The following is a 288,358-nucleotide window of genomic DNA, read 5'->3' as shown; positions in this document are numbered from 1 at the left end:
ATGAATAAAGCCTAGTATTTGACAGCACAGCAGGGGTACTATAGTCAATAATAATTTAATTGTACATTTCAACATAACTAAAAGTACGATTGTACTGTTTGTAACACAAAGGATACATGCTTGAGGGTTGGATACCCAATTTTCCATGATGTGATTATTACGCATTGCATCCCTGTACCAAAATATCTCATGTACCCCACAAATATGCATACCTACTATGTACCCACAAAAATTAAAAGTACAACATTTTTTAAAAAATTGTGTAATCATCATACACAGTGACAAGTACATGACATAAAACTAGAAAACATTATATATTTTTGAGATATGGTAATATTGGCTGAAAAAATAACTTTTAACATTTTTCAGCATAAAGAACTGAAGGACACACATATACCCCCCCCACACACACACACAGAAGCAGAATCTAAATTTAGCAGCAACATTGTTAATAGAAGCCAGTATATATGCATGAGAAAGTCTATATAAAAATCTAACAATTTAAAAAGTTTTCACTGACAACAGAATAGAATATATTATTTCCTTTAGATATTTTTTAAAAACATCACCATTAAATTTACCAAAGCTTTTATTGCTATTGTCATTCTGCATTTTATACATTGTCTTCATGAAAGTGTTTGTTTAAATTATTTATTAATGTTTTTAAATTTTATTTCTGAAATGTTTATTATTGTTTTTCTTATTAAATGCATGGTGTATCTTTGTGTTTAACATTTCCTCTAGGAGTGCCTAAATTGGTTTTGAAATCATCCTTATATCTTTACAGAATCCCTGAAGGGCATTATAATGGCATATTCTAGTTTGGGAAAATAAACCCAATAAAATTTAAGTCATAATTATGATGACTAGTGACACTGACTGAGAAACAAGATAATTTTTCTCTCTAGGACCCAATGCAAAATAAGGTTTTTATGGAGCACTGATTTTTTTTTTAATTTAGTTACATTCCAGTCTGAAATACTTGAATTTTCCATAGGCAAAGAGTTAATACACCAGAAATAAAACTCTAGATGTCCACATGTTGATGATTACCAATAGATTTTTGAGATAAGCCGTAGTGAAAAATTGGTTTGTATTAATGATTTTGATATTTGTTATTGGGTTTAGAGTAGGAAAAAATTGTGGACTTAAAATTACAACTCTTTATTTTCAGAAAAAAGTGATTATCCTCTATCTTGTTTGAAATATGAGTATTAGAAAAAAATTATAATGGATCAAATAACATTTTCCTTGAGCTGTTAGATTGCATCTAATTTTGAAAGTCTAATGTTTCAGTGTGTCCTTATGCCTCCATTCTTAGAGTTAAAGATGGATACCAGATGGACACCATCTGTATCTATCATTAATGGACTAATATTTCTCTCAATTGGCTTAAAAATGGGAAATTGGAAAGATAAACCAGAATTTTCAAAATAATGTATAATAAAGGAACAATTTCTACTATTTGGAGCCAAAGTAAAATATATACCTTGAAAGTTGAACTAGATGCTACACTGTGTACTACTATAATAACATAACTAGCAAACATTTCAAGAAAATAAGACAGAATTCATCAGAGAATATAAATTGATGTCATCTTTACAGTGAAATTCAAAATCAATCATTTAAAAATATAATTGAAATGGCAAGTAAAGTAACATGATTTTATTCTGAGCTGTATGAATAACATATTTTTCATGCTAAGACTATCTCTGTAAAAGCGTTCAATAATGGGAAGGGAGAGTCACAAATCTTTCTTAGATGTTTTTTCCCTGAAATGATTTGTATATTACTTCATTGCTCTAAGGAAGATAAAGATAACTGAAATGGCTTTCTCCAAACAAAAGTCTACTTACATAATAGAAAACATATGTTATATAAATACATATAAACTGTTTTCAAAAAAGTATGATGAAAGAAAACGTGTTTTCAAAACTTGTGAACACTCATCTGATGCCTACATTTCTTCTCTGATAGCCCAATCAAATAGTCATCTTTGTGATATTTGAATACTTGCCTTGATGTAAGTTCAGGAACTCACATTTGCATAGAAGACTTCTAATCTTTAAAGGTTTATACATAAATTATTACTTATGGCTTTTAACCATTAATTCTTGCTTGGTTTTAGTGGTTACAATAGTAATACAAATAAGCATTTTAAAAGTACCTTTTGAAATATTTTCAAAATCCTGTCATCTATGTTCCTTTTATAGTATTGATCTGCACATTAGCCTTATAGTATAATTTAGTCATTATTATATCTATTTTTAGATAAAGAAATTGAGATTCAGAGAGATAGTAGTTGGTTCAAAGTTATGTACCTAGCAAGTAACAGATACTAATCATAAACTTAGATTTTCTGTACCAAATTATTCTGCATTATTTTCTACAGTGAGTATCATATGTATCATATGTAATTTGGTATTCTATACTCTTTATTCCATATTCTATAACAATTGAGTTTCATAATATATGTGATACTCTATTATAGAAAAATTCTAATTTTTTTATGCATATTAGTTTCTCAGATATTCAGTAACACCCACTAATGACAATATCAAGCGGTATCAAGTTTAATAACTCAAGTTCTGGAGTGATACAGACCTAGGTTTGAAGAGTTAACTCATAATTCAGTGACCTTGGACAAATTACTATACAAGACAAACCTCATTTCTTCATTCACAAAATGAAAATTTTTTAAAAAGCAACCAATCACCAAATATAGAATTATATAATTTTAACATAATGGAATGGCTGGTACATAGGTAATATTCAATTAGGGTTAATTATTTTTATTTCCTTATATTATCATTACCATCATTATTATTTTTTGGCATCTCATCCAGTTTTCACTTCTGTAAACAAGACAGCAATTCTTCATTTCATATTATTCAAATTCTCCTCAAAATCCTGATTGTACTTGTCTGGATTGACTTTATCTGTTTTATTCTTTAAGTGAGGCGTACAAATACATTACTCAAGTTCTTATCATGTTTTTCTTAATGTAAGCAAGGAATAAATTTGATTAAGAAATTATATCATTTTTTTTTCTAATTGTTTGCTTTCAAGACTAAAAGCTCCTTGAGCACTGGGTGATGATATATTCTACCTTTTACCCCAGAACCTAGTAGAAATGCAGGCTGATCATTAGCTCTTAACTAAACAAGTAAACTTTATTCACCTGTGTACTACTAGCTCTGGCACACTCTATATTTTGTACGTGTTTGTTTGTTTGTGTACCTATCAGTAGTGTTTTATATTCATTATTCAAAATCCTTCCAGTTAATATTTATCTTTTAATCATTCATTATGGTCACTAAGATTTTTCTGTTTTCCAGCATCTGCAGTTTGCAATGATATCTTTCAAGTAACTGTTTCAAATAGAAGGAGTTATCAGTGAAGTCTTGCAACATATTACTAGAAATTTCCCTCTACTCTGATATAGATCATTTAATTAACATTAATGATATGATTTAAGAAGATATTCACCTACTGTTCTCAAATCTATATTGTTTCACTTAGAAATATTTTCAACTGCCATTAGAATGCTTTATTGAAAAGAAAGAGGTAGAACATGAGGTTGGAACATTAGATAGAATATATAATATCTTTTTTTTGTTAACACAGTCAAATATTTTTAACTTCATTGCATAGGTAATGCAAAGATTCTTTTAAAATTGACACCTGAAAATGACTTGTTCATATTATTATTCTAGAAATACAACTCTGTTGGGAACATTGAACACATATTAGAGCATTATGAGACTGCAGGTTCAAAGAATATCTGGAAGATTAAGGTAGTCATTCAGAAAAGAGGATATGAGAATTAGAATAAAGGAAGTGAAATTTCTGCATTGTTTCTAATTATTCACAAGATATCCTATAAGATATATGTCTACAATTTAAACATATAATGAAGCACATAAAAAGATGAATATGCAAAATTCAGCACATTTAAAAATAGGATACAAGGTTATCTAGTATAAATATGTCTATAATAAAAGTTTCAATGGATGAAGTTTAGAATAGTGTAAAGATTACAAGTTTTTGAAAATTTATGAGATGGTGAAAGTAAATCACATATGGCTTATACCAAATATAAACTAAATTGTGATTACCTGCTGTGTTTTTCTTAGGAATTGCACTGGTTTCTTACTTGCTTTAAGTTTCTTAATTTTTCTTAAAAATCAAGTATTTGGGTAAATTCCTTATCTGATATTTAATTGTCTTTCTTATACTCATCAAATTGTTACATACCTGAAATTGTTACTCAAATTACATACATCAAACTGTTACTTGAATTTTATAATTCGAAGATTGATTTAATTCATGTTAAAAACTGTAATGAATCTCTTAGTAACATCTCACATATACATGTAGTATCTATTGATGACAGTTTCTTAGGAAAAAACATGCATGTTTAACTGAAAAAGCATGTTTCAAACATCTAGGCAATATTTATACTGATAATAATTATAATATGATTGTAAACATTGCCTACTTTGTCTGTGCAATACCGATAGTACATTTTTATAATGTTAATATATCTCTTAAACAAACTAACAAAAACAAAATCTTAATAGATTATTGACTTGACTTAAATTATTTTAAAAGATTATGATGTTGAATCTTAAACACGAGAGAAGTGGAGAGAAATTAAAGGAGACATAAAGAGGACCTAAAAGTTTAGAAAATGGAAACTGTCAAAAAAGGTAAATCAGTTAATGACACATGCAAGCCACTCCAAAACTCTATGACATAAAATAGCAACCCTTTCTTCCTCTCATATCTGTAAGTCAGCTGGAGTTAAGCTGATTAGTCTTGATTTAGTGAGAGTTGGTCTAAATCCATTGAGTGTGTTTAGGTTTTCTCCACGTGCTACTCATTCTTTGCATATTGGTGGCCTACCTTAAGTATGTTCTTGTCATGGTGACAGCAGAAGTTTAACATAAATTTAAAAATTTTATTTCAGCCACATTCCATTGGTTAACACAAGTCATATGACTGAGCTCAAAGCCAAGCCATGTAGTATGAAAAGACAGCACTTCTAGGGGTAGGAATTGCAAAATTATATGTCAAAGTGTACAGATAAGGGAAGGAGGAAATATTGGGGTCAGTTATTCAATCTACCATAAAAATAAAGTTAACAGAAAGTCTGATGATAAAATTTGGAGAAGAAAGAGCCATGGATAAATTCAAATTCAGCTATTCCTCAATCCAAAACCAATTTCTGAAAAATTTACTGAGAATTATGTCACATCTATGAACTATTTGAATGCTCACCTAAGCTATGTGATTCTGTTTCATGACTGCCCCCAGAAACCTCTTCTAAAGCCTCTACAGGCCTCCATTGCTGCCAACAGAAGTGCAAGGTCATTAACAAAACAATAAAAAGAGCCTTCAAACTTGAGCTAATATCCGAGTTTACTTTATTCATAGTGACTCTTCATAGTGGGAAAATAACCAAGTTATATTTGATTTTGTAGCTCTCCACCACAGACTTACATCCTTAAGCTTTCCTGCTCTTAGATGAAAGATATCTAAAACTTCCAAAATACTATCCAAGCAGGCCACTCACCTGGAAATGGGTCTATTAGCTTTCTTTTATGTCTTATCAGCAGAGGAGTAGGAAAAGGGAGAATAAGATTAGAAAGCAAGTGGAACTTTGTGAAGTTAAGTATATCAGTTTTCAAGGCTCTCATTTCTAAATGTAAGTACTTGCTCTCATGCCTGCCCTACAATGCCTAGAAAAAAGTCCCATATTTCAAATTACTCCCTGTTATTAAGGTAAAATGTATTTTTTTTTTTTTTTTTGAGACGGAGTCTCACTCTGTCGCCCAGGCCGTAGTGCAGTGGCATGATCTCAGCTCACTGCAAGCTCCACCTCCTCCCGAGTTCACACCATTCTCCTGCCTAAGCCTCCTGAGTAGCTGGGACTACAGGCACCTGCCACCAAGCCTGACTAATTTTTGTGTTTTTAGTAGAGACAGGGTTTCACCATCTTGGCTAGGATGGTCTTGATCTCTTGACCTCCTGATCTGCCCGCCTCGGCCTCCCAAAGTGCTGGAATTACAGGCATAAGCCACCGCGCCCAGCCAGTAAAATGTATTCTTACGTTGTTTATTTCCATTCATGTGATTAAGATTATGGAATGGTAGGGTTGGGACTAGGGATTCTCATATTCTTGAATCTCTGCTAGTGATATTTAATTCAGTGTCTCTCCTTCCCATTCTCAGGGTCCCATGACTTGTATTGGTCACTCTCCTTTAGTCTAAATCTGGAGACCAGAAAAAAAAATTTTTTCTACAGTCCCCAAAATTTCTTATTTTGGTCACTGAAAATCATAATTGGGGATATGTGTAATAAATCGGAACTAATATGGGTTGCAAATAAAGTCCTTTTATTAATACATCAGATGCTTACACATCTTGAGAAATGACCAAAGACAACCAAACACAGAAGCAAAAGAAGTAAGCTAAAGTCCTGGCACTGTCTTCTGGGATAGAATCTTTTCCCTTCTGTGATGCTGTGTTACTTATTTTTCACTGGGAAGTTGAAAAATGAAACCTTCTTCCTCTATGTAACTTCACCAAGCTTCTTTGTAATTATCCATAATTCAGAATCTGAGTAAACTTTAAAAGGAGGAAGAGTAATAGTTGTCATAACAGGAGTGGTTCTTGTTTAGGACTAGATTGTGCTTGTATTACAGATTTGAGAGGTATTTCAATTTGCTGACACCAAAACTTGTATCCTGGAGGAAAAAATTAATGAGTGACAAATATTATTGATATCAGCTAATTATATCTTCTGCTAAACTATAATCTAAAGTTTAGAAAAAGGATTAAATAGATTGATCACATATTAAATTTGTTAATACACATGAATATATTTGTTAATACATATGAATTAACATATTGAATATATTTGCTAATATATATAAAATATATGACTGTTGCATAGAAAATATGTTAAAATATTATAATTTTATCTTTTGGTGACAAATATCCCATATTTATTATATCAGTGCTATTTCCTCAGTTCCATTAGGCCAGAAACTATGTGTTTGCATATTAGTGGTGAGTGGCTAGCTTCCCAGTCATGTTTTGCTGAAGCTCTTTTAAGACTCTCTACCTAAAGATCCAGAATCATGGCATTCCTGAGACAAACTGATAGCATTAGAAGACAGACAAATTCCTAGGCAGACAGGCATGGGTCCCTTGTGAAACCTGGCCTTCAAGCCAAAGACAGCCTGAAGACTGAAAACCGAACTGCTGGTTTTGGATAGAGTCCAGTGTGTGAACTTCTATTCTTGTTTGCCCACTGTTTCCTGATTGGTTCTCTCTGAATAATGCTCTTTAACCAATGGAATGTTACCTTTTCCAAAGGCTACCTACAGCCTGCGCCTCCTCATTCCAAACCTATAAAAACCTGGACTCAGCTACATAGATGGCTACCTGCTTTCAGGCCCCCTCTCACACAGAGGGCTACCCACTTCAGGTTTCCTGTCATTTTCAGAAGCTTCTCTGTCACTCAATAAAATTCTCCCCTGCCTTGCTCTCTCTCTGGTGTCCATGTAATCTCATTCTTCTTGGTCACGGGACAAGAACCCAGAACCCACCAAATGGAAGGTGCAAGAAGAGTTATAACACTGTAACCCTCCCTCCCACTCACCAAGCAACAGGGGAGAAAAAGCTGCTGGGTGCCCCATGCCCCCATTTGCTCAGCTGCAGGTGGCAGGACAGAAAGAGCTGTGACACACCCTTGTTCCCTGAAGCTGAAGGCAGTGGAAATGAATGAGAGCTGTAACACTTCCTGGGTTCTCAGACTTTGGGACTCCCCAAGCAGAAGCTGTAACACCCTTTGGGGCTCTGTGCTTGCTGGCATCTCCAAGTTTTCAGGGCACTACCATACCCCCTTGTCTGAGTGCTGACACCCAGCCACAGAAGCCACTTACAGCATGCCTGGTCCTGCCGTGAGCTGAGCATAGGTGCCATGGTGATTGTGGGATTCGGGCTGGGGAGTGAACAGAGCGCAGCCTGCTGGGCCAAGTGGGCAGAGGAAGCCCAGCAGACACAAGTGAAGCCCAGGCAGAGGTGCCACCAGCCAGAGAGGTTTCCAACTGGTAAAATGGCACTGAAAGAATTCTGTGTCAAAACCTAACCTGAGAAGAGAGGAGCAATAATAAAATAATAATAACACATTTTTAGTAGATGTTTACAGCAATGCTGAATGTTTTCATTTCATTCAATCATATCCCTGTTGTCCATTTCACAGGAAGCTGGATTGCAGACAACTGATCTAACTTGTCCAATATCACATAGCTAGCAATTGGTGAGGCAGGAAGCTTGCAAAATCATACTCCTCACCATTATGCCATCTTACCTCCTAGAAGGTGAGTTGAAGAATACTTTTGCTAAAGTCTGGTATGTTTGGGATATTATATGTCACTTGTCTTTAGACATACTGATGCCTAGTGCATATTGCTGGATTCACCCTTTCGCTTTATGAAAGGTATTGCAGTTCCATTCTAGTTCTAAACCTAACCTAATTGAAATCCTGAAAATCCTCCTATTTCTGCCAAGGTTATTTGCCTTTGGAGTCCCACTCTCTAGATATTGCACACCTGGGCACTGGTTTGAAAGAAGCTCGAGTTAGCCTTTCTGTTGCCATATTTTAATTTGAGTAGCTGACCACTCCCAGAGGAGTATGCCCCAGAGTGTGACCTGTGTTCAGTGGTTTTCCCCATTTTCTAAGATAACCACTTAAGTTTTATTATAGTAAGCCCTCATTTAATGTCATCAGTAGGTTTTGGAGACATCAACTTTAAGCAAGTTGTTGGAAATCAAGGGTGTCCAATCTTCTGTCTTCCCTGAGTCACACTGGAGGAAGAATGATCTTGGGCCAACCATAAAAACTAACACTAATGATAGTTGATGAGCTAAAAAATAAAATCACGAAAACATTTCATAATGTTTCAAGAAAGTTAGCAAATTTGTGTTGGGCTGCATTCAAAGCAGTCCTCGGTCACATGTGACCCATGAGCTGTGGGTTGGACAAGCTTGAATGAAACCCACTTTACCATAGGCTAATTGATATAAACAAGAGTTAAGTTCCAATGGCATATTTCTGGTCACAAAAACATATTAAACTTCTAAATAAAGACCCAAAACACTTCTAATATTAAACATTGAAATAATTGTGATCCACCCATACATTTAAGAAATATTAATGAAAACAAGATAAATATTTACCGAATTTTTGGTGAATCAGTGAGTGATGGCAGTTGTAGTGATGGTGTGTTAAATCAAGGAAGAAATGTTAGCAAAGCAAAAACTGTAAGGAGCATCTCCTTGAGAAACAAATACAGTAGGCTGCCTGAGCACTTTCCTACTGCATTTTTTTGTCATGCGTTTATATAATTATCATAGATTTTATTAACTTTTATTTTATAATAAGCATTCATTTTTCCAGCCTACTTATTCCAGTTTAGAGTCACCAGTGGTCAGATCCTCTCCCAGCAGCTCAGGGCGCAAGGTGGGAACTGCCCTGGACAGGAAGCTGTCACATTGCAGCATGCACCCACACACACCCCAACACTCACTCACTTTGGAACCATTTAGACATACCAGTGAACCTCATGTGAACTTCCTTGGGATGTGGAAGGAAACCAGACTACCCAGAGAAAAGCCATGTACACATGCAGAGAACATGTAGACTCCACACAGACAGTGGCCGTGACCAAGAATTAGTGATTTTCTTCTCATCAAAGTGATTATAAAATGACTTTGAATGAAATGGTCTTATTTGAGGACTTGCCCTGTCTCACAGCTAAGTCCATCTGAATTGTGAGAGAAATGGGTCTGACATGAGTCATCTACTCTCTTATTATTCACTTATTATCAATAAGAAGCATCTTAACTGAGATGGTTGGAATTGCTGTCCTCAATTCCATTCAGGCTTAAGCCTGTGATATCTTTATTAGCATTATATTATATTCCAAAGTTTCTAAATTCATTACTCAAAACACTAGCAGGTCTCAATCAGTTGTTAGTCGCCACAGTATTCAAAATATTGATACTTGTGAATGACTTACTTTTATTCTATAAATTAGGTCATAGCCAATATTTCAGTACACAAACATTATTTTTATTCATTTGAATCCCAGTATATTTTCTTAACTTGTAGGAAAAAGTGGTAGCATGTCAGTCAGCAAACCAGGAATTATATCTTACTGCTACCTCTCATCACTGCATCTTCCTAAAACACGAACATTCATAATATGTAGTATATTGTCTCTAAAAATATATAGATTTTGTGTACATTTCTTCTAATTGATCATGTCTGCTTATTTTCTTCTGGATTAAGGATCAAGGAGATAGTGTATTAGATGATTTGATAAATTTCCAATGCTTTGCAAAGTAGTTGAACAACTTTTTCTTTGTGATGCTAGGTGGCACTACTAGTCAAGGCTTGGTATTTCATAGCTGACTTTCTTATTCTGAAGGTTGTAAATAGACATATGAAGTAATATTTAACATTGAAAATATGATAATCAATTTGATGATCTATGAATTGTCATGAACGTTGAGAGTAAAGTTTCCTTTAAGGTTAAAATCTTTCAAGTGAAGGAAATTATAAAGTCAAATGTAAACAACAAAATAAGAGAAATAGAGCAATAGGATTTTTTGGCTTTATAATTCAATTTAAAAATTAAGGTGCATTTATTTTTCTGGCAGCTGACCATAAAGCTTAAATATCCAGTAAGCAGTTGCTCTGAAAAAGAAAACAAAAAGGAAATATCAGTCTGTAGATTTCAATGCTCCCAGATACAAGTGTTTTTACAACACCTAAAATATTTCTTCAGAGTATAATCATTAAAAAAAAATAGCTGTAACTTTCTCTTATTTTATCAATATATTTCACTGCATGAAAGCATTATCCCATTTTCAGGCAATTTATATTGTTATATGTCTATGGAAAATGAGTATTTTTTTGGTAAATGGCAGTAGGTTTAACCTCAAGGAGAATTAAAAATCTATGATACAGAAACATAGGATCCTGAAGTTTTTTCAATGCCACATAAAGATTTGTATCTTGAATATATTCATCCAATGTTACTTGGATGTTACTTCTCCATGTTTGGTTAGTATCAAATACCAGTCTTTTGTTTATTGTATAGTAAGCTTACAAAGAAAAGGCAAATTCTCAGCCATTTATGCAGACATCGAAGTCCCATGTTTTAACGTTTGGATCATCCAAACGGAACCTACAGCATTCTGACCATTAGCTGGGTCATTAGCTAGGCACTGAGGGCCTCACCTGGGTAACTCGAGAATCTCCTCAATCTGGCTCTTTGATTTGGCTTTCACAGGCCAGTACTTTTTATTTCTTCTCATCTGTCTGCTATCATGTTAACAAGCCAAGGCAACTCTCAGCAGCTCATTGACTACATAATAAAATGAGATTAGAATTTCATCAGCTAAAGAATGGCATACTTTCAGGGCTTTAGGCTCGAGACGAATATTTGTGTGTGCCTTGGTCATCAAATAAGGAAAAAAAAGACCCAAATACAAATCAAATACACAAGTAAAACCCATAATTGTTGCCCACAAGAACTACTTGCTCAAGTTGGCTAAGCCTGATTGAAAACACAGATAAACTCCAAACCAAAAAACCCAGCATTTTTCATGTTACTGACATGTTATGGCTAGACTCATCTCAGTGTTGTTGCTGCACTAATAACCGTTATCTAATTTATATTTTGTTAATATGAACCTTGGTTCAAGAAAAGTCAATTAATGATGTTTGTAGCTGCTGGAAGACTGCCTTTAAAAAAATAAAAAGGGAATTTAGGATAAATAGGTGAAATACGTGATCACTGAGTTACTGAGGTGGATATTGTATTAAATATCTCATGGCTCCTGGAGATTTGGGGAACTTCTGGATGCTTTTTCTCCAACATAAATGAAACTTTCAAAAACACTGAAAGAAACACAATGTTGTTTATTGTGCAAGAACAGTCAAGACTACTTAAATGGGATATTGTGACAAAGTGCTGCCAATTAATGCTGTATCTAATCTCAAATACATGCAAGACTTTTATCCTTCTTAGTAGGCTGACCAAAAAGACTAAAAGAAGTTGTCTTAATTGTGTTTATATTTTCAAGCCACATTTTCCATATACAATTAAGCTATTTAAAATTCTACAATTGAAGTACTTGTCTTTAATTATAAGGTCTGGGTTTATTTGATTAAAATGTGATTTGGCATAGTTGCATGACTGACATTTTAATTAAGAAAATTGCATTTATATTTTTGATATTCTAACTAGTTGTTTTATCCGTTACGCATGACACATAAACACATTCTGAAAATTAGTTCACTGGATATTTCTTATCCTGCAAAATTTAAATAGCAGAAATATATATACTATACATAAATATATGTGTTTATTGACTTGCATGTGATAGGAAGTTAGATAAATAAAGCAACTTTAATGTACTCTATTTATTATTAATTAGTGAAACACAAGAACTTAAATAGCCCAGGCCATTTTAGGAGGAATAAAGATGTTTTTAAATGACTAGCAGACCTGTAACAAATCCTGTTTCTCTGTTAAACTAACTGCTTTTATTGCATTTATATCCTTGCTAGTGCTGAAAGGTAAAAGCAAGCTAGGAAGCTGCATGACTGAGAAACCCAAACAACTCTTCATTTTTTTTTTTTTCATTTTCCAGTCCTATGCCTTGAGAATTTGCCATCTGGATTGCATACTGTAGTCAGTGTTTTAGCTCTTGACGTTTTAAAACAATAGCACTGTACCATTTTAACATGTAGTTTCATAACAAAATAAATGTGTCATGCATTAAATTATGCAGGCATATATTTACAAATCCTCATGTGCCCAAAGAACATAGTGAGGACAGTCACTTGCTGGTTTGTTATGATACACTACAGTGTAGGGTTGATAATGTATAATGCACGTATTATCAACCCAGCATTTATTAGTATTTAGGGGAAAATATTTCAGAGAAAATACACCATATTTTGCTTTGATTTGGGCTTTCTCAAAGTTAATTATTATCCATGTGACTAAGATGCTTTATTTCTCTTTAATATGTTCATCTCAGGGTATTTGCCTGAGGTTGAACTGTTTTTGATTAACTTTATGTGATAATGAGAACCATGAAAATAGCCTTGTTTAGGGAGTTCCTTCCTTCTGATGTTACATATAAAACTGCGGAAGTCTTATAATATTTAACACTGAACTTTTTTCCCTTTCTGCACCCAGGCCTCAAACTAATCATGAAAGTGTGAGGAATGATTTTATCTAAAGTCATTGCTCTTTTGTAAGGTGTGCCTAAGTGAAGAGTTCAACTGGCTTTATTGAGGTTAAAAAAAAAAAAACACACACATTCTAATGAGAGTTCAAGGAGATTCTTTTGTGCTCTCCAAGGACAGACATGGAGTCAGGTCAGCAATTGTGGACCTACACTTCCTCTCTTATCATAATCTGCATGGTTTTAGCTAATCACTAATGACTACTGGTGTTTCTTCCACATTCTGTATTTATAATAGAGAGACAACTGACTGGATAAAATTATCAAAGTTATTTGAGGATGGCTCTAAAAATATTTTTTTTTTCCTTCACAAACTACATAAGATTGTAGATAAAGAAAATTTTTGTCTTCTATTTGATTTTACTTCTGTTTTGATGAACTCATCTTGATGCTGATTTTTATCAAATGAAGTAGTTAATGAGCTCATTGTCCACATTAATCTGTGAACATAATCACAAAGACACATTGGTCCGAGTCTCCCTCATACTCTCCCTGCAGGATGGTTGCTTTGACTTATTTCCAATGTCTATTCCAATTAGCTGTAGTATGGGCAGACCACACATGGTAAATTTAAGGAAAAAAAAAGCAATTCAGGCATAATAAACACATCAGACAGGTTATGAGCATGCAAAAATGCCCGTTAGTCTGAGATTTCTCACAAGACTGTTATATAACTGGCAGATAATTTGTGTGGCCTGACCATGCATTTGGATCCAGAGAAATAAATGTTTGTTTCATGTTATTAAAAATTTTACTATTTTGGTTACCGAAAGTATAATTGATAATTTAAGAAATAACTATTTGAAAAAATAATGTACAGTTAATGAGAATACATAAGAAATGCAAAACTCATTTCACATTTAAAGGTACTTGAAATGCATAGTCCCTTCCCCTCATCAGTTGAGGGCCATAAAGTACTAGTATTCATAAAATTCAATTGCTGAGACCTTCTAATGAAAATTGACATAAGTCTGCACAATTGGATCCTTTAATTTCCTTAAAGAAATACATTTAAAAGAAATTGAATCATAATTGAATAAGATAATTCTAGCAATTAAGTGGTTATTCAATGGACTATTTCCTATATAACACAACAAATGAAACATTTTTCAAAAGGAAGAAAAGTCATGAAAATGCTTGCAGACAGAAAAGAATAATAAATTTTTAAACTACAAAGCTAATAAACTAGATAAACTGATGTCATGCTAAGGAAACCCATCCTAGTTCACTAGAGTCTAACATCTAAAACCATTAAGTGATCCGTTCCTTTCCACTACCACATTACAAAGGTGCTAAGTTACAGGCATCAGATTAACTCCTCACACATTTAGGTTAAACTTTGCTTGAAATGTCACCATATATATTTAAAGACAGAATGTTTTCTTTCAAGAGTGTTTGTGAAAACTCTGATTATATTTATATGCATATACACATACATGTATACATAATTTTATTTACTTTTTAAAATAAGTCAGTATCTTAAAAGGAAAATAAGATCCAATAGTTTTGACAAATAAAAGTTGTACTTAGATCTATCATTCATGAGATCACGGGGTTCCTACACCACAACTGATACTACTATCAGTAATATTAAAACTGCTTGCTTCTTGGAGATCAAATTAACTAGTTTCTATTTGGCTTCTGTGTAAAAAAACATTGTAAGAATTAATATTTTGAAATATTTCATATGAATTTAGCACTGGTTTCTTTTTTAAAAAACCATTGAAATACACAAGCTGATGATTTACTGAATATTTAATGTTTCCATAATATCAATCCTGGACTAATAAACAGCTGCTTCTATTTTTATGTACATGGTGTATTTAGGACTAGTCTCATTTAATCTGATTATTTTGAAAACATTATGATTTAGAATAACCTGGCTACAAAGCCTTAATTTTTGTTGCATCTTTGAAATTAAATGTTATTTTAAAGTTTTATTGGATTTGTTATTTTAATGAATTAATTACTTTAAATTTTACTTTTTGGGCAATAAGCACATAAAATGGAGAAGCTGCAGAGATAAGACATGCTATAGAATTTTAGTACAGAAAATATACTATTTTAGAAAGATTTACCATTTAGAAAAATTTTTGAAAATAATAAGAAATGTGTTTTTGTATTTATTGAAATTGTATCATTTTTATAAATATAATCATCTGAACTGTTTCAACTTACTGTACAGCACTGTCCTATATAACTTTTTGCAATGATAAAAATGCTGTATGTCTGCAAGTCCCAAAACACTAGCCAGTAGTCAAATTTGACTTAAAATATGGCTAGTTCAACTAAGGAACTGAATTTTTAATTTTATTTTAAAAATTTACTTAAATTTGAATAGCATATGGCTAGTGACTACTCTATTGGACAACATAATATAGAATATTGGCTCAATAAAACTGATAATTTCTTTAGCATTGACCTTGATTATTACTAGGAAGAGTGAGATGCTACTGTATTTTCTAAATATATTTTTGGAAACGAAAAAATTAAATATGAGGAAACACTTGTGCTTAGGTAATGTAAGAGACACTTCAACCACACTATTGTGGACGTTTTTTGTCAGTAGACAAAACTTGTAACTATTGATGCGGAAAATGATGTCTGTAATTCTTGTGGAGTTTCCTCTAAGGCTATTACCAGGTGCACTCTAATTTGCTCTTTAAACCCACTTTCAAGCCTTTGGAAACAATAAATATGCAAAATATGTTACTATGAACTGACTATGCAACATGAAATCCAATACCCTGAAAAGATTTTTCAGTGACCCATGCAGTTCTAAACAACAAACTACATTTTAAAGCAAAACCCATAAATCAAGCTGTATCTGTATACAATCCTGCAAAATTAAAGTAGGCAAGTGTTTTTAAATACTACAGTTCTTTATTCCAGTGTGTTAATTCATTAACTTCAGAAAAATAATTCACTGTCAATATTTTACAGCCAAATTCAAATTGCTGTATTAATTCTAACTCCTTCTATACCTGATTACCTCCCTTTTTCCTCTCTTTTCTTTCCAGAATGCTGATTTTCTGTGCAGGCCCCATTAGCCTTTCTCTCTGAATACATTATTGCTCCCTGGTTTCCAGTAAAGGCTCCTGGTTTCTGTGTTTCTAATCAAGGTCTCCATTAAACAGTCACAGAGGTTATTGTTTGGTTATGTTTGTAGTTAGTAGCTCTTAGCTTTATCTACTTAGTGGTGGTTTACAAATTCCTGCTAATGCTAAATTAGAACAGTAATTTCTGGTGGCTTCTACTCCTATTTTCCCTTTTCCCTTCCCCTGTTGCAGATCAGAGACAGGGGCGGAGGGAGGGAAAGCCACTGAGAGGAGATGAAAACCTTTAACAAACTCACCCTGTGGGACAGTGGATAAGGAAGATCACAGTTGTTTAGCCTGGGGATCTGGATCTTATTAATGTCACCAGTCTTCCCCAATTCTCAGTGGCAGAAATCTGAATTCTTTCTCCTGTCAACAGGCCTTAGCATTAACTGAAGTTCGCTAAACTTTCTGTAACTAAATGAATTGAAGGTTGCTGAAATTGCTCTCTTTCCTTTAAAAGAACAGTGAATGGTGTCACCACCGTGTTGCTGTTGATGTCCAAAAACTGACAGAGGCCAAAGCATGTCATTTGAGTACCCCTTCTATCAGTCATAAGCTGCTTTTCTGAATTTGAGGTTTAAACATGTAGTTTTGTAAAGCACTAGAAGAGATGTGCTATAATGTATTTCTCCTGCATTGTGTTTGCTCTTGCAGTCTGACTTAGAGCAAACTTCTGCTTTTGCGATTTAGTTGATTCCACAGATATTTCAAGAACAAATAATGAATCAGAGTGAAAGGTAAAGGGTGTTAAATATTATATATGAGGAATAAGCTTTTAATTATTCTCTCATAAAACATTTAGTGTATTCATAAAAATAAATTTTCTTTTTTTTTCCTTTTTTTCTGGGATATTTTCCTTTTTAAAAAATTATAGCAATGGACAGAGAATAATATATCAATACAAATGAAATAATTCAATTTAATTCTTTTCAAGTATAAAGGTGAACCTCAAACTTAGTCAAATGCAACTGGTTAATGGGGTATCAATATAGTAGCTAAGACTTACAAAGTACTGACTTCATGCCCCCACTTTACGTATATTAGCATATTTAATACTCTTTCCAACTCCATGAGGTAGGTAGTAGTATTAGTTCCATTTTTTAAATAAATAAATCAAAATGTCAAGATGCTAAGTAATTTGTTCATGATCACACAGCTAGTAAAAGCTGCAAGCTGATTTAACCCAGGCAATCTAGCTCCAGTATCTATTGTAGTATTTTTAATTATGACACAACATTCTGTCTCTTTCAATTAAAAAAATTCATCTCTCATTACTTTCGACTCTACTCTATTACATCCCAATCCCCTTTACTATGTACTGATATGTTGAATAATTTTATAACTCTCTGGTGACTTTTGGTTGTTAAAATTAGACTATACCTTCCCAAGTACAACAGAGATTATGTCTAAGAGGGCTCAGAAGAGAGGAGGTATGGCCTGGCTCAGAGATATTTTTTCTCTTTCTTTTTTTTTTTAAGGCTTGTATTCTCTATTGAGGGAGGTGAAGATGAGGAAGAGGGAAATAGAAATCTCTACTTTAATTTGATATGTACTTGTGGTGTCCCTATAGGTGGTGTTGATGCGGACAGGAGACAGGGAAATACTGCGTAGAAGAGGGCCGATCTCTAACAAAGGCCTCACCCTCAAGCCTGGAAACCCACTGCCTTAAATAAGAACAGGCATTCCTGTTTTCACAACCAAAAGTTGCCTTTTGGCTTGCCACGCTACCCTATCCTGTACCTATAAAAACCCCAAACCCCTGGCTCCATGAGGAGATGAACAGAAGAACAGAAATAGCAGAATGGCACGGCCTAGAGGAGTTCAGCTGGGGAGGTTGGAGAGGAGATTGGTTGCTGGATGGCCAAACTCCAGGAAAAGATCATCTTCTCACTCCATCCGCCTTCCAGCTCCCCAACCACTGCGAGCCACTTCCACCACTCAATAAAAGACCTGCAGTTATCCTTCAAGTCCGTGTGTGACCTGATTCTTCCTGGACACCAGACAAGGACCTGGGTACCAAGAGAGCACTGAGCTGGTTAACACTTAAGCCATCTGCAGATGGCAAGGCTAAAAGAGCGCACTGTAACACATGCCCACTTGGGCTTCAGGAGTCGCAGGCTCCCACCCCTGGATACTGCTGTGTGGCTAAAGCCCAAGGGTACTCAACCCAGTTCCTGCACCTTCTGTCTGCTTACTCCCTGTCTCATAAGGGGTTTGAGTGTACACTCCTGCCGAACAGCCACACCCCTGTCACACATCCTGCAAGAGGGTCAGGGAACTCTCCCATTCCAGCATGTGTGATTTTCCAGTGGTGGTGTTCAGAAGTGTGTCTCCCAATGGCCTATAGTAGTAAAATGTGAAAAGGGAGATATAAATTAAAGATGGAATTTATAACCAAAAGAGAAGCAGAACTTAAAGAGTTGGAAAATTATCAGCCTGGTCATGTAAGAAATGAAAAGGCAAAGCATGTCGGAGAGAAAAACCCAGGATGTGGCTGAGCAACCACTTAAGGAGATTGGTATGGATTAAAAATAATAAAAAAGAAGCCAGATGCTATTCATTAAAGCAATGGAAGCATGACCCCAAAGGTATTTCAGAGATCTTCAGGGCTGACACTCCCATCAAAGGCCCAAAGTGCCAGGGCCTTGAGGGCAGAATGGATTTTGAGTGTGTGTGTGTTTTGGGTGGGGGAGGGTGTCCCAGGGCACATATAGGACATCAGGGGTTACTACCCAGGCCTGTCTGAAGTCCCTATTCCCCAAATTCTGGTGCAGCGATCCTCAGCTGCCCCACCTGTGGTTCAAGCAGGTGCATGTGTGGCTTAGGCTGCTGCTCCAGAAGGCACAAGCCATAAACATTGGCAGTGTCCTGTTGGTGCTAATTCTGCAGGTTCGCAGAGTGCAAGAACTGTGGGGGCATCTTTACTTCCACCTAGATTTCACAGGATATTTCAGACAGCCTCGGGGGCTTGGCAGAGACTTGCTGCAAGGGTGGGGCTGCCACAGAGTGTCTCCACTAGGGCAATGCCCAGCAGAACTGAGGGGTGAAGGCCACCAAAGACAGTTCCCACTAGGGCAATATTTACTCAAGTCATGAGGCAGGGCTGCTTCTGAGATTCCAGATCTGTAGAGCCATTTACATGCAATGCTAGTCTGAGAGAGCCACAGACACCTGAATCTAAACCATGAGAACAGCAGCAAGGGCTATGCCCAGCAAAGCCATGGGGGTGGGGTCCCTCAGATCCTTGGAGACCCAATCTCCTCCCAGTATGCCTGGAAGTTGGGACATGGACTAAAAGAAGATTACTCTCAACCTGTGATATTTAATGATTTTTGCCCTTTTAGGGTTTAGACTTACTTGGAACCTGTTACCGTTTTTCATCTTGCTTATTTTTTTTTTTCCTTTTTGGAATGAGAATGCCTATCCAATGCCCATTCCACCACTGTATTTTGAAAGTACATAACTTGCTTGATTGCACAAGTTCATAGCTGGAAAGCAATTTGCCTCAGGATGATATCTAGGTGAGACTCAGAACTTTAGACTTTAAATTTCATACTGGAATGGGTTAAGATTTTTGAGGCTTTGGGATATAATGAATATGTTTTTTACATGAGGAGGACATGAATTTTGAAGGGTCAGAAATGGAATAATATAGTTTCAATATGTACCCTCCAAAATTCAGGCGTTGCTTATGTGATAATATTAAAAGGTTTTCAGAAATGCAGATAATTTTGTATGTTGATTTTATATTCTGCAACTTTGCTGAATTTATTAGTTCTAACAGTTTTTTGTGTGTAGTATCTTTAGGATTTTCTACATATAAAATTACATCACCTCTGAATAGAGATAAATTTGCTTCTTCCTTTTCAACTTGGATGTCTTATTTATTTTTCTTGCCTAGTATCTCTAGTTAGAACTTCCAGTACTGTGTTAAATAGAAGTGTTGAAAGCAGGAATTCTTGCCTTGTCCCTGATATTAGAGGAAAAGTTTTCAGCCTTTTATCGTTACAGATGATGTTAGTTGTGGATTTTAGCTATTTTTAAGTATTATTACATCATGTCTCAATCTCCTTCAAGTTTGAAATCATGATACAGTAAGTCTATTACATTTAAGACATTTTTCTATTGAAAAAGCAATTTACTGGAATGCATCCTCTCCCTTTTTGCAGATGTTTAGCAAGTATGGGACTAGAAAGGCATTAGTGTGTTTGCTTCAATTATACCCCAGTCTCATTGTTAATGTTCCATACCTCACCTTCCCAAGGCTAATTAACTACAAGATGCCTTTTTTCACCACCACTCCCTTCCTTTGGGTCCAAATGGGAGTATCATTATCCTCCTTTGGATTATTTTATGTTTTATTTGGCCACCCTTCAGACATACATACTTGGCTGATGTGGTATTAATTTGTCCCCACTGACATACAGTAAAAGTAATTTAGCACCTACATTTTGCATCCTTAGTTAAATTAAGTTTTGTGAGTGTGGGGAATCCAGTACTTTGCAAACAGTAGGTTTCAGTAAATGTTGACTGAAGACTGGCTGAAGCCTGTGAAGTAATTTTGTTATCACAGCAATTACATCTCAACAGTCATCAACAAATACTGCTACTTAGGACAGTAGCATTTCACAGCTGCTAATAAGTTTTGTGAGACAGCACAGCTGTTGACTATCACTGGGGATAACAAAAACATTCCAGTAAGAACAGGAGGCAGGAAAGAGAGCAAGTGCAGCGAAAAGAAAATACAGATCTGCTTCTAACTTTGGAAGTATTTTAAAGAAGATATAATAGGAGAGCACTCAACGTTTTTAAAAGCAGCAACCGCAACCAAATTGAGCTAAAAATAAAAATTGAATTTACTTATTTTAATATCTGAAATGCCTTCTTTTATTTTAAAAATATAAATTATGAAAACTTTATGAAATAATTTGTTAGAACTAAAATAAAATAAATTTAAGTAAACTAAAGTTATATGTTATCTAAAGCTATAGGACCAGAATATCACAACCTCCAAATATTTTCTTCAAAAAAAATCAAATTTTTTTCAAGTCACCATTGAAAAGTAACTCACAACAGTATCTAAGAATAGCAGCCTGGTTTTCCTTTTGGTAATACAGTCACTGATATAATGAATATTTAATTTCTTAAAAAAGAAAAGAACTAGCACCTGCTTTGAGCCAAATCATTCTATTTGGAAGTCAAGAATCAGTAACTGTAAAAAATGGCAGTTACTCTCTAATCTTGTTATTAATTTCAATGAAGCCTTCAAACACATGTTTCTAAGGAAAATAAAAGAGGACTCAGTTTGAGAATAATACTTTGGGAGTGATGCAGATGACCTGAACATTTTCATTTACATTGCATTGTTACAAAGCAATGATTTTTAAATGTATTTATGGAAATATTTGAGAATGAGTTTAATAATGTATTAAGCTATGGGACATTCTAAGAGCTTTTTATCTTGCTAAAGAGAAGAATTGGTAAGTGTAATTCATTTTTATAGTAACATATGTCATGGATTGTAGCAGTTTTAGCATTTGTTAAATGGAGCCATCTTATTACCTTTGCCCAGTTTTAGAAAGAATTTGCCCCATATCAAACAAGTTGAGGAAAGAGGAACAGAATATTACAACTATTAATAGGTGGCCTCTTGATAGGGGCAGTGTCTATGAAGAAGAGAGAGTGCTTTCGTTCAATCACATTTCACAGAAAATTCCAAAAAGGCCACAATAATTTTCTCTTTCTTTCCAGAAGGTATTTGAACAAATAAAGTTAAACTTTATGAGTTATCACAAAGATGGAAGTTGTGCATTGATATCTCAATGACTGTGTTTCCTGGAAAGATGACTTTTGTGGAACAGGATTAAATTCTTCACAGGCTAAAATTGGTTACATGCAAGATAGTCTTCGCAGCATCCTATGCATAAACAAGTAAATGACACTTTATTAAAATTTTAGCACTTTTATCAATAAGCATTTCAGTTGTTCACAGGAAATTCTTCTATTTGCTGTTCACTTTCTGAGAATCAAAGTGACATACAAATGACCACATGCAGTTATATTTTTCTGTATTGGTTTCTTGGAAGATGTTTATTTTATTAAAGGGAGAAAAAAGAGGTAGCATAGAATCGTGTGAGGAGGCCGGGTGCAGTGGCTCACGCCTGTAAATCTCAACACTTTAAAAGGCCAAGGTGGGTGGATCACGAGGTCAAGAGATTGAGACCACCCTGGCCAACATGGTGAAGCCTCGTCTCTACTAAAAATACAAAATATTAGCTGGGTGTGGTGGTGTGTCCCTGTAGTCCCAGCTACTCGGGAGGCTGAGGTAGGAGAATCACTTGAACCCTGGAGGCGGAGGATGCAGTGAGCTGAGATCTTGCCACTGCACTCCAGCCTGTCGACAGAGCGAGATTCTGTCTCAAAAAAAAAAAAAAAAAAAAAAAAAGATTTGTGTGAGGAACCATGGGCTTTTGTATGTGCTCTACCACTCTCCTGTAGGGTTTCGTTGGACAAATCACTGTCCTGTCTCAGATTTCCCATATAAAAAAATGAAGATAATATTACTCAGCTTTTTGAAAGCCAACAAAATTCAATTGCTATGCAACATTGAAAATTACTGTATAATATATAATTTTTCAAGTAGAATGACTTATGAACAACACTAACTATGAGTTAGACACTCTACTAAACACAGAATGTCAACAACATAGATTGGAACTGTTATCCCCATCTTAGAGGGGGCAAAGTTAGGACACAAAAGGATTAAGAAACTTGCTAAGTAAGTGCTTCCTATTACAACACGATGACGGTTCTTAATATGATACCATGGGGTCTGAGGCATTCTCTTTGGATAAGATGGAAAATAACACCCGTCACCGTTGAAGACTTGGCTAAAACAGGCCACAACATTTCAAGTGTCTGGTTAGTGAGGGTTTTACTGTGCCACTAAAGTGGCAAAACCAATAATACAACTTCTTTTCTCCATGAAGATAAACTACAACATGTTGTGACAACCTAATGGTCCAGCTGTACTCTTGCCTATTCACTATTTGCTGCATTTCTTTCTTTCTAGCTCCCAAGAATATGTGAACAACTGCATGGTGCCTTAACAGTAGACCTGAACTTTACATTCTGCTTCAAATGCCTTTCTTTTTGGTTCATTGTGGTTTTCCTCTTGCTGTTGGACCTTTTGCAGGACAACTCTGGACTGCTATAGCATGTTTTAAAGGGTCCGTGGGCATTTCTGGTCTTTTTAGTCATGGAAGAAGCAATTTGTTGCATTTTTGGGGGTGGGGAAGAGTTTATTTTAGATTGCCAACTCTATATTTAAGCAAATCTAGACATTTTGGACAAACATGTAAATATATTGACAAAGATTATCAAGGAAAATGGGGTTACCCAGCATGATTTAGGCTGTAGAATCCATACAGTGACCCTAAGGCATATCCTACAGAGGACAGGGAAATGCAACTGCTGCCTTGGTCCTTGCTTTGCAGCCTGTTAAGCCACTCATTGCTCCAGTTAGATTTTAAAAGTATACCTAAGTATATTCCCACTAAATGTCCATTCTTTCTTCCTCACTAGGACTTCAGTCTTAAATTCCTAGCTGCTTTCAGTGAGCTGGGCTAAATGGTCATACAAAGGCAACAGACTTTGAACTTTGAACTGTCAAAGCATAGATTAGAACTAACTAATGTTTTCACTGGTTCACATATTTAACCCTTTAGAACATGAAGTGCTTAGAAAATCCCAAGTAGCCTCATTTATCTATTCTAAAAAGGGATTAGAAGACAGGGAAAAAGGAAGGCAAGGTGCCTTTTACTATTTTTTTTTTTCTGCAAATCTTTCTCTCATTGATTACTTCTCAGCCTGTTGCAGGTGTTCTCTGGATGGGTCTGCCTTCATGGCCTCTCTCCTCTCCCAGGACACGGGAGAAAATGAAGCCTTTTCCAGAGTTTTTGAGGTTGCTAATGCCAAATTCTGCAAGGTCATAGCCAATGCATGTGCTGGGTATAAGTACATCTGAAAGCACTGAGTGAGTTGATGGAGACCTTCATGATTGAGGTCAGGTTTAAAGGAAACAGCAGCAACTGTTCAGTTCCAGCAGATTTGTGTTAAGGTAATGCAGGGTCAGTTATAGCAAATATTTAAGATTTTTTCCAGAGAAACCAGGATGCTAGATTTCTTTTTCAAATATAAAATCTTCTACTTTTAAAAAGTTGTCCTATATGTTATGTAAAACTCTGACATGGGCCAAAGAAAACGTTTGTGGCCTTGATTTGCCCAATGGGACACAAATATGTGCCCTCTGTAATAAGAAGTGACATTTATTATCTGTTTGCTATAGATTAGACAATGTGCTCAGTGCATTAGAGCATTTATCCTGAAAAAGTTATTTTCAGTGTGTTTGTGTGTGTTCTTGTGTGTAGGATATAACTATGTATATCCTTGAAAACTTTTCCTTTGGCTTAAGTAATGATTCTTTCTCATTTGCATCAATTTGAGCAATTCCTATTAGCTTGGCTTAATTGTCAACTGCTCCACACAGACTTCTATAACAGTGATGTCTCCTAGCTCTGAAATTCATTTCCATATATTTTCTATACCATTAATTTGCTACTTAACAAACACTATTTTATGACATCTGTTATAATTATTACATTTTTATTGCTCAACTTTTCTTGAATATTATGTCTTCTTTCCCAATCTAGATTACAAACTTTTTTAGTGAAAGGATTACATAGACATTTTTCTTAGTCTTCTTCTAGTGAAGTATATATGTGCAAGGTAGGTTTTTGACTATTTGGGTGAATATGTTTAAAGTCAGTAACTCTATACCAAGACATCAGTATATAAGTAATTTCTTAATTAAAATGTTATAATAATAGCTATCTATTGCGTTCTTGGTAGGCACTGTGATAAAGTCTTAAAAAACTTACAAGTTTGGTATTATTGGCTCTATTTTATGGAGGCAAAAAAAATCCTGAGACTTGAAAAGGTTTTTGGCCAAGTCACACATAAGTTGCAAAGTGGGTGTGGACTTTAATATTAAAAATACCAATAATAGGCATTAATAATTGTATGGAAAGTATAACTGAAAAGATAAAATAATTCCTAATAAGGAGGGTAAGTCATCCAGAGCACAGCAAATAGTATCATGAAGAGGATTTAAATACAGGTGTTGTAAGTCTCCATCCTCAGATAAATGTGAATACTAATAAAGACTCGTTATTCTGAGTGTCGACAACAGTGATGTAGCTATTCTCAATTTTTTAAATATAACACTTCTTCTTCTACAATTACCTGTCTTGAAAGGATTAATTCATTCTTTCAAAAACCTAGCTGCCAGAGTCATAAAAAAAAGAATGTTGGAATTAGAAGAGATTTAAAAAATTACTTGGCCTAACCTATGCATTATCAAATGAGAGATATACACATAGAACGAGATTTGCTCAAGTACATACTACCCAAAAATATTAGAACCAGTACTGCTTTTCCATATAATAAAATAATATAAAATAATAAAACCATTTTATTCTTAGGAAATCACTACAGTTTATTTTTGATAGTCTGTTAGCTCCCACATCTCATCTCAAATTGTCATCCCCACATGTTGGGGGAAGGACCTAGTGGGAGGTGATTGGATCATGGGGGTGGATTTCCCCCTTGCTGTTCTTGTGATAGTGAGGGTGTTCTCACAAGATCTGATCATTTAAAAATGCATGACACTTCCCTGCTTCCTTCTGCTGTACTACAGTAAGACGTGCGTGCTTCCCCTTTGCCTTCCACCATGACTGTAAGTTTCCTGAGGCTTCCTAGTCACGCTTCCTGTACAGCCTATGGAAATATGAGTCAATTAAACTTCTTTTCTTCATAAATTACTCAGCCTCAGGAAGTTCCTCATAGCAGTGTGAGAACAAACTAAGCATGCTGGGACCTGATCTCTTGATTGAGAGAGAACAAATGCAAATAGTTGTCAGCAGATAATTCTTGATCCTGATTGACAATGGTAGTTCTCTACGTTGATCTGAGCCAGTTGGATGGAGGAAGATATGGTAGATGATTCTCATAATAATAAAATGATGCAGGAAATATATAGTTCCTAGATTCTAGTAAATATAACTGAACTCTTCAAGAAAAGGAATTGTGTTTTGCTGGGTTTGATTTTCTAGCAAACAGCTAAGTGCATGACACTTGTTGCTGAAAGGAATGGTGGAGGTTTTCCTTCTGCTTCTGATCCAATTGTCATTTAATGATTTTTTTCTACCTGTCATGCCCTGCACCTTGACTTTCCTCTATATTAATCTCATTTAATTCCCACCAAAAGAGAAAGAAACAAAACCATGAACAAAAAATCCCCAAGAAACCTTTTGAGATAAGTATCATTCTTATTTCACAGATAAGGATGCAGATGTAGAGATGGTAATTTTCAGTACCCGCAATTAGTAAAACAGATGCTAAAATACTTGATTCAAATTCCAGAACCCTTTATGTTACACTGCTTCCTCTCTCACACCTTCTGTTAAAAGTACTTGTATTTGAAGCTGTTTGGGCAAACATCATGTCATTGATCCTAACATTGTGTTTGTTACAATGAATACAAAGTTTTGACCATCTTAGCAGGAGGTAGCTATTGAAGATGATAACAATGTTAGGAGCTAATTTTTGAACAGACATACTAGAACAAAATAAGTATTGCCCCTCTCTGGGAGGTGGCACTATTCAGTCTTAGAAGAGTCACGGAGTTATTAAAATATCAACAAAATGAAACATTGCTTTTCCCTTTACAAAAAAAGACATAGACATTGATAAAGTCTCATGCTGTGCCAGGAGAACTGAGCTACATAATAAAAGATCAATGTTGAAGGAAATGTATAGTGCTGAAAGGATAAACAGTATTCCAGTCTTGACTCTGACCGAGTTTCCTTTATCTCTATGAAACCAGATATATGACAGATGCTCAATATGTAGGGAGATGAAACTTGTATCTAATTATAAAGACAACAAAAAAATAATAACCAAATTTCCTATGTTCTCTTCCTTTTTCACAGGCTAGGCAGTAAGGACATCTGAGGAGGACAAGATTTTTTTTCAAACATTTAATCTTGGACTGCAATTATCAGATTAAATGATTATTATGAATTTTCTCTTGTTGTAAAAAAACAGACTCAAATACAGCTTTATTTAAGAGCATCAGAAATGTGTATAGAAAAAATATTCTTAGATGTTTGTAGAAAGCAATTCAATATTCATTACCAACTAATATTCTGAAGAGTTTGTAGAAAGCCATCCAATATTCATTAAAGCCTGTGACTGATTTCACTGTTCTTTGACATAGCTGTGTTTTAAGTGATTAACTTTAGTCTTCTCCTTAAACTAATTAGCTACCTTACTAAATTTTAATGAAAAAATGAAAATAACTTGATTAGACAGCTATAGAGATCTATGTAACATACTATGCATCCTGACTTTTGAGAGTAGATATAAAAGCAGCACAAATTTGGTTAATTTAAACTCAAACTAAAGGTCAGCTGGCAAAAGTAAAGACCTGTGTGACCTCTTGTTCAAATCCTGGAAGCTATAAATCCTACTAAATTACTTAGGGCTTTCTTAAGCAAGCCCAACAAACGATAATCAGCATTGTAACTATTGTTCAGTTATGGACTGAATAATAAGCCTGGTTTTTATTTGTTAAAGCAACAGACCTTAAGTCATTTGTAGAGCTATTCTAATGAATAGTAGAAGGCTGTGTGTTACAAAAGCAATTAAAGAAAAATCATAAAATCCAAACACCTAGAATTGCTAAAACCTTAAAAGTATCCATTAAGCTTTGTGAAAGTCAAGCTTGCAAGGGTAAATAAAATGCAAAATACAAGAACAAAATCTATTTAGGTTTCACAGTCTCCAGTGTCTCATTTTTATCAAAGGTTCAGCCAAATAAAGAAGAAATTTAAAAACCTGTAGGACTCCAAACCACAAGTTAAGTGACCCTGGGTTTTTGTTGTGAAGTACCTCAAAAAAGGCAGCAGGATATTCTGTGAACCAAAAGTTTTAAAATCTTGGTGACATTTAATGGTGTTTTTCAAGTACTTTAAAAAAATAACAATTAACAAATGACTGGAAGAAAATCCTATCCTTAACTATTTTAAGACGTATTTTGTGTTTTATTTCTCATGCAGCATATAATGCAAAGTGTTTTATAAATGCCTTTAAAAGTGACTATTATTTTGAAGTGCTATGTTTCTTGAAAGAATGCTGATTACTTCTAATCATTAATAGAATTATTTTGAAAATACATTTTTATTGAATTCTGACATTTAATACTGCCCAGGTATTGACAATATGCATTTCCTTTGTAAATGAAAATTAGAGAAGCCTTCAGCTAACAATTACTATTTTCTAAATCTATTTCTGTTATTGATTTAAAAATTGCAAATGAGAAGATAGAACGACACCTTTTGAAAAGAATTGGAGTCCCTCTTGAAATGTAAACTGCTTATTTTTTGGTCTGCAGGACTATGTTTCAAATGTCAAAAGTCTGTGTTTTTGGCTTTGTATGATAATTTATATGAATAGTTTTGAGTAGGCAGTCTCCAAGGTTACAGAGACCTTGTATAATTATTTTATTGGAGAAATTTTATAAACACAGAGCAAAATGTCAAACTCTCCAGTATATTCCTACAACATGAATTGAAGAGAAAAGAGTGTCATGGTAAAGTAAAAATATTGTCAACTGACCTCTGGGGTTTGGTTTGGTTGTATGTGAATCTAGAGAAAAATGAAGCTTTCTGTGGTAAATGTGGAAGCCACTGAAACCTCCTGATTTTGGCATTTTGACCAGGACTCAAATCTCTGACAAACACAACATTCTTTTTCTAAGAAAAGAGGTTTACAAAGTTCAGAAAACCTTGGACATCAAATAGCTCTTATGAAACAACATTTTGATGATTTAAGTATAAATGAATGAGAAACATATGATTAAATTTCTCTTAAAATACACATGGGATTAAGAATCAAGGGCAAAAGTCCTTAGCAAAATGAGTTTTTAGTTTTACAGAATCCAAAGGTTTGAAAAATAGTCCAAGTTGTTTGACAAACCCAAGGTACAGCTGGATTCTTCACTATTTTGTTGGTAGTACCAATCAATTTTGACATCAGACACTGTGGGTTTCTGTCTCATTCAAGAGTTGAGTCAGGTGTATTCTTGACATTGTAGTATAGTCATCAACATGGTGGGTGAACCAATCACCAAGGTCTAATAGTTCAGATTCTATGTTAAATCATCGAATGCTCTGTTTATGTCAGCATTTTACAATCGTTCATTCCAGGAAGCCAGAAAGAGCTCCCAAATATTTGAAGACAGATCTAATCTCCCCCTACTTTTGCAAAATTCAGAAGTGCTAGTTAGATAAAATGCTAATGTTTTCCAAAGTGTGGAATGCAGACTATCTCTGTCAGAAATACTAAAAATGCAGACTCCTAGTCCTTTTCTCAGATCTGCCATACCTAAATCTCTAGAGGCAGGGCTGAGAATCTCCATATTATACAATCTCTGATTCGTATGCCCTCTACAACATTGAGAATCACATTTCTAATATATGAGGTGAGTACTATTAGATTTCACCAGGAAAGGGCCAAGATCATTTTCTGTGGATTACTTGAATGTCACTTTGGTTCAATTTCTAGATTGAAAGATCCCCATGGGCAGGAACTGTCTCCGCTCATGCTTACCAATGCATCTCCAGCCCTGGATCATTCATACAGTGGGCTCTTGATATTTGATCAAATTAAAAAAAAAAAAAAAGAAGAAGAAGAGGTACACATTTTTTCTTTAAAACTTTTTCATGCAATAACGTATTTTAAAATATTTTTGAAAAGACCTGACAGATACTAAATATTCCTCTATTCAACACTTCATTTTCCATCCGATTTTACTATTGCCTCTGAACATGTAAATGAAAGAACATTTAAATGACTTTATATACCAGAATTATAAAGAAATAACAACATATTATGGCCTTTGTCTAAGTAATATCAATCCACCTAAATTGAAACCCCTCTTCTAAATCTCATGAATAATTCTGTCAGGAGAGTAAATGGTAAATCCAGGATACAGTATCTTTACACAGTTACTTGCTTAATGACTCCCTGTCTATATCTGGTATTGCAGGAACAAGCAGAAAGTTTATCCCTGTAAGGTGATACTATGAAAGAAAAAAATAAGTGATGAATCACAATCAGTTAAAATTTATGCCAAAAGATACAAAGAAATGTAATGTCAGGAGAAAAAATACCTTAACCTGTATAGTTATTATTAAAAGTGTTCTTCTTAGTATAAAAGTTGCACATGCACTATTTTTCTGTTTATAAAAGAAACTTCATGTTTGCTTAGTTTGGTGACCATCCCTAACATAACACCTCAAGTTGTCAATTTGTTTCTATGTTTACACACACAGGTACACATACCACATAGATGTATTTTTAAATTATATTAAAACTTGAATATATGTTTATTTTTTCCAGTTAATCCAATAGTGATATTTTCCTGTTAGCAAATACTTCTTTTTTTAATGATTACAAAATAGCTCATCTAAGTTACTTAACTGTCCCCAGGTTTTTAGACATCTAGGTCACTTAGCAGTTTTACCATTATAAAAAAGTTTCTCTCTTGATTATTGGCGTGTATTTTGAAGTACATCCCTAATGATTATCTTAGGAAGGACTCAACATAGAACTGATAATGAGAGTGAATATATATTGAGCATTTTCTATTGGTCTGACCCTGAGCTAAACCCTTTGTAAGTATTAGCTCATTTATCTCTCACAAAATACCTATGAAGTAGGTATAAGTTACTATCTTACGTTCTCAGGGTCAAGAAGCTAGTAAGGGGTAAATCAGAGTTTGAACCCAGGATTGGCCATTTCCAAGGCCTGTGCACTTCACCTCAATGAAATTAGTGTGTCAAAGAATGTTTGAACTGCTTTAACGTTTAACACTGAGTGGCTGTGCCAAAAAGTTATGCCAATTTGAACATCTTGTAAGAATCAATAGTGTTCATTGGTTTGACAGAAAAATAAAAATGTAAGTATTTATAACATACATGAAAATATTTTAACTTCTATATCTTTCTCATTAAGGCAGCTGAATTTTGCTATTTATATATTTATTTCCATTTCCATTTCTGTAAAATCTTTTTTAGCTTTTGTTTTTGAGAAAAAATCACAATCCTTTTCTTTATTGATTAAAAAAACTTTATTTTTTCCATTTTGGCATTTGTCTTTGATTTTGCATATGATATTTTTGATTTACAGAAGAATTCATTTTTATGAAAAAAAGAAATATTGATTTCCTGTGTGCTATTTGGGGGGTGGGGTCATGTTTAATAAGCAAATCCCTTTTCATGTGAACCTAAAGTTATAATTTTATTTTGTTTTCATTCTTCATATTGAACTCTCTACTCCATCTCGATTTTGTTTTGCTTCTAAGAACCATTTGTTAAATATTAATTTATTCCTCATTATTTTGGATTAATTAATATATATATTTATAGATTTTCTGTGTATAAAAGAGTATATAATCAGCAAATAGCATTTTATTTCTCCTTTCCAAGTTTCGTTTTAACTTTTTTTCTTTTCTGATTGCACTAAGACTTCAGATGCAGCAGGCAACTGAAGTAACAGTAGCGAATGTCTTCATCTTGTTCCTTAGTTTGATGCTTCTTACTTGAGAATACTTCTAACAGCAGCAAGCTTCTAACATTTTTGAATTTATTTGTTTATTCTTATAATAAATATTATTATTTGTTGACTTATTTTAAATACTTGAGATATACTTATGAACAAAATTCCCAGCCTTGAGGAACTCATTGTATGATTGTTGTAGATTATTTTTAGCATTCCCAAGATAAACACAACTGGGTTACAACATATTTCTTATTTACACAAAATTAATTTTTGATAATATTTTGATAATTATGAGTGAGACAGGTCTGTAATTTTCTTTCATATTTTAATTTTGATATCTAATTTTGTTATTATGTTGGCTTTATAGAATGGAATAAAGAGGATTCCTTTTTATTTTTTCTGTAATAAGTTATATGATTAGAAAAATGTGTTCCTTGAAAGTTTGGTAGAACTCACTTATAAAACAATTTGGACAGGATATTTTCTTTGTGGAAGGACTTAAAATTATGGATTCACTTTTATGGTTATCAGACTATTCAGCATTTCCGTTTTTAAAAAATCAGTTTTACTCCATTTATTTCAAATCTATTGCGGTAGATTTATTTATAGTATTCATATTTTTTTTTGGTAAAAAAGTTTAGTGTTTGTTTAATCTTTCATTCTTAACATTGATACCGCTGTTTTTTCTGTTTCTTTTCTTCTTTTTTTTTTTTTTTGATTAATCACAAAACAGGTTTATCTAAATTGCAAATTTTAAAAATCAACCCATTTGATTAAATTTATTAGTACACATACCTCTTCTCTTCTCTTCTCTTCTTCTGCGATGAAGTCTCACTCCGACATCCAGGCGGAGTGAAGTAGTGGAATCACAGTTCATTCACTGCGACCTCCACCGCCTGGGCTCAAGCGATCCTCCTCCCTCAGCCTCCTGTGTAACTGGAACTACAAGAACATGCCATCACACCCAGTTAATTTTCTTATGTTTTGTAGAGATGGAGTTTCATCATGTTGCCCAGGCTGGTCTCAAACTCCTGTGCTCAAGTGATCCACCTACTTCGGCCTCCCAAAGTGCTGGGATTGCAGGTGTGAGCCGCCACACCTGGCTATATTTTCTTTTACATTACTTTTAGTGCTGATAATCTATTTTCTCCCCCAGTCTTTTGGAGTTTCATTTACTTCTAATATTCTGAGGTTTCTTATGTTGTTCTTACTCTCTTCTAGCTCCTTAGCCCATTAATTTTTAGAATTTTAATTTATTATTTTTTAATAAGTGTATAAGGCCACACATTATTCTTGAAGTACTGCTTTTAGATATCCTATTATTTTGATATGCAAGTTTTAATTACTCTTTAATTCTACATAGTATTCTAAAATTTCTTTGTAATTTCTTCTTTGAACCATAGCTATTCATGTTTTTAAATATAAAATGTTTTATAGTATCAACCTTATTATGTTGCAGGTAGAAAAAATCTCTGTAGACTACCTCTTCACTGAAATTAGTTAAAACTTTTTTTAATGTCCAGTATGTGATACATTTTTACAAATACTCCATGTACACTTGAGAATAATGTTTATTTTCTAATTGTTAGGTATAGAATTTTCTATGTGACCAACAGATCAACCTTTTTAAGTTGAGTTGTTCAAATATTCTCTATTTTGTTGAATTATTTTTTAACATATCATTTAGAAGTTTCTTAGTTCTGTAATTATTAATATGAGTATCTTTTTTCTCATAATCCCATTTTTAAAATATATTTAGAGTATATGTTATTATGCAGGCATGTATTTATAATTATTTTATCTTTCTAGTAATTAGTTCTTTAATTATTTGGAAAGATCCCCCTTAACTTGCCTTTGTAACTCTCTCAAATTCTGCCCTATGTGTCTCTTCTTTGGCTGACTTTAATGTATCCTTTCCCAATAATCACCCATGACTGTGAGTATACGTTCTCAGTGAGTTCTGAGTCCTTGGTTTATGGATGCATAACTCTAATCTCTGACTCTGTCTTCATATCCCTTTCTTCCTTGTGACTCTGCGTCTCAAATCTCCTGCTTTTTTCTTATAAGGAAAAAAAATTAGTGCCCACCCTAAATCCAGGATGATCTCATCTTGTGATACTTAGTTTAATTACATTTCCGAAGGCAAGTAGTAGGAATTTGGATATATTTTTGGGGGGCTTGCTATTCAATTCATTACACCATTTCAGTTTGGGATGTTTCTAATGACCTATCTCTATGCATACTGATTCTTTCTTTGGATGTGTTCTCTATATAATGACACCATTGAAGGTTTTCTTCCTTTCTGTATTTTGATAACCATCATTGTGTTTCAATTTTTTATTAGTGTTTATTTCTCTGATTATACTACTCTCTGTTCCTGCATATTGCCTACTTTTTTCATTAAAGCCTTCAAATATTACCATATTAACTAACATATTAATCATAGTTATTTTATGTTCTTTTCTGATAATTTATAATCTGTATGATATCGGAGTTTGGTTCTAATGCTTGCCTTCTATTCAAAATGTGTTTTTTCTTGCCTTTTAGTATGCCTTGTAAACAGGGCCTTAATGAGATTTTATTTTAATCTGCCTGAGTTAAGTTGTGTTTAATATTTGCTGTAGCTGTGGGTGCCAGATGCCCCAAATTCTTCTAGGATACTTGTTTTTGTCTCTCCTGTTGTCTTTGGACTTCCCTAAGTACTCCTTCTAATAGAGTCTGCATTTTGAAGTTCTTTCAACTGTAATCCTCTGTTTTTCCTAGGGTTCTGTTGGTTAGTGATATGGTGTGGTGAAGGAGCAGCATTTTATAATCATCTGATTAAACCTGTGTTTTAGTGGGCCTGGTCTTTGATTTTCAGTGTTGCTTAAATTTCTCCTTTCTCCTTTTTTTTAGGTGAGACAGAAAAACTAAAGAAGGCTAGAGGTGAAAAAATTTCCTCCCCATGAGTGGATAAGGCTCTGGTAAATTCTTTCCCTGGCAAATGTCACTTTATTAAGGAGAGGGCTGGACATATTTCACAGTGGTTACTCTTCTCCTCCCCACTGCCAGAGCCACAAGGAGATCTTTCTCAGCTTTTTCACTATGAAAAACTGGTGAATAAAACTCTACAAAGTGTAAACAAAACCCACAATAGAGTGAGCACTCCCCTAAGACTGTGTTCTGCAGAAATTTCTCCTTCTCAAGTTAGTCCACATTTCACCTCCAGCAATTCATCAAATTTACCACTTAAGTGTCCCTATGAGTTTTATGGCCCTACTGGCTTATTTGCTAGATGAACAGATCTTAGATATGACTCTGATTTTGCCTTTCTGTCCAGCTTTGGAGAAGGTGGTTTGCTTTTAAAATTCAGTTCTCTTATGGGTCCAAGAAAAGCTGATTATTTAATTTGTTCAGCTTTTTCGAGTTGTAAGGACAGGCATGATGACATTAAAGCTCATTACATGTTACAGCTGAAACAGAAGTCCTCTTTTTTTTTCTTTTAAATATGTGTGTATTTATTTTTTGGTCCTTAATATGGTGTATTTATGTGACTGTCCTACATTCACCTGAAAATAATATGTGTTTTCCTGCTATTGGGTGGAAGCCTCTATAAATGTCAATGAGGTCACATTGGTTGGTGATGTTCTGTGGGTCTTTTATATCCTTAACAGATTTTTCTCTACATGTTTTTCATTAGTGAGAGAAACCCAACTATAACTGTGGATTTAGTTTATCATATTGTTATTTATTTTCTATTTCTTCTAATTTCTTTTTATTATTATTATTATTATACTTTAAGTTCTAGGGTACATGTGCATAACGTGCAGGTTTCTTACATATGTATACTTGTGCCATGTTGGAGTGCTGCACCCATCAACTCGTCAGCACCCATCAACTCGTCATTTACATCAGGTATAACTCCCAATGCAATCCCTCCCCTCTTCTCCCTCCCTATGATAGGCCCTGGTGTATGATGTTCCCCTTCCCGAGTCCAAGTGATCTCATTGTTCAGTTCCCACCTATGAGTGAGAACATGCGGTGTTTGGTTTTCTGTTCTTGCGATAGTTTGCTGAGAATGATGGTTTCCAGCTGTATCCATGTCCCTACAAAGGACACAAACTCATCCTTTTTGATGGCTGCATAGTATTCCATGGTGTATATGTGCCACATTTTCTTAATCCAGTCTGTCACTGATGATTGATTCATCAGACTTGGGTTGATTCCAAGTCTTTGCTATTGTGTATAGTGCCGCAATAAACATACGTGTGCATGTGTCTTTATAGCAGCATGATTTATAATCCTTTGGGTACATACCCAGTAGTGGGATGGCTGGGTCATATGGTATTTCTAGTTCTAGATCCTTGAGGAATCGCCATGCTGTTTTCCATATGGTTGAACTAGCTTACAATCCCACCAACAGTGTAAAAGTGTTCCTATTTCTCCACATCCTCTCCAGCACCTGTTGTTTCTTGACTTTTTAATGATTGTCATTCTAACTGGTGTGAGATGGTATCTCATTGTGGTTTTGATTTGCATTTCTCTGATGGCCAGTGATGATGAGCATTTTTTCATGTGTCTGTTGGCTGTATGAATGTTTTCTTTTGAGAACTGTCTGTTCATATCCTTTGCCTACTTTTTGATGGGGTTGTTTGTTTTTTTCTTGTAAATTTGTTTGAGTTCTTTGTAGGTTCTGGATATTAGCCCTTTGTCAGATGAATAAATTGCAAAAATGTTCTCTCATTCTGTAGGTTGCCTGTTAACTCTGATGGTAGTTTCTTTGGTTGTGCAGAAACTCTTTAGTTTAATGAGATCCCATTTGTCAATTTTGGCTTTTGTTGCCATTGCTTTTGGTGTTTTAGACATGAATTCCTTGGCCATGCCTATGTCCTGAATGGTATTACCTAGGTTTTCTTCTAGGATTTTTATGGTATTAGGTCTAACATTTAAGTCACTAATCCATCTTGAATTAATTTTCGTATAAGGAGTAAGGAAAGGATCCAGTTTCAGCTTTCTACTTATGGCTAGCCAATTTTCCCAGAACCATTTATTAAATAGGGAATCCTTTCCCCATTTCTTGCTTTTCTCAGGTTTGTCAAAGATCAGATGGCTGTAGATGTGTGGTATTATTTCTGAGGACTCTGTTCTGTCCCATTGATCTATATCTCTGTTTTGGTACTAGTACCATGCTGTTTTGGTTACTGTAGCCTGATAGTATAGTTTGAAGTCAGGTAGCATGATGCCTCCAGCTTTGTTCTTTTGACATAGGATTGTCTTGGAGATGCGGGCTCTTTTTTGGTTCCATATGAACTTTAAAGCAGTTTTTACCAATTCTGTGAAGAAACTCATTGGTAGCTTGACAGGGATGGCATTGAAGCTATAAATAACCTTGGGGAGTATGGCCATTTTCACGATATTGATTCTTCCTATCCATGAACATGGTATGTTCTTCCATTTGTTTGTGTCCTCTTTTATTTCACTGAGCAGTGGTTTGTAGTTCTCCTTGAAGAGGTGCTTTACATCCCTTGTAAGTTGGATTCCTAGGTACTTCATTCTCTTTGAAGCAATTGTGAGTGGAAGTTCATTCATGATTTGGCTCTCTGTTTGTCTGTTACTGGTGTATAAGAATGCTTGTGATTTTTGCACATTAATTTTGTATCCTGAGACTTTGCTGAAGTTGCTTATCAGCTTAAGGAGATTTTGGGCTGAGACAATGGGGTTTTCTAAATATACAATCATGTCATCTGCAAACAGGGACAATTTGACTTCTTCTTTTCCTAACTGAATAAACTTGATTTCTTTCTCTTGCCTGATTGTGCTAGCCAGAACTTCCAACACTATGTTGAATAGGAGTGGTGAGAGAGGGCATCCCTGTCTTGTGCCAGTTTTCAAAGGGAATTTTTCCAGTTTTTGCCCATTCAGTATGATATTGGCTGTGGGTTTGTCATAAATAGCTCTTCTTATTTTGAGGTACGTTCCATCAATACCGAATTTATTGAGCGTTTTTAGCATGAAGGGCTGTTGAATTTTGTCAAAAGCCTTTTCTGCATCTATTGAGATAATCATGTGGTTCATGTGTTTGGTTCTGTTTATATGCTGGATTATGTTTATTGATTTGCGAATGTTGAACCAGCCTTGCATCCCAGGGATGAAGCCCACTTGATCATGGTGGATAAGTTTTTGATGTGTTGCTGAATCCGGTTTGCCAGTATTTTATTGAGGATTTTTGCACCAATGTTCATCAGGGATATTGGTCTAAAATTCTCTTTTTTAGTTGTGTCTCTGCCAGGCTTTGGTATCAGGATGATGTTGGCCTCAGAAAATGAGTTAGGGAGGATTCCCTCTTTTTCTATTGATTGGAATAGTTTCAGAAGGAATGGTACCAACTCCTCCTTGTACCTCTGGTAGAATTCAGCTGTGAATCCATCTGGTCCTGGACTTTTTTTGGTTGGTAGGCTATTAATTATTGCCTCAATTTCAGAGCCCGCTATTGGTCTATTCAGGAATTCAGCTTCTTCCTGGTTTAGTCTTGGAAGAGTGAAAGTGTCCAGGAAATTATCCATTTCTTCTAGGTTTTCTAGTTTATTTGCATAGAGGTGTTATAGTATTCTCTGATGGTAGTTTGGATTTCTGTGGGGTCGGTGGTGATATCCTCTTTATCATTTTTTATTGCATCTATTTGATTCTTCTCTCTTTTCTTCTTTATTAGTCTTGCTAGTGGTCTGTCAATTTTGTTGATCTTTTCAAAAAACCAACTCCTGGATTCATTGATTTTTGGAGGGTTTTTTGTGTCTCTATCTCCTTCAGTTCTGCTCTGATCTTAGTTATTTCTTGCCTTCTGCTAGCTTTCGAATGTGTTTGCTCTTGCTTCTCTAGTTCTTTTAATTGCGATGTTAGAGTGTCAATTTTAGATCTTTCCTGCTTTCTCTTGTGGGCATTTAGTGCTATAAATTTCTCTCTACACATTGCTTTAAATTTGTCCCAGAGATTCTGGTATGTTGTATCTTTGTTCTCTTTAGTTTCAAAGAACATCTTTATTTCTGCCTTCATTTCGTTATGTACCCAGTAGTCATTCAGGAGCAGGTTGTTCAGTTTCCATGTAGTTGAGCGGTTTTGATTGAGTTTCTTAGTCCTGAGTTCTAGTTTGATTGCACTGTGGTCCGAGAGACAGTTTGTTATAATTTCTGTTCTTGTACATTTGCTGAGGAGTACTTTACTGCCAATTACGTGCTCAATTTTGGAGTAAGTACGATGTGGTGCTGAGAAGAATGTATATTCTGTTGATTTGGGGTGGAGAGTTCTATAGATGTCTATTAGGTCTGCTTGCTGCAGAGATGAGTTCAATTCCTGGATATCCTTGTTAACTTTCTGTCTTGTTGATCTGTCTAATGTTGACAGTGGAGTGTTGAAGTCTCCCATTATTATTGTATGGGAGTCTAAGTCTCTTTGTAAGTCTCTAAGGACTTTCTTTATGAATCTGGGTGCTCCTGTATTGGGTGCATATATATTTAGGATAGTTAGCTCTTCCTGTTGAATTGATCCCTTTACCATTATGTAATGGCCTTCTTTGTCTCTTTTGATCTTTGATGCTTTAAAGTCTGTTTTATCAGAGACTAGTATTGCAACCCCCGCTTTTTTTTGTTCTCCATTTGCTTGGTAAATCTTCCTCCATCCCTTTATTTTGAGCCTATGTATGTCTCTGCATGTGGGATGAATCTCCTGAATACAGCAGACTGATGGGTCTTGACTCTTTATCCAGTTTGCCAGTCTGTGTCTTTTAATTGGAGCATTTAGTCCATTTACATTTAAGGTTAAGATTGTTATGTGTGAACTTGATTCTGCCATTATGATGTTAACTGGTTATTTTGCTCGTTAGTTGATGCAGTTTCTTCCTAGCCTCGATGGTCTTTACATTTTGGCATGTTTTTGCAATGGCTGGTACCGGTTGTTCCTTTCCATGTTGAGTGCTTCCTTCAGGGTCTCTTGTAAGGCAGGCCTAGTGGTGACAAAATCTCTAAGCATTTGCTTATCTGTAAAGGATTTTATTTCTCCTTCACTGATGAAACTTAGTTTGGCTGGATATGAAATTCTGGGTTTAAAATTCTTTTCTTTAAGAATGTTGAATATTGGCCCCCACTCTCTTCTGGCTTGGAGAGTTTCTGCCGAGAGATCTGCTGTTAGTCTGATGGGCTTCCCTTTGTGGGTAACCCGACCTTTCTCTCTGGCTGCCCTTAAGATTTTTTCCTTCATTTCAACTTTGGTGAATCTGGCAATTATGTGTCTTGGAGTTGCTCTTCTTGAGGAGTATCTTTGTGGCATTCTCTGTATTTCCTGGATTTGAATGTTGGCCTGCCCTACTAGGTTGGGGAAGTTCTCCTGGATGATATCCTGAAGAGTGTTTTCCAACTTGGTTCCATTTTCCCCCTCACTTTCAGGCACCCCAATCAGACGTAGATTTGGTCTTTTTACATAATCCCATACTTCTTGCAGGCTTTGTTCATTTCTTTTTCTTCTTTTTTCTTTTGGTTTCTCTTCTCGCTTCATTTCATTCATTTGATCCTCAATCGCTGATACTCTTTCTTCCAGTTGATCGAGTCGGTTACTGAAGCTTGTGCATTTGTCACGTATTTCTCGTGTCATGGTTTTCATCTCTGTCAATTCGTTTATGGCCTTCTCTGCATTAATTATTCTAGTTATCACTTCTTCCACTTTTTTTTCAAGATTTTTAGTTTCTTTGCGCTGGGTACGTAATTCCTCCTTTAGCTCTGAGAAATTTGATGGACTGAAGCCTTCTTCTCTCATCTCGTCAAAGTCATTCTCCGTCCAGCTTTGATCCGTTGCTGGCGATGAGCTGCGCTCCTTTGCCGGGGGAGATGCGCTCTTATTTTTTGAATTTCCAGCTTTTCTGCCCTGCTTTTTCCCCATCTTTGTGGTTTTATCTGCCTCTGGTCTTTGATGATGGTGATGTACTGATGGGGTTTTGGTGTAGGTGTCCTTCCTGTTTGATAGTTTTCCTTCTAACAGTCAGGACCCTCAGCTGTAGGTCTGTTGGAGATTGCTTGAGGTCCACTCCAGACCCTGTTTGCCTGGGTATCAGCAGCAGAGGCTGCAGAAGATAGAATATTTCTGAACAGCGAGTGTACCTGTCTGATTCTTGCTTTGGAAGCTTCCTCTCAGAGGTGTACTCCACCCTGTGAGGTGTTGGGTGTCAGACTGCCCCTAGTGGGGGATGTCTCCCAGTTAGGCTACTCAGGGGTCAGGGACCCACTTGAGCAGGGAGTCTGTCCCTTCTCAGATCTCAACCTCCGTGTTGAGAGATCCACTGCTCTCTTCAAAGCTGTCAGACAGAGTCGTTTGCATCTGCAGAGGTTTCTGCTGCGTTTGTTATTGTTTACTGTGCCCTGTCCCCAGAGATGGAGTCTACAGAGACAGGCAGGTTTCCTTGAGCTGCTGTGAGCTCCACCCAGTTCGAGATTCCCAGCAGCTTTGTTTACCTACTTAAGCCTCAGCAATGGCGGGCGCCCCTCCCCTAGCCTCGCTGCTGCCTTGCCGGTAGATCACAGACTGCTGTGCTAGCAATGAGGGATGCTCCGTGGGTGTGGGACCCTCCCAGCCAGGTGTGGGATATGATCTCCTGGTGTGCCTGTTTGCTTAAAGCGCAGTATTGGGGTGGGAGTTACCCAATTTTCCAGGTGTTGTGTGTCTCAGATCCCCTGGCTAGGAAAAGGGATTCCCTTCCCCCTTGCACTTCCCAGGTGAGGCAATGCCTCGCCCTGCTTCAGCTCTCGCTGGTCGGGCTGCAGCAGCTGACCAGCACCGATCGTCCGGCACTCCCCAGTGAGATGAACCCAGTACCTCAGTTGAAAATGCAGAAATCACCGGTCTTCTGTGTCGCTCGCGCTGGGAGTTGGAGACTGGAGCTGTTCCTATTCCGAAAAGGGAACACTTTTACATTGCTGGTGGGAATGTAAACTAGTACAACCACTATGGAAAACAGTATGTAGGCTCCTTAAAGAACTAAAAGTAGAACTACCATTTGATTCAACAATCCCACTGTGTCCGGAATTGGTTCCTTCTGGTGGGTTCTTGGTCTCACTGACTTCAAGAATGAAACCGCGGATCCTCCTGGTGAGTGTTACAGTTCTTAAAGATGCTGCATCCAGAGTTTGTTCCTTCAGATGTTCAGATGTGTCCTGAGTTTCTTCCTTCTGCTGACTTCAGAAGTGAAGCTGTAGACCTTCGCAGTGAGTGTTACAGCTTAAAGATGGTGTGTCCGGAGTTTGTTTCTTCAGATATTCAGTTGAGTCTGGAGTTTCTTCCTTCTGGTGGGTTCGTGGTCCCACTGACTTCAGGAATGAAGCCGCAGACCCTCACAGTGAGTGTTACAGCTCATAAAGGTAGTGCGGACCCAAAGAGTGAGCAGCAACAAGATTTATCATGAAGAGCAAAAGAACAAAGCTTCCACAGTGTGGAAGGAGACCTGAGTGGGTTGCCTGCTGCTGACTCGGTTGGCCAGCTTTTATTCCCTTATTTGGCTCCACCCACATCCTGCTGATTGGTCCATTTTATAGAGTGCTGATTGGTTCATTTTACGGAGCACTGATTGGTGCTTTTACAATTCTTTAGCTAAACACAAAAGTTCTCTAAGTCCCCACCTGACCCAGAAGGTCAACTTGCTTCACCTCTCGCCACTACCAGGTGTCTACTCAGAGGAAAAGAAACATTTATATGGAAAAGACACCTGTACATGGATATTTATAGTAGCACAATTTGCAATTGCAAAAAAAAAAAAAAAAAAGGAACCAGCCTAAATGCCCATCAACCAATGAGTGGATAAAGAAGATGTGGCATATATATACCGAGGAATACTACTCAGTCATAAAAAAGGAACAAAATAATGGCATTTGCATCTATCTAGATGGAATTGGAGACCATTATTCTGAGTGAAGTAACTCAGAAACGGAAAACCAAGTGTTGTATATTCTCACTTATAAGTGGGCACTAAGCTATGAGCCTACAAAGGTATAAGAATGATATAATGGACTCTGGGGACTCAGTGGGGAAGGTTGAGAGTGGAGTGAAAGACAAAAGACTAACATTGAGAACAGTGTACACCAAAATCTCAGGATAACTACCACTAAAGAAGTTATCCATGTAACCAAACACCATCTGTTACCCAAAAACTATTGAAATAATAAAAAAGAAAATAAAACAACATAGCCAAGCTCAAAAGAAATAATGAAAAATTGGGAAAAGTGATAAGGATATTCAAATCGAGAGTTTTTGGTGTACAAGATACCACAAAGTATATTAAATATACAAGATGTTATACAAGGCTGATAACAGCAGTGGGGTGGTCAAGCATATATACTAACGACCAGAAGCTGAAGTTTTTCATCCACAAGAGGACATGAGATTTGGCCTTGGCCTTGTGCAAGATGAGGAGCTGGTTCATGATTTAAGCAGATATCATGAATGTAACTTACAATCATTCTGGGGAAGATAGTTGGGAAAATGTAAACTTGGTGTAAAAGTGTAAATACCCCAAACACAATTTATAAGAAAAGAAAATGTACCTTTACCATGGAGATAGCTGGAAATTCCCACCTTTACTAAGTGACCAAATTTAACATTGTTCATGAGAGACAACCTATCATGTGTCACTTGATGCAATGAAATATGAAGTGAACTTGAACTGTATTGCCCATGACGTGTCACTGCCAGAGAAATTTAAGCTGAATCTAAAGTCTCTGAACCTCCAGTTTATAGGCAATAAAGAACCAAATTAAACAGTAACATGAGAAACAATCAGACAAACTCAGAAAATGGATAATGATGAAAGAAAACTGTCCTAGGAACTTCCAAAAAATCAGTGACATAGGAAAAGAAGGTAGAAGGATTGTTCTAGATGTAAAACCGCTAAAGAGACCTAACTGGCAAATGGAATGCAGGATCTTTGATTGGATCCTGGATAGAAAATAAAAATCAATAAAGGACATTTGGGGACAACTGAACTTTGAATATATACTGGATACCTTATTTTATTGAGGAATTATTTATTTTCATAGGAGAATGTCCTTATTTTCAGAAGGTACATATTAAACTGTTTAGGAATGAAATTACAAGATCTCTGATACTTACTTTCAAATAGTACCACATTAATAAATGTGTGTATGTGTGTGTGTGTGTGTGTGTCTAGAGATAGAAAGCAAATGTGACATTGATAACAATTTTTGAACTCAGGTGAAATGTGCATTGGTGTTTATGATACTATTCTTTCAATTCTTCTGTAGACTTTAATTTTTTTCAGAATAATGCATTTGGGGAAGATTTGATAGAAAATGTGCTAGGATCTTACAGAGTTTTACAATTTTTTTATTCTTTTGTATTCATTTATGGATGTCACGAGTGTTTTCCCTGTTGTTAAAATTCTATTTTAACAGGGGAAAAATGTAGAGATAAAAATATACATCTATCTATGACACAAAACACCAAAAGATGCTGTTTAATTTCAGCCCAGTAAAGAGAAAAGGTGCTAAAAGTAGCTGTAAATTAACCATTGTACCATGACTGTATTTTCTATATAACTTTGGATTCTCTCTCTTTCAGTCATGTGTGCCAAGTCATGAACAAATTTTTAAGCAAACTTCAGACCAAACATGATATGCTTATATTTTAAAAGGGGAAGATACTATTTAGTTAAAAAAAATATCAGAACTGTGTAATCCTCTGGCTGCATCATAGTCCTGAAAGGCACAGTAAAAGTATATTTTATCCTGAAACTTAATTTCCTCTATTATAGAATAAGAATTACTTGACAGTTTATCCTACTTCTACTTCAACAGCAGCCTGGAAAAAAAATATTCTAAAAGAACAGTCTATTATGATTAATTCTTCTATTTTATCATTATATTAAAAATGAATGACCTAGAAAATAATATAATGATAAAGGATCTAGATCATCCAGATCACTTTTAAAAATAAACTGTACACAGAAATTCTAATTGAGCATGTACAGTTTAAGTAACTTTATAATAGATTTTGTTGTTGTTGATTTTTATGAGAATATCTCCCTCATATGCTGGAGGAGCTCAATTCAGGTCTTTGGAGACTGGGATCCTAGACCTGAGCAACGGATTGGTGTACAGGGAATTGGAGCAGCAGGAAGCTTACCTGGACCAGAAGGTAGCCAGAACCAACCAAATTTCTATTACCACAACGCTGTTGTGGGGAGAGTGAGACTAAGAGTGATGGGGAAGTAGAAAGCTGATCTTGTTTTAAAGACAGTTGAAGCGGTCGTGGATAAGAGGGATTTCTGACTACCAGCATACATCTCTGGGCTTCAGTTTCCTCAAGGCAAGTCACTGTAAGAATGGACAGAAATAAAATGCAAGTTATTTAGACCACTGCTATGGATTAAATTTTATCCACCTCAAATTCACATGTCGAATCGCTAAACTCAAGTGTGATGGTATTTGGAGACAGGGCTTTTAGGAGGTAATTGGTTTTTGATGACAGCATGAGGATGAGGCCCTTATTATGGGTTACTGCCATTATAAGAAGAGAAAGGGACACCATATCTCTCTGTCTATACCATGTGAGGACACAGTGATAAGGTCACCATCTGCAAATAAGGAGGGGAGTGCTCATCAGAACATCACCATCTTGGACTTCCATCCTTTAGAATTTTAAGAAAATGAAAGTCTGCTTTTTAAGCCACTAAGTCTATAATATTTCATTGTGGCAGCCCAAAAAGACCAATACAACACCCATATTATGTAAATGTTGAAAATTAGAGTGACAGAATACGGATATAATTAGTATATGTATTTTATAAAAATAAATATTCAGTTAAAAACTGATACACAACTTCAGAAATTGTCATATTAAAAATAATTTCAATAAATGAAAAAATACAATAGGTAAAAGCAAACACTCAATAATTTGGTTCATTAACAATTTAGTCATAGTTGAAGAAAGAATTCATAAACAGAAAAACTACATTGGGAATTCATGCAAAATGTAGCAAAGTTAAGAAAATGCAAAATATTATTTAAAAAAAAAACCAGCTTAAGATATTGGCAGGATCAAATTAAGAAGGTCTAATATATGTCTATTTAGAGTACTGAAGCCCAGATACAGGAAGCACAATATATAATGAGACATACAAATAAAAAGAAATTCATGAATGAACACATTACAGGAAAACCAGGGATAAAAACCACCAAAAACAGAGAGAAAAACTTTAAATGATCCAGATAGAAAGAATGGATTAATTACCAAGATTGGCAGTGTTCTCGATTACAACAGTGGCAACTAAAACATAGTTTGAAGTTTTTCAAAATTTCAAAGACAGAAAATAGCTACCGACCTAGAATTTTGTTTTTAACTAATTTATCTCTCAAAAACAAGAGTCAGCTAAATACATGAAGGGATAAACAATATCAAAAATGCTTCATCTAAATAAAATTCTGAAGGAAAAAAATAACATCAAGGAACATTAAGAGATTCAGGTTGAGTGGTGAACACAAGCGTAAACATACAAGTAAAAGATGAGAGAAATTGTCTTTATAAATACGATACTTCTAAAAATGGTTTTCAATTTGTGGGGTGAATAAATACAAAACTTAAGTATTAAACAATAATAGTATACGAATTAAAAAGTGGAAGATGAGAGTTAAACTGTCAACAATCCTTTTATTATTTGAGATGAGAATGGAGCATCAAGATAGGGTGCAATTTTAGGCTTTCAATATGTGTAGTATTAGAGTTGTATTTCTGCTTATAAAAAGCCAGAAAACAACTTTGTACTCACCTTAATATTGAGAAAAAGCCAGATACAACATCATAATTGTTCTTTAAATTATCAGGAAGTGACCAGATTAATTAAATTCAAAAGAATGGCAAGTCCCTCCAAAGAGATATCATGCAAATAAATTCCCCTTTGTTTCCACTTTGCCAGACCATGAGAGCTGCAGAAACCACGATAACAATGACTGAGAAAAAATAACAGTTTTTAACAAATTTCTTAAAGGCCAATCATGATTTAGCAAAACATTATAGAGTAACTGGAAGCCCCAGATACAAGGAGAGTTTCCACCAATTTACAAACTCATTCCTGTGGGTTTCCACTGGGTACTCATGAGAAAAATTGAGGTCAAGGCAGGAGAACAGAGGGAAAATACTGTCAGTGATATTTTGGCATAAAACTATAAAACTTCCAAGGACCTCTCTCTTCTACAAAGCAAAAGCTTTAGGACACTAAGGGTGATGGGCAGGAAACCCTTTCACCTCCAGGGACCAGGAAAAAATTCAGTTTCTGATAATAGGATAGAAGCAAAACCCTTCTGCTTCTGGAGGAAGGACAAAAACAAACCGAAAACAAACCACGCCTAGAAGTCAGGCAAAGATCTAGTAATTCCCAGGAAGGCGCAGAAGTAAAAGCTGACTGCCTCTGAGAAGGGGACAAGAAAGTCTCTCCTATACAAGATTCTATGCTGATACAAAATTGATCTATGACTTCTGGCAGAGGGGCAGGAAATTATTTACTACTCAAGTCTCTCACAGATTGAAGGAAGAATTTGGAAACTATGGACTGGGAGGCAGGGGTGCTGCAAAAACCTCATCCCCAGGTGCACAGGGCCTGCCTAATACTGAGTCTGGAGCAAGAGAATTAAAAATCCCTCTGTCCCCACCACAAGACAAACATTTAGCAACTAATGAAGGAACTCTTTGTGAAAGGGACAAAACTATGAGAGATACCTTCTATTGTACAGGCAAGCAGGGGTTTTTGAAAGCTGAGGGTAAAGTAGGAATACTAGAAAACCTTTTAGTATTTCAGGTGCCATGTAAAGAAGCTACAAACCACTCCTGGAGGAATTTGAAGCCTGTAGTACATAGAAAATAACTACAGCAGCAACGACAAGCACAAACATGATCAAAAACTGACTAGATTGACTCATACTTTGATAGAAGAAATAGCATGCCAATTATTTGGTACAGATATGGCTTACCTCCATTTGTACTATTCTTCTACAGATAATGTTGACACTCAAGCAGAAGTATGAGATATTTAAAACGCAAGAAAAAAGTTGCCAAGAGATAAAATAATCAACAGAACCCAACCTGAGATAATCAATGTTGGAAATATAAGGAATGGAATTTATCATACTTTTAAATATAATAAAAGATTTAGAGTAAATGTGTAAAATATGCATGAATTTTAACAGAACGGTATAACTATAAAATAGGTGGATGGAAATGCTAAAAGCACAAACATGGCCTCAGTGATAAGCTCTTTGACAGTCTACTCAGAAGACTGGTCATGGCCCAGCAAAGAATTAGTGAGCTTTGTAAGTCAGTATAGAGTATGTAACCTGAAACGCAAGGAGAAAAGGGTGAAGAAAAAGAGCATTTGAACCTGTGAGACAATATAAAATGGTCTAATATATGTATAATTGGAATCTATGAAGGAGAAGAGACAACAAGGCAAAAAATATTTGAGGAGATACTGGTCAGGAATTTTCTTTTCTAAGACAGGGTCTCAATTTGTCACCCAGGCTAGAGGGCAGAGGTGCAATCATGGATCATTGCAGCCTCGACCTCCTAGCTCAAGCAATCTTCCCACCTCAGCCTCCTGAGTAGCTTAGACTACAGGTGCATGCTACCTTACCCAGCTAATTAAAAAAAAAAAAAAAAAAAAAATTGTAGAGACAAGGTCTCATTATCTTGCCTAGGCAGAGAATTTTCAGTATTAATGATAGAAAACAAGCCAGAGATAAAAATGGCTCCAAAAACTCCAACCAGAGTTTAAATTTAAAAAAAAAAAAAAATGACTAAACACATTGAGGGCAAATAGCTTATTTTTTTTTTTAATTGAAGTACATTTCTCATGAGAAACTGTATAAGCCAGAGAACAATAAAGTACTAAAAGGAAAAAATAAAAACTGAGCTAACTAGAAATCAGTACCCAGAAAAAGATCTTTCAATAATGATGGTAAAATAAAAGCTCTCTTGGCCAGACGCAGTGACTCATGCCTGTAATCCCAGCACTTTGGGAGGCCGAGGTGGGCAGATCATGAAGTCAAGAGATCGAGATCATCCTGGCCAACATGGTGAAACCCCATTTCTACTAAAAATACAAAAAATAGCTGGGAGTGGCAGCTCACGCCTGTAGTCCCAGCTACTAAGGAGGCTGAGGCAGGAGAATCACTTGAACCTGGAGATGGAGGTTGCGGTGAGCTGAGATTGTGTCACTGCACTCCAGCCTGGCAACAGAGCGTAGTCCCGTCTCAACAACAACAACAACAACAACAACAACAACAAAACCCTCTTAAGTATATAAAAAGGAGAGATTTCAAATTTGGATTTACACAAAGAAACAAAGAGCCCCGAAAATGGTTAAAATTAGAGTAAATATAAAGTATGTTCTTTATTTTTAATTAATTTAGAAGATAAGCTACCTAAAGTAAAAATAGGAGCAAATTATTATTGAATTATAATATATGTAGAAGTAAAATAAATGACAACAAAAGTACAAAGAATGAGGTAAGTGGAAATATATGCATATAAACTTCTTACATTAAAGTTAAAAATAATATTGTTGAAGGTAGACTGTGTTGACTAAAAGGTGTATATTGCAAGCAATAGAGTAACCACTCTAAAATTTAAAAAGAGGTACCACTAGTAAGCCAAGAATGATAAAAACATATCATCAAAATTATCAATTAATCCAAAAGATAGCAGAAAAAGTCACAAAAGAAATAAATTAGAAGAAATAGAACAACAACAACAACAACAACAACAACGTAGCTGAAACCTCTGCAGACGCAAACGACTCTGTCTGACAGCTTTGAAGAGAGCAGTGGATCTCCCAGCACGGAGGTTGAGATCTGAAAACAGACAGACTGCCTGCTCAAGTGGGTCCCTGACCCCTGAGTAGCCTAACTGGGAGACATCCCCCACTAGGGGCAGACCGACACCCCACACCTCACAAGGTGGAGTACACCCCTGAGAGGAAGCTTCCAAAGCAAGAATCAGACAGGTACACTAGCTGTCCAGCAATATCCAATTTTCTGCAGCCTCTGCTACTGATACCCAGGCAAACAGGGTCTGGAGAGGACCTCAAGCAATCTCCAACAGACCTACAGCTGAGGGTCCTGACTGTTAGAAGGAAAACTAACAAACAGGAAGGACACCTACACCAAAACCCCATCAGTACATCACCATCATCAAAGACCAGAGGCAGATAAAACCACAAAGATGGGGAAAAAGCAGGGCAGAAAAGCTGGAAATTCAAAAAATAAGAGCGCATCTCCCCCGGCAAAGGAGCGCAGCTCATCGCCAGCAACGGATCAAAGCTGGACGGAGAATGACTTTGACGAGATGAGAGAAGAAGGCTTCAGTCCATCAAATTTCTCAGAGCTAAAGGAGGAATTACGTACCCAGCGCAAAGAAACTAAAAATCTTGAAAAAAAAGTGGAAGAAGTGATAACTAGAATAATTAATGCAGAGAAGGCCATAAACGAATTGACAGAGATGAAAACCATGACACGAGAAATACGTGACAAATGCACAAGCTTCAGTAACCGACTCGATCAACTGGAAGAAAGAGTATCAGCGATTGAGGATCAAATGAATGAAATGAAGCGAGAAGAGAAACCAAAAGAAAAAAGAAGAAAAAGAAATGAACAAAGCCTGCAAGAAGTATGGGATTATGTAAAAAGACCAAATCTACGTCTGATTGGGGTGCCTGAAAGTGAGGGGGAAAATGGAACCAAGTTGGAAAACACTCTTCAGGATATCATCCAGGAGAACTTCCCCAACCTAGTAGGGCAGGCCAACATTCAAATCCAGGAAATACAGAGAACGCCACAAAGATACTCCTCAAGAAGAGCAACTCCAAGACACATAATTGCCAGATTCACCAAAGTTGAAATGAAGGAAAAAATCTTAAGGGCAGCCAGAGAGAAAGGTCGGGTTACCCACAAAGGGAAGCCCATCAGACTAACAGCAGATCTCTCGGCAGAAACTCTCCAAGCCAGAAGAGAGTGGGGGCCAATATTCAACATTCTTAAAGAAAAGAATTTTAAACCCAGAATTTCATATCCAGCCAAACTAAGTTTCATCAGTGAAGGAGAAATAAAATCCTTTACAGATAAGCAAATGCTTAGAGATTTTGTCACCACTAGGCCTGCCTTACAAGAGACCCTGAAGGAAGCACTCAACATGGAAAGGAACAACCGGTACCAGCCATTGCAAAAACATGCCAAAATGTAAAGACCATCGAGGCTAGGAAGAAACTGCATCAACTAACGAGCAAAATAACCAGTTAACATCATAATGGCAGAATCAAGTTCACACATAACAATCTTAACCTTAAATGTAAATGGACTAAATGCTCCAATTAAAAGACACAGACTGGCAAACTGGATAAAGAGTCAAGACCCATCAGTCTGCTGTATTCAGGAGATTCATCCCACATGCAGAGACATACATAGGCTCAAAATAAAGGGATGGAGGAAGATTTACCAAGCAAATGGAGAACAAAAAAAAGCGGGGGTTGCAATACTAGTCTCTGATAAAACAGACTTTAAAGCATCAAAGATCAAAAGAGACAAAGAAGGCCATTACATAATGGTAAAGGGATCAATTCAACAGGAAGAGCTAACTATCCTAAATATATATGCACCCAATACAGGAGCACCCAGATTCATAAAGAAAGTCCTTAGAGACTTACAAAGAGACTTAGACTCCCATACAATAATAATGGGAGACTTCAACACTCCACTGTCAACATTAGACAGATCAACAAGACAGAAAGTTAACAAGGATATCCAGGAATTGAACTCATCTCTGCAGCAAGCAGACCTAATAGACATCTATAGAACTCTCCACCCCAAATCAACAGAATATACATTCTTCTCAGCACCACATCGTACTTACTCCAAAATTGAGCACGTAATTGGAAGTAAAGTACTCCTCAGCAAATGTACAAGAAGAGAAATTATAACAAACTGTCTCTCGGACCACAGTGCAATCAAACTAGAACTCAGGACTAAGAAACTCAATCAAAACCGCTCAACTACATGGAAACTGAACAACCTGCTCCTGAATGACTACTGGGTACATAACGAAATGAAGGCAGAAATAAAGATGTTCTTTGAAACTAAAGAGAACAAAGATACAACATACCAGAATCTCTGGGACAAATTTAAAGCAATGTGTAGAGAGAAATTTATAGCACTAAATGCCCACAAGAGAAAGCAGGAAAGATCTAAAATTGACACTCTAACATCGCAATTAAAAGAACTAGAGAAGCAAGAGCAAACACATTCGAAAGCTAGCAGAAGGCAAGAAATAACTAAGATCAGAGCAGAACTGAAGGAGATAGAGACACAAAAAACCCTCCAAAAATCAATGAATCCAGGAGTTGGTTTTTTGAAAAGATCAACAAAATTGACAGACCACTAGCAAGACTAATAAAGAAGAAAAGAGAGAAGAATCAAATCGACGCAATTAAAAATGATCAAGGGGATATCACCACCGACCCCACAGAAATACAAACTACCATCAGAGAATACTATAAACACCTCTACGCAAATAAACTAGAAAATCTAGAAGAAATGGATAATTTCCTGGACACTTACACTCTTCCAAGACTAAACCAGGAAAAGTTGAATCCCTGAATAGACCAATAGCAGGCTCTGAAATTGAGGCAATAATTAATAGCCTACCAACCAAAAAAAGTCCAGGACCAGATGGATTCACAGCTGAATTCTACCAGAGGTACAAGGAGGAGCTGGTACCATTCCTTCTGAAACTATTCCAATCAATAGAAAAAGAGGGAATCCTCCCTAACTCATTTTCTGAGGCCAACATCATCCTGATACCAAAGCCTGGCAGAGACACAACTAAAAAAGAGAATTTTAGACCAATATCCCTGATGAACATCGATGCAAAAATCCTCAATAAAATACTGGCAAACTGATTCAGCAACACATCAAAAAGCTTATCCACCATGATCAAGTGGGCTTCATCCCTGGGATGCAAGGCTGGTTCAACATTCGCAAATCAATAAACATAATCCAGCATATAAACAGAACCAAAGACAAGAACCACATGATTATCTCAATAGATGCAGAAAAGGCTTTTGACAAAATTCAACAGCCCTTCATGCTAAAAACGCTCAATAAATTCGGTATTGATGGAACGTACCTCAAATTAAGAAGAGCTATTTATGACAAACCCACAGCCAATATCATACTGAATGGGCAAAAACTGGAAAAATTCCCTTTGAAAACTGGCACAAGACAGGGATGCCCTCTCTCACCACTCCTATTCAACATAGTGTTGGAAGTTCTGGCTAGCACAATCAGGCAAGAGAAAGAAATCAAGTTTATTCAGTTAGGAAAAGAAGAAGTCAAATTGTCCCTGTTTGCAGATGACATGATTGTATATTTAGAAAACCCCATTGTCTCAGCCCAAAATCTCCTTAAGCTGATAAGCAACTTCAGCAAAGTCTCAGGATACAAAATTAATGTGCAAAAATCACAAGCATTCTTATACACCAGTAACAGAAAAACAGAGAGCCAAATCATGAATTAACTTCCATTCACAATTGCTTCAAAGAGAATACAATACCTAGGAATCCAACTTACAATGGATGTAAAGCACCTCTTCAAGGAGAACTACAAACCACTGCTCAGTGAAATAAAAGAGGACACAAACAAATGGAAGAACATACCATGTTCATGGATAGGAAGAATCAATATTGTGAAAATTGCCATACTCCCCAAGGTTATTTATAGATTCAATGCCATCCCCATCAAGCTACCAATGAGTTTCTTCACAGAATTGGAGAAAACTGCTTTAAAGTTCATATGGAACCAAAAAAGAGCCTGCATCTCCAAGACAATCCTAAGTCAAAAGAACAAAGCTGGAGGCATCACGCTACCTGACTTCAAACTATATTACAAGGCTACAGTAATCAAAACAGCATGGTACTGGTACCAAAACAGAGATATAGACCAATGGAACAGAACAGAGTCCTCAGAAATAATACCACACATCTACAGCCATCTGATCTTTGACAAACCTGAGAGAAACAAGAAATGGGGAAAGGATTCCCTATTTAATAAATGGTGCTGGGAAAATTGGCTAGCCATAAGTAGAAAGCTGAAACTGGATCCTTTCCTTACTCCTTATACGAAAATTAAATCAAGATGGATTAGAGACTTAAATGTTAGACCTAATACCATAAAAATCCTAGAGGAAAACCTAGGTAGTACCATTCAGGACATAGGCATGGGCAAAGACTTCATGTCTAAAACACCAAAAGCAACGGCAGCAAAAGCCAAAATTGACAAATGGGATCTCATTAAACTAAAGAGCTTCTGCACAGCAAAAGAAACTACCATCAGAGTGAACAGGCAACCTACAGAATGGGAGAAAATTTTTGCAATCTACTCATCTGACAAAGGGCTAATATCCAGAACCTACAAAGAACTCAAACAAATTTACAAGAAAAAAACAAACAACCCCATCAAAAAGTGGGCAAAGGATATGAACAGATATTTCGCAAAAGAAGACATTCATACAGCCAACAGACACATGAAAAAATGCTCATCATCACTGGCCATCAGAGAAATGCAAATCAAAACCACAATGAGATACCATCTCACACCAGTTAGAATGGCGATCATTAAAAAGTCAGGAAACAACAGGTGCTGGAGAGGATGTGGAGAAATAGGAACACTTTTACACTGTTGGTGGGATTGTAAACTAGTTCAACCATTATGGAAAACAGTATGGCGATTCCTCAAGGATCTAGAACTAGATGTACCATATGACCCAGCCATCCCATTACTGGGTATATACCCAAAGGATTATAAATTATGCTGCTATAAAGACACATGCACACGTATGTTTATTGCAGCACTATTCACAATAGCAAAGACTTGGAATCAACCCAAATGTCCATCAGTGACAGATTGGATTAAGAAAATGTGGCACATATACACCACGGAATACTATGCAGCCATAAAAATGATGAGTTTGTGTCCTTTGTAGGGACATGGATGCAGCTGGAAACCATCCTTCTTAGCAAACTATCACAAGAACAGAAAACCAAACACCACATGTTCTCACTCATAGGTGGGAACTGAACAATGAGGTCACTTGGACTCAGGAAGGGGAACATCACACAGCGGGGCCTATCTTGGGGAGGGTGGAGGGGGGAGGGATTGCACTGGGAGTTATACCTGATGTAAATGACGAGTTGATGGGTGCAGCACACCAACATGGCACAAGTATACATATGTAAAAAACCTGCACGTTATGCACATGTACCCTACAACTTAAAGTATAATAATAATAAATAAATTTAAAAAAATTAATTAAAAAAAAAGTGTTCCCTTTTCATCACATCCATGCCAACATCTATTGTTTTTTGATTTTTTAATTATGGTCATTCTTTCAGGAGTTAGGTGGTATTGCAATGTGATTTTGATTTGCATTTCTCGGGTAATTAGTGGTGCTGAGCATTTTTTCATGTTTGCTTGTCATTTGTATATCTTCTTTTGAGAATTATCTAATCATGTCCTTAGCCTACTTTTTGATGGGATTATTTTATTTTTCCTTGCTTCTTTGTTTAAGTGCCTTGTAGATTCTGGATATTAGTCCTTTGTCAGATGCATAGTTTGTGAATATTTTTCTCTCACTCTGTGGGTTGCTTGTTTACTCTGTTGATTATTTCTTTTGCTGTGCAGAAGTTTTTTTAAGTTTAATTAGGCCCCATCTATTTATTTTTGTTTTGTTGCATTTGCTATGCAACAAAAGTTAGTCATGAATTCTTTGCCTAAGCCAATGTCTAGAAGACTTTTAGTGATGTAATCTAGAATTTTTATGGTTCCAGGTCTTCAATTTAAGTCTTTGATCCATCTTGAGTTGGCTTTTGTATAAGGTAAGAAATGAGGATCCAGTTTCATTCTTCTACATGTGGCTAGCCAATTATCCTAGCAGCATTTGTTGAATAGGGTGTTGTTTCCCTACTTTGTTTTCCTTTGCTTTGTTGAAAATCAATTGACTGTAAGTATTTGACTTTATTTTTGGGTTCTCTATTCTGTTCCATTGGTCTACATGCCGATTTTTATACCAGTGCCTGCTGTTTTGGTGACTATGACCTTGTGGTATAGTTTGAAGTCAGGTAATATGATGCCTCCAGATTTATTATTTTGTTTAGTCTTGCTTTGTGTCTGTGGGCTCTTTTTTGGTTCCATATGAATTTTAGGAATTTTTTTTTTTTTTTTTTTTTTTTTTAGTTCTGTGAAGAATGATGATGGCATTTTGATGGACTATGTATGTTTATTTTAAACCAGTATTTCTATATGTTTTGGTGCTAGGAGGTCTATTTAAGCTCATTTCAGACCTAAGGTAGTCCCAGCAGGTACATGAGTCCAGGAGAAAAATCCAAGGAGGGAGAAGAAGAAAGGAGGAGAAGGGAAGGAAGGAAGGAAAGCAGAGGAGCAGGAAAGGAGGAAAGGAAGGAGGAAGAGGAGAAGGAGGAAGAAGAAGAAGAAAAAAGTCAGTGGCCTATTAGAAAGGATTCTTAGATAAAAGCAAGTTATTCTTTGCAGTATTTGTATGTCTTCTGTTGCTTTTGGCCATAAGGACAGTGATCTGCTGGTGAATTCATTTTCTAGATGCAGAAAGAGCAGGTGTGCTATGCTTATATCAGAGCAGGTGACTGGGTGAGAAGGATAAGCAGAAAGATTTTGAAACTGACTCTCAGGCTTCTCTGTCTTTGCTAGCTGGAGCTAACACATCTTGGAATAATTAGTCCTTTTAATAAAAGTCATGACTGTAAAAATGGAAGTTCTTTTAATTCAATAGATATTATTTATATAAATGGGTTTGATGTCTCTACTATTTTCAGCTTCTTCAATGTTGAAACATTTTCATTTTCTGAAGATGAACTTGATTTCTTAAAACAGTTGGAATTTGTGAACTAAGCCTGGTGACTAAGAACTGTGAAATAAACAAAGTAATACCAACTTGGTAACATCAAAAATATTTTCACTGAAAGTACACAAAATACTGAAATGAATTATGAGCCGATTATTATGCCATAGTTTGCACCTATCTATGAATATCATATGTTTATGATCCATAAATAACATTTATTGATTTACTGTTAGTTTAATAATCATACAAGCACAAGAATTATATTTTCATTGTAACTGTGTGAAACTTTGAAAAAGTTTTTTTTAGTTATTATGTTGCAGTTGAGAGCTAAATAGAGAGCTATTTCTCTTCATTCTCTCTCTTTTCCCTTTCCATCCTGTATCACCTTTCTCTCTTATCATGTCATTCCTGCTCAAAAATACTTTATGTGTTGGTAAATACTTTATGTGTAAGGCCTTTGACTTAAGTCCAGTATCCATCACTCAGAACACTATAATCTAGCCCCATCTTACTTAACATATTTCTTTTATTTTTACTTTTTTTGAGACAGAGTCTCGCTCTTTCACCCAGGTTGGAGTGCAGCTGCATGATCATAGCTCACTGAAACCTCGAACTCCTGGGCTCAAATGATCCTCCTGTCTCAGCCACCTGAGTAACTGGGACTAGAAGTGTGTGCCATCACACCTGGATAATTTTTAAATTGTTTTTGTAGAGATGAGGGTCTCACTATATTGCCCAGGCTGGTATTGAACTCTTGGCCTCAAGCAGTCTTTCCACCTCTGCCTCCCAATGTGCTGAGATTACAGGCATGAGCCGCTGTGCCTGGCTTTGATTTAACCTATTGCTTATATTGTCTCTTCCATATATCTAGACAATCTTCTTACTTTTCCTTTTTGTACATACTACTTATTAATTTATTAATAATGCCTTTATTAAATACTATGTTTATTAAACACCTATGAGGGACTGTGCTAAAATCTGGCAATGGAAAGATAAATAAGACGTCTTTCTGAGCCTCAAGGAACTCACACTATAGTGGAGTTGCCAGGTAATAAACAATAATTAAACACAAGGTAAGAAGTGCAAATGTATCCTGGTTCTCAGACAAGACTGTGACAGATTATTATTCCATTCATTATTGTTTCCCAGTACTATTTGTTTTTTTCAAGCCTAAAATAAAATAGAAGGTAAAGAGTGAGTGAAGCCCCATTGGCACTTTACGGAACATAAAATCCAACCTCCTAATTTTTCAGTGAACAAAACTAAGTCTCACAGAGGACACACAATAAATTAACAGGATTACAATTCAACCTCTAAACTCATAGCCCAGTGTCTGTTCAAAGTTATTAAGCTAGATTAATTGGCAGCCCATGAGAAGGTAACACAGGGAATATTTTATTTTTCTTGCTTATTTGTTTAACTGCCCTATTTTTTCTTCACTCTCTTTTCTTTCCTTTCGGCCACCTTAAGAGACCAATTGCAGAGGACTGGTTAGAGGATAGGAAGCGATCTCCAATCCCTTTGTGTTATTGTGACATTAATTAGTCTTAAAATTTAGATGACTACAATGGAAATGACAAGAGTATTAAAGATTGCCTAGCATTCTCTAAAATAGGGAATATTAGACAGACACCTGGAATGTTGTAGCTGGTATTCCTCCAAAAGCAGATATTGTGACAAGAACTTGAATGAAGGGAGCTTTTCTTTTTAGACAGGCATCACTCTGTTGCCCAGGCATGATCACAGCTCACTGCAGCCTTAATATTCTGGGCTCAAGCGATCCTCCTGCCTCAGACTCCTGAGTAGCTAGGACAACAGGTGTGTGCCACCATTCCCAACTAATTTTTTATTGTATGTTTTGTAGAGATAGGGTCTTGCTATTTTGCCCAGGCTGGTCTAAAACTTGTGAGCTTAAGCAATCCTCCCACCTTGTTGAGATTACAAGCTTGAGCCACCAAGTCCAGCTGCAGGTACCTTTTTGAGGAGCTTCTCACGGTAAGTTTGAGTAGAAAGGGAAGACAGAAAAGAGAGCAGAATCCATAGGATGTGAATGTGAGTGAGTTCCCAATGTTAGCACTTGGGGGTAAAGCCTACTGGGAACCCTCTGCGCCACTGTGCAGAATATGCCTCAGAATTATACCACAGAAGGACAAGGCATCTGAGGCATTTACCATTGACTCATTTTCCTCGTTACTTTGAAGGTTATTCTTGGGGCCATTAAATCCCCAGATTTAATCCCCACTTGAGCCGTGGACAGTCTGAACAAATTCTCCTGGAGCCAGAGAAAGGCCTCAGGCAGTAAAGCAGAAAGATTCCCTGTCAATGGTTATGGGAAATGTCCATCTTAGCTACAGGTGAACTCAGAGGTAACCTGGAGATATGGCGCAGGGCATTCATGACATCTGCTATCTGGATGGATGAAGATTTTTTGAGAATTGAAAAAGTGATATACGTCATTTTGCTTTTATTATCCTGCCCAGTGCCAGATCTAACCATGACTACCCTTGTCATTTCATAGGTCATCATTGGATGTCACTGTTTTTCTTGAATATTACTTCATTGTGAGGATTTTGCTCTTTCTATCAAAAACAAACCTTCAGTGCATTTGCTAAATGACATTGCAAAGAGATATTATCATTCTCCTTATCCAAAATTTTCTAATCTAAGAGTTATTTTTATATCACTCTATATTTTTCTGTTATTTATTATAAAGAATTATGTATCTGGGACTTCTTAACTACCCAGGCAATAGTAGTATTTTTCAAATTGAGGAGGGAGTAGTCATTTTCATTTTGCTCTAGCAGTGAGAAGACTGGCTAAAAATGCTGCTTACATGGTTAAATTTATGAGATTTTAGTCACTGACCAAGGAAGTATCCAAGCATTCAGAAATGAATCTAAATTTCTTTGCTCTGGAAGTTGGCCCTAAGCCCATTCTTTATTTTGGGATATGATTTCAGTTAGAAGTCCTGGGAGAATTCTTTTGTTTCCGTCCTTGTTTGCCTAGATTTTGTTTGTTTGTTTATTTTACTTGTTTTTTGCTTGTTATGAGACTGTATTTTGATACTTCTAAATTGTGGTTTCGGTTGATTTCATAAAATTAGAAGGTATGTGCACTTTTAAAGAACTTTTTTCATAAAAAGTCAACCAGAGTATTTAAAATATTGGAAACATGATTTGTGTCGAAAACTTTTGAAACTTGGTCTGATTCTTGTATTGTGCTAATGTGGAATGGGCTTGGATCTACCTGCCCTCCATTTTACATATATGTGTGTGTGTGTGTGTGTGTGAGAGAGAGAGAGAGAGAGAAAAGGATTTTTTGGTGATGACTTTATTTTCCAAACCTACCTCATTCAGAGAAATGTGAAAATCACTCAAGTAAAACAAAATTTTAGCCAGATCTTTATTCTTACTATACTCTATATAACTGTGTATAAAGGGAAGTGAACCTTTCTAGGCCTCAATTTCTTTATCTGCTAAACACATAGAAGTAACAAATTAGCACTGGATGACGTCATAGATAATTTTGGTCCTCAAAATTGTGGATTTTATAGGTGTCGATAACTTTTGCCATTTCATGTTCCTCATCAGTTTTTCAAACTGATTATCAAGGTACACATCCAACTTAATATTATGATGAGAAAGAGAATGCTAGGCACTCTTTAATACTCTTGTCATTTCCATTGTAGTCATCTAAATTTTAAGACTAATTAATGTCACAATAACGCAAAGGGATTGGAGATCGTTTCCTATCCTCTAACCAGCCCTCTGTCGGTCTCTTAAGGTGGCCAAAAGAAAGAAAAGAAGAGTGAAGAAAAAATAGGGCAGGAACTGCAAGAAACTGTGTTGCCAGCATTCTCCTAGCCCAAAAAATTAAGTCAAGGAAGCAGGGGCCATTAACCTACTGGAATCATTGACTGTGTCATAGAAGTCCAGTCTCCCCACAGGAACCGTAATCTTCCCCATGGATGTTTAAACCCAATTAGAAATGGCCACCAGGTGGTGCCAAACTGCAGCTAAGGTCCAGGTGAATTTGAACTGTGCAATCTCTTGGATCTTTGGGCTCTCCTGGTGATTTTTAGAGAGTTTTTTTCATCATTAATCCATTTATGAATAAATGCTGTCAGTTTTGATAACTCTTTCTTATTGTCTTTCTTATTCTCATTGTCTATAGGTAAAACAGAAAACCCTTAGCATTGTATAAGTCCTTTTTTTGTTTGTTTGTTTTTTTGTTTTGTTTTTTTACTGTGACCTCTTTCTTTTGATCTCTAATATGTAGTCACATGGGAACACCAACTATTAACTGCGTTTTCATTTTTCCATGCGTTTGCAAATGGTCTTCTGTCTGAAGGGCATTTGCCCTTCACAGGCCTTGCACTTTAGATTTAATTAAAAGCTTTTGCTGAAAAAGAGGCCAAATGTGTAATGATCTACCTCAAAGGTGTCGTTGTCTGTGAAATTTCTTGGATTACTTCCCTCTAAAAAAAAAGCAGGATTATTCATCCTGACTTCTCTGGTCTGCCAAAGCACTTTGTTCATATTTGTTAAGGTTATGATTTCTCACATACCTTTATCACAAAATGTCTTTATTGTCTTACTCTGTTTGCCACTTAGAATGTAATACAGTCAGTATAGAAACAAACCAAACTTTTCATCTTTATGTCATCATTGACTAGAGACACATATAACATATACATTCAGGAACTGTATTTTCAGTAAATAAAAAAGTATTTTAATAAAAATATGTGTATTATATGTACACACATTTTCTAAGTTGGATTAAGTTTAGTCAAATTAGGATGGCTGAGCATCTCAGTGAAGTGACTGGTGATTTTTTTAGATGAGGAAAATAATCATTTTCTAATGTGGATGAACACTGTATTTTTCCTATATTTTGCCTGCTTGCAGTTGTCTTACAGCACAATATGCATGAGTGTTATGTCCTATTAGTAGTACATCAGTGGTCTAGAAATATACGTGTATTGCCCTTCCCAGAATTAGTAGTTTTATATGACACAGCAAATGCACTTGGTAATGGACAACATCCCTTTAATTGTGGTCTTGGTCTTGTAGAAAGACTGGTATGCCATATATTCCCTAATTTTGGCTTTTTCCTAATTCAGTTCTTAGTGATACTGATTACTATTGAATAGTCATTGGCATAAGGTTTTTTACTGATACCTAAAATGCTACGCTAAGATCAAGATCAGAAGATAGTTAATTTCAAGAATTATAAAAGACCTTAGTCCATATCTCTCATTTTTACAGACAAGGGAACTATGACATAGCAAAGTTAGATGAATTGCACACAAGTTGTTAATGGCAGAATTGCAACCAGACCCCTACTACTCTCATTCCACTTTGCTGCTTTCTTCTGACCTACAGATTAATAGATCACTATGATTTACTAAGTTTTTGGAGCCTATTAACAAGCAAATCTGAACAGTGATAGAATAAAAGCCTACAAATGGTACATTTAATTATAAACCATATGCTGAAGTCCTTTTCTCAAAATCCTTCTACTAGAAACTGATCTGATACTCAACTCCATTCCAATGCTTTGGTTTTAAATCACACTGCTGCTTCTGAGATGCACTCATAGATACTCTAGAATCCTTTCTGCTTTTGATCTAGTATGGCATCTTATTTTGGCAGTCAAAGAACTTAAAGTGTCCCATGAGGGACTGTTTGCTTTCTTATCTAATCTTTAGTACATCTAGCAGCAAAACAGGCCATTTCATGGTTTTATTCTGCCGGGAGAAGGTTGTTCAAGGATACACAACTCCTGTCACTTTTATTGTGTGGTCAAATAAATAACTTGAGGCATCTCCAGCTCCTGACTATGTCATGTATTTGTAAGTTTCTTTTTGCAGCGCCAGTTTGCATCCCTCCTACAAGGACAGGTTCCAACTCAAGATCCGGCAAATGTTTTCTGAATAGGAGTGGCCTTTCTCTGCTTAGGCAACACAGATAATGAAGCCTCGCAAAAGCGATTTGATGTTGTTTTCTGAATTCTGTGCTACCTCCTGAGTTGTGAAAGACTTACTTGGCCTGAACCTTTCTCTTGCTTCCTCTTTTCTCATCTCTTCCGTGACTTGTAAAAGTAAAGAAAAGGATCCTGTTGCCATGCTGTATCCTTGCTGGATCACACACGAGGTGTAGAGGTGAAGCATTCTGTCCTATGGACCTGTCTGCCCTGTGCAAACATGAAAGTGCCCGTGAGGCTCTGTAATATTCGGAGGGCTGATACCAATTTTGGAACCTGGTTAAACTCTGGGGGAGATCCAAGACCATAAGTTCTTTTTGGCAGGCCAGGCCACCTGCTCACAAACAAGAAACATGCAGGGAGTTTGCAACTAACTATTCGGAAAGAAAACAAAATTGTGGATGCCAGAAGCTTCCTACATTACTACACAATCTCAGGAAAGGGGGAGTTAAGAGGGTAGGAAGTGGACAACTGCGGGAACACCTGAATCTAATAACATTCTGAAACAGTTTCAATTGGCAGAGAACGTGGGCATGGAAAAAGAACAACAATTCTGTTTGCCTTTGGTCTGTGCATAAATGCTACTTTATGGTGCAGCTAATCAGTCTGATCCTGACCTCTTCTGAATGTAGATTATGCTCCTTGACTCCTCCTGCTGACAGGGCACCAGCTGACCCAGGAACTGCTGCGCTCCTGTCTTTGAGCCTTCTTGTCATCTTTTAAAGGTGATTCTTGGATACAGTTCCTTGGCAGGTGCTAGGTTGTTAATTGTCAGTGGTAAAATGAGAAACTCAATAAGATCTCCATAACATTAAATTTATTCAATTTAAAGGACCACCCATTCTTGTAAGAAACTTTTTTCCTACTTTTATTTGGTATTAAGATGCCCATTTATTTATGAAATGATGAAGAAAGTAAAGAATAGATGGTAAAATTTTCTTTTAAATGTCCTTTGTTGGCAAAATTACAAGCTGGGAAGCCTAAGTTCTTCTTTAATATTAGTTTCCCAGAAAAAATAAAAGAGTCAAGAAATAGCTGAAATTCATTTTAGCAGATTCAGTTATTCTAGCTCTTCATTGACTAAGGATTTTGGAGATTGTGGTCTCTTCTGCATTAGATGTGGTTTGATCTAATAATCTCCAAGGAAGAGAAGTGAATATTGGATCCAATGCTGGATTATATCCTACCTGGATGATTATTGAGACCATGGTCATTCCTGTATGTCTGTTTCTCTCTTCTTGGATGTCCACACATCTAAAATTAACCACATTTAAAAACTATGCTCAACAGATTTCCTATGTTTATGCTTCCGGTTCACTTTCCTGTCACATTGATTAGTGCTGGTGCCAGCTTGACAGATGCTGAATTCAGCTGAGGGATGCTTCCAGAGTGCTGTGCCTCTTTCTGTTTGCCTTCTTCATCCCTACTTTGCCTTTCCTCCTCTAACTCCCTCCCTTCTATGCCCTACGGCCGTTTTTTCTCTTTATATCCTGAGCTTTAATCCTGAGTCTGTGTGCTTAAAGTCCTCTATTGTGAAAAATCTCAAAGAGATCTGTCTTAAGCACCTCACCATGAACCAACCTACTCCTCACTAAACTTTTCATCCTGTGTTTTATCCCTGAAAGCCCAAAGTCAGGCTTCCCCATGACAACTAATAACCTAAAACTTATTAGTGACTGATTATAATTCAATATGTAATAATCATTGGGGATATTTGCATGCAAAGAGATAACAGCACCTTAACCTGAAGGAATGATTATAAGAGCACAATTTTGGTGGGGTGGGTTTAAACTTCCTGTGCTTTATTTAAATATAAGTGGATATGCTATTCTCATGGTGTCTGGGGTTAGTAATATTAGATGTTAAAAAAAAAAAAGTCTTCTTTCACTCTTTTTCAATTTCACCAATAATTCCTGCTAACTATTTTCTGTTGACATCTTTCTCCATAATGTTCATGTCAGTCCCCAACCCAGTGTCTGGTTCCAACCATGTCACTATTTATGTAACAAGTCACTAATTTTCTCTGGGTCTTGGTTCTTTATCTGTTAAATATTAGAATTAGACTATATGATTGCTGGAAACCTTCTGACTCTAAAATTCTATGATTACAACTTCACTTACTCATATAAAATGTTTATGAATCAATGAGGCATCAGTGGAAATGCTACAGAGATGAATCCAATGATAAGGAGTGTTAGAAGACATTTAAAGAAGAGGAAGAGGTCTTAAGATCATTGTAGCATGACAGCTACAATGACTTTTTAACCAGTTCCTGTTTATAGTTTAGCATGCTACCCACTCTGTACCCCTCATCCTCTGGTTCCCAGTTAGCTAACTATTCCTTAATACAACTATTAGAGTGCTTTCTTTTAAAAAAAAAGAAAAATACAATTGTGTAGTTATATAACATGAAAGCCCTCATTAATTCCCTGTGGCCTATCATGGTTATCCTCTTGTCTCCACTAGCTTCATGGCCAGAGAGAATTTCAAAAGATGCAGGTCATTTAATAATAATCTACATTCCTGAGTGCTGTCTCCTATTTCTGGAACACTCTTATTCTCAACCTGTACCCATCCAAGATGCAGTTAAGCATTACTCCTTACTGTGTTACATACACCCGCAGAACAGAGCAGTCTTCATTGTACTCATAAATTTATCTATCTCCCTCTCTAGGCTGGGATCTCTCATTATGTCCCTTTATATCTGCAGTGCCTCAATCCCTGTCATCAAGGAGTTTCTGGAGAAAGATGTGTTTAAAATACTGAAGACTTCTCCCCTAGCAACAGAACTTTCCCAATGTGACTTTCAGTTAAGTAATTTACTAAGACTCTATATTACATGCTATCTATATTAAAATCTAGGGTTTTAGATACTGGGTGCTGGGTGGAATCCTAGAAAAATTACTTCTACTTTTCTTATTTAAATATGGAACCCAGAGCACTAATGTACCACTCTTCTTATATCCCTATTCCATCTTCCAGGCTCTGTATTCCTCTTCCCTCACTTTTAAGTCCTCCAAATTAGGAGATGGTGGAAATGGAAATTAATAAATGATTTTGGATAAGGAGTATTTCTTATCCCTCTTCACTCATATAGAACATAGAAGGCATGAGAATAAGATTCTATACGGTCATAAAAATAATAAACACTATATTAGAATTTGGAAAAACACTGGAGCTTGCAACCCAGGCTCTGGTTCCAACCATGTCACTATTTATGTAACAAGTCACTAACTTTCTCTGGGTCTTGGTTCTTTACCTGTTAAATATTAGAATTAGACTATATGATTGCTGGAAACCTTCTGACTCTAAAATTCTATGATTACAACTTCACTTACTCATATAAATAACATGTTTATGAATCAATGAGGCATAAGTGGAAATGCTACAGAGATGAATCCAATGATAAGGAGTATTAGAAGATATTTAAAGAAGAGGAAGGGGTCTTAAGATCACGTACTGAACTGCTAACATTAAACAAGGGAGAAAATGAAGCTCAGAGAGTCTAATTACTTTATAGAGATTATCCAGCAAAAACATAGGTGTCCCTATTCTGTGTCCAATGACTTTAATATTCTACTCTGCTGTGGTTGAGAAACACCCAATACATGATCAAGATAAAAGATACTCAAGATTTATAAAAACATTAAAAATCACTTAAAGGGAAAAGGTGAGAAAAATACTAACCCTTTATCAGATGATGAGAAAAGCACTTAAGAAATGACAGTGACAGGAAAGACCTTTTAACCTCTTTCTTCCCTCACAAATGTCAGCCGTGATGTCATCATGGGTGCAGGCAATGATGTGATGGGAAGCAGAGAGCCTCTGTAAAGTGGGGACAGATGAAAATGACTGATTCAGCTGGATAACTTAAATGCATAGTCCTTGATAATTTTCATACTAAAGAACTTAAATTGACCACAGTCTTTGCTGAGTCACAAACAATTATCTTCAAGAACTCACAGAGGGCTTAAGTGACATAAACTAGAGTATATTATGTTTGTTCTGTCAGAAGAAGATTATGGGCCATCCAGGACATTACTGATTTACCAAAGTGGAGAAATAGATGAACTCAAATGTTGGCTTTTCAATGCCTAGAAAATAATGGAGTTAGAATTGGCTGGACTTGTATGAATGAAATCATAAAATTTGGGGCTGGAAGTGATCTTAGAGATCATGCAATATGTTAGCTCAATTTATACAGAAGTAAACTGAGCCTTTGAGAAGTCAAACCTTAAATCCTTAGGAGTTTATTTCCCAATTGAAGTACAGTGTGGCTAGTCTGAGCAGCTGAGGTGATGAATAAATGTAATTTTTATTGGCTTTCTTTTTGCCTCCTCTAAATGATTTTCTTCTTTTGGGAAGATGTTCCCTATTCCTCGAACATTTGTATCCATGAGGAAAGGAGGCTATCCCTACTATCTGTGTCATAGCTAGGAATTCTAGCATCACACTAATATGAGAAATAACCTCTTAGTTACAAATTTCAAAGTAATCAGGGTCTTGATACCCTTAGATGGCTTCCTAAAACTTTAACGCTGAGAGAGCTGAGTAACTGAACAACAGAGCTTGTCCAACATCTGAGACTTTACCTGAAGTGAACATTGAATATAAAAATAGGGCTTTATAAGGAATTTCTGCCAGATTTGAAACAGTCCTTGTTGAATGACAGGGATTTCAAATAGTTAAGAGAATGGCACTGAATTCCTGTCCTTTGACTTCTACTTGTTTTAGTTGAACTTCTATCAAGCTTTGGAATCCACTTTTCCCAAATTTTTCTGAGGTTCTTGTTGAAAATTATTGACAGGGCCATGCCTCATGGAGAAAAAAAGCCACAAAAAAACAATAAATCACAGATAAAACCTCTAGTTTCAACATTCTGTGGCTACCCTGAAGATAGCACTAGAGTGATTAATCAAGTCTTTCCTCTATGGGCAGCACTTCTTCACCTTTTTGTCTCTCCAAATTTTCTTCCCTCATCAAAACTCTATTGTTCTGCATTTTATCTCTTTAGGACCCTACTATAGTTTGAATATTTGTCGCCTTCACAACTCATGTTGAAATTTAATCCCCAATGTGGCAGTATTGAGAGGTGGGGCCTTTAAGAGGTGGTTTTTCATGTGGGTTCTGCCCTCATGAGTGGATTAATGGTTTAATTAGTTAGTGGATTAATAGGTTATCATAGGATTGGGACTGCTGGGTTTACAAGAAGACAAAGACATACCTCAGTTTACACACTCAGCTCCTTCACCCTGTGATGCTTTGCACTATCTTAGGACTTTGTAGAGAGTCCTCACCAGCAAGAAGGCCCTCAACAGATGCAGTTCCTTGACCTAAGATTTCTCAGCTTCCATAACTATAAGAAGTAAATTCGTTTTCTTTATAAATTACCTAGTTTTCGCGTATTTTATTATAAGCAACAGAAAACAGTCTAAGACTTTTCTTAACAATGTTATATAATAAATGAATTCTGGCTAAGTAAGTTAATTCATATTTATACTATATTATATTTAATATATTTATAAGTAAGTACTCTTTAAATACATTTCTTTGGAAGATAATGCCTTAAATTAAGGCTGTTCCTCTATTTCTGGTAAAACTCACACTGTATTGCTGGCCAGTGGAGGAGCTATAAATTACTATACGAGAAAGGCAAGAGATCAGGCAACTCAAGAGGATATGAAAGGTAATCTTGGGAGGGTGTAAGTCATGAAAGTGGCTATTTTCTTCTTCATTGAATAAATACCTATTCATTCTCTGCTGGAATCTAAGACAGTCATGTTTGTAGAAAACAGATATTTTGAGATTAACTCCTCATATAATTCCTTACTTCTATTTTTGCTTAGAAGACAACCATTCTTTTTTTCTGAGAGCTCTAAAGCTTAATAGTCTCTTGAAAAATTATATTGTGTCAAAAATATATATACTCATATTTTTTACCCATTACCACTACTTTTATCTTCTGTAGTCATTATAGCACCAGTTTGCTTCTTCTTGCATATATAATTTCTTCCAGTAGATTTGAGTACAAACTTTTGTATTCTCTTACACTCACTTTCTAGGGGTTTCATATATATTTTATACTTTTTTGTTTTGGAAATGTTTCTGGGACATAGGCATGGGCAAAGATTTCATGATGAAAACACCAGAAGATTTCACAATTCAAACACCAAAAGCAATTGCATCAAAATAAAAATCTGACAAATGGGATCTAATTAAACTAAAGAGCTTCTGCAAAGCAAAGGAAACTATCATCAGAGTAAACAGACAACCTACATAATGGGAGAAAAGATTTGCAGTCTATCCATTTGACAAAGATCTAATATCCAGAGTCCACAAGCAACTTAAACAAATTTACAAGAAAAAAAGCAAACAACCCCATTAAAAAGTTTGCAAAGGGCATGTACAGACATTTTTCAAAAGAAGGCATTCATGTGACCAACAAAAATATAGAAAAAGCTTAATATCACTGGTCATTGGAGAAATACACATAAAACCACAACGAGATACCATCTCACACCAGTCAGAATGGCAATTATTAAAAAGTTCAGAAACAACAGATGCTGGTGAGGTTGTGGAGAAAAATGAACACTTGTACACTCTTAGTGGGAATGTAAATTAGTCCAACCATTGTGGAAGACAGCATGGCAATTTCTCAAAGACCTAGAAGCAGAAATACTATTTGACCCAGCAATCCCATTACTGGGTATGTACTCTGTGGAATATAGATCATTCTATTATAAAGATACATGCACTAGTATGTTAGTTGCAGCACAATTTACAATAGCAAAGACATGGAATCAACCCAAACACCCATTAATGGTAGACTGGATACAGAAAATGTGGTACATATATACCATGAAATACTATGAAGCCGTAAAAAGGAATGAGATCATGTTCTTTGCAGGTACATGAGTGGAGCTGGAAGCTGTTATCCTCAGCAAACTAATGCAGGAACAGAAAGCCACACACCACATGTTCTCAGTTATGAGTGGGAGCTGAACGATGAGAACACATGGACACAGGGAGGGGAACAACACACACTGGGACTTGTTGTGGCATGTGGGGGAGGAAGAGCATCAGCAAGAATAACTAATGGATGCTGGGCTTAATAGCTGGGTGATGATCTGTGCAGCAAACCACCGTGGCACACATTTACCTATGTAACAAACCTGCACATCCTGCACATGTATCCCAGAACTTAAAATAAATGTTGATTTTAAAAAAGAAAATGTTTCTGTATTATGAAAAGCCTTCTTGCTGATACTAAGCAGCTATATTCTGATAAGAATAAAAAATTATGCAGTATTGCAAAGGGTTTAAATTTTCTGTTGATGTCATATGAATGTAAGAAGATAACTTTGAAAGTTTTCTGGTAGACATGTTGGTTCTTCTAATTCAGTTTGTGGAAGTCTTCACTTATATACACCTGCTTAGATAGATTGCGGGAAGACCACAGATAAGTGATTAAACTTGAGCTGTTTTAGGCACAGCATTGCTATTTCTTCTTACTGTAAAAACTAAGGAACATTTCTGAGTCATTGCAGTCTTGGAATGTAATACCAGACAAATGAGAACCAGACCACAAACAGTGGGGCCAAGTACATCATTACTGAGTGAGTAATGTGAACAACTTACATAAACTGTGGCTGAAACTGAGTTTTTAGCAGACGACCATAACCTTTTGATTGCATCATGAACAGTTAAAAGCTCTTTAATGTGAATATTGTCCTTCATGAAAGAAAAACTCATCAATCCAATTCATAATCTTTAAGACCTGCTTTTTTTTTTTTTTTTCATTAAGAGTTAACTCTATTTTTCCTCTGATTTTTTTTTTTTTTCCCTGTAGCCAGTAGTGGGTGCAACTTAAGAGAACAAGCTGGGGTCCAAGTATGTTTCTTCTACTGCCCATATAGGGACAGCATGTTATAGGTAATGGAGCCTTCCTTCCTTTATAGCACTGTGGAGTGCTATAGCACCCCAAAACTTTAGCTAATGAAACAGTTCATGTCATTCTTTTAAAAACCTGTGTTATATACCAAGTTTCTCATCATTTAGGAAATAGGTTTTCATTTTTATCAAGATCATTTTTTCTTAATCGGAATGAACCCCACCTACGCACAATCCTAGTTCTTTGGGGTCTACCAGCTTCTTTAAACAAACAAAATGCAACTTTTCACCAGAATTCCCTTTTAAATGGAAGCAAAGGACATCAGTAGTTTCTTCTGGGAAAGAGATGAACTTTTTTTTTTCAATTTTGGTTTAACTATCTAAATGAAATGTTAATATTCAAAGCAACACATTTTTAGACAGGTATTCAAAACACCTGGCTAAGTATCAGGAATCAATAATAACTATTCCATAGCTGGGTTTGTTTTAGAATTTGGAAACTTTCTTTTCCTCTGTTCATATTTGAATGATAGTTTAATTTGGTCTTCTGTACTTGGGAAGAAAATAAGAAACACAAAAAGGAAAAAACAAATTAAGAGTCTTCGGAGCGTATTTGGTATTCTCTAAACGTAAATCTTGTTCCAAACACTTTCTGTGTCTCCTCTCTCTCTCTCTTTCTCTCTCTCTCTTTCTCTGTGTGTGTGTGTATGTGTGTGTGTGTGTGTGTGTGTGTCTCTTTCTTTCTTGTTCCTTTAACTTTCTATACTATAGTTGCAGGATCCAAACTTCTACCCCAGACCAATTAAATCAGAATCTTGATTTTTAATAAGCTTCCCTGATGGCCCACAGCACATAAAATTTAATGAATGGTATCCACTGAATATCTAAAATCATAATCAAGGTGAAATATTTTTATCTGGAAACTCTTATTGTCCTACCTCACTTATCTTTCTCTTTTTCTTTGAGATGGAGTTTCGCTCTTGTTGCCCAGGCTGGAGTGCAGTGGTGCGATCTCGGCTCACTGCACCTCCACCTCTCAGTTCAAACGATTCTCCTGGCTCAGCCTTCCTAGTAGCTGGGATTACAGGTTCCCACCACCATGTCTGGCTAATTTTTTTTGTATTTTTAGTAGAGACAGAGTTTTGCCATGTTGGCCAGGATGGTCTCGATCTCCTGACCTCAGGTGATCTGCCTCAGACTCCCAAAGTGCTGGGATTACAGATGTGAGCCACCGTGCCCGGCCACCTTTCTCTTTTTTTTTGCCCAAACCTTCCTAGTATTAATGTCTTTCTATTCTCAACTCTTGGAAAAATACTCCCTGTAATTTTAATATCCATGAACAGAATCGTTTTAATATCCTGGATTTTCAGTGCTTTGGATTTCTTTCTTTCATTTATTTCATCCTCTTCCCTTCTCATCATATCATCTGATGGTTATATCTGAAACACTGACATTATTAAAAACTGCTAATCTAATAATATCTGTTTTGATCATCCTCCTCATCAGTATCATCTACTACTTTACAATTTTACTCCTTAAGGTATTCAATCTTTAATGAATTTTTGATGCCACTAAGGACCTACAATTCATTTGATTCTCCTACTATTTTTCTTTTTCATTACTGTCATCACATTTGACTTCTTTACTTATCTGTCCTGAATTCCATGGTCCACAAATAATCACTCGAAAGAATCTTTCCATGGCCCATAAATAATCACTCAAAAGAATCTATCTTCAGTATACTCACATTTTATCTTGGTTTGGTATACTCATCTTACAAAAGCTCATCAGTAGCTAAATTAAACTCTTTACCTACTTCTTTCAAGCCTCAGCTCAGCTCAATTTGGCTGAGTGTCTCCCCCTCAAAATCATGCTAATGGTCTTACTTTAAATTAGAGATCATTAACCTCAAATAGGACCTTGGGATTGCCTGACAAATCTACCATGTTTTTCTGTCCCTTTACACACTCTTCTCTACTGAAATCTTCAGACAACATCTCCAGCATGTTATCTCTTCCAATGACCATGTATTCGTCTATCCTCAATTTTAGTTGATGGCCTTGTTTCTTATTTCACAGATAAAATACAGACGCATTGAGAAAAGACCTCTCCCTCATACACATATATCCATATACCCACATGTGGGTGAATTCTTTCCTATTAATAAATGTGAACTGTCCTTACTGCTAGTAAATTAAACCTTGGGCAGTAGATGCCAATTATAGCCTACCTGAAGACTTAGCTCTGGAAATTCTTGGGTGTCTCTTACATGATTATTTTTTCTCTGTGTATTGAATTCATCCACATATATCAACCATTATAAATTAGCCTCTTGATGCTCATGTCTTGAAAGCTATCATCCTATTTTTCTACTCTCTTTTACTGTAACTCCTTAAAAGGATTATCTATATTTGGCTTCATTTTTCCTCTTCCTCTTTATTAAATTCACTCCTCTAAGGATTTTGCTTCTAGCTCTCCACTAACACTTTCTTTTTTCAAAGTTAACAATGATCTTCAGGTTTCTAAGTGTAATAGTTAATATTAGGTTCTCATTTTGCTGATCTATCAGCGCTATTTGATACAATTGACCTGCTCTTTCTTTATTGAAACAATTTCTGCACTAGGCTTTCAAGATACTGCACTCTACTGGCTTCCTTATGTCACTGGCCATTCTACTCAATCTGCCTTACTGACTTTTCATTGTTTCCCAGACCTCTTACTATTGTGTGTTCCAGAGGTCAGTACTTGGCCTTGTCTTTATTTGTGCTCTCTACCTTGGTGACAACATTCATTCCTAATTTTCTGTCTACAACCTTGAACAGTTTCCTGATTTCTAAACTCTTTTATGTAACTGCCTACTTCATTCCTCCAGTTGGATACTGAACATGCATTTTGAGCTTAACATGCCCCAATTGAACTTCCAATCTTTCTCCTAAAACTTACTTCCACCTACAGTCTTCCACATTTCATTAGATGGCAATTTCATTTGTCCAGTTTCTCAAGCCAAAGACGAAGTCATCTTTGGCTTTTCCACCAAAATAATCCTGTCAGCCCTATCATCAAAATGTATCCTAAGTCTGACCACTTTTTCACGATTACTTCCTCCACCTTTCCTCATTTTTGTTATTGCACAAGTCTTCTGGCTAGTTTGCCTACTTATGTTCTTGTCAACTGACCTTCTAGTCCCTTTCTAGTACAGTTGCCACAAATGAATTGTAGGTCCTTAGTGGCATCAAAAATTCATTAAAGATTGACTACCATAAAGAGTGAAATTGCAAAGTAGCAGATGATACTGATGAGGAGGATGATCAAAACTGATATTATTAGATTAGCAGTTTTTAATAATGTCAGAGTTTCAGATATAACCATCTGACAATATGATGAGAAGGGAAGAGGATAAAATAAAAGAAAAGTAAATAAATAAAATAAAATCATGTGAGAACTTATCTCTCAGAACCCTTCAACATGTCCATCACACTCAAAATAAAAGCTGAACTCATTACAGTGGTCCTACATAATCTATACTTTGCTATTTTTTAAGCTTATTTCTACTGTTCCTTCTTTTATTTATTTTAACCTGGCCAAAGATGTTTTTGCCTCAGGGCCTTTATACCTGCGATATCTTCTGCCTAAAACATTTTTCTCTCACATTCTCCCAACATTTTGGAAGCCTCTATTCCAAGGATGAATTCTACTCACTGGGGTTCCAGCCTCCTAATTTATACTCTCCCTGATTTCTCTTCGGCTATCTATGTCTATATCTAATCTTATTTATTTGTATAAGAGCTGTCTCCCCTTGACCAAATTCAACTTCCACAAAAGCAAGCATTTCAGAAAATGTTGTTCCATACTGTATCCTTATGCTTGTTCAGTGCCACACACATATTTGTGCTCAATATAAATTTTCTAACTTACTGCATAAATACATGAATTTTCTATTACCCCAGTTCTGCGGTCCCTAGAATTGCTTGTGGCCCAGACTTTGTGCATTACTGCAAGATTTCTACCTAATCATAGACATATGTATTTTTCAAACTTTGTAATTTATCTATTTCAATATCCTCTCCAATGATGGAATGTTTAAACGTCTACGTTTCTTGATTGGACACTGAACACAGTTATTTAATGGCTGATCAGATCACTGCTGTCTGTTGTCTTTTGTATGGACTCAGCATTGATGAACCACAAGGAGCACTGGCTTCTTTTTCATATTCTAATGCCAATTACAGATTAGTGTGGTAGAAAAAATCTGTCATTAATATCTTTATGGATTTTTTACAAGAACCTAGTAAAGTATGATGGACTGTGTGGGTGCTTAATAAATAGTTTAGTAGTGACTGACTATAGTAATTAGATCAATTTGAAACTAATTATTTTTATCTTGAATTTGTTTTCAGTTTCACAGCGAAGCAATCCTGTTGCAATTTGTTTTTTGCTGTTATATACAAGCATAGTGCCCCCCTGGAGATCCCAAATATATATGAATTGATAATAAACTGGATATTGCTCTTTCTGGCATCTGTTATAGATTTTCAAAGAAATCTCACTAGTATGTTATCATATAATTTATTAAACCTGGAAGCATTTCCAAAATATATATTTATAGTTTTATATTTTGAACTATTCCAAGAAAAAAATCTACTCATTCATATTCGAACTTCCTGACTGTCTCCCCTCCAATTCATTCTCGTATCACTGTTGAGTTACATTCCCTCATTGTGGCTCAAATGCAGCCATTTTTCTGCTGGAACCATGTTGATGGCTCCCTACTGAATGCCAAATAAAGTCCAAATTTATCAATATATGTATGAAGTGATGAGCTCAATAGCTATTCCATAGTTTATATTCAATATTGCTCAAAATATGTTTTGTCAAATACTTGAGTCACATTGGAAGTTAATCATGTTTTAGTGGAAAAACTGTTAGAATCCGAGTATGTATGGGAGATGTTGAGTTAACATAAAGCCAGCTTCTTGACTTCAGGACTGTTTATAGCCTTTAAAATTCTTCATGTGATCTCTGAAAGGGAGATAATTGTGACTATGGGACTATGTTTTGTCAGGAGAACCTGCTATTTCTACAGGAGTTTAGTCTTCTCCTGCAACAAGGTGGGAGATGGTAACCATCACCTAATCTTTAGCTTATTATCATGCAATACAAGATTCTATTCACCAACTTACTGGCTGACTGCGGTCCTTGGTACTCAGGACAGCCCTTTAGTATTTCTAAAAGTGTATAGAATAGTACTTCACACCTCTGTCTGAAATGCCTTAATGACACTTCTCTGCTTGAAGGTTCACATAGCTCTCTTTCTCCAGAATTGGTCCCTGGTGACTTTGGTGATACCATGCTTTCCTGGATGGTGTTGAAGCTAGTAGATGTTCTTTGGTGTCTGGCCATTGCAGAGTTAGACATTTATTGTAGTTTTCAATGTCTAGGCTTGTTTGTACCCACCTTTCTTGGGGAGGCTTTCCAGATATTTGAAAAGACTTGGGTGTTGCGATCTGAGCTGTATCTGCTTTAAGGGGAACCCCAAGCCCAATAATATTATGGTTCTTGCAGACCCATAGAAGTACCACCTTGATGGTCTTAGACAAGATCTGGGAGAATTCTCTGGATTACCAGGTAGAGACTCTCACTCTCTTTCCTTACTTTCTCCCAACCAAGTGGATTCTCTCTTTTGGAGCCACCTAAAACTGGAGGTAGAGTGACACGAGCACCTCTGTGGCCACAGCCACAGTGATTGTGCTGGGTCAGACCTGAAGCCAGTGCAGCACTGGGTCTCACCCAAGACCTGCTGTAACCACTCCCTGGCTACTGCGTATGTTTGCTCAAGGCCCTGGGGCTCTGTAATCAGCTGGTGGCAAAGCCAACCAGGCCCGTGTCCTTCCCTTCAGAGCAGCAAGTTCCCCCAGGACCTGGGTGGGTCCACAGGTGCTATCACCTGTGGTCAGGGTCTAGAGTCAAAAACTTCAGAAGTCTACTTGATGTTTGTGATGGTTAATACTGAGTGTCAACTTGATTGGATTGAAGGATTCAAAGTATTAATTTTGGGTGTGTCTTCGAGAGTGTTGCCAAAAGAGATTAACATTTGAGTCAGTGGGCTGGGGAAGGCAGATCCACCCTTAATCTGGTGGGCACCATCTAATCAGCTGCCAGTGAATATAAAGCAGGAATAAAAACATTAAGAGGCAAGACAGGCCTAGCCTCCCAGCCTGTATCTTTCCCGTGCTGGATGCTTTCTACCCTCAAACATGGGACTCCAAGTTCTTCAGTTTTGGGACTTGGGCTGGCTCTCCTTGCTCCTCAGCTTGCAGACAGCCTATTTTGGGACCTTGTAATCATGTTAGTCAATACTTAATAAACTCCCCTACATATATATACACATATATTATGTTTACATATTAAATAATTATACATATTAAATAAAAGTATGTTTATTATGTAATAAATGTATGTATACATATTAAATTTAAAAATATATGTTTATTATGTAATACACATGTGTGTGTATACATATACATACACATATATGTCCTATTAGTTCTGTCCCTCTAAGGGAACCCTGATGAATACAGTGGTCTATTGTACCTCAGCTGAGCTGACATTCCAACCACAAGACACTGTCCTTCCTACTTTTCCCTCCCCTTTCTAAAGGCAGAGGAACCTCACACAGTAGCCACCACAACCACCGGCCACAAAGAGTAATGCCAGACTACCGCCAATGTTCCCTTAAGGCCCAAGGGTTCTTCAGTCATCTTGTGGTGAATGCTGCCTGACCTGGGACTCACCCTTCAGAGCAGTGGGCTCACCTCTAGCCCAAGACAGGTCCAGAAATGCTGTCTAAAAGTCAAGTCCTGGAATTGGGGACCCTAAGAGCCCAGTTGGTGCTCTACTTGGCTGTGGCTGGGTTGGTACCTAAGGTACAAGACAAAGTTCCATTTACTTTTTGCTCTGCTTTTCTCGAGCAGGAGTTTCACACTTCAGCCACCATAGCTGGTAATGTGCTGATTCTCACCTGAAACTAGCAAGTCTCAGAGGCTCACCTAAGACCTTCCACGTATTACCTGGGTATTTTTGCTGATTATTCAGGGCCCAAAGATACTTCAGTTATCACGTAATGTAAGCTGCTGGGACTGGGTCCTTCCCTTCACAGCAGTAAGTTCTCTTCTTGCCCAAGGTGTGTCTAGAAATGTTGTCTGAGAGCTAAGGCCTGGAATGGAGGCCTCACAACTCTTACCAGTGCCCTATCCTATGCAAGACAGAGTCCTCCCTGCTCTTCCCTCTCCTCTCCTCAAGTGAAAGAAAGGGGTCTCTTTTGGAACAGCAAGTTCTTTGGCCTGGAGTTAGCGGAGGGGTGATGTCAGCACCTGAGACCATGTATCACTAGATCGGGTGTCCTCCCTCACCACCCTGGCAAGTTCATTGTCTCTGGGCCCAGTTCAGTACTAGGAATAGCCTAAGAGTTGCTGTTTATTACTATTATTATTATTATTATTATACTTTATGTTCTAGGGTACATGTGCACAACGTGCAAGTTTGTTACATATGTATACATGTGCCATGTTGGTGGGCTGCACCCATTAACTCATCAGTTACATTAGGTATATCTCCTAATGCTGTTCCTCCTCCCCCACCTCACACCACAACAGGCCCCAGTGTGTGATGTTCCCCTTCCTGTGTCCAAGTGTTCTCATTGTTCAATTCCCACCTGCGAGTGAGAACATGAGGTATTTGGTTTCCTGTTCTTGTGATAGTTTGCTGAGAATGATGGTTTCCAGCTGCATCCATGTCCCTACAAAGGACACAAACTCATCCTTTTTCATGGCTGCATAGTATTCCATAGTGTATATGTACCACATTTTCTTAATCCAGTCTGTCACTGATGGACATTTGGGTTGATTCCAAGTCTTTGCTATTGTGAATAGTGCTGCAATTAATATACGTGTGCAGGTGTCTTTATAGCAGCATGATCTATAATCCTTTGGGTATATACCCAGTAATGGGATGGCTGGGTCAAATGGCATTTCTAGTTCTAGATCCTTGAGGAATTGCCATACTGTTTTCCACAATGGTGGAACCAGACTACAATCCCACTAACAGTGCAAAAGTGTTCCTATCTCTCCACATCCTCTCCAGCACTTGTTTTTTCCTGAGTTTTTAATGATTGCCATTCTAACTGGTGTGAGATGGTATCTCATTGTAGTTTGGATTTGCATTTCTCTGACGGCGAGTGATGATGAGCATTTTTTCATGTGTCTGTTGGCTGCATAAATGTCTTCTTTTGAGAAGTGTCTGTTGATATCCTTTGCCCACTTTTTGATGGGGTTGTTTGTTTTTTTCTTGTACGTTCGTTTGAGTTCTTTGTAGGTTCTGGATATTAGCCCTTTGTCAGATGAGCAGATTGCAAAATTTTTCTCTCATTCTGTAGGTTGCCTGTTCACTCTGATGGTAGTTTCTTTTGCTGTGCAGAAGTTCTTTAGTTTAATTAGATCCCATTTGTCAATTTTGGCTTTTGTTGCTATTGCTTTTGAGAATGGGCAAAAACTGGAAGCATTCCCCTTGAAAACTGGCACAAGAGAGGGATGACTTCTTTCACCCCTCCTATTCAACATAGTGTTGGAAGTTCTGGCCAGGGCAATCAGGCAAGAGAAAGAAATAAAGGGTATTCAATTAGGAAAAAAGGAAGTTATATTGTCCCTGTTTGCAGATGACATGATTGTATATTTAGAAAACCCCATCATCTCAGCCCAAAATCTCCTTAAGCTGACAAACAACTTCAGCAGTCTCAAGACACAAAATCAATGTGCAAAAATCACAAGCATCCTTATACACCAATAACATACAAACAGAGAGCCAAATCATGAATGAATTCCCATTCACAATTGCTTCAAAGAGAATAAAATACCTAGAAATCCAACTTACAAGGGATGTGAAAGACCTCTTCAAGGACAGCTGCAAACCACTGCTCAATGAAATAAAGAGGACACAAACAAATGGAAGAACATTCCATGCTCATGGATAGGAAGAATCAATATCGTGAAAATGGCCATACTGCCCAAAGTAATTTATAGATTCAATGCCTTCCCCATTAAGCTACTAATGATTTTCTTCACAGAATTGGAAAAAACTGCTTTAAAGTTCAAAAAAGAGCCCGCATTGCCAAGACAATCCTAAGTCAAAAGAACAAAGCTGGAGGCATCATGCTACCTGACTTCAAACTATACTACAAGGTACAGTAACCAAAACAGCATGGTACTGGTACCAAAACAGAGGTATAGACCAATGGAACAGATCAGAGCCCTCAGAAATAATACCACACATCTACAACCATCTGATCTTTGACAAACCTGACAAACATAAGAAATGGGGAAAGGATTCCTTATTTTATAAGTGGCGCTGGGAAAACTAGCTAGCCATAGTAGAAAGCTGAAACTGGATCCTTTCCTTACACCTTATACAAAAATTAATTCAAGATGAATTAGAGACTTAAATATTAGACCTCAAACCATAAAAATCCTAGAAGAAAACCTAGGCAATACCATTCAGAGTTGCTGTTTTTATGGCTTAGATTTCCTTTCAAGTTTACTTAAAGATCCAGAGCACTTTGGCTCTCAGTGTTAAGGCTCGTGAGAACTCAAGTTCTACCCCCTGGGATCAGTCATTCCCCTCCAGTTAGGGCTGGTTTAAATGCTCCCTCTGTGGATGGGCATCTGCTGAGTGTGGCTCAGTTTTCCTTTCTGATCCAACAGGACAACACTGAGTTCAAGGCCTCACAATTGCTCTGCTCTCCCTCCTACTGCACCTATAGATGCTCTCTGCATCAAATCACTGTCAGGTGGTTCGCGAGCGGTGACGTCAGCAATTCAAGACTTTTTTTTTTTTTTTTTTCTCTATTTCTTTAGTGCCTCCTCTTTCAGCTATACAAAGATAAAACCAGGTGCTATGAGGGCTCACCTGATTTTTGGTTCTTATGAAGGTGTTATTTTTTGTGTAGATAATTGTTAAGTTGGTGTTCTTGTGCATGCTGTAGGGGGTGACAAGTGGAGCACTGTATTCCACCATCTTGCTCTACCTCTCCTCCTTAATGACAATTCTCTGGTTAACTCATAATCACCTTCAAGAATATGACCGGGGTGAGCTCATCATGGAAGCCTTTCCTGAAATCCCAATATGTGCAGTAATACCCCTTTTCAGAGATCCTACCACATTATATTGACATTGTCTCTTTAGTTGTTTATTTCCTCCACTGCCTCCAGTGCACTGAGAATAGAGAGTGTGTTTATTTATCTTCATATACTTAATGTCTTACGTCGTACCTAGAAAATAGCAAGAACTTGATAATTATGTTGAAATAAACTAAAAATACCAGATGATATATATTTGAAAAGTGGACTGTAGATACTATTTTCAAATTATGGTTTACATACATGAACATATTCTTTAGTTTATATAGTAATGCATGTCTGTGAAAACAGAGGGAATTAGCATAAAATAAATCATTGCTAAAAATATATTATTTTCATCCTGTATGTGATAGGCACACTCTAATTCAGTAATCTATTATATTTCCTTCCTTTTTAAAGAATGCATTTCGGATATTAATAAAGAAGCACTAATGCTATTTAAAACTGTTTTGAAATGCTTAAGAAACCATGTGCACAGACCACTGTTGTTAATGAGTTTAGTAATTTCATTAGCTCTTTTGCAGGAGTGCCCTGTGATGATTTAGCAAATGGCAGTAAACAAAGTGGCAATGACAGTAGCTAAAAAGTTTGCTTCTTTGGTTGCTTCTTGGACTTTGGCTGATGCTATGAATACAGAGCATGGATGGAGGAGACCACAAGCTGCGTCTCTTTTCTCCCTGTCAACTGATGGTTGAAAGGAGTCCCAATATACCCAAACCAAGAGAATCCACTGTGTGCAGAGAATATCTCTCCTGTCTTAAAAAGGCATCAATATTTTCTTTTAGGAAATACAAAAGTAATTGGTTAACTCTATATCAGTTGATTTCAATAGGTATATTCCTGGAAATTATTAATTTTCCTAATGCTTTCTGAATAATCCTTTGTTTAGTGATGTAGAATATTAAAAAGTGGATTAAATAATTTCTTCCTTCAAAAAACATATCATGTAATTGGGGAAAGAGAGTAAACTCTCAAATAACTACAAACAATTCAACATTAGGATGCCTGCATTTTGAATAATACAAAATGTTTAAGAGTGTATAAGATTGTTTCCATATGAGCCTCCCAAGGAGATCTTTCTGGAAGAAGGAACATTTGAACCAGACCATGGGTCAAGCTAGTTATAGAAAACTGAAGACTGAAGAGGAAATTCAAGGCAGAAATAGCAAATGGACACAGACATAGAGATGGCTAATGATGGCATATGTCCAGGAAGTGTCCTGTAATCCAGTTAAGTTGAAGTGTGTGCTTTAGGTAGGGAAACAGTGGTGAATCAGACTAGACTACTTGTCTTGGATTAACATTGATTAGAGTCTTAAATATTAAACTCTTTATGCTTTAAAAAAAGAAAATCAGAAGTCATTGAAGGTGTAAGGGTAGAAAATTTTATATTAACAGTGGGTTCCAGAGTTTCTCTTAGGGCAAAAATTGTCTGTCATTGGAAAAAATATCTTGTTTTTTAAATCAGGATGGCAGAATTAACACATGGTTAAAAATTGTACCTTTCAGGGCAAAGATAGAAGATGCTGGAAAATGGGACAGAGTGGAAGATGCTAAGAAGTAAAATAGTGCAAAATTCTCCATATGATTTTAAGAAAAAAATAGAAACATTGATTCTTTAAAAAATAAATGTATTAGTTTATATTCTGTATTAAGAATATAAAGAGTGGCAATTTGCATTTTTAGAGATAGATTGGTAGAGTAAAATGTGGTTAATTCAATAGGTGCTAGGGAAATAGTAAAATGCTGAGACAAGGCAAATGAATAACATATGAAAAACAGCAAAAAAATAGAAATATATGTTGATATATATTAGAAATCGCAATGTATTGTAATGTAATTTATTAAAGTGTGAACTAAGAGATTGAATTTTAAAAAAAATTAAAATATATACCTGCTCTTTATGAGTCAATTAAACACTCAACATATTAATAGAAATGTTGCAAATACATATTTTAAAATTAAAGTAATTGTTCTTGATTGCTTTGGTTTCAGCACCTTTTGCATTCTTAAAAAATATTAAGAACCCCAAAGAGTTTTGGTTCATATGGTTTATATTCACTGGTGTTTACCTTACTAAATTCAAAACAGAGATATTAAGAGAAATAGTTTTAGTTCCTTTAAAAATAACAATAAACCCCTTATATATCAATATAAATAACTTTTTTGAAGAATAACTTTTTTTAAGCAAAAACAAATTACTTTGAATAATGGCACTGATTAACAATATTAATCATTTTTAATATCTTAGTTAATACAGGGTGGTTAGATTCTCAGAGCTGTGCCTACATTCAATCTGTTGCCATACTACGTGTCATGTAGTATTTGGGAAACTCCACCACCACTCATAAGATATGTAGAATAAAAAAAAAATAAGACATCTTAGCATTATTAAGAAAATAGTTTTGCTGTCACAGAATCTCTGAAAGGGTCTCGGTGACCTCCAGGAATCTCTGGACAACACTTTGTGGACTGCTACTATTAAGAAAGCCGGAGGGTAATATTATTGTCAGGCAAAATTAACTTAATGTGAAAAACATTTTAAAAAAACAAAAGGGGAGAAGTTAGTGCAAAAAAGAAGCAATATCAGGAAGATATAATTATTATAGACTTTCATGGACTTAACATCAGAACTTTGAAATATATCAAGCAAAATTTGATAGAATTACAGCAAATTACTTAGAACTTCATAATCATTCCAGGAGATTATACTCTCACATAATCATCAGATGAGAAATAATTATTGACATAAATGATTTAGTAATACAATTGGTAAGTTTGAGCTAATAGGTACACAAAGACCTTTACATAGCCAAAATAGAGCACACATTCTTTTAAAACAATGCAATTAATGAAAAACTTTGTTTATGTACTTGAAAACCTATAAGAAATTGATAGTTTTCTAGAAACATATACATTACTAAAATTGAACAAGATTTTAAAAAAATATGTAAACCTTGATGGTATATTATACCATGAAGGGAATCTCAACAAATTCAAATTATTAGCCTTTTATAGATCGCATTTTCTGAGCATAATGCTTGAAATTAAATACCAACAACTAAAAGATAGTGACAAAAATCTCCACACATTCCAAATTTTAAAAATCGACTGCTCAATAATTCATGATTTAAATAGAAAATCATAGGAAAAATTAGGTGGTCCTTATATCACTTTGGAGTAAAACTATTACCTTAAATTTATTTCTTCAGAGACAAACACTGATGATAATTAAGCTAATTAATTAACTCAAAAGTTGGGTTGTATTGAAAAGAAATATAACTAAATAGAAAGAAGAAAATAAAAAATAAAAAATTAAATTTAATGAATTTTAAAACAGACTAACAAATGGAAAAACAAATGTGAACAAAACCAAAGTACTTATCTTTTTCTTAAATAATGATAGATGAAACTGTCAAAGTTTCAGAAAGAAAAAAATAGATTTACAATATTAGAAATAAAATGGGCTCCATAGGCAAGTAGACATTGTTTTTAAAAAATGTTATAAACAATTTGAAAAAAGTTATAAACAATGTGAAAAACTAGGTGAAATCAAAAATTATTTAGAAACATGGAAATCACCGAAAGTAATGACTATGTTTTTTTAAAAAAAAACTTGACCAGATAAAACAGTATACAAGAATACAATCAGTAGCAAAAATTTCCTCCACTGTGTGCTGCCAAATCCAAATGTTGTTATGGGTTTTAGTAAAATTTGAAGAATAGAATTTTTCTATCACATGCAACCTGTTATTTATATTGGAAAAGACAGCTACAAAAAATTTAGCAGGACAGGATAGCATTGATATCTAAACTAGACAAACAAACAAAACTATTACTTAATTTCGTTTAACAAAAATCCTAAATAAAATGTTAAATTAAATCAACCATATGTTAACATATACTCACAGATTCGTACAAACACATGTACAAATACATTACCTAACAGACTATGTCCTGGGAGTTTATGGATAATTCATTACATAAAAAAAGACTTGATGACCAAGAACCCAAAACCAAATGCAACAAAAGCAAAGATAAATATGTGGGACTTAATTAAACTAAAGAGCTTCTGCACAGCAAAAGGAATAGTCAGCAAGTAAACAGACATCCTACAAAGTGGGAGAAAATCTTCACAATCTATGTATCTGGAAAAGGACCAATATCCAGAATCTACAGGAAACTCAAACAAATTAGCAAGCAAAAAACAAACAGTCCATCAAAAAGTCAGCTAAGAGCATGAACAGGCAATTCTCAAAAGACATACAAATGCAAACAAACATATGATAAGGTGCTCAACATCACTAATTATCAGGGAAATGCAAATAAAAATGTGGTACCACCTTACTTCTGCAAGAATGTCCATAATCAAAAAAATAGATGTTGGCATGGATGCAGTGAAAAACAGACACTTCTACACTGCTGGTGGGAAGGTAAACTAGTACGACCATTATGAAAGCTGGTGTGGAGAGTCCTTAAAGAACTAAAAGTAGAACTACCATTTGATCCAACAATCCCACTACTGGGTATCTACCCAGAGGATAATAAATCGTTATACAAAAAATATATATATATATATATATACTTATACAAGCATGTTTATAACAGCATAATTCACAATTGCAAAAATATGAAGCCAGCCCAAATGCCCATCAATCAATGCGTAGATAAAGAAATTGTGGTACATATATATATGTGATGAAATATTATTCAGTCATAAAAAGCTGCATTTCCAGCAACCTGGATGGAGCTGGAGATTATTATTCTTAGTGAAGTAACTGAGGAATGGAAAACCAAACATTGTATGTTCTCACTTATAAGTGGGAGCATATGAGGATGCAAAGGCATAAAAATGATACAATGGACTTTGGGGACTCGGGGAAAGGGTAGAAGGGGGGTTATGGATAAAAGACTGTAGATTAGGGTCAGTGTACACTGCTTGGTGATGAGTGCACCAAAATCTCACCAATCACCACTAAATAATTTAGACCTGTTTCTCCAAAAGACTATGGAAAAAAAATCTATCAATATAATTCATCACATTCAAGGATTAAAGGAGGAAAACATGATCAGATCGGTAGATACAAAACCAACACTAAAATGTTCAATAATTACTCATTATAAAAGAACTCTGAAACTAGAATTGTGAGGGACCTGGCTTGGTCTTTATGAAAGGCAGCAACTAATAACCTTCTGTAAAAGCCATATTTTATTTTATTTCTTTTAAACCAACAATTGGACATATATTTATTTAGTAAAATTAAAATAGAAACATAATTATTGAAAGGATTTGAGGATTTCTTTATTACTATTATTATTATTATTATACTTTAAGTTCAAGGGTACATGTGCATAACGTGCAGGTTTGTTACATATGTATACTTGTGCCATGTTGCTGTGCTACAGCCATCAACTCGTCAGCACCCATCAACTCGTCATTTACATCAGGTATAACTCCCAATGCAATCCCTCCCCCCACCCCCCTCCCCATGATATGCCCCGGTGTGTGATGTTCCCCTTCCTGAGTCCAAGTGATCTCATTGTTCAGTTCCCACCTATGAGTGAGAACATGCGGTGTTTGGTTTTCTGTTCTTGTGATAGTTTGCTAAGAATGATGGTTTCCAGCTGCATTCATGTCCCTACAAAGGACACAAACTCATCCTTTTTTATGGCTGCATAGTATTCCATGGTGTATATGTGCCACATTTTCTTAATCCAGTCTGTCACTGATGGACATTTGGGTTGATTCCAAGTCTTTGCTATTGTGAATAGTGCCACAATAAACATACGTGTGCATGTGTCTTTATAGCAGCATAATTTATAATCCTTTGGGTATATACCCAGTAATGGGATGACTGGGTCATATGGTACATCTAGTTCTAGATCTTTGAGGAATCGCCATACTGTTTTCCATAATGGTTGAACTAGTTTACAATCCCACCAACAGTGTAAAAGTGTTCCTATTTCTCCACATCCTCTCCAGCACCTGTTGTTTCCTGACTTTTTAATGATTGCCATTCTAACTGGTGTGAGATGGTATCTCACTGTGGTTTTGATTTGCATTTCTCTGATGGCCAGTGATGATGAGCATTTTTTCATGGATCTGTTGGCTGTATGAATGTCTTCTTTTGCGAAATGTCTGTTCATATCCTTTGCCCACTTTTTGATGGGGTTGTTTGTTTTTTTCTTGTAAATTTGTTTGAGTTCTTTGTAGGTTCTGGATATTAGCCCTTTGTCAGATGAGTAGATTGCAAAAATTTTCTCCCATTCTGTAGGTTGCCTGTTCACTCTGATGGTAGTTTCTTTTGCTGTGCAGAAGCTCTTTAGTTTAATGAGATCCCATTTGTCAATTTTGGCTTTTGCTGCCGTTGCTTTTGGTGTTTTAGACATGAAGTCTTTGCCCATGCCTATGTCCTGAATGGTACTACCTAGGTTTTCCTCTAGGATTTTTATGGTATTAGGTCTAACATTTAAGTCTCTAATCCATCTTGAATTAAACGAGAATAAAATATCTAGGAATCCAACTTACAAGGGATGTAAAGGACCTCTTCAAGGAGAACTACAAACCACTGCTCAGTGAAATAAAAGAGGACACAAAAAAATGGAAGAACATACCATGTTCATGGATAGGAAGAATCAATATCATGAAAATGGCCATACTGCCCAAGTTTATTTATAGATTCAATGCCATCCTCATCAAGCTACCAATAAGTTTCTTCACAGAATTGGAAAAAACTGCTTTAAAGTTCATATGGAACCAAAAAAGAGCCCACATCTCCAAGACAATCCTAAGTCAAAAGAACAAAGCTGGAGGCATCACGCTACCTGACTTCAAACTATACTACAAGGCTACAGTAACCAAAACAGCATGGTACTGGTACCAAAACAGAGATATAGACCAATGGAACAGAACAGAGTCCTCAGAAATAATACCACACATCTACAGCCATCTGATCTTTGACAAACCTGAGAGAAACAAGAAATGGGGAAAGGATTCCCTATTTAATAAATGGTGCTGGGAAAATTGGCTAGCCATAAGTAGAAAGCTGAAACTGGATCCTTTCCTTACTCCTTATATGAAAGCCATATTTTATAGTGAAAGCTTAGAAGCATTTCCATATAACTCAGGAATAAGATAAGATTACACCTTTCCTGGAGACAGATCGGTATGTAAAGGGGAAACAAGAGGTGTATAATATGAAAGAAATAGACTAAATTTACATCCTTTTATAGATAATATAATCTGCATAGAATATCCAAGATTATTAATAATCAAAACTTCAGAAATTACAAGAAAATTTAGAAAAGTGTAAATTCTTCAAAATTAACATAAAAATAAAAGTAACAGCACTTCTTGATAGACATTACTCTTGCTCGCTCCTTTTTCTTTTCTTCCTAGATAACATAGAGAACTATATTTCCCCAGTTTTTTCAGAGCCAAATGAAGACACATGGCTAGATCTTTCAGGTGTTACTTCTCCAGAATGCTTCTCAGATGGACTTGTTTTATTTCTGAATGACAGTTGCACATTGAACTCAATATGCCTACCCTTCCTTGAAGATGAAGGTCATTTCAAATACCTGGTTCATTCCTGTAAGAGCAATTCTTTCCTGGGAGGCTCTTTAGCCCATGCAAAATTAATTTTGCAAGGCTTTTGTGATTCCCAGTAATTAATACCTAGTAGTATCTAAACCTTATGAGTGGAAATAGTTTAAGTGTCATCTGGTAAGCCTGATGTTGATCCATTTTAATATTTTCACCTAAACAGAGTTGAAGACTCTAAATAAAAGCAAAACATTGATAGCTAAGTTAAGTGTTTCCATTGAGGGTTTCTTCAATAAGAGTACTTTAAAATTTGAACTAAAAATATCTATTGTGAGGTCAGGCATTTAGCATATACCCTTAAATGATAAACACTTATTCACCTTTAGAGGATATAAATGGCTGTGACATGATGCAGCCCACATCCAAAAGTTTATTTTAAAATCTCAGCATCATGAAAGGTCAAAATACATTTGGAGTCAGTGGGTGTATTTTGTTTCTCTCATAATTCCACTTCTAAATTTAGCCTGCCTTCTTTCCATATCCTGTAGTTTTTCAGGATGTTTGGTTGTACAAGTTAATTGAGATTCCTCAAGTGAGCCAAAGTAAAGTTTTTTCTTTCTTTTTAAAAAATCATTGCAGGAAAGACAACTACTGGTTTTAAAAGATATTTACTATGGCTATATTTGAGCCACTTGTGATGTCAGTATTAGTCAGTGTGTAGGCAGAAGGCTAAAGATGTCCCCCCAAGATTCCTGTCCTCTAGTTATTTAATCAAATGTTAATCTAGACACTGCTAGGAAGGTATTTTGCAGATAACTTCAGTGTACTAATTAGATGACTTTTAGGGGAATGCTCTTGGATGATCTGGTTGGGTTCAATGTCTCATTGAGTCTTTAAAAGCAGAAGAGGAAGTCAGAGAGATTTCAAATATGAGAAAGATTAAATGCCCTGTTGCAGGCTCTGAGATGGAGGAACCCATATGCAATAATTGGAGAGAAGCCTCTAGGAGCTGAGGGTTGTCCCCAGCTGACAGCCAGCAAAGAAATAGGACCTCAGTCTTACAATTCCAAGAAACTGGATTCTGCCAACAACCTGATGGAGCTTGGAAGAGGGTCCTTCTTGGGGACTCTCAATAAGAGACCAGTGAGCTGATAATTTGATTATGTCCTTGTGGTTCCTAGAGCAGGAAAACTAGTGGAGCCAATCTAGATATCTGACCTACAGAACCATGGGATAATGTATGTTTGTTGTTGTTGTTGTTTTTTAATAGTTTTGGGTTCACAGCAAAATTATGAGGAAGGTACAGAAATTTTCAATATATCCCCTACCCTTTCACATGCACAGCCTTTCCCATTATCAATACCCACGACCTAAATGGTACATTTATTACAATTAATGACCCTACATTGACATATTGTAGTCACCCAAAGTCCATAGTTTACATTAGAGTTCACTCTTGGTGTTGTATATTCTATGGGTTTGAACACATATAATGACACATATCCACCATTATAGTATCATAAAGAGTGTTTTCACATCCCTAAAAGTCCTCTATATTAATCTCTCACTTCTCCCAGCCTCTGACAACTACTGATCTTTTTACTCTCTCCATAGCTTTGCTTTTTCCAGAATGCCATATTGTTGGAATCGTGTGGTATGTAGCTGTCTCAGATTGGCTTCTTTCACTTAATAATACACATTTAAGTTCCCTTTATATCTTTACATGGCTTGACAGCTCATTTCTTTTTAGTACTGAATATTCCATTATCTGGATGTACCACAGTTTACCCATTCATGTACTGAAGGACATCATGGTTGTTTCCAAGTTTTGGTGATTATTAATAAAGCTGTTATAAACATTCATGTGCAGGTTTTTGTATAAACATGCTTTTTTCATATCCTTCAGGTAAATACCAAGGAGTGGGACTGCTGGATCATATGGTAAGTGTATGTTTACTTTTGTAAGAAAATGCCAAACTGTGTTCCAAAGGGACTATAACATTTTGCATTCCCACCAGCATTCCCACCAGTGAATTAGAGTTCCCTGTTGCTCCACATCTTTGCCAGCATTTGGTGTTGTCAGTGGCCTAGGTTTCAGCTACTCTGGAGGTGTGTATCTGTATCTCGTTATTTTAACTTGTAGTTCCCTGATGACAATGATTGTAGAGTATCTTTTTATATGCTTATTTGCTGTCTCTATATCTTCTTTGGTGAGGTGTCTGTTAAGTACATTTGGACATTTTTCAATTTTTGGTACATTTTTGGTACATTTGGTACATTTTTCAGTTGGGTTGCTGGTTTCTTTATTGGGTTATTGGGTAGAATATTTTAAGCATTCTTTGTATATTTTGGATAAGTCCTTTATCAAATATGTCTTTTGCAAATATTTTCTCCAACTCTTGGGTTGTCTTCTCATTCTCTTGACATTTTTTTTAACAGAGCAGAAGTTTTTAATTTTTATAAAGTCCAACTTATTAATTATTCCATGGATCATACCTTTGATGTTATATCTAAAAGACATTGCTGAATCCAAGATAGATTTTCTGCTATGTTATTTTTTAATATTTTACCATTATACTTTTTACACTAGGCTATGATCTATTTTGTGGTAGTTCTTGTGAAGGGTATGAGGTCTATGTCTAGATTTATTTTCTTGCATATGAATGTCCACTTGTTTCAGCAGTGTTTGTTGGAAAAAGCTATCTTTTGTCCATTGTGTAGTCTTTGCTCCTTTGTCAAAAGTTGATTGATTAGATTTACATGGGCCTATTTCTGGGCTCTTTTCTGTTCTATTACTCTGTCTCTTCTTTCACCAATACCACACTGTCTTGATTACTATAGTTTTAGAGTAAGCCTTGAGGTCAGGTAGTGTGAGTTCTCCAATTTTATTCTTCTTTTAAAATATTTTGTTGTCTATTCTGGGTCTTTTGCCTCTCTGTATAAACTTCAGAATCAGTTTGCCAATATCAACAAAATAACTTTCTGGGATTTCTATTGGGATTGCATTGAATCTATAAATTATGTTGGGAAGAATGGGCATTGTGACATTATTGAGTATTCCTACCCATGAATATAGCATATTTCTCTATTTAGTTCTTCTTTGCTATCTTTCATTAGAATTTTGCAGTTTTCCTCATACACATGTTGTACATAGTTTGTTAGATTTATTCCTAAGTATTTCATTTTGGGGGGTGTTAAGGTAAATTATATTATGTTTTTAATTTCAAATTCCACTTGTTCATTGCTGGTACTATTATATCCCTTTGTCATTATGCAAAGCCTTTCTTTATCCATAATAACTTTCCTTGATTTGATGCCTGTTCTGTCTGAAATTAATTCCTTGTTTCTTTTCTATTCCTTATGTCTTTTGATTAGTTATTTCTTTTCTATTTGATTCCTTATTTCTTTTGATTAGTTATTTATTTTCTATTTGATTCCTTATTCTTTATTCCTTTTTTCTATTTTTGATTCCTTATCTCTTTTGATTAGTGTTAGCATGATGTATTTTTCTCTATCCTTTTGGTTTACATATGTTTTCTTTTTGTGTGTTTTTTTGCTGTTGTTTTTTTAATTATACTTTCAGTTCTAGGGTACATGTGCACAATGTGCAGGTTTGTTACATATGCATACATGTGCCATGTTGGTGTGCTGCATCCATTAACTCGTCATTTACATTAGGTATATCTCCTAATACTGTCCCTCCGTCCTCCCACTACCCCATGACAGGCCCCAGTGTGTGATGTTCCCCTTCCTGTGTTCAAGTGTTCTCATTGTTCAATTCCCACCTATGAGTGAGAACATGCAGTGTTTGGTTTTCTGTTCTTGTGATAGTTTGCTGAGAATGATGGTTTCCAGCTGCATTCATGTCCCTCCAAAGGACATGAACTCATCCTTTTTTATGGCTGCATAGTGTCCCATAGTGCGTATGTGCCACATTTTCTTAATCCAGTTTATCATTGATGGGCATTTGGGTTGGTTCCAAGTCTTTGCTATTGTGAATAGTGCTGCAATAAACATACGTGTGCAGGTGTCTTTATAGCAGCGTGATTTATAAATCCTTTGGGTGTATACCCAGTAATGGGATGACTGGGTCAAATGGTATTTCTAGTTCTAGATCTTTGAGGAATTGCCATACTGTCTTCCACAATGGTTGAACTAGTTTACAATCCCACCAACAGTGTAAAAGCGTTCCTATTTCTCCACATCCTCTCCAGCACCTGTTGCTTCCGGACTTTTTAATGATTGCCATTCTAATTGGTGTGAGATGGTATCTCATTGCGGTTTTGATTTGCATTTCTCTGATGGTGAGTGATGATGAGCATTTTTTCATGTGTCTGTTGGCTGCATAAATGTCTTCTTTTGAGAAGTGTCTGTTGATATCCTTTGCCCACTTTTTGATGGGGTTGTTTGTTTTTTTCTTGTAAATTTGTTTGAGTTCTTTGTAGGTTCTGGATATTATTAGCCCTTTGTCAGATGAGTAGATTGCAAAAATTTTCTCCCATTCTGTAGGTTGCCTGTTCACTCTGATGGTAGTTTCTTTTGCTGTGCAGAAGCTTTTTAGTTTAATTAGATCCCATTTGTCAATTTTGGCTTTTTAAATATGTTTCTATATTTGAAGTTGGTTGCTTTAGAAAATGTGTATCTGGGTATTTGGGACTTATTTTTTGATCCACTCTGACAATTTTTATCTTTTAATTGATATATCACTGACATTTAAAGTGATTATTGATGTAGTTGGATTGATATCTACCATATGTTACTATTTTACATTTGTTGTCCTTGTCTTTATTTTGAATTTGTTTTTCACTCTTTTTCTACTTTTATTGTTCTAATTGATCATTTTATGATTTCACTTTCTCACCTTTATTAACATGTAAGTTATACATTTAAAAAAATTTTAGTGGTTGTGCTAGAGTTTGCAGTATATATTTACAACTAATCTAAATCCACTTTCAAATAACACTATACCACTTTAGCAGTTGTGAGTACCCCAAATAATGCTAATTCCTACATTCTGTTCCTTGTATCATTACTATTATATATTTTACTCATATGTGTATATTTATAAGTACGCACACATATATAAGCAAATATAAATGAATACATTATTGCTGTTATTATGAGCAAATTGTTATATATTAAATCAATTAAGTAAAAACTAAAAATTTTCATTTTACCCTCACTTATTTCTTCTTCAATCCTCTTTTTTTTAAATGCAGATTTGAATTTGTGACCTATATAATTTTCCTTCTCTCTAAAGAACTTATTTTAACATTTCTTGCAAAGCAGATTTCCTGGCAACAGATTCCTTCAATTTTTATTTTCATTTTTTTGGTTTTCACTGTTGAAGGATAATTTCATAAACTGCAGAATTCTAGGTTGGTATCTTAACTCTCTCAACACTTTAAATATTTCACTCTATTCTCTTCTTGCTTGCGTGGTTTCTGAGGAATTGTCAGATATAATTCTCATCTTTGTCCCTTCATAGGTAAGGTATTTTTATCTTCTTACTTCTGAAATGTTTTCCTTATCTTTGATTTTCTGTAGTTTAAAAGCGTCATGTCTAGGTGTAAAAGTATAGGTGTTTTTTATTTTATTTTTTATTTTTGCATTTATCCACTTTAATGTTCTATGTGTTTCCTGGTTTTGTGGTTTGGTATCCGACATTAATTTAGAGAAATTCCCAGTCATCATTATTTTAAATGTTTCTTCTTCTTTTCCTTTCTTTCTTCTCCTTCGGGTTTCCCATTATGTGTATTTACACATTTTGTAGTTGTGCCACAATCTTTAAATATTCTGTTCTTTTTTTTTTTTTTCAGTTTTTGCTATACTCACTTTTCAGTTTTGGAAGTTTCTGTTGAGATATGCTCAAGCTCATACATTTTTTCCTTAGCTGAGTCCAGTCTACTAATAAGCTCCTTGAATGCATTCTTCATTTTTGTCACAGTGGTTCTAATCTCTAGTGTTTCTTTTTGGTTCTTTCATAGGATTTCCATATATCTGCTTACACTGTTCATCTGTTTTTGAATGCTGTCCAGTATCTATTAGAGCCCAGAGCATATTAATCATAGTTGTTTTATATTCCTTGTCTGATAATTCCAGCATTTCTGCCATATCTGGTTCTGATGCTTACTCTGTCTCTCCAAACTGTATTTTTGCTTCTTGGTATGTCTTGTAATTTTTCTTGACAGCCAGACACAATGTACCTGATAAGAGAAACTGCTCTAAATAGGCCTTTAGCAATGTGATAATGAGGTGTGTGGGGAGGAGAAATTTACTACATAGTCCTATCATTACATTTTAGTTTTTTAATGGGCCAATGCTACTGAAGTGTGAATGTCACAAGTCTTTCTAGGTTTTTTTCTTCCCCCTTAGGTGGAACAGGTTGGCTGACATTAGCTGGAACTGGATATTTCCCTTCCCTCAGTCATTTCTGCTCTGATAAAACCCCAGCAGATCAGGATCTGGTGAAATCATTTCTCTTGAGGTAATGCCTTGTTAAGAAGAGCCAAGTACTCTAGTGAATTGTAAAATGGTTCCTTTTCCCTTTCCCTTACTGGAAGCATGAAGGAACTTTTCTCTCATATTTACTGTGGGAACCCGGTGGAGTTCCTGGAAGTAAATCTCACAGTATTGTGGCAGTCTCCCTATGATTTGATTGGGTCTCCTCGAGTTTTTAACTCTTGGACTTGTCCACACTAAGCCTCTAGCAATTCATCAATAACAGCTCAGGTTTTCCTACCCTGGCACTGGTTCCCCTAGCAATGTCTCCTCATGAGTCACTGCTCAGTGAAGCCAAGACACCCTGTATTTGTCTGTCTATCTCTCCAATCTTGAGGCTAATGGTTTGCCCTATGTCCTTATCTTTATTACAGATTCAAGAAGAGTTTTTGTTTTCTCAGTCTGTTCAGCTTTTTAGTTCTTGGAAAGAATGTTGACTTTAACCCTTTTCCCATTTAGGAAAAAGAAGTGCATGGCACTGTGCTTGGTGATGGGGATGGTACAATGAACTAAATATACATTTTTCTATCTGCCAGAGAATTAAGTTTTGAATAGTTTCTGAAGACTCCCAATACATATTATTAAATAAATTAGAAATGAAAAAAAAAAGAAAAAAAAGAAGTACAGCTCACTGCCAGTACTCTTTTAATTTTATATAAACATGTTCTTTGAGGCTGAAGCAAATATGACTGATTTTCAACATGAAAATGAAACATAAAAACTGGTATTGGAGTTATTTCTAAATAGAACTAACATCAGAATAGTCTGAATCATCAAAATCATCTATTTCAGAAACATCATATTCATCAAATGAATCTTCAGTGAACAACTGTTTGAGAATGATGTTAACATCATGTGTAGGAATGCTACCGTTTCTAGGATTTCACATTTTCAGCTTTCAAGAATTACTATATTTTGTAAATGGAAATACCACCACTAAAACCAGAATGCTATAAATAGAATGATGTCTTTTGTTTCCAAAGCTGATATACTAGAGTGACACAAAATAATAATAAAAGCAAGATATTTTGTGGCAAAGTTATTTTGGGGTAAATGTCGCAACCACAAGTACTGCCAGCAAGTATTATCAGGGCAAATGGGAGAAGGGTTTTAAGCTTCTTTAAATATGAAACTGAAACGCAGAAATCCACACAGGTATTGCTTTAAGCTGCTATGCTTGTGGTAATTTGTTATAGTAGTAATAGAAAACTAATATAGGCAGCATGAAATCACTTCGAGGCAGAGTGTAAGAAAAGTTCACAAGTCATTGTGATGTCACTTCAGGAGAGAGTATGGTAAGACTTTCTTTTCCTAAATAAAATTACTACTGGGAAGACAGTTAACATCATTAGACTAAATACATGAGTATGGCAGAATTTTTGCATAAATATTTGAGACCGAGATACAAAAAAAAAAAAAAAAAATTTGGAGAAGTGTTTTCTTTTTTTTCTGGTACGTATGTTTATATGAAAGCTCTATTAGCTTTCTCTAACGATCATCTTGGAGTATTTTTACCTCTGAAAACCATTAATGTATTTGATATGATTTTTTTTAGATTTAAATTTGTGTACTTTTTGAAACATATCTATTGAATATAAGTGGTGAGTTTATAGGACATATCATTGTACCATTTTATTATTTTTCAAATCCACTTTTGAAAATTGGATTTTATTAGCACCAATTCCAGAAAATAAATTATCAAAGAGGAAAAGGAAAAATCTTTTAACTGTACCAATTGTTGATAGTTGCAGCCCTGTACCTGCAATTATTGGTTGAAATAAAATTCAAATATCCATGCTTTCATTTGTATCTAAATAAGAATATTTACTTTACCTACATTTTTATAATGTATGAACTGTTTGTGAATTGTTTGATTAGATTAAAGACCCTAACTGAATCCCATTTGATAAAAATGCAAAAAAGGGGGCTTATTTGCCCATATAGTTTACTATTTCAGGTAGGAAGTTATATCAAGTTGACCAAAGCAAATGCTTGTGTCACTAATAATTATGTGTGTGGACTCTTGCAGTTATGGTGGACTACCCTAGGGAGTAATTGACATAGTTGTTTTTTGGCCTGTTGGGTAACCTGTACTTTCTGATTTTTCTCTATTTCCTGTACCTCCAAAGGAAATATGACCTGACATGCTTGGAAACTCCATCTACTGACTATGACCTTGTATAATGTGAGTTTGCTGGGCCTGCTTTGAAGAGGTGACCTGACTCTGAGCAGATTGCCCAAGTTAAAAAAAGAAAGCTAATTAGGCACTAAGAAAAGTCCCATTCTTTTGAGACTGAAAGCATTCTATTTTGTTTTGTGCACATTCAAATGGTCTGAAAGAGTTAATATTTCCTGAAAATAATGTCTTGTTGAAAAATAATGATGACTTTGTATTTATTTGGGTTATCAGTGGGAGAAATAAATTTAAATTCTATTTTCCTAGTACATACATTCTGGGGTAATCTATTTTATCTAGGACAGTTATCTTGAAATTATTTTCTTGATAAGTTCAGAATTTTCTACAGTTTAAACTAAAATATGAATTAATCATTGATTACATTATAATGTATAGCTTTGTTTTGTTTTGCGTCCTAACACATTACTTAGAAAAATCACTACTTAGCTAAAATTATCTGCTTAAAGGCATGCAGTTGAGGGAGATTTTCAGAAGCTATATTATAAAGCAGACCGGCATCAACTAGTCTTTTAATGTGAATAATAGATTCTGTTTTCCTCTGTTTTTCCTCAAAGAAATTTAACAGATATTACAGGAAGTATCTTATTGAAATGTTCCTATAACAGTCATAAAGGAAGAGGATTATTTATTTTAAAGCTAGAGAAACTCTGATATTAGGAAGTGTATCTTATATAAAAATATATATTAAATAACTTTTTCTGCTCACCTGTAGGAGAGAAACTCTTTGCCCAATAGTAGATTTTAGCCTGATTCTCCATGAGATGACCTAATGAAATCTGATCAAAGATTCTATTTGACCAGTCACCCTGCCCTTCCTCTATAGCTCTCTGTTTATTTCCAGTTTAAACTGGTGTCAAGCTCTCTTTGGCTGATGACCCAGATATTTCTGCACTTAATCATCTTGCCTGAAATGGTTAAGGATGAAGTTTCTATTTTGTTCTTCTTAGCCTATTTCCTTGATTAGTCATGGACCCTGGTTTTAATGATCATGGAAGTCCTTTATCTATGCATGCCAGAGATTCTGGACAGACAAGTATGGGGACATCCCTTTCTTTATTTGATTCTTTTGTCAATTTTTTATAAAAGTTTTATTGCTTTCAGTCCTTTGGAGAAATGGAAGCTGAATGCTAACACCAAATACTTCTGTGGCCTATCATGAACTGGGGATGAAATAAGAATTTCTTGGAGAAGTAGACTCCTTGAAGTTTCTGAGACAAAAACTGGATTTCTTATGATGAAAAAAAGCACAGTTAAAATACAAACTGATAATGGATGAGGTCCAAGTGGCCAGCATCTTAGACTATGGAAATTTGTTGTTGAACAATAAGGCATAACACAAGTTACCAAAGAAGAGAGAAGCTGCAACAGTCCATAACAAAAAAGGCTGTACTGTTAGCTAGCCAAACATACACACAGAAACCTGGAAAAGAGTTAGCTTTCTTTCTCTTTATGTTTAAATGACATAGTCTACCTGATACAGAAACTCTCACATGGCAAAGGTTAATTAGAGGTTTCCATGGACTATATCCCTTGCTCCTGGGCTACATCAGGACATGAGGCTTAGCTTAACTCTCTCCACATGCAACAAATTGCCACCCTTGTTTGGCAAAAAGCTTTGCTTCTTTTGGACCTTCTCACTTTCATCCTCTCTATAGTTCCAGTGGTTCCGCCACCTTTCATTCAGCTTCTAGTGTATGCATTCTCTACTCCATATAAAGTCAACTGCTGAAGTGAGGCAGCGGGAGATGAGAGGAGGAGAATCTAAAAGGCTCAGATTCTTAGGGGCAAAGAAGAGAAGACTTTGGGATGGTCTAACCTCAGGACAGAATAGCTAAAAGCAACCTGAGCGTTAACCCTGAGGAAATTAACATCAAGCTCAAGCTTATTATTAAAAAAAAAAAAAAATCTATGTCTGTGGAGCATCTTTTCTGGATTTAAGTTAAATAACAAAAAAAGATAGGATTGGATTTGAGAAGTAGTAGTGTAGGCAGTAAGAGAGAAAAGAAGAGTGACATCACATTTGCAGTGGTGTGCACAAAATTGCATTGCCTGTATTACATACTAATGTAAATATTTTGAAATAGGATATATATTTGTAGGCATACTCTCTACCTTCTAAATTATTAAGAGCCAGGTGATATAGTAGTATGATTTTAAAGTAAAGTAAAAGAAAGGGCTGAGGCCTCTGTATTAGTTTGTTAGGGCTACCATGGCAAAATATCATAGCAGTTGTGACTTAAACAGAAATTTATTTTCTCATAGTTCTGCAGCATGAAAGTCCAATATGACGGTGACAGCAGATTTGGTTTCTCCTGAAGACTCTCTCTTTGGCTTGCCAATTGCTATCTTCTTGCTGTGTCCTCACGTAGTCTTTTCTCTGTGCATATCTCTAATGTTCTTTTCTCTTCTCATAAGGACATCAGTCATATTAAATTACACCCCCACCTTCATGACCTCTTTTAACCTTAATTACTTCCTTAAAGGGCCATCTCCAAATACAGTCATATTGGGGATCAGGGCTTCAATTTATGAATTCTGGGGGACACAATTCAGTCTCTAAAAACTTCCCTCACTGTCTGACTCTATGCCATCATGTTACTGTTTCTGTGAAACTCAGTCTCTGGTTCATACCTATACCTTGCTTTTTGAGTCTTGCCATTTGATATATAAGGAATCCTCTGGTTCCTACTGATGACAGCAATAACCACAATTGGACACAAATTCTGTATGATCTTGTGATTAACCTGGAAGGAATTTTGATCTTTGATCAGAACTGATTTAGATCACACTGTGACAAAGGAATATCTCCATTCATGAAATTTGTAGGCCTCTAAAATGATCAAAATGACTTGAACACTCATTCATCATGACACATTTCAACAGCCAAAAGGGATATTTTTCTTGGGATTCCTACCATCATTCTGTGGAAAAGCACTATAGGGGGGTGCTTGCATGTGACTTTCTGGGCTAAAGTGACTTTTAACAAGAATATATTCTTGCAGAAAATGCTGTCATAGTATCATCATATCTTACCACTATGAACATCACTTCCAGAGATTATAAAAGTCTCTCTGGATGTAATAAAATAGATTAGGCTGGAAATCAGTACAAAGCCATATTTCACTACTGCAAATGTGCTGAAAGCTGAGATTTGTGCCTGGCTACTGTAGAGAAGAGTAGGTCAATTGGTTCAAGTCATAACTCATTGTTCTTTTTCGGTAGTGCCTCAAATAGATAAAGCCTCGATGTGTATGAATAAAAGCACACAATGACATTTTTCATTTGTAATGGTAAAATAGATATGGTTATGTAAAGAGGGCAGAGTGGTATTAAAGGTTTGCTTTATTATGGAGTATGTAAGTTTAATTTCACAATAAACTAAAAGAATGTAAGAAGTAGAATATAGAATCATTCTCTTTTTTAATTCTAGCAATGGGAAAATTAATGTCTCACAAGATATAGAAAATTTTTTCTAGAGGCTATTGTAAGAGTCACCCATCATGTTTACTGCTTAAACATCTTGACAGCAGTGTTGTGATTAATGTCAGGTACATTTGACTGCTTCATAGATGCTAAAGTTGTACAAATTTATTATTAAGTCTTAATAACCTAAATTGCTATTAATTCATTGACAGCATTAATAACTGTATAACAAACTACGCAAGCTTTATTGCCATCATTTTAGAGAGGAAAGAAAAGGAGAAGATATGTATTAGTGACAGTTCAAATTCCTCAGTATCTATGTCATTTTTGGAAATTTATTCTATTATTTCTTAGATTTTGACCTGGATTTAAAAGCAAACAAAATAAAAGCCATATTCAGTCCCTAAACTCAGGTGACAATCAAAACATTTAACTCCCAGCAAGGCCGGGGCAACATTCTCTCAAGATGGGGAACTAGTTATAAGCAACCATTGTGGCCAAGCTGAGACTTACTGGCTAAATATCAGCTTGGCAAGTGGCACTTCTCATTTTGTTCCACTATTCTATTCTCTCCAAGCAAATATAATAGAAATTAAGGTCAGATTTTGGCTTTTGATAGAAATTGAGCTCTGGGTAAAGCTTTTGTTGATTTCAGTAAAAATTGTTTTTATATCCCAGAGAGTAGATTTTGGCACCAAGAAGCCTGACTCCCCATATCAGCAGCTGTCTGCTACCAATCTTGATGAAAATTGGATGTAGCAGTATTCACAAATAAGGCCAACTTCCAACATGCAAAATGCTTCTTGTTTCACAAATTCCAAAAATAAATTAAGAAAGAAAACTTAAAAGAGATTAAAGTTCTGGATACTAAACCAGTTTATATTAGAAGCAGAGAATATTATAAAATTCTGTGCCAGCCCTTAATAATAGGAAATCATACACACACACACACAAACACACACACACACACCCCCCACCCCACACACAGGCACAAGCAAAAAGGTGTCTCCTCTTTTAAGTTCTGAACATCACATGCATTCTCATGTTTGATTAAGAAGGATATAAATTATATATCCAAATAGTCAAAACACATAAGAAAAGAAATCTTAAATAATTAGAATATACCATTATATATATCCATTTCCATATCCATATACATTTGCACATCAACATCTACAGCTGCAACTTCAACTCTATCTACAGCTACTTCTATGTCTATCTACATTTATTTTTATACTTAAAAATCAGATTTATTGATGCAGCTCTTGATGACTCTATTGATGAGACAAAGATGATTTATGAAATATTATCCCAACTTTACCCTTATCCTCCCTTGTAAGACTATGTACAAACCCTGTTTTCACAACCCAGGAATATAACCCCTAGCCACTTATAAGTTTTGGCTGTGTCCTCACCCAAATCTCATCTTGAATTGTGGCTCCCATAATACCCACCTGTTGTGTGAGGGACCCAGTGGAGGATAATTGAATCGTGGGGGCAGTTTCCCCCATACTGTTCTCCTGGTAGTAAATCAGTCCCATGAGATCTGATGGTTTTAATAATAGAAGTTCCCTTGTACAAGCTCTCTTGCTGTCACCATGTAAGACATGACTTTACTCCTCATTTGCCTTCCACTGTGATCGTGAGGTCTCCCCAGCCATGTGAAACTGTGAGTCCATTAAACCTCTCTCCTTTATAAATTACTCGATATTAGGTATGTATATACTAGCAGCATGAAAACAGACTAATACACCCACCAAAAAAACTGAACTCATTGTCCCTTCTTTTTCTAACCAAGAAAACCACCTAGAGGAGCATAAAATTGTAATAGGTACAAGTTTTATTTACACAGTACATCTGGGAAAGCAAGTCAGATCGAGTCACTACCCTGATCAAATCCTCTAAGGGTTTCTTATCTCACTGAGAGTAAAAGCCATGCCCCTATAATGACTTGAGGCCCTACACCATCTATTGCATCTCACCTAAACTGTGCTTCTTCCTTGACCATTTGTCTGCTCCAGCCATACTAGTTTTCTTGCTGTTCCTGGAATAGATCATGCGTACTCCTGTCTTAGGTCTTTGTCTCTGCTATTCCTTTATCCTTAAAAGTGTTTGTTCTCCATGACTGCTCCCTCATCTCTCTTGGGTCTTTACTTCAGTGACATTGCCACAGAGAAGCCTCTCTGGGTTCCCTTATCAAAATGTACATAGCTCTTCTTATTCCTCTTTCCTGATGTTTTTCACCTTAGAGCTTATAACTAACATCCAATGCATTTTACATATGTATCATGTTTTCTATTTATCCCACTAAAGAACAGTACTGCAATGGTTTGGCTGCTGCTGTATCCTCTGTGCCTAGACCAGTGCCAACCATAAAGCAAGTGATCAAGAGAGAATCAAATCCTTCACCCTGCTGCTCTGATTCTGTATTTCTCATTGGGTACTTCCTGCTATGCTAGTAGAGTAACATAACATTTATAATGCCTTTATTTCAAATTTTGCTAACTTGTTCATCATTGATTTTTTGCATTAATTCTGATTTTTAAAAATAATATATAAAAATATTATCTATGTTGACTACTGAGATTTTTGGTGTTTCCTTAAATTTTGAGCCTCAGGCAAGTATCTCACTCACTTCATTCCTCTTAGTATAGTCCTGGCTCTTGATGGAAAAATGATTCCTGGGTCTAATATTGGGTTGGATTAAGTGAACCAGTCTTCTTTATGAAGGTTGCCTCAGCTTTTTCAAAATACAAATTTGCATTCTGATTTCCAAAAAGGAGAAGAGAGTATGCATCATTTTCAAAACTCATTGGAACTTGGAATCTACCCCCATGGAGCATTTTGTGAAGCTAGGGCACATTGATCTTTCAAACCAACTGTCTTTTTTGTTCTACTCAAATTCTAGGTCTTTTATAACATCTGTAAGGAAATTTTTAAAATAACAACTAGTCCTGAAAAAAGGAATGAAGCATAAAGTTAAAGAATAACAGATTCAGGAAATATAAAAATGGCGCAAATTTATTAATCATAGTTGTGAAACATGATTTCTATTATTTCCTCAATAGACACAGGTAGGAATAACTAAGACGAGCCTTCCCAAGTTTGCAACCAGTGCCTGTGTCATCTCGATTCTTCACATACCGTAAGCACAGCTCCAAATCCTCCCAAACTCCTCCAATCCAGAAATTATTTTGTTATCTACAGGGAAAGGAGTTTCTTGTACTCAAATGTAAACAGACTTATAACATACATTTGAAAAACAATTCAAGTTTACAAGAGTGTAATAATAACCAGAGGTAAAATAGACATTTGAAAAGAGCTTAGGTATACATTGGAAATCAACAGAGTCAAAGTAAACAAGGTAATGTATATATCTGAAAGAATATTCAGGTACACATCTGAAATGAAAGAGAATTACAGTATATGCTCAGAAGAAAAAAAGGAGCTTTGCATTGAGGTTTTTGATTGAGATTTTAACTTTTGGAATACTCAGAATAAAATTCTCTTGATTATGGAGGGGCTGGTTTCCCTCATCATTATTCCCTTGGTGGATGGACAGATCATTAGACACTTTAGGGAGAGGTGAAGGGGACTGACTGGGAAGGAGGCCCTACCTTCCATGCAGCTGGAAACTGCAGTCATAAGCAATATGAATATTTATAAATTATACAATCCTCATTACTCCTAATTTTCCTGGCCATATCACTAGTCCTTAGACTCTATTGATGGGACATAAATAGGGTCCGATATCTTCCCAGTTCTTGGTGTCTTTATTTTGGTCTAGTCTTGAACGCTACAGATTAACCTCCTTTTTTTTTTTTTTTTTTTTTTTAACCTTCTAGTCCATGGAAACCCTTGACTTCTTGTAGGACAACCCTTGGACATGGAGAGAATATCCATGGTGCAACAAAACATAGGGATAGCCTGCTGCCTATGTAGAGCCAATAAAATTAATAGATAGCAAGTTAAAGACCCAGTGTTACAAGAAGCACAAGTCGGTAGGGTGCACATAAGAAGTGGCTTCGCTGGAAAACCCAGGAGCAAACCCAGTATTTTTAAGTATGGTGTGACCCTTCCTTTTGAGTGCGATGTCTGGATTAAGAATTTAGAGGAAAAGACTGTTAACTGGAGGCCGGAGTTTGTCACCTCAGGATCCCTGTGTATCCTGATAGCACAGCAGTTAATGTTGTTCAGAGTGAGCGAGACAATGGAAGAAGGAAGTCATGGTGCCTTTTACAAGCTAATTTCTTAAGTCTCACACAATCACTTTCCCTTTATTGTTTTCACTAGACGTGAGTCACTAGGTCCAGTCCACCTTCAAGGTAGGGGAATTATAATAGATTCTGCCTCTGTAAGGGAGGAGTACCAAATCACGTGGAGACATTTTGTAAAACTGTCACATGTGGGAACCTCCTTTCCTTTGCTTTATATTTCACTAGAGGAACACTCCTGCTCTGTCCCCATTCTTCTGCCCTGTCCTCCATCTCTCTGTCATTTCCAAGGTGGGGAGAGATGTATTTGACTGATGACTTAAAAAGAAGGAACTGGCAAAGTGGTCTCATCCCCTTTCTCTCCTTATATCTGCGTGGTTGCAAAGAACATGGGTTTCCACTGCTCCTGGCCAAGTGGTGAGCTTTTCAGACAAGCTCTGTTCCTATGACAGCTCAGGCTGCCTACGATTGGGTGGTACCTCTATTTGAGGACTGAAACAATAAAAAGCCCACCCAGTCCCCTGGCCTAGGACATATTCTCTTATATCATTTTTATCAAGTGAAGGAGAGATATTTTAACCTCCATCTGCTTGACTTCTCTGTTTTCCAATTGGTTTTGACAGACAGGGAAAAGGGGTGCCATTTATTGACCTTAGCGATCATTGACTTGCGCTCTCATGTGCAGTGTACAGAAGAAAGGTATATGTAGATACATGTAACACAATACAGTGTAAACAAGCAGCATGTAAAAGACATAAGGAGGTATAAATGAAGGTGGAGGTAACATCTAGGGAAAGTAAGAAAAGATTTTACAGATAGAGTAAAATATGACTCTAGAATAATGACTAGGAATTCTTCAGACAGAGAAAAGGACAACAGAAATACAGGAGGAAAGAACCAAACATGAAATGGCAACACACACACACACACACACACACACACACACACACACACAGAGCCAGGCATCCTCAGAGAACATGGAAATATTTATTGTGACTGAAACTCAGATAAGATAGAATTGGCATGGAGCAGGAAGAAGCAGGAAAGGTGGGAAGAAAAAACTATGAAACATTTTAAAATAGAAATGAGGTTAATTTATATTGCAGATAGCAAACTCAAGCAACAATGAATAGGAGACAGGAAGGAGGTCAGTTTGGGAGATACCATAGAGCGTTTACTTGTGATAATGTCCTCTAAAGTAGTGACAGTGAATGAGGTAAAGGATAGTCACACATTAGGCAGATATTCACACTTTGCTTGGTTTTATTCCTTTGAAACTAATGAACAGACAAAGCAGGCAGAGATCAACTTTTAATGGAAAAATCTTTTTTATTTTACTTGTAAATATTTTTACCTATGAAAATCTGTTGACTCAAGATCATTAGAGTTTGGCTAGAGATAGAAATATGTGTCCAGGTATCAAAATAAACATGCTGCTCTTGTTCTACTAAACATGATGAAACCAAAATTTAAAAAATAATTCTCTGTGATGAAACTGACCCTCCTAGTTAGAGAGACTTTTCCTCAAGAAAAAAAAAAGTCTGTGTCTTCCTAGATTTGCATTTGAAGATGGCGGATGATGGTGAAAAGGCAGAGTTAGATGGAAGGAGTGCTTTTTAGCTAAGAAAATTAGTATGATTCTAGACATGCTTGGAGATCACAATCCCTACATATAAAAGATCAGAGAAAGAAAAAGAAAAGGAAAGCTTCCCAAGTTACGTGAAATTTCATGTACAGAGTATCATGAGGTAATTTAAAAGCAAAGACTCAAGGGAACATACCTTCACCAGGTAAAGCCCATACGCCAAAACAATAGGAGAAAAATTAACTGTGAAAACCTCTGCTGGAAGAGAGCAGGTGTTGGTGAAGTGAGACATGGGAAATGTATTTGGCAATTGAGGGGGAAAGGAAATGAAAGTGGGGAAAGGAAAGTATGGGGAGAGGAAATTCAAATTCACACTGTAGTCTGCCCGTGTTTTATTGGGTAAAATTTAAAAACTGGGAAACTGGCCATCACATTGCAGTCAGAAAATCATTTACGCACCTTATGGAATCCAATGACTCCTTGACAAAATAATAACAAATCTATTTTTATCTGCTCTTGGGGACTGTCAACCACTTGGCTATTTCAGCTGTTTAATCACCTTCTAACTAATGTTAGTATTCTAAAAGAGGTAGTGCTGTTTGCTAGATAGCAATATTAATATCATTTTAAGAATAGGCTAGTGTTTTCACTGATCATTGCTCTTTGACTTTTCAGGTATTTTTCCTTTTTTTATGCAATTTCTCCAAAGTAATACATTTAATAAATTTAAATATTTTATTATTTATAAGAATTACTTGTGTATAATGCATAAAAGCTGTTTCCAAAAATGAAAATTTTAATTACCTTTCAATGCCTGAGACTATTTAAACATCAAACATTTTATCTGTTAGTTAATAAATTTTTCAGAAAAAAAATCACAGTTTTACTTATATATGATTCCAGTTGTTTCATTGGATATATCTAGGGGAAACAAACATGTAGGATGTTATGCCCACATTTAAATTTATATTGGAATTACTCCAGTGAGTTGTAATTACTTCTAATTATTCATTATATGAACATAATCACACTATCCCTTATCTCAGTATCTTAAAGGAATGATAGCTGCTTATGGAAAAAATATTATAATTTAGTCATTAGAAGAATCTCTAGAAGATCCTAAGTAACTTTAGAAAATCCTCTTTTTTAAAATAATGACATGAATTCTAACATTTAAGTTATTTGTAGGAGCTTTTTATGATAGCTCACAATACAACTTACATATTAAAATTGCTGGATTAAATATATGTGAGAATCAGTGAATATGATATACCTGGAGACCTACAATGTTCATTTGTATATTAAAGGCAATAAAAAGTTCTATCATAAATTACATTTAATTTTTTAAAATACAGTGTTTCTCAAGCCTAATGGAACACTGAAAGCTTTTCTTTCGCTACATGCACTAATATCTTATAAGACACAATTTGGGAAAAGCCAACTTGTTTCACAATAATATAATTAAGGGACCTAATATGATCCCCAGGAAAGTTAAGCAGCTGGCTCATGGTGGTGCCACAGGTTTATGCCAAGATCCAGAATCATCCGTACATCTCCCAACTACCAATTATTTACAATGTGTGTTACTATTGGCATAGTGACATTATGATTCTTCATTTTTAGAAATATTTTGTAACTTACTTTTCAATCTCCTGATAGCTGATGAAATAAGGTGATATCATACATTTCTCTTTCTACTTTTTCCATGTCATAAATGATTTGATAATATGGCTAAGAGACAAAAAATAATGGAAGATTTAACACTAAGCCCTGGTTTATCTGATCTAATTTAAAATGTCCCCTTCTCTTCCACATCCCACACTTACTCACATCCAACAGACACAAAGGCTTACTTAGATTTTCCCTTCTCTTTCCCTCATCCATCCCTGCACACATATCTGAGAAACACCTTAGCATTGGTTTCAGGATTTCCTCATGGACTGTGGAGCAGCTGTAAATACACAGTGGTATTCTAGCCAATTGCTCTAAACCGGGTGATATGATCATACTCGTTTCAATGACTTTCCCTGAGGTATGAGTTGAGATTTTTCCTAGGTCTCCTTCATCCTCATGCTGTATAATCTGGGGCTATGTTCAACATGACCGTTGAGCCTTCGCAGTGAATCTGTCCTGTGAAAAGATCAGTTGATACAGAGCCTGGATCCCAGAGTCTCACCACAGAGTGGGCGCTCATTATTTGCACATCAGCATCTATCTCATCAGTTTCTAAGAAGCCACACTCACCAGATGAAGCTCCAAACCCAGGTCTTGTGGATCACATATAACCCATTTATATATATATATATATATATATATATATATGTCAATAAGCCTCAATTCCTGGACATCTATTTTAAGCAAATTGAAAGTGGTGCTCTTTTTCCTGCAGGACGTGAATGCATATTGAGCTGAAACAGCTACAGTTATTTTTTAACTATGAGGGGAGAATCTGAAAATCTGAGAAGATGAGAATGGAGCCAATATAGCATAAAGTGGATCCAAGAAATGGAGAGAAAGAAACTGAGTTTTGCTCATATTGTCTGATCGAGTGGTACTTGAGGCTAGTTGTTTCTAATTTTTTTTTTTTTTTTCCCCCCGAGACAAGAGTCTTGCTCTGTCGCCCAGGCTGGAGTACAAACGGCGCGATTCCGGCTCACTGCAACCTGCGCCTCCTGGGTTCAAGCGATTTGCCTGCCTCAGCTTCCCAAGTAGCTGGGATTACGGGCACACAACACCATGCATGACTAATTTTCGTATTTTTAGTAGAGACGGGTTTTCGCCATGTTGGCTAGGCTGGTCTATATCTCCTGATCTCAGATAATCCGCCTGCCTTGGCCTCCCAAAGTGCTGGGATCACAGACGTGAGCCACCACACCCATCCCCCTTCCTAACTTTTTAATAACATGAACCAATATATCTTTTTTCTCCCCTTTAGGGTATTTGGATGGGTTTTGTACTATTAGTAATGGAAAGCCCTAGCTAAAACATATTGCTTGCTGCTCTATCACGACATAGCTTTTTGCCATAGTATGGTCGTCAGCTTAGATTATGTCACCTTCAAAATAAAGGAGAAAGGGTAGTGCCTGAATGATGTATAATTCCCTTTGATTTGTAATGTTCTTTGATCCCTCCATGGTTAGCAGTAGTGGCAGGCACTCTGTAAAATAATGGCTTTTGACTTTGGAGTCTGAGCTCGGAATGTATTCTTTAAAAATCATTTTAACATGGTAAGAGTTATGAAAGACTTCTGCTTTACAAAGTCTACACGGTTCTACTCATTAATCCTTATATTAGAGAACTGAGGTTAATACATTTTGATATTTTTATCATAAAAAAGTAGTTATTATAAAGGTGTGATTTCAGGATTGCTTAGCCAGACCTCAGTCACGTCTGCAACTTGAGAAAATAAGAAGCCAAGGAAATTATTTCTTTTTAATAATGTTTAATATATATTCTGATTTTATGACACCAGTGAATCCACTTAAAGTAAACATATCCATGTTTAAGCACCTACCTGATAGGAGAAGAAAACGATATAATACATTCTGGGCAAGTGAGGTTATTCCTTCCCAGCCTGTCTCCCTTTCTTCTTTCTTTCCTTCTACCCCTTGAATTTAGGGTGGTAGGTACTCTGCAAGGTATCAAAAATAATAGTGAAATATACTCAATGATATTTTTGTGGAAACATAGTCTAATAATGAAACTAGTTATACATCAAATAACATAAGATATGATTATTACACATAATGATAATTTCTTTGAGGGAAGTATACAGAGTGCCATGCTAGTGTGAAACAAGAGGCTCTGATCTACTGAGGAGGAAAATATCCCTAAAAGAGTGCTCATCGAACTCGGATCCATAGCAAAATTTGGAACTAAGTGGTAAAGGGGAGAGTGCTGCTAATGTACTTGCAGAGAGTAGAGCATGTGTCTGGCTCTGAGATAGGAAAGCACACAGCATGTTTAAAGGATTAAAGTAGGACAGTCCAGTGGGTTTGGAGTATAGACAATACCAGAGAGGCCAAAACTGAGGCTGGAGAGAGTTGGGGGCAGGTAGTCATGCAGAACTGTGTGTTCTATGTTAAATGGGTTAGGTCTTTATACTAAGGATAATGAGAAGTCACGAAAATAGGAAACTAGACCCGGGCGCGGTGACTCATGTCTGTAATCCCAGCACTTTGGGAGGCCGAGGCGGGCGGATCACGAGGTCAAGAGATCGAAACCATCCTGGCTAACACGGTGAAATCCCGTTTCTACTAAAAGTACAAAAAAAAAAAACAAAAAATAAACAAACAAACAAAAATTAGCCGGACGTGGTTGTGGGCGCCTGTAGTCCCAGCTACTCCGGAGGCTAAGGCAGGAGAATGGCATGAATCCAGGAGGCGGAGCTTGCAGTGAGTCGACATAGCGCCACTGCACTCCAGCCTGGGTGACAGAGCCAGACTCCGTCTCAAAAAAAAAAAAATAATAATAATAATAAATAAAAAATAAAAAAATAAAAATTGGAAACCAGAAGGAACATCATCAAATTGGGATTATAAAATATTACTTAGTAGTATGAAAAATGACTTAAGGGCATGTGTTGAGATCCATGAGAACATCCTAGCAATAGTTCAGACCAGAGGTAATGGGGGTTCATACTTGGGGATTGTGGGGTGGGTGGGAAGGAAATAAATCGATCTACACTGAGGGGTCCATGCAGAGGACTTCTCTGAGTTATATAGATCACTTACCTTTGACCCTCAGCATCTAGTACAATACCCAATTTTAAATAGCGAACAAAATAATTTTATTTATTATATTAATAACTTATGTACTATTTGATTTACAGAGAAGTGACTCCATAGAAATAATTATTTAAACAAATATTGACGTAGTCAACCCATTACTTCTCTCTCCCTTAGGAAATGTTGATATAAGCCTAGTAAAACATAGAATTGAGTAATCATTATGTGTAAGCAGCCAATGTAAGCTTATTTAGACTCAAGTCCCTGCATTTTACTTTGAGCTGTGTAGACAGTCATTGGCTGTGGTTTTTACTTAAGAACACAAGATTTTCTCACTTAAATGATGACTCCTGGAAACTATTCTAAATTCATTTACTTTAAACATCAGAAACCATTTCCAGGAAATAACTGAGTCTTTTGACAGAAATTTATATCACCAGAAACTCAGACATTTTACAGAATGTAACAAATAATACAAATGTTGCATACTCAAAGGGAATTTTAATTTTAATTAAAGTCCACCCCCCCATTTTTAAACAAATCTTGTTAAAAGTATTTCCTCTCCCTAAGATGTTTGTAATTTTACAGTAATATTCTCTAACAAGAGCCAGAAGTGTCTGTGATTCAATGTAAATGTAACATCTTAAGTGCAAAAAGAAAGGCAAAAGTTATTTAATAATAATATGTTATGGCTGAAAGTGATCTGAGGTGTTTTAATGAATAGATGTATTACATTTACATTTATTACTCTGATAAATTTGTGGAAAAGGAATCTCTTTTTTCCAATATTTATGAGATTTATCTCTAGTAAGAGACAATATTTAACATAAAATTATATTAAGTGTTAGATTAACTCCAAAGGCTAAATATAATATCAGCCATTCATGCATATCTTACATTAAGACTTTAATAATTTCAGATCACCTTTGGTATACAAATTATCTCCTCTCACTTACTAGCACATCATTCCTTTTCCAGAATATCCTGTGAAATTTGGTTATAAAATATGCTGATTTTTGCCTATTCCCAAATTCATAGAGCATGTGCCTTCACTGGGTTAAAAAGCTGCACCAATGCTATCTACTTGCACACTGGAGAAACCCTACTTGCACACTAAAAAAACCCTCCTGATCCACCCTTGAAGATCTATTAGTTCAACTATTTAGGCTCTGCTTCCAGTTGGGAGACATGCCACCTGACATGGTTTGGATATTTGTCCACTCCAAATCTCATGTTGTAATGTAATCCCCAGTGTTGCAGGTGGGGCCTGGTAGGAGGTGTTTGGATCATGGGGGCAAATTCCTCATGAATGACTTAGCATCATCCCCTGGGTAATGAGTGAGTTCACAAGATATCTTGTTGTTTAAAAGTGTGTGACATCTCCACACTCTCTGTCTTCCCCCCTCTCTTACCATGTGACACGCCTGCTCCCACTTTACCTTCCATCACAATTGTAAGCTTCCTGAGGCCCTCACCAGAAACAGATGATGGAGCCATACTGGTACAGCCTGAAGAACTGTAAGCCAATTAAATCTCTCTTTGTTATAAATTCCCAGTCTCAGATATTCCTTTACAGCAATGCAAGAACAACCTAATACACCACCTCTTCATATTTTGCATCCTGAACCTCAACTATGAGTGACCAATGGTAGTGTGGTCAAGACAACCGTTTTGGGCATTAGCACACAGTATGAAATCTAATAACAGTTGCTGGCAAGTGCCCTCATATTTCCTCTTCATCCTTTTTAAAACCTTATAGTTCTCCAAGTTTGTCAACTAGAAAGGATGTACTGTTTTTCCCAGTATTTTTTCTACAATGTATCTACAGAATTTATCAACTGAGCAGCTTTCAAAATGCATGGCATTGAAAAAAATTTTATACAGTTTATGGCTAAAATCTTTCACATATTTTAATTCAATCTCTTCCATTTTTTTTTTCAATGAGGAACCATAGATGTGAAGAATGTAGATGACGCATTCCAAGTCACAGGGTAAATTAATGACAGGACTAGAACTGCAAAACATTTTAATGTCCTACAAAAGTAAAATTTTGTGCTCTACATACATAAGTAGGGGAGGGTTTTAAAGTCATAGTGCTAAGAAAAAAAGTTGAGAAACAGATTGATATGCACAACCGTATTTACATAAACTAAATTTCAGGCATCAAAGGGAACGTTCACATTAAATAAGTTAGGACATTTGCTTTTAGAGTGGAGGGAAGGAAATAAAAATGGAGCATAGGGGAAAAGTATAATAATTAATTAAAAGCACAGTAGAGACTTTGCATGGATGAAATACAATAATGTGTCATGAACTGAATGTAATTCTCTTAATGATTTCTTCCTGGGGTGGCCTTTTATTTCCAAGACTAGAACTAACTAGCTTTCTGTCACTTGTAACCAAAACAATTCTACCAAATGCAACTTATTCCTAGAGCTTTTAAATTAATTGGTCATCGAAACCAAATGAAGTGTATAGATCTCAACTTGTCAACAGAGATAAAGAATAGAAAGGTGCCAGTGAATACAGAAAGGAGGAAAATATCAAAAGCCTGAGTAGTCATCCTTTATAGCAGAAAAACCATACTGTTATTATAACCAATTGGTGTAGTCGTGACACAGGAACACAGAATCTAATTGTGAAACAGAATGATTTTGCTTAAAATTACATACTTTGGACCAATGTAGTCACAGATAGTTGTATGTGTTTTTATGAAGAGAAAAAAATACAACCATTTAATCAAAGGAAAAAGGTTAATTATGTTTGAAGATAGGCTTTTGAAGAACTTTTTGTAAACTAATATTTTTTACTTTTGTGTATCAGCACAGAATTCTTTACTTCTACTTGAGAAATAAAGAAATAGATATAAAAATCTATTTAGAAGAAAAATAAATATAAAAATACCTTAATTAACATTGATTTTTTAATTAAAATGACTTACATTGATATTTCACATTTAATATTTAAAAGTAGGCCATTAACGGACACTTTGCACATGATATACCTCCATAACACTATTTTTACTTTACAATTTATCAAATTAACAGATATTATTAACTACCTGAGGTTTTATAGAAAATGTAATTCAAAATAAAGTCTCAAGATTATTTCTAAAATATCATGTAGAAATCCATGACATGATAGGAAATTAGTTCTCTAATAAAAAGATAAGACTTTTCTAGCTCCTTTAAGTTAGTGACTAGTTAGTCCTTTCTTGTGTGCTTTAAAATAATTTATAATCATATTATTGACATTGTAGATGCTGTATCAAAAGACTCACTATTATAGAATTTGTCTCCCAAACACATTTCTACTTTATATTACCTCTACTTAAAGTAACACTTATTCCTGGAAAATGCTGCTTCCAAATTTTACATTTTACATTTTAAATCCCCTCAAATTTATGTATCCAATGACTTTTAGTAAAGCCTTGGCATCAGCAATGTTGTCTGCTGGGCAAAGACACATCTATAACCCAAAGTATCTTTTATCAAAGGTAATCAAGGTGCAGAAAAGAAAAACAAGTTTCACTGGCAATCAAGACATGAACACTGGAGGGTCCATTGTGCCATTGGAACCAGCCTAAAACCATAACAGCTACATTTTTACTAAAAGCCCCTTATGCCAGTATGTGTGCATGTTGTTTCTTTTACTTATGCTACTTCCAGGGTCCTTTAGGTTTCCCTTCAGGCCCAATGTGCTTTATTTTGTTTGAGTGAGATTGTATGAAATCCTTTTGCAGACTCACTTACATATTCCCTAATCGCCTTTGGTTAAGTTTTGTTAAAATGATCATATATTATATGACATTGTAATATGAAACAGAAAAGAGACAAAATGATACTTTTGCTACAGAATTTAGAGATTTTGGCATACTTTTATATTCCCAAATGTTATTTATTTGTTTAGAGATTATTACCTTTTAATGGTTGTAGGGCAAGTCTGAAATTCCACTGGGTTTTGTACTTAAGTGCACTACTTTGAATCTGGAAAATTGTAAATAAGAGCATTCTGCATATCAAGTAACCTAATGAAAATCACTTATCATCTCTAAACTTCAGTCATCTCATTTGCCAAGTGAGGCAAATCCTTCTAATGGGATACTGTGCATATTAGTTTTTAAAACCATTCATGTAATTTGTATTTATGCAAATAAATTTGGGGGTTTGAAATTTCCTTTCAAGATTATCTATTTCAAAAACCCTTATCTCAAATGAGATTGCCATCTAATTGCTAATAATGTATGTTTTTACACATAGAAGAAACTCAAATGATTTCAAGAATATTTGATTCAATAAGACCTTTATTGTTAAGCAAGCCCCCTTTATTTCCACTTGTGTCTTATTTCATAATCAATAGAATTTTCTTTCTTCTTCCCCACTCTACTCCATTGCTGTTTTAAAGAATATCAGCGTTTTTTTCCAGTTGCCAAATGGGTGACAGTGTTTTGCTGGGGAAAGAACATAGGTCTTCTGAGATTCAGTCCTGCTTTGTCCCACTGTAGTTTTTTTTGTTTTTTAACAAGTTGCTTATCTGTCAGTGCATTAGTTTTTCTTCTCTATAAAATAAAGTTTTTGGCCGGGCGCGGTGGCTCACGCCTGTAATCCCAGCACTTTGGGAGGCCGAGGCGGGCGGATCACAAGGTCAGGAGATCGAGACCACGGTGAAACCCGGTCTCTACTAAAAATACAAAAAATTAGCCGGGCGCGGTGGCGGGCGCCTGTAGTCCCAGCTACTCAGGAGGCTGAGGCAGGAGAATGGCGTAAACCCAGGAGGCGGAGCTTGCAGTGAGCCGAGATCGTGCCACTGCACTCCAGCCTGGGCGACAGAGCGAGACTCCGTCTCAAAAAACAACAACAACAACAAAAAATAAAAAAAACATAAAGTTTCTCCAAAGGCTTTACACACACACACACATGCGCACACACACACACACACACACACACACACACACACACACACACAGTCTTTTTTTCCCTTCTACCCTTGCTCAGCTTCACTTATGGGAAGTATTTGGTGTTCTTTTTTAATCTTTTGCTTTCTTGACTCTACAGTTCTGTATTATTCTGGGTTATCTCATACCTTTCTGTTCCTGTCCTGGCTCTACCTCTCAAAGTCATAGTGCTTTGTGAAGTTCTGTACTACTTTTTTACTCATTTTATCAAAATAGAATCTCAGCAAACAGTGGGAAGTCAGAAAGGAAGACTTGGACTGGGATTTTGGAAAAGCTGCAGGGTTGAGAAAATGCCAAACATTCATTATTCTAGACAAGATGGACATGGATGTCTGAAAGCAGGTGCTAAATCACAGGCCCATGGGAAAATAATCATGTCCATACTGAAGGTACTTATCTGAACTTGGGTTTGGAGCTTGGAATATAGACACTGGACTTTACAGAAACACGTTTACAATGAGCAAAATGCAGAAAACTATTTCCCAGAAATCTGGATTACAGAGAACCAGTGAAAGTGAATAAAGTCAGATAAAGATCAATATCATACTGATATGTACGGATCTCAATAATTACTGTCCAGGGTTGTGGCTTTTTCCATTAATATTTACCTCTACCTTACCTCAACCACAACAGCTGTGTTCTCACTCATGACATTGTCAATACCAAAGATCATCTCCAAAATATTGACTCTGTTTTCCAGTCTGTTCACTTCTAAATGTTTAGCTCACCTAATATACTACTTCAACTCTTTGTGACCTCAGTCGATCTTCCATCCAGTGATAGTTTTACATTATTAAAATCATTTTCATGTATGTCATCTGCTCTCTTTCTACCAACTTAAGAGTCCATGGACTTTTATTGAAATTGCTCCTTTTTATACCCCATTAAATCCCTTAACCACTCTTCTATTGTTAAATTCACCTGGAAATGCCTTAATTCTATTTAAATCTAATTATCTGTCTACCCTATGCCTACACACAAACACTGAACATCGTTATGTATATTCACGGTGCATGCAAGCATGTGCACACACACTATCTCTCTTTCTTTCTCTCTCTCATGCTGACTTATCTTACTCTAAGGTCATGACACAAATCACCAAAGTGGAAATACAACATAGCAGACAATCCTATTGTACTCATTTTGTATATTTTCTTTTATACCAAAATGATCAGTTTAAACCTCTTCTCTCCATAGATGCTGATGATTTGCATCTATCTCCCTTTTATGGTCTTCATTTACTCCTCCAAATTCCTGTCCCTTAGCCTGCCTTATATTTATTGGAAAATAAAAACAATCTAACAGGAACTCCTTCATATTCTGACCACCCATAAACCAACTCACATATAACTGCAACCATCTTGTTTCTGTGGATGAAATGTCCTATCCCTGCTCCTATCAATGCCAACCTGTCCATCTATACTTTCATTTTTCTCCAGACTGAAATTAAAACAATTCATTTATTCGAAGTCACAGAAATAAGAAGTTACTTCACCTTTAAGTTGAAATATTGTACAGTACTTTATGAAAGCATGTTTTCAATTGTGTCTGAGCTAGTAAATCAAAACTTCTCACTAAAATATGAAGCAAATAAATGTCACCTTGAGCTTTATCTAACTCTGATTGGAAACTCATAAAATATTTGGAATTTATTAATACTACTATTTATTTGTTCTATATTGAATTTCCATTTTTGAGTAAGATGTAATCTCCATGGTATTATAAAAGATCATATCGATTTTTGTTGTTTCTACTTTTGTGGTGGAAAAACAAAGATATTTTTGACAGTGTGTTCTAGTTCACATCGTTTATCACAAATTAAACTCAGGTTTCTTTTCTTACCTGGGCAAATTCCAAGTAACTTATTCTTCATTTTTATTCAGTCACCAAAACAATAACCTTGAACAACAGAGTGGGCTGTTCTAGAACAGTTCTGAAAGAACCACTCTAATAGTCTGTTCTCATACTGCTAATAAAGACATACCTGAAATTGGGTAATTTATAAAGGAAAGAGGCTTAATTAACTCAAAGTTCATCATGGCTGAAGAGGTCTCAGGAAACTTACAACTATGGTGGAAGGGGAAGCAAACATGTCTTTCACATGTTGGCATCAAGGAAAAGTTAAGAGCAAGAGGGGGAAAAGCTCCTTATAAAATCATTAGATCTTGTGAGAACTCAGTCACTATCATGAGAACAGCAACATGGGGGTTACTGTCCCCTTGATTCAATTACCTTTCACTGGGTCCCTCCCATGACATGTCAGGATTATGGGAACAACAATTCAAGATAAGATTTGGGTGGGGACACAGCCAAACCATATCATTCTGTCCCTGGCCCTTTTCACACCACATTTCTTCACATTTCAAAACACAATCATGTCCTTCCAACAGTCCTCCAAAGTCCTTACTCATTCCAGCATTAACTGAAAAGTCCATGTCCAAAGTCTTATCTGAGACAAGGCAAGTCCTTTCCACCTATGAGCTTGTAAAATAAAAAGCAAGTTAATTACTTCCTAGATACAATCAGAGTACAGGCATTGAGTAAATACAACCACTCCACATTGAAAAAATTGGCTAAAACAAAGGGACTACAGGCCCCAGGTGAGTCCAAAACTGAACATGACAGTCACTAAACCTTAAAATTCCAAAATGATCTTTTTTGACTCCATGTCTTATATCCAGGTCACACTGATGCAAAAGGTGGGCTCCCATGGCCTTGGGAAGTTCCACCTCTGTGGCTTTGTAGGTACAGACTCCCACCTGGCTGCTTTCATGGCTGGTGTTGAGTGTCTGGGGCTTTTCCAGGTGCACAGGGCAAGGTGTCAGCAGATCTACCATTCTGGTGTCTGGAGGATGGTGGCACTCTTCTCACAGCTCCACTAGGCAGTGCCCCAGTAGGAACTCTGTATGGGGGCTCCAAACCCACATTTCCCTTCTGCACTGCCCTAGCAGAGTTTCTCCATGAGGGCTCCACTCCTGCAGCCCACCTCTTGCCTGGACATCCAGGTGTTTCCGTACATTCTCTGAAATCTAGGAGATTCCCAAACCTCAACTCTTGACTTCTGTGCACCTGCAGGCTCAACACCACATGGAAGCTGCCAAGGCTTGGTGCTTGCACCCTCTGAAGCCACAACCCAAGCTGTACCTTGGTCCCTTTTAGCCATGGCTGGAGCATCTGGGATGCAGCACATCAAGTCCCAAGGCTGCACACAGCAGCGGAGCCCTGTAATAGCCCAGGAAATCATTTTTTCCTTTGTAGGCCTCTGGGCCTGTGAAGGGAGGGCAGCCATGGAGGTCTCTTGACATGCCTTGGGGCTATTTCCCCCATTGTCTTGGTGATTAGCATTTGGTTCCTCATTACTTATGCAAATTTCTGCTACCAGCTTGAATTTCTCCCCAGAAAACTGGTTTTTCTTTTCTACTGCATCATCAGATGCAGTTTTTTCAAACTTTTATGCTCTGCTTTCTCTTGAATGCTTTGCCACTTAGAAATTTATTCTGCCAGATACCCTAAATCATTTCTCTCAAGTTCAAAGTTCCACAGATCTCTAGGGTAGGGTAAAAATGCTGCCAGTCTCTTTGCATGGCAAGAATCACCTTTACTCGAGTTCCCAACAAGTTCCTGATTTCCATCTGAAACCACCTCAACCTGGACTTTATTGTCCATATCACTATCTGCATTTTGGTCAAAGCCATTCAACAAGTCTCTAGGGAGTTCCAAACTTTCCCATATCTTCCTCTCTCCTTCTGAGCCCTACAAACTGTTCCAAACTCTGCCTGTTACCCAATTCCAAAGTCACTTCCACATTTTCAGGTACCTTTACAGTAGCACCCCACTCCCAGTACCAATTTACTCTATTAGTCTGTTCTCATGCTGCTAACAAAGACATACCTGAGACTAGGTAATTTATAAAGGAAAGAGGCTTGACTCAAAGTTCAGCATGGCTAGGAAAGCCTCAGGAAACTTACAATCTTGGTGGAAGGGGAAGCAAACATGTCCTTCACATGGTGTCATCAAGGAGAAGTAAAGAGCAAAAGGGTGAAAAGCCCCTTATAAAACCATAAAATATCTTCAGAACTCAATAACTACCACAAGAACATCATCATGAAGGTAACTGACCCCATGATTTAATTACCTCCCATTGGGTACTTCCCATGACACATGGGGATTATGGGAACTACATTTCAAGATGAGATTTGGGTGGTGACCCAGCCAAACCATATGAACCACTTTGCATTAAGGAGACCTGGCAAAAGTCCAAGAAAATCTAGTTGAGATGGCTAGTTAATGGCTCATAAAAAACTTAATAATATGAAGTCTAAATGACTCTTATGGTAGAGAGGAGTAAAGAATCGTGAGACACTGTCCATTAATGCTCCTTTTCTTATTTTTATGTTCTTCTTTTTTCTACACTTTAAAAAAATGAATTATGGTGGGCTACTTAGGCACACATTTTTTAACATTTGTTTTAAGTTCAGGGGCACATGCAAGTTTGTTACATAGGTAAACTTGTATCATAGGGGTTTGTCATACAGATTATTTCGTATTTCAGGCATTAAGCCTAGTACCTATTGTTATTTGTCCTGATCCTCTCCCTCCTCCCACTCTCCACCCTCTGATTGGCACCAGCGTGTTTTGTTTCCCTCTGTATGTCCATGTGTTCTCATCATTTAGCTCCCACTTATAAATGAGAACATGTGGTATTTGCTTTTCTGTTTCTGCATTAGTTTGTTAAGGATAATGACCTGCAGCTCCATCCATGTCCCTGCAAAGGACATGATCTCATTCTTTTTTATGGCTGCATATAGGATTCCATGGTGCATATGTACCACATTTTTCTTTATCCAGTCTACATTGATGGACATTTCGGTTGATTCCATGTCTTTTCTAATGTGATAGTGCTGCAATGAACATATGCATGCATGTGTCTTTATAATAGAAATTTTTATATTTCATAGGGTATATACCCAGTAATGGGATTGCTGGGTCAAACAGTATTTCTGTCTGTAGGTCTTTGAGGAATGGCCACACTGTTTTCAAAAATGACTGAACTAATTTACACTCCCACCATCAGTGTATAAGTGTTCATTTTTCTCCCCAACCTCATCAGAATCTTATTTTTTGACTTTTTTTTTTTTTTTTTGGAGATGGAGCCTCGCTCTGACACCAGACTGGAATGCAGTGGTATGATCTCAGCTCACTACAACCTCTACCTCCCAGGTTCAAGCGATTGCCCTGCCTCAGCCTCCCAAGTAGCTGGGACTACAGGTGTGCACCACCACACCTGGCTAATATTTTGTATTTTAGTAGAGTCGGGATTTCACCATGTTAGTCAGGATGGTCTTGAACTCCCAACCTCGTGATCCATCCACCTCAGACTCCCAAAGTGCTGGGATTACAGGCATGAGTCACTGCACCTGGCCCTGATGTTTTGACTTTTTAATTACAGCTATTATGACTGGTGTGAGATGGTATCTCATTGTGGTTTTGATTTGCATTGCTCTAGTGATCAGTGATGTTGAGCTTTTTTCCATAAAATTGTTAGCCACATGTATATCTTCTTTTGAAAACTGTCTTTCGTGTCCTTTGCACACTTTTTCATGGGGTTGTTTGATTTTTTTTCTTGTAAATTTAAGTTCCTTATAGATATTAGATATTAGACCTTTGTCGGATGCATAGTTCACAAAATTTTTTCCCCTTTCTGTAGGCTGTCTGTTTATTCTATTGATAGTTTCTTACGCAGAAGCTCTTTAGTTTAATTAGATCCCATTTGTCAATTTTTGCTTTTGTTGCAATTGCTTTTGGTGTCTTTGTCATGAAAACTTTGCCCATGCCTATGTCCTAAATGGTATTGCCTAGATTGTCTTCCAGGGTTTTTATAGTTTTGGGTTTTATATTTAAGTCTTTAATCTATCCTGAGTTAATTTTATTATATGGTGTAAGAAAGGGGTCCAGTTTAAATTTTCTGCATATGGGCAGCCACTTATGCCAGCACTATTTGTTGAATAGGGAATCTTCTCCCTATTGATTGTTTCCATCAGGTTTGTGGAAGATCGGATAGTTTTAGGTGTGTGGTATTATTCTGGCCTCTCTATTCAGTACCATTGGTCAATGTGCCTGTTTTTGTACCAGTAGCATGTTGTTTTGGTTACTGTCGCCCTTTACTATTGTTTGAAGTTGAGTAGCGTGATGCCTCCAGCTTTGTTCCTTTTGCTTAGGATTGCCCTGGCTATTCAGGCTCATTTTGGATCCATATAAATTTTAAAATAGTTTTTCCAGTTCTGTGAAGAATCTCAGTGGTAGCTTAATAGGAATAGCATTCAATGTATAGATCGCTTTAGGCACTGTGGCCATTTTAATGATACTGATTTTTTCTATCCATGAGCATGGAATGTTTTTCCATTTGTTTGTGTCATTTCTGATTTATTTGAGCAGTGGTTTGTAGTTCTACTTGTAGAGATATTTCACCTCCCTAGTTAGTTGTATTCTTAGGCATTTTTATTCTTTTTGTGGCCATGTGAATGGGAGTTCATTCCTGATTTGACTCTCAGCTTGACTGTTGATGTTTAGGAATGCTAGCGATTTTTAAACATTGGTTTTATATCCTGAGACTTTGCTGAAGCTTTTTATCAGCTTAAGAAGCCTTTGGGCTGAGACTATTGGGTTTTCTAGATATAGGATCATGTTGTCTGCAAACAGGAATCATTTGATTTCCTCTCTTCCTATTTGGATGCCCTTTATTTCTTTCTTTTGCCTGATTGCCCTGGCTGGGACTTCCAATACTATGTCGAATAGGAGTAGTGAGACAGGGCATCTTTGTCTTGAGGCACACACTCTTTATTGAAGTTATTCTATCACCGCATATACTGAGAGAATGGCTTACATCCATTTGATTGGCTTTTCAACTTTTGATCATAATCCATATAAAAATATGTACATAATCCATATAAAAATATTTTATGTAATTACAAACTAATACATACACACCTAAATATATTACTCTGTATATGTAAAATATGTATTCATATGTAATACATAATGAAAGAAAAATGTAAATTAAATATCATTACTATGTGTGATACAACTTTATATTCTCTATTCTATTCTTTTCAACTTTATATTCTCTATTCTATTCTATTAAATTATATTATATATACTGATAATAACCTACTAAACTAGTTGGTGCAAAATATGTCAGGTTGAAAGAGTGATCTCAATTTGAAAGGAGGGTATAGGAACCTCTTTCCCCTACAGCTAGAGAGACATTGAGCCTAAATAAAAATGTGAAGTTGGCTTATTTTGTGTCTAAAAACCACCTTTCCCTTTCTTTACTCAAAATGAAATTTTCCTTGTCTCCCTGTTTACCCCACTTAAATTCCAGAAACATACAGATGCCTCAAATGGAGAGCTGGGGTAGTAAGACTCAGATATCAGCCTTTGGCTCTTCTGCTGAAGGAACCTACGATCTAGTAGAAGAGACGGGAACAACACCCTGGCTGCTTTTCAGACTCTGAATAACGCAGTCATCTTCTTGCCTCAGAGCCTTGCAGTCTCTCATCACTCTATTGGGAAAACCCTTGCCCCATACTTTTCATTTTGCTAGGTAGTCAACATGATAAAATTCAGGTTTTGGTTTTAATGTACTTCTTCAGGAAGGCTTTCCCTAATACCACAGTAAAAACTATATCCTCTCTGCTAAACCATCCCACTGTAGCTATTTCCATGGTGTCACAGTGGCTGTGAGTTTAATATCCAGCTCCTCAACTATACTGTGGAATATGTGATGACACACATCTTCTCTAATTGTCATTGTTTTATACCCACCATGTCACATAGTCCCTGGATTAATTGTAGTTAAGTGTTTGATAAATATTTGCTGAAAAAGTAAAGTTAAAACTATCATGCAACATTGAGGAAGGGGGTTCTTGAAGAGTAATATGTAGAGGTAAGGATTGTTAATGACCCTTTTTATTTGGATCCAAATTAGCTGCACAGTAGTTCATATTATTTGTTCTGTGGCTTCTTTGCAGAACTTCAGAAAATGCCTTTCCTTCTCATGATGGTAACCTCTTCTATTCTCACTCCTAAGTCTTTGCTTTTGCTTTCAGTCAGGCAGACATTTTTGAGTCATTTTAACTTTTTATTACCTCTTACTCCAACTGAAGACCAAATCAGTTTTTTCTACCTTTTAAATTTCTTGAACTGATTTTTTCTTTTCCATTCCTGGTGTCTATATCTTATTATCATTTGCCTGAATTATTGCAAGTATTTTCTAACTAATCACCTTGTATTTCTTCTTATACCTCTGAAATAAATTTTTGTACTTCTTGTCAGAATTATTTTCTTAAAAATCAAATTATTTCACAATCACTTCCTTTTTCAAGATTCTGCAATGACAACTGCCTTTAGAAAAGCACAACCTCCTGAGTACTGCATATAAGATCCGCAGTGATCTGGCCTCTGCCTGTCATCCCAGTTCTACTCTCTGAGATATGTTCTGGGAATTTTTGACGTCCTGAAAATGCTACGAACTCTCAAATCTGTGCCTTTTTCATTGCCCTCCCTTTGCTTGGAATTGCCTTCTTCACTTTGTCCTAAAATCCCTCTTCATTCTTCAAAGGCCAGCTCAAAGGTCCACCTTCATAAAGCCATACGGTCCCTGTTCCCTTTAGAAACTGTTATTCTCCTCCTCCTCTTTGCTTCTGCAAATATTTTCAAACACACACATAACTTCATTAAATTATGTCATATAGATCTTTTTCCATGTAAACTGCTTGACATGACATGGCTCCCAGAATCTCAATCATTCTAGCTTTCTTTGGATGTTCCTTAAGAGTGTGTGCTTCAGAAAGAGACCACCTTAGTACAAATCCTGGCTTTGCCATTCACTATGCCTGTGATCCTAGGCAGTGTATTTATTCTATCTTCCATGTTTTCCTCTGAAAATGGGAATATTAATGATAATACATTTGGGACCCCTGATTATTGAATGAGATAATGCTTTGAAAATGCATAGAATAGTACCTGGTACTTATTAAATGTTCAATAATATAATAATTATTAGCTATTTTATTATTGTTATAATTTTCATATTAAAATACAGTCCCAATAATTGATCAAAGCAAAGAGTAATAACAATGATTATCATCGTCACGATTAAGACTATGATCATTGTTACTTCTACTACAAGCACTATTTTTTGAACATGAACCATGTACCAGTCTTGGTGATAAGCATTTACAGGTGTTTCAATTAATCCTAAAATACTTGGTGAGTGTGACTATTATTCTCTTTAGCAGAAAAAAAAAAAAACAAAAAAACACTTTGAGAGCTTAGGCAATTTTTCTAAGGACACATAGGTAATGAGTGTGACAGCCAGGACTGAAGCTTTGGGTGGTCTCAGACAATCTTCTCTCATAACCGCTCTGTTATAATATCTCCCCAAGGGGCTAATACATTACTTCACCCAAATCTTAAGCTTCTGTGAATGCACTGAGAGCATCCTGTGACAAGTAGCAAAATATATTAAAAATTTAGGTGGGGCCATTTTATGTGAGTCCTCTTTGGCTAAATTTAAACCTAGTGATTCCAAAAATTATACTACTATATGTTCTTCCAGGGCCTAATGAGAAAGCCAGACTAAAAGGATTCTTCATTGTTACATGGAAATACAAAAAAGAGAATTACAAATAATGTAATGAATCATAAAGTCAAATATTTTTCATTCATTGCACTAGTTGCTATTTCATTAAACTTTCAGTATTTACATACCTAATACCAATATATAGCTGTTGACCAATATATGAACAGTAGGAGGAAGAATAAGGCCAAATATGTTGAAATAAACTCTTAAATAATTGAGATTGTTACTACTATTTTTTAATAGACAGTTATTTCTTCCATGTTTATCTCTGGAAAACCAGAACATTTTCCAGCAGCCAGAGAACAGTTTGAAATGACCATTTTCTTGATGACAGACAGCTGACCAGGAATGGTGACCCATGCTTAGAGCACTGGTCACTTTCTCATTGTTCACTTTGATATGAATGAAGGTCAGAGAAGTGTAACGCTATAAATCAGAAACTCCTATTATTTAAAAATACATTGAGACATATATAAAGTAAAAGTACATAGTTTACTACAGAAAAATGCCAATTCAACAAAACATCAGGAAACTTCTCAGTTCTATAAAAGCTTTTAAAAATCAGTAAACTATTTTTAAAACACAGCAATTTATATGTCCTGAGTAGTCTATTGCTATTGGAGATGTTGTCAAGGATACCATGATATTAAAAGATGTTATATGACACTGAGACTACTTCGCTATTTCTTATTATATTGCTAATACCTTAATATGTGGAACTGTTGCTCACATATGCTTTATTGGAGGCATTCCTGTCCCCAAGACGTACATATGCTTGTAGTTTAGCATTTCATGATAGCAAATAGTGCCCTTAAAAATTTTGCTTTAAACAATACGGCAGAAGAGATGGGAAAAAATGGCGGATAGGATGCAGGGCTAATTTGCAGCTCCCACTCAGATGGACAGAGCAATGTGTGGAGATTGACATCATGAACTTTTCCTCCAAGGAACATACCAGGAAGGCTGAGAGAATCCACACACCCTTTGAAGGTGGTGAATTGCTACTCCAGGCTCCCTGGGGCAGCTGAAGAACTGTTTCTGCTTGCTTTTTCACCTGTGAGGCTTGTAGCCTGGAGTGAGTTCTCAGCTCTGCTCACAAGCTGCCTAGAAATAAACCTGATGCTGTTGTCGGTGCAGGCTGGGAGTGAGACTGGCCTTTCGGGCTGCAAGCTGCATAGAAGCTGAATGAGGCCTGTTGCTGTCAGCTTTTACCTACTTCCCTGGTGACCTGTGTGACACTGCAGAGACAGCCATAATCTCCCAGGAACATAACTCCATTAGCCTGGGAATCACACCTGCGTCCCCCACAGCAGCTGCAGCAAGCCTTGCCCAAGAAGAGTCTGAGCTCAGACACGCCTAACCCTGCCCCCACCTGACGGTCTTTCTCTACCCACCCTGGTAGCTAAAGACAAAGGTCATAATCTACTACAGCTGATGTGCTCTTGAAAGCGCCACCTTCTGGTCAGAGGCCAACCAACACAAAACCAGCGCTCTTAACAAAAATACAGCCAAGGACCCTCACAGACTCTACTTCTCTCCCCTGATACCTCCACCGGAGCAGGTGCTGGTATCTACAGCTAAGAGACCTGAAGAAGGATCACATCACAGCACTCTTTGCAGATGCTCCCCATTATCAGCCCAGAGCCTCATAGCTCTGCTGGCTGGCTAGATCCAGAAGATAAATAACAATTACTGCGGTCTGGCTCTCAGGAAGCCCCATCCCTAGGGGAAGGGAGAGAGCACCACATCAAGGGAGCACCCTGTGGGACAAAAGAATCTGAACAACAGCCCTTGAGTCCCAGATCTTGCCTCTGAAATAGTCTTCCCAAGTGAGAAGGAACCAGAAAATCAATTCTGTTAATATGAAAAAACAAGGTTCTTCAACACCTCCAAAAGATCATAGTAGCTCACCAGCAATGGATCCAAACTAAGATGAAATCTTTGAATTGCCAGAAAAAGAATTCAGAAGGTTGATTATTAAGCTAATCAAGGAGACACCAGAGAAAGGTGAAGTACAACTTAAATTTTTTTAAAAAATGGTATTGGATATGAATGGAAAAATCTCCAGTGAACTAGACAGCATAAATAAAAAACAATGACAAATTCTGGATATCAAAGACACACTTAAAGAAATGGAAAATGCACTGGAAATTCTCAGCAATAGAATCAAACAAGTACCTGAAAGAACTTCAGAGCTAGAAGACAAGGCTTTTGAATTAGCCAAATCCAACAAAAGCAAAATAATAATACTAAGTAAATAAATAAATAAGGAACAAAGCTTCCAAAAAGTTTGGCATTATGTTAAATGACCAAACTTAAGAATAATTAGTGTTCCCAAGGAAGAAGATAAATCTAAAATTTTGGAAAATATATTTAATGGAATAATCGAAGAAAACTTCTCTGGCCTTGCTAGATATCTAGACATCCAAATACAAGAAGTGCAAAGAAAACCTGGGAAATTCATTGCAAAAATATCACCCCCTTGGCACATAGTCATCAGATTATCTAAAGTTGAGCTGAAGGAAAGAATCTTAAGAGCTGTGGGGCAAAAGCATCAGGTGACCTAGAAAGGAAAACCTATCAAATGAACAGCAGATTTCTCAGCAGAAATCCTACAAGCTAGAAGGAATTGAGGTACTATTTAGTATCCCGTCTAACATTCATAAATAAAGGAAGATAGCATCTTTTTCTCACAAATGTTGAGAGAATTTGCCACTACCAAGCCAGCACTACAAGAACTGCTTTAAAATAACTCTAGATCTTGTAACGAATCCTCAAAATACATCAAAATATAATCTCCTTAAAGCATAAATCTCACAGGACCTATAAAACGACAACACAATGAAAAGAAACCAAGGCATTCAGGCAAAAAATAGTAGGATGACTAGAATAGTATCTCACATCTCAATACTAACATTGAATGTAAATGGCCTAGATGCTCCACTTAACAGACACAGAATTGCAGAATGGATAAGAATTCACCAAACAGGTGTCTGCTCTCTTCAAGAGACTCACCTGACACATAAGAATTCAAATACACTTATGGTAAAGAAGTGGAAAAAGATATTTCATGCAAATGTACACCAAAAGTAAGCAGGAGTAGCTATTTTTATATCAGACAAAACAGACTTTAAAGCAACAGCAGTTAAAGAAGACAAAGAGCAGTTAAAGAAGACAAAATAATGTCCCTATCATGACATTAATGATAAAAGGACTAGTCCAACAGAAAAATATCACAATCCTAAATATACATGCACCTAACACTGGAGCTCACAAATTTATAAAATAATTACCACTAGACATAAGAAATGAGATAGACAGCAACACGATAATAGTGGAGGACTTCAATACTCCACTGACAGTGTAGCAGGATGAGCCACAGACAAAACTCCTCAGACACTGGGTTAAAGAAGGAAGGAGCTTTATTTGGCCAGGAACCTTGGCAGACTTGTGTCTCAAAAGCCAAGCTCCCCAAGTGAGCAATTCCTGTTCCTTTTAAGGGCTTACAACTCTAAGGGGGAAGGTCCATGTGAGAAGGGTGTGATCAATTGAGCAAGCAGTGGGTATGTGACTGGGGGTTACATGCACCAGTAATCAGAATGGAAGAGAACAGGACAGGGATTTTCACAATGCTTTTCCATACATTGTCTGGAATCTATAGATAACATAACTGGTTAGGTCAGGGGTCTATTTTAACCAGGCCCAGGGTGTGGTGCTGGGCTGTCTGCCTGTGAATTTCTTTTCTGCCTTTTAGTTTTTACTTCTTCTCTCTTTGGAGGCAGAAATTGGGCATAAGACAATATGAGGGTGGTCTCCTCCCTTATCAGCACTAGACAGGTAATCTAGACAGAAAGTCAACAAAGAAACATTGGACTTAAACTCCACCCTAGAACAAATGGACTTAGCAGATGTTTACAGAACAGTCTACCCAATAACTACAGAATAAACATTCTGTTCTATGCAGAATATACATAATATACATGGAACAGTCTTCAAGGGTTTTTTGGTGATAGATCACAAAATAAGTCTCAACTAATTTAAGAAAATTGAAATTATATCAAGTACTCTCTCAGATCACAGTGGCATAAAATTGGAAAAAAAATCTCCAAAAGGAATCCCCAAAATCATGCAAAAACATGGCAACTAAATAACTTGGTCCTGAATGATCACTGGGTCAACAATGAAATCAAGATGAAAATTAAAAAACTATTTGAACTGAATGATAATAGTGACACAACATATCAAACCCTGTGGGATACAGCAAAAGTGGCGATAAGAAGAAAGTTCATAGCATTACATGCCTACATCAAAAAGTTTGAAAGAACACAGAGAAACAATTTAAGGCCACACCTCAAAGAACTAGAGAAACAAGAACAAACCAAATCCAAACCCAGCATAAGAAAAGAAATAACCACAATCAGAGCTGGACTAAATGAAATTGAAACAACAACAAAAAACAATACAGAAGAAAAAATAAACAAAAAGTTGGTGCTTTGAAAAGATAAATAAAGTTGATAGATCATTAGTGAGATTAACCAAGAAAAGAAGAGAGAGAATCAAAAAAAACTCAATTAAAAATAAAACAGGTGATATTACAACCAATGCCACAGAAAGACAAAAGATGATTCAAGGCTGGTATGAACACCTTTACATGCATAAACTAGAAAACTTAGAGGAGACAGATACATTCATGGAAATATACAACCCTCCTAGATTAAAACAAAAGAAATAGAAACCCTCAGCAGATCCATAACAAACAGTGAGATTGAAATGATAATTTAAAAGTTATCTACAACAACAAAAAATTCCAGGATCAGGCAGATTCACAACTGAATTCTATCAGACATTCAAAGAAGAATTGGTAACCATCATACTGACACTATTCCAAAGATAGAGAAAGAGGGAATCATTGCTAAATCATTCTGTGAAGCCAGGATCTCCCTAATACCAAAACCAGGAAAAGACATAAGAAAAAAAGAAAACTATAGATAAATATCCCTAATGAACACAAATGCAAAAGTTGTCAATAAAGTACTAGCTAACAGAATCCAATAGCATAGCAAAAAATAATACACCATGCTCAAGTGGGTTTCACAACAGATATGCAGATATAGTTTTACATATGCAAGTCAATAAATATGATACATCAGATACAGAATTTAAAATAAAAACCACGTAATCATCTCAATAGATGTAGAAAAAGCATTTGATAAGACCCAGCGTTCTTTTATGTTTAAAACCCTCAGCAAAATAGGCATAAGAGAGACATACCTTAAGGTAATAAAAGCCATCTATGACAAACTGACAGTCAACATTATACTGAACAGGGAAAAGTTGAAAGCATTCTCCTTGACAATGTCCACTTTCACCACTTCTCTTCAATCATAGTACTGGAAGTCCTAGCCAGAGCAATCAGACAAGAGAAAGAAATAAAGGATATCCAAATCAGTGAATAGGAAGTAAAACTGTTTCTGTTTGCTGATGACATAATTGTATACCTAGAAAATCCTAAAGACTCATCCAAAAAGCTCCTAGAACTAGTAAATTAATTTAGCAAAGTTTCAGGATACAAAATTAATATGCACAAATCAGTAGCACTGCTATACACCAACAATGATAAAGTTGAGAAATCAAGAACTCAACCCATTTTACAATAACTGCAAAAAAAATAAAATACTTAAAAATACAACTAAACTAGGACGTGAATGGCCTCTACAAGGAAAACTACAAAACAGTGTTGAAAGAAATCATAAATGACACAAACACATCCCATGCTTATGGATGAGTAGATCAATATTGTGAAAATGACCATATTGCCAAAACCAATCCACAAATTCAATGCAGTTCCCATCAAGATATCACCATCATTCTTCACAGAACTGGAAAAACAAATTCTAAAATTCATATGGAACCAAAAAAGAGCCCACATTGCCAAAGCAAGACTAAGGAAAAATAACAAATCTGGAGGCATCACATTACCCGACTTCAAACTATATATAAGGTCATAGTCACTGAAACAGCATGGTACTCATATAAAAATAGGCATATAGACCAATGGAATAGAATAGAGAACTAAGAAATAAAGCCAAATACTTACAGTCAACAGATCTTTCAAAAAGCAAGCTAAAACGTAAAGTGAGGAAATTACACCTTATTCAACCAATTGGGAAGCCACGTGAAGAAGAATGAACCTGGATCCTCATCTCTCACCCTATACAAAAATCAACTCAAGATGGATCAAAGACTTCAATCTAAGAGCTGAAACCATAAAAATTCTAGTAGATAACATTGAAAAAACTCTTCTAGACCTTGGCTTAGGCAAAGACTTTATAAGAAAGAATGCAAAAGCAAATGCAACAGAAACAAAGATAAATAGATGGGACTTAATTAAACTAAAAAGCTTCTGTGCAACAAAAGAAATAATCAGCAGAGTAAACAGAACCCACAGAGTGGGAGAAAATATTCGCAAGCTATACTTTCCAAGAAAGGACTAGTTTCCAGACTCTACAAGGAACTCAAACAAATCAGCAAGAGAAAAGCAATCCTATCAAAAATTGGGCCAAAACCATGAATAGACAATTCTCCATGGCCGAATAGGAACAGCTCCAGTCTCCAGCTCTCAGCGTGAGCAACAGAGAAGATGGGTGATTTCTGCATTTTCAATGGAGGTACCTGGTTCATCTCACTGGGGCATGTCGGACAGTCAGTGCTGGTCACTGGGTGCAGCCCAACTAGCGAGAGCTAAAACAGGGTGAGGCATCGCCTCACCTGGTAAGTGCAAGGGGGAAGGGAATTCCTTTTCCTAGCCAAGGGATACTGAGACACACAACACCTGGAAAATCGGGTAACTACCACCCTAATACTACACTTTACCAAAGATCTTAAGAAATGCAACACCAGGAGATTATAACCCATGCCTGGCCCAGAGGGTCCCACACCCATGAAGCCTCCCTCATTGCTAACACAGCAGTCTGAGATCTAACTGCAAGGCGGCAGAGAGGCTGAGGGGGTGGTGCCCACCATTGCTGAGGCTTAAGTAGGTAAACCAAGTCACCAAGAAGCTCAACTGGATGAGCCCACTGCAGCTCAAGGAGGCCTGCCTGCCTTTGTAGACTCCACCTCTGGGGACAGGGCATAGCTAAACAAAAAGCAGAAGAAACCTCTGCCTATGTAAATGTCTCTGCCTGACAGTTTGAAGATAGCAGTGGTTCTCCCAGCATGGAGGTTGAGATCTAAGAACGGACAGACTGCCTACTCAAGTGGGTCCCTGACCCCTGAGTAGCCTAACTGGGAGACATCCCCCACTAGGTGCAGACTGCCACCTCACATCTCACACGGCTGGGTACACCTCTGAGACAAAGCTTCCAGAGCAAGAATCAGACAGCAACACTTGCTGTTCAGCAATATTCTATCTTCTGCAGCCTCCGCTGCTGATACCCAGGCACACAGGGTCTGGAGTGGACCTCAAGCAAACTCCAACGGAACTGCAGCTGAGGGTCCTGACTGTTAGAAGGGAAACTAACAAACAGAAAGGACACCCACAGCAAAACCCCATCAGTATATCACCATCTTCAAAGACCAAAGGCAGATAAAACCACAAAGATGGGGAAAAAGCAGTGTAGAAAAGCTGGAAATTCAAAAAAATCAGAGCGCCACTCTCCCTCCAAAGGAATGCAGCTAATCAGTCCATTCCTTCCATCAAACTTCTCAGAGCAAAAGGAGGAAATATGTACCCAGCACAAAGAAACTAAAAACCTTGAACAAAGAATGGAAGAATGGATAACTAGAATAACCAATACAGAGAAGTCCATAAAAGAACTGACAGAGATGAAAACCGTGACACGAGGACTACATGACAAATGCACAAGCTTCAGTAACCGACTCGATCAACTGGAAGAAAGAGTATCAGTGATTGAAGATCAAATGGATGAAATAAAGTGAGAAGAGAAGTTTAGAGAAAAAAGAGTAAAAAGAAATGAACAAAGCCTCCAAGAAATATGGGATTATGTGAAAAGACCAAATCTATGTCTGATTGGTGTGCCTGAAAGTGACGGGGAGAATGGGACTAAGTTGGAAAACACTTTGCAGGATATTATCCAGGATAACTTCCCCAACCTGGCAAGGCGGGCCAACATTCAGATTCAGGAAATACATAGAATGCCCCAAAGATAATCCTTGAGAAGAGCAACTCCAAGAAACAAAATTGTCAGATTCAGCAAAGTTGAAATGAAGGAAAAAATCTTAAGGGCAGCCAGAGAGAAAGGTCGGGTTACCCACAAAGGGAAGCCCATCAGACTAACAGCAGATCTCTCGGCAGAAACTCTACAAGCCAGAAGAGAGTGGGGGCCAATATTCAACATTCTTAAAGAAAAGAATTTTCAACCCAGAATTTCATATCTAGCTAAACTAAGTTCCATAAGTGAAGGAGAAATAAAATCCTTTCCAGATAAACAAATGCTAAGAGATTTTGTCACCACCAGGCCTGCCCTACAAGAGATCCTGAAGGAAGCACTCAACATGGAAAGGAACAACAGGTACCAGCCATTGCAAAAACATGCCAAAATATAAAGACCATCAATGCTAGAAAGAAACTGCATCAATTAATGAGCAAAATAACCAGCTAATATCATAATTAGGATTAAGTTCACACATAACAATATTAACCTTAAATGTAAATGGACTAAATTGTCCAATTAAAAGACACAGACTGGCAAATTGGATAAAGAGTCAAGACCCATCAGTTTGCTGCATTCTGGAGACACATGTCACATGCAGAGACACATATAGGCTCAAAATAAAGGAATGAAGGAAGATCTACCAAGCAAATGGAAAACAAAAAAAAGGCAAGGGTTGCCATCCTAGTCTCTGATAAAGCAGACTTTAAATCAACAAGATCAAAAGAGACAAAGAAGGCCATTACATAATGGTAAAAGGATCAATTCAACAAGAAGAGCTAACTATCCTAAATATATATGCACCCAATACAGGAGCACCCAGATTCATAAAGCAAGTCATTAGAGACTTACAAAGAGACTTAGACTCCCATTCAATAATAATGGGAGAATTTAACACCCCACTGTCAACATTAGACAGATCAACGAGACAGAAAGTTAACAAGGATATCCAGGAATTGAACTCAACTCTGCACCAAGTGGACCTAATAGACATCTACAGAACACTCCACCCCAAATCAACAGGATATATATTTTTCTCAGCACCACGTTGCACTTCTTCCAAAATTGACCACACAGTTGGAAGTAAAGCACTCCTCAGCAAATGTAAAATAACAGAAATTATAACAAACTGTCTCACAGACCACAGTGCAATCAAACTAGAACTCAGGACTAAGAAACTCAATCAAAACCACTCAACTACATGGAAACTGAACAACCTGCTCCAGAATGACTACTGGGTACATAACAAAATGAACGCAGAAATAAAGATGTTCTCTGAAACCAATGAGAACAAAGATACAACATACCAGAATCTCCGGGACACATTTAAAGCAGTGTGTAGAGGAAAATTTATAGCACTAAATGCTCACAAGAGAAAGCAGGAAAGATCTAAAATTGACATCCTAACATCACAATTAAAAGAACTAGAGAAGCAAGAGCAAACACATTCAAAAACTAGCGGAGGACAAGAAATAACTAAGAACAGAGCAGAACTGAAGGACATGGAGACACAAAAAGCCCTTCAAAAAATGAATGAATCCAGGAGCTGTTTTTTTTAAAAGATCAACAAAATTGATAGACCACTAGCAAGACTAATAATAAAGAAGAAAAGAGAGAAGAATCAAATAGATGCAATAAAAAATGTTAAAGGGGATATCAGCACCAACCCCACAGAAATACAAACTACCATCAGAGAATACTATAAACACCTCTATGCAAATAAACTAGAAAACCTAGAAGAAATTGATAAATTTCTGGACACTTACACTCTCCCAAGACTAAACCAGGAAGAAGTTGAATCCCTGAATAGACCAACAGCAGCTCTGAAACTGAGGCAATAATTAATAGCCCACCAACCAAAAAAGTCCAGGACCAGATGGATTCACAGCCAAATTCTACCAGAGGTACAAGGAGGAGCTGGTACCATTCCTTCTGAAACTATTCCTATCAGTAGAAAAAGAGGGAATCCTCTCTAACACATTTTATGAGGCCAACATCATCCTGATACCAAAACCTGACAGAGACACAACAAAAAAAGAGAATTTTAGACCAATATCCCTGATGAACATCGATGCAAAAATCCTCAATAAAATTCTGGCAAACCAAATCCAGCAGCACATCAAAAAGCTTATCCACCATGATCAAGTGGGCTTCATCCCTGGGATGCAAGGCTGGTTCAACATACGCAAATCAATAAACGTAATCCAGCATAGAAACAGAACCAAAGACAAAAACCACATGATTATCTCAATAGACACAGAAAAGGCCTTTGACAAAATTCAACAGCCCTTCATGCTAAACACTCTCAATAAATTTGGTATTGATGGAATGTATCTCAAAATAATAAGAACTATTTATGACAAACCCACAGCCAATATCATACTGAATGGGCAATACCTGGAAGCATTCCCTTTGAAAACTGGCACAAGACAGGGATGCCCTCTCTCACCACTCCTATTCAACATAGTGTTGGAAATTCTGGCTAGGGCAGTCAGGCAAGAGAAAGAAATCAAGGGTATTCAGTTAGGAAAAGAAGAAGTCAAATTGTCCCTGTTTGCAGATGACATGACTGTATATTTAGAAAATCACATCATCTCAGCCCAAAATCTCCTTAATGTGATAAGCAACTTCAGCAAAGTCTCAGGATACAAAATCAATGTGCAAAAATCAAAAGCATTCTTATATACCAATAAAAGACAAACAGAGATCCAAATCATGAATGAACTCCCATTCACAATTGCTTCAAGGAGAATAAAATACCTAGGAATCAAATTACAAGGGATGTGAAGGACTGCTTCAAGGAGAAATACAAACCACTGCTCAGTGAAATAAAAGAGGACACAAACAAATGGAAGAACATACCATGTTCATGGATAGGAAGAATCAATATCATGAAAATGACCATACTGCCCAAGGTAGATTCAAAGCCATCCCCATTAAGGTATCAATGACTTTTTTCACAGAATTGGAAAAAAAACTGCTTTAAAGTTCATATGGAATCAAAAAAGACCCCACATTACCAAGACAATTCTAAGCCAAAAAAACAAAGCTGGAGGCATCACATTTCCTGACTTCAAACTATACTACAAGGCTACAGTAACCAAAACAGCATGGTACTGATACCAAAACAGAGATATAGACCAATGAAACAGAACAGAGCCTTCAGAATTAATATCAAACATCTACAGCCATCTGACCTTTGACAAATCTGACAAAAACAAGAAATGGGGAAAGAATTCCTTATTTAATAAATGGTGCTGGGAAAATTGTCTAGCCTTAAGTAGAAAGCTGAAACTGGATCCTTTCCTTACTCCTTATACGAAAATTAATTCAAGATGGATTAGCGACTTAAATGTTAGACCTAAAACCATAAAAACCCTAGAAGAAAACCTAGGTAAATACCACTCAGGACATAGGCATGGGCAAGGACTTCATGTCTAAAGCACCAAAAGCAATGGCAACAAAAGCCAAAATTGACAAATGGGATCTAATTAAACTAAAAAGCTTCCACACAGCAAAAGAAACTACCATCAGAGTGAACAGGCAACCTACAGAATGGGAGAAAATTTTTGCAATCTACTCATCTGACAAAGGGCTAATATCCAGAACCTACAAAGAACGCAAACAAATTTACAAGAAAAAAACAAACAATCCCATCAAAAAGTGGGCAAAGGATATGAACAGACACTTCTCAAAAAAAGACATTCATACGGCCAACGGACACATGGAAAAATGCTCATCATCACTGGCCATCAGAGAAATGCAAATCAAAACCACAATGAGATACCATCTCACACCAGTTAGAATGGCAATCAGTAAAAAGTCAGGAAACAACAGGTGCTGGAGAGGATGTGGAGAAATAGGAACACTTTTACACTGTTGGTGGGATTGTAGATTAGTTCAACCATTGTGGAACACAGTGTGGCGATTCCTCAAGGATCTAGAACTAGAAATACCATTTGACCCTGCCATCCCATTACTGGGGATATACCCAAAGGATTATAAATCATGCTGCTATAAAGACACATGCACGCATATGTTTATTGTGGCACTATTCACAATAGCAAAGACTTGGAATCAACCCAAGTCTGATGAATCAATCATCAGTGACAGACTGGATTAAGAAAATGTTGCACATATACACCATGGAATACTATGCAGCCATAAAAAAGGATGAGTTCGTGTCCTTTGCGGGGACATGGTTGTAGTTGGAAACCATCATTCTCAGCAAACTATCACAAGAACAGAAAACCAAACACCACATGTGCTCACCCATAGATGGGAATTGAACAATGAGATCACTTGGACACAGGAAGGGGAACATCACACACAGGGGCCTATTGTGGAAGGGGGATGGGGGAGGGATAGCATTAGGAGATATACCTAATGTCAATGACAAGTGAATGGGTGCAGCCCACCAACATGGCACATGTATACGTATGTAACAAACCTGCATGTTGTGCACATGTACCCTAGAACTTCAAGTATAATAATAAAAAAAATAGACAATTCTCCAAAGAAGATATTCAAATAGCCAACAAACATGTGAAAAAGTGTGCAACATTGCTTATTGTCAGAGAAATGCAAATCAAATCCACAATGTGATAATACCTTACTCCTGCAAGAATAACCATAATCAAAAAATCCAAAAATAATAGATGTTGGCATGGATGTGTTGAAAAGAAAAAAAAAACTTTTACAGAGTTGGAGAGAATGTAAACTAATGTAACGGTATGAAAAACCGTGTGGAGATTCCTTAAAGAACTAAAAGTAGGCTATAATTTGATACAGCAATCCCATTCCTGGGTATTTACTCAGAGGAAAAACAGTCATTATACAAAAAAGATGCTTGCACACACATGTTTATAGGAGCATAATTCACAATTGCAAAAACAAAAAAATGGAAGAAGCCCCAATGCCCATCAATGAATGAGTGGATTAAAAAAGTATATATTTTATATACCATAAAAAGGAATGAAATGACATTCTAAGCCACAAAAAAGGAATGAAATGACATTTGCCACAACCTGGATGGAATTGGGGACCATTATTCTAAGTGAAGTGACTCAAGGATGGAAAACCAAACATCGTATATGTTCTCACACATAAGTGAGAGCTAAGCTATGAGGTCGCAAACGCATAAGAATAATATAGTGAGCTTTGCAGACTCCAGGGAAAGTGTAGGAGGAGAATAAGGGATAAAAGACTACACAATGGGTCGAGTGCACGCTGCTCAGGTAATGGGTGCATCAAAATCTCAAAAATCACCACTAAAGAATTTATTCATATAACCAAAATCCACCTGTTCCCCAAAACTTACTGAAATTTTTAAAAAATTAAAAATAAATCAATGTAGCCAGACTTCATGCTAGAAAGAAATGGACAGTCGCATTTTTTTCCCAGCTCAGATAGCTAAACTATAATCACATGATTTTATCATTTGAGAATTTTCAATATTAATATTAATAAATTAGAATCAAAGATTTATGAAAGCTAAGGAAATAACATTAATTAGCTTTAACCATTGGTAACAACAATATGAATAACTTTATTGGCATAGTAGGGGTAGAATGCTCTTATAAGTGAGTTGAAGAATGGATGAGAAATACCTAAATGAAAGTGAATTTCAAGAATTTTTGATAAAACCTTAACTGTGAGTAGAAGAAATATTTAAGGAGGTGCTTCAAGAGGGATGGAGGGAAGGAAGCTGTAGGAAATGAGACAAACATAAATATAGAAGTTGTAAATTCAGAAGAGTAGGAACAACAAGGATAAAATAGCCTTAGATAGCAGGGGTACCTCTTTCGGAGCAGAAAAAAAGAGGTAAAAAGTGTATGGATTTTGGTAAGTGTGTATGATATGGTGAATTGTGACGAAGAGGGAAGCTAGGCATATTAATTCCTGTAGGCCATTCTTTTTTCAGTGGAAAATGCTAATAGTGTATGTGACTTTGGCACGGCGTGGTGCTTAAGAGAGATACTACCTTTCTACCAGTACCTCAGATTCACCGTTTCCCATTCTCTACTGTTTCCTGTATATTTCTCTTTGTATTTCTACACGTTTGTTATTATTCTGCATTTCTACATGTGTAACTGAATAATAGCTGTTGATATGCTGCACTAGAAAACTAGAAAAAAAATCATTTTTGATGGGAAATGTTCTAAAGGGTTTCATAACATTGGTCGCATGTATTGGTAATTTTGGGGATGTATTTTTCTGCCTGAGTTCTTCATTCTTTTCTGAATTTCCTAATAAAAACTACTGTGAAATGCCAGGTGTTCAGATGGCTGATCATACTTGCCATCTTAGGACTTCAGTGAAGCTGATACATTAAATAACAAGATAGAAACACATTTGGTCTATACATAAAATTAAGCCATTATTTATAATGAATGGGAATAGATAACTAATGAATGACTCTAATATGAAATGCCCATATGGCAAAAGTTTTGTCCCCCAAATCTTACAAGTCATTGTTATTTCCATTGAAGTATCTTTTTGCAGCATAAGATGGGGATGTTCTTAGAAATCTTCGCGCTGGCTATCTGCTGAAACTTTTTCTGTCATCTTTCCAAAAAGATTCCTGACAGGATTTTGAATTGTGGTTTTCAAAAGTTAAAGTGCTTAAGAATCATTTGGAAGGCTTGTCAACAATTAAAACAGCTGGGCCCTACACTCAGAAGTTCAATATCAGAAAACTGCTCTTGTTAAACAAATTCTCCTAGTAATTGGACTACATGCAGTCCTTGGAACACACATCTAAATGGTGAATATTTTCTATTTCTCTCTGTCAGCTTACCCAGAAGCAGGCTAAATATATTTCTTATAGTTACTACACATCTGTCGTCAGGTTTTCTAAACTAGTTGAAAGATTTCCTCATGGACTCCCTTGAAATTATCTTCTGTGAAGACCTAGCACCTATTCCAGGCCTATTCTGTTTTGCAAAATTATGCACTCTACACTTATTGGTGTTATTTCATTTATATACACATTATAATGCCTTTTGCATAACATTTGTACAGTTGTCTCCAAATGATAAAAAAACACACTAAATTCAAGTTGATTGAAAATGTATTAACACATCCTTACCCTTTTAGAAAAAATATACTGAACATAATTTTGAAAAGACTTCTCTCGACATCCATTTTTACACTGTTAGACAATATACATTTTGTCTAATTTTTTTTTTTTTTTTTTTTTTTTTTTTTTTTTACATTTTTCTGTGTCCTCCCTTAATGCAAAACTGTTAGCAGTTACTGTTTCTGCTGACATTATGCTTGCATTATGGACTCTTAACTCTCTTCTGAGAACCCATAGAACATTTTCTTTTCTTTTTTTTTTTTTTTTTTGAGACGGAGTCTTGCTCTGTCGCCCAGGCTGGAGTGCAGTGGCGCAATCTCGGCTCACTGCAAGCTCCGCCTCCCGGGTTCACGCCATTCTCCTGCCTCAGCCTCCCGAGTAGCTGGGACTACGGGCGCCCGCCACTGCGCCCGGCTAATTTTTTTCTATTTTTAGTAGAGACGGGGTTTCACCATGGTCTCGATCTCCTGACCTTGTGATCCGCCCGCCTCGGCCTCCCAAAGTGCTGGGATTACAGGCGTGAGCCACCGCTCCCGGCAGAGAACCCATAGAACATTTTCTATAGTGATTTGATATCACTTTTCAATTTAATAATAGCTGTTTTTACATGTCTTAATTCAGCCACTATAGGATAAAATTTTTGAGTAAAAACAATTCTGAATAAATAATTTATACTTTTCTTGTACCCAGCATCATTTTGGTCCTAGTAGGTGCCCACTAAAAACCTGTGGAATAATTGAGTGAATTGTATGATAAATAAGAATCCAAAAGACTATAAATGAAGGGCTAGAATTAAAGTGCATATCCGTAGTACATGAGTTTTATGACATTCCTTTAGGCTGCTAAGAACATCTTTGGTGATACTGAGTTCCAGAAAATTAAGGTTGATGGAAGAGTAAATTATTGTGAAGTGTTGTTGTTGTATGTTTTGGCTCTAAAAATATATGTATGCTCCATATAATAGATAAACTGAAAAATTAGCCATTTAAATATGTGTTCCAAGGACTGCATGTAGCCAAATTACTTAGAGAAATTGTTAAGAAGAGCAGTTTTCTGATATTGAGCATATTTTATGTAAACATTTTTTATTTTATAAATAAATTATCTCTCAACTCATTATTTGAAAGAAACATTATTTATTTGTAATCTATCAATTAGGTAAGCAAATAAACTAAGCCAATTTCTACAAACCTAACTTCTTTGAATACATATGTATAAAAATATGTCTTTATACACCCTTACTAATTTCTTATCACATTGCAGAAAATAGCCTATCATTACTCCATAAAATAATAAACTTTTTTCTTGTGTAAAGCACTTTCTAATATTCCAGGTTGACATGGTAAACTATCATTCAAATATACTGTTTCAAGAAAATATTTTACATTTACATTTTATTTGTTACAAAAATTCACACTTTAGATGCTATCTTTAGCAAACTATCTTAACTGAAGACTCTAGCTAGATTTTATACTATGAATATTTTGGGCTGTAATTTGAAATCCCATGAGCTACCATCATGGGAATCTATTTACTTTTATGTGAGTCAATGATTTGTGTCTCTCCCTGGTTATTTGTCTGTTGGAAGAGAAGAAGGAAGATGACAAATAAGTATTTTTTTCTCCACATTTGTGTACTTACAAGGAAAGAATTTGTCATAGATTCAAGTGGAAGATAATTCAGGTACTAATGGCAGTTCCCTAAATCAGGAATGAATAGTTGTTTTTTAGTATACTGCTGCACTCAGATAATGACCAGCTCATACATTCTGTCCATTTCTTGTGTAGACAGAAAAGTTAAATTAGAAATAGAAAATAAAATTTTATAATATTGATTACTGTGCATGCTGTTTTTTTCAAAACAGATTCTTCTTTAGCACATTTTTGTTAGTTTTAGAAGTAAAAATAATTGATAAACTTCTCATTCTATTTCTATTCAACTGAATAGTTACTGAGGTTAATGATGATGTCTGTGTGCATCTCTTGATATACCCTAGGTGGCGAAGCTCTTGATTTCTCTTCTTTACTGACTGGGTACATAGAAACTGCTATACGGTAAGTATGTAGAACCACACTCTTCATATAAAACACACATTTTATAGTCTTTAAATAGAAATTATAAAAAGCACATAGCACTAATTTAATTTAGTAGAGGTAAGGCATTCTCAAGTTATCTAATAGTTTAGGATGACCATGATAAAACCTGAACTAGATTTATGCACCTAAAATCTGCCTCTGCCTGTCCTTTGCTATTACCACAGGGAATTAAGGATGGGTGAACCCAGCCATGTTTTGGGTTCGTCAAACATCTTGAACTACTTTTCCAATGTTCTGGGTTAGGCAAAACCCAAAATGTGTTTTGCCAAGCACATTTTCCCTTAATTCTTAAACCCAGGAGTATTTTAAGGTAAATTTAATCCATATGCTTCTGATTCATTTACACTAAACTCATCAAAATGTTCTGTCTTAAGAGCTATTTGATGTTCAAGGAGCTTTTTGAATATTTTATAAGCCTTTTAAAGTCCTGTGCGTTGGGTTTTTACATTCAACTCAAGAGCAAGTGAACTCAGATCTTAAAATGATGACGTTTGGTTGCAAAGTCTAAAACATCAAGGTTTGTGAAGGTTCTAAACTTGGTTACGCATAGTTCAATCCTTGGTAAGAATATATATTAATATTGTTTTGCAGAATGTAGATTGCATAAAAGAATGAGTAGTGAACAAATGCAAAATAGGGCATGGAAATATAAAGAAGCCAAGTGACAAATAATTCAAAGCAGATTGAATGTCTGTTCTTTAGCAAGAACCATGCATGAGCTAACATAATGGAGGATGACATTGCAGCTGTTTTCATTTTTCTTTCTTTTGGGAGGACTTTCTTCTTTTTGGACTGTATTTGGACTTTTCTGCAAGTTCTCTCTATCTTTTGGGCAGTTACAGAACTCATAGCTAGCATTCTAGCACTAACACAAAATAGAAGAAAATAATGTTTAATACCATAAAGAGTTAGCTTTTGTTATGAAAAAAGCTATAAAAATTACTAACTTCATTTCTTAAGATATAATCATACTATTACAACTTTTCAGTTTGCAAAGAAATAGGCATTAGATTGATATTAATTATTAAATTCACTATCAAATTCACAAATTGAATTTACTGTCATGTGCCAACTCCTATAAATTTAAACTGGATGATACTTACTAAAATTTGTAATAAACAATACTATATTTGATTACACATACATAAATTCATTTTTATCTCTTATCATTATTTCTATCTGATTCAGAAGACCAGACTGTACTTAAGATAAATTAGTATATAACAGTAGTTGGGCACTTAGCTAAGTAAATAAGAAAACTCAGTGGTAAGAGAGAACAAGAGAAAGTAGAATGAAAAACTGTCATGGACAAATCATTTATCACAAGCTAAAAAATTGAAATCTTGTTCTTCTCAGTTACAGAAATGTCTAAGAACCAGACCCAGACATTGAATAAAGTTAAATAAAAAGCAATAATAATTTTAACATAAGCTTTGACAGTTGCACATGAGAAAAGTTTGTTTTTCCTACTGTTGTTGGCTTAAAAAGTATTTTAGTGGCTTTCAAAACGTTCTGTTGTAATAAGACACAACTGATGATAAATATCTTTATAATCATTATCTCAGTCATTGTATCTTTTTCAGCACTTTCTCAGGAATATTGAGGAGTGACATAGACGAGCACATTAATGGAGAGGGTGAGTTAAGAACAATGTATTACAATGAGATGAATTTCTTGACTAAAATGACATGTCTGAATATTTCTATTATTTTTCCCTTTTTATGCCAATTTCTATTTGACAATGTCATACTAGCATTATAGTTTTGAAGTGTTAGGGCTTTGAAATTAATATATTTTAGTTTTTAATCCACACTAGCTGGTTCACATCAAAAGTGATTAAGCCTTTTTTAGTCTCAAGTTTCTCTTCTGCAAAATAAGGACAAAAACACAGCATTCTTAAAATTATTGAAAATGATAAGGTAAATGAAGAGCTTAAAATCAAACAGACTTTAGAGCCAAATAAGCTCTCAGTAAATGGAACTTCTTTTTTTTTTTTTTTTTTGAGGCGGAGTTTCGCTCTGTCTCCCAGGCTGGAGTGCAGTGGCCGAATCTCAGCTCACTGCAAGCTCCGCCTCCCGGGTTTACGCCATTCTCCTGCCTCAGCCTCCCGAGTAGCTGGGACTACAGGCGCCCGCCACCTCGCCCGGCTAGTTTTTTTTTTTTTTTTTTTTTTTTTTGTATTTTTTAGTAGAGACGGGGTTTCACCATGTTAGCCAGGACGGTCTCGATCTCCTGACCTCGTGATCCGCCCGTCTCAGCCTCCCAAAGTGCTGGGATTACAGGCTTGAGCCACCGCGCCCGGCCAGTAAATGGAACTTCTAAGATGGATAGTCTACCTCTGTTCAAATTCTTGGTGATGGATTATCCACCACCAGAAAAGTCAGTGCACATCCCATTTGTTCAGGTCTTTTTGCTCTGCTGACTTGACTATACTACAACCCATAGGTTTTCAATCAAACACTGATCTATGTGTTTTTAGGAGGGTATTTTGCAGATGTGATTAAGGCCCATAATCAGCTGCTTTCAGTTAAATCATCCTATGTAACCTAGGTGGGCCTGTTTCAATCCAGGGAAAGGCCTTAAAAGCAGCGCTGATTGAGGCTTTCCTGATGAAGAAATTCCTGTAGATGGCAGGCAATAGCAGCTCCTAACCAGGGGTTCCAGCCTGCCCTTCCTGACTGCCTGTCACATGGATTTTGATTGCCTAACCAATCCCCACAGTTGCATAGGCCAATTCTTTACAATAAATCTTTGAATATATATCTCCCACTGATTCTGTATCTTTGCTTGAAAGTTGACTAATACAAGCCCCAAGCATGAATTCATTCAGCAAATAGGAAAGGTTTTCTGTGTACTAAGAATTGCTCTAGTTACCAAGGATGTTATAAAGAACAAACTAGATATTGTCCCAATCATCATTTGAACTAATAGAGGATACTTCCTTATGCAAATTTTTATAAAGATAATTATTCAGTTAAAATAATTAGTAATACTTTGAAGTAGAATTACAAATAGATGGAACTTTATTTCCATATTAGCTTTTTTAGTTTTCATATAGAAACAGTTAAATTTTTTTCTCTTGAATTTCAATTAGACTTATACTTTAATTCAACGATGTTTTTGCTTCTGTGAATCTAGATTTTCTGTTATGTGCAAGTATAGATTTTTCTCTATGTGGAAAAACATAAATATTACATTTTCTGAGTTTCATGTATTCATTGAACAAATATTAATTGAGTGCTTCTAAGTACAGGAAACTGAGGTGAATAAGACAGAGAAGGTCCATTTTACTTGCTTTAGAACCTATTACTGTTGCCTCAGTGATCATCATTGCCATTATATTTTTCAAATTATATTGTCATGTAGCTAACATGGAATGCTCATTCACGTGACTGTAACATAGGCCTCTTAAAACTTTTGGTGGGAGATATTTAATTGTGAAATATGTTTATCAGAACAATAAAAAGAGGCTTTGGAAAAACAGAGTTATCATTAAACGTTGAAAATAAGTATTAACATTTTGAGATTTGAGGACATACTTTTGCATATGCTTTTCATTTAAATCTTGAAGGAAATAAGCAAATGTTATCCGTAAGCAAATATCAAGGGAATGCAATCCTTGAAATAGAAAGTGTTTCATCTGATTTTTCTATTAAAAACATTATTTTCAGTTGCTTCTACACTCTTCCAATATTATAGTCTAGTAAGCCTTTAAATCATGAGTATTTAAGCTCACAAAATTCATTACTGCTTCTCATTTACAATTTCATAAAATTCTTCAGAAATTAGCTATTTTATTGGAAAATAATCAAATGAATGTTCCCCTTTCTTTGGTTGTCCTCTCACTCCCACCTCTCGCCCCAAAAGCAATTAACAGGGCCATTTTACATGTCTCCTTCAATTTCAAATTGCCAAGTCCTTTAGTAGCCAATTCTTAGCCTAGAATTTGTCAGATGTTACTCAGATTGAAAAAATAACAGTTTTCTTCAATTACAATTGAAAATGCTTTCCTACTGAATTGGGTAGGGAAAAACAAAGTATATACATGTTTTTACTTAGAAACAATAGCTTTGGTGACTGAGAAAGCAAGATGTTTGCAAAAGCATTTTAAACGTCGATGACCAATTTGCAAATCATTTTTTAAAATTTAACTTTCCACAGACATGTTTTTTAAAGCAATGTTATTATAGATTTAAGGGGTACATGTGTAGGTTTGTTACATGGGTATATTGCATAATACTGCAGTTTGGGCTTCTAGTGAACCCATCACCCAAATAGTGAACCCATCACACAGTGCTCAATGGGTACCTTTTCAACCCTTGCCTCTCCCAACCCTCCCCACTTTTGGAGTCCCCAGTGTCTGTTATTTCCATCGTTATACCCATGTGTACCCATTCCCAAACATGTTTTTAATTACCCTGAACTGAAAGGAAATATAATAGGAGAATGTCTGATTTCTCAGACTTTCACAATTTTGAAGGTTGTAAACAAGTTCTATGTTGTAATTTTTTTTGAAAAACACATTTTCTATACAATTGCAAGTGTCAACAGATTTCCAGGAGGAATACTAAAGGAACAAATTTTTTACATTATAGGATTATTCATACATAGTCAAACCATGTAACCACTGTAGAAATGAGAACAGTACATTTGGTAATTGATATTAAGACTATTACTTATTGTAGATCTTACCAATAATTGCCATGAATGGGCTGCCTGTACACTATGAAATCCTGAGGTGGTAAATTTTTACCTTTACAACAAGTTTCATATTACAGCCATTTACTTGTTTATAACAATTTAGTTATTTGTGCTTAATATGTGATATAAATAAATGGTATAAATTAATTTTACCATGCCTCATATGGACATCCTTAGACCCTATCAATTTACTCCACCATGCCCTAAAATTAGATTATTTTCTATGAGTCATGATGAGATTCATCACCTTATTGTGTAAACTTTCTGAGGTAACATCCTTTCTTTAGTTAGTCTAGTTTTATCATTTCTTGAAAATGCAAGTACCCACAAATTAATAATCCTAAAATCCTTATTAATTCTTACAGAAAAGGTTTTGTGTTAAAATAAAGAAATATAAAGAAAATAATAAAGATCCCAAAGCACCTCATTTAAATATGTGGCATACAAAAAGAAAAAAATAATAAAATAAAGTGATTTTACAAGTTACTGTCTTTCAGGTTTTACTTTTCACTGACATGCCCAAATAAGAAAAATGCTTGCATGCAACCAAACAATATGTTAATATGGAGTTTAGTAAGGGAGAAAATATTGAAGGCCAATCTGTAAGTAGTTAGAAGACAATAGAATCTTGAGCCTTCAGCAGCTGGGTCCATAATGAACAAATCATGCCAGGCCATAATAATAGGCTTGTTTGATAGAGTTGCAAAACTAATTTGATAAAGAGGATACAACTGACGTCATATATTTGGGCTCCAGTGAAGCATTTGAAACAGTGAATTATGTACTTTTACTTACAAACTAATTATAATTGCCTTGGATGAAAATAGAGTCACATGGATTGAGAACTGGCTGAAACATCATAAACAAAAATAGTAGATTGCAATGAATCCACTTGGAGGATAACTAAATACAGTGGGTTTTCAAAATGGTCAAAAAGTTTTGTAAATCTCTATTTACTGGTTGTTGAAGAATATTCTTCCTCAATAATGTTGAGGTAGAAATATTTGGGGGGGTGCCCAGTATAATAACCAAATAAAGAAATTAGACATGAGTATAATGTTTCATATGAATTAATAACTAATTTAGAAATTATGAGTTTGGCTTACATCAACCTTTGAAAATCTTTGTCATGCGAAAAGCATGCATCATAATATTCAGGTAACAGCTGATGCCTTAAGAGAACAGAGTATTTCAGAGTACCACTTGCTATTTAGGTACTATTAATTATATATTTTATCTGCTTATTAAAGTAGGTTAATTAGATTTAAGTAGGTTCAATAGCACCTTATTAGAAACATATCAAAGAAATAAAATGACATTTTCTAATTTCTACAAATTTGTGCTTATATTTTCACATATTTGTTCAAATTAAATAGATTTTACAGTAACAACAGAACAGTGTTAAGTATAAAAGATTAAAAATATAATATCTATAGACATATTTTTAATTTGCAGTAAAATGTCAGAAAATAGCTCTGAAAGTCTTCTTCATGAAAGAAAGAAAGAAATTACCTATGGATTTATAATAAAGTATAGTAGAACAGTTTTTCCAAAATGTGAACCATATGTTATTTTAGGAGTTATGTAATAGTGTTTTAAATTATATGTATTTGTGTATATGAGTAGGAAAAATAAGCAATTTAATCCATGACATAGATATTTATTTAAAATATATTTAAGTTAAAATAAGTCATCTCAAGAAAATATTAAGGAAAAATTTGTTCACTTAATATTTATCAGTATAAAGTATATAAGGATATAAAATATGGCCAACTTCAAGTAATGGGCAAACAAGACTAATATTTGGGAAATGTTGCAGATGAAAGGTCATTATTGCCTTATATTGAGCCAGAACGATTTTTAATGACATGAATGGGTAACATTGAAATGGTACAGGTAGGATCCCAATAAAAAATAAAATTAAAATGATAGGCAAACAAAAATAACCTACATAACATTCGAAATGGTGCAAAAATTTTATAGCTTCAGCAGATAATTTAAGCAATATTGTATTAATTGTTTCTGCATCACAGCAAAAGAACCTAAAGAGTATCTTGATGTTTACTAATATTTAACTTATTGAAGTGACATATTCTGACTCTCTCTCCCTTCCAATTTTTAAACGTTGATAGAATAAAATAAAAGGATATCAAGCATACAATAGAAGGAATTATTGTCATGATTAGGTATAACTTTAAATGGAAAGAGTAAATTTGTTGCTTGTAATTCAATTCAGTTAAATAAAAAGTATTGCTCCAAGATTTTATTATCATTTATGTATTATTTTATATAACCAAAGAAGACAGGGGCTTGATGTAGTAGAGTAAAATGCACAAATTAAGTAAAAAGCATATTTAAAAACATTTTATACAAGCAGAAGCACACACAAAAAAAACCTTTTGGTTTGCGCAATAGCCTCCCAAGGGTAAAGATGAGATTTACATCACTGGTTGTACTCAAAATTCACCCTGATGAGCATTGACGCCAACATTTAAGAGAGTATTCTCATAGGAGAGATTAGATGACCTGTCATGCTTTTTCCATTTCTTATTTACATGATTTTGTTGTCCTAATAATCATTCTTTGTGAAAACAACTTGCTGGCAACCTGAGTGTTTTTTAGTTATGTCCTTGGGAGTTGCTTGTCTGTGTTGAGCTAGAGCCCAGCTGTCATCTCCAAACATGGTGAAATTAGGAAATGGCACACCACCTAATCCTATCCTTTCCTTGAACATTCTACTTGAAGCAATACTTTTAATAATTCTCAGCTTTTGGAGCTGAAAAACAAGCACTACAACTTACCTTACAAATAGTATAGCAATAATGACATAAACTCTATCTATAAATTTCTGCTTCACCATAATTCTTTGTTTGAATTAGGTTATGACCCTTGCCTTACCATAATTTTGTCTCAAATATTAGCATATATTCATCAATCCATTAATTTTTTCACTTAGGACAAGTTTCCTAAGTGTCTATCCTGCTAGCTGTGCTAGATATTGCAGACACAGTGATGAAAAGACACATATTTTTCATGGCACTGGAGGGCATAATTAGGTAAATGAATACTGTGGTTGATGCTTGTGTACTCCCAACATGTATTTGCTGAAATCCTAATTCCCAATGTGATGTTATTAGGAGGTGGGACCTTTGGATGCTGATTAGGTCATGATGGTGAAGCTTTCATAAATGGGATTAGTGCCCTTATAAAAGAGGTTCAAGAGAGACCTCGTTCCCCTTTCACCATGTGAGTAAGGCAGTGCCATCTATAGAGAAAGTAGAGTCCTCACAATATGCTGAATCTGCCAGCACCTTGATCTTTGACTTCCCACCATCCAGCATTGTGAGAAATAAATTTCTATTGTTTAAGCCACCTAATTTATTGTATTTGTTATAGCAGCCCAAACAGGCCAAGACAATGAACAATTAACAATACAAATAATATTTATAAGATTAGAAAGTAAAATGTTTTGGAGGTAGATTGAAGAGACATCCAACCCAGCCTTGTTGATCATAAAGGTGATGATGAGTTGTACTCAGAACAAATTATGAGTGTGTGTGTGTGTATGCATAGTACATATGTGTGTGTGTGTGTGTGTGTGTGTGTGTATGCCATAAAAGCTACACAAAGAGTACAGCTGTCTGAAAGGTCCAAAGAAAGAGAGTATGAAACGTTTAAGGCGTTAAAAGATGTTGAATATACTAGAGAGCAGAGTGAGCAGAGTTTGAGTGGAGGATAATGAGACAAGGCTGGAGGGGATCTGTCTTGGTCTGTTTTGTGTTTTTATAACAATATCTGAGACAAGGTAATTTATCAGAAACAGAAATTTATTGGCTGACGATTTTGAAGACCTGGAAGTCCAATATCAAGGTGCTATCATCTCACGAGAGCTTTCTTACTGTGTGATCACATGGTGGTAAGCAAGAGGGCAAGAGAGGGCAAGAGGGGGCTGAACTTACCCTTTCATAACGGTGCTAATTCCACCTGTGAGGATGGAGCTCTACAGGCCTAATAACCTCTTAAAACTCCCAACACTGACTACTGTTACAATGGCAATTACATTTCAACATGAGTTTTAGAGAGGACAAATGTTCAAGCCATTGCAGGCCCCAAGTGTTGTGTACTCTACAATTCCAGAAGCAGTATTTGTATACACTATGCCACCAGGTGAAAGAAATCAGGATCTAAGTTAGAATAGAAACAGTGAGGATGGAAAGAACTATCTAGGAGATAAATTAAACAGAAGTTGGTGATTGGATAGCGGAGTAAAAGAGAAAAAGAGACTTTTGCTTGAACAATTGCATGGGTGGATAGTGCTAAACACAGAAGGAGGAGTCAGTTTCAGGTTGACTTGAGGTAGTTTGAACTTGTTGACTTTGAGGTATACATGGGAACTCTAGTGGCTGGTTCTAGTAGACAGTTATATATGAAGGTTTGCAATTCAAGAGAAGAATCTGGATTAAGGTATATATTTTGAAAGGATAGTCATTGAAGCCATGGGAGTTGAAGCATAATGGCAAGAGAGAACACGTAGACTGAGATCAGAAAAGGGCTTAGCATACCCTGAAGATCAGCAGTAATTGAAAGATGAACATAAGAGGAGGAGAATACAAACTGGTATGAGACACAGCTACCAGACAGAGTAAGCTTTTAGGAAACTGATTGATATACTGAAAAGTTAGAAAGCAGTATTAGACATAGCAATAGCTCCTGAAATAATTTTTATAATCCTAAATTTGAAAAACAGAAAGGAAAATTAGTCATTTTTTCTGGTTTTATGTAGTGCTATAGCTGTATAGTTGTACAATCTTAGAACTATAATAATTATTAAAGAATATCTGTAAGTCGATTTTATAAATTACTTTCATAATCCAGGTTTTAGATTAACATACATGTGATTAAGATCCCATTTTCCAAAATAATACAGAAATGTGTAAATCACAGTTAAGCAGAGGAAAGTCAGCCAGGTTTTTCTTCTTATACACGCACACCATACACACACACCTCACATACCAAATGGATGCAGAATACTTTTTCTTAAAAGAGACAAGAAAATGCTAGTAAATATACTTCTAAACTTTCTATGTAAGGAGATAGATAACGATTTGTTCTTTTTTATGGTTAAAACTTAGTATTAATTTTCGAGAAAGTAAATGAAAACATGGAGGAATAGAAAAGATACAGAGAACCCTAATTTCTTTAATCAAAATATTAAAATATTAGTATTACCCCATTCTTAAACACAGCTGAAAAATGCCAATATGAGTTTCTTTTTTTTCTCATCCAAGCATATTATGAAAATAAGAATAATAAAATGTTGTGCTATTGGCAGAAGAAAGGAAACAAAAAGATAAAATTATGAATGAAAAGTTATTTGTATTCTGTGTAAAATATCATTATTTGCTCTTAAGTACTGTTGTTTTCTTGGTAATTTAGGAGTTCTTCATAACATAGATTGCAATGAAAAACTCTGTACATTGTTCTGAATTTGAAGATGATGCTTTTTTTAAAATCACTGGCATGTGATTGTGTATATAGAAATCCAAAACGTGAAGCAATCAGTCCATCAATTGGTTATTTTGTTTACACAAAATCAGAAGAGTTCATTTGACTGATTCCCCTATCCCTAGATGTTTGGGCATTAAATATGTAACCCAGATGTCAGCTAGGACCACCTTGTCCTCCTTGAGATATAGATAAGATTGACTTGAATCATGATAACACTTTGTGGAAGGCTGAAACCCTTACAAAATATGTGAGATTCAGGGAGCTTGAGTTCCAATGCTTCCTCTTCCTTCATCCTTCTCTTTCTGTGTTTGTTTCCTCTCTCTTTTATCCTCTACATGATTTCAGATTTAGACTCTGAACTTTTAAAAAAATGTTCACAAAACAGAAATGTAGCTCACTCACATGAAGCATTTGTAAGCATAGAAATCCTTTTAGAAGGTTGTGACAAGGGGAGATTAAGAGGAAAGAGCATTTACACGGTTGCAAGAAAAGTAACTTCAAAGTTAGTAAAAGTCACTCTGATTTCTTCAGCCATCCTTCTGGATGGGAATTTGCACTGGCCCTTTAGCCCTTCTGGAATTGTGCTATGGGATAAATTGATGTGTTTATATATACAGGTATACCTGATTTTATTGTGCTCCATAGATACTGAACTTTTGACCAATTGAAAGTTTGTGGCAATCCTGTGTCAACAAGCCTCTGTTGGCACCATTTTTCCAAGAGCATGTGCTCACTTCAATGTCTCTGCATTACATTTTGAAAATTAACACAACATTTCAAACTTTTACATTATTATTATATTTGGTAGGGAGATCTGTGATCAGTGATCTTTGATGTTACTATTGTAATTATTTTGGAGCACCACAAACCTCACTCATATAAGAGGGTGAAGTTAGTTGATAAATGTTGTGTGCCTTCTTACTGCTCCACCCACTGGCCATTTCCCTGTCTCTCTTCCTCTCCTTGGGGCTCCCTATTCCCTGTCACACAACTATATTGAGTTTAGGCTAATTTGCAATACAATAATGGCCTCTAAGTGTTCAAGTGAAAGAAGAGTTGCATGTCTCTCACTTTAAATTTAAAGCTAGAAATGATTAAGCTTAGTGAGGAAAGCATCTCAAAAACTGAGACTGGTCAAAAGCTAGGCCTGTCAAATAGTCAAATTATGAATGCAAAGGAAAAGTTCTTAAGTTAAAAGTGCTACTTCAGTGAACATACAAATGATAGGAAAGCAAAACAGCTTATGTTAACATGGAGAAAGTTTGAGTGGTCTAGAGAGGAGACCAAATGAGCTACAACATTCCCTTAATCCAAAACCTAATCCAGAGCAAAGCTGTAACTCTATTCAATTCTACGAAGGCTAAGAGAGGGCAGGAAGCTGCAGAAGAAAAGTTGGAAGCTAGCGGTGGTTGTTTCACAAGGTATAAGGAAAGAAGCCATCTCCAAAATACAAAAGTATAAGGTAAAGCAGCAAGTGCTAATACAGCAAGTTATTCAGAAGGTCTAGTCAAGGTCACTGATGAAGATGGTACACTAAACAGATTTTCAATGTAGAAGAAACAGTCATATATCAGAAGAAGATATTACCTAAGATTTTTGTAGCTAGAGAGGAGAACTCAATGCCTGGCTTCAAAGGTTCAAGAGACAGGTTGACCCTCTTGTTAGGCACTAATGACACTGGTGACTTCAAGTTGAAGCCAATGCTCGCTGACCACTCCAAAAATGTTAGGGCCTTTAAGAATAATGCCAAGTGCACTTTGCCTATGTTCTCTAAATGAAACAACAAAGCCTGGATGATAGCATATCTGTTTACAGCATAGTTTGCTGAATATTTTAAGCCTATGGTTGAGACCTAATTCTCAGAATAAAAATACTTCTTTCAAAATATTGCTTTTTATTGACAATACAACTGGTCACCAGAAAGCTCTGATGTAGATATAGAAGGAGATTAATGTTTTCATGTTCACTGGCACAACATCCATTCTGCAGCCCACAGATCAAGGAGTAGTTTCAAAGTTCAAGTCTTATTATTTAAGAAACACATTTCATAAAGCTATGGCTGCCATATATTGTCATTCCTCTGATGGATTTGGGCAAAATCAATTGAAAACCTTCTGGAAAGAATTAATCATTCTCGATGCCATTAAGAACATTCACGATTCATGGGAGGAGGTCACAATACTAAGCAGAAGTTTGGAAGAAGTTGATTCCAAATCCTGTGGATGACTTTGAGGGGTTCAAAACTTCCAGTGGAGGAAGTAACTGCAGATAGTCCAGAAATATCAAGAATACTATAATTAGAAATGGAGAAGATGTGACTTAATTTCTACACTCTCAGGATAAAATTCAAAAGGATGAGAAGTTACTTCTTATGGATGAGCAAAGTAATTGTTTGTTGAGATAGAATCTACTGGTGAAGCAGCTGTGAATATTGTTGAAATGACAATAATATTACATACACTTAGTTGATAAAGCAGTGGCAGGGTTTGAGAGGACTGACTTCAATTTTGAAAGAAGTCCTATCATGTGTAAGAGGCTATCAAACAACATTACATGCTGCAGAGAAATATTTTGTGTATGAAGAGTCAATTGATGTGGGAGATTTTGTTGTTGTCTTATTTAAGAAATTGCTACACCACCCCAATCTTCAACAAACACCACCCCAATCGGTCCGCAGCCATCAGGCAAGATCCTCCACCAGCAACAGAATTAGGATGCTCTGAAGACTTAGACAATTGTTAGTGTTTTTAGCAACAAAATATTTTTAAAGTATGTATAATTTTAGACATAATGTTATTGCACACTGAGCAGAGTACAGCATAGTATAAACATACCTTTTATATGGACTGAAAACACCCCCCAAAAATGAGACTCACTGTATTGTGATACTTCCTTTACTGCTATGGTTTGGAACCAAACCTGTGATATTTCCAAGCTATGCCTCTATATACACTGATATTTAAATGACAACATTGTTTGTAATGGTTAAAATAAGAGATGATTGTTTCCTTATACAACAGCATGATTAAATCAATCAAGATAATCCATACAGTATAATTTTGAGCAGTCACGTAAAAAGAATGAAAATCTACACATTCTTAAAAGTCTCCAAAATGTATTATGAATTGAAAAAAAAATCAAGGTGCAAAATGATGAATGTAGTAAGTTCCCATTTTTGGAAATATATAAACATGTTTGGAACTGGAAGGATACCAAAATTTATTATCACAGTTCCTTTTAAGGGGAGGTTCTGGGTTAGATGGAATGGGTTTTCTTTTCTGTTTTATAACTTAGTATTGTTTAATAAAATTTAATTTATATTATTTTAAATTAATTAATAATACTTGATTTAATTTAGATACAGTACCTTATTATCTCATTCAGAATAACTCAACCACTCTTTTATGAGTATTAGAAAAAGAGTTGCTACTACAATAAAATCCCAAGAACCTAACATACTCTTCTCCACTTCATACTCTAAGCTCTGACCACCGTGGCTTTCTCCCTGCCTTGTCAATTTGCCAAGTCTATTCTCAGAGCCTTTGCACTTGCTCTTTCCTCTGCTTAGCTTGGAATTCTCTTCTCCAGCTGCCTTACTTCATTTGAGTCTCTATTTAAATGTCACCTCTTCAAAAGATACCTTCTGTGACCATCCTGTTTACCCCAAGTTCCCTAATCCACCTAGTCATCATTTTCTAACCCTGTTTCACCTGCTTCATTTCAGGTGTTATTCCTTTAAATTACATATTGTGTTTCCCTGTGTGGGTGTGTTTTCCCTGCTAGAACATTAACTTTATAAGATCAATGTTTTATCTATTGCTATAATTTCAATGCCCAATAGTAAGCACTTAATTAATAAATGCATGAGCAAATGTATGAAGGAATGAATAAATGAAGGAGCTCACATGGGCCCTCTGGGTCTCATCTTTTATAATCTAGGAGCTTACAAAAACAGTTTTCTTTTTAAGATGAATTCATGTGTCAAATCTTAAACATTACATTTATTTTGAGTATTTACTTACTCCACATAACTTATAGGACTCAAGACTTGAAGTAGGTTTTGACACAATTATTAAAATAATAGATATCATCTAGGATTTGGGGAGGCTAATATAATTCTCAGGAGGCTGAGGCAGGAGAATCGCTTGAACCCAGGAGGCGGTGGTTGCAGTGAGCCGAGATCACACCACTGCACTCTAGCCTGAATGACAGAGTGAGACTATTTCAATAATAATATTAATAATTCTAAAAATTTGAACCATTACTGTGTGCTGACGCTTGCATTTTGAAAGGTAATCTTCCCAGTAATCTTATGAGCTGAGCCCTATTAGCATATTCATCTTCTAGGAAGGAAAGGGATTGCTCAAGATCATGCAAGTACTTACTAACCTCAAATTCCCAGAGGACTCAGGATACTCTGATAAATTTTGCCATCAATTGTCATCCTTAAACAAGGTATCTTGTGTTTTTCCTATAGCAGGGAAGGGGATGGCAGCATCTGCTAAATGTTTTTAACAGAAATAGTAACGTGATAAATTAAATTATAGATGCATGCTAAGAAGAAAAGGTTCTGTTGTTCTCAACACATTCATATTCATTTCACAGAATCATCAAGGTAAACAAATTTTCATTTTTTGTTTATAACAATTCCTAGTGTTAGGGAATAGTTTATAGACATGGAACAGATGGAAATAAAATAACATATTTTAGGGAAGACGTATGGACTGTGTGCTCCAGGTAAGACTGCCAGCCTTACCATTTTCCCTTAACCCTTGACACTGCCAGTCTCCTCACTAAAAACTGAATAAGGGACAAAATCCAATAAATAATCTATAATTAGAATTAAATAGGCACCTTGTCCTCAGAATAAATCTCATTGTGTCTTACATTTCCTTTTGCTCTCAGTTAACACCAGAAACGTCAGCCTCCAATGTCTTCCATCACTCTGCAAATTCTTACCACACATGGCTCTGCGTATCCCCTGACCTGACCCAATCCTCACTCCTCCGTAATCTCTAAATTCCTCCACTGTATCTACTGGATATAATAGTCTAAAGTCAGCAAAATCTCCTATTTTATCAAACTCTTTTGTAAACATTTTTCTCTCGCTCTCTTTTTTTTGTTTGTTTGTTTTCACTAACTAGATTCTCTCGGGGACACTCAAGTGTGGCTTACCCCTCTTTCATACCATACTTCACTAGGCCTGGAGTTATTCTGGTAAGCAGAGTAACTCCTCCCCCTGTCCCCAAGGATGTCCACATTTAAACCTTAGAATCTGTGAATATGTCCCCTTACATGGCAAAATGGACTTTGTAGATGTGCTTAAGAAACTTGAAATGGGAAGATTATTTTGAGTTATCTAGGTAGGTCCATTGTAATCATTTGGATTCTTATAAGAGGGAGGCAGAAGTGTTGGAGTCAGGGAGAGACTGACTGAAGATGATAACCACTAGCTTTGAAGATGGAAGGGGTCAGGAGCCAAGAAATGCAAGCAGCCTCTAAGAAGCTGGAAAATGCAAGGAAACAGATTTTTTCCCTGAAGCCTCCAGAAGGAATACAGTCCTGCTGACACCTTGATTTTAGCCAGTGAAACATGCTGCAGACTTTTGACCTTGAGAACTGTAAAATAATAAATGTGTTGTTTTAAGACACTAAATTATATGGTAATCTGTTACAGCAACAATAAGAAACCAACACAGATGTCTTTCTTGCTTATCTTTGTTACTTCCAGACCATAATCCTCAACCTTCTTAAAGACCCCTAGCTCCTTTGAGGTATGTGCCATCAGGCTAAACCATCTGCCACTCCTTATTGCTGTCATCTGCCAACCCTCTCATTATTCCATTTCATTCATTAAAAGTATCTGCTCTCTTCTCACTGTCTTTCCACCATATTTTTATTATCCTTTATGCTGGCATCCGCATCAGTGTATGATACACCTTCCAATCGGATATTGCAATTTCTTGACCTTCTTACATTCAAAGATGTTTTCTTCTGCCTCCTCCATCCCCAATCTTAGAATCATACCATAAACCTTATCAGAAATAGTGACAAAAGTACTTCCAGATTCTCAATTTAAGGCTTTTTACTCTCAAACACTTTTCACGTATCATTCTATTTTACTTTCTCCAGTACTTTTATTCTAATAACCTCCTGAGCTGCCTCAGATCTGGTTTATTGACCTACGTTTTACCATCTATCACCTCATCAAGCCCTCACTTTGGGTTTACCGTCCTAGATTAAAAGAATGTTCCATCATTATATCATGTCATTTTATAAATCCTCAACTCCCTCACTTGTTTCTCTCTCCACAATACTACCATGACAAAGCTCAAATCCACATCAAGTCTTAGCCATTTGACTTATTCTCATAACTGGAAAATAACACATCATCCTGCTGACTGGATTCACTTGAAATACATGACCATAAATATCTATTGGTTCTTAAGTTTCGCCACTAATTCTGTTACATTTTTTATAACCACATTTTTTCTGTCCTCAACACATCAATTCCCCCACCTCTTATTTTTCAAGTTAAGAAAGCAATTAAGAACTTTATGTAACTAGCACTAAATCTACCTACCCGCTTGCATCTGCTCGTACGTAACGGTGGCTTTGTTCCTATATGAGGTCAATCTTTCTTCCTGTGTATTACCCAAGTTCTTTGCTCATGTAATTATTCACTGTCTCTCCTGCTCTATTATGTTATAAATCTTATTAAAATTCATAGCACCATTAATTCCAAATCTTTAATGTTTCCTCCCCTACTGAGATATTTTAGCACACAAACATACTATAATGTCTCTCAACTAAAAATAAATAAATAAACATGATCCTACTATTCTCCTTTACTATTTCTCAATTCTCCCCTTTTAATAAAACTTCTCAAATAATTGTCTATATGGACTATCCCCATCTCTTTATCTTGACAGCAAATATTCTCTCCTTTATTTCTAAAACACTTTTTCACTTGGTTTCCCCAATGGTTAGTTTGTTCTAGCATTTCTATAAAGAAATACCTGAGGCTGGGTAATTGATAAAGAAGAGATTTAATTGGTTCACAGTTCTGCAGACTGTACTGGAAACATGGCATCGGCATCTGCTCAGCTTCTGGGGAGGCCTCAGGGAGTTTTTGCTCATGACAGAAGCCAATGAGGGAGCAGGCATCTCGCATGGCAGAGTAAGAGCAAGAGAGAGTGGAGGCGGGGGGGTGCCACACTTTATAACAACCAGATCTCAGAAAAATCACTCAATATCTTGAGGACAGCACCAAACCCTGAGGGATCCGCCCTCAGGACCCAAACACCTCTCACCAGGCCGTGCCTTTAACGCTAGAGATTACAATTCAACATGAGATTTAGGTGGGACATTCAAACTATATCAAAGAGTAGTACATATGCGTGGTTTTCTTTCTGCATCTTTGAGCCTTCCTTATCAGTTTCCTCTGCTGGATCTTCTTCCTTGTCCTGCCCTTTAATGTTGGAGTGCCTCAGCACCCAACATGCAGTCTTTCTCTTTTCCATGTGCTCTATGTTCTGAGTATGTGACAGCCTTTAAACATTCTCAATGTAATCCTCACAAAAATCTTATGAAATCTTCTTTTACAGTTTAAGAAACTGGGGCTTCAGAGATAAAGTAATCCAAGACTACAGTGGTACAAATGGCTGGGCAAGACTCAAAGGCAGGCCAGTCTAACTACGTAACTTTCCCTTTCCAGCCACTTCCCTGGTTCTTATGTCATTGTCATACCTGCGGTTTGTAGTGCCTGCAGTAAAAACTCCCCACTTGGAGTAGAGGTAAAGTGAAAATAAAGTAAGCTTAAATACAGGTTAGTTTTCAATGTCTGTGCCTCATGCCTTCTTTGTCATTTTTACTACCTCTTTTCTCCTTTAGTATAGTGACATGCATAGTTCTTTCTAATGACACTGATTGCTTCCTTTACAACCTTTACCAGAAACTTTGAAAGTTGGATGTTTTCCTGAGGCAGAGATTTGAGTACGGTGGCAGGACACAAACCAGCAGCAGTTGCAGAAGAGCACTTTGCTCTTTTAGTGAGCACCTGACTGTTTCTCTTATTGGCCAAAACAAATATGACCCAGCAAATGCTTGACTTCTTAATAGCTGTGAGATTATTCATGAATAAGTCCCCTAATTAATTTATAATTATGTGCAGTTTATTGCTTTATGAGACTAAGAACACATTAAAGACTTTTGAGTTGAGGCAACCTCAGGTGGGCCATCCTCCAGCATATCAAAGCTCATTCTTTCATAAAGCAAAGCCTTTTTACAGATCAAGGAGAATTTTACTTTCCTAGCTATTGCTTTTAAATTAGTTATGCAAGAACTTTTTTGTAAGTATTCAAGATTCTTACTTTTTTAATATATATCTTTTGGAAACCACTTAAAAGTGAACAACTATTCATTCTGTCTGGCTCTCAGTGTGTGTGTGAGTGTGAGTGTGCATGCATATGCACCCTTGATTTTTCTTATCTCCTGATTTTTTAAGGTAAATGGTATAAAGATTTAACAATAGTTTATTGTTTATGAGGCATTTCCATTCTAGAATATTATACCTTAAAAGAATTAAAGCTTGTGTGTTTGGTGAGTTCATCTGTTCCTAATAGTCCTTTGTATACTACTAGTTTTCTTTTTCTTTTTCTTTTTCTTTTTCTTTTTCTTTTTTTTTTTTAGACCGAGTTTTGCTCTGTCACCCAGGCTGGAATGCAGTGGTGAGATATCAGCTCACTGCAACCTCCGCCTCCTGGGTTCAAGCAATTCTCCTGCCTCAGCCTCCAGAATAGCTGGGACTACAGGCATGCGCCACCACACCCAGCTAAATTTTGCATTTTCAGTAGAGATGGGGTTTCACTATGCTGGCCAGGCTGGTCTTGAACTCCCGACTTCAGACGTCCCAAAGTGCTGGGATCACAGGCATGAGCCACCCCCCACCCTGGCCATATACCACTATTATTAATATTATAAAAATTGGCAATTTTTGTAAAAGGAGTTCACATTTAGTGAAGGTCTACTCTTTGTATTTTACACACATCTTATTTAAACTGGGCTTGTTTCTGAGCCTACTTCATCCCAAAGCAATTTCTGGGTAGAAAGTGAAAAATGTTTTTTTCATAGAAGAAAGTCAGCCTACCTAATTTACTTGTAGGGAATATGTAGTATTATTTATCTTTTTAATAATTTCAAGCTATTTCCTTACTTTGGCATATAGAAAGTGCAAAAGTCTTATAATTTTCTCCTTTTCTTTAATTTTTGTGTGTGCTGGTTATAAACTGTTTCATCAAACTGGTAGATACCTAATTAACAAATTGCCTTGTTGATTAATCTGGCCCATTAAAATTAATACAAAGAAGATCTTCATGAGATAAATTTAGTAAGTTTAATATTTTTTGATACCATGCACTGTTGCAAAGGATAAAATCAATCCATATTTATTAATTCACAGTGAATAAAGAGATCTCCCACATAATTATATAATATTTAAAATTGTGTAATATTAATAATTACACTAATCAAGGCACATAAGGAAAATCAAAATGTCTCCACATGAACATTCTTTAAAATTCAATGTGGAGTTAAGAAATCATGTTATTAAAAGAAAATTATTGTAAATATAAAACATATCAATTGTTTTCATAATGCTGATTTCCTTTGAGGAGTAGCTCACATGTTAAGCAATATTTTGCTACTGGAATTAATTACTTAAATGTCAGCCCTATCAGTGAAACAGCTAAAAAGTAAAATTGACAGAAATTTGCATCATGCACTATGAATCTCTGACCATGAATTTGGTCATATGCTGAAATGAAATATTCCATGTGCTAATCGTCTCACTGAGAAACATTTATTTACTAACTAACTTTAACTTATTAAATAGTTATGCATGAGAATTAATTAAATATAATCTGTGACTTTGGACAAGTTTCTGAATACTTGGGGCTTAACATTTACTTTTTTTTCTGTCTGCAGAACTGGAGTTGTCATAGCTACTTCATTTATTTATTGTGATGAAATGTAATTATGTATGTAGAACAGAGGGTGCAAGCTGAAAGGCTCCATTAAATCTGGTCCACAGAACATTTTGTTTGGCATGTATGCTGATTTAAAGATAATCTCAGCCAATATTTGAAATTGAGAGAATTTTATATAAAACTGAAGATTTCTGATTTTTCTTAAAAATTCAGAAGATGTGCCAGCAGTGAGCCTGCATTCTTGGAGGCAACAAATGTGTGTATATTGAAAGGCCTAAAATGTTAAGTACTTTCTTGTCAAGCCTGAGCTGCTCAACCTATCTGTAGATTCCTTTGGTCTCATCTGATAGCGCCAACCGAGCAGCAAAGGATCCCCAACTCGGGAGCCCTTCTATAAGCTAGTCTAGCTACACTTCACCCAGCTCTTCATTTACCAGGTTTCACCTACATACCAGCCTGCTAGATGGCTCAATGAAGTCAATCACATCCACCTGTGGGAACCAGGTGGGTCCTTCTATGACTGCAAAGCCTGTCTCTCACAGTCCCTGCTGGCTCACTCTGCTACAAGTGCAACCCTGTGTGGCACTCCTCCCCCAGGCTATCAGTATTGCAACTAATAGACTGCTGTCAATCACATCTACCCAGTGTCAGGTGTCATGTATTTGGCCGTATCATCCTGTTGAGGGCAGGAAATCCCATCTTCACAAATGAATGAGTAGGAGATTGTCTAAATGAATGGAGCTTAGTAGTAGCTGTGTCTTTAGAGAGGGAACTTGCTTGCCAGTTCTTCACATTCATGTTCAGTCTCCTTTACTGGTTGATTTTGCCTTACTGGCTGTCATAGACAGCTGAATTGTTGTATTGTGTATAATGCAATTCTATATACATAAAGCTCTTAATATGTGTAGTTAATAGATTATATTATGAGAGAAGGTAGCATTTGAGGTAGACCTTCAGGGCAGAGAATGTGAGGTGGAGGTGGAGATAGGAAGAAGGTCGGGTGGGGGGATTCATTACAGATAATTACTTCCTTGTAATGTGTTGACTTAGATCTCCTTCCCAAGAGCATGAAAGTCTTTTGCCTCAGTTGTGTTAGAGCCTGAAACTCCTAGCCTTAAGTTCTATTATCATCCCTGCTCTACTCTCATTCAACTAATGCTGAGAATAATCAAGGCACAACATATTAAGCAGAGGTTTGGGAGATGAAAGTCCATTATGAGAGATCTGTTAATGTGAGAATAGAGTTTCTTGCAGAAAATAGAAGAATATAGTGTTGGAGAGATAGGGTAAGACCATATTAAACATCAACTTCCTCTGAGCAGTTTGTGCTGTATTTTCAAGCCAACATTTCAAGAAAGGGTGTCTGATTTATGGTCAGGTCGTCCTCTAGCCATGTGGAGGATGTGTGGGAGCCAAGTTTTCAAGTGTTCAGTGGAGCCAAAGAGTTCATTGGAGGTGTTATAGGCATTCTTCAACCACATAATTCCAATGCAGTTTTTAAAAGATAATTTAACATTTTCGAACAGATTAAAAGCCATGCACAGAATAAGAATTTTTGAATGTTGGAGACCTCATGGTATTGAGAGGTGCTGCTGGCTTAACTCCTTTGTTGAATGTGCTGAACTTGGGGTAAATCTCCCCTGGCTGCTTTTGCACATTTATTTGAGGCACTTATAAAAATATATTTGATTAGGGAGTTTACTGCTCCACATTGGTTTTGATTTTGTGCTCTTTGTTTATGTAGATGTTTGTGTATTTAACCTATTTTGCCCTGTGAGAATATTCAAGTAAAAATATTGTTTCCAGATCCATGGTTTGAAATCACACATCTGGCAAAGGAAGGTACATCAGCTGGATACAGGCTCTCACCATATTTTGTCAGTTGCATATTAACAAACAAATGCTTAATGCCTAGAATGGAGGTAATATTATATTGTACTACCTTTTGCACTTACATTAAGCTCTATTTAATATTTGTCCATTTTATATTTGCAATCTCACTGGACATTTCAGTGGCCTCCTTTTTGCCTAACATTTATCAATAACATATGTATTTATGTTTTATTGGAGAGGTAACATAATTACCCTTGAAACTAGAAGTGAATTTTTAGTTAAAAATAAGTTTAAAACTAACATTTAAAAATTGATGGCCATAATGAAAATGATTTGGCTGAAAATAATGTGTAAGTTGTAGCACGAACTAATTTCACAACTAATGGTAAACACCATGAAAACAGAATAGAACATAAGAATGAGAGTTCATGGTTTTGAATTTTTTGTTGTTTGGGTTTTTTTTTTTTTTTTTTTTTTTGACAACCCACTGTATTATATACGTTGCCCTAAGTTGTGATATGAATCACACTGCCTTTAGACCTAGGCATGAGCAACCTCTGCTCTGGGTCCCATGCTTTAGAGGGTTTTATTTTTGTTCCTTATAGCTGCATCCCTTTCCATAAAGCAAACAAATTCGTTACATTAAAGAATAATCCCAACTCTTTTCCAGACCATGTTCTTGGTGTCTGTATTCCAGAATTCTCTGCCCACAAATCTACTTCCAAGGTCTACATGGAGATCTTACCTGGGTACATCTCCCTGAAACATCTATGCTGCTGATTTGTATACCCCCAGGACTGAGGAGTGGCCAAGGGGTGTCTTTTTATTGATTATTTCCGGAGCTTTGACATGTGGCCAAGATGACTACTTACATGCATGAAAAGCACCTCAAGGTATAAAATGAGGCCAGAGGCAAGGAGAAAAGCTGATCAGACTTCAGACTGGGGCCAATTGATATGATGCCACCATATCCCACAACAGGACTCTGTGGAGTCCAGAATCCTAAGTTCAAATCTAGTCATCCACATCCTTATGGAGGTATATTTCTCAAGGTAGCGTCACGGGATACTTGGGGTGTCCCTTCACAGCTGGAAATCTATGTGGCTCGTGGTGCCTTCTGCCTGAGTATTGCTTGCACCCAATAAGCTTTTTCTGCCCACTTTGCCTGGCAGGCTGCATTCAACTCACACTACTTGCTCAGATCCCACAACTGCCAAGGGCGAGTGAGGTGCGGAGTGGCAAGGGGTATGTGGGTAAGCAAGTGTGGGGTCTTGCCACTGTGCATAGCCAGGCATACTGGCTTCTATAGCAGAGCAGGCAGCTCCAGGTGCCAGCACAGGTGCCAGCTCTATGCAAGGCTGCAGCTGGACCAGATGTACCACACATGGCTTCCACTTTGGGCACCTGTGTTTGGACAAGGAGATCACGGTGGGACCTGGAAGCTTGGAGATGCCAGGAGCTGCGGAGCCCCAAAGAGGTTGTCACAGCCCTGGCTTGGGGAACCCCTAGGTCAGGGCTCCCCAGAGGCCCACAGCTCCTCTCTCCTTCCTGTCACCCACAACATGCCAAGAGGGATTGGGGTGTGTTTCAGTCCAGCCATGCCGTGGGTCCTGAGTTCTTGTCCTACCTCCAGGAAGAATGAGGTATACGACAACTGGAGGGTGAGAAAAGTGGAGAGAAACTTCATTCAGTGACAGAACAGCTCTCAGGAGACCCAAAGTGGGTAGCTCCTTTCCGCAGCAGGTCATCCTGACGAGTGTCCTGCTCTCATAGGAGAGAAGGCCTAGAGTGGGTGACTCCTTTTTGCAGGCCGTTCCAGTGTCTGTTGGGGTCTAGCTGAGTCCAGGGTTTTTATGGTCTCAGGAGGGAGGAAGTGTGTGCTGATGGGTCCATGGGCAGCCATGAGTGGGCCTGAGAGAAGCACCATAAATTCTCACTCTGGGCCATAAACTCCATCCAGAACTGGCAGCCCGGCCTCCAGGGTTCAGGCTGTCCTTGGCTTGAAAGTGGGGTTTCACCAGGGACCCGCCCCTTTCAGCCCAAGAACCTGTCTGCTTCCTGCCATCGACATGCCATCCACTATGCCCAGTCTGTTCATGTGGAGGAACACCTGCAGTTCAGTGCCAAGCCACCCTTCAGCCCTGCTCCTGGCCTCCCTCCCTGAGCTCGTCAGTGCCCATAGCTTCAGAGGTGGCCAAGGGAGAGTAAGGATGGGCTGACATGTCAGGACTGCCTCAAGTGTGCCCATACCTGGCTAGATGGCAACAATGCCTAGGCTAAACTTCAACTTTGCTCCAAAATCAAAGTGAGTGCCAGGAGCAGAGAGAGACCAGGGAGCAGGAGCAGGCGCTTCCAAGCCTGCAAGTGTAGGGGGCTGCTGTCTGAGCCCCTGAGAGTGCAGGGATGCCCAGGTCTAGAGTCGCGGCTGGGCAACTGCAGCTGTGCTTGGGAGTACAGGGCTCTCGCCCCTTTAACTTGGTAGGGGACAGGGCTCCTGAGTGTTCCTGGCCTCCACCAGCTCCACCACCCCTGCTGGAGCTGGTGTCCCTGCAGTGACTGCTCCAAACAGGCCACCACCATCAGTAAGAGACAGAACATTTTCATTATGGTATGGGAGTCTTCATTTATATTCTCGTTCTAGGTCCTGCAAATATCAAAGGTTTTTCTGTATGAGATAAAATTCATATTATTCTTATAATAATCCTATAGGTAGACACTACTGTTTTCTGTACTTCAGAAGACGGAACCAAGACACAAGATAACTGCATAGCTATCTGTGGCCACACAGCAGTGAACAAGGTTTTGAAGAAGGCTGGTGTTGACATCCTAAGGTATCTTAACTACTGTACTGTGCTGCTTCCCAAAACACTGCACCAAAACTTCTCACAGAAAATTCCTGGACAACAAGAAAGCAGATGCCAGTAATTTATTGATTCACCTTTTATGGTAATAAAAATTACCTAAGTCCATAATATATTTTATGCTGTAAAATTGATGTTTTTATAGCCCCGTTGTTATAATGTCACTTTGTAAGAAAACATTCAGCACATAAAAAAGGCTCTTCTCTTTCATCATTTACTGAACAGCTTAATGTTATCAACACACACACACACATAAACAATATTCAAATGTCTCAATAAAAATTTGTAGAGCTATTCAAAGTAAGTTGCATTGCAATGAAGTAGGCATTATCCTACACACAGATTTATGAAATCTACTTTTGACATTGTAATGAGTCTTCTGCATACATAAATTGCTAAAGAAATCATTGCCTAATAATTACGTTTCAGAGAAGAATCAAATAATGTGCAACATACTAGATGCATCTCTTTAAAGGAAAGAATGATGTGGAATCTTTATAATTTACCTCTATGAGAGCATAGGATTGCTGATTTTTCTATTTTGATTGATTTTTTAAAAAACATAGCCATGTGAGACCAAAGTGTGAATCTCTTTTTTTTTTTAAATAAATCACACAGTAATTTACAACAGAAGAAGAAAAACTTAGTTTTAGAACAGTATCCAAGAGATTGGCAAAAGTGTAGTGATGCCAAAAGATGTAGTATAACGACACTTTAAAAATATATGTAAGTCCTGGAGATGAGCTAACTGTTAAGAAGATGACAGTGTCTTTCAAAACAGTGTCAGATAATTCCACATAAATTCTTGATTTATTATGTACAATTTTAAGTTTCAGATTTTTTTAGTTACCTGTAACTAAATTAGTTACCTGTATTGGCGGTGAGTTACAGAAATTTTCCTCTTTATGCTAATTAGATAAATGTCTTTGGGCGAAGTACTGAATCAAGTATCTAAAATGAGATGGGAAAATGCTACCTTTTAAAGACAAGAAGTAAATTCTTTAGCCAACTACCTCTTAAGCAAAGCTGTGTCATTTTGAACACTTGAATATGTTAAAGAGTTGAATGAATTTGACTTAGAGCTTCAGATAAAGTTTCAGAAATGAAATTAAAACTTCTGAACCTAACATTAAAACAAAATAAATATGGCTGCTTTGAGACATTGAATGGATAGCTGATAAATATCCATGGATAAATGGTAAAGTTTTTAATATTTGAAAATATATACCATTGACTATTTCATACTGCTACAAAATGCATTTGAAATTTATTTTCTGGCCAAGGAACCTATTCATCCATTCTCTCCAAATTAAATACTTACTAGAGAAATATTTGCACTTATTAACCTTATAATATGAATTAGAACCAAACTTGACCTTCATATATTATTTTACACTTATGAGTCTGTTTAATTGCATGATTTATCTGCATAATTCAGAATTTTCTTGATACCGTGTACTGAAGTAAGATTTAGAAATATATTTTCTTGATACAGTGTAACTGAAGTAAGATTTAGAAAGTTGAGGTGACAGTTGTCACTCATAACACTGATTAATATAGGAACGAGTCAATTATAAATTTAAACCTTTTGTGGAATTATGTTACTAAAATATCTCTTTTTTAAAAAAAAATTGTGGATTCTGCATAGAACTTTATTAAAATTATGGCTTGTCTGTTCAAATACTTGATGAGAAGACAGAAAGCAGCAAAGGACATGCAGGAGTTTGAGCAAGAGCTGCTGAGGGCCAGAACCAGGGTGCAGTATGGAGAGGGAGAAAAAAAGGAACCTGGGCTTAAGAGTTTAACAGTCACCCCATAATTGTCCCTATCTGAAAAAATGTGTCCTATGTAACTTTGTTCTAGCACAGCTGCTGATTTGTTTTGATTTACCCAAAGAAGACTGTACAATCTCTAAAGAAAATTATGATGTTCATTCTAAGACCCGGTGCCAAATACAGTACATAAAAGTCCTTTCTTCCAAGCAGGCTGACCATTTGAACATGGGTAATTATAGAAAGAGAAAATAATCAGGTCTGTTGTTTCCACTTAAATAACTGAAAGTTACCTGATCATGGGAGTATCCTCATGTCCTCATGTCTCTTTATTCTTAACTAACACACATTCATCTATTATTTACTGGTAAGTGCCTCATAAAGCTAAAATCCTATATTGCTTCATATAAAGGAAACCTTTTATTACCTCACTACATCCATTAAGCAATTTATTCTTTAAAAAAAAACTTTACTAGTGAGTGAAATTTTAGTTTAATATGAAAAAAACACAGAAACAAATAAGACAAATAAAACAACTTTCTTATCTATTCCCGTATTTTTTTTCAGTTGTTTCCCAAAAGCAGAGTACTGTGTCTTTGTATTCAAAAAATGGGTCATGGTTAAAAAAAACAAAAAAGAAAAAGAAAATGTGTAGTTCCTGGGAGATCTCTGGTGCACACCAACATCTTTAACTTAGTATCTTCCTCCTCCTCCAAGGTGCACTGATAAATGACACCTCTTGCCCGAAACACCCAACCCCGCTCCCCAGCAGCATAGCCGTGGTCTATGTTGATCTGTTGACTGACGAAATTTTACTGCTGAAATTCTATTTGGTGGAACATTATCAATTGGCTTTTAATTTTAGAACAGTATTGCAAATGAACTCAGTGATTACCCATCACATTATTAATACTTTGCTGTTCTGCTCTTTAAGTCAGAAAAGAGGATGTGAGGTATTGAGCAAAGGAACTGCTCTGAAGGTTAAAAACCCAAGCAACAACAACAAAAAAAAACATTGTTAATGTGGCCTCGTACCTTCAAATTATGCCCATTGCCTATGTACAAAGATTTTCCCATTTGACAGACCGCAAGAGCTGAAACAAATGAATGTTCTAAGTATTCCACTTTTGAGAAGAAATAAAGATTATTTGTAATTTCACTGAAGGGACTGCTTTTTTTCTTTCACTGTGACTTCATCTGTGTACAGAATGTGAAGTTGAACATTGAAATAGTATCTTGATAATATTACTTTAAAATCTCACTTTACCTGACTGTATCAAATAACCATGGGTGGTTGAAGAGAAATTTGAGCAAGCCGAATAACTAATGCTCTCAATCTTTACAGTCTCTGCGAGATCAAATATAAATTATGTGTACTTTTATTCTTATAAATAGGTTTATTGAACTCCTTACTGAGTGTATTTTTTTCTGACCTAGTAAGTGAGGTATTATCTGAGGCAAAACAGCATGGAGAGTGTTTATTTACCAGATGGGGAGGATAAGGAAACCAGGATCTCGTAACGGACTTGACATGAATGGTGTGTACTGTGCCCTTTCCTTTGGAGCTTCAGCAGCTACTAAATCCTGCTGTGCTTCCTATTGCTGGCTGACAAGAAACAGAAGCCTCTTCCCACAAGTGACTGGTGGCAGATGGATCAAGCCACTGAAATGCTATGCCCCAGACTTTAATCTGTCCAGCTGAACTGGGTCATTACAGAGTGTGCTTTCACACACTGCTGCTCTTAGGCTGCAATTTATGTGTAGTGTGGGCAATAGTTAGTTTAATTTAGCACATTTATTTTAAACACCTACTATATGCCTGACAAGGTGCTGTGTGCTTTTCAAATGTTAAAAAAAAAAAAAAAGGCATGGACCCAATGTATTAGCTTGTTGTGTTTCATTTTTAAAGGGAGTAATGAACATAAATCTAAGAAGACATGTAATTGAAATAAATCAACATACCTTGGTCCTCAATTTTCCTTTAGATTAGCAAACTCATTCATGAGTAATTAATGACCTCATGAATTACAGTTACGGAAATGAACAGAATAAATATGAATAGGTATTTAGGGTAAGAGAGTAATATGCTTTAAAATCTCAAAAATTTTAAGTAATATGGAATTTTAAGTAATGGTTATTATTATTTACTTTTTGGATTCAGACTTAGAATTACAGAGAACAATATAAAAACAATTTTATATTATTATAATCTCCTATCTACTTATTTATCTATCCATCCATTTATCCATTCATCCAACACATATCCATCCATCTGGTTATTTCTTTTTATCTAAAGTTTTCTTTAGTGAAAACTGAGTTTCCTAGTGATTTCTCATATAAAACACTATAATTTTTTTCATTTATACCTAATAATTAAAAGAATTGAGCTCTGGATCAAGCATATTGCCTAGGATTTTTTTCCTGAGAAGGCTGGCTCCTGGGTAGTACTGCCTGAAAAGGATGCTGGCAAAAGTATCCAAAATACCAAAGGAAAATCTTATTCTGGAGATTGTATGAGCCCAGAAAGTCCTTCCTCTAAACGACTTGCCCACTTTTGCATCTGTTGCCATCTTTTCATTCTTAAGCACTTTGAGAAACATAAACTGTAAAACATGACCTGTTTTTAGACTTATGCCTTAGCCCAAGTCAGGGAGAAAAAGTGGGGGAAGACTTGTGGGCCCATTTTATAGATGTGAGTGTATGAGAACATCTTGTTGCATCCAAGATGGAATCAGCTAAAAGTATTTATTTGAAAAAACCCAACAGGTAGGCTAATTTGGTGGATGAGTTAAATAAAACTCAAATTATGTTTGCTATTTCATAGACCATTTGCTATTCAAGTGTTCAGCAATAAAATAAATGGTCTGGCCTCTTTGTTTTAGACAATTCTATGAGTCTAAAGACTAACAAGACGATTTTATCTGAGATTTAAGGCAAATTATATGTCAGCGACATCTTTTTAAGATAGACTTTCACTTTATGTAAATGACAAGTTAATGGGTGCAGCACACCAACATGGCACATGTAACAAACCTGCACATTGTGCACATATACCCTAGAACATAAAGTATAAAAAAAAAAAAAACAGTAAAAAGATCAGTGGTTTTCAGAGGTTATCGCAGCAGAAGGGATGAAAAAGTGAAGCACAGAGGAATTTTAGGGCAGTGAAACTATTCTATATGACACTATAATGGTAGATACATGCCATTATATATTTGTCCAAACCCACAGAATGTACAATACCGAGTGAACCCTAATGTCAACTGTGGACTTTGAGAGATAAGGATGTATTAATGTAGTTTTATCAGCTGTTACAAATACACTACTCTGATGGGGGATGTTGATAATAGAAGAGGCTATGCATATGTGAAAGAAAGATGGAAAATCTCTGTACTTTCTGCTAAATTTTTCTGTGAACTTAAAACTGCTTGAAAAAAATAACATCTATTGAAGAGTAAAAAAAAAAAAAAAAAAATTTCTTGATTTTTCCTCTTCTTCAAATTCTTACCTTCACTCATTTGTTTTGTCCTCTTAGTATTTACTGTTATTTTATCATCTGGTTAGTATGTTTAACAAAAGGAAGTTAATAAGCATCATTAGCTGTTTTCAGCAGGCATGTTTTTCATAATACACAGCAATACATACTGGCAAATATGAAAGTCAAAAAAAACCATACAAAATACGCCTCTTCAAAACCCCAATACATTAGCACAATGATTTTATTTCAAACCAGAATGGAAGTAGGCATATTTTGATTGAGTTGTATATATTTTTTCCAAATGAGTGCTTTAAAAACGTGACAAATGCTTTCTTACTGAAGGAAGAGCCCTTCTTTCAAACAGAAATGAAGCACCAATCTGAATATGAAGTTTGGAAGGCAAGCTACATAATATGTTATTTTTTTATTAGAGAATTTACTGCTTTAAAATATGTTAACAGTCATAGGCTGATTCTCAAAGTTTTTGTGGTGACACAGACCTAAGGAATTTTATTGCAATTTGAAATCCTGGGGTTCAATTCCTTGACTTGTAGACATTAAGATCATTATTTGAATTTTTTGAATTCACAGATTTTACCCAGAGAATCAGACTCAGTAGGTCTGGAGGAGCCTGGGAATCTATATAAGGGTCAGAGATATAACTGGGAAATCTGCCAATCAAACCTTTGCCAGGGTGTAATATGTGTTTAGTAGATTCATTCATGAACTGAAACATGATTGATTTAATGTGCAGTTCTAGTTTGCTAATGGTTTTGACTCTTCCATTTCATTCAAGTGCTAGTTTTGGTTTAAAAAAATACTGTCTAAAAATAATTTCCATGTTCTCTACACTACCTACCTCTAGAAAGCTGCTTGTTCTTTTACATAGATGCAAACACCACCACCTTCAAGTGGCCATTCATCATTATTATAGCTGAAAGTAATCCCTTTTTACACAGAAATTATTCTTCCACAGACTTGATTTTAATAATTTGCATTTTGGTGGGATATGTGCGTCTATTTGAGAAACGTGCCTTTGAAATTATTGTAGAGTCTATTGTAAAGATTTTCTTGATAACATTACTACTTGGAATTTTAAAATTACTGTACTATTTACTATTATTATTATTATTTGCTATTATTATTATTTGTGGTTAGTTTTAATATTATGAATTTTGAAAATCAGTTCATCAGCTTTCTGTCTTCACATTGAATGAAAGTAGATTTGAAGGCAAGTTTGTGGTTGAACTATAATTAGGAAGGGAGCACCTTTAGGTTCGTCACTGGCCCAACTCTTTGTCTCTCCTATTACATTTCTTGTCTCCCATTTAATTTATGTAATCTTTTGTAATTTAATGAATTGATAGAAGCTGCATGATATTCCTTCTGGAGAAGGGTAAAATACGTAAAAATAAGTAAGTACACATTTTTCTTTATTCTACTAATCGAATTGCACACAAATATGAAGAAATTAAAGAATAGCTTCATTTTAGGACACAGCAAATTATAGAAAGTTGACATTTAAAAAGAAGAGTTTGAGAGGGGGAAAATATGTATAGAAGACACAGTGGAGGTCACTGTGTGGTAGTAAACAATTTTCTTTTCAATTTGCTTTGCTGTCATTTGAAGAAACATACACATTTTTGTGCATCTGTCCTTTGTGATCTTCCATACCATCTTTAGGGGGGTAGACGTTCTTTTTGTGATGGAGACAGGTGGCGTGAGATTTCAGAATCACTGCATGGCCTTATAGTAAAACTAGCCTGATAATTTGGAAGCCCAGTGTCATATAATATCAAACAGCCCCTGGACGTGTTCATTATTTCTTTTCCTGGGAGGTTTTTTTCTAAAAATTTTAAATTTCTTAAGTGGTGTTTTTAAACTGCTGTCTTATACTGAAAATTTTAAGCATAAGAACAACAAAAACAGTCCCTCCCCCTTTTATAAATAGCACTGATTGACTAGAAATAGATTTCCACCCTTGAAATCTCTTAAAGACTCAGAATGTTTTCGTAAACCACAAGAGCAGTACTTCTCCACAAGAGCATTATGACTGTGGTTTATGATGTCATCTGGATTTCTTGATTGATTCATAGTATAGTTATCCAGCCATCTCAATTTATTAGCTTAAGCATTTTTTCTAGACTTAACTTACATGTCTTGTCAAATCAGTCTTCTCTTTAGTTCTCAATAATGCCAAATTGCTTGAATCCTGCAAATTCCACATAGTGAAAGGTCTCTCAGCTCCCTCAAGATTTATGTCTCCAACTTCCATTGAGCAGAACTATTCAATCAAAAGATTTACACTGTGTGAAAATTAGTGACAACATGTTTTGGTTGGGAGGGCAAAGCTACCAGAGATGGCCAAGATCTATTGATTGAACACTAGAACTCCTTCCAAATTATACCAAGCCCCACTTGGAGGGGAATTTTGTGCCTGGAACTTAGGCAGTGAAATGTGAGTACCATATATAAATTTAATTGTCTCCTGTTTAGCTCTATTGGTATTTTTTTCTCATGTGCTAATCCTATGTTTTCTGGCTATTAGTAAGTAGAGAAACCAAATAAATCTGCCATTTTAAAATGTGTTACCATTATACGGTAATTACTAGTAATAGAAACAATTTCAGTACTTATATCCTAGTACACAAATAAATAGGGTAAGAAAACTGTACAAAATAAACTATTAAAATAGTTACTGAGCACAATTGCTCAGTAAAATAACTATTTTAGAGTAAAAATGAGAATTGGATAAAATTGTAACAGTGTATTTTGATATTCATGGTAGGCATTTAGATAACAACTGGGTAAAACAAAAGGAATCTGGAGATATATTTTAAGAAATTCACTAAATATGTCAAAATCTTTGTTATCAAGACGTTTCACCTCCTATTTATCATGTTCTTACAAATATTTTAATTTTAGGTTGATACTTTTGTGTAATCCTGTGTAATCCGTTTGGAGTTTGAATCCATTTGGAGTTTGAATCCATTTGGAATTTGAATTCTCAGCACATTTGTGTTGCTGAGCAAGAGTGATAAATGTTTGGGTGTAGAATCTTGCTTTTGGAGTTCTGACTCAAAGAACAATTTAACCAAAGAGTAAAATTTGGACTATAATATAGGAAATACTTTTGAACACTTACTTTCAGAAATTTTATGTAACTTGCACCACCTTTCCCCAAGTTGCTGACTGAAATGAAAATTTACATTTTCTTCATTTCTGATGATAGCAATTATGTCTGTGCTTTTGATGACTTATCTTAATGTTCTTTATTTTAAGCAGTAGATATTTCTTCATTTTGTAATTTTTAGGAAAAGGATTGGGGAGGGCAAAACAGTACATAAAATATGGATTTCAAAAGGCAGATGTATATCTTTTGAGATCTTCAAATGCAAATAATCTTTCTAGTCTAAAATCTCAAGCTGTTTAATAGTAAAAAAAAAAAAAAAGGTCAAATCTTTTTACGTCTTTCTTAATCAAATCTGAGATGTTGATATTTCACCGAGACATAGTTTTTAATGGAAGACATGTGACTATGTTGATTGTAATTTTATATATTTACTAATATTTATGAAAATAGATACAGAAAAGGACTTTAACTTTGCAATTTCAAGAGACAAGATTGTTTGTATCAAATTATTTATACCATAACCACTTATATAAATTATGTTGACAAGCATGCATCAACTTTACAGATATTCTGTTATTCTCAGAAGACTGCCTAGTGAAAAGTAACAATTATGATATAGAAAAAAAGCGAATACATATGGATCAGAAAGCCAATGTCTGTCCTTAGAGTTAGAGGATTCTCCTTTTGGCTATAACCTTTGAGCATCCAATCTCAGCAGTTTATACCCAGGGGATACTTTCACAGACTTTGTGTCACTGAATCTGATCATAACCCACTTGCTGAGTGTTAAACATCTTACGCTGGGAATGAGATCTTATTATTCTTCACATTCTTACTTTTCTAGCTTATCTGTACCTTGCACCTTTTCTTAAATTTCTTGACATAAGAAGGGCCTCATTAATACACGGCTCTGTAGATCTCATTGGCTTAATTATACATGTCTTTTAGCATTTCTTTTCTAATGGGTGAGAAAAGCCATAAGGAAGCAGGATCAACATTTCATTTGGTTAAATGTCTGCACAGTGTCAATACCAATAAATATCTGTTGAAATCTAGGACTGGATAGAATCTAGTATTGTAAATTCTAGACATGAGCCTTGGGCCAGTATCTTAACGTCTCTAAGCTTCAGCTTCCTTGCCTTGCTACATGGGCATAATGCTGACCTCATATATTGCTATATTGAATATGACAAAAGTTCTAACAACATCTGCCACATAGAAATTTCTCAGTGGTTGTCCTCCCCACTTTCAAAGTCAATCAGATACATGATATTTATAACGATTATCACTTTTTATGCTTGATATTAAAAGTTTAGTAATATCTGCTTTGTATGTTTGTATTTTATTTATTTATGAATAAAATTTTTGAAGATAGAAGTTTATATTTCTTTTTGCTTACCATGTCATATTAACAGAGTGTTGAGTAGTGTTGGGTGCATGGTAAATGTTGAACACACCTGCTTACTGATTGGTTGACATACATCAAGACTTCTTAAAACTAATACTTTTGATATAAAACTGTACCCGGATGTGTGCTGATTAGCATGGGTAATTAAGAGTTGCCCATGAAAATCACATCTCTAATAGTATCTATATTGGGGTAGAGACGATAAAAGTTATGGCTACAAGGAAGAAATAACTAGTTAAGTAGTTGTTAAACCGGAAAATGTTTTAAACTGCATTATTGCATACCCTCTAAGCGAGTTAGAAATATTGCCATTTCCAGTAATGGGCTTTCATCTGCTTGTGTGGGTAATTATGTCACACACAATTGGAGATGCTGCCAGAGATGTTGGGATGAAATTGTCACTAGGGATTTGTCTGATAGGAATTATGTAGAGGAAATTTAAAATTTTCTAATTCACTGAAACAATTCTATCAGTTGCACGTATTTTTCTCTTGGTTTTATACCATAGGGTTTTAAAGACGATAACTTCTAATCTATATAATAAGGCATGTAATTTATGATTTTCCAAATGTATTGAGAAGATTTATTTATGTTGTAATGGTATTTATTCCTTAACAAGCTCTCTGCCTCACAATCGAAGTCCTATTATAAATAATCCATAAGTTGTTTTCATACAGAAAATAACTTAAACATCATTTTATTTACTCAGCAATAAGTCTTTAATATTTTCTCTTCACAGTCTAGAAATATAGTGTATATGTGTATTAACAAAGACAAGAAAGGTAAATTCATAATACAATACAGACACTAATAATCCAAAAATTCATAGACCACTTTTTTAGTAAATTATCCTTATGTCTACCAATAATATTATTAAAGGTTAATGTAAACTCTAGGGTGAGATGTTAGGCTTACTTATGACTGATTGGAAGAAGGATTCTGGAACATTTCAAAGGTAAAAGAAAATAGGACTTGACAGATTAAAGAGCTCTGAGCTGTGCTCACCTTCCTCAAACTGCCCTTTATCAGATGGATTAATGCATTCTTACCATTGAAAAAGACAGGCTGCTACCCATGACAGTAACCAAAGAGATTGCTAACTGTGACCTGGCATTAGTAGAAGAAGAACGGGAAATGTTTATTTACCTGTCACTATACTGAAAGAAATAGACAGTTTGAGGCCTGTGGCTTATCTTAAAATAGCTTCTTTAACACAAAGAAACAAGTTGGAAAATAACAATACAGGAAAGGTAAAGGCTACATGCCTAAAACTTGAAGCATCTGTCCAAAGAGTATATTTACTTGGTAAATTCAAGTTACTGTGCAATTTAGACTTATTTTTAATGTGAATATAGTAGGTCAGACTCCTTTCTGGTTTAGTAAAACTTGAAAAAGTCTTTCTGGTTGATTATCTTCTTAATTTATCGATTAGAATATTTTAAAACTTCTTACATGAACATTATTAAGGTATAAATTTCATAAAATTAAATGCATATATTTTAAGTGTACAGTTTGCTGAGTTTTCAAAGCACATATATCCCTATATAAACAACATCCTGGTAAGTATATAGCGCAAGTCCATGATCCCCTCAAATTCTCTTATGCCTTTATGAACTCAATCTCACTCCTTTATCCCTAGCCGCAAGTAAATACTGATCAGCTTGGTTTCACTAAATTATTAAATTTGCCACTTCTAGATTTCACATAAATAAAAGTATCCCATGTGTTCTCTTTTGTGTCTGACTTGTTTTACTCAGTATGTTTTCTAACATTATCCATGTTGTGTAATTAGTAGTTTATTTCATTTGGATTGTTGAGCGTTAATCCCATTGTATGGAGGTTGCACAACTTGTTTACAGATTCACTGTGGTACACACTAGTTGTTTCTAGCTTCTTACTATTATGAATACAACTACTGTAAGTGTACACATCTTTTTGTGGACATATCTTTTTATTTTTTAGGGTAAATCACTAGTAGAGGATTTGCTGGGTCACACAATATGTAAATTTTTAATTACACAAGAAACTAACAGATTGTTTTCCAGAATAGTTTTATCACTTTACTTTCTCAGCAGTCATATCTATATGCATATAAGAGTTCAAATTGTTCCACATGCTCACCAACACTTGGTATTTCCAGCCTTTTACATTTTAGCCATTTTACTAGGTGTGCAATGGTAACTCAGGAAGGTTTACATTTACATTTTTTTCTCATAAATAATGATGTTGAGTATTTTTTCTTATGTTTCATTTGTATATATTCTTTGGTAAAGTGTCTGTTCAAATGTTTAGCCCTTTGTAATTATTTGAATTATTATTTTAACACATTGTGTATTAGTCCATTTTCATACTGCTGATAAAGATATACCCAAGACTGGGTTTATTTTTTTAAAAAAGAGGTTTAATGGACTCACAGTTCCACGTGGCTGGTGAGGCTTCACAGTCATGGCAAAAGGTGAAAGACACATCTTTTTATCTTTTTTTTTTTTTTTTTTTTGAGATGAAGTCTCGCCTTTGTCCCCAGCCTGCAGTGCAATGGCACGATCTTGGCTCACTGCAACCTCCGCCTCCCAGGTTCAAGTGATTCTCCTGCCTCAGTCTCCCGAGTAGTTGGGATTAGAGGCGCCTGCCACCACTCCCAGCTAATTTTTATTTTTTTGGTAGAGACGAGGTTTCACCATGTTGGCCAGGCTGGTCTCGAACTCCTGACCTCAGGTGATCTACGCCTCCACCTCGCTAAGTGCTGGGATTACAGGCGTGAGCCACCACACCCAGCCTGAAAGACATTTCTTACATGGCTGCCGAAAATAAAGAAATGAGAGTCAAGTGAAAGGGCAAACCCGTTATGAAATCATCAGATCTCATGAAACTTATTCACTATCACAAGAACAGTATTGGGGAAATTGTGCCCATGATTCAGTTAACTCCCATGGGGACTCTTCTACAACATGTGGGAATTATGGGAGCTACAATTCAAGATGAGATTTGGGTGAGGACACAGCCAAATCATATCACATTGTAAAATTGTATTGTGAATAATTTATTTCAATTTATGACTATTCTTTTTTGATGATGTCTTTCAAAGAGCAGCCAATTCAGTTTTAATAAAAATTTAATTTATCCAATTTTAACGATTAGTGCTTTTGGTTTCCTATTTGAAAATATTTGCCCACTCCAAGGTCACAAAGATTGTCTGCTATGTTTACTCCTAGAAGTTTATAATTTTAGCCCCTACATTAAAATTTAGGATAGATTTCAAGTTAACATTTTTATATGATGTGATGTAGAATTGAGTTTTATTATTTTTTGTCTATGGATATCCAATTGTTTGTTCTAGTATTATTTTTTGAAAAGATTATCCTTTGAATTTAGAGCTACAATAACACCTTTGTAAAAGAATGACCATATATTTATAGTCAATTTCTGGACTTTCTCTTCTATTTAATCAATGTAATGCAATTTTGACACTGTTTAATTACTGTACTTTTATGTTATGCCTTGAAATAAGAGAGTGAAATTTCTCTAATTTTTTTTAATTGTCCCAGCTATTCTAGGTCTTTTTCATTTCCACATAAATTTTAAAACCATTTTATCAATTTCTATGAAAACAACCAGATAGTATTTTATTTTGACAGGGCAACCTGTTAAATTTGGGAAGACAGAGTTTCAAATGTTTCATTTTTTAATATTTAACCATGGTACATTGTTCTCTTTATTTCTTAATTTAACCTATTAATTGTAATAGGATTTTGAAGATTCTTAGGATGTTCAACATATACAGTCATACTATCTATTAATAAAAGCAATTCTATCTTTTAAACTCAAATCTGTATCTTCTTATCCACATTTTAATTAACTTTTCTTGCATTATTTCACTGGTCAGGACGTCTAGTATAATGTTGAATAATGATGATGAGGGTAGAAAGTCTTGCCTTTTTCCTACTCTTAATGGAGAAGTGTTCATTCTTGTATCATTAATTGCATGTTGTGGTTTTTTTTTTTTTTTTTTTTTTTTTTTTTTTGCAGATTTCATTATCAAATTTAGAGAGTTTCCTATTAGTCCTACTTTGTTGAAAGTTTTTATTATGAATGGATATTGAATTTTGTCAAATTGTTTTTCTGCATGTATTTAGATGATCACATAATTACTTGGTTAGTCTGCTAACCAATTACATTGACTGATTTTTTTAATGACAAACCATCCTTGCATTTCTGGGATAAACTTTATCTTTTTTTTCTATATGATGTTGGAGTCAGTTTGTTAATATTTTGTTAAGGATGTTTGTGATTCCATTCATGAGGAATCTTTGTAATTTTGTTTCCTAATGTCTTTGTTGGATTTGGTTTCAAAACAATGCCAACTTTATAAAATGAGTTTGGAAGCATTCAGTACTCTTATATATTCTGAAAGGGTTTGTACAAAATGGATATTCTTCATATTAAATGTTTCATAGAATTTCAAATAAAGCCAACAGGGCCTGCAATTTTCTATAAAGGAAGATTTATAATTGGAAATTTTATTCCTTTTATGTATATGAGGCTATTCAGATCATTAAATATATTGTATTCTTGTGTCAGTTTAGAAATTAGTGTCTCTCAAGGAATTTGTCCACTTCAACTTGGATTTATTGGCAAAAAGTTATTATATTCCCTTATTATCTTTTTATTATGTCTAGCATCTGTGATGATAAACTTTTTTCTAATGCCTGATATTGGTAATTTGGGTTCCTCTCTCTTTTTAAATTCTTTGAAATTCTGGATAAATATTCAGAACTCTTTCTAATTTTGTTGTTTATTTTTTAATTTCCACACTTATTTTTTGTTATTCCCTTTTTCTTACTGACTTCGGGTTAATTTTTTCTTTTTTTTTTTTTCAGTTTCTTAAGTTTGAAGCTTAGATAACTTTTTTTTCTTTTTGAATATGCACATTTAAATTTGTAAAATTTATTCCAATACTACTTTGGCTACATACCCAGAATTTTGATATCCTTTTTTTTTCATTAGAAATTAATTAAAATATTTTCCAATTGTCTTTTGATTTCTTTATTTGACCCACACATTATTTAAAGGTATGTTGTTTAATTTCAAAATATTTTTGGGTTTCCTGATTTTTAATTGATTTATGAATATATTGCATTATAGTAAGAGAACATAATCTGTGTGTTTTCAAATTTTGAATTTATTGATACTTCTAAGTATATGTTCTACCACATTTATATTGGTCTATATTGGACCACAGTTTATATTGGTCTATATTTCATGTGCACTTGTAAAATGCATCTTTTTTGTTCTCATATGTAAGTGGGAGCTAATCCTTGGGCACACATGGACATAAACATGGGAACAATAGATACTGCAGACTACTGGAGTGAAGAGGGAGAGAGGGAGTTGTGGGTTGAAAAACTTCCTATTGGATACCATGCTCACCGCCTGGGAGCAATACGTTCATAGAAATCCTGCACATGTACCCTCTGTATCTAAAATAAAACTTGAAATTAAAAAAATTAAGAAAAGAGTATGTTTTTCACCACTGGTATGTGTAGTGTTGTACAAATGCCAATTAGGCCAATTTGCTAATAGCGTTATTTAATGGTCTTACTAATTTTTGTGCCTCCTTATTTTTCTACTTCCTGAGACAAGTGTTGAAATACCCAACTATAATTGTGGATATGTCTAATTCCCCTTTTAATTTTTCACCTTTAGAAGTTTCATTATGTGTTTTTAAAATATCTTTTAAAATTATCTCTTCACCATATTCTAGTTTCTGTTAAAATTTTAGGCACATGCAAGATACCTATTTGAAAGTCTTGGTTTACTAATTCCATTATTTCTAATACTTCTGGATCTGTTTATATTTACTGACATTTCCACTGTTTAAATGAAAGATTTTCTTGCTTTTACACATGCCTAGTCATATTTGATTAGTTCCTTACATTATGACTGAAAAAGGAAGGTAGGAGTATGCTTACTTCTGGAAGAAGGATGGATTTGTGGTTAGAAAAGGTCACATATTGGAGTTGGAGTGCTGGAATTTTTCTACATATTATATGGGTGGGGATCACATAAGTGTTCAAGATTTTTAAACTATACATACAGATTTATACAGCAGTCATAGGTACGACATATGTCACAATTTTAAAATATTTTATTCACATATACGTAAATGTGTATAATGTTCAAATCACGAGAAAATCCTGTCTTTGACTTTGACTCCTGTTCCTGAGTGGTGACACTGCGGAAGGAATAGCTGGTCTTCACAGTCCTAGCAGAGTCACAGGATGTCAATTTTGATGCTGAGGCAAAACACACTCTAACAAAAACCCTAGACTTTGGAACCATTTGTCTTTCAAGTATTTTAATATAGTATTATCCTTCAAAGTTTCCCCCTCAAAACAAAGAAATGCACAGGGCTGGCACCACCCTCGGAAGGACCTGGTGCTTGGTAATACTCTGTGGTTACTGTCTTGAAATGCTTAATTATCTTGTCTTCGAATTTGTGCTTTATAATTGAATTCTGGTGGAACAATGGAATATGGACCAGTGCTTCAGAGTCCCTGCTCCCATTTGTTGTCCCCAGACATATCTTTGGCATACTGATTTCAATTTCTTTGGGCATACATCAAGTAGTGGGATTGCTGGTTCATACGGCAATTCTATTTTTAGTTTTTTGAAGAAGCTCCATACTGTTTTCCAAAATGGCTGTACTAAATTATAATACTGCCAACAGTGTATGGAGTTCATCTTTTCTCTCTATCTTCGCCAACACTTTTATATATATATATATATATATATATATATATATATATATATATATATATATATTTTTTTTTTTTTTTTTTTTCTTTGTTGAGACGGAGTCTCACTCTGTCGCCCAAGCTAGAGGGCAGTGGCCAGATCTCAGCTCACTGCAAGCTCCGCGTCCCGGGTTCACGCCATTCTCCTGCCTCCGCCTCCCGAGTAGCTGGGACTACAGGCGCCCGCCACCACGCCCGGCTCATTTTTTGTGTTTTTTAGTAGAGACGGGGTTTCACCGTGTTAGCCAGGATGGTCTCGATCTCCTGACCTCGTGATCCGCCCATCGCGGCCTCCCAAAGTGCTGGGATTACAGGCTTGAGCCACCGCGCCCAGCCTCCAACACCTATCTTTCATCTTTTTGTTAATAGCCAATCTGACAAACGTGAAACAATATCTCATTTTGGTTTTAATTTACATTTCTCTGCGGATTACAGATGTTGACCTTTTTTTCATCTCTCTGTTAATGATTTGTATGTCTTCTCTTGAGAAATGTCTATTCAAATCCTTTCTCCATTTTTAATAGTTATTTTTTTTTTTTTGTTATTGAGTAGATTGTTTCCTTTTATTAATCCCTTATTTGATGGATGGCTTGCAAATATTTTCTCTCAATCTGTGGATGATATCTTCACTCTTGATTGTTTCCTCTATGTGCACAAGCATTTTAGTTTGAGGCAATCCCATCCGTCTATTTTTGCTTTCATTGCCTGTGCTTTGGGGGTCATATTCAAGAAATCACTGTCCAGATCATGAAATTTTCTCCAACGTTTTCTTCTAGCAGTTTTATAGTATCAGGTATTACATATAAGGCTTTAATCCATTTTGAGCTGATTCTTCTATAAAGAGTGAGATAAGGGCCCATATTTGGGGGGACTGTTGGGAAGACATGATTACTTTTGAAATATGAGGACATCAGATTTGGGAGGGGTCAGCAGTGGAATGATACAGTTTGGCTGTCCCCCACCCAAATCTCACCTTGGATAGTAGTAATCCCCACATCTCAAGGGTGGGACCAGATAGAGATAATTGAATCATAGGGGCAGTTTCCCTTATTCTGTTCTCATGATAGTGAAGGTGTCTCATGAGATCTGATGATTTAATAAATGAGAGTTCCCCTGAAGAAGCTCTCCTGCCTGCTGCATGCAAGATATGCCTTTCCTCCTCATTTACCTTCCACCACGATTGTGAGGCCTCCCCAGCCATGTGGAACTGTTAATCAGCTAAACCTCTTTTCTTTGTAAATTACCCAGTCTCAGGTATATCTTTATTATCAACATGAGAACAGACTAATACAATAGGTAAAAACCTACTACTGCCATTTTGTTCATTGTTTTCTGGTTGTTTTGTATCATGTTTACACACAACAATTGAGGAGTTTGGAGAGCCTAAGTAACTTGCTTACTAACCACAAAGCCAGTAAATCGTAGTGTGAGGATTTGAAACCAGGCAGGGAGCTCTGTAACTGGTACGCTGGCCTGTTCTACTTTTCTCGCTTGTTGCCTTTTGGTGTTCAGATTGTTGAGGGTGATCAAGGAGCAGAGCTGCACTAGATTCCATGTTTGTCTCTTGTCCTAAACTTGGACCTATTTCATTATTGTTGTTGTCATGAAGCTCCAGCTTCTCAACTTCACCTGTCACAAACCTGCTCATAGCCACAGCCTTCAAATGCATTGTGCTCTTTGATCTCATTTTTCTATTGTTTTGCAGACTTCATGATCTCTGGCTTTCTCATCTATTTTGGAGTTGTTTTGGAAAGCAAAATTTTCCAAAATTATTGTAAGGCAATTTTATTATGTCATTTATTCACAGGAAACAAAAATAACATTTAAGATTTCTGATACAATTTTAGATAAATGTTTTTTCAAATTTTGACAGAAAACAACTTAGTTTAAATATATTCCTACATCAATTCTAAAGAAATATTCACTACTTCAAAATACAATGTAAGACCTTTAAGATTTGTAAGTGTTAGAATCATTATTTTTTATATACTAAGAAACATCTGGATATGCAGAAAGCTAATATGAAAGTGTTTAGTGGCTCTTTAGTAACCCCTAAAATATAGTTGACCTTGAGCAACATGAGGTTAGAGGCACTGACCCCTACAATAACTCTTCAAAAACTTACGTAATAATAGCTTACTGTTGACCAGAAGTCTTACTGATATATAGAGTTGATTAACACAAATATTGTATGTTATATGCATTATGTCCTACGTTCTTACAGTAAAGTAATCTGGGAAAAATAAAATGTTATTAAAATCATAAGAAACAGAAAATAAACTTACTATTCTTTATGTAGGAAAAGGTCATTATAAAGGTCTTCATCCTCATTATATTCATGTTGAGTAGGATTAGAGGAGGAAGGGCAAAGTCTTGTCTTGCTGTCTTAGGAGTGGCAGAGGTGGAAAAGATGGAGGAGGTGGAAGGTGAATCAGGAGAAAGTAACAGTCAGTATAAATTTATGGAAATACATCATAACTTCAATGTTACTTTTTTGCTTTTAAATTTCTCCAAAAATATTCCTACATGATACCAGTCCTACTTCCACTGCTGGGTTAGTTTCAGTGCCTGTATCATAGAAGGGTCCTTGAAATAAAAAAATAAAAAAATAAAAACAAAAACTCAAAGCAGTCTTGAATAATTAGAACACTTTTGCCAGATTGTCTAATGCCAATTTGTTTCTGGCATATTCTTCTATATCTTCTTTCTCATTGTCTGGCTCTGGTTTGGAAACACTCATCTCCATCAAGTAATCTTCTGTTAAATCCTCTGGTGTGATGTCTATTAGTTCTTGAATTTCTCCAAGATCCATAACTTGAAACTTTTACCCCCTACCTTTTTGCTATAGCCACAATTTCTTTTATTATATCCTTGATTGGCTCTGTCATAAATCCTGTGAAGTCATACACAACATCTGGACACAGTTTTCTCCAGCAGGAATTTATTGCTTCGGGCTTGATGGCTTTCACGGCTTTTTCTATAACAAGAATGCCATCTTCAATGGTGTAATCCTTCCAGACTTTCATGATGCTCTCCCTATTGAGGTTCTCTTCCACAGAACTGACAATTCTTTCCATGGAGTGCTGTGTGTAAGGAGCCTTTAAAGTCCTTGTGACCCTCTCATGCAGAGGCAGAATTAAACATTGTGTTTAGTGGCAAGTAGACCACTTCCACATCTTTGGTGTTGAACTCATGGGGTTCTGGATGGACAGGGGCATTGCCAATATTCAAAGAACTTTAAAAGGCGTCCCTTACTGGTAAGGTACTTCCTGACTCTAAGAACAAAGCATTGATGAAACCAATCCAGAAAAAGTGTTCTCGTTATCCAAGCCTTCTTGTTCTACAGCCAAAAGATTGGCAGCTGGTGTTTGTCTTTCCCTTCCAGGTTCCAGAGTTAGCAGCTTTATAGACAAGGGCAGTCCTGATTATAAACCCCACTACATTTCCAGAAAATAGTAAAGTTAGCCTATCCCTTCCTACCTTAAATCCTGGTGCTCTCTTCCCTTTTTTATCAATAAACGCCCTTTGTGGTATTTTTTTCCAGCATGAGACATGTTCATCTGCATTAAATATCCTTCTTTCTCCTCAATGATTTTCTAAATGGCATCTGGGAACTTGTCTGCTGCCTCTTGTTTGACAGAAGCTGCTTCTCCTGTTATCTTGACGGTTTTTTTAAAACCAAACCTCTTCCTAAAATTATCAACCTATCTTTTGCTGACATTAACTTCTCTAGCTTTAGATCATTCACCTTCTTTTTGCTTTAAAGTGTCAGATAACAATCTTGTATTTCCTTGAATTATATTAGAGTCTATTGCCATGCCTTTCTTAGACCAATCCTGCGTCCACATAAAAGTTGCATTTTCAATACAAGATTAAAAGGTATTTTACAAAAAGTACAAGGGATTTTTACCTGCTGGTATAGCTGCAGCAATGGCTACATGCATTTCCTTTTCTTTTTTAACAATGGACCTAATGATGGATTTATTTATTCGAAATGGTGGGTAATCATAGCTGCGGATCTCAACCTATGGTACATATCAAGCAATTCAACTGTTTCTTGTAATGTTATGACTTTTCTCTGCTTCTTGGGAGCACTTCCAGCATCACTAGTCATATAGGTCCCATGGTGTTATTCAAGGTTTACAGTATTACACTTAACATTATGAAAAATATGTGAGAATTGAGAGTCATCACTTTTATTGCAATATGCAATTTACTGGAAAGACAAATTGCTCATGTGGATATGATTTTTTATGTGTTAACTCCTGTCTCTGAAACACACACGCACACACACACACACACACATCCCACTAATTATGACCACATTGAGCTCTGCAGTTTATTCCTGAGTGTGTCATCTTTTTCAAGCTGGCATATGTTTGAAAACACTTAGTCCTCAGCCTTTTCTTATATTCTCAGAGACCTGTCCATGTTGTAAGACCCAGTTCAAATGTCACCATCTGCAGGTTTTGATGTCAGTTTCTGCTTGCTATTGATTCCCATGAATAGCAATTCTCACTCTACATTGAATTAAACAAAGAGAGATTTCTGATCAGAAATATATAATTTTGGGGAGTTCATTGGAGTTAACTATTTGTCATGAAATCTTTTGCTGCTTTCAAGGCACAACAATGAAATTGGCTTCTACCTATGTCCCATGCTACAGATGGGAAGAAGCACAGTTCATTAAGGTAGTATGTCTGATCTAATATCAGATGAGTAAAAAACTCCACATTAGAGTGAAAAACGAGCCTGTACTATGACTCGAACATTTGATGAACTTATAGGATTACCGGCTGTGCAATTCATCCTAGCACCATCACTTGCTGTTCAGAGATTTAAATTTCCTGAAAGGAATTAATAGGTTTAAGAGGGCATTACTGATGAAATTGCAGATCCACAATTCCAAGCTTACATAATAAGCATGAAATTAGTGCGAGGTGATTTAATATAAGAGGAGGTGATTGAGTATAAGAGGAATAATGATAATATTAGGTTTTTTGAGGATTCTAAAGTACATCAGTGAAGGCAAGATTATGTTATCAGTGTTTTCATTTGGAAAATGAAAATAAGTAAAAATAAAATATAAAATTTGGGGTCTAAACCCTGATGAAATTTAAGTCTCCCCTGTTCTGGGAAAGAAGAGGATAAATTTAGCATGTATAACATATAACAAAATACATTTTCAAATTGCTTCCAACTGATGTGCTTGTCTTACCATTGCATAACTCTGCAACATGTAATAATGTTTTTCTAGACAGGCTCTCACTCTGTCACCCAGACTGGAGTACAATGGCACAATCATAGCTCACTGTGACCTTGAACTCCTGGGCTCAAGTGATCCTCCTGTCTTAGACTTGAGTAGCTAGGACTAAAGGCATGAGCCACCATATCCAGCTAATTTTTAAAAAAATATTTTGCAGAGGCAGCATCTTACAGTGTTACCCAGGCTAGTCTAGAACTTTTGGCCTCAAACGAATTTCCCACCTTGGCCTCCCAAAGCATTGGGATTACAGGCATAAACCACATACCTGGCCCTGTAATATAAAATTGATGCACCCAAAGATCTTAGGTTATATGGAACTATAAGAAGTAATAATAATCAGGTCCTTGTAGCATCATGGACTACCTTTTGTTGATTTCTCTCCATTTCCTAGAGTCTACAGGAACCAATGCCACCATAACTCACATTTTTATTTTCCCTGTGGCAGCACAAGAAATCCAAGCTTTGCAGTGTATGGTTTGATTTGAGATGTCTTAATCTAATCATCATCCATCATCCTCTAATCTGACACATCCTATATGTCTTCCTTCCCTCTCAGACCCTTTTTCTTTGCTTCCTGAAACACTTATCTGTGATCAACAGTCTCCTTTATCCTTGTTATCTTTACCTTGACTAAAACCAGGTTATGCTTCTTCCCTGGAGGACTTCTCAAATGGAGGCCGCTTTTTCTATTTCTTTCTCATCTGTCCCAGGACCAGGTATTGCGTTAGGAGATCACTTGCTTCCCACTGCCGCTTTTAAATCATTTCATTTCCTTCTTCTCTTCGTTCTTCCCATAATGCAAGGTCTTTCAACTTTCATTTCATGCTACACTCTGCCCTTTATTGCTGCTCTCTGAACTTCCTGGTCACTGTCCCTCATACACTGAAAACTCACATACCTCTACCTCTAGCCCTGCTGTATTCCTGATGACTTGAGCATCCAAGGAAGTGATACATACAGCACTGGCCAATCATTTCTTTACCTGCCACACATATGGCAATCTTTAATTTCAAAGGCTTAGCCACTCATTCCCAAATCATGCCTGGATCATGCACATCATCATGGGTGTATTTACACCCATGTCCGAAATACTGATTTCAAGTACTTTCCAATTTTTCTCTATTTTCTTTACTTTCAGTTCACAGAAATAATTCTTCCACCATATTAAAAACTCTAATCCAATTCACTTGTTCCACCACTGTTTTTTTTATTCATTATTCCCTCCTGTCTTTACTTTCTTGATGTACTATTTCAATCATTCACTTCTAAATACACCAGGTTACTTTACCTAATACATTTAAATCCTCCTGGGATCCAGTTTTCCACCTTCTTTATGCCTATGAAGTTTATGGAATAAAATGATATAAATGTGTTGATTGGTTTTATTTTAAATTACCAATTGTGCATTTAAAAGCATACTTTATAATGTTGTGTGATTTTGCTTTCTTTTCATAGTAAATTGTATCTCCCTTTCCAAGGAAACAATTTTAAACCTTCTTTCTTTTTCAAACTCTTCACAACTCCCTTCACCACACAAACACACACATACACACATATCCCACCTAATAATCTTCATACTCTCATATTTCATTGAAAAACTAGAAATTGTTATTTAGTTTAAATTAACTCAACAAATTTTATTGTAAGGAAACCATCTTATTTTCACACTACCAAATTGTCCTGCTTGCAGGTATATGGATCTGGTGCTTCTCCTAGCCAATTAAAGAAAAAAATTAATTAATTCATTAAAAGAAAAAAAACTATCCCTGCTCCAGGCAACCAGGACAGTACCCTCCATTGGTGCTCCAGATCCCATTCTCCCTTCCTTGCAAGGATTTTGCTTCTATAATCATCTTATATCTTCTTTATCAATATTGCTTTCCTTTTTATTGTAGTATCCTCACTAGTCTCTAAAATGTGTTTACTATGCCCTATTTTAAGAAAGATAAATCTTCATTTCTCACAAGGTACTGTTCATTACTCTCCTTAGTTTCATAGTGATAGCAGCAGAGGCCCATCTGAAGCAGCTGCTGTGGAGATGTCACCTGCAGCGGGGCAGGTGTGGCTGGGGCTGGGTGCTCTGCCGAGCCCGTGGTGGTTGGGAACAAGCGGGAGCCCTGCCCCATATTGAGTTGACAGTGTAAGAGCCCCATGCTCCCAGGTGCAACTGCGGCTGCGCAGCCACCGCTCCGGATTCAGGCATCCCTGCGCTCAAGGGAGCACATGAAGTCTTCTGCCCCTGCATGCTTGGAAGTGCCTGCTCCCCTTCCCTGGCCTCTCCTGTTCCCGGCACCTGATCCAGCGCAGAGCAAAGTTGTAACTGAGCCCAGGTTGCTGCGAACCTGCTGGGTGTGCCCTGCCGCCTCAGCCCCCTCTGAAGCTTTGGGTACCAACAAGCTCAGAGAGGGAGGTTGGGTGGGGCCTGAGGGCGGCTTGGTGTGGACCTGCGAGCGCCTCTCAGCACGGACAGCCTGGGTGCTTGGAAAGTACGTTGATGGCAGTGGGAGGCAGACAGGTTCCTAGGCAGGAAGGGGCAAGTACCCAGCGAAACCCCACTTCCAAGCCAAGCCAGGGTTGGCCTGAAGCCTGGGGGCCAGGCTGCCAGTTCTGGGTGTAGTTTGTGACCTAGAGTGATAATCTGTGGTTCCTTTTCCAGGCCTGCCCATGGCCACCCATGGACCAATCAGCACCCACTTCCTCCCTTCTGAGCCCATAAATATGCCAGATTCAGCTAGACTCACTCTTCAGGACGACCTGGCTGTGGAGAGGAGTTACCCACTTTGGGCCTCCAGGGAGTTGTTCTGTTGCTCAGTAAAGCTTCTCTCTGCCTTACTCATCCTCCAGTTGTCTGCATCATCTCATTCTTCCCAGAAGTGGGACAGGAACTCAGGACCCGTTGAAGAGCCAAAAGAGCTGTAACCTATTACTGAGTGGCTCACCAAGCTGTGGGTGATGACATGCTCTCTGACTTAGGGAGTAAAGAATGGCAACTCTTCTGGGAGGCCAGACCTTGATGTTCCTCGAGTCAGGGCTGTGACACACTGTAATACCCTCTTTGGGGCTCTGAGGTTCCTGCTGTCTCCCAGCTCTCAAGCACCACCACCTCCAGAGGCTGGTGCCTGCAGCAGAGGCTGCATGAGGTATGTCTGGTCCAGCCACAGCCTCACATGGAGCTGACACCTGTGCCAGAGCCTGGAGTTGCCCTCCCCACCACAGCAGCCAGTGTGTCTGGCTGTGGACAGTGGCCAGACCCCATACTGGATCACCCACACCACCTTCACCACTCTGGGCCTGGCTTGCCCTTGGCAGGCATAGGATCCAGGCTGGTAGCATGAGCCAACCGCAGCCTGCCAAACTGAGTGGGTGGAATGACCTCAGCATGCACAAGCAAAGACCCAAGCAGATGCACTGCTGGCCACAGAGGCTTCTGGCTTGCAAAGTGACACCCTAAGGATCATGTGACAATAGCAAAGTCTCTTAAATAATCTACAATTGTCATATCCACATCCCCACCTCCCATTCAGATTCTCATCCTTTCAAGTCTCACTTTCATCCCAACCACACTACTGAAACTTTTATTCTCCAGGTCACCAAAATCATCCCACTACCAATTCCATTGGTCTATATCTTTGTCTTCCTCTCCCTTGATTTTTCAATGATGTTACACACAGCAACTCATCCCTATTTCTTAAAACACTCTCCTTTCTTCTCACGCTTGACACCACTGACTCCTGTTTTCTCTCTTTTAAAAAATATCTCAAGCTTCTCCCTTCCATCTCTTACACAATTTATCTTACCCCTCCAATATCTTCTACAGCTCTTTATGCTGGAATTCCTAAACTGCCTTTCCTGAAATCTATTCTTTTTTTCATCTATACTCTGTCTCTAGATGTTTTCACCTTTTTAACTTTAAATACAATCAAATGCTGATAATTTTTATGTTTTATGTTGATATTGCTAGGCCAGATCATTCACTGAGGTACATATTTATATATACAACTGTCTATATGATGGACCCCTCAAAGTCATGTCCAAAATGTACAAATCTACAATATCTGTTTCTCATAAAATCTTCCTCGTTTCAGTTAATGCCATCACTATTGATCCAAGTAAGCAAGCCAAATCCATCAGACTATCTGCTTCCAGTTTATTGTAGGTTATTTAATTTTTATCTTTTGTGTCTTATTTCAAATGTTATCTTTTCAGAGTCTTCTCTGACGGTCCCATCTAAAATAAACTCCTTATCTCCTTTCATATCTTTTTGTGTATATGCTTCAGAAACATTTTTGCAGTCCATATTATTTTCTATTTCAGCACTAGAGTGATTGACACTTGTGAGCAGATTTCTTTCTTATTCATCACTATACCTGTATCAGACAGTGTAAGGCCTGACATATAGCAGGCACTTAAATATTTGTAAATTGAATAGAAAAAAATAAAATTTCAAAACATATCTCATAATAATTTCACATAATTATACATTATAATTAACCAGATTAATGTGTTAAATTTATTATACACAGGTCTAGCAAGGACATTACGATAGAGAACAAGGTGTATTACTGGTCCCATCCCCACCCAATGAACACATCATGCTTGTATTAGAATTGTTGAAATGCCATTACAAATATCCAAACTCCATTTCTAAAATGAATTATAGCTTTCTTTCATTTCTCTCTTCCATTACTTCTTACTCTTTTTCTAAATCTTTAGTTGTGTAGACATAACTTTTGCTCTATAATTTAAATTCTAGTTTCAGTTACTTGAATTAATGCTCCAGTTTTACTTCTTGGATTTCGCTTAGGCATTTCTAGTGAACATAATACACCTGGGCATGGTTTGCCATACAAGTTCACTTCTGCCTTTATAATCATGCACTTGCTATCATTTCTAACTCCAATAAACATAGGTAACAGAGTCATACAATCTCTCTAGATCTGGGAACTTCCCAGCAAGACCTCTCTTTAGCCATCCTTTGCTAGAAAGTTTCAAAGAATTAAATTTAATTGTTACAGACAAAAGCACAAACATATTAATTAAAAATAATGGTCAATATAAATTACTTTAACTGAAATGATTTGCTTAAGCAAAGGTGCTCAATAAAGTTTCAATTCAGAATTGGCCTTTGTTAAGGTGTAATAATTTTACAAAGACTAGCTATTAATCTTTTGTGGGAAGCTGAATTTTTTTATCCTAACTTTAAATGCAGTAATGATTTTTAGACTCAAGGATATTTAAAACCTTGAATTCATACTAGAAAAAAATATTTAGAAATTCATTAATGGTGATATCCACATATATTTAACACTTTCTAGTTGTACGTGAAACTCAATTTGTATAACATATCCAAGTGCTTTTCAGGATAATCTAAAGTCTAGGACAATCTGTAAAAGCTGGTTTTGACTTTTATAAAATTGAGAGTCACCATATATTTTAAGCAGGTTCTGAGGGAGAATTGTAGAGTGTAGGAGAATGTGACTAAGGAAGACAATATATCCTACCCTCTGAGTTATAGTGAGTGTGGCATTTGTCATATTGATAAAATAAAAATAATAAAGCAATAATCTTTCAAAGATGTTTCACTATTCCATGGGAAGACGTAGAATCTATTGAAAGAGCTAGAACTGGGTAGTCCAACAGGAACTCCAAAGTTTTATTTTTGGTGGCACCAAGGAGGTTTGGAAAATTCTCTGTTAGGTGCAGAGAAGGTGATTGACAGAAAACACATGACTTCTTCAATAGACATCATCAGTGTTTGAAAATCCTTCGTGAGATGAGTGCCAGTGCCATCCAACCCATCAATGGTAGGGCATGTGAATGTGTGAAGGTGGGCAGGGGAAAAGTGGTAATGGTACCATTATGAGAAATCAACATTTGTCCGAGAAATTGCTAACAGAGGAAGAGGGCAGTGTAGTTAGCAACAGATTTTTGACTGATACGCAAAATAAACTGGGAACTTAAATGAAATCTTGGGTCTGTTCCTTTGTTGACATTAGACAGTATTGCTTATTATTCTTGGAATATTTTTTGTATCTTAGAGAAGCAATGAACTATTGTTTGGATGAGTTTTGTTAGCTTTTGAGATGGGGGCTCAAATAACTATATCCTTCTATATCAGGGGTTCTCCTGACAAAAGATTTACCTAGATGTATGGATGATTTCCAAGTTAGCACAACTAAGGAAATAAAGTAAGTTGAATTATGAAGTTTAACTTTTTGAAACTGTAGAATTACACTGTAATTCATTGTCATTCAGAAAAATGAAAAATTTTTTGAAAGTCTGTTTGAAATCAAAGTCTATCTTAGAGTTGTTAAAAATAAAATGAGCTACAAAAAGGTCAGTTTATGTTGAATTTAGAGTATTTTAAGTTTCCAGGGAAACAGAACATATAGAAATGAAAAGCAGATGTTACTAAATTGACACTCTGGAAAACTCCCAAGAGACTTAATCCTCTGCAAGGTAACATTGCTTGCCCTAAAACTTTATATGCCAATTTTTTTTCGCAGTGTGAGTTTTGACAACTACACTGTTCCCAGAACAAACATATATATATTATTACAATATCCTAATGTTTTTGTTATTACCGTATTTTACAGTGTGGAACAGGCTGCCCACTATTTCTTTGCTGCCAAGTAAGAGCAGCATATATATCTATTCTTTCTTCCAGAAAAAAAATCAGTCCAAATTTAATACTGGAAAATTCACATGAAAATATGTAGCCCAATTTGCCATTAAATTCACATTGGTTAGATTTAATTGAAATGTAAAATCTTACATGTTTAGCCCATAGTCACTTTCTTTTACTTTAAAATCTTTTCAGCAGAAACAGGAGGGAAAACAGAATCAAGTCAATAAATAATTTGGATTCCAAGTTTGGTAGTAAATTTTGAATTATACAGATATTAGCTGATCAATTCTAACAGTTTTTCTGAGACTACTGAGAATAATATTCTACAGTGTCTGAGTTGCTCCCTGGTGAGACAGTCTTAGAGGTTTGTTTGTTCTTTCCCACAAAAGAGACACTATTTCACATATAGCAAACACCCTAAAACCATCAATGTCTGTGTTCAAATACATTGTTATAGGAAGCCTAATCGATGTATGGATGCAAAGTTAAGACCATCATTTTTTTCTGCACTTTGCCCATGTGAAATCTGTTCATTCTGTCCTGTGCACTTTCAGTGCCTATTTGTAGCATGGCCTCCTGGTCTGCACAAAATTATCCTGAGGTCTGAGACCAATGCAGCAGCTCTGTTTTTTACAGCCTAGCAGATGGGCAGCTAGCCAGATGTAGTTGGTTTTTGGCAGCCATATTTTCCACATTGCTTGATGGTATACCTTATACACATGGAGGTTGATAGTTGGCATATATGTTCAGTTAATATAGAATAGCATTTTCCAATCTTGCACTACTGACATTTTGGACTTGGTAATTATTTACCCTTGGGGGAATGTCCTCTGCATTGCAGGATATTTAGCAACATTCTAGATCTCTCTGCACTAAGTGCTAGTACCACCACTCATCCAAGTTGTGAAAACTAATGTCTTCAGGTATTTCTAAGTGTCCCCTAGGAGCAAAAGCATCCCTACTTGAGAAGGACTGGTGGAGACAAAGGGAAAAAGAAGAGGCTTTGTGTCAGAGAAGTGTTGTTTAGGAGAATACAGCTGGTGGAATTGGGTAAGATATGAGGGAGAGGGGAGATAAACCAAAGAAGAGGCTTGGAAGGAAAAGAGCCCATATTACAGTGACCAATTAGGAAACAAAATGAGTTGTCTTTGACTTTGCTTCAGTAAATGTTTATTAAGTTGTTACTATGAACTAAGCACAGTGTTTATTGCTGTAGGTATTTATACCAGTGATGCATATATATTGCGTGCAATCTGGTAGGGGAATTAGGAAAAAAAATTTAATTACAGTCATGTACGAGCTGCAGAAGTGAAACTTAACCCAGTTGATTCAAAAGGGAAGAGACGCTGGGTATGATGGTTCACGCCTATAATCCCAGCACTTTGGGAGGCAGAGACAGGCAGAACCCTTGAGCTCAGAATTTCAAAACCAGCCTGGGCGACACAGGAAAACTCCTTATTTACAAAAAATACAAAAGCTTAGCTGGGCATGCTGGCATGCACCTGTAGTCCCAGCACTTGGGGACCTGAGGCAGGAGGATCACTTGAGCCGGGGAGGTTGAGGCTGCAGTGAGCCAAAATCACACCACTTTGCTCCAGCCTGGGTGACAAAGTGAGAACCTGTCTAAAAAATAAAAAAATAAAACCCCCCAAATCAAACAAACAAAAAACAGTGGGGGGAAGAGAGAAAGGTGACAAGAAAGACTACCCAGACGACTGCCCTACATGTCGAAGGTCAAAGAAGAGTTTATCACATTTAGAAAGGTATGGGAAGAATATTGTACTTAAAGAGAGACAGACAATCTGATACAGGTAAACAGGCAGAGAGAGGGACAATAAAAGAAAATGATGCATTTAGTGGACTATAAGTAACACAACCACGCAGGAGCAAAGATGTTTAACAAAAAATACAAAGAGATGAAGCTAGAGAAGAGGTCAGAGATGAATTATGATGACTGTTGGGAAGTAATTTAAGTTTTACCTATAGAACATATGTGGAATTTTGAGCTAAAGAATGATACAATAAAATTGATGTTTTAGAAAATAACTCAGGAAGTCATGAAGGGAAGATATTGAAGTTGAGAAGAGACAAGAGGCAGAAAACTTGGAGGTTAGTATAGATATCCACATAAAGTAAAAATTAAAGAAAATGTGAGAAGCAGGATAAAAGTAGAGAAACACCAGGGAGTAATTGCAACAATCCAGCACCACCTCTCCCAAAATAATACCTCAACTAAGGTGTAAGTGGAGAGAAAGAAGAGGAGATATATTATGTAGATGAGTATAGATAGAATCCAGAGAAAACGGGCTGTGGTAAGTGATAAAGAAGGAAAACTACTAGGATAATTCAGGTTTCCTACTTAAGTAATTAACTGTATGGTGGACTCATATATCAAGTGAAAAGGAAAAAAAAAAAAAACAGTTTGTTGGGAATAATGATAAAATCAGTTTTGGATATGTTAAACAAGTCATCTAGAGGATATTCAAGCAGAAATGTACAATGGGTAGTCAAATATTTGATTGAAAATTCAGCAAAGATATCTTGTTTGGAGATGTGTATTTGTAAACCATTTGTCAATAAATGACCACTGAAGCCAGAGTTATAAAGAATATTACTTTGAAAGAATGAGAATAGAGCAAAGATGGAAAGCCATCACCCAGCTAGGAAGCAGAGCAGAGCCAAGAGTTGAATCAAGGCATGGATCCATATTTGGGGCTCTGAGCCACTGTATGGTCTTGACTCTGATATTTAAACACCTATCCATAATACTTTATTAGAAATTACTCAACCATCATGCTATGTGGGGCCCTTCCTCCATCCCCTTAGAAGGAACAATAATACTCTTTAGGAAATCACTATCCCCTGTAGATGCTTTTATTGTAGAACTCAACATGCTTCACTGCATTTTATTTTACATTAGATACTGCTTTTGGAATAGAAAAGATCATTCTGTAATCAGCTTGTATTCCTGTACATAACAGAATGGTATGTACTAGGTGCAATAAAGCTACCTTTGTTGATTTCAAAGCACCTAGTACATACAACCATTCTGTTATTCTACATTTGTTGAAAGAAATGTAAATAATAAAAGTGGATCTGCGAGAAATAAGTTGGATTAAGAGTAATACGTTTTTTATAAGCTTATTCTATTTGCCATGACTTAAAATGTTAACTAGTCTTAAAATATTTTATACTTATGCTTATTTTAAAGTTAAACCACATACCCAGCCACAAACTTATTATTCACCCCATATTCCCATTTTTCATTGTATGTTGCTAACACTTCCACCATTAAAGCCAAACTACAAAATTCAGAAGAGAGACGACTTTGAAAAGCAGGCATAAGAACAAACAGACTGTCTAATTGGATCTCCTCATCTTTTACAAATAAAATTCTAGAAAACAGCAAAAGAAATAAAATCTAAATTTGCTTAAAGTTAATGTTTATAACAGTAATATCATCTCTTAATTTATAATTTGGGGTAAAAATAATTCAGTCTATTTTTTTGTTGGTGGTGATACGTATTTTATTGTGAAAATTTGCAAAAGACCAATATGCTCACTTATAAAGAAGCATAAAGCATATAATTTTCACTCGTTTTTAGGGATATTATCAAAATCACTATAGATATTAGTTCTTAAATTATCATATACATATGTGTGTGCATATTAAAGTTCTTTAGAAATCAGCTGTGAATTATAGCTGATACTGATGTCTTCAAATTGCCTGATCATTTTTCTCTTCTGGAAGCATAAACCTAACTATATTCCCCCAGGGCACTGACCATATAGATTATAAAACATGAAAATATTAATGTAAATTGGGCTTTACAGTAATGCCAATAACCCCCTGTAAATAAATACCCTCAGTACTAGCAAATCACTCACTGATATGTAACTTGCTTTGTGAGATTTTGTGTCATTATATTAGAGTTGAGTTGCTCCTAAAGAAGATAATTAAATTCAACACAATGTTAACATGCCAAAGTGGAACAGAGTCCTGTAAAAAGGGTACAGGAGACTCAAGACCAGATGGCCAACTAGAAGTAGCCAGGAAGAACATCTCTCATGGAGAGACTGGGAGATTGGGAAGACTGGCACACTCTGAGCAGATCTTCAGAGGGAAGACATTGAGAGTGGATGAAGGGAGGACGCAGAGGTTGGGCTGAGGGGGCAGGAATCTCAGAACCCTCCACAGGGCTTCCAAGCACTAGCGCTCCTTACTAGCCCCCAGTAACTCCTGGGGAAGGGGTGAGTTGAATAGATGGGGAGTGGCCTGCTCTCACCATGAAACTGCAGAATCCTAGCAGCAAGAGACCCCATGTCCCCTGTGGACACTTGAGCTGTCAGGAAGACCTGCTTAGAGAGGTGACAGGGGTTGGCCTCCAGACTTTATGGAGCCCACAGGGTATTACATGGAAATGTCTCCAGTACAGCACAGCCAGGGACACCCATCCCCCAAGGCTTGCCATGCTCCTCTAGGAGACATTAGCCTTAGGGTGACTTTCAGACCTGGACACAGCAGGAAAGTCATGTCTGTGGGATGGGCCAGTACAATCTAAATTCCCCACTGTCTATTGGCCTCTACTGGGCCCCAGCCTGGCTGTGCCTCATTGCAGTGCAGCCTCAGCCCAACCAGAGTGCTTCCCAGGGACGGTATTCATAGCTCATTCACCAGTAGACGGCACCTGGCTGTCACAGTGTTCCAGCAGAACAGCCCCTGCAGACAAACACCAGTCCACATGCAGCCTCCCTCCACCATGGGTTCCCCCCTTCACCATTTTGCCAGCATGCACTTACCTATGGTGCCCCCCAACACACTGCTTTGCCAATAGGTGGAACTCACCTCCCCTACCTCACCAGTGCACATGTGTGTGCACTGCTGGCATAATAATGTGATCACATTCCCCTGAAACACATCTATGCAGGCACCCTGCTGCACCACCATTTCTGGTGCAAAAGATCACTAGCTAGACTACTAACTAGACTAATAAAGAAAAAAAGAGAGAAGATCTAAATAAACTCAATCAACAATGACAAACGGGATGTTACTATCAACCCCACAGAAATACATAAAAACTTCTCAGAGACTACTATGAAAAACTACCTTTATGCACACAAACTAGAAAATCTAGAAGAGATGGATAAACTCCTGGAAACATACCACCTCCTAAGAATGAACCAGAAAGAAATTAAATTTCCCAACAGACAAATAACAAGTTCTGAAGTTGATCAGTAATGAAAAGACTACCAAGCAGAAAAAGCCCAGGACCAGACAGATTCACAGCCAAATTCTACTAGATGTGTAAAGAAGAACTGATACCATTCCTATTGAAACTACTCCAAAAAATTGAGGAGGAGGGACTCCTCCCTAACTTTTTCCATGAGGCCAGCATCATCCTGACACCAGAACCTGGCAGAGATACAAGAAAACTTCAGATCAATATCCTTGATGAACATAGATGCAAAAATCCTGGACAAAATACTAGCAAATCACATCCAACAGTACATCAAAAAGCTAATCTGCCACCATAAAGTAGGCTTTATCCATAGGATGCAAGGTTGGTTCAACATATACAAATCAATAATTTTGATTCATCACATAAACAGAAACTAAAACAAAAACCATATGATCATCTCAACAGATGCAGAAAAGTCTTTTGATAAAATTCAACATATTTTCATGTTAAAAACTCTCCACAAACTAGGCATTAAAGGAACATACCTCTAAATAATAAGAACCATCTATGACAAACCCAGAGTCAACATCATGCTGAAAAGGCAAATACTAGAAGCATTCCTTTTGAGAAATAGAACAAGACAAAGATGCCCACTTTCACCACTCCCATTCAACATAGCACTGGAAGTCCTAGCCAGAGCAATCAGGCAAGAGAAAGAAATAAAAGACATCCAAATAAAAAGAGAAGAAGTCAAACCACCTTTATGTAGATGATATGATTTTATACCTAGAAAACCCCATAGTCTCTGCATAATAGCTCCTAGATATAAAAAATAACTTTAGCAATTTTTCAGGCTACAAAGTCAATGTACAAAAATCAGTAGCATTTCTATACACCAACAACATCCAAGCTGACAGCCAAATCAAGAATGCAATCCAATTCACAATAGCCACAAAAAGAATAAATCTTCTAGGAATACAGCCAATCAAGGAAGTGAAAGAGCTCTACAACAAGAATTGCAAAACATTGTTGAAAGAAATCAGAGATGATACAAATTAATAGGAAAACATTCCATACTCATGGATAAGAAAAATCAATATCATTGAAAGGTCTATGCTACCCAAAGCAATTTACAGATTCAATGCTGTTCCTATCAAACTACCAATGACATTGTTCACTGAACTAGAAAAAAGACTATTTTGAAATTCACATGGAACCAAAAAAGAGCCCAAATAGCCAATGCTATCCTAAGCAAAAAGAACAAAGCGAGGAGTATCACATTACCAGACTTCAAACTATATTCCAAGGCTACAGTAACCAAAATAGCATGCTACTGGTAGAAAAACAGACACACTGACAAATGAATCAATATAGACAGCCCAGAAATAAAGTAGCACCCACACCTACAACCATATGATATTCCACAAAGTTGACAAAAACAAACAATGGGAAAAGGACATTTTATTCAATAAATGGCACTCGGATAACAGGCTAGCCATATGCAGAAAATTGAAACCAGAACCCTTCCTTACACCATATTTAAAAATCAATTCAAGACGGATCAAAGACCTAAGTGTGAAATCATAAAAACTCTTGAAGAAAACCAAGGAAATACAGATCTGGACAAATGCCCTGGCAAAGATTTCATAATGAAGATGTCAAAAGCAATTTCAAAAAAACAAAAATTGACAAAGGGCACCTAATTAAACTAAATAGTTTCGGCACTGCAAAAGAAATGGTCAATAGAGCACAAAGACAACCTAATGAATGGGAGAAAATATTTGCAAACTTACACATCTAAAAAAGGTCTAATATCCAGCATCTATAAGGAACTTATACAAATTTACAAGAGAAAAACAACCCCATTAAAAGGTGGGCAAAGGACATGAACAGACACTTTTCAAAAGAAGATATACATGCAGCCAAAAAGCATATGGAAAAATGCTCAACATCACTAAGCATTAGAGAAATGCAAACAAAAACCAGAATGTGATACAATCTCACACTTGTCAGAATGGTTATTATTAAGAGTCAAAAATAACAGATGCTGTCACGGTTGCAGAGGAAAGGGAATGCTTATATATAGCTGGTGAAAATGTAAATTAGTTCAATCACTTTGAAAAGCAATTTAGCACTGGGACCCAAAGGATTATAAATCATGCTGCTATAAAGACACATGCACACGTATGTTTACTGCGGCACTATTCACAATAGCAAAGACTTGGAATCAACCCAAATGTCCATCAGTGACAGACTGGATTAAGAAAATGTGGCACATATACACCATGGAATACTATGCAGCCATCAAAAAGGATGAGTTTGTGTCCTTTGTAGGGACATGGATGCAGCTGGAAACCATCATTCTCAGCAAACTATCACAAGAACAGAAAACCAAACACCGCATGTTCTCACTCATAGGTGGGAACTGAACAATGAGATCACTTGGACTCGGGAAGGGGAACATCACACAGCGGGGCCTATCATGGGGAGGGGGGAGGGGTAGGGGGGAGGGATTGCACTGAGAGTTATACCTGATGTAAATGACAGGTTGATAGGTGCTGACGAGTTGATGGGTGCAGCACGCCAACATGGCACAAGTATATATATGTAGCAAACCTGCACATTATGCACATGTACCCTAGAACTTCAAGTATAATAATAAAAAAAAAGAAAAGAAAAGCAATTTAGCAATTTCTCAAAGCACTTAAAACAGAATTACCCTTGGCCGGGCGCGGTGGCTCAAGCCTGTAATCCCAGCACTTTGGGAGGCCGAGACGGGCGGATCACGAGGTCAGGAGATCGAGACCATCCTGGCGAACACGGTGAAACGCCGTCTCTACTAAAAATACAAAAAATCTAGCCGGGCGAGGTGGCGGGCGCCTGTAGTCCCAGCTACTCGGGAGGCTGAGGCAGGAGAATGGCCGGAACCCGGGAGGCGGAGCTTGCAGTGAGCCGAGATCCAGCCACTGCACTCCAGCCTGGGCGACAGAGCGAGACTCCGTCTCAAAAAAAAAAAAAAAAAAAAAAACAAAAAAAAAAACAGAATTACCCTTTACCTCACCAATCCCATTATTGAGTATATACCCCAATGAATATATCTCATTCTACCATAAAGACAGATGCATGCATATGTTAATTGCAGCCCTATTCACAATAGCAAAGACATGAAATCAACCTAAATAGCCATCAACAGTAGACTGGCTAAAGAAAATGTGGTACATATATACCATGGAATATTATACAGCTATAAAAAAGAATGAGATCATGTCTTTCGTGGGAACATGGATGGAGCTAGAGGCTATTATCTTTACAAACTAACGGAGAAGCAGAAACCCAAATACTACACGTTCTCAATTATGAGTGGAAACTAAATGATAAGAACTTATGAACACAAAGAAGGGAACATGAGACACTGGGGCCTACTTAAGGTTGAAAGGTGAGGACTGAAAAAGTACCTACTGGCTACTATGTTTATTTCTTGGGTTACTAATAATTAATACATGAATCCTTTTAAAAAAAAAAAAACTGGAAGTAGATAGTGCAAGTTGTAGACAGTGCAAGTACCAGTAGTAGATAGTGCAAGACTCATTTTGGAAGGTAGTCTTGGAACCATTTAATCTCTGAATCCTAATAAAAAAATCAAGTAAGAGCAAATGTTATCCCTCTGATTTTATAAAATATGTTTTCTGTGAGCTTTGCTAAATAATTATGACTATGCATAATCATATTCTAAAAATATATATCCAGTACATATACATATAAAATGCCTACAGACTCCCAGTGTAGAAAGTGTGACCTTATTCTCTCAATTTACTGAAATGGCTTCCAATAAAATCAAAATTGGATCAAGTTTGAAGTCTGGGAATCATTCATGAAGATGATGCAATGCAGATATAGTCAGTTGGGCATGTGCTTTGAGTTGTTTTTCTAGTTGTGGTGATAGATTTGAACGGATTCCTCTGCACTTTCTCATCCACTCTGTTTTGTGACCAAAGACACATATTTTAGGGCTAGCTCACTGAAGCTAGTGGTAAAGTCTGTGGCCATGTAAGAGAGGAATTCAAACTGGTCAAACCTACAGCCTTGGCTTTATTAATACTGTGCTCCAACCAACGGAGCTAACTGATGGCAGACACAGTACTTAGCACTGCACAAATTTTGAGAGACTTCTATAGTGGCCCATCAGATACCAATGAGGCACAAGAAAATCCTCATTGATTTGCACTGAGGCCAAAGAAGGCTGTACATAGTGGCTTGTCTTCTCTTAAACATCTATCAGAATGGCCTGTCACTTCCCACGTTTATGGCTAAGTAAGGCTCAAGTCATCAGGCCCCACTTCTGACATGAGGTTATTATCAGTGGAAGAATGAAATTAATTAAATCATCTTTTAAAGTAGTGGTGTGAGGTGATACTGATGTCATGTAAGGTCTGGATTTAAACTACCTTACCGTCCAACAATTATTTCTTGAAAAAAATTAATGCTTTTAGAAATTTACCTAAGTTTTTCTGAAGGGGCCAATTCTAAAAATAATCAATTGGGGACTTTTCTTCTTAAAAAATGTTTTGTCTTTTTTTTTTTTTTAAACACATGTTATACTCATGTGCTTACGGTAAAACAAGTCTGTGTCAGGGACTAAATTATCTGAAGCCAGAGTTTCTCAGCATTGTATATAAATTGCAATCAGCTGGGGAGCTTTAAAGATCGCTGATGCATCTTCCAAGCGGTTTGAGTGTGGTCTGGGCCTGGGGAAAATTTCAAAAACTCCCCAGGTGATTCTAATGTTCAATCACAGTGTAGACTGCTGCTTTGAAATTTAGGGGAGGCAGTAACAAACTACACTATTACTCAATATTTTGCATTTGGCAGAGTGCTTTCTGATTTCCCATTATTTTAATTAATTAACACTATATCTATATGTACATCCCACATAAAATAATGTCAGTGGTAGAATCTATTTGGGATTTCTCTAAACATTCTTTTTTTTTTTTAGAAGAGAGAAAAGGACTGGCATTCACTAAATAAATGCAAACTCCTGTGAAATTTGTTAGGATTTAAATTTCAGAACTAAAAGCTCAAGTTAGATCCAAATATTAGAAGCATAATATTTAAGTATTATATATAGGATAATCCATTGTCAGTGGCTTCCTGCCACTTGTTTCCTAATGCTTTTTTAGAGGGAATAAGTGAACCAAATTTTTCAGCTGAAAACCTGATATTTCATTGCCAGCATTTTCTACTAGGCAGCTTGGTGGTTATGAATTCTCATCATCTTCTGTTTCAGGAAGCTAAGAGTTTACCACACCATTTTTAATAGGTTTGCTAATTTTAATAAAAAAAAATTAATTAAGATGCCGTGATGACACCTTAAATATGGCATTTTTATGTAACAATTATGTCACGCTCCATATCAAAAATATATTCCTATTACTTATTTATATTTTTTATTTAAAATATAAATAAATCTATTTTATTTATGACATTTTTATGTAATGATGATGTCAAGCTCCATACCAAAATATATTCCTATTAATTACTTATTTTTTTATTTAAATTCCTAACTATCCATGAGAATTAAATGTTCTTGTTCTTATCTGCTACATGAATACATTGGTGATTGAGAAGATTAAGTCAAAAATCTGGTAATTTTCCTCCCTATTTTAGTGTGCAATACAAAAAAATCTGATAGCTTAATTTTAACATAGAAGCTCTAGTGCATTATATTGCTTTATTCTTTTTAATAGAGAACTCCAATAAAAAATTTATTGACTTAAAAAGTGGTACTTTTTATATCAACTTAAGGAGTTTAAAGGCCTTGAAAAATATCTATTTTAATTATTTGGCTCAGAGCTTGAGTATCCTGCATGATATCATTAAGAATGCATTACCTGTTTAAAATGATAGGGAACTCACTACCTCTTTAAATATCCTATATCGCCTTTAGAATTGCTTGAAAACTCCTCTTTCTATTGAGCCAAATTTATTTCCTAGTATTTTCCATCTATATTTGTACTTGTTATGTCTTTATGGGCCTGCAGACCTAGAATCTTAGTGCTTTCCAAGTGACAGTTTTTCAAATATTTTAAAACAAAACTATGTCCTCTTTAATTATCTTTATTGGATTATAACATGGATTGTGTTGGTAATTATACAGCTATTCACAAAATTTATTGGTTTACCATATATTGATATATATATTGATATATATATATTCACCACTCTGGACAGTAACTCCTGAAGTCTCATGCCCCTAACTCCTATGTCTCTTTAGACCACAATTAAATTCCCAAATCTTAAGACAGTGGCTATACTCAAAACATATTGTTAAATAAAATAAATGAAGTGAGGTGGATTATATATTTTTTTCCATATACTTAATCCTCCTTGCTGTGAGAAAGTTGCACATCCCCTTGTTGCCACTTGACTTCAGTGCCTTCTGTGACGGGATTCATCCCTGACCGTTAATGCAGTGCATGTGCCATTTCTCAGCAGAGGTTTCAGAGGCCTTGCCTGCTTCCATCAGCTCTCTTGCTCTTTCTCCCAGTCACATGTCTGGCATATCCCAGTAGAGGTTGCTCTTGTGTTTGGATCCTGGAATAAAAAGGACCTGCAACCTATCCCAGCCAGGAGCTGCACCAGATCCCAGACTGCTGTTATAATTGAGGTAAGATTTTATATATATGTGTGTGTATATATATGCGCACACACATACACCTATGTATACATACACATATGTATATGTAAATGTATATGTGTGTATATACAGTGTATAATGCAACAAAACTAACTAATGAGTTAATTGCTAAAGCATGTCTGCTTAATTACCAAATTACTTGATTCCAATTAAACAGTTATAATGTCTCACTTTTTGACAATAAAGGTATTCATTTTATTTCCTGTCTTCGATTATCTTTCCACAAGTTTTCCAGTCTAACCGATAGTTATTTAGCAATCTATTTTGCAATTGTCTAAGTATCTTGAGAACTTGGCCTCTCTTAAAGGATAGATAATTATCACCAGAACTACTAAAATGGTCATGCTCTCTTACCAATGTTTGTTTTATGTTTTTCAGCATGAAGAAAATTTTAGTCAAGAGAGAAATTAAAGCAATTAAAAAAGAGAGTCAATTTACTTCCTTTTTATTATTCTTTATCATTAGACTATCCAGATATATCCAGGAACCATAAAAGTAGTTGTGTGCTTTGCATCCATAATTCCTGTCCTAGAGATTTACCCTACAACAGTATATACATGAAAAAATGTTTTATGGAGAACGATGCAATTCACACTATGCATAATAAAATGTAAGAAAAATACAATATAGAAATTAATGTAATTCTCTTTATAAGAAAATGGTTAAGAAAATTGTGGAGTTTTAACTTCATACAGACCTATGATGACTACCCTGTAACCACTTATTAAACTGCCATGAATGCATCTTAAAATTCCATTAAAATCCACCTATAATGAAATAATCACACTATAATATTGACTTTCTAGCTTTAAGATTGTTGCTTGTTGTATTGTCCGAGCTATTTGTTCCTATAAATGTGTTTTATGAAATCTCTAGGTCTCAAGGAGAGTCCTGGTATCTTACTCATTTGTGCGTCCTCACTTCATGACACAAGAAAACTAAATAAACTAAATGGAAATAGGAGATCCCTGTGGATTTGGAGATGAGTGTCCAGTGCATCTTTGGTATTTTGCACTTGGAGGAAGCCTGCTGCTGTCATGGTAATTGCTTCTGTGGGTTGAGGAGGACACTCACTGAAGCTCCCATCCTTCCCAGTCCCTTCCCACCCACAGTGAACCCCCTCCCTAACACCTATCTGCGTGGTTAGGAAACGTGCCTTTTCAGTAAATGATATGTGACTTCCATGCACATGTCTCATAATGAATATGGATAAGACCTGTGACTGTAATCAATTTTTTAAAAAATCTTATTTATCTGTTGTTTTGCCTGGATTGTGTACTAACTCATTTGAGTCAGACTCTTGATATTTACCGTGAAGTCAGCTGGGACCTTACTGAAATCAAATGAGCTCTTGCTTCTCATTGCAGTGTCTAAAATCATCCTGGCTTTGCTCCAACTCTGAGCTCCACGTATGAGACTGAATAGCCATTCCTAGGTCAGATTCTCCTGAACACATTTTAGAGTGAACAAAAGAATTTTGCTTGAATCTGGACTGCAGAATATGAAAGAAGTGTTCCTGAAAGCAAGTTATCTTTTTCTTTTCTTGGTTCAATGAATCCTGTGTTTTAACTCATGCCTCTGGTTCTAGAATTTGGTGCTGCTTCTCACAGTGTTGAGCATCTGGACTTTTAGGCCTTTCAGAATGCTGTATACTTTAGGAAGGTCAGCACTTTGTAGCAATTTTCCAAAGAAAACAGTCTTTGTTGCCATAACCTTCTTGTATAACCAAGTTCACAGAGCCTGGAAGCATTTTGTAATTGTACTGAAACGGCAAAACTGCCCTTGGGGACCACCCAAGGGACAGGGATAAATCGGTTGCCTCCATTAAGTGATCTCTAAGCATCAAATTTTAGTAGAAATGTTGGGGAGTAAGTGATCACTTAAAAAAAGAGGTTGCCTAAGGTCTAAGAGTGCAAGTTGGCCTATATTTAATAACTGCAAGGTCATTGCATGAAATCAGTAAGAGGAAGCAGAGAGAAGTGGGTATCTTATTTCTATACTGTGCTCTGATTGTTTGTGAAGTCAGCTGACCTTCAAAATGGAATGATTGCCTTAAAAATATCATATCACCTTGTTAATGAAAAAGGAGATCAAATATTTACTCCAATATCCCGTCATGACACTGTAATTTAAAAGTACTTTGCAATGATTTCTATCCCAGGACGTCACATTCTTTTTCTTAATTAATTTTATTCATTGAAACTGCTCTAAGGGCCAGATATTTTTACGGATCTTTTGCAGAGAAGTCAGGTTACATGCTGGGAATTCTCAATTACGCACGCTAATAATGGAGGAAATCAGGAATGGAGATTATTCCAAATAGTAGATAATCCCCAAATCCTCTCTGTTGGCCCTCAGAAGGTATGGAATTATTTGCTGTTGTTGCTTCTTTCTTGTTTCTGTTTTTGCCATGAGATACTCAGCAGAGGAGCAACAGAATGGATCACAATGCTAAATTGACCAAATGCTAGTTGGGAAATTGGCTCAGGGATATTCTGAATAGGAAATGAAGAGACAAAGAAAAGAAAGGAAAAAAAGAAAGAAAGAGAGAAAGAGAGAGAGAAAGAAAGAAAGAAAGAAAGAAAGGAAAGAAAGAAAGAAAGAAAGAAAGAAAGAAAGAAAGAAAGAAAGAAAGAAAGAAAGAAAGAAAGAAAGAAAGAAAGAAAGAAAGAAAGAGAAAGAAAGAAAGAAAGAAAGGAAAGAAAGAAAAGAAGGAAGGAAGGAAGGAAGAAAGGAAGGAGAGAGAGAGGGAGGGAGGGAGAGAGGAAGGGAGAAAAAGAGGGAAGGGAGGAAGGGAGGGAAAAAGAAACAACCTGATATAATGCATGCAATCAATTGAAGGAAAAAAACCCACATATAAATCTTAAGTTTGTGTTGTCAGCAAGGAAAGCACAGATCTTCCCATTCTTTCTTTATGATATCAGTAAGCTGGCTATGAATCTATTTTAGGTAAAATAAAAAGACAATTGAATATGAACTTGCATTGCAAATTTGAAATGCTGAATTTTTAAAAAAACTCTATTTATAAGTTATATAAAAGTAGGATGGACACGGTGACTCATGCCTGTAATGCCAGCACTTTGAAAGGCCAAGACTTGCACATCACTTGAGGTCAAGAATTTGAAAACAGCCTGGCCAACATGGTGAAACCCCATCTCTACTAAAAATACAAAAATTAGCCAGGTGTGGTGGCAGGCACCTGTAGTCTCAGCTACTTGGGAGGCTGAGGCAGGAGATTCACTTGGACCCTGGAGGTGGAGGTTGCAGTGAGCTAAGATCAGCCCACTGCACTCCAACCTGGGTGACAAAGCAAGACTCTGTCTCAAAAAAAAAAGAAAAGAAAAGAAAAGAAAAGGAAAGTGATATTTTTGAATCTGATCGAGATTATTACTTAACTTAGGAAATTGTTTTCGCTGATGTTTTTAAGTGGGGCTGGTAGCTAATTAACTGGAAACAGACTGTAAAGTAAGAGAGTTAAGATATACATTATAGATTTAGTTCAAAATATCCCAAACCTTTCCAGGTATTCATATGCCCTGTCATCCCCATAGGAAACATCTTTATTTTGTCTGCGTATGTTCTAAACACAGTTAGTTCATCTCTATATTACTATTCTTAAAATGGATGCATCCACACACGTACAACGTGTCTTCCACAACCAAATTGCTGTTAAGACAGAGATCAAGAGCAAGAACATTCCATTCATTCATCCCTCCATCCATCCACTCATTCATTGACTTCCTCTATACAAAACACTTTGTTAGATAGGAGAAGGCTGCTGAATATGGGTACAGCACAGATTCACTCTGACCATGCAATCAACCTGGCATTACAGGATATTTATATAAGATGAAACTAAGCTTTTTGGCAAGGAAAGTTACAATAATAATATAAGTTCTGTACATCAGTACGAAGAGTGATTTTTTCTTTTTTTGGTGAATCTTCTATATTCTATCTGTAAACTATACACTTAATTTAACTTTTTAAATTCTCACAACAATCCTATAGAGGAAGGTTTTCTTAGTTCCTTCCTGCTGCTATAACAAAATATCTGAGAGTAAGTATAAAAAAGAGACATTTATTTCCTCACAGTTCTGGGGGCTGGAAACTTTAAGATCAAGGCACAGGAAGATTCTTGTCTGTTGAGGATTGCTCTCTGCTTTCGGGATGGAGCCACTTGCTGTGTCCTCACATGGAGGAAGGACAAAAAGGTATTACTGTGTTCCCTTCAAGCTTTTTTATTTGAGCACTAATTCATTCATGATGGTGCAGCCCTTAGGATTTAATCATTTACCAAAAGCATTTTTTTTTTTGAGCTAGGGTCTCACTCCCTTTCCCAGGTTGGAGTGCAGTGGCATGGTCACAGGTCAATCTCCCAGGCTGAAGTGGTCCTTCCACATCAGCTTCCTTAGCAGCTGGGACTATAGGCATGCACTGCCATGCCTGGCTAATTTTTGTATTTTTTGTATTTTTGTATTTTTGGGGTTTCACAGTGTTGGGTTTCACAGGCTGAACTCCTGGGATCAAGCAACCTGCCTGCCTGGCCTCCGAAAGTGCTGGGATTACAGGCATCAGCCACTGGGCCTAGTGAATTTTTGGAGAGACACATACATTCAAACCATAGAAAGGTATTAACCACATCCTCTAAGTACAGAAAGTGATTGATGCTCAGTGAGGGGCTATTTTCAGACTAAAGTTCTAAACCAGGGCTCCGGAGCTTCAAAAGGGTGTTCTCTAGCCCCCAGTGAGCAAAAGTAGGGCGGTAAAGGAAGGGACATGGATAGAAATGTAAGAGAAAGAAGTTGCCTTTGTTGGGGAGAAAACTATATAGTTTTAATATGAGACAAAATATTGAGAAAGAGAATTTTCAATCACAGTATCTTGAGGAAAAATAAACAACCAATACTGTATGTACATTAAATTAGACTGGAAGGGTATAGGCTGCCTTATCTTTTTTTCTAGGCTCATAACCTAAAACCTTGCAACTCTAAGCCAAGGTTTCTTCATCCATTGTTCAGGTGACCTCATGGTTGACTGAATAGTGGTTCACATTGGCTACTCTATATTAAAATGTTTCATAGCTGGCAGGATAAACTTAATGTCTTAAATAATTAGGCAAGTACTTTTATTGAGCATATTCTTATAGCCATACCCAAATTCACTAAGCCAGGCAGCTTTAAATTAGAACAAGCCACAATTGTTTCATAATGTGGTTATACAGCTGGCATTGAGAAGCTTTAGTCCATCAATGACAGTATTAAAATGACTTTTGTTAAACCCATTGTCCCACATTATATGATGCAGCTGTTGAAGAGTTACAGTTGCATATTCCTATTTTTTATCATATATCTGGGTCAAAAATCCTCTACTTGTCCATAGACAATGGATTGAACCCATTGAATTTAACTTATAAATGAAGACAGAAGAGCTAATCTACTTACTGTTCTTTCAATACCGAAGAAATAGGAGATTTCACTTAAAAATATGAACAAGAGTTGCAAATCACTACATTGCTTTTCTAGGTTTTAAGATTTTAATACAAATTTTGAATCAGATTGTTTTCCAAGTTTCAAAAATGTTAAGAACTTTCTTCATGTATTTAACCTTGCTAGCCACCCTCTGCATGATGCAACATCAAAGAAATTCCTTTGGGAAAAACTGGATAATCAGGTTTGTGAGGAAAGAACTTTCATATGCTATCATCATTACTCACCAAACTATAACAGAGTATAATTTTGTAAGCAAGGAAGGATCAAAAAGGATGACAGAAATTCTTTTTAGCCATGTTTTTAAAACTGATCGAAACAACATTAGGTTTTTCATCTCCATGACAAATCAGGTGTCAAGGTGAATTTTGTTACTTCCATTGAATAAGCTTCTCAATTAGTCGACAACTGAATGATATGCTCAAGCTGCTATAATTTAACAATATAGAAATAAAGGGCTTTAATCTCTCTGATTTCCCTCAATAGTCCCTCTGTTCATTTCAGCATTAGAGAAAGGAGGAAACTTGTCATGAATGCTTTTGATAACAAAGCATTAACCTTTTTTTATTAGACTGTGAGTTGACCTTATTTATACATGCCTCAGTCTCAGGTAAACCAATGTCTGTTTTTTTTGGTTTTTTTGTTTGTTTGTTTTTTGTTTTTTGTTTTTTTTTCGTTCCTATAATATTTTGATGCTTACAACAAAACGTCACTATCAAATATAAAGACTACCACGGCTGCCAAACTAGTTGGAATAGAATTTGATCCCTGCTGGGTGAAGATGCTTACTGGAAAAGGTGATATCTTTTGTCTTTTCAGACCTGATGGTGACTATCTTACAAAATTTAAAAGCATCTACAAACACATACCCTACCTTGTCTTAACTGCTTATAGTTCACCTGAAAATGTGAGGTATTTTTATTAACTTCTATATATTATTTTTAATAACCTTTTTTTCCTTTTTGTAGTTTTCAAAGAACCTTTAACTGTGTTATCTCTTTTAATTACTACAACAGTTCTATGGGATAGTTAGGTATATGCTTCAAATCAAAATGAAAACAAAAAGAAGAAACAGACCATGAGTGTCTTAGAGACTCTTTCTGAATCTCATATTCAGTAAACACAGCAACATCAGAAACAGAATTTGAGTGTCTGTTAATTTGTCCAGAATATTTACCATCTATACTTTCATTTCTGGAATAACAACAATTTATGTATTTGTTTATTATAAAAACCAACAGCTATAGAAATGGAAAAGGTTGGAATATAGTTTAATTGTATTGATTAATAATATCCTATATTTTAACAGACAACATTTTTAACATTCATGTTATTTTTCAGTGGTCATCACCGGTGATCTATACATAGCACAGAGGATCTAACTTTCATTCATCTTACTATTAGGAGGTCACAAAAATTCATGCATACTTATTAGAACTTTGGCAGGAATGAGGAAATAGAATTATAACAAATGCATGCATGCTGCATTCTGGGACATGCATGCATGTCCCAGATCTCAGGGACACTGGGAAAAAGATTCATGAACATAAATAAAATAAACACCATGAAAGCTACTTTGAAAAAGGGTAGGGTGCAACTGGGTGGAGAAAAGAAGATGGTGTTGGAGATAGCAAGGAACTTCTCTGGATGTAAAAGATAATCAGAAGCGATTGGCTTCTTTGCATTTAACAAGGTAAAAAAAAAAATTATTAAGAGCACTGGGTGATCTCCCTCCCCTTCTCATTTCCCAATTTCTGGGGGAACTTGTCATAAGTTAGTCAAAACTTGAAATGACGCATTTCAGATGTTGAAATGGCATTGTCAGGGTCCAGCTCTATTTGGAGCCTAAGCAGAGCTGTGCTCACAAAGGGCAGACCATTCTAGTGAGCTGTAGCTACTTAAGGCATGGTGACCTGAGATATAATATCATGAGAGGAAAAGGATAAGGACTATACTCTAGGTATCATGAGGACCCCAGAGAACAATAATAAAAATAGTAAAGTGGGATTGATACTGACAGGAAATAGGTAAATACTGGGTAGAAGAGGGTGATTCCTAGACAAAGTCCCCACCCTCAAGCCTGGATACCCAAGGCCCTAAATGAGGACATTCCTGCTTTTGTGCCCCAAAAGTTGCCTTTTGGCCTGTCACACCCCTGTTCTGTACTCTGTACCCATATAAACCCCAGACCCCAGGCTTCAGAAACAGACAAGGAAATGAGGAGACAAGGAGATGAGCAGATGAATGGCAGAATAGTACAGCAAAGAAGGAGAGAAGAGAAGGACCATCTGAATGCTGAGAGGGGTTGGTCTGGGGATGATTGGAGAGGAGATCAGCCACTGGACAGCCAAACTTCCCACTCTATCCCCTTTTCAGCTCTCCATCCATCCAACTAAAAGCCACCTCCACCACTCAATAAAACCCCTGCATTCATCCTTCAAGTCTGACCTGATTCTTCTGGGATGCTAGACAAAAGCTCCGGATACAGAAAGCTGTCACACTGGCCCCCTGCCCTTGCAAAAAGGCAGAGGATCCACTGGGCTGGTTAACGATGAAGTCATCTGAGGATGGCAAGGCTAAAAGAGCACACTGTAACACATGCCCATTTGGGCTTTGGGAGTTGCAGGATCCCACCGCTGGATGCCACTGCTGGATGCCACTGTGGGGTTGGAGTGCAGGGGTGCTCACTCTGGCTTCTGCACCTGTCTGTCTGCATGCTCCCCCTCCTGTAAGGGGTTTGACCAGCAGTGGCAACTGAACAGACAAGTGACACTCCTGTTGCACATTTTGCAAGGGAGTCAGGAAGCTCTCCCATTTCAGGACATTGGGAGACAAGGAGTGCCAAGATATGTTATCAAAGTAACAGCTACTTAAAAGCAATACCTGTAACACTCAAGATACAGAAAAAGAGAAACTTCTCGGGAGCTTAGAAACCAAATGATTATCATAAAATACAGCTTTTTTTCAGTGTCTGATTTACTAAAAACTAAAATGCTAAAAATTGTTATTATGTGTTATTTTTTTGAGATTGAAATGCCATACAATATTCTAGGATTTTGTGTCTGATTAACTCACTTAGAGTTATTCTTATGTATAGTTAACTCACTTAGAAATTCACATACAGTGTTTAAGCACATGAAATGAAGACGGGGTAGATGAGTTTGCTTCTGCTCTAACATTTATTAACTGATTAAAGATGGGTAAATTTTAAATTTTTTTTACCTCATTCTTCTCGTCTGTTAATCATATCATAATACCTTCTTTGTAGGACTGTTACCAAGATTCTGTTACATGATAAATGTAACTTTTAATACAATATTCAATGCTAGACTGAGCTTAGTATATAATGGCATTAAAGATAATGCAAATTAAAAAGTAAAAATATTAATGTCACAAAATAATTAAACTTTTAGCAGCATTGTACCCAAGTGACAATATTTTTAATCTTGAAATGATTTCTCTTGACTTTTGTAACATGTGGGTCTCTATTTCCTTTTCCCCTACTGTTACCAGTGTAGGGCGTCCAGGTTCTTGGCATCTTGAACAAAGAATTGGACAAAATACACAAACAAAGCAAGGAAAAATGAAGCAACAAAAGTGGAGATTTATTGAAAATGAAAATACACTCCACAGGGTGGGAGTGGGCCATAGCATAGGGCCTCAAAAGCTCCATTAAAGAATGTCCTGGGGTTTAAATATACCCTCTAGAGGTTTCTATTGGTTATGTGGTGTTTGCCCTATGTAAATGAAGAGGATGAAGTAAAGTTACAAAGTCATTTACTCGTGTATGTAAATTGAGAGGGTGTTTCCTGTCATAGCTGTAGTATTTCCATTTGATTTAGTTCTAGGAAGTCAGCATGACTCAGTCTTATGTTCCCTGCCTCCAGACCCTTTTCTCCTGCCTCACAAACAGTAGCCAAATTGATCTTTTCAGAATGCAAAAAAAGATCATGCTGTTCCTGTCTTCCCATTGCACTCATAATATATCTAAACCCCTTAAAATGGCCTACACTTTGTGTACTGACATCCTTTCTCACCTTTTCTTTTACTTGCTCAAGATAGGTTTCTTCCCATTCCTCAAGCCCATTAAGTATGTTCTTGTTTGAGAATATTTGCTACGGCCATTTCCTCTGCCTGGAATGCTCTTCCAGCAGGCAATTCAAGGTTGGTTAATTTCTGCCATATCAATTGTAGCTTAATGCAGCGCTTCTCAACCTCTACACTATTAACATCTTGTGTTGAACAATTCTTTGTTGGCAAAGGTGGGGGTGGTGGTGAATCTTGTTCAGACTGTTCAGCAGCATCCCTGGACTCCACCCACTAGATGACAGGAGCACCCTTCCCTACCACACCCTCCCAAATTGTACCAAGGAAAATGTTTCCAGACATTACCAGATGTGCCCTAGAAGGCACAATCACTTCTCTCCTTCCATTGCCCACTGGCATATACACCCCATTGAGAATCACTGACTTCCTGTCACTTTTCACAGGGTATTTTGTCATTTCTCCGTCAAAGGTAACGAACAAGTCACTGTGTGTCACAAAGTACTTAGATTACCTAATATTTTCTTAACGATTTATCAAACTATTGTTTATATCTCTCAATATAGTATAAGTGTTCTGAGAGCAGGAATTATGATTGACTTAAATATAGTAAGGATGTGATAAATATATACATGTATACAAAATTCATATTAGTTGAACAAATGGATTGATGGAGAAATTAGTGCAGTGCCTGAACTTCAGCTTACTTTTGTAAACCCTGCCCCTAAACATAATTTAATGTTAGTCATTTACAGAGCAAATATGGTATGACACCTGTTCTGCCAATATTGATGGAGCCATTCCTGTGTCAGGAATTTTTGTAGTCACATGATAATACAATAATCAATAGGACAGAAAAGGTTTTCATTGGTTCGCAGGAATTTTAAGGTTATAGGGTAGAAAGACAAAAAGAATGCTTTTTATTAAAGTGTACTAGTTGCAGGTATCATGTGGAGGAACAGACATTGTCTGTTCATCTTATATTCCTTCTACATCCCAGTCTTCCAAACCTGGAATATTTCCAGCACTTTTCCATATTCAGTCCCAAAGAATTGGAATTGCCTTTACAAATTTATTTGAAACAGCATTATTTGTGATTATTGGTAGGTAATGAAGTACCCTCGTTTTTCTAAGAGATAGTTTATTTTTCTCTTTCTTCTTTTCTCTTTCCTCCTTTTTCCCACTTCCTACTTAATCCTTCAGAAATGCAAATATAGCCTTTTACCTCCTCTTCACCAGACCCTCCCTACAGGGAAAGTTCATCTAACTATGTGCATCTAGCTATCTGCTCCAGAAAGGAACTCTCACCCACAAGGAGGTTGCCTTGAGAGATAACAGTCAATTTACAATCCAAAGTATGCCTGCCTGTGAAGAAAGCAGCAGTCACCAGCTTGACCACCCAGTTGATAAGGCACCTAGCTAACACACAGACTCACCACCAGCTTACTTCCCTCCAGTCTGTATGCTCACCTTCTGCTTCAAAAGCAAAGCAGTACCCTTAAAGTACAAACCTTTACTTCTTCCTTTAAGCTAGCTTTGGAATAAAGAGTTACCTTCTTTACACCAGACCTCGTTTTTGATAACTGGGCTCTGCAAGTAGCAAGCAACTGAAGCAATGTTTCAGTTACAGATATATATGTATGTACATATATGCATCAATAAATGGAAATGATTAGAATAACTCCTGTAATATACCTACATAATATAAATATGTAATTTTGTTACATATGTGCCTTATGTAATAGAATCATATTCTAAATACTGTTTTATAATTTGCTTTGGTAGCATGACAATATATGTCACAGAGTTTCTGTATTACTTTACATAAGTGTACATTGCTTTTTTAAACTTTTTAATATAATTTGATATTGTGGATGTGTAATGCATATTTAGTTTTTGCATAATTTAATTTTTACTATTTTTATTATTACAAGGTTGCAGACCAAATATTCAGCTGTGCCATGTGCTACTGTATAACAAAAGTAGCCACAGAAAATATAGAAACAAATGAGAGTAACTGTGTTCCAACAAAACTTTATTTACAAAAATGTGCGGCTGGTCCCTAGGCTGTCGTTTGCCAACCTCGGTGATAGACATAAAAGTACATATGAATATAATAGCAGTAACCTGGAGAATATCTTCTGAAAGATGATAAATAAGAAAAGCCCAGGTAAAAGTATATCTACTCTGTGATTATACTTATGAACAAATTGGAGATGTAAAGAACGAGTAAGGAACTGTAAAAAATATAAACCTTTTCAGGGAAAAGATTGTTGATTTATGAATTGTTTGATTTTAATTTTAAGTATTTACTTAATCTCTGTGCCGAACAATGCTGTTCAATAAAAACAAATATTTGGTTCTGTAATATCTTCCTCTCAATCTCCTTAATCTTGCTTCATTTGGCATATTCAGTACTCTTTCCAAAATGTGTTATACAACTTATAATGAAATTATTTTTCATTCTTTACTTTTTATGTATGTTGAATAGTTTCTTTGGAAATATACTCTTATATAATTTAAGAAATAATATTTGCTTATCTATTTCTAGGTGGTCACAGAGGAGTGTTTGTGAATGCAAAGTGTCTTCCACCTGTTTACAGTAGAGATACTAAGGAGTAATTTCAGAATGGGAAAGCTTATTGTTTATAACAAACATCCTCTTCTCACCCTTAAGATGTGAGGTCAAGATCAGGTATAAATTATACCCCTGGTTCATTCTAAGTAACTTTTCAGAGTCCAAGTTCAGTTGGCATTGTTCTGGGCAAGTTGGGTCACAGCTGCTTGCTCCCCACATCTTTTACCCATTTCCAACATAAACAGGACACTCACTGAGAAAATGCACTTCCAGACTTCAACCTAAGAAACATAAATTACATCAAGTTACAGAGAAATCGGAAAACATTATCTTGTTATTGAGAACTGCTTGATCTTAAACCAAAGCAACAGAGATGTAGAGTCAAAGAGAAACAAGCGAGCATGTGGGATGCTCAGTGGCCACCTCAGGCACATTCTCATTGGGTCTTTCAAAAAATGGTCATCCTAATTGGCTAACCTAGAACAGTTTGCCCAGACTACAGGTGCTGCAAAAAATGTAGTTCCACTGGAAGGCACCATTGTAGTATTTGAAATAATTTTCAAATGGCTATATGGACCATGCTCTGTCATCTTCCTTCAGTCTCTCATCCCACATGATCTCCCCAAAATACAATTTTAATTACAAAAAATCAGAAGAAATGGATACCATACGAAAACCTTAATCCCTAACGTACTTTTTGCCTCTGGTTCTGTAAAAATCTGTGTTACCAAAGATAAATAACAACAGAAAATACATTTTATAAATGCTAATTTTTGAGGGGAATATGAAAATGTGCATTAACTTGAAGAAAACATATAATAACTTGAAGAAAACAACACTAAATTATTAGAATTTAAATTATGACAGAATATTTTGAAAAAAGACTTTGTTACTATAAAAGTTTCAAAGATGTTCAGTTTAAATATAATTTTGTTATGTAATAAAGATCTTTAAGGCTTTTGATGGGGTGACTAATTTTTCAAAGCATACCATATAAATGACTGTTTCTAGATGAATAAAATATATTCAATTAAAAAATTATTTGTGAGGGGCAGAGCAAGATGGCCGAATAGGAACAGCTCCAGTCTCCAACTTCCAGCACAAGCGACACAAAAGACAGGTGATTTCTACATTTTCAACTGAGGTACTGGGTTCATCTCACTAGGGAGTGCGGGACAATCAATGCTGGTCAGCTGCTGCAGCCCGACCAGTGAGAGCTGAAGCAGCGCAAGGCATCACCTCACCTGGGAAGAGCAAGGGGGAAGGAATCCCTTTTCCTAGCCAGGGGAACTGAGACAAACAACACCTGGAAAATTGGGAAACTCCCACCCCAATACTGCACTTTACCAAGGTTCTTAGCAAACAGGCACACCAACAGATTATATCCCACACCTGGCCAGGAGGGTCCCACGCCCACGGAGCCTCCCTCGTTGCTAGCACAGCAGTCTGCGATCTACTGCAAAGGCAGCAGCCAGGCTGGGGGAGGGGCGCCTACCATTGCTGAGGCTTAAGTGGGTAAACAAAGCCGCTGGGAAGTTCCAACTGGATGGAGCTCACAGCAGCTCAAGGAGTCCTGCCTGTCTCTAGGGACAGGGCACAGCTAAACAACAACAACAACAACAACAAAAAGCAGCTGAAACCTCTGCAGATGCAAAGGACTCTGTCTGACAGCTTTGAAGACAGCAGTGGATCTCCCAACATGGAGGTTGAGCTCTGAGAATGGACAGACTGCCTGCTCAAGTGGGTCCCTGACTCCTGAGTAGCCTACCTGGGAGACATCCCCCACTAGGGGCAGACCGACACCCCACACCTCACAGGGTGGAGTACACCCCTGAGAGGAAGCTTCCAAAGCAAGAATCAGACAGGTACACTCGCTGTTCAGCAATATTCTATCTTCTGCAGCCTCTGCTGCTGATACCCAGGCAAACAGGGTCTGGAGTGGACCTCAAGCAATCTCCAACAGACCTACAGCTGAGGGTCCTGACTGTTAGAAGAAAAACTAACAAACAGGAAGGACACTCACACCAAAACCCCATCGGTACGTCACCATCATCAAAGACCAGAGGCAGATAAAACCACAGAGATGGGGAAAAAGCAGGGCAGAAAAGCTGGAAATTCAAAAAATAAGAGCGCATCTCCTCCTGCAAAGGAACGCAGCTCATTGCCAGCAATGGATCAAAGTTGGACGGAGAATGACTTTCACGAGATGAGAGAAGAAGCCTCCAGCCCATCAAATTTCTCAGAGCTAAAGGAGGAATTACATACCCAGCGCAAAAAAACTAAAAATCTTGAAAAAAGAGTGGAAAAATTGATAACTAGAATAATTAATGCAGAGAAGGCCATAAACGAACTGACAGAGATGAAAACCATGACACGAGAAATACGTGACAAATGCACAAGCTTCAGTAACCGACTCGATCAACTAGAAGAACGAGTATCAGCAATTGAGGATCAAATGAATGAAATGAAGCGAGAAGAGAAATCTAAAGAAAAAAGAAGAAAAAGAAATGAACAAAGCCTGCAAGAAGTATGGGATTATGTAAAAAGACCAAATCTACGTCTGATTGGGGTGCCTGAAAGTGAGGGGGAAAATGGAACCAACTTGGAAAACACGCTTCAGGATATCATCCAGGAGAACTTCCCCAACCTAGTAGGGCAGGCCAACATTCAAATCCAGGAAATACAGAGAACACCACAAAGATACTCCTCGAGAAGAGCAACTCCAAGACACATAATTGTCAGATTCACCAAAGTTGAAATGAAGGAAAAAATCTTAAGGGCAGCCAGAGAGAAAGGTCGGGTTACCCACAAAGGGAAGCCCATCAGACTAAGGGCAGATCTCTTGGAAGAAACTCTACAAGACAGAAGACAGTGGGGGCCAATATTCAACATTCTTAAAGAAAAGAATTTTAAACCCAGAATTTCATATCTAGCCAAACTAGGTTCCATAAGTGAAGGAGAAATAAAATCCTTTCCAGATAAGCAAATGCTTAGAGATTTTGTCACCACCAGGCCTGCCTTACAAGAGACCCTGAAGGAAGCACTCAACATGGAAAGGAACAACCGGTACCAGCCATTGCAAAAACATGCCAAAATGTAAAGACCATCGAGGCTAGGAAGAAACTGCATCAACTAATGAGCAAAATAACCAGTTAATATCATAATGGCAGGATCAAGTTCACACATAACAATATTAACCTTAAATGTAAATGGACTAAATGCTCCAATTAAAAGACACAGACTGGCAAACTGGATAAAGAGTCAAGACCCATCAGTCTGCTGTATTCAGGAGACCCATCTCACATGCAGAGACATACATAGGCTCAAAATAAAGGGATGGAGGAAGATCTACCAAGCAAATGGAGAACAAAAAAAAGCAGGGGTTGCAATCCTAGTCTCTGATAAAACAGACTTTAAACCATCAAAGATCAAAAGAGACAAAGAAGGCCATTACATAATGGTAAAGGGATCAATTCAAAAAGAGGAGTTAACTATCCTAAATATATATGCACTCAATACAGGAGCACCCAGATTCATAAAGCAAGTCCTTAGAGACTGACAAAGAGACTTAGACTCCCATACAATAATAATGGGAGACTTCAACACTCCACTGTCAACATTAGACAGATAAGCAAGACAGAAAGTTAACAAGGATATCCAGGAATTGAACTCATCTCTGCAGCAAGCAGACCTAATAGACATCTACAGAACTCTCCACCCCAAATCAACAGAATATACATTCTTCTCAGCACCACATCACACTTATTCCAAAATTGACCACATAATTGGAAGTAAAGCACTCCTCAGCAAATGTACAAGAACAGAAATTATAACAAACTGTCTCTCAGACCACAGTGCAATCAAAGTAAAACTCAGGACTAAGAAACTCAATCAAAATCGCTCAACTACATGGAAACTGAATAACCTGCTCCTGAATGACTACTGGGTACATAACGAAATGAAGACAGAAATAAAGATATTCTTTGAAACCAATGAGGACAAAGATACGACATACCAGAATCTCTGGGACACATTTAAAGCAGTGTGTAGAGGGAAATTTATAGCACTAAATGCCCACAAAAGAAAGCTGGAAAGATCTAAAATTGACACTCTAACATCACAATTAAAAGAACTAGAGAAGGAAGAGCAAACACATTCAAAAGCTTGCAGAAGGCAAGAAATAACTAAGATCAGAGTAGAACTGAAGGAGATAGAAACACAAAAAACCCTCCAGAAAATCAATGAATCCAAGGGTTGGTTTTTTGAAATGATCAGCAAATTGATAGACCGCTAGCAAGACTAATAAAGAAGAAAGGAGAGAAGAATCAAATAGATGCAATAAAAAATGTTAAAGGGGATATCACCACTGACCCCACAGAAATACAAACTACCATCAGAGAATATTATAAACACCTCTACGCAAATAAACTAGAAAATCTAGAAGAAATGGATAATTTCCTGGACACTTACACTCTCCCAAGACTAAACCAGGAAGAAGCTGGATTCCTGAATAGACCAATAGCAGGCTCTGAAATTGAGGCAATAATTAATAGCCTACCAACCAAAAAAAGTCCAGGACCAGATGGATTCACAGCCGAATTCCACCAAAGGTACATGAAGGAGCTGGTACCATTCCTTCTGAAACTATTCCAATAAACAGAAAAAGAGGGAATCCTCCCTAACTCATTTTCTGAGGCCAACATCATCGTGATACCAAAGCCTGGCAGAGACACAACAAAAAAAGAGAATTTTAGACCAATATCCCTGATGAAAATTGATGCAAAAATCCTCAATAAAATACTGGCAAACCGAATCCAGCAGCACATCAAAAAGCTTATCCACCATGATCAAGTGGGCTTCATCCCTGGGATGCAAGGCTGGTTCAATGTATGCAAATCAATAAACGTAATCCAGCATATAAACAGAACCAAAGACAAGAACCACATCATTATCTCAATAGATGCAGAAAAGGCCTTTGACAAAATTCAACAGCCCTTCATACTAAAAACTCTCAATAAAATCGGTACTGATGGAACGTATCTCAAAATAATAAGAGCTATTTATGACAAACCCACAGCCAATATCATACTGAATGGGCAAAAACTGGAAAAATTCCCTTTGAAAACTGGCATAAGACAGGGATGCCCTCTCTCACCACTCTTATTCAACATAGTTTTGGAAGTTCTGGCTAGGGCAATCAGGCAAGAGAAAGAAATAAAGGGTATTCAGTTAGGAAAGAAAGAAGTCAAATTGTCCCTCTTTGCAGATGACATGATTGTATATTTAGAAAACCCCATTGTCTCAGCCCAAAATCTCCTAAAGCTGATAAGCAACTTCAGCAAAGTCTCAGGATACAAAATCAATGTGCAAAAATCACAAGCATTCTCATACACCAGTAACAGACAAACAGAGAATGAATGAAATTCCATTCACAATTGCCTCAAAGAGAATAAAATACCTAGGAATCCAACTTACAAGGGATGTAAAGGACCTCTTTAAGGAGAACTACAAACCACTGCTCAGTGAAATAAAAGAGGACACAAACAAATGGAAGAACATACCATGCTCATGGATAGGAAGAATCAATATGGTGAAAATGGCCATACTGCCCAAGGTAATTTATAGATTCAATGCCATCCCCATCAAGCTACCAATGAGTTTCTTCACAGAATTGGAAAAAACTGCTTTAAAGTTCATATGGAACCAAAAAAGAGCCCGCATTGCCAAGACAATCCTAAGTCAAAAGAACAAAGCTGGAAGCATCACACTACCTGACTTCAAACTATACTACAAGGCTACAGTAACCAAAACAGCATGGTACTGGTACCAAAACAGAGATATAGACCAATGGAACAGAACAGAGTCCTCAGAAATAATACCACACATCTACAGCCATCTGATCTTTGACAAACCTGAGAGAAACAAGAAATGGGGAAAGGATTCCCTATTTAATAAATGGTGCTGGGAAAATTGGCTAGCCATAAGTGGAAAGCTGAAACTGGATCCTTCCCTTACTCCTTATATGAAAATTAATTCAAGATGGATTAGAGACTTAAATGTTAGACCTAATACCATAAAAACCTTAGAAGAAAACCTAGGTAATACCATTCAGGACATAGGCATGGGCAAGGGCTTCATGTCTAAAACACCAAAACAATAAAAGCCCAAATTGACAAATGGGATCTAATTAAATTAAAAAGCTTCTGCACAGCAAAAGAAACTACCATCAGAGTGAACAGGCAACCTACAAAATGGGAGAAAATTTTTGCAATCTATTCATCTGACAAAGGGCTAATATTCAGAACCTACAAAGAACTCAAACAAATTTAAAAGAAAAAAACAAACAACCCCATCAAAAAGTGGGCAAAGGATATGAACAGACATTTCTCAAAAGAAGACATTCATACAGCCAACAGATCCATGAAAAAATGCTCATCATCACTGGCCATCAGAGAAATGCAAATCAAAACCACAATGAGATACCATCTCACACCAGTTAGAATGGCAATCATTAAAAATCAGGAAACAACAGGTGCTGGAGAGGATGTGGAGGAATAGGAACACTTTTATACTGTTGGTGGGACTGTAAACTAATTCAACCATTATGGAAAACAGTATGGCGATTCCTCAAGGATCTAGAACTAGATGTACCATATGACCCAGCCATCCCATTACTGGGTATATACCCAAAGGATTATAAATCATGCTGCTATAAAGACACATGCACACGTATGTTTACTGTGGCACTATTCACAATAGCAAAGACTTGGAATCAACCCAAATGTCCATCAGTGACAGACTGGATTAAGAAAATGTGGCACATATACACCATGGAATACTATGCAGCCATAAAAAAGGATGAGTTTGTGTCCTTTGTAGGGACATGGATGCAGCTGGAAACCATCATTCTCAGCAAACTATCGCAAGAACAGAAAACCAAACACCGCATGTTCTCACTCATAGGTGGGAACCGAACAATGAGATCACTTGGACTCGGGAAGGGGAACATCACACACCGGGGCCTATCGTGGGGAGGGGGGAGGGGAAGAGATTGCATTGGGAGTTATACCTGATGTAATTGACGAGTTGATGGGTGCTGATGAGTTGATGGGTGCAGCACACCAACATGGCACAAGTATACATATGTAACAAACCTGCACGTTATGCGCATGTACCCTAGAACTTATAGTATAATAGTAATAATAATAAAGATTATTTGCCATAATCTCTTGTCAATAATACTATGCTTTATTCAAGATTAAAAAACTTAATCACAAACCATGTCTGGGTTAAAAATAGGTTCTCCATCAGCTGGACTCCGAAAGATATTTTATAATTCATAATTATAATTTATATCATAGTTACAATATTATGATTGCTATCATCATTATTGCACCTTTAATGACTCTTCATTATGTCTACATGCCTCTTAAGAATAAGTTAAATTAACATAGTCTTAGGATACTTAGGTTTAGTTCTGCACACCCCTCTGCATCCTATGATATAATTTTAACATAGTAACCTCAATTGCTACATATGTGGACTAAGTATTACTCTTCAAATTCATTTATGATGACTTTCTGAAAGTATCAGTACTGGGGCTAAAAGAAGTGGTAACCCACAGGTATCTGTAAGTATCTATCCATAACTGGACTTTATGTAATAATGTTAAAACGTAAGAAAATAGGAAAAAGTAAGAAAAGATAAGAAGGAGTAGAGTCAAGAAAGAGTATCAGAACTATGTTAAATGTGTAAGCCATAAAGTTAGAATAGAATTGAAATTTAAGCAGACAGGAAAATCTGTGAAGTTTTCTGGGAAGCAGAATCCCAAATCTAGAAAGCAAATGAAATAAGGAGATCAAATGCATGAAAATAAGGCAAAAGCATTCCATTTAGGATGGAATAAATAAAGCTGAAAAAATTAACTTTTCTATATTAATAGTCAGTCTAAAGACATGAAAAGAAGAAACAAGTTGTGTTGTAGGAGTGAAGCAAAATAAAATTAAGAGCATAAACTTTTAGATCTAAGATGTTTGATCCATTAAATAGCCATGTAATAAAACACAACCTCTACATCTACCTCATATAATACACACACAAAATTTTGAAATCAATCCCAGGCCTCAATGTAAAAAAAAAAAAAAAATGTTGATTCTGTAAAACCCAGAAGAAAGCATAGAATACAATCTTTATAATCTTTGGTTAGGCAGAGACTACATACACAGGATCATATAAAACCAATTCCCTTATTCCCCAAAAAGGAAAAAAAATGATAAATTTCTATCACCAAAATTAAAACGTGTACTCTTCAAGTACACCAATAAGAAAATGGAATGGCAATCAACAGACTGGGAGAAATTGTCATATATATATTTCCAAAAATGTTTATACCCAGAATATGGGGAGAGCCCTTACAGTTCAATAAGATGTCAAGCAATCCAAACACCATCTCACCATCTTCCAATAAAAGAGTTCCTTGGCATAGTGGTTGTACCAGGGCTGCTGCCAGAAAAATTCGATATGACCTTGAAATATTTTCTTTTGTCAGAAAGTAAGAAAATGCTCAAACAATGAAAGAGATGTGACAGATTGAAGGAGTTCCCTCTGGTCATATCTAGGACAATGTGGATAACAAAATAAAATATGAGAGTATCAGATTACAGCCCATCATATAAAATAGAAATCCCTGACTACGCACTGATATAAATAATTGGGTAAATATATAAATGAGGGAAAAGGAAGGATCTTTCTTACAGCAAAATGCCAATTTCTAGTATGTAGAAGTTATGATGGAAATGGATATTTACTCTTGGGCAACCATCACCGAGTCAGTTAATACAAGCAGTGACAAACAGTCCATGGATGCTATGGATGTAGATTGAATGCTAAAACTGTAGGATGAAGGTTTGATGAAGAACAGGATGTTAGCAAAATGTCTTAATGTCTTCCCACAAAATAGCAATCCAAAACACGGGAAAGAAAATGATGACTTCACATTGCAGAGATCCATCAGGTATCAACTTGACTAGGTGATCAAGGTTACCGTCATTACTGGGGGGATATGTTGGAATGTTCTGAGATACGATGCTTCACAAAAAGCAGCACCTTTTCTGTGGTATTTCTTTTTTTAAAAAATTTTTTTATCATTTCCGTAGGATATTGGGGAACAGGTGGTGTTTGGTTACATGAGTAAGTTCTTTAGTGGTGATTTGTAAGATTTTGGTGCACCTATCACCCAAGCAATATACACGGCACCCAATATGTAGTCTTTCATCTCTCACCCCCTTCCCATTCTTTCCCCTTGAGTCTCCAAAATCAATTGTGTCATTCTTATACCTTTGCATCTTCATAGCATAGCTCCCACTTATGAGTGAGAACATAAAATGTTTGGTTTTCCATTCCTGAGTTACTTCACTTAGAATAATAGTCTCCAGTCTCATCCAGGACTCTGTGAATGCCATTAATTCATTCCTTTTTATGGCTGAGTAGTATTCCATTGTATATATAAATGTTACAATTTCTTTCTCCACTCGTTGATTGATGGGCATTTAGGTTTGTTTCACATTTTTGCAATTGCAAATTGTGCTGCTATAAATATGTGTGTGAAAGTATCTTTTTTGTATAATGACTTACTTTCCTCTGGGTAGATACTCAGTAGTGGGATCACTGGATCAAATGGTGGTTCTACTTGTAGTTCTTTAAGTAATCTCCACACTGTTTTCCATAGTGGTCGTACTAGTTTACATTCCCACCAGCAGTGTAGAAGTGTTCCCTGTTCACCGAATCCATGCCAACATCCACGATTTATTTATTTATTTTTATTATGGCCATTCTTGAAAGAGTAAGGTGGTATTGCATTGCGGTTTTGATTTTCATTTCCCTGGTCATTAGTGATGTTGAGCATTTTTTCATAGGTTTGTTGGCCATTTGTATATCTTCTTTTGAGAATTGTCTATTCATATCCTTAGCTCGCATTTGATGAAATTGGTTTCTTTTTCTAGTTTATTTGAGTTCATTGTAGATTAGTCCTGTCAGATGCATAGATTGTGAAGATTTATATTGAAAGTGTAGAGCCTGAGTTTGGTCATGAGGAAATATTAGAGAGACTCTGGTTAGTGTTAACCTAAAAATTGAAATGCCTGAATACTTAGGATTGTTAAGGAAATAAGAAGCCAAAAAACATTGAAAAACAGAGAGCAACTGCACTAGTGCTGATAATTGAATGAATATATCAGAGTTCTTGTAGTGCCAAGGGATGCTAAACTTTTGGCCTAGGCAGAGTGGAGATATTCCACAGAGTTTATTGGACATTCAGTTTAGACCTCAGAAAGGGCATACTGTAGGAGTAAGAACCAAAGTCTAATGTAAGAATTTCACCCTTTGACAGTGGACAAAATTGAAACAGACCTAACAGAGTAAATAATAAAATCAACCAGGTGAAAGAAAATTCAGTACCCTTTACAGGAGTACAACATAATGCAAACTTTCTACAATTTAATATCCACAAAGTTTACCATACATTCAAACATTACTAGGCATTTGAAGAAGCATGGACATGTGATCTAATATCAAGAAAAAAAAACAATCAATATAAACAAATCTTGAAATAATCCAGATATTGAAATTAATAGCTATTATGAATATGTACATGGACTAAATGTAAAGGAAATATAGCAAGTGAACATATGAGGGTCTCAGCAGAGAATAATGCAAATGGCATAAAAGAACCAAAGGGAAATTCTAGAGCTAAAAAGTACAATTTATGAAATGAAAATTTTACTACATAGACTTAGCAACAAATTGGAAAGGATAGAAAGATCAATAAGCTTGTAGATGAATCAACAAACATCTTCCAAACTGAAGAAAAGATGAAAAAAATTGAAAATAATGACAAATTTTTAATTACCTCTGGCAAATTATCAAGGTAATGGGGAAAGGTGAATTGGGCAGACAAAAATATTTCAAACACAATGGTCAAATTTTACAAATTCAGTAGAATATATCAACAGGTCCAATAAAATCAGAAAAAAAACCCTGCAAATTAATACAAATTAAAAACACACAAGGTCACAACACAGTCACACTGCTGAAACCAAAGATAAAAAGAAAAACCTCAAAAGCAACTAGAGAAAACATATATTTCACACAGAGGAACAATAATAATGAAATAGTGGTTGACTTCTTATCAGTAATATTTAAGGTCATAAAACAATGACATCTTTAAAATGATGAAAGAATAACTGCCCATTCAGAATTCTATATTACATTTAAAATCTTTCAAAATTAAGAAAGAAATACAGAATATTTCAGATTTTTTCCTTTTCAGAAATTTAATTTGCACTTATAAACCTTCCCATGAAAAAGGTTCCAAACTTAAATGTTTCTTTGGTGAATTTTATCAAACACATAAGGAAGAAATAACATTAATCCTATACTAATTCTTTCAGGAAACAGAGAAGTAAGGAAAACATACCAACTCATTTTATGGGTTCAAAATAACCCTGGTATCAAATCCTAAAATTTCAAGGAACAAAATCCTACTGACTGATACTCCTAATAAATATTAGTGTTAAAAATGTTTAACAAAATATTAGCTAACCAAAGCCTAAATATGTAAGTATATATAAATATCTCATGATCAAATAAAGTTTATCCCAGGAATGGAAGATTGGTTGAACATTCAAATTAAAATTATGTTCTATTTAATATAATTCATGATATTAACAGAATAAAGGAGAAAGCCATAGAAGCACCTCAATAAGTGTAGAAAAACACACTTAACAAAATTTAACTAACTTTCGTGAAAAAACTCAGCAAAATAAGAAAAGAGGAATATAAGAAAAATTTCTTAATTTAATGACACTTATGTAAAGCCTACAATTAATTTAATGGTACTTATGTAAAGCCTGCAATTATCATCATTGAAAGTATCATCATTGAATACTTTCATTGAATACATCATTGAATACATTGAATATTCAATGAACATTGAATACTTTCCCGTAAGATAGAAAAAAAACCCAGGACACCCGAGTATCACCTTTTCTACACGACCATCTCCATTGTTCTCAGTTCTAGCCAGTTCAATAAAGCAAGAAATAGACATGAAAGGCATGCAGATTAGGAAAGAAGAAATAAACTGTCTTTATTCACAGACAACATGATTGTTTGTATAGATAATTTCAAATAATCTACATAAAACTCATGGAACTAATAAGTGAATTTAACAATGACACAGTGTATGAGGTAAATACAGAGAAAAAAATCACATTTATATACCACTCCACAAAACAAAAAGTAACATCAAAATATTTCTATATTAGCATAAAAATATACATAAGGCATATGGGATTTCTAACTAAAAACTATAAATATTGTTAAGAGAGAAATAAAACCTAAACAAGTGGAGAGATATACTATGTTTGTTGATTGGAAAGATCAATATTATTAAGAGATCAATTGCCTCCACATAGACCTGCTGCAATTCTAACCAATATCCCAGCTGGCTTAAAATAAATAAATAAATAAGAAAACTGGCCTTAAGTATATATGAGAATGCACAGTACTTAAATACCAAAACAATGTTAAAAATGAAGAATAGTTTTACCTTTAAAATGTATTTGCCTGTACCAAGCTGTTGCCTCAAAGTAACTAAGCGCATGACTTTTTTAAAGGACAAGTACTAAGATGTGTGAAAGTAGTGTGTGCTAATGAAGACATGTACATCACTGGTCTAGGAAGAGTCTGAAATTAGTGAAATTATTAGATAGCTCAAAAATCAAGGAGACTATAAAGCCTGAGCAATGAATGTGCAAACAGAGCAGCATCAGATGGTGACGCTAACATCTTACACAGTGAGATGTGGCAAATGAACAATTAACCACTGATATTGCCAGGATTTCTACAATCTACACATAATTTTCAATGAGAGTATTTTGGGATAATTAAATCTATTACTACAACTGTAATATAGTGCATGCCAGGAAAGCATGAAGCGAACACTTCAGTGTTGTATGTGTTAGCAGGTGTAACATGTGCAAACAAAGTAGGAGGTTTATAAGACACATACTCGAAAATCGTCTGTACATTCTTACATTTTAACATCTATACAAATCATCTGGAAATCTCATTAAAATGCAAGTTTTAATTTAGGAATACTGGTAATGCCTGAGACGCTGCATCTTCACACATTTCCAGGTGATACTCGTGCTGATTTGAAGAGCAAACTTAGAATAGCAAGGGTTGATATTAACTAGCTGAATTAAGCACAAAGTTACCTTATTCAAAGACTTTCTGAAACAAGTAAAAAGATAAACACTTTAAATAATGTTCCTTGCTATGGAATAATATATGTCTATGCCCTATATATCCTAAATATACATTGTCTTGTTTCATATTTCCATACCTAATTTGTAGGTAAATACTAATAATTTATATTGAAGTAATTTTTAGTCATCCAAATGCAAGAACGCCAAGTAATTCAGTTTTTTAAAGCAGAAACCACCATTGCTTACTTTGTTATATGCATTGTTCATCTCATCTTGATTTAGTATAATGCATATATCTATTCTAAATATTATATCATTATTGGACATTTGAAGATTACATAACGAGGTAAAGATTTCATGTGCAAAACAGTGAGAATGAAACAGTATATTGTGGTCAGGGAAATATAAAGAGTTTGACATGTTGAAATACTCGACCTGAGAAAACAGCATGTGAAAAGAGGATGGAGAACAAGGCATGGGCCAGGTCAGCAATTACCGTTAGCATGTCCAGTGGAGTTTGGGCTTTATAACATAGGTAGGGTGACACTGAAGGAAGAAACAAACTCAGATTAGTTATTTCTGAAAGAGGACTCCACATAAAAGGAGGAGAAAAGATTAAAAGGGAAATATACTGTAAATAAGTATATCAGTTTGGGGATTTATTTTTAGTGAAAGTATGAAAGAAGTGTGTGAATGAAGGTGGTTCCCACTGAGGGAGAAAAATATTTAGGGGCACTCTTATTGTGATTTTGTGAACAAATGGGGTAAGAGAAGTAATAGAAGTAGATTCATATTTGAAAGATCAGATGTGTAGTGTTTCCATTATCAAAATTAGATTATTTTAGACATGTTGATATAGAAATGCCAGTCAAATGTAGGATGCTTTTTATTGACTATGGAAAGAACACAGCACAGAAAAAGCAACTACTTCTATCTTACAGCCCAACCGACCATTGCTCAAAGAAGTTATAAGCTAAAAGTGCTATTCTGCTGCATCCAGGTTTAGTGAAAAATAGATACATGTAGATTTTTTGTTTGTTTTGTATGGAATTTCTGTTGACCTTTTTAAAAAAATTATCTTCCAGGGAATAAAAATTGAGATATTAGGGTAGAGTTAAGATTGAAGTAAATGCAAAATCAACAACCCAAATAGACCAAAAAAAGCTATATTTTATGGTCTTCATGAACTCATCTTTTTTGTAAACTAACGTATGTATTCATAAATTATTTTTCTATGGAGCAGTTATCTTTATTAGACTTGCTCATATACAATGAAAATATTTCTAGTTTATCATCAAGCCATAACTGCAAAACTTTATTGGGAAAGCTGTGAAGAAAGCTCATGGAAAGATGTTTAAATCTTCAGAAAAGCATTTTGGTAATAGTGTGAAAATGTTTAATATTGAATATGCCTTTCACATAGAAATTCAATTCCTAGAATTGTAACTGAAAAAAACGATGATAGACATAATATGCAGATTTAGCTACAATGAAATTTACTATAGAATAATCTAATTTTAAAACTTTATATTGAAGTAATATATGCAGTTTTTTAACTAAAAATACCAAATGACTCTTGAGAAGATAAAAACATACCTTTGTCCATAGTTCCGGTCTCTAAAACCTATTGCTGTTTTTACAACCAATGGTTGCATTTTTTTTCTAAATAATTAGTCCATATTGCTATTTTTAATTTAAAATACTAATTCATTATTTACTTGAGATTATTAAGTTTTAGACTGAAGAAATAATGGTATTCAATTGCATTAAATAACACAAAGGAAGTCTTTCTTTCTTTCTTTCTTTCTTTCGTTCGTTCGTTCGTTCGTTCGTTCGTTCGTTCGTTCGTTATATTTGACCACGGGCGGTGGCTCATGCCTGTAATCCCAGCACATTGGGAGGCTGAGGTGGATCACTAGGTCAGAAGATCGAGACCATCCTGTCTAATACGGTGAAACCCCGTCTCTACTAGAAATACAAAAAAATTAGCCGGGCATAGTGGCGGGCGCCTGTAGTCCCAGCTACTCGGGAGGCTGAGGCAGGAGAATGGCGTGAACCTGGGGAGCGGAGCTGGCAGTGAGCGGACATCGTGCCACTGCACTCCAGCCTGGGGGACAGAGTGAGACTTTGTCTAAAACAAACAAAAAAAAGGTTATATTTATACCTCTGTAATTTTAAAAGATGAATTTTAACATCTGTCTTTTTTCTAGCAATAATAAGCAGAATTTCCTTATGCTTTTCTAAGTGTATATCCTATAATTGCTTCTGTTATATTTTATTAAAATATTTAATCAATTCAACAAGCTAGAAGCCAAAATTATAATACAAATATTTTTAAAAGAATCCGTTGAACTGCATCAGATACATATCAAGTTGAATTGCCAACTTGAAACCAAATGAATAAACAAAAGACATTTATACCAAAATAGAAAAGATAGGTAAAGGAAGAAAAGCATTAAAGAATAAAGCAAAAGAAATATTTGAAGTAACAATGGTTAAGAATCTTCTAAAATTGATTACAGACACCAAACGAGATCCAGGAAGAATAGAGGACAACAGACAAGATATATACCAAGAAATGTACACATAGGCATATATATTCAAACTGCAGAAAGACGAAGACAAAGAGAAAATCTTGAAATAAGCCAAAGAGAACCTTACCTATAGAGCAATGGTCTCCAACTCCCAGGCCGCGGGAGAGCTAGAGCATTACCACCTGAGCTCCCTCCTATCAGATCAGTGGTGGCATTAGATTCTCATAAGAGCACAAACCCTGCACATGCAAGGGATCTAGGTTGTGTGCTTCTTATGAGAATCTAATGCCTGATGATCTGAGGTGGAACAGTTTCACCCCCAAACCATTCCCTGCCCCACCTCCCTGTCTATGGAAAAATTATCTTCCACAAAACCTGTCTCTGGTGGCAAAAAGGCTGGGGACCACTACTGTAGAGGAACAAGCATGAGAATTATAATGAGTTTCTCCTAAGAAACTCTGCAAGCAAAAAAAGAATGGAGTGAAATATTTAAAGTGTTGGAAAGAAGACAAAAATAAATATCTGACTAAAATTTTATATTCAGTGAAATTAACCTTCAGAGAGAAGGAAATAAGGGCTCTACCAGATAAACAAAAACTCATGGAATTTATTACCTTACCAACAGGCCTGATCTAAAAGTAATTTACAAAGAAATTTTTCAGACATAAAAAATATTATATAGGTTAGAAATTCAGATCTATGTAAAAAAAAGGCACTGTCAGAAAAAGAATAAATGAAGGTAAGGTAAATTGTTTTATTTTTAATTAATCTAAAATTACAGATTATTTTTAAAATAACAATCTATTGAATGATTATAACATATAGGTAAGTAAAATAAATGGCAATACTCTAAGAGATGGGAAGGAGGAATTGGGAATATTCTGTTATAAGGTACAGGTACTACACATGAAAATAGTGTTATCTGAGGGTAGATTTAGATTCATTAAAAATATAAATTGCAGAATCTAGGACAACCAGCAAAAAATTTTTTACAGAGGTGTTATTAGGCACTGATTGAAACTGGTAGCATTTGCCCGGGCGAATCAGAGTGGATCCTGAGAGTTGGCACTGAGACTTTCAATCAGTTGGGCTCTCTGCAGCAGGAGATCTGAGTGGTGTGTTCCCATGGCTGCCACATAATATGTGTGTGTGTGTGTGTGTACATTTGCACGTGTGTGTGTACATTTGCACGTGTGTGTGTTTATGAAATAAAAGTTGCTTTTCAAATTAGAGAAGAAAGGAAGACAAGTTCAATAAATGGCACTGAAAAATATTGGCTAGCATAAACGCTTCGTGGTAGCAGCAACTCGGTCATATTTTTAACTGGATTTCCACTACCTAGAACTATGGCTACTATATTACGGTAGAAAGTAATGGGAACAGGGTAATGTTCTAATATCGGTTGTGGTGATAGACCCATAACTCCGTAAATATACTAAAAACTATTCAATTGTGCACTTTAAATGGGTGAATTGTGTGATATGAATTATACCCTAATAATGCTAATTAAAATATAATCTAAAACAATGTTACATATTTTCTGTAAGGGCATATAGATGCACATAAATTAATTGAAAAAGCTTACACACCAAGTTTATAATGATGTATCTGAGGAAGAAGAGGGGACAGAATTAACAACATTCATAAAATAGATTTTAGCTGTATACTTATTTCAATCTTTAGGTATTATGTATTTGAGTACTATTAGTGCAATTGATAACTAATTCTCAAGTCATTTGCCTAATAGAGGGTTTTTCTGCGCCAGACCTATTGAAGGACTTCAGTAAAGTGAGGTTCAGATTTCTCCATCCCTCTTCCCACTCAAATGTCTCATCACCAAATCTTGCAGAAAAACTGGGTGTCAGAATGGTATTCCTGTCAAGTGCAAAGTAGAAATCTTTTTTGGAGGGGATGGTGGGGAGGTAATCTCTCTTTGTCACCCAGGCTGGAGTGCAGTGGCACTATCTTGGCTCACTGCAACTTCCGCCTCCTGGGTTCAAGCGATTCTCCTGCCTGAGTCGCCTGAGTAGCTAGGATTAGAGGTTCCCACTACCATGCCCGGGTAACTTTTGTATTTTAGTAAAGATAGGGTTTCACCGTGTTAGTCAGGCTGGTCTTGAACTCCTGACCTCAAATGATCCACCACCTCAGTCTCCCAAAGTGCTGGGATTGCAGGCATGAGTCACCGCTCCCAGCCTAAAGTAGAAATCTTGAGAAGTGCACTAAAGTGCTACCCAAAATGCTACCCTTCTACTCAGCAGCAACTTGATTTTCCCGTAATGTAAGGTGGCAGCCCACAGCCCATGTCACACTCACTCCACTCATATTCAGCTGTGCATTCTATGAGGAGTGTTGTTCTAGTTTATGAGCAAGCTAAGAAAGTTGCTTCCACTCATGCCTGATTTACTTATTTTATCTTCACCTGCTCCAGCTCCTTCCACCTTCCCCACCCAAAACTCTGAAATAATGGGCAGGGTCAAATTAATAATAACTAAACAAAAATATCAACTTGAACTCATTTTGCTGTATAAAAGATATGCTACTTAATCTGTGACAGGCCTGAAATATGTAAAAGATTAAATAAAACAATTTTAATATCAAAAATCTGAAAGAACAAACTACTCAGCTAGACAGCCACACAGTAAAAATTTACTACTGTAAATCCGCAAAAGAAGTTTCAGCTTAATGAACATGTTAAGATTACAATGGGCAGTTTTTCCACAGTTTATAGAACAATCAGAACAGCACTTCAAATATTTTCCTTCTCTTCTAAGATCTGTAGAATTTAATTCATAACATCTTGAATTTCCAAATTAAAATCACCTTTAATGATAGAATTTCAGCCAGCCATAGAAACAAAGAATGTTAGATGGTCTAAGTAATTATATTTATCAAAACTATATCTATATTTAAATGGCAGATCTAAAAACAAATGAGGTTTCTGTAAGCCAGAAAGTAATTAGTCTCAGGTGTTTTCTGTTAATAAACTAGGATAAACATAGGGCCAGACTTGCGAAATAACTTTTCTTAATTGAAAAAATCAAGGGTTTAATGTTTACTCTCTTTTCCCAAAGTGATCTAGAAAACTGTGTTCTCTGCTAAAGAAGAGAATGTAATTTCATTTATCCTTCAAGCTTTGAAGTACCACTTTATTTTTCCAAATAACCAGGTGGATATTGAAATAATGTAAATTAGGAAACTGATAAACCAGAGCTTTCAATCAACTGTTAATTATTGACCATCTATTTTGTATGTATGACTCTAGGAGCCAGGGTCCAACACACTATTTACTAAATATGTCTCCTATCTCAGGAGATTTCTAATCTAAACTGAAATATATGAAATAACAAGCATCAGTGGTATTTTGTGGGATACACTCTCTATGTCTGATTAAATGGTGAGTAAGTATAGTAATCATATTTATGGGGGACTACTATAATAAGGAAATGAGAATGGAACTGGAACTTGGAAGATGCCTGGGAGATTCAGAGGTGAAGAGGATAAAGAAGAATGCCAGGCAAGTCAACCATCAAGCCAATAGCAGAGGGTTCAGACTGAGGAGTGTGATATGCTCACTGATTTAAAAAAGTATTTTCTGATATAAGAGAAAGGTGTTCATAAAAGAATAGAGGAAAGTAGTAGGACAAGTAGAGTAGGATCCGATTAATAGAAGCTTTAAATCCAGGCTGAGGAGCCTAAACTTACCTTGATAAGAAATAGGGTATATGGAAGGTTTCAGAGTAGAAGAGAGAACCTCATCAAAGTGGTAGGTCAAGACCAGGTTGGCTCTGATTTTGCAAGAGATAATTCCTCTAAATAATTTTGTTATAGCATTATTATCTAGATGGAAGTAAAATTGGATTTAAATTTTTAATTAATGTTAATTTTCTTTACTTACTATTGTGAGTGTCAAAGAAACGTATGAATAAAAGATAATTTCTGATATTCAATCCCAGGTAAGCAGAACTGATGGAGATATGCAAGATGGAGAAGATTATGAGTTCACCTGCAAACACACTGACTTGGTGGTTACAGCAGTGAGCTCATGTTAAAAACTCAGGAAACATGTATATAGATGTGTGTGTGTGTGTGTGTGTGTGTGTGTGTGTGTGTGTGTATGTAGAACCAGAACTTAGATGAGAATTATCTGGAAATGGAGATGTGAAACTCAACAGCATAGTTGAAAAGGAAGTACATAGAAAAAAAAAAAAAAAAAAAAAAAAACAGGACTGAGGTCCCAAAACTGGAACTCAGTAGTATCAGTGGTTAAAGAAGAGGAACTAGCTAAGGGGGAAAAAAAAGCACTAATCAGAGAAGCAGGAAGCCAAACAGGACATTAGGATATTATTTCGTGGGGGCAATGGAATAAGACAGTTCAGGAAGGGTGGGGTCACCAATTTCAGATGCTACAGAATCATCAAAGAGAATGAGAACAAAGAAAAGGGCCGTGGGGTTTGCAATCACACACACACACATACACACACACAACCACAAAAACAAACAAATAAACAAACAAAAAAATGTACGTCATTGGTGACCTAGAAAGAATACACATGGTGAAGTTTTTCAAATTGCATACTAAAAAGCACAACGTTTGATTTACACTAACATTTAAAATGCTGTTTCTGTTTCTCCCTGAAAGACAAAAGGCTAGTTTGTCTGGCATTTGCAGTATTACTCAATACCTCAACACAACTGCAGCTCTATAAAAAGTTTATAACAGGAGTCCTAAGATATTTAAAGTGATTTTATATAATAAAAATGTTAGTGGAATATAGCACTATACACAATGACCCTTTTAGTATGTTATCAATGTAGATTATATAAAGGGGTACCTAATGTAATGACAAATTCCACGTCGTAAATCTTCAAGCTCACTCCCAAAAAATAGTCAAAAGTAAGTATCAAAAATCTGTAAATGCCAAGATCAAGTATGCTGTTTTAGCTTTAATGTAACTCACTGCATTATCATTCGTTTTGTCAAATATGCACTTCATATTAAAAAGACTATATGATTCACCAAACACAATACCCTAAAGGGTTAACTGTGGTTGGAAAAATGTGGAGAGTAAGTTAGAAATCTACAACAATTAACCTAATGGAATGCTTTCACAGGCCTATAATTTTCTTCCTACTTTTTCTAACAAAGCTAAATTGCTTTATCTCCAATACCACAATAACATCATTAAAGTTAGAAATGAAATCAATAATATTCCAAGGAACTGGCTCTCTTGACCATAATAACAATATTTTATCCTCTTTTAAGCAAGAAAATATAGTCTTGTGACAAAAAGCATATTTTGGGAGCAAACTTGGCTTCTCCCAGTAGCACTGCTATACCATCTCAGCTAAGTCCCTTAACTTCAGTCATTAATTTTCTTGTCTCTCAAATACAAATAATGATTCTAGCGCTATTTACCTCATAGAGTTTTTTATGAAAAAATGAGAAATCAATGTAAAAATACTAGCCCTTATAGATTTAATCCATTTTTTCCAGGTTAAAAGTAATGATTATTTAAATATATTAATATGTAAGTATTGGTTTTATGAAAATAGGCAGCTCTCCTGCCAATTTTTGCACAATGGAAGCTTTAGACCAATTAATTATTAAAAGAATAATATACGTTTGATATTTTGTAGCAGAAAATGGATGGTCATTGCGTTCTAATTTATTCTTGTCAAATGAATTGTAGCATCTAGAAGGCTGAAAGAAAATACACCTTTTTTTCCCCTGTCTTAGGCTCGATCACCTTTATAGCAAGCTTATCTTCTGAATTTTCTTTCTTTCCATAACTGCATTAGAATGTTTACGTTAGCTGTCAGAGGGGGAGTAAACCCCAAAGCCACAAGCAGCCTGGCTAGCTCAAGGGAATTATGGCAGAGCTCCCATTAGAGGGTTCTTATTGTTGGCGAGAGTAACTGTTCACAATCATACTTTAAGACTCCCTGCAACTAAAGGGTTTGTTTTGTATTTGTATGCACTCTAAGCATCCTCCTTACATGAAACATTACTCATCAATGCATATGGCCCATTAACATTTGACCGTTGTCCACATGGCAAATGCTGTATACTCCCTAGGAGCAGGCAAGGGGTTACACAAAGGCTGTAGGGAGTTCTAGGGTCAATAGGTTTTCCTAACTGACTTAATTAGGTACTAATTAGCCATTATGAATAAAAGTCTCATTCTGATCAACATTTCCTAAACAATTAGTTGAGTTGGTCTGATTTTTGCATTAAGCAACTACTGCTGTGCAATCCCCCTCACCTTTTTAAATAACCCTGGGATATTTCAGAAAATTATTCAATTATTCTCATTCTTCCTCGGTATTCTTCCCTCAAGAGTCCTTCAAAATGTTCATGCTGTTATCACCATATATATTAATTGCATGCATTTAAATGTTATGGGTTATACATATTATGCTTTACTTATACCCTAAATCAGGTCAAACTTTTTTTCAAATGTTTAGATGACCTCCAACAACTCCTCATTCCTTTTTCAATCAATGTTTCATCCATTCCAAGCAGTTATTAGAGATAGCAATTGCTGAAAACCTAAGCAGAAACCTCAGAATCCACTGCTGTTCTGTTTTAATTTTCAAAATCTGGAAGCATCTCAGATATTTTATCATTGCCACATATCACTAAATCTATAGATTTATTTCAAGAAAATGTTATTGTAAAATTCCAAACATAACTACTTAACAATCATTGAATCTTCTGTTAGCCTATTGTTTATAATCTATATCAGGTTTTGATTAGTAAGGTATCTAAATAAATTTGGAAACAAGCTTTTATTCACTTATATAGAACTGAGCACAGAATTGCTGTTGCATTATAATTTTAAGTACTCTTATATTCATTTTCTGCTGCTCTGTAACAAATTACCATAAAACAACACCCATTTATTATCCCAGAGTTCTGTAAGCTAAAAATCCGGTCCCAGCTCAACTGGGTTCTCCACTCAAGGTCAATGGATGAGCTATGTTCTCACTTAGAATCTTGATGAGGGAATAATCCATTTCCATGCCCTTTCAAGGTGTTGACAGAATCCAGCTGCTTGTGGATGTAGGAGTCAGGTCCCAGTTTTCTTGCTGGCTGTTGACTAGAGTTGTTCTCATCTCCTACAGGCCACGTTTATGTCCAAAATAGCTCTCTTCACAACACAGCAAATTGCTTCTTGAAAGCCAAAGACAGTGAGAAATAAAAATTATAAGCTCCCCAACCAACTCAACGGATACCTTCTTGGTAAAGAACCCCTGAAAAAACTTGAAAACTGAGTTCCTGGTCCTGACAGGAGGGAAGGTGGAACAGGCCTCCTTATATCTCCTCCCTTACTAACTGCCATTCACAGGTGATTTCAGCCAACAGCCTGACTGTTGCCCCTCTTTTTTGTGGTTTGGACACAGCCACTGACCAGCATTCCTTCCTGATAAAAACCACTGACCAGGGAGTGGCTCTGCCCAGTCTACAAAAGCTACACACAGAGGGCCTTACAGGCCTCTGCTCCACCGTTTGATGTATAAAGCCTGACTACAATACATTTAAATGTTAAGTATCCACCCAAAGTGAACATGGCGCACATGTTGCATACATGTTAGCCTACTACGCATGTGTGCACTTCCTCTCCATGAATCTCAGAGATCCTTCTGTAACCTGTTGAGTACATATGTTAGCCAACCCATTCAGCATAAATTCCTGTCTCATTTGTCCCTCCCTCAAAGTGCTCCTCTCTGCTTTTGCCAGAGGCTGTGCTTCCTAGCCTGGGAGATAGCCTGACTGGAGGCTACAACTCTTTATGAGAAATAGTACTCTTTTTCTAAATTTATGAACCACCTCATTCTTCAGTTGACAAAAGCATCTGCAGCTTCTATCTCAAGCCTTTCAAAAAAAACTCACTTGATCAGGTGAGGCCTACCCCAGATAATTTTTCTTCGGATTATGTTAACAATACCTGATTACACTTGCATATCCTTTCACCTTTGATGAACATAACTTAATCACGGGAATAATATTTGCCAAATTCATGTGTTTTGCCCAGAGTCAAGTGGAGGAGATAACTCAAGCGCATGAGTGATACAGGGCAGGAATCATATGGCCATCTTAGAATTCTAACATACTCTAATTTTTTTAAAAAAACTGATAATTAAGACAGTGCTGATATTGTTGTTGATGTTATGGTTCTTATTTTACTGGAGTCTACTTGAAAATAACATCAACTCTTCAGGGCATTGCAAGAAATATAACGGGAAACTTTTGCTGAAAACATCTAACCGTCATGATGGTAAGCTATATTTATGAAGATTGCCTGATTGCTCTTGATATTCTAAACATTATCTTGAAGCAAGATTGTTTGGGAGTTAAGACACATGCAGCACATTGCTTGGTCCCTCAAAGTTTTGAATTTATTATTCTTCACTTTCCTATTACCTCTCAGCCTTTATTGCTTAGAAAAAACATTCCTGAGAATGGCATCATAATGTTTGTGATACGGTTGATGCTCACTATATAATATGGTAACATCTTTATGAAAGAGATTTGCACCAGGCACTGTGGTGCATGCCTGTAGTCCCAACTACTTAGGAGGCTGAGGCAGGAGAATCACTTGAGCCCAGGAGTTCTGGATCATAGTGCCCTATGCCAATTGGATGTCCACACTAAGTTCAGCATCAATATGATAACCTCCTGGGAGTGGGGTCCACCAGTTGCCGAAGGAGGGGTGAACTGGCCCAGGTCAGAAATGGAGCAAGTCAAAATTCCCATTCTCATCAATAATAGGATCACACTTGTGAATAGTTACTGCACCCCAGTCTGGACAACATAGTGAGACCCTGTCTTGAAAGAAACAAAGAAAGGAAGAGAAAGAAAAAAAGAGAGAGAGAGAGAAAGGAAGGGAAGAAAAGAAGAAAAGAAAGAAAGAAAAGAAAGAAAGAAAGAAAAGAAGAAAGAAAAAAGGAAAGAAAGAGAAAGAGAGAAAGGAAAGAAAGAAAGAAGAAAGAAGAAAGAAAGAAAGAAAGAAAGAAAGAAAGAAAGAAAGAAAGAAAGAAAGAAAGAAAGAAAGAAAGAAAGAAAGAAAGAAAGAAAGAAAGAGAAAGAAAGAAAAAGAAAGGAAGGAAGGAAGGAAGAAAGGAAAGAAGGAAGGAAGGAAGGAAGGAAAAAGGAGAAGGAGGAGGAGAGGAAAAAGGGAAGGAAGGAAGGAAGATAAAGAAGAAAAATTTGCGTCAGCTTTCAGTAGAAGGAATAACTGTATGTCTTCGAGAAAACTAGTTTGTATCATATGGATGTTGACTTATATAACAGATGAAGATTCCAGTTTTGTCTTAGCCACCAGGAAGCATACAAGTAAATTTATAACATACACCTAGGAAATACAAAGACATTTGGGGTACAATCTTTACTCTAATTTTAATTTATTTTCTTACCTGTATTTTTCTTATCACTTTGAACTTCTCTGTTTATTTTTTTAATCTCATGGTTCAACAGTTACCTTCATAAATTCCCTTAATGTTTTTCTGAAATAATCAATTAATATTTATCAAGCATTGTAAATTGAGCAATTTAAGCACTGCTGCAGTGCTTAAACACTAAAACACACTCTTTAATTGCTCCTTGAAACAAGAGATTAACTAATGTGTTCGTGAAATAATTAAGAATGCACATAAAAGAAAATTAGAAACGCGTTAAAAGTAATATAGAAATTAGCATGTGTATTAACCATTATAGCATACATCAGTGTAGCACTTTATAATATAAATGCTCCTTTTGAATAACCAAATACCATCAGGCCTGACTTGTAGTACAAATGAAGTCATATGAATTCTAACAAGCAAAATTCCTACTCTTGCATCTGTCTGCTCATGTAATTTCCTAATTCTATTGACAATGTCCACTCCAACTATTTTGAGAAGTTCCCCAAAGATTGTCTCATGCTCAACCCAGTCAGTCAGTCACAGTCACCATTTGATACATGTCTTTGCCATCTTTTATTTCTGATCTGGCTCCTGTTTTTCAACTCTTGTGGGTTACATAGTATCTTAAGGTGTTTCTTATAATGCTTGGGGTATCCAGACAAGCAATGATTTCTTGTAGTCCTCCTAATCTGCCTTTTTAAATATGATCAAATTGGTTCTAGGGTCATGAAAAGAAATGAAAATTACTCTTTCTAAAACCCTCAGCCATGCTTTCTCACCTGGACAACAAACCAGCACTGCTTTTACTTAGAGTTTACAATCTTAAATTTTCGACTCTACCTTCTGGCCCTATCTCTCTAAATATTATGGCTAAAATCCTTTTGATAAGATTACATAGGAGGATTATTCTTATTTATGCTCCTTCATCCTTACCTTCTTCCCCCTTGCCTTTTTGTAAACTCTTGGCCTAAAAAAAATACTCATCCTTCTTTCTCCAAAAGAAGAAAATCTAGCAAAACATATCAGCTCCTGCCTATAGTCCCAGCTATTCAGGAGGCCGAGGTGGGATGATTGCTTGGGCCCAGGACATTGAGGCTGCATTGAGCTAAGATCAGGCCACTGTACTCCAGCCTGGGCAACAGAGCAAGACCCCCATCTCTTTAAAAGTAAATAAAGATATATGTATAATCTACTATCATCATCTTCTTCATTATTGAGGGTGCACTAAATAGTAAGCACACCAAAATCAGTGATTTCTAGAAATAGTGAATGCACAGGGTATTAAAAACTTACCCACATTCATTCTGCTAGTAAGTGGAGAGGGGAGCTGAAACTCAAACCTAGGTAGTCAAACTCCACAGCCCACATTCTTTTTCTCATACACTGTATCAATTTTTTAATGTAAGTCAGTAGGTGCAAATGGGGTCATGTAGTCAACCCTGAGTCCCACTTCAGTCTTTCTAAATATCCAGTTAAATTCACAATTTCTGGGCAGTGATAAACCCATAAATTCTCCTTCGTTAATGAAAAAGAAAATATGATTCAAAGAAACAAAATGATTTTTCTAAGGTTTAATGCTTAATACCTGGTAAAGGTAGGATTCATTGCCCTATCGGATCAATACCTTGAGGTCAGATACTCATCTTTATATCTCCAACACTTGCAAAAGTGGCAGCATTTAGAATGCCCTCAAAAAAAATGTTGGTTGGATGAATGAGTTAATAGTGAATAAAATTAAGAACATCTGATTCTTAATTCAATGCTCTTATTTCTTTATACCCCAGTTGACCCCACGATATCAGTGGTCCAAAAGAGAAGTGTCTCTAAAGTAGTACTCATCTAGAAAAAAATTTTTTTTATTCAGGTTTTGAAATCAATGAAGAATTTTTAAAAGTGGAAGAGACATAAATCTTATACGGGTGCAACGGCATGTAAGAAGGTATGTGGGAAACATGTGTATCTGTAAGTGATGTTAAATGTATTTGATTGGCTAAGATCTGGATTGCGTGTAAGGAAGGAAGGACCAGTTGAAGGAAGCCCAGCTTTTTCTAGTTCTGCTTTTATATATTTATTTATTTATTTTTATTTATATTTATATTTTCATATTTTTAGTAGAGATGGGGTTTCACTAGGTTAGTCAGGCTGGTCTCAAATGCCCGACTTCGTGATCCACCCACCTCGGCCTCCCGAAGTGTTGGGATTACAGGCATGAGCCACTGCCTCCGGCCTCTAGTTCTGCTTTTAAACATTAAAATGTGTTGGGAAATTCTGAAGACAATATTATTTTTATTGAGTACTATTAAAAAATAAGTGCATAAAACATCATGAAACTAAAGAAAGAACAATGACATGTTAAAGGCATGCAGATATTTCAGTAGAGAGTCACTGTGTGTTTCTAAGTAGGAAAAGCACATGATTTAAAAACATAAAAAATAAAAGCCAAACCTCTGTTTTATGTGTGTAAGGAAGGGCTTAGATTTTATTTAAGGGGATTAGCAGTCTATCACTGTTGATTTCACCTTATAAAAGTAACTGTTCATAATCTTATGAGAAATTCTTAGTTTATTTTTTTTAATTTTTTTTTAATTTATTTATTATTATTATACTTTAAGTTGTAGGGTACATGTGCATAACGTGCAGGTTTGTTACATATGTATACTTGTGCCATGTTGCTGTGCTGCACCCATCAACTCGTCATTTACATCAGGTATAACTCCCAATGCAATCCCTCCCCTCTCCCCCCTCCCCATGATAGGCCCCGGTGTGTGATGTTCCCCTTCCTGAGTCCGAGTGATCTCATTGTTCAGTTCCCACCTATGAGTGAGAACATGCGGTGTTTGGTTTTCTGTTCTTGTGATAGTTTGCTAAGAATGATGGATTCCAGCTGCATCCATGTCCCTACAAAGGACTCAAACTCATCCTTTTTGATGGCTGCATAGTATTCCATGGTGTATATGTGCCACATTTTCTTAATCCAATCTGTCACTGATGGACATTTGGGTTGATTCCAAGTCTTTGCTATTGTGAATAGTGCTGCAATAAACATACGTGTGCATGTGTCTTTATAGCAGCATAATTTATAATCCTTTGAGTATATACCCAGTAATGGGATGGCTGGGTCATATGGTACATCTAGTTCTAGATCCTTGAGGAATCGCCATACTGTTTTCCATAATGGTTGAACTAGTTTACAATCCCACCAACAGTGTAAAAGTGTTCCTATTTCTCCACATCCTCTCCAGCACCTGTTGTTTCCTGACTTTTTAATGATCGCCATTCTAACTGGTGTGAGATGGTATCTCATTGTGGTTTTGATTTGCATTTCTCTGATGGCCAGTGATGATGAGCATTTTTTCATGTGTCTGTTGGCTGTATGAATGTCTTCTTTTGCGAAATGTCTGTTCATATCCTTTGCCCACTTTTTGATGGGGTTGTTTTTTTCTTGTAAATTTGTTTGAGTTCTTTGTAGGTTCTGGATATTAGCCCTTTGTCAGATGAGTAGATTGCAAAAATTTTCTCCCATTCTGTAGGTTGCCTGTTCACTCTGATGGTAGTGTCTTTTGCTGTGCAGAAGCTCTTTAGTTTAATGAGATCCCATTTGTCAATTTTGGCTTTTGCTGCCGTTGCTTTTGGTGTTTTAGACATGAAATCTTTGCCCATGCCTATGTCCTGAATGGTACTACCTAGGTTTTCCTCTAGGATTTTTATGGTATTAGGTCTAACATTTAAGTCTCTAATCCATCTTGAATTAATTTTCGTATAAGGAGTAAGGAAAGGAGCCAGTTTCACCTTTCTACTTATAGCTAGCCAATTTTCCCAGCACCATTTATTAAATAGGGAATCCTTTCCCCATTCCTTGTTTCTCTCAGGTTTGTCAAAGATCAGATGGCTGTAGATGTGTGGTATTATTTCTGAGGACTCTGTTCTGTTCCATTGGTCTATATCTCTGTTTTGGTACCAGGACCATGCTGTTTTGGTTACTGTAGCCTTGTAGTATAGTTTGAAGTCAGGTAGCGTGATGCCTCCAGCTTTGTTCTTTTGACTTAGGATTGTCTTGGAGATGCGGGCTCTTTTTTGGTTCCATATGAACTTTAAAGCAGTTTTTTCCAATTCTGTGAAGAAACTCATTGGTAGCTTGATGGGGATGGCATTGAATCTATAAATTACCTTGGGCAGTATGGCCATTTTCACGATATTGATTCTTCCTATCCATGAGCATGGTATGTCTTCCATTTGTTTGTGTCCTCTTTTATTTCACTGAGCAGTGGTTTGGAGTTCTCCTTGAAGAGGTCCTTTACATCCCTTGTAAGTTGGATTCCTAGGTATTTTATTCTCTTTGAAGCAATTGTGAATGGAAGTTCATTCCTGATTTGGCTCTCTGTTTGTCTGTTACTGGTGTATAAGAATGCTTGTGATTTTTGAACATTAATTTTGTTTCCTGAGACTTTGCTGAAGTTGCTTATCAGCTTAAGGAGATTTTGGGCTGAGACAATGGGGTTTTCTAAATATACAATCATGTCATCTGCAAAGAGGGACAATTTGACTTCTTCTTTTCCTAACTGAATACCCTTGATTTCTTTCTCTTGCCTGATTGCCCTAGCCAGAACTTCCAAAACTATGTTGAATAGGAGTGGTGAGAGAGGACATCCCTGTCTTGTGCCAGTTTTCAAAGGGAATTTTTCCAGTTTTTGCCCATTCAGTATGATATTGGCTGTGGGTTTGTCATAAATAGCTCTTATTATTTTGAGGTACGTTCCATCAATACCGAATTTATTGAGCGTTCTTAGCATGAAGGGCTGTTGAATTTTGTCAAAAGCCTTTTCTGCATCAATTGAGATAATCATGTGGTTCTTGTCTTTGGTTCTGTTTATATGCTGGATTATGTTTATTGATTTGCGAATGTTGAACCAGCCTTGCATCCCAGGGATGAAGCCCACTTGATCATGGTGGATAAGCTTTTTGATGTGTTGCTGAATCCGGTTTGCCAGTATTTTATTGAGGATTTTTGCATCGATGTTCATCAGGGATATTGGTCTAAAATTCTCTTTTTTTGTTGTGTCCTTGCCAGGTTTTGGTATCAGGATGATATTGGCCTCATAAAATGAGGTAGGGAGGATTCCCTCTTTTTCTATTGATTGGAATAGTTTCAGAAGGAATGGTACCAACTCCTCCTTGTACCTCTGGTAGAATTCAGCTGTGAATCCATCTGGTCCTGGAGTTTTTTTGGTTGGTAGGCTATTAATTGTTGCCTCAATTTCAGAACCTGCTATTGGTCTATTCAGGGATTCAACTTCTTCCTGGTTTAGTCTTGGAAGAGTGTAAGTGTCCAGGAAATTATCCATTTCTTCTAGATTTTCCAGTTTATTTGCGTAGAGGTGTTTATAGTATTCTCTGATGGTAGTTTGTATTTCTGTGGGGTCGGTGGTGATATCCCCTTTATCATTTTTAATTGCGTCGATTTGATTCTTCTCTCTTTTCTTCTTTATTAGTCTGGCTAGTGGTCTGTCAATTTTGTTGATCTTTTCAAAAAACCAACTCCTGGATTCATTGATTTTTTGGAGGGTTTTTTGTGTCTCTATCTCTTTCAGTTCTGCTCTGATCTTAGTTATTTCTTGCCTTCTGCTAGCTTTCGAATGTGTTTGCTCTTGCTTCTCTAGTTCTTTTAATTGTGATGTTAGAGTGTCAATTTTAGATCTTTCCTGCTTTCTCTTGTGGGCATTTAGTGCTATAAATTTCCCTCTACACACTGCTTTAAATGTGTCCCAGAGATTCTGGTATGTTGTATCTTTGTTCTCATTGGTTTCAAAGAACATCTTTATTTCTGCCTTCATTTCGTTATGTACCCAGTAGTCATTCAGGAGCAGGTTGTTCAGTTTCCATGTAGTTGAGCGGTTTTGATTGAGTTTCTTAGTCCTGAGTTCTAGTTTGATTGCACTGTGGTCTGAGAGACAGTTTGTTATAATTTCTGTTCTTGTACATTTGCTGAGGAGTGCTTTACTTCCAATTACGTGGTCAATTTTGGAGTAAGTATGATGTGGTGCTGAGAAGAATGTATATTCTGTTGATTTGGGGTGGAGAGTTCTATAGATGTCTATTAGGTCTGCTTGCTGCAGAGATGAGTTCAATTCCTGGATATCCTTGTTAACTTTCTGTCTCGTTGATCTGTCTAATGTTGACAGTGGAGTGTTGAAGTCTCCCATTATTATTGTATGGGAGTCTAAGTCTCTTTGTAAGTCTCTAAGGACTTGCTTGATGAATCTGGGTGCTCCTGTATTGGGTGCATATATATTTAGGATAGTTAGCTCTTCCTGTTGAATTGATCCCTTTACCATTATGTAATGGCCTTCTTTGTCTCTTTTGATCTTTGATGGTTGAAAGTCTGTTTTATCAGAGACTAGTATTGCAACCCCTGCTTTTTTTTGTTCTCCATTTGCTTGGTAAATCTTCCTCCATCCCTTTATTTTGAGCCTATGTATGTCTCTGCATGTGAGATGGGTCTCCTGAATACAGCAGACTGATGGGTCTTGACTCCTTATCCAGTTTGCCAGTCTGTGTCTTTTAATTGGAGCATTTAGTCCATTTACATTTAAGGTTAATATTGTTACGTGTGAACTTGATCCTGCCATTATGATATTAACTGGTTATTTTGCTCGTTAGTTGATGCAGATTCTTCCTAGCCTCGATGGTCTTTACATTTTGGCATGTTTTTGCAATGGCTGGTACCGGTTGTTCCTTTCCATGTTGAGTGCTTCCTTCAGGGTCTCTTGTAAGGCAGGCCTAGTGGTGACAAAATCTCTAAGCATTTGTTTATCTGTAAAGGATTTTATTTCTCCTTCACTTATGAAACTTAGTTTGGCTGGATATGAAATTCTGGGTTTAAAATTCTTTTCTTTAAGAATGTTGAATATTGGCCCCCACTCTCTTCTGGCTTGTAGAGTTTCTGCTGAGAGATCTGCTGTTAGTCTGATGGGCTTCCCTTTGTGGGTAACCCGACCTTTCTCTCTGGCTGCCCTTAAGATTTTTTCCTTCATTTCAACTTTGGTGAATCTGGCAATTATGTGTCTTGGAGTTGCTCTTCTCGAGGAGTATCTTTGTGGCGTTCTCTGTATTTCCTGGATTTGAATGTTGGCCTGCCCTACTAGGTTGGGGAAGTTCTCCTGGATGATATCCTGAAGAGTGTTTTCCAACTTGGTTCCATTTTCCCCCTCACTTTCAGGCACCCCAATCAGACGTAGATTTGGTCTTTTTACATAATCCCATACTTCTTGCAGGCTTTGTTCATTTCTTTTTCTTCTTTTTTCTTTTGGTTTCTCTTCTCGCTTCATTTCATTCATTTGATCCTCAATCGCTGATACTCTTTCTTCCAGTTGATCGAGTCGGTTACTGAAGCTTGTGCATTTGTCACGTATTTCTCGTGTCATGGTTTTCATCTCTTTCATTTCGTTTATGACCTTCTCTGCATTAATTACTCTAGCCATCAATTTTTCCACTTTTTTTTTCAAGATTTTTAGTTTCTTTGCGCTGGGTATGTAATTCCTCCTTTAGCTCTGAGAAATTTGATGGACTGAAGCCTTCTTCTCTCATCTCGTCAAAGTCATTCTCCGTCCAGCTTTGATCCGTTGCTGGCGATGAGCTGTGCTCCTTTGCCGAGGGAGATGCGCTCTTATTTTTTGAATTTCCAGCTTTTCTGCCCTGCTTTTTCCCCATCTTTGTGGTTTTATCTGCCTCTCGTCTTTGATGATGGTGATGTACTGATGGGGTTTTGGTGTAGGTGTCCTTCCTGTTTGATAGTTTTCCTTCTAACAGTCAGGACCCTCAGCTGTAGGTCTGTTGGAGATTGCTTGAGGTCCACTCCAGACCCTGTTTGCCTGGGTATCAGCAGCAGAGGCTGCAGAAGATAGAATATTTCTGAACAGCGAGTGTACCTGTCTGATTCTTGCTTTGGAAGCTTCCTCTCAGGGGTGTACTCCTCCCTGTGAGGTGTGGGGTGTCAGACTGCCCCTAGTGGGGGATGTCTCCCAGGTAGGCTACTCAGGGGTCAGGGACCCACTTGAGCAGGGAGTCTGTCCCTTCTCAGATCTCAACCTCCGTGTTGGGAGATCCACTGCTCTCTTCAAAGCTGTCAGACAGAGTCGTTTGCGTCTGCAGAGGTGTCTGCTGAGTTTGTTTAGTTTACTGTGCCCTGTCCCCAGAGGTGGAGTCTACAGAGACAGGCAGGTTTCCTTGAGCTGCTGTGAGCTCCACCCAGTTCGAGCTTCCCAGCAGCTTTCTTTACCTACTTAAGCCTCAGCAATGGCGGGCGCCCCTCCCCCAGCCTCGCTGCTGCCTTGCCGGTAGATCACAGACTGCTGTGCTAGCAATGAGGGAGGCTCCGTGGGTGTGGGACCCTCCCGGCCAGGTATGGGATATGATCTCCTGGTGTGCCTGTTTGCTTAAAGGGCAGTATTGGGGTGGGAGTTACGCGATTTTCCAGGTGTTGTGTCTCAGTTCCCCTGGCTAGGAAAAGGGACTCCCTTCCCCCTTGCACTTCCCAGGTGAGGCAATGCCTCGCCCTGCTTCAGCTCTCGCTGGTCGGGCTGCAGCAGCTGACCAGCACCGATCGTCCGGCACTCCCCAGTGAGATGAACCCAGTACCTCAGTTGAAAATGCAGAAATCACCGGTCTTCTGTGTCGCTCGCGCTGGGAGTTGGAGACTGGAGCTGCTCCTATTGGCGAGAAATTCTTAGTTTAGAGTCACACACAGTTTCAAATCTGTCAGCCGATAAATCTTTTCAACAGTACCAGTTTTTTCAGAGTTCTTTTCCATGAAAAATACATACTAGAGTTCTGTAAGCCTCCTCTTTCTTCCAGCATATACTCAATATGAAGTACTTTAATAATAGAGCATGCAATCTGTTGTTATTCTCAGTTCCAAGCAAAAGAAACTAGCACTGGACACATTAAGTAGAAAATGACTTGTGATCAAAACATTGGATGGTTCATAGACTCTCCAGGGTGACCAAAGAGAGGACACACAGCCAGAAAAAAAATCCCAAATAATGCTGTATAATTAATCAAAGGGAAAACTCCTCTGCTGTTGCTGCCAGTGTGACTAGGAGTCAGCTTTACCCAAAACAGTGACATCACATACTTGACCCTGAATAATGCTGCGTGATTACCATTGCCTGTGGAGATGGGACAGAATTGCCATCATCATATCTGCTCTTATCTTTGGGTGTCATTAACTTCAGATTCAAATCTGTGGTGTCTTTGGCAGAGGCTAGAATGTGTCTTCCCGAGGGAGTCTTTACTGCAATTCCCTTATTAGAGCTTGCTTCTGGCTCCATGTGCATCCCACAAACATTTCATGAACCACTGACTCCACTGGAGGGCCACATGGCAGAGTTTCCTTCCTTTGGGCCTTACTCAAAGTGGCTAGCCTTTTGGGTCACACAGAAAAGAGATTTGTTTGTTGCCCCTAAATCCAAACTCACTCATCAAATACTATATCCCTACCTAGTGCTGGGGAATGCAAAGTTCAGCTATTGCTCTGCCATTTTGCAGAGAGTATCTTGATCCTCTTGAAAATCCCTGGGTCTTCACCAAGCACACTTAACCAAAGTGACAGAATTCTGTATTTTCCTGCATTTATCTACTGTCTTCTGGCAAATGCCAACAAGTTTATACTTTCCTGGTACTATCAGTATCATTTTGTGCAGATAGTGGGCCAACATGATATTTTGAGAGATAGTGAAAAGATCAAGTCCTCTGCAAACTAAATTGTAGTGTGTGTAATCAGAGACAGCATATCTCTTTGGCAAGATATTGAAGGTATTCTTTCTATGCCAGATAAAAACTATATGAGTGTGTGTGTGTAAATATAGATATAGATATAAAATTTCCAGATTATACATGTTGCTAGAATTATGTTGATATGACCCAGGATAGGAATCACATCTGGAACTGCAGCCACAGTTGGAATTACTTATTACTAAAACTAAAGGATAATTCAACTGTTATTTTCCGTACCAGACAAGTAGATGAGTTTAATGTTGACACAGTGGCAGTCACCAATGCCTAAACTTTTAGGTCTTCAATAGCAGGTTCAATTTCTACTATTTTTTCTGAGCTTCTGTATTGCTTTTGTTTTACTGTTTTGGTATGGAATGGGGGAGGTTCCAGGGTTTCTCATTAGCATTTTCTATTATAATAATTCTTATTGTATGAGTAAAGATGGAAAGTCTGCCAGTTGCTTACAACATTAACACTATTTGAAAAGTGGAGAATAAGAACTAGGTTAGGTTGGGGGTTTTGCTGAGCCTAATATAAGATGAACATGGGTGAGATTTTCATTTATCTCCTGACTCCCCTAAGTCCCTTTATGGCAGATACGGTGATATGTCTTTCCAGGATCCAGCTTGGACCCAGTGTCTAAAAATCTCTGAAAGTTAGAAATCATTGCCTTTCCCAAATACATAACTATTCTGATAAATAGACACAGTTCTCTTAGGGAAAGCATTAAGAGGGAGGGCCACAGTACAGACTGGTGATACTGTTAGAGTCCAAACTCAGCTTATGTATTCTTCTCTCAGTTCAAAGACCACTAGATATTTGAACTGACCTAGGTCTAGAAATTGAGTGAGGAAATATAAATTTTGGTTTCTTGACTAAGCCCTCCACTTACTACATCTAGAATTTATTCATTTCTATGCTCGCATCAGGGATCCTATGATCAGTATAGCCACCATTAAATGTCCTCATAGGTCCTACCATTCTAATCTCTGCTGGTCTTGTTGCTTATTGTAGTTTCCATGACCCTGGTAGTCTAGCAGTTATCTGCCATTCCTTATGTTCTGGCACCCTGGGATCTCATATAATGCTGAAATAAGGAAAGCCTTTTCAGCTGCATTATCACGTACAGACATCTCTTTTCTTACACCCCATGTGACATGTTTTGGAGATGCTGGGACTCACTGCACTGCAGTATTTCTCAATGCCTGAGATGATATACTGGGCACTCTAGAGAATATAATAGGGAGTAGTTGCACAGCCCAATGTTTTAAATCCTCTTACAGGATTTTTTCCTCTACATTATACCAAAAAAAAAATGAGTTGAAGGCAAAGTTAATCAAACTGAAAAAAAGAAAGAAAGAAAGAAAGAGAGAGAGAGAGAGAGAGAGAGAGAGAGAGAAAGAAAGAAAGAAAGAAAGAAAGAAAGAAAGAAAGAAAGAAAGAAAGAAAGAAAGAAAGAAAGAAAGAAAGAAGAAAGAAAGAAAGGAAGGAAGGAAAGAAAGAAAGAAAGAGCGAGAGAGAGAGAGAGAGAGAGAAAGAAAGAAAGAAAGAAAGAAAGAAAGAAAGAAAGAAAGAAAGAAAGAAAGAAAGAAAGAAAGAAAGGAAGGAAGGAAGGAAGGAAGGAAGGAGAGAGAGAGAAAGAAAGAAAGAAAGAAAGAAAGAAAGAAAGAAAGAAAGAAAGAAAGAAAGAAAGAAAGAAAAAGAAAGAAAGAAAGAAAGAAAGAAAGAAAGAAAGAAAGAAAGAAAGAAAGAAAGAAAGAAAGAAAGAAAAAGAAAGAAAGAGAAAGAAAGAAAGAAAGAAAGAAAGAAAGAAAGAAAGAAAGAAAGAAAGAAAGAAAGAAAGAAAGAAAGAAAGAAAGAAAGAAAGGCAGACCACATCAAATTGCTCAAGCTACCACAGTAGCATAATAAGCCAAGGACCAATTTGGTAAGACAGTGATAGAGAAAGAGAGAAAGAGATATGTAAATACACAAACCTTATGGAGAGAAGTAAATTACTAAATTAAAGTAGTCATTTTGAAGCAAGTTTCTTTCCAGACTGAATTATTTCAAAATAACCTGTCTGATAAATGAAACATTGTTCCTTTCATGGTATCATTGACTCTTTGTTTCATAGGTAATTTATATGATGTCAGAATATTTTAAAAGTTAAAAGCATTTCCGAATTCCCACACTGTGTGTGTGTTGGGGGGGGGGGGGGAGAGAGAGAGAGAGAGAGAGAGAGTGTATGTGTGTGTGTATTCATCTTTAGGAACTCAAAATGCACATGTGCATAAAGAAAATTGTTTAAAAATAATTGAAACTTGTTTTGTTGCAACACTTCAGCCTGATAGAAGAAAAAGTTAGGGCACTTGGAATGAAAGACCTGACATGAGATGAGTAAGACTGTAGTTTATTTTAATTCTAAAGTTTCATGATGTGAAATATTCTTTTCTTTTTTGTTAAATTAGTGTTATCTACTAACAGTTATATAATTTTTCACATTCTTTTCTTGTGAATTTATCTCATGCAGATAATCTTACATATATGTACATGCATGTATGTATACATGTATATATGTTTATATAGGTATAGAAATTCATTGATTTATGAGAATCCATTAACATTTCCATAAAAATTTTGTCTTTGCTGAGCATGGTGGCTCACACCTGTAATCCCAGCACTTTAGGAGCCCAAGCCAGAAGCATCGCTTAAGCCCAGGAGTTCTAGAACAGCTTGGGCAATAAGGTGAGACCCTATCTCTAAAAAAATTAAAAAATAAAAAGTAGCCAGCCATGGTAGCACACGCCTGTGGTCCCAGCTACTCGGGAGGCTGAGATGGAAAAATCACTTCAGCCCAGGTGTTCAGGACTGCAGTGAGCTGTGATTGCACCACTGTATCCCAGCCTGGGTGCTGGGTGACAGAGCAACAACCTGTCTCAAAAAAAAAAAAAAAAAAAATTCAATTTAATCAGTAGTTGTGTACAATATTATATGCTCTATAGTGTACTAGATGCTACAAAAAGAAAAGGAGGAAGATACAAAAGAAACATTCCTGTGGGGTATGTGAGAATCTGATATCAGGAGTTAGGCACATGAAGTTATTAGGAAAAACATATTAAATCATAGTAAGTAACTAAGTGCAAAAACATACTACAGACAGGAAGATATAAATGTAAGCCCAAAAAGTTAAGTGGCATTTTGGGGGGACATAAGAATTTGAGATGGAAGTTAAAGGAAGAAGGAGTAGGACTATTCAGAGACTACAGAAAAAAAGCCTTAAATTCAGAAAATGAATTTATAAAAGAAATCCAAATATGTAGACAACCATTAACCTAATAATGATTGAAAAACAAATTAAAAAGAGTTTGTGTCAGTGCTAATGTTTAGTTCGTTAACACCTGTGACTACTTTACGCGGCCTTAGGGCTTGTAGCTAATTTTTTTGGCTACAATTGAGTAACAACTTAAGTCTCTGATGTACATAAATAGAACAACTCCAGGGAAAACTTGGCATCATCCTTAGTGCAGAGCAGGCGTTAATAAATGTCTGATCAATTAGACTAAAGATGAGTAGTAGTTACAAAGCATCTTTGAATAAAATAGTGCTTGGTTTTAGAAATCTTTTAAATATTGTATTATTAGAAGGTGAAAGGCAATTACTAGACTGTCACTGGAGAATTTTTATATAATCCCAAAATAACAATACTTAAAAATAAAACATTTTTGTTCATTAGCTACAGGATTCTAGAGTTGATATTACATTAAAGCGATGTTATAACAATTTTGATATCCGCCAATGATCATGGCTCTGTGACTTACACAGTTCATAGACAACGTTCAGCTTACTTCAAATTGCTTTCAGGTGAGGCATTGGAATTACAATGCCTAGTTAATCCTATTTAGTGATCTTCAGATACGCCTTTATGTGCATGGACTCTAGAAAGGCAATAAGTGTAGGACTATGACAGACAGTACAGTTGTGTAGGTTGTGATGAGTGTATCAATGGAATGTCTTTGAAAGTATAAACTCTCTAATAGAGTCCCGAAACTTTTGTCAGTGTGTTTTCTACAGATAATTCATATCCAGCTTCACTGAAAACATTTACTTCAAATATGCTAGGATTAAATTCACACAGGGAATTAGAAAACATTAAAAAGCATGCATGCCCTTGAAGTAAGGTTTTAACTAATGTAATGTCCCCTAAGTAATGACCTGTGGTAGTAACTCTCATGACTCAACGAAGTACCTCACTATAATAGGTTTGAAAATCTTTCCCTCTGTAGAAGAAGAAACTGTATTCTTTTACTTTTGTAGCCACATTTTAATAGATAGTACTATGTTTCTCTTTCTACTTTGATGAAAGATACTTCAAAGTCATCAATGTCCAGAAACTGGAAGAAAAAAAAAAACATTGTCAATCAGCTCTGGACTTCATGTTTATCAAGAGAAAACAAAATAGACCACAATACAACAAATGACATGTTCTACTGAGTTATAAATGAAGTTTTGTCTTAAAGCCAGTCGATGTGACAGTGTAGACATGTGTACAAAACAATAATTTTGAAAAATGAAAAACTATTTAAGTAACGAGTCTCAATGGGCCTGTCTCCCTTAGCAAGGTTAGTAGATCACCATCTACTAATTAAAGTTAGAAAAACTGAAAGAAAGAAGGTTTACCTAGTTTAAAATCTAACTCTTTTAAATTAGGCCATTCTAATAAAGTAGATTAGGTGATACATAAAAGAAGCCGCAATTAGGAATAGATGGGAAGATTACTATATTTGGACAACTTCTTTGGCATCAATATCTAAAGAAAAAAACAAGCAAAAAAATCTCAACTTATTTTTCCTCCCAGAGGTACAGTAGGATCATTCAAAATTTTGTACTTTCTTCTATGCCAAATTAAGTTTGTCTTTTTCATGTCAAGACTGACTACACACCAAAACAAAAGTAATCATTTCCATAGATTCTTAGAAAACGAACATCTGGCCCATATTTTCTAATGATCATCATGTTTATATGTTACCTCCAGACTGGGCCTGGCATGCAGGTATAGTAATTTGGGGTATTTTGATGGCTGCTACCACCAAATGGAGCATGTGATGTTCCAGATCAATTGTTAAGACACCTGAAAACATCAGATGAATAATAACCTGGTACAATCTGTGATGCTTGAGATATTCACTAAAAACAATTTGCTTCAGTCTGCATTTAGAAGCATCATACATGAGGTTTCTCATGAATAATCCTCGAATATCTAAAGTAGGTTAACCTAATAGAATTAAGTTAGAAAAATTTTCTTGTGCTTGCTGGTGGTTGTTAATTTGGCTATATTAAAAGACCAACACATTGCTCTAAATACTCTGAAGCTGATTATTAGCCTAAAAGATAGATAAACTGACCCACAAGAGGAAAGGGAGGTCTGCCTTGTTTTCCTGACAACTTGACCCAAGTGAAATGTTCTTCCTGGTATGAAAGGATTAATCCTTGAGGGAAATTATTTCCCAAGATCTTAAAGCATATCAGATAACAGAACATAACTTTCATTAACTTAACGTATTACTATGTGTAAGATTTTACACAGCATCTGCCATCATGTATGAGAATTATTTCCCAACTAACGGAAGATTGACTTTAAGCAATGAATGGCACAACTTCAAAATAGTTGTGTCATTCATTGTATAGAAAATGGCAAATGAGGCCAGGTGTGTTGACTCACACCTGTAATCCCAGCACTTTGGGAGGCTGAGCGGGTGGATCACCTGAGGTCAGGAGTTCAAGACTAGCCTGACGAACATAGTGAAACCCCATTTCTACTAAAAATACAAAAGATTGTCTGGGCGTGGTGGTGCATACCTGTAATCCCAGCTACTCGGGAGGCTGAACCAGGAGAATTGCTTGAACACAGGAGGCAGACGTTGCAGTGAGTTGAGATTGTGCCATTGCACTCCAGCCTAGGCAACAAGAGAGAAATTCGGTCCCCCCAAAAAGGAACGACAATGGCGAGTGTTCTAATAACACACATTGTTCAACCTCTAATTTCTATAAGCAATTATATAATAAAATATAAATCTTAAAATAAGACCCAAATAATTTTGGAGAAAATTTTAAGCTATTTAAAATAAAAATTAAGGTAAGCTCTCTTGCATAAGCAACAAGCACTGACAAGGAAGAGTGAAAAAAATTCAAAGCAGAACAAAACCAAAACTGAATAAGTGACAAAAAGAATTAGTGTAAATTCCTGCAACAAAACCTGAACCTTCATTTATGTTGGAAATAAAGGAAAAGGAAGCTTAGAAGTAAAACTTGAAGGAAAGACTGGCAAAATAAGGTTAGAATTTATGTAACATAATACCACAAATACTTGAAAGAAGAAAAGTGTGATGAATATAAGTAAGAATCATCCCATTTAGCTAAAATTTATTAAGTACTCTTATGCATCTGGTATTGATTTTAAGAAAATCACAGATTTGACATAGAAACAATGGACACAAATTTATATGTTTAAAGCCTCTAAGATTTTCTCCGTTGTTTTATATGTTTGTCACACTACAAATGAGGAAATATCTGCTTAGTAAATCCTTTCAAGTATTATTATATTATGCACAAACACTATTTAGCATTTTACAGAAGTGTGTTTAAGGATGTTCCACAAAACACGTCCCCTCTGAGAGTCCCAGCTGGCCACAGATCACCCAAGGTTGGTAACTCCCCTTTGTGCTTGTTGTATGAATTCCTGTGAACTCCTCAATTCCTCTCTCCCAATTAATGGGATAACATGCCTAAATAAACAAGAAAGGGAAGACCTTTAAAAGCTCTACTACTTCAACAAAAGGACTTCATTTTGTGTTATTGAACCTCAAAGTTGACAATTTACTATGACTGACAGGGTAGACATTTCCCTCCCGACTTATACGCCCCTGGTAATGACATTCACTTCACCATACTTTGAAAGTTTTCATACATTTGCCCTAAAGTCACTTGGCCTTTGGCCTTGTGCCTTCAGGGGTTAGAGGCATTGACTTTGGAGGAAAGATTAAATTAACCATAGCTAGACCAAAGAATAACTAAACAAAATAAAGAGGCAAAAAGATAAAGGAATGAGAAAGCACATTAGATGATCAAATGAGGAAGTCATTAAACAAATGAAACCTTAGATTGAGTAATTGGCAGAATTTCCTGAAACGAAAGGGCTCTTAAACTTTCAAGTACTGTTGTCCTGTGAGCAAAGTGATTGAGTGGCCACTGGGGTCGGGTGACACTAGATTGTCATCCCGTGCAAGCTGAGTTGGATTAACAACAGAAAACAGACCAGGAAAATTCTTTTGGTCATTAATACTCAGCTGTGTTTATGGGAACAAGTCAATGTTACTTCTTTCTCACCCTTGAAAAGTGCAAAGAGGTCCAGGTAACTGTATCCGTGATCAATCCTCATTGTCCTCTGGGTAGAAATTTTGCTTTTACATTTCAGAATCACCCAGACCAATGCAGGGTTTCTTCTATCCTTAATGTCTGGAATATTACCTTATCCTCAATATCTGGAATATTGCCTGGCTCTGTAAATGTGAATGATACATGAATACATTTGATTTAAAAAATGCCAGGACAAATTACTTTAAAATAACCTCTGGATATTTTCTAATTTCTGATTCTAAGTCTTTCTGATTTCATTGCCTGTGTTTCTGGAAGAATGATTCAAAGGACTGTAGCCATTCATAAATGTTTATTGCTCATTAGATACTTAAGTTTCACTGTGTCTCACCAAGCATAATGTTTTCCATGTTGTGCATAATTTAATAAGATACATATATTTAGTCTATGTTTGTTTCATCTCCAAGCCCATGGAGTTGTCACTTCTCAAGTTCTGTGTTGAGCACTAAAGTGCCCTTAGTAAATGGGTACAGATGGAGTGTGTGTGTGTGAAACAAGGTTGGGTGAGTTCGTGAGATACAGACCACAAATAGTGTTATACTCAATCACTCCATAAGATTCCACATAGCCTGGAGTAATTTTCCATAGCAAAATCTGAATAATGTTATTCATTTGCTAATGGTCTGAATGTCATAATTAGGACATGTTGCTGCTATAGAACTCTAATTACTAATAAAAAGCAACTTTTATCATGACTTTCTCCCGTTTAAGGCAAATGATCATTGTATATAACTCTAGCCTTTCAACTCCTTGATCATTCCAATAAAGTATTTTTGAAAATGCCAAACGCATTGCTTCATTTGGAATTGTTCTAATTGGAGACTAATGATTTATTTCTTTTTCAAATCTCACACATTTGGAATTGTTACCAGGTGAGAAGCAAAACAGTGAAGAGTAGATATCTCAGCAGCCATTGCCCATGCAGCACTACTATTCCTGACAAGACAGGACATGTTTTCCTTCTCTTTCACCGTCTTACATGAATGGCATTGCCAAGCACGTCAAAGGAACATAATATAGTCAGGTTCAACTGCAGCATCTATCGGACCCACAGGGTCTCTCTGCAAATATATGTATCTATACACAGAGATGGACATAACATCAGGTTAAGCTAGCTTTTGAAGTGATAAAGTGGGCTGGGCATGGTGGCTCACGCCTGTAATCAAAGCACTTTGGGAGGCTGAGGTGGGCTGATCACGAGATCAGGACTTCAAGACCAGTCTAGCCAATATGGTGAAATCACATCTCTATTAGAAATATAAAAATTAGCCGGGTATGGTGGCGCACATCTGCAATCCCAGCTACTTGGGAGGGTGAAGCAGGAGATTTGCTTGAACCTGGGAGGTGGCGGTGGCGGTGAGCCGAGATCATGCCACTTGCACTCCAGATTGGGTGACAGCGCAAGACTCTGTCTCAAAAAAAAAAAAAAAAAAAGAATTGGTAAAGTGGGTTGCCTCCATGATATACTACAGAGAGCAGCCCTGTTTTTTTAATGGGAAAAAAAAAAAAAAAAAAAACCTCCCTGTTGTCTATTACAGTTCCTGAAAGTCCATTATCAGAATTGCTTTAAACTCGGATGTGTTCCCAATGAAAATCAAAATACCCTTGAAAATAAAACATGATAACACACATCAGCTAAAATCTTGATTAGCTGAGAGGAAGCTATGAGCAGGTCATCTGAGTAAATTACCTAACCGAACTTGGGTCTACTTGTCCGGTACAACCACACAGAGGTTTGCAGCAAGAGAAAAGAGGGTATTTATTTGCAGAGTGTCAAGCAAGGAGTATCAAGCAGTTCATGCTTAAGATCTGACCTCCCTAGAAGTTCACAGGCAATAGTTTTTAAAGGAAAGGCTAAGTTTCAGGATAACACAAGCTACACGCAAAATCATAAATGAATACATGGAGGCTGTACTTTGGTTTGCCTCAAAAAAGTGAGATATCCTGAAATGGGGGCTTATGAGTTATAAGTGGATTCAAACTTTGATTTTTGATTGGTTACAGAGGAAAAGCTTTGTCTAAAAGCTTGGGTTTAGCAGAAAGGAATGATAATGCCTGGGCTGTGGGTATGACTGTCTCTAGGCCTCCAGGAAGAAATTTAGAACAAAAAATGGCAGTCAGAATTCATTCCTCAGTTCTCCTTTATCTGAGGTCTACAAGCCCGCAGATAGCATTTTCCATTTGGTGGAAGCTTGGGCTTTTGGAAAACAACTCTGAGACACATATTAAGATGTTATCTTTAGTTTCTATAGGAAACAAAGCATCTTGTGGTTCTTACTTCCTTGACTATTATTGTAAGCTTTTACTAGCTCATTTACTTCTGAAGGTTCCTTAGATGCCTAGAATTTCTGTTGAAGGAATTCAAGATTCTTTTTTATTTCCATATTTGGAGGATGAGAGAGCAGCAGGCTAAGAGAGATCCTTACTCTGTCTTAGGTATGCCATAGTAATAGCATCTTAGAACAGTGAATAGTCATTCACTCATTCATTTGGAAAACAATTACTGACAGGGCACCTATTTTATTCTAGGCAATAATACCATTTGGGGACGTAAAGATGAGTGTGATTCCTGTAGTCCAGCAGATTAAAGTTCACTGGAGGAGACAAGCTAGAAATATGGCAGTCAGTGTAGGGAAAGTACCATGACTGCAAAAGACAGAACTACAGAAGTGAGTGGGAGGGGTACCAATCCCAGACTTGGTTTGAGGGGCAGCAGGAAAGCTTCCTGGAGGAGACCAAATACGAGTAAAATCTTAAAGAAGTCTGCCCGGAACATAGCCTTACAGAGTTTCACAGTCACATGTTACATTAAAAAAAAAAAAAAAAAAAAAAAAAAAAAAAAACTACAGTTAGCCTGCTTGACTCCCAGAAAGTCAAGAATAATTTTTGTGTCTGTTCAAAAAGTGACTTCCTATATGAAAGTGGTTTTATTATAAGTTGCAACATGACCCAAATTAAAAATCAGCGGCATATACCATTTTTCTTTCTTTTTATTTTATTTATTTTTTAAATTTTCTTTAAGTTCAGGGATACACGTGCAGAATGTGCAGGTTTGTTACATAGGTATACATGTGCCATGGTGGTTTGAGGCAGCTATCAACCCATCATTTAGATTTTAAGCCCCAAATGCATTAGGTATTTCTCCTAATGCTCTCCCTCCCCTTGCCCCTCACACCCCCACAGGCCCCAGTGTGTGATGTTGCCCTCCCTGTGTCCATGTGTTCTCATTGTTCAGTTCCCACTTATGAGTGAAAACATGGGGTGTTTAGTTTTCTGTTTCTGTGTTAGTTTGCTGAGAATGATGACTTCCAGCTTTATCCATGTCCCCTCAAAGGACATGGTCTCATTCGTTTTTATGGCTGCATAATATTCCATGGTATATACGGGCCACATTTTCTTTATCCCATCTGTCATTCATGGGCATTTGGGTTGGTTCCAAGTCTTTGCTATTGTAAATAGTGCTGCAGTAAACATATACATGCATGTGTCTTTATAGTAGAATGATTTATAATCCTTTGGGTATATACCAAGTAATGGGATTGCTAGGTCAAACGGTATTTCTGGTTCTAGATCCTTGAGGAATCGCCACACTGTTTTCCACAATTGTTGAGCTAATTTACACTCCCACCAACAGTGTAAAAGCATTCCTGTTTCTCCACAGCCTCACGAGTATCTGTTGTTTCCTGATGTTTTAATAATCACCATTCTGACTGGCATGAGATGGTATCGCAGTGTGGTTTTGATTTGCATTTCTCTAATGACCAGTGATAATGACTTTTTTTTCATATGTTTGTTGGCCACATAAATGTCTTCTTTTGAGAAGGGTCTGTTCACATCCTTCACCCACTTTTTGATGGGGCTGTTTGTTTTTTATTGTACATTTGTTTAAGTTCCTTGTAGGTTCTGGATATTAGCCCTTTGTCAGATGGGTAGATTGCAAAAATTTTTTCCCATTCTGTACATTGCCTGTTCACTCTGATGATAGTTTCTTTAGATGTGCAGAAGCTCTTTAGTTTAATTAGATCCCATTTCATCAGGCTACCTGACTTCAAACTGTATTACAAAGTTACAGTAACCAAAACAGCATGGTACCCAATGGTACCCATACTGGTACCCAAACAAATATATAGACCAATGGAACAGAACAGAGACCTCAGAAATAACACCACATATCTACAACCATCTGACCTTCAACACACCTGGCAAAAACAAGCAGTGGGGAAAGGATTCCCTATTTAATAAATGATGTTGATAAAATCAGCTAGCCATATGCAGAAAATAGAAACTGGACCCCATTTTTACACCTTATACAAAAATTAACTCAAGATGGATTAAAGATTTAAGTGTAAAACCCAAAACCATAAAAACCCTAGAAGAAAACCAAGGCAATACCTTTCAGGACATAGGCGTGGGCAAAGATTTCATGACTAAAACACCAAAAGCAATTGCAACAAAAGCCAAAATTGACATATACCATTTTTCTAACTTGGCCCTGTTTATGGAAATACTAGCAAGTACTGTGTCCTTTCTGTGACTTAGTTTCCTCATTGATGAAACGTGTAGTTGGCATCTCCAATCCTAATTTTTTAAGGGTATCTTCACCAGGTTGAGACTGGTACATTGTCCATGTTTGCTGGACAGGGTCCTGTCCTTGCCACCTTCAAAAGAATAAGGTCTTGAATATAGATGTTCATGACAAATTTTATTATACTTACTTCAGCGTTTTGTATAGTGGCAACCAAATCTTTTTGTCTTTAGGAAGTAATTCATTATATTTACCAGCACATTTTTAAAGTTTTCTTTAGAAACCTACTTTTTAAAGAACGTTATCTACAGGAAAAAAAATACATTAAATACCACGGTTACTAGAACTCAATTTAGTTAAAAACGTGAAATACAGAATATAATTATAAAATGTCTCTAAATTTTCTTTTAGCAGGCTCTCATTAATGTAAGGCATATCTTTAAAAAGACCTAAAGAAGAAAAATAAGCTATTAATGTTAGATTATATATATATATGTACCTTACTAAAAGTGTTTCTTTTTCAGAATTACACTCTGTGAATAATGAGTCAAATTTCCAAATGAAAAATCTATATTAATGAAAATAGTATTGTCCGCCAGGTGCAGTGACTCATGCCTGTAATCCCAGCACTTTGGGAGGCCGAAATAGGTGGATCATCTGTGGACAGGAGTTCGATACCAGCCTGACCGACATGGTAAAACCCTGTGTCTACTAAAAAAATACAAAAATTAGCTGGGTGTGGTGGCAGGCACCTGTAATCTCAGCTACTTGGGAGGCTGAGGCAGGAGAATTACTGAAACCCAGCAGGTGGAGGTTGCAGTGAGCCGAGTTCGTGCCATTGCACTCCAGTCCAGGCCTACAACAGCGAGACTCTGTCCCCACCCACCCCCCAAAAATTGGCATTCTCAAAAGCCCATTCAAAATACAAATTTTTTTCATATATGCAGCCTTTGTTTAAGAATAGGAGTTAAAAAATGTTATTCTTCCTTTATAATTGTCTTCATTTATCTTATAAGAGTGAAATTATAAACCTGAAGAGAATACACACTAATAAAAGCATGTGTTCCCAAAGGCATTCTTTATATGAATTTTTAGGCTAAGTCAGTCTTCAAAATACATAAGCAGTATTGAAAGCCATGAATCTGGGTAAGAGTTGTAACAAAGAACAGAACATCGAAAAAAAAATGTTAAATTATCATGAATAAAGTAAATTACTTCTTAAGATAAAATACATCAAGTGGTAGGAACAAACATGATCAAGTTGTTCATTTGAAATAGACTGGGAATGTATGACCTTCCTGGAACAGTTTCCTTTGGAATAATATCAATGTGTTTGATGCACAAATATTCATAGCAGGGAGTCTGTTGTGATCAGTAAGAGTGTGTTTATGTGAAAGCTTAAGTATTGCTCTGAATACTTGTTTAGCTAGTACAAACTGAGAGAAATGGGCTGTTTCATAAATATGCTTGTATATCATAAACAGTATTGAACACAGCAGTCCTTCAAGATAACTAAGGCCATGGTAAATCTGGCCATTTCAGAGGACAGATTAGCTTTGTTATTTCAATAACAGATTAATAAATAATGTATTTCTACAATGTGTTATATCCTTTTTTAGAAACTACAACTACTTCTTTAAATATTAAGATTTGATTAGATTATCTTTGGCATCAGTTATTCATTATTTGGAAGAAGCTAGCATTGTGTACAGAGCTGTAAATCTCAAGTTGTTATTAGTAATCATAAAGCCCTCTGAATTTTAGAACATTACATTAGATTCTAATGACAAAATATAGGCAAATGAAGATTTTCTATAAAATTAATTAAGAAGAGCAAGCTATAATTATGACAGCCATGGTTTTCTTCACTAATTGCTCCTTTTTAAAGCTTAATGTTTTATTTATGTTTATATAAATATTTATATATACTATCTTTATATTTATATTTATATAAATATGTAAATACATATTTATAACTATAAAAATGTTTATATGACAACTATTTATATGACAAAATCTATTAATCTAATTCACCATATTCATAAGTTGAATGGTTGCAGCTGGAAACCATCCTTCTCAGTAAACTATTGCAAGAACAGAAAACCAAACACCGCATGTTCTCACTCATGGGTAGGAATTGAACAATGAGATAACTTGGACACAGGAAGAGGAACATCACACACCAGGGCCTGTTGTGGGGTGGGGGGTGGGGGGAGGGATAGCATTAGGAGATATACCTAATATAAATGACGAGTTAATGGGTGCAGCACACCAACACGGCACATGTATACATATGTAACAAACCTGCACGTTGTGCACATGCACCCTAGAACATAAAGTATAATAAAAAATAAATAAATAAAAATAAACCCAAGACTTCAAAAAATATATATATATTTATTATGTCATAGTTTTTGTGGATCAGAAATTAAGTATACATAGAATGTATTTATAAATATATTTAAATGTTTTATATTTATAAATATAAAGTATAATATTTATATGAATATAAATATTTAATCATAAAAATTTAGGGATTATCTATTACCTATTTATATTTTATACAATATTTTATATCACTATAGTAAATCTTTGTCATTCATAATGAATCATAGAATAATTAATGACAAGATTTGCAAACTATTTCTCCAGTTCATTAAATTTGAAATTAGTCTTCCTACAAATCATTCTTTCTCATCATTGGCTGTCATCTCATAGTGCCTAATTTCTTTCTGTTCTGAAGTTGGGAAAAGATGAACACAACTAAGGATTAATGGTAATAATGCTTTAATGAATTTTGTTACGGAGCTGCTAGAAAAGTGTTTCTACCTGGGCAGGTAACTAGTTTGCCTTCCCCTAGTTTTAAACATTGGGACAAGGATTTCAGTGTGAATAGTTTACCTGGGAGGTGATTCTTTAAAATACCAGGTGGGCATTGGAGAAGAGAGACAGTACAGGTAAGCAAGTCTATAAAAGATAAAATGCCAACTAGGTTCCTGTTGTAGTCAACTGGGCTTCATCCAGATAACGAATTATGGGAAACTCGGGATTATTCCACCCGAGTGAGGAAGAAGCTGGGGTATTTACCTCTAATTCATAATACTTTTATGGATGAATAATGAGGCCTGAGAATGTAGAAATAACCAGAGATACTCAGAAATGTTAAAGAAATATCAAAGTATTTTGTTCAACAAAAAATTCTTAAAACATGGATATCATGTAGATAATCCTAGATAATATGAAATATTATCATAGATTAAATATAAAATTTAAACAATTGTAGAATTGAGAGAATGTTCAAATATTCACTTCTAAAAAACACCAGCCCTGGTTGGAATCACAGGTGAAGTCAATTCAGCCTTCCAAAAATGGAAAATTTCAACGTTTTTTAAACTTTTCCATGGTATAGACTGACAAGACTTTTCATAATCAAAATACAAACAGATACATCATTTTCAAATGTAAATGTAAAATCTCAAATAAATCACATAAAACATAATTCTACAATATATTTAAAGACTAATGTAAAGAAAATAAATGGAGTTTATTCCAGGAATATAAGGATGATTCAATATTACAAAATCTATTAATATAATTCACCATAGTCATAAGTCAAATGATCAAAAACTAAGACCATTTGGTAAAACTTACCATTCATTCCTGATTTTTCAATAAATCTTAAATAAAATTTGAGTAAATGGGCAAGTGATTAAACACTAGAAACAGTTGTAGTCGTTTTGAGACACAACAAGCACTATTAGTTATCTACTGCTGCAAAACAAATTATCAAGAAACTTAGACATTTAAAAAATATATATTTATGATGTCACAGTTTCTGTGGATCAGAAATTCAGTAGCAGTTTAGCTGTGTGCCTCTGGTGCAGGGTCTCCCATAAGGCTACAATCAAGGTGTCTTTTCAAGGCTTGACTGTGGGGAATTTCTACCTTACTACTTATACCAAAATAAAATCCCAGTGATCAAAGATTTAAACATGCACACACACACACACACACACACACACACACACACAAATATGTTCTCTTTATTCTTTTTCAGTCTTTGATAGGAAGTGCCTTTTTAAGCAACAATCAAAACCCAGAATCCATAAAAGTAGGTACACTGTAAATACACTCAAATTTCTTTGTAATAAGGACACCATAACAAAAGCACAACATAATATAAAACACACAAAAACACAAACTTAGAAAATACTTTCAACATACATCAGAGTAAAGAAGAGCTGATCTCCTTAACAGAGAAAATGCCTTACAAATAAATAAGAAAAACTAAAATTTTATTAGAATAATGTACAAAATAAATAGATTCACAAAGAGCTGAAAATGGCTCATTTGTATGAGATCTTCAGACTTAACCATCCTTTATACAATCTCAGTATTTCTATATCTTCCTCTGTCAGATTGGCAATAATTTTAACATGTGAGAATTCTGTGGCAAGGATATGACTAAACATGCAATCTCTTACACTGTTACTTTAAATAGTTTAAATTGTTATAATTACTTTTGGGTTTTGTTTTGTTTCATTTTGTTTTATTTTGTTTTTTTGAGATGAAGTTTTGCTCTTGTTGCCCAGGCTGGAGTGCAGTGGCGCAATCTCGGCTCACTGCAACCTCCGCCTCCTGGATTCAAGCAATTCTCCTGCCTCACCCTCCCAAGTAGCTGGGATCACAGGCTCACGCCACCACACCCAGTTAACTTTGTTTTAATAGAGATGAGGTTTCACCATGTTCATCAGGCTGGGCTTGAACTCCTGACCTCAAGTGATCAACCCATCTCGGCTTCCCAGCATGCTAGGATTAGAGGCATAAGCCATGGTGCCTGGCCTCTTATAATTGCTTTTGATTATAACTTTTTTTTCCACTTTTATTTTGGGTTCAGAGATACACATGCAGGTTTGTTATACAGGTAAACTCGTGTCATGGAGGTTTGTTGTACAGATTATTTCAACACTCAGGTACTAAGCCTAGTAACCCAATAGTCATTTTTTCTGGTCCTCTCCCTCCTCCGAAACTCCACCCTCAGGTAGACTCCAGTGTCTGCTGTTCCCCTGTTTGTGTGCATATATTCTCTTCATTTACCTCCTACTTATAAGTGAGAATATGTGATATTTATTTTTTTGTCCATGCATTAGTTTGCTAAAGATGATGGCCCCCTGCTCTATGCATGTTTCTGCAAAGGACCATGATCTTGTTCTTTTTCATGACTGCATAGTATTCTATGGTGTATATGTACCACATTTTCTTTATCCAGTCTACCACTGATGAGCATTGAGGTTGATTCCATGTCTTTGTTATTGTGAATACCACTGCATTGAACATACACATGCATGTGTCTCTGTGGTAGATTGATTTGTTAATATATTTCTCTGGGTATATAACCAGTAATGGGATTGCTGGATTAAATGGTAATTCCGTTTTTAGCTCTTTGAGGAATTGCCACACTGCTTCGCACAATGGTCGAACTAATTTACACTCACACCAACAGTGTATGTGTGTTTCCTTTTCTCCGCAACCTCACCAACACCTGTTACTTTTTGATTTTTTAATAATAGTCATTTTGACTGACGTGAGATGGTATCACATTGTAGTTTTGATTTGCATTTCCCTAACGATCAACAATAATTAGCTATTCTTCGTATGCTTATTGGTTGCATGTATGCCTTCTTTTGAAAAGTGTCCTTTACCCACTTTTTAATGAGATTTTTTTTTTTTGGAAATTTCTTTATGTTCCCTATAGATGCTCAATGTTATAACTGTGTCAGATGTGTTGTTTGCAAATATTTTCTCCCATTGTGCAGGTTGTCTGTTTACTCTGTTCATAATTTATTTTGCTGTGCAGAAGCTAAGTTTAGTTAGATCCCGTTTGTCAATCAGAGATGACAGAAACAAGTGGAAAAACACTCCATGCTCACAGATTAGAAGAACCGGTATTATTAAAACAGCAATACTGTGCAAAGAAATTTGCAGATTCTATGCTATTCCTGTCCAACAGTCAACGACATTCTTCAGAGAAGTAGGAAAAAAACTATTTTAAAATTCACGTGGAACCAAAAAAGAGTCAAAAATAGCCAAGGCAATTCTAAGCAAAAGGAAAAAAGCTGGATGCATCATGCTACTTGATTTCAAACTACAATACAGGGATACAATAACCAAAACAGCATTGTACTTGTACAAAAACAGACACATAGACCAATGGAACAGAAATAAGGCCATACAACTACAACCATCTGATCTTTGACAAAGCTGATAAAAATAGGCAGTGGATAAAGACTCTGTTCAATAAATGGTGCTGGGATAACTGACTAGACATATGCAGAAGATTGAAATTGGATTCCTTCCTTACACCATATACAAACATCAACTCAAGATGCATAAAAGACTTAAATGTAAAAATCCCAGACCATAAAAACCCTGGAAGACAACCTAGGCAATACCATACTAGACATAGAAACTGGGAAAGATTTCTTAATAAGACAACTTTTAATTAAACATACGCCTGATATTTGACCCAGCAATTACCTTATTAGAAATCTATCCTAAAAACATCTCTGCCATCTGATATATCTATAAGTTTATTTACTTCTGCTTTGTTTTTAATTGCAAAAAGCTGGAGCAATCCAAAAGTCTTTCAGTAGAGGACTAGTTAAATAGGTAATAATATATTCACACAATAAAATATAATGCAGGTCTTAAAAGTGAAACAAATCTTAGTATACAGCTAATACAGAGATATCTAGAGATTCAGTTAAGATTATTTTTAAATGGGGCAAAAGGCAAAAGAGTGATTATAGTATGTGCCTACTTATATATCTATATTTTAAAAGATAAAATTAGAAAATATAATTGTGTGTATATATGCATACTTTTGGAAAATAGAATTGAATATTAGGTTGGGAAAGAGACTAACTTTTCATGCTATCTGCCATGTATGGTTTGACTATGAAAATTGTAAAATGATTTTTCATTATTTTACTTTTACTAAATACATAAATTACGTTATAATAATTAAATATGAATAATTGTATTATAATTAGAATTATATAATAATTTACTTGAAAATTAAGAAAATAGTGATATATTCAGTCATTTTTGGAACAAAAATAAAGACCAACTTTTTCCAAAGTATGTTTTGTAGAAAAGTAATCTTGGAAATGATGTTAAAACAACAATGAAAACAGACATAACGACTACAACAAAAAAAGTGTTCTTCAGTCAAAATAATTAGAAACACCAGGAATTCTGCCTCAAACAGCAAATTATGTGTATTCAAATATTTAAGCCTCTTACAAATCTTGCAATAAAGAAACGTTTCTGGTTAACTAAATGTATTAGTCCATTTTCACACTGCTATAAAGATACTACTTGACACTGGGTAATTTATAAAGAAAAGAGGTTTAATTGACTCACAGTTCCACATGACTGGGGAGACCACAGGAAATTTACAGTCATGATGGAAGAGGAAATAGGCACGTCTTACATGTCGGTAGGTGAGAGACAGCATGTGTGAAAGTAGAACAGTCAGACTTATAAAACCATCAGATCTCATGAGGACTCACTCACGATCATAAAAGCAGCATGGGGGAAACTGCTCCCATGATCTAATCACCTCCCACCAGGTCCCTCTCTTGACACGTGGGGATTAAGGGGATTGTAATTTGAGATGAAATTTGCATGGGAACACAGAGCCAAACCATATCACCAAGCATTTTCCAAACATTTATTCATCTTTCATTTGTCACCTATTAGTATCTTACAAATCATACTTGTAAAATCCATTTAGAACTGTACCAGAGGCAATTAATGCAATCATTTTAGCTATGTTTAAGAATCGTGTTGCGTATGTTTATTGCGGCACTATTCACAATAGCAAAGACTTGGAATCAGCCCAAATGTCCATCAGTGACAGACTGGATTGAGAAAATGTGGCACATATACACCATGGAATACTAGGCAGCCATAAAAAAGGATGAGTTTGTGTCATTTGTAGGGACATGGATGCAGCTGGAAACCATCATTCTTAGCAAACTATCACAAGGACAGAAAACCAAACACCGCATGTTCTCACTCATAGGTGGGAACTGAACAATGAGATCACTTGGACTCGGGAAGGGGAACATCACACACCACGGCCTATTATGGGGAGGGGGTAGTGGGGAGGGATTGCATTGGGAGTTATACCTGATGTAAATGACGAGTTGATGAGTGCTGACGAGTTGATGGGTGCAGCACACCAACATGGCACAAGTATACATATGTAACAAACCTGCACGTTATGCACAAGTACCCTAGAACTTAAAGTATAATAATAATAAAAAATAAATAAATTTTTAAAAAATAAATAAATAAATAAAACTTCCCAATTGGAAAAAAAAAATGGTGTTGAAATACTCATTTCAGACTAGGCTGTCAGAAATTCTGGGAGTATGGCATCTTGGCCACATCCCTAGGTGCCATGGTCCTTCTCTGTCTCTCTGGGAAGTAATCTAATACTGAGAAGGGTGTGCTGACCTCACCTGGAGAATGTGTATAAGGCTAGAATTCTGAGATCTGTGCTCGAGAGAGCAGTAGTTGCTACAGGACTTTGCTCTCTTTGGTAACAAGCAAAAGCCAAGATACTTTTGGTGGATATGGATTACTTTTCCCAGAAGCCGGGCAAAAATCTTATTTGAATAATTCAAGTCGCAGAATCCTTTGGAAGGGGGCTGCCCTACGGACTTGCTTTTGGTGGCATTGTTTGTTCATGCCAGTGCTACTAGAACTAGAAGGTCACTGCTCCACCGATCTGATTGTTCCCAGCTCCTGTTGTTGGAAGAGATGCAGTTGCCATGCAGGGAGACCTTGGAGAATAGAAACTTCTTTGACAGGAGTTTCTGTCAACAAGGGTAAAGGTTCACAGGGTAAAGACTTTCCAGTTCATCATTTTTTCTTTTTATTTTTCTGGCAGAAAACACCTGCATATTTACTCATGACAATCTAATAAAACTAGGAGTCAAAAATAAAATGTAACATATTGGAAATTAAGAAACAGTAACGAGTGACACCTGAAATAAAGATAAACTGAAAATAAAATTCACTATAAGACATTCAAAGTTTGCACTTATGAGAAACTTTATAACCTGAATGCTTAAATCATTTCAGAATTATGGGGGATAAAATTGAATAGTAAAGACAAGTGCCTGCATGTAAGGCAGGTGTGATTTTGTTGTTGTTGTTGTTGTTCTACACAATTATCTCTCATAAATGAATCGTTATATATTTGAGTTGTTAGAGAGTCTCTCAAATTATGTGTCATGTTCTCAGTATGTTTTAAGCAATGATAATCTAGTTGAGGAGAACATATTAGCCTTAAACGATAGCCCTTAATGCAGTTTGGGATGCTTATCAAGTTTACCTGACAGGGTTGACTAATGAAGATAGCAAATAAATTGAACAAGGATTTGGTAATTATTCTGGTGCAAATTATTTTGTATTTATAGGTCTTGTATTTGATGAGAAACATGAATTTTTAGAACTATTCAGAGTAAAAATATACTAGTTACATTTCAGAGAAAATCAAAAATATGTTTTTAGAACAAATGAGAAAAAAAACTGTCTTATGCCATGCAAATGAGACTTAACTGTGTGAGGAAATACCAGGGACCATCAGGTGCTGCATGTTAAACAACTTAGGCCATGTGAAGATTAAGTGCATTACGAAAAAGTACTCAGTGACTCATCAAGCGGAACTAGTGGCAAAAAATACTGATGTCAAAGATGCATATAAAAAACTCAAATAGGCCGGGCGCGGTGGCTCAAGCCTGTAATCCCAGCACTTTGGGAGGCCGAGATGGGGGGATCACGAGGTCAGGAGATCCAGACCATCCTGGCTAACACGGTGAAACCCCGTCTCTACTAAAAAATACAAAAAACTAGCCGGGCGCGGTGGCGGGCGCCTGTAGTCCCAGCTACTCCGGAGGCTGAGGCAGGAGAATGGCGTGAACCCGGGAGGCGGAGCTTGCAGTGAGCTGAGATCCGGCGACTGCACTCCAGCCTGGGCGGCAGAGCGAGACTCCGTCTCAAAAAAAAAAAAAAAAAAAAAAAAAACTCAAATAAAATTGCTTCAAAAATATGAGAGAAGGAAGAGTGATATTCCTAAATTAATTCATGCTTCTAACCCCTGACGAAATGGAAACCTAGAATTTGTTATAGGTCCCTCCCTTACCCCTACCGTGGGTATATCACCAAAGAGGAAAAGTTATAGGTTAAAAAAAAAAAATGAACACCAATTTTGCCAAGCCAAATGAATGCCAAATGAGAGAAGGAATTCTTTAACAGGACACAAAACACACTGTGAAGAAACAAACTATTGAACAACAGTAAAATTAATTTTAATCAATTGGCATTTTCAGAATAATAAAAGGGCAAAAATTGAAAAAGGATATTTGTGACAAAAACTGATGAAGCACTCATATTTAAATATTCAAGGAATGTTTATGATTCAATAACAGATGACCCAATGTAAGATGGACAATAAGCACTTCAAAATAAAGGAAATATCTAATAACCAATAAACTTGTGAAAAAGTTATCAAAATTAGAGGAATGGACACTAATTTAATGTAATTTTCCAAGATGAAAAATTACTACATACTCTCCAGAATGTCTAAAATTAAAAGACAAAAAATACCAAGTATTGGCAATAATTTGAGCAACTGGCAGTCTCACACGCTGCTTCTGTAGAATACATTGCTACAATCACTTTTAAATTGTTTTGCATTATCTTCTATGTTTGACTACTATATATCTCATAACATAACAATTTCACACTCAAGTATTTATTCAGCACAAATTCATGAACATATGCGTGAAACATAGATATAAGAATGTTTATACTCCCAAAGCAAAAACAACCCAAAGTGTATCAATAATAGAATAAATAAGTAGTGTTTTAGTCATACAATAAATACTGTAAAACAATTAAAATGAACAATCTACAACGGTGTTCAACCACATGGATGAATTTTATAAACCAAAATTTTAGTGAAAGGAGCCAGATACAAAACAACACATACTCTATGATTCATTTTTATATAGTTGAAAACAGACAAAACATGTCTATTGTGTTAGAAGTCAGTGTAGTGACTAACATTTGCTTTGGAGTAGGGATGGTGACTTGGTCAGTGCAGGAGGAGGTGGTTGCGATGCTCAATTTCTTGAGCAGATTGATTGTTACCTTGGTTAGTTCAATTTGTGCTCATAATTTATGTACTTTTCTCTTACTTTTCAACTAAAAAATTAAAAATGGATTAAAATCTAAATGAATAAATCTTTAAAATATTTAAAAGAATGTGTAATTTTTGTAATATTTAAAGATATTTATGGAAAAAGGTATAATAACCAAAAAAGGGTACTTAGAAGCCACAAAGGAAATAAAAAGCATACTCCACTAATAAAAAATAACTTTTCTATGGCAAATATCCCTATAAACAAATTCTAATGAAATATACTACACCAGGGTAAGTACTTGTTCCACACAAAATTAAGTTTTACTCTTTCTGATGCATATAAACCACAAAGCCTAATAAGCTAATCATAGAGCCTAACAGACAAATGGACAATAGAAAATGGCAATAATTCATAAAAGAAATATTGCAAAAGGTCAATAAGCATAAAATATTTCTCAACCTCACTGATAGGAAGCTGCAAATTAAACGGTTCAAGAAGAAATTACAATATAATTTGGGTAGTAGTAAAAATCTCTTGATATTTATTAAAAACAACACATCTATTCTTTGAACTTGCAAACACACTTTTGAAAATCATAAAAATATGTGTTCAAGCATTTTCATTTCAGCACTGTTGCCTGTGGCAAAATACTGTAGTGGACAGAATCCTGAATATCCTCCTCTGTCTCTCTTTTTCTGTCTGTCTGTCTCTCTCTGTTTCTCTTCTCTCTCTCTCCCTCTCTCTCTCTCTCATACACACAAACACACACACACACACACACACACACACTTGAATAAATCATACTTATAGAATACTATATAGCTATTAAAACAAATGTGCTAATCATCAAGTTGACCTGGATGGTTGTCAGGGACACAGAGTACACCTTAAAAAGCAAATTGCAGAGGTCTTGTTTTATTATGAAAAAAAAATTTAAGCACAGCAAGAGAAAAAATTCAAAATGCATATATGCTAATATATGTTTGTAAATACTTATGAGCAGACATAAATATGTGGAAGAAAACACATCAGGTTGTTAGCCTGATTCCCTGAGATAGGGTATTTTTTATTTTTAATTTTTTTCCTGTGACTCATTGGTGTCTTTATGAAAGACTAATGTGGACATTTGGAATTGATAAATTTTGTTATCATCTAGAAAGACGTATCATATTTTGAAGAACTCTTCATAGCTGTTGAATCTTCTTGATAACAGTTTTACTTTATTTGGCATGCTTGATGTTACATCTACTCCACATTTTTATGACTGGCTTTTAATAAACATCTTTGAAGCACTTTCTTAATCTTTCTCAATTCTTGCTGGCTTGACCAAAAAGAGCACTTTTTCTGGAAGTGTGAAATCAGACACTTACTTAAGGAGCTGTATTTTGGTGATAATTTCTTTTTGTCACACAAAAGTTGTGATGGTTAGAGATACCACATAAATGCCTTGTCTTTCAATTTAAAGAAAAGTATAATCAGAACCAATGGCATTTTACCGGTTTTAAAAAGGTGTATTCTGTTTGTTATCTATATCTATTTAACCATAAATTCAATCCATGTCACTTGTGGGTTTTCAAAGATTTTTTTTCATTCTTTAGGCAGCTAAAATCTAAGACAGTGTTAAGTTTCTTCATTTTGTCAATTATACATAAAAATTTAGAAACAACAGCAACAAAAAAATTAGAAACTACATGAATCTGCATTTCTTGGATTAAATAGTTTAATAAAAACTATTAATATTTGTATACTAAAAACTAGTGATGGTGTTATGTGTTTCAGTATCCTTTCTCTTATTTGAACATCGGTTTCTGAAAGGAGTCTATATAATATAAATGGTATGTAGTAAATGAGGCACTGTCTTGGCTTGGACTGCTATAACAAATTACCATAGACCATTGACTAAACCACAAACATATATTTCTCACAGTTCTGGAAGTTGGAAAGCCAAGATGAGGGTGCCAGTATAGCTAGCTTCTAGTGGGAGTCTTCTTGCACTTTGCAGACAGCCAGCTTCTTGGCTCCTCACATGGCAGAAAGAAGGTTATCAAGCTCTCTGGCCTCTTCTTACAAGGGTATTAATTACCTTCTGAAGGCTCCACCTCCAAACACCATCACATTGCTGACTCGGGGGATATAGACGTCAGTTCATAACAGGTACCCTTAACTGTTTCCTGTAGCTTGCATTCTAATTATGATCATCATCATCACCTCAGTGTCAGATGACAGGAAGCAACTTTTCCTTGGTTGAAGAATTTATCAACAGTTCGAAATTTACTAAAAAATATTATTTTACTTGCAATTTGACCTCTTTCAAGAGGGATAACGTTTAGATCACAGTCTTCAGAATTGTTAACATGTATGTCTTTTTTAGAGAGTTGATTTTAATGACCTATCATAATTAATAGACTTTAAATAAATAGGGAATCCTTTCCCCATTTCTTGTTTTTGTCAGGTTTGTCAAAGATCAGATGGCTGTAGATGAGTGGTATTATTTCTGAGGGCTCTGTTCTGTTCCATTGGTCTATATCTCTGTTTTGGTACTAGTACCATGCTGTTTTGGTTACTGTAGCCTTGTAGTATAGTTTGAGGTCAGGTAACGTGATGCCTCCAGCATTGTTCTTTTGGCTGAGGATTGTCTTGGCAATGTGAGGTCTTTTTTGGTTCCATATGAACTTCAAAGCAATTTTTCCCAATTCTGTGAAGAAAGTCATTGGTAGCTTAATGGGGATGGCATTGAATCTATAAATTACCTTGAGCAGTATGGCCATTTTCACAATATTGATTCTTCCTATCCATGAGCATGGTATGTTCTTCCATTTGTTTGTGTCCTTTTTTATTTCACTAAGCAGTGGTTTGTAGTTCTCCTTGAAGAGGTCCTTTTATTGGCTAGCCATAAGTAGAAAGCTGAAATTGGATCCTTTCCTTACTCCTTATATGAAAATTAATTCAAGATGGATTAGAGACTTAAATGTTAGACTTAAAACCATAAAAACCCTAGAAGAAAACCTAGGTAATATCAATCAGGACATTGGCATGGAAAAAGACTTCATGTCTAAAACACCAAAAGTAATGGCAACAAAAGTCAAAATTGACAAATGGGATCTAATTAAACTAAAGAGCTTCTGCACAGCAAAAGAAACTACCATCAGAGTGAACAGGCAACCTACAGAATGGGAGAAAAATTTTGCAATCTACTCATCTGATAAAGGGCTAATATCCAGTACCTATAAAGAACTCAATCAAATTTACAAGAAAAACCAAACAATCCCATCAAAAAGTGGGCAAAGGATATGAACAGACACTTCTCAAAAGAAGACATTCACACGGCCAACGGACACATGAAAAAATGCTCCTCATCACTGGCCATCAGAGACATGCAAATCAAAACCACAATGAGACACCATCTCACACCAGTTAGAATAGCAACCATTAAAAAACCAGGAAACAACAGGTGCTGGAGAGGATGTGGAGACATAGGAACACTTTTACACTGTTGGTGGGACTGTAGATTAGTTCAACCATTGTGGAACACAGTGTGGCGATTCCTCAAGGATCTAGAGCTAGAAATACCATTTGACCCAGCCATGCCATTACTGGGGATATACCCAAAGGATTATAAGTCATGCTGCTGTAAAGACACATGCACACGTATGTTTACTGCGGCACTATTCACAATAGCAAAGACTTGGAATATACCCAAATGTCCATCAGTGACAGACTGGATTGAGAAAATGTGGCACATATACACCATGGAATACAATGCAGCCATAAAAAAGGATGAGTTCTTTCCTTTGTAGGGACATGGATGCTGCTGGAAACCATCATGCTCAGCAAATTATCACAAGAACAGAAAACCAAATACTGCATGTTCTCACTCATAGGTGGGAATTGAACAATGAAATCACTTGGACACAGGAAAGGGAGCATCACACACCGGGTCCTTTTATGGGGAGGGGGTAAGGGGGAGGGATAGCATTAGGAGATATACCTAATGTAAATGACGAGTTAATGGGTGCAGCACACCAACATGGCACATGTATACATATGTAACAAACCTGCACATTGTGCACATGTACCCTAGCACTTAAAGTATAATAAAAAAAGAAAAAAATAGATTTTAAATAAATATATATGTATTTACTTATTTTGAGTCATCGATAAATTTGCAAAACTGTTTCTTAGGGCTTATGATTCAAAGTATACTGACACAATAAAGCCAAGCAGTACAGTAAATGTACATTGGGTGATATTTCACTAACTAAACAAACCTTAGTTACTACTTCTATTGCTTAGGTTTAAACACAGGAACATTACAAATGGTTTAAAACTCATAATGATTCAAAATCTTTAAGGAAAAACTGCACAAACCTTCCATTATCTTCCTTGTCATTTTTTAATGTTTTTCTCTTCTTATGTTTTTCTACTGTTGGATAAGGTGGGCAATGTGTATTCTGACATATAGACTAAGAAAAAAATTGCTATCAAGAAAAAAAAAAACAAAAAGAAAAAAAAGCAATCGTTTTTGTTAATTTGTAGTATAAGTTGAATTAAATGTGCTACCCAGTAGCATACAAAATCAATTTTCAAAAATTGAGTACTACGAATATAAAGGGAAAATAGTTCCTACCAAATTGGGAGTTTATATTCAAAGACAATATCTTTCAGCATACTGATCTCATATTACAAAGAACATAAAGGAGTTATTTAAAGAAAAAAGAAATAAAAATGTCAATTCCTTCACAAAGGAAAAATTTATTTGTAATTTAAAAACAAATTAAACAACTGCTTTAAAATATGCTCTTTGTTCAATCTCAAGCCTTTTTAATCCAAAAAGGTTTTGAAATCAGGTGAATACAAATATTTATATAGAATATATAAACAATGCAGATGTTAAACTGTAGGACAATAAACGTTTAAAGAGTTAGAGAGACAGGAAATAAACATGGTAATAAACACATTACTAGAATATTCATCTTAAAGATCATTGTTCATCATTGTTCATGAAGCTGACCTTCTCAGTTCTTTCTTTTTTTAACTTTCATTTTAGGTTCGGGGTACACACGAAGTTGTGTTATATAAGAAAACTCATGTCACAGGAGTTTCTTATACAGATTATTTTATCACCCAGGTAATAAGTCTAGTACCAAACAGTTATTTTTTCTACTCCTCTCCCTCCTCCCACCCTTCATCCTCAAGTAGACCTGTGTCTGTTGTCCGCTTCTTTGTGTTCATGAGTGCTCATCATTTAGCTCCCACTTATAGGTGAGAACATGTGGCATTTGGTCTTCTGTTCTTGTGTTAGTTTGCTAAGGATAACAGCCTCCAGCTCCATCCATGTTCTCGCAAAAGGCATGATCTTATTCTTTTTTATGACTGCATGGTATTCCATGGCATATATGTACCATGTTTTCTTTATCCAATCTGTCATTGATGAGCATTTAGGTTGATTCCATGTCTTTGCTATTGTGAATAGTGCTGCAATTAACATAAGTGTGCATGTGCCTTTATGGTGAAATGATTTATATTCCTCTAGTATATACTCAGTAACAGGACTGATGGATTGAATGATAGTTTTTAGCTCTTTGAGAAATTGCCACACTGCTTTCCAAAATGGTTGAACTAATTTACACCACCACAACAGTGTATAAGTGTTCCATTTTCTCCAAAAACTCGTGATCATCTGTTATTTTTTGACTTTTATTAATGATAGCCATTCTGATTGATGTGAGATGGTGTCTCACTGTTGAACTTTTTACTTCTACTAAATATCTGAGGAATTATGTTAGGTCTCTAAATCATGTCTGTTATTCTTACATCTGCCAATAATAGCAGCTAACTTACTATGCTTCATTTTAATAACTAGATAATTGGTCTCTTGGAATAATATTTAACTGGTCCATTTTAAGATCCATTGTGAAGTCATTTCCAGTCATTTCGAAAGTATAAACATTTTCTCACTTGTAAACTACTTCAAAGCTTGGGCAAGAACACTAAGCATGTCAAAAGTTCTTGTTTCTTCCCATCTCTGACTTCAAAAATGTATATAAAAAAAGATGGTAATTAATATTCAGTATGACTTGGGTGATATTTAACCTCTGAATCAGTTTAGCTTCATTAGTTTAAGTTTGTAATAATACAATAAGCATAAAAGTTTCAGATCTTAACCCAATAATCTTTAGTGACATTACACTTCATAGTCTTGCTTCAGCTCTTCATGTAATCATCTCATGTGATTTTCTTGTATTTGTTTTCAAAATATTATTTGGCAACCCAGGGTTCTTGCTTAAATAACCTATTTTCTATTTAGTGCACACCATGGAAAAATTGTCTTTAAAGACAAAAGACCAAAAACGACACACAAAACAGTAATAAGTTTAAAAATAATTATACAATACTCATACCCTAGAAAGACAAGCTCACCTGATTTCAACGATTCCACATGGGCTTTGGTTTTACAAAATAACTATTACTACTCTTCACTTGTCTGTAGCTCTGGGGGCAAGACCCCATCTGGCAATTGTTCCAGTACAAAAGGGGAATGGTAGCAGGTGAGGGGATGGGATGGATGTCACCAAAACCAGAGAAATGAGCAGATCCCGGAATGTGTGAATCAGTCCAAAAAGCTTGGAAGGAGATGTTCACCAAACCAAGTGGGTTAGAAACAGATGTAGACACTGAGCTAAAGTGCCAGAAATCCAGGAAATCAGAGGATGAGAGTAATTGCAAGCAGGTTCAGAGAGAAAACAGAGGTTTTTGGTGTAAAATGGCATGTGGTTTGCAGCCCATGATCCAGCTGGGCTCAACTTTTCACAAACATATCTGTGAAGGCACAGGAAGATTACAAAAGTCAGAACACTGTAAACCAGAACTGACAATTAACCTATTGCAAGTATCTATAGAAATTTTCATAAACTGGAAAGTAAAAGAATTGAGTTGAAAATTGTGGTAGATATTTCAACCTTACTTTACTTAATTAGGAGTAGGTAAAATTTTCTCTTTCCTGTTATTTCCCTGGTTCAAAAATAAATCTGCATCAATCAGAACACTAGGCAAATATCTTTTTACTCTAGGGAGGCTATATTTTGAAATTCATCTCCCTGCCCCTTAACCCATGATTATTACTACCATGACAACCCCTTTTTGTACATATGTTTGGAGATTACAGAAAACAATGTTATAATGTGTATGTGGGGTGAGGGGTGGTGAGGAGTTGTCTAGTGATGTACAACATTCTAAAATGTATGATCTGAGTGCTGCAAAATTAGGCAAAACTAGATATCAGAGGCCCTATGTCTGATCAGTAGCATGTCACTGACTATTTGTTAGTGAATACTGGGCTACGTCAACATGTTTTTTGGTTGTAGATGTGGGAGATAAGCGTCTGTTTGCAAGTATATAGAGCTTAAGGCAATGGCACCCAATCAATGAAATTTGGGATATGCAAGATAAGTATATGGTGAAAATAATATTTTTTTCAGTAAGGCATTGACTGCAGTTACTCAAGTCACGTCAATGAGGAAGGTCCCATATAAGTTTTGCAACTATTCACAGCTTTCTAATACCCACCAAGAATGAGATATTTGAGGCAAAGGACCCTCTGTATTACTTTCCCTAGGCCACTGTTGGTATTTTGAGAATGTGAATGAGGCAGCAGTCCCACGTTTTTATTTTAAATTTTCTGATTGCCACAAAAAGTAGTAGCTAATTAAGTATTTTACTTTTATTTGAAATAATGGTCAATGTAGGGGTGAGATTTTGGCAGCAGAGTGGACAAGCATAAGCATAGATTCAGCTTGTCTTCTCCATGAATAATACCATTGATCTCACTGTGTGATTTAAAGGTGGACGTGAAAACAAACTTTTTCCAGATATTTATTATTTTCTTTTTCTTTTGTCTTTTTTGCTATGTTTAAGATCTATGATAATGTTTTGATATACATAAATAGTAAAACAATACCTACGGAAGCATATTAATATATCCATAACTTCATATAGTAATTTTTTTTTGGTTCGGAGTCAGAGCACCTGAAATCTATAGTCTCTTAGCAAATTTCCATTTATACAAAGCAATTGTTGTTGACTATATCCTCATGCTGTGCATTAGATTTCTAGATTTACTCACACTATATAACTGCAACTCTACCTTTTGACTTACCTCTCCCCTTTTCCTTCACCCTGGTAAACACAGGTCTACTATTTTCCGCATATTTAACTGTTTTGTTATATTTTTAGATTTACATATATAAGTGAGATGATGCAATATTGAAAGCAATTTTAACAAGAGGATTTCAGAACTGTGCTTGTTAACAGCAGCCTCAATAGATTAACCTTCAGGCTTGATCTGAATGTATATGATTTAAGATATTTGTTAAAATACCAAACACACCTAAACTTTCTCTTGATATTTCATAGGCATTGCTTGCAAAAGAAGCATTTGTGAGGATCACAGGGCTCTGCATAAAGTAACCTTTTTTTTCTTGTCCCTGAAGTTTTTATGCCCAAGTATCTTTCTGTTGCGAAAATCATTGATTTGGGTTTTGCCACTTACTTAATCTTGGTCCCCAAATCCAGTTGCCCAATCACCTTGCTGACTTTACCCTACAGCATCTGCCTGACTTTTGTTATCTTAGTTGAACTTTTTGAATAAAACTTTGGGCCCATTTACTAGCCTCCTTCCTATTTTATCAGGTCTATTTATATCATCTGCCCTGTGGCTGCACAAGTCCTAACATGATCTTTATCTCTCTCAATTAAAATGAGACTATCACTTGCATTGACAAATTTAGTTGGTTATTGTGATTATATGTTGGCAAAAGCCCAAAGACAAAACAAATTAGTAAATAATCATGCTCTTTGCAGCTTTCATTTCATATACCTTACTTGATTTCCACATGGAGAAATCTGATGTCTATGGAAGGCCAGAAGTTAAGACAGTACTGAGTTCTCTTTTAGAGAAGATAAGAATGTAAACAGATATAATTAAAAGATTACAAAATTTTTTCATAAGTGTAAGCAGACATAAGTGTAATCGGGGTCATAATACTGCCAGATAAATTCAAAGCTAGTTTATTTGGGAAAGCTTAAGGTACTTTCATTTGAAGTAAGAAAACATTTATTGCTGTATATTCTGAAAAAGTGTTGTGCATTTGTTCTCTGCATATTGAGAGGATTTTCAGCGGAAGTGTTGCTGCTTTTGTGTGAGTTGAAATCTTCACACTTAAATCTTTGCATCTGGAGAAGTTTAGATTTAGAAGATCTGTCTTTCAACTGCTCTCCAACCAACCTCATTGCACATTGTATATCATTCTTTTGTGTCTTTTCTCTCTTCAATAGTGCACATGGCTCAGGTAAAGAGTAGATATAAAAAAATATAAACACACTCTGGAAGTTTCTTGATTCTTCAAACCATCTTAAAATAGAATTTGTAAGCCTAAATTCACACTGAGTCTCAAAGTTTGTATATGGTTAATTTACTGTTCTATCTGTCTTGATGCTGAACTGATGTTTTTGTTTGTTTAATGTGAGTGATGTTTCTAATCCCATTAAGTGGAAACAAAGTTTACAAATGTAAATCCATTTTACTTTGATTTAGTACTT

General features: G+C 36.2%; 5 long non-coding RNA genes across 8 annotated transcripts in view; 3 read left to right on the top strand and 2 right to left on the bottom strand.

Moving 5' to 3' along the window:
* LOC105487494 (uncharacterized) overlaps positions 1-18,408 on the top strand; it is a 20,886-nt gene extending 2,478 nt beyond the window's left edge. Inside the window, exons 2-4 of one of the 2 annotated variants that reach the window (XR_011624310.1) lie at positions 4,615-4,712; positions 8,275-8,392; positions 18,012-18,408. This is a non-coding gene — a long non-coding RNA (uncharacterized lncRNA). The remainder of the gene's footprint in view (positions 1-4,614; positions 4,713-8,274; positions 8,393-18,011) is intronic. The other variant, XR_011624309.1, reaches the window with a different exon arrangement.
* LOC105487493 (uncharacterized) lies at positions 10,125-21,619 on the bottom strand. The gene is made up of 3 exons (XR_011624311.1): positions 21,513-21,619; positions 11,320-11,446; positions 10,125-10,773 (listed from the first exon to the last, which is right to left on the bottom strand). It is a non-coding gene; the product is annotated as an uncharacterized lncRNA (long non-coding RNA).
* Positions 21,620-65,759: 44,140 nt separating this feature from the next.
* LOC105487495 (uncharacterized) lies at positions 65,760-168,294 on the top strand. Its single transcript, XR_011624308.1, has 5 exons — positions 65,760-65,861; positions 90,582-90,616; positions 143,171-143,228; positions 144,854-144,906; positions 168,008-168,294. It is a non-coding gene; the product is annotated as an uncharacterized lncRNA (long non-coding RNA).
* A 7,242-nt stretch (positions 168,295-175,536) lies between these two features.
* Positions 175,537-210,044, top strand: LOC105487496 (uncharacterized). Of its 3 annotated transcripts, none has more exons than XR_011624307.1 (5): positions 175,537-175,867; positions 198,678-198,747; positions 208,363-208,482; positions 209,389-209,552; positions 209,880-210,044. It is a non-coding gene; the product is annotated as an uncharacterized lncRNA (long non-coding RNA). The 3 variants fall into 3 exon arrangements; XR_003019375.2 differs by lacking the exon at positions 175,537-175,867 and adding an exon at positions 197,570-197,688; XR_011624306.1 differs by lacking the exons at positions 175,537-175,867; positions 209,880-210,044 and adding an exon at positions 197,570-197,688 and having other exon boundaries at positions 209,389-209,644.
* Positions 210,045-219,992: 9,948 nt separating this feature from the next.
* Positions 219,993-235,701, bottom strand: LOC105487497 (uncharacterized). The gene is made up of 3 exons (XR_011624305.1): positions 235,485-235,701; positions 234,324-234,434; positions 219,993-220,901 (listed from the first exon to the last, which is right to left on the bottom strand). It is a non-coding gene; the product is annotated as an uncharacterized lncRNA (long non-coding RNA).
* Positions 235,702-288,358: the final 52,657 nt, after the last annotated feature.

Source organism: Macaca nemestrina, chromosome 6, assembly GCF_043159975.1.
Source record: "Macaca nemestrina isolate mMacNem1 chromosome 6, mMacNem.hap1, whole genome shotgun sequence".
Taxonomy (NCBI): Eukaryota; Metazoa; Chordata; class Mammalia; order Primates; family Cercopithecidae; genus Macaca; species Macaca nemestrina.
The sequence above is the reverse complement of the archived record's forward strand: the minus strand, read 5'-3'. Positions and strand labels throughout refer to the sequence as shown.